The sequence below is a fragment of the Bos taurus genome, chromosome 4 (genome assembly GCF_002263795.3).
Source record: "Bos taurus isolate L1 Dominette 01449 registration number 42190680 breed Hereford chromosome 4, ARS-UCD2.0, whole genome shotgun sequence".
Taxonomy (NCBI): domain Eukaryota; kingdom Metazoa; phylum Chordata; class Mammalia; order Artiodactyla; family Bovidae; genus Bos; species Bos taurus.
This window is the reverse complement of record NC_037331.1, coordinates 67,026,452-67,273,831: the sequence shown is the minus strand read 5'-3', so window position 1 is coordinate 67,273,831 and position 247,380 is coordinate 67,026,452. Positions and strand designations below refer to the sequence as shown.

The 247,380-nt window shown below is 41.8% G+C and overlaps 2 protein-coding genes across 7 annotated transcripts; both read right to left on the bottom strand.

Moving 5' to 3' along the window:
* Positions 1-64,478: 64,478 nt before the first annotated feature.
* Positions 64,479-69,756, bottom strand: TRIL (TLR4 interactor with leucine rich repeats). Its single transcript, XM_005205544.5, has one exon. It carries the CDS (start codon positions 69,170-69,172, stop codon positions 66,740-66,742), a length of 2,433 nt encoding a protein of 810 aa, XP_005205601.1. The 5' UTR covers positions 69,173-69,756; the 3' UTR covers positions 64,479-66,739.
* A 46,465-nt stretch (positions 69,757-116,221) lies between these two features.
* On the bottom strand, positions 116,222-243,859 carry CPVL (carboxypeptidase vitellogenic like). 6 transcript variants are annotated; one of them, XM_024991092.2, is made up of 14 exons: positions 243,452-243,538; positions 237,353-237,413; positions 221,218-221,406; positions 214,105-214,223; positions 194,477-194,591; positions 193,427-193,485; positions 191,520-191,599; positions 186,102-186,168; positions 171,359-171,481; positions 170,663-170,794; positions 164,582-164,680; positions 162,313-162,486; positions 140,333-140,515; positions 116,227-116,625 (listed from the first exon to the last, which is right to left on the bottom strand). In XM_024991092.2, exons 3-14 carry the CDS (start codon positions 221,381-221,383, stop codon positions 116,521-116,523), a joined length of 1,422 nt encoding a protein of 473 aa, XP_024846860.1. In that variant the 5' UTR covers positions 221,384-221,406; positions 237,353-237,413; positions 243,452-243,538; the 3' UTR covers positions 116,227-116,520. The 6 variants fall into 6 exon arrangements, with proteins under 6 accessions (XP_059741871.1, XP_010802628.2, XP_024846860.1 ...); XM_010804326.4 differs by lacking the exon at positions 237,353-237,413 and having other exon boundaries at positions 116,224-116,625; positions 243,452-243,855; XM_059885891.1 differs by lacking the exons at positions 237,353-237,413; positions 243,452-243,538 and adding an exon at positions 224,961-225,001.
* Between the last annotated feature and the right edge of the window lie 3,521 nt (positions 243,860-247,380).

The following is a 247,380-nucleotide window of genomic DNA, read 5'->3' as shown; positions in this document are numbered from 1 at the left end:
GTAGTCCGAACAATTGCCACAGTGATGTGTGCTTTCTGTGGTGTTTGGCTTCGTTTTAGTTACTATTTAACATTTTCTTAATCTGTACTGCCTTTTATCTGACATCCTGGAACATTTCCCTGTTTCTCCTTTATTATTTCCTTCCCTACTAATGATGTTTCTGGAACTGAAGTATCCTCTTGATATGGGTTCTCTTCGTTAACAAAGGGAGCACTGGGTTTGATTTATCTGTAAAAACCCCTGGGATGACTTTTGTGCTTAGATGTCAAAGAAATTCTCCATCTCCTTCTCAGCCATTAATTTTATCATTATGGAAATAGCTTCCATAATTGATAAAACATTGTCAACTGAGTTTGACAGACTATTAAAACACTTCTGAAGATTTGTAATCTCCAGCTCCTGTCTCTTGGGGCTTGTTTAAAACGTTCACACCCATATTTATATTCTCTCTTAAATGTCAATGGAAAAAAATCTTTGTGATAAGGTCACTGTAATGCACACAGACAGTGATCAAGGACCATTTTCCCCCAGTCCCAGCCAAGTCATGTTATTATTAATAAAACAGGGTAAGTCATTCATCTTTCCCCACTAACTGAGAAAATTGAAGCTTGGCCATAAAGAGGAAGAGGACCACCCTGTAAAAGGCATAGCCTGTTGTGAAGTCTGGGGTACCTATTTTTTTAATTAAACATTTTAATTTGAAGTAACCGTAGATTCACATGAAGTTGTAAGAAATACCAGAGCTCCCATACACTCTGTACCCAGTTGCCCCTAAAAATAACATATTGAAAAAACTATAGAACAATATTTCAATAAGACTATTGACACTGATATTATGCAGATTTCTCAATTCACTTGTGCTCATGTGTGTGTGCATATTAAGTTCCACGCAACTTTATTGCATGTGCATTTATTTGTGTATCTATCACCACAGTCAAGTTACAGAATGGTTCCAACACTACCAGGATCCCCCGTGTAACTCTTTAATAATCACATCTACTCTTTTCTTCTCCCTTCCCTGTAGGGAATCTATTTTCCTTTGAGCTTTTATGCATAATAAGGAGAAATCAAATTATGAAAATTAGTTGCCTTCAATGAAAGCATTTGAGCGTTTAGAAAAAGCTAAATTAGGTAAAATTTTTAGCTAAATTTTTAGCTTTGCGGTGGATGCGGCCAGAGCTTGATATCTAAAAACCTGGTTTCAGCCCCTACTCACCTACCTGGATGGGTAGATTTATAAAGGGCCTGCAAAAATGTGTGTGTGCTTTGCATTCAAAGCAACAGTGATAAGAAATGAGGCATTATGTGTTAGTAAGCTTCATTTTTCGTTGTTGTTGCAAATGCCACTGATAATATTCCAGTGAAATGATGAAATTTTAGATAAATCAAGAAATTACTCCCAGTCTCAGAGGTTTCTTGGAAAGTTTTTAGCATCCAAGATGCACAATTAGCTTCTAATTAGGATGAGAATCATACGACATTCTGGAATTTTATACTTAGATGAACATGGGTCATGAGAATTTTCCAAAATCCTTTTTGAAAGGCATGTGGGAAGTTAGCTCCAATTTTTCTCCTTTGTTGCAAGCTGAGATTTTTTAAAAATATGAACTCCCAGGCAGACACTTTCCATCTGCTACTGTAGGCATTTTTGCCCATCTGATATAAAATACCAGCAAGTAAGTCCTCAAAGCTAGCTCAATGGCTCAATAAAATATGGTCTTCTTGTCACCCTTGGTGCTTAAATCATTTGTTGTCAAACTAGGTGGCTTTCAGAGTTGACATTTACTGCTGTTTGCTGCAAAAGAGATTGTAGCCCCAAGGAGAAGGCCAGAACTGTCATTAAGCACTGCCAGCTATGAGAACAAAGGCCTTGGTTAATTTTTTTGTGATTCTGTTGCTGTCCTATGGTTCTTAAGACAGATGGTTTTTAAATGATGAATTTTCAACAAGAGACACTCAAGAAGTGTTTACCCAGTGGTCCCAATGGCCTCATGCATATACAGACACTCAAACCCATACAAGGAAACATTAAAAGAGCCTTTATCTTCCTTCTCTTGACCCCCCACCTCTTGCTCTCTTTCACTCAGTTCTTTTTCCAAAATCTGTACATTAGATCCAACATGAATAGACCACATACATATGAGGAATTCATATTAGTAGTAGGAATGAATTTAAAGGAAGCTTTCAAAGGTTCATAAAAGATGTATCAAATGCCTTATATGTTTATGGCACTGTAGTAATTGCTTTGGTGGAAACCAAAATGAGTTTCTTCCCTCAAAATGAAGGAAGCTAGTATTTATCAAGCACTCCTTTGAGCCAAGCATTTTGTATTTGTCATTTCCTGCCATTTTCATGATGACTCTGTGATACTATGGGGTTATAATTTTCCACATCAGGAAGCAGACGCCCAGTCAGGTTCAGGAGTTGGCCCAGAGTCACAGATAGTAAGAGGCAGAACTGAGATTCAAGTCTGGTATATCTGAAGTCCATGCTCTTTCCATAGTGGGTCCTTTGACTTGCTAAAAAGGGGATAATACAGGTTCGGAAATGCAAGTATACACAAAACTGTAAAACAGACCAGATTATAGTCAATCATGTAAGAAATATCAAGTCAAAGAGTTACAAAGAAATTCAACAGACGGTTGATGAGGTGGACATTGTCATGATTCTCTTTCAACAACAGACTCATTGTCTCAGCTGCTGAGAGCATTGATGACTGTCAGTCCCCTCAGGGGCTGTCCCATCTACAGAGAGCTACCTTGTCCAAAGTTACACCTTTACTCAAGAAGCCACATCCATTGAATGTTTGATGTGGAAGCAAAAGCTTGGACATCTTGACTCAATTTGGGCAGTGCTTAAGGACCACTGTGGCTCCAGAACTCCCCATGTGTTGGCTGAATCTGTGGTTGCACCTTCACAATGGCTCCTTTCATCCCCTCCCTTCTACAAGGGTTGACCCCAAAGACACTCCTTAATATAATCCTACGTGCTAAGCTCTGACTCAGAGATTACTTGCCAAAGAAGTCAACCCAGGGCGGTTGGGTAGATTTGAAAATTCCTCACAGAAAAATGGCCCATGAAATAGGTCTTGGGTGACAAGTATGATTCCAATAGGACAACGATGTAGTTATTGTTGAAGAGGCAACTCTGAGTCTGCTATAGAAGGTCTTGAAAACTAGACAAGGAATTTGTACCCAGTTGAGACATGGAATGCCTTTGAAGGCTTTAGGAGAGACGCTACATGAAGCAGGCTATAACTTATAAAGTGGTGTGGTCATTTATGAGGACAAATGCTAAAGACAGAGGCAGAAGTTTGGGAGCTGGTGGTCCAGATAACTCTCATCAGCACGGCTTTAGATTGTTTGGCAGAAAACTTAGGTTTGAATCCTGATTCTGCCACTTACTATCTCTGGGACTTTGAGTTTGGAGTCATGTAATCCATCCAAACTCAATTTTTACTTCTGCCAACTAAGATAATATTTGCAGTGTGGACTGACTGTGATTTTGCAAAGCATTACACACACACACACACACACACACACACACACACACACACAAAGCAATCTATAAATCCCTAAACAAATGCAGGTTTTAGCTGTGAAGATAAAGTTAGCCAGAGTAGGAGCTAGCAAGCTACAACCCACAATATTTAGTCAGCCTTTTGTTTTTGCAAATCAAGTGTTATTGGAACGTAGCCATACCCATGCATTTAGATATTGTTTATGGCTGTTTTCAGGCTACAATGGCAGAGATGAGTGGTTGCTATAGAAACCATATGACCCTGCAAAACCTAGAATATCTACTATCTGTCCCTTTACATTTAAAGTTTGCTATCCCTGACCCAGAGCATCAGAAAGAAAAAGGAAATGACTGATGTAAAAGACAGGACAGAGGTCAAATCTGTATGATCATAGTAAATGCTTGGGCTTAGGGAAATAGAGAGAGAAAGAGAAAGGACCAATAACCTCGAGGTCCCTAGCCTGAGTCCCAGCAAGATGATATTGTCATGAACTACACTAGAGAAATCAGAACAGTTTCATTTAATTGTTGGTTTTATTCTGGACCTTCTGAGTTTAAAGTGCTGGTAGGAATGTCCAGCAGAAGGGTAAAAATGTGGATCTGGTACTCTGGCAAAGGCTCAGAGATGAGGTTTTGGCTTTTGGAACAGTATGCTTTGACGTGAAAAAAAAAAAATGAAGGAAAATTGGGGATTCTGTAAGCAGTATAATTTTGACTTTAATCTTCCACAGTTCTGTCTCATATTTTAAAAGTTATCCAAAGACCGAGTCCTTAAATTCCATGGTTAAAGCAAGGCTTTGCTTATCATTATTATATTAAGCAGAAAATGAGAAAAGGACAGAAAAGTTTTACTGTCACTAGAAAGGAAATATTTTAGAACCAGGCAGAGTCCCCTGTGTGGAGGGCATTTGACCTTGTTACTGGCTACTAAGCAACACTTGAAAACCAGTTCTCATGTCCCAAGTGATGTGGGTTCTGAGAAATATTAAATGGTTTTCTGCAAATAAAAGGATTTCATGGTTAAAAAACTTTGGATATAACCAGATTAAAGAAAGTTAAAGCTTTCTTTATTAAAGAACTTCTCAGAGACTTTACTGTGTTAAGAAGCACTGGAATCCCCAAGAGGTAGACAAAGTAAGTAGATAAGAAAACTGGGGGTTTAAAGCAGTAACTTGCCCAGGATTACAGCACTATTAAGAAGCAGAACTAGGAATCAAACTCGGAAATTACTTCATGCTCATAGCAATTACTCATTCCTAATAATGATGACGATAAAGGGATGGTGGTGGTGGTGATGGTGGTGAAAGTGTGCCAAGTAGTCCCTGTGGTGATTGCTATCCCTTGGAAAGCTATGGTAATCCTTAGACCAGTGTATCAGTCACACGGTGACAAAGCAATGCTGTATTAACCACTCAAAATTCAGTGACATACAACAGTAAGCATGCATTCTATCACATGCATCTGAAGGTTGACTGGGCAGCTTTGCTGATCTTGTTTAGGTTTGGCTCCAGCCCGTGCTTTCAGATCAGGTCCTCCTCTGTCTGAGATGAGCAGGCTGCCACCGGCAGAATCCTCTCATGGTGGAGGCAGAATGCTTCCCTGTGCATCATCGAGTTACATGCCTGCCCCCTACTCAAGAGGCAGGGATTCTCCCTCCATCTCTAGTGAGAACTGCAAAGTCAAATGGCAAAAATGGTTGATATCAGAAAGAATGAAGAAATGGAATCAATTAGTCACTATCCCATGAGCCATGTGTAATATTCAGGATTCAGTTCAGTAGCTCAGTCGTGTCCGACTCTTTGCGACCCCATGAATCGCAGCACGTCAGGCCTCCCTGTCCATCACCAACTCCCGGAGTTCACTCAGACTCACGTCCATCGAGTCAGTGATGCCATCCAGCCATCTCATCCTCTGTCGTCCCCTTCTCCTCCTGCCCCCAGTCCCTCCCAGCATCAGAGTCTTTTCCAATGAGTCAACTCTTCGCATGAGGTGGAAAAAGTACTGGAGTTTCAGCTTTAGCATCATTCCTTCCGAAGAAATCCCAGGGCTGATCTCCTTCAGAATGGACTGGTTGGATCTCTGGACCATACAAAAAAAATTTTAATTGCTCTGTTCAAATAATTCACAAAGACCCCTGGCACCATGAATTCAGTTTCAGTCAATGCAGGATTGTGACAATAAAATTTTATTACTCTTATCCCTGCTTATTCGGAATCTGCCCAAGTCTGGGCTAAATATACACTCTTGAAACAGCTCTGAGGATTTACTAAATATATTAGCTAATGGTCCACGATCCCCTTGTGTTCCTTTGCCCAGGGCATTAGGACTGTTCAGTTGGACTGTCAGCTGATGCTTCTCTGGGTCTTGCCATGCTTGGGGCCTGCTGTCCAACTGCTTCTCCGGGGGAGTGAGACTAGAGCCTCAAGCTGAGGCAGAGGTCTTAGAGGAACTGGGTATGTCCAACTTGAATATTTATCAGTACCACTGAGGATGCATGGATTGCCTGGGCCAACAGTCCCTGGAGGCAGTCAGAGAGAAGGATGAAGGAAATCACTCTTTGAATGTCGTATTGATAATTCTCTTGCTTTAAAAAAAATGTCATATCCTGAACTCCTGAATATGCAGGAGAAAATGTTTAGTTTTCCTGGTATTTGAGTTTTTTAAATATGACATCACATTACATGTTATCTCCTGTACCTTGTCATTATTATGTCCCTGAAATTCTTCATGGTTTGGAGTCACTAAGGTTTATTCAATATTAAGTATATAATATACTTTATTAGAAATAGACTACAGTTTATTTATTCATTCTCCTGTTCATAAACATTTTTAAGTTGTTTCATTTTGCCATTACGGACAATTCTGTAATTTGAATATGTCTCCAGATACACGTGTCCAAGAGTTTCTCTGGAATATGTAATTCAGAGTGGAAATTCTGGTTTAAAAGCTTTTAAACTGTTGTTTTCAATTTTATTCCAACGTATTTCTTTTAGTTTATAGGCCACTAGCAAGTTATTAGAGTTCTTGTAGAATCATATTTTCACCAACACTGTATATTGTCAGATTTCTAAATTTTTGCCAATTGAGCAGGTAGAAAACAAATCCCACTGTAGTTTAAATGTGTATTTCTTGATTACTGGTGGAGCATTTATTCATGGTTTAATTTACCATGCGTGTTTTCCCTTCAGAGAGATGTTTATTTCTTTTGCTTATCTTGTTTTATTGATTTATTGTAGTTCATCATAAATACTGGATACTAATCTCTTGCCAATTATACATAGTATAAATATATTTTCCCATTTTGTGGCTTGTCTTTCCATTTGTTTTATGGTGTTTTTTGACCAACAGATATTTTCAGCTTTGAGATAGTCAGACTACCTCAAACTTTTCATTTTGTTTTCTTAAAGAGATATATCCCTGCCCCAAGCTCATAAAGATCTACTCTTCATTTGTCTCCTAAAAGTCTTGAAGTTTTGCTTTGAAAACCTAAGTTTTGGATCTATTTGGGATTTGGAAATGGGGAGGGGTGAAGCTATGGTGTGAGGTAGGGATCTGAAAGAATTTCTTTCCATGTATATAACCCATTATCTCAACATATTTAATGATAGTGACTCTCCCACCCATCTACCTCTTTAGTCATCTGCAAAGCCACCTCTTCCAAGTAACAAGGCTGCCTCATGTACAGGGGATGTCACATTGATCAATCAATATGTCTTTTCCTGTATCCAAATTATCACATCTCGATTACTCTGGCTTTATAATAAATCTTGATATCTTGTGAGTTGTTGTACAGTTGCTCAGTCATGTCTGACTCTTTGCCACTCCATGGACTGCAGCATGCCAGGCTTCCTTGTCCTTCACCATCTCCCAGAGCTTGCTCAAACTCATGTCCATTAAGTCAGTGATGCCATCCAACCATCTCATCCTCTGTCATCCCCTTCTCCTCCTGCCTTAAATCTTTCCCAGCATCAGGGTCTTTTCTAATGAGTCAGCTCTTCACATCAGGTGGCCTAAGTATGGGAGCTTCAGCTTCAACATCAGTCCTTCCAATGAATATTCAGGACCAATTTCCTTCAGTATTGATTGGTTGGATCTCCTTGCAGTCCAAGGGACTCTCAAGAGTCTTCTTCAACACCACAGCTCAAAAGCATAAATTCTTCAGTGTTCAACCTTCTTTATGGTCCAACTCTCACATCTATATGTGACTACTGGACCTCCTGGTAATTAGGTAGGACTTCCTGGTAATTAGGTTACAACTTGGCTTTGGAGCAAAGAATGAGTTTCAAAATTCTAATTAGGAGAATAAGAGAAAAGATGTTAAAGATCCTAGCCCATTGTTTACCTAAAAATAATATCTTTTATTAGCTACTGTTTCTTAAGGCTATACTAAGATTGCTGTCATTGGAAATGGATGTTAGTGATTCTAGCTGATGTACAAAAGTAATTCAGACTTCCCAGTGATTCAGATGAAGGTGGTGAAATTTGACTTTAATTTTCTGTTTTTGCTTCAAGGCCTCAGCTGAGATATGTTGCAAAAATGATTAGCCCTTTATGCCCCTTAGAAAATGAGGCAACAGGAAAATGTTACTTTTGTGTTTATTCTCAAGTATCTCTAATGCTGTGGCATGTCTTTGCATTACTTCAGGGTTATTTATACAGGGCTTCATGTTTATAGAGCTAAGACAAGGTGATTGGATGAACTTGAAATTTCCTCAGCAGGGAGGGGGTCTTAGGGACTCTGCTATAAACTCTCTGCTCTCTATGGACCACACATTTTATAACTCATTCTGTATAAACAGCTCACATCTTTTGAGCATTTTCCATCCAGTGAATGTTGAATAAATTCCTTTTAGTGGTGACATTGACTCTTTAGGCTGTTTATTTGGCCTTCCTCATTGGAGATACAGTCATACAAATTAAAGAATTGTTTAAATGTGATGCCCAGGATGTACTGTAAGTCATGTTTATAAATGGGGTTTTATATTCTCCGTCAATGTGCAGAAAGAAAGGCAATATCATGTCCACAGTGCTCATGATTTGGTCCAGTACCAGATAGAGCACATAAAAAGTAGCCCTGGACATGTTAAATGTGCACCTATATAAATGTGTAGTTTAAAGAAAATTTGAAAATTGGTTTACAAAGTAATATAAAAATTGCAAAGAATTGCAATATACATTTAAAAACCATCTACTAGAGAACCTACTCATGGTTCAAGAGCAGGTATCAATAGCTTAGAAAGAAGAAAGTGGATAAAAATAAGAAAATGAAATAGAGGCAAGAAATACATCTAGGCAAGAAGATAACATAATGAAAAAAAAGCAGAATTGCAATCAGTAATCAAGAAGCCTCTTCCGCAACAAATGTAAGTGTTTGAATGATAGGAAGATGATTTTTTCAGTAATTTTGTCTTGGGCAGGTCAAGCGTGTGTCTTCTGTAGAACAACACTTTTAGTGTACACTGAGGTGGAAAAACAGTCACAAATTAATGAGCTTCAGCTGGAAGAAAGTCAGTAAGAGAGTTTGGTTTTGCTGTAGTTTCACATTATGAGTAGCCCAAAAACCATTCCCCAAAGTTTGTGTTGGGTGTTGTCTCCCACCTTCTCTTTTCTACCACTCAGGTTCCCAAAGCTCCTATAAACTCGCCTCCCTCCCCACTTGCAAAACTTCCTTTACAACAGCTCTCTCATCGCCCTACAACCCAGGACAATGTCTTCACCCAGCAGTGTATTAGTCACACAGATTGTGCATTTAGAAGCACACTGGCCACAGTAAATAAGTATTATTTTTAGAAGATTTATATCTTATTTATATATACTAAAGTGCATGTGAGCACCACAAGGAATAAATGATGGTGACGCTATGATAGTCTTCCATGTCATTTATAATTCTCATATTAATAGGATTGTAAGATACAGCAAATAAAAATACAGGATTCCTGGTTAAATAAATTGCATATAAACAACTACTTTTAATATGTCTTGTTAAATTAAAATTAAGCAAGAAGACCATTAGACAGATATAGCTCTACTGCTGTGGTGACCTCTGTAAGGAAACCAAAACCTAAGCCTATAAATTCCTCAAGGTTACAAAATTGAAATGCTAAAGGCAACCAATCACAAACAGCCAACTAAATATTAAGTCAAAGCTAGTCAATAGTTTCCTTGCTTTGCTTCTTTTTCCCACACAACTCTTTCCCCAACTCCTGGCAGTGAAACACTCCCAGCCACTTTCAGTTCCTTGCTACCCAGTTCTAACTGATTTTTGCTCAAAGAAACTCTTAATATTTTTAACATGCCTCACTTTATCCTCTAATAGTCTCATGCAATATTTAAGATATAATAACTCTAAAAAAGTATTTTTGTTTATGTAAAATTCAAATTTAACTGGGTATCCTATAATTTATTTGACAACCCTAAATAGAGTACCTTCTGTGGGTAGCTGAAATAAAACTGGGCATTTTTGCCCTCCTTCCAAAAAACACTTTTCAGTGTCTTGAAAGGTAAAGTAAAAGAGGTCCTCACTTGAGCTCTCTTTCTGCTGCTAAGTCACTTCAGTCGTGTCCGACTCTGTGCGACCCCAGAGACGGCAGCCCTCCAGGCTCCCCGGTCCCTGGGATTCTCCAGGCAAGAACACTGGAGTGGGTTGCCATTGCCTTCTCCAGTGCATGAAACTGAAAAGTGAAAGTGAAGTCGCTCAGTCATGTCCAACTCTTAGCGACCCCATGGACTGCAGCCCACCAGGCTCCTCCGTCGTTGGGATTTTCCAGGTAAGAGTACTGGAGTGGGGTGCCATTGCCTTCTCCGAGCTCTCTTTCTAAAAACTCCTTTTATCCCATCTTTCTGCTGCAGATTCCACTCACCTCGGCTGGTTTCCCAAGGTTTTCTTCTCTATCCTGATGCCAAAGAAAGCCAGCCTTCTGGATTCACTTTTATTGTCCCCTGTCCACTCTCTGACTCTCTTCCAACCGCTTGTAACCCTTGTATTCCCTTCACCCACCCGCAGGTCGCAGCATGGTTTTCCTTAAACATGTTCATTGAGCCCTTTCTGTCTCTTTCAGTTCTCCTCTCAGGTTTCATATCAGGTCTGCTCTTCCATTGCAAAGGTCTGTCGATATCCTGGTCTACCTCCTGCTTTCCTTGACAGACAAAGAAGCAAACTTCCTGTGGGAGTTCTTAGCTCTTCCAAGGTTTAACCACCATGAATGTAAATGGCGACATGGCCGGTGTACCATTGGAAAACAAAATCCCCAAAGTAGTTAGACCTTGAAGCAAAGATGCTTCTCTGTTGCCTCTGGCTCTTTTTCCTACTTGTACAAGGGAGGTGCCTGCCTAAGAAATGAAACTCTGCCTAAGTGTAAAGTTCACAAAAAGCCTTGCCAGAAGCTGGAAGGACTGTGAGATGAGGTGTGATTCTGTGTCATTGAACTCCCACACTGGACTTCCTTCGGGCGTGTCACACATCTGCAGAGGGAGGCCCCACAGGAAAGTTTTATGACCTCTAAGGGAGGAACATGAACTAACCTATCTATACAGTTTGTGAAGCTTATTTTTTTTTTTTTTTACTTTTCTCCATATATTCCCTTTCCTTTGTGTTTTTCCCTCCCTTCCTTCCTTCTTTTCTTCCTTCCTATCTTTTTTCTTGCTCTCATCTTTTCATTCTCAACCCACTCTTCCTCCCCGCCCTTGACTTAAATCTCTTTAGTCTTTCAAATCAGTCCCCACCTTGGCTCATGGCATATGTAGGATAAACACAATTTTTCCCTTGGACAGTTTTCATATTCTGACACTTCAGAATTTGAACAATCCTCTGGAGTCTATACTCCCTTCTCCAGGCTGGAGTGGTTCTCATTATCTTCTGGCCAGGTGTCTTCCCACTTTTATTCCTGCTGGGGCAGTTTTCTTCTCCCCTTTGTGTATTCAGAGAACCAAGAAGAATATATTTAGTGTCACCCAGCTGGTTATTTCATTAAGTTCTCACGGCTTGCTCCATATTACCTGAAGAAAAACATTTTCTGTGACTAAATTGCAAGCTAATATGAATTACAGTATATTGGTTGTAGAAATGAAGTTTACAATGGGAAGAGATTCTAATTGGGGTTCAGAAAGCATGATGAAAAATATTTCAACTGTGTCATTGGTATTGTAATTTATTCATTGAGCCTTGGTTTGTTACTGATGCATTCATAAGTACCTGCCTGGTCCATAGCCATCCCCTCCGCTGAGAATCTCATGATAAGAAACTTCAAATTGTCCTAAGAAAAGCATGGACAGCATCAGTTTGAAATTAGGGTTATAAAGGCTAAGCTTCTGCAACAAAGAGACACCCCTCAAATACAATGGCTTGAGTAAGATTAGATTTTAATTCTTTCTCACTTAAATCTGAGCAGAGCAGTTCTTCTCAGATTCATTGAGGGGTTCATTTTCATTTTATCTTGCTGCTGTGCCATCCTTAAAATGTTATCTTTGTTTAAATGATTGAATCCGGGTTATTGGTTTGCCTAACTCTTGGGAAAGGGAAAGAGAGGAAATAGAAGGCTGACAATTTTCTTTCAGATAGGTGAGGTGGAGGTTGTTCACATCACTGAAGCTTAAATTTCATTGCTGAAAAATAGCCACAGAGCTATTCTGAACTGCAAAGGAGTCTGGGAAATTTAATCTCCAGCTGGGAAGCCATGTTCCCAGGAAGAAAGGGGGGAGGAATTTAAAGAGACAAATAGTGATCTGTAATAGGTACTCTGAGGTATCAACTTTGGAACGAGTTCTAATTATCATCAGTTCTTCAAGGGAGCATAGTCTGATGGCCAGATGTTCTTGGTCTGGAGGCAGGAAGCCATGAGTTCTAGTTTGGGTTCTCCCACTCACTAGTTGTGTGGCCATAAGCAGGTTATTTAACTACCTTAAAACCTCAGATTCCTCAACTATGAAATGGGAAATATAATAGAACCTGTGTCAAAGATTATATGAAATACACAAGTGTTTACATGATAAAGTGTTGGTCACTCAGTCCTGTCTGACTCTTTGTGATCCCATGGACTGTAGTCTACCAGGCTTCTCTGTCCATGAGATTCTCCAGGCAAGAATACTGGAGTGGGTAGCTGTTCCTTTGTCCAGGGGATCGTCCCGACCCAGGGATCGAACCTAGGTCTTCTGCATTGCTGGCAGATTCTTTATTGTCTGAGCTATCATAAGTGGTCAATAAATGTTTCCTTGATATAGTTTCTTGAAGGAAGGAATTGACCTCTTGTTCATAAGACTTCCAGGCCAACAAGAGGTCATTCAAAAATATCCTTGTTTCAGCAAAATTGATTTAGTAGGAGTCTACTTTATATAGGGCACTATGATAGCAGCATTGATTTATCAGCTAGTTCTGTACCTCAAGCGACATGGATATTGCAATAGTCCTTTTCTCATTGAATTTAGAGGGATAAACCAGATATGTTTTTTAAGAGCACAACTCCCTCTCTGGCATACAGTAAGCACTGAATATATGTTAACTCTTAATATTACATAAGGTAAATGCTAAATATTATTACAAGTGGTGCTGTGGGAAAACAAAGGAAGAAACAACTCTGACTTGGAGGAATGGGGAAAGTTTCGAAAAGGTAATGGCACTTAAGCTGGGTTATTCAGGATGAGTAATATTTGAAGAACTTGAGATTTTAAAAGGATGGTTTCATCAGAGAAAACTACAGGAGTGAAGTATGAAGGTGAGCTATTGTGTGGCATGTTCAAGGACAGAATGTCTAGACCACAGATGCATGAAATAAGAATGGGAGAAGCAGAAGGTTCTACAATGTGAGATCAGATAGTGAATGCCACACTTGTGAATTTAGACTTCACTCATTAAGCAGTGAAGAGGTTTCTAAGGAGATTTTCATACTCTGAGGTGTGTATGAGGTTGCCCACTTCTGGTAGCAGAAAATAGGGTAGATTAAAGGGGAGACATGTGTGAAATGAGAGGCTGGGAATCCAGATGGGTGACCACTGCCATAGTCCAGGAAAAGAATGATAGGGTCTGAATCTGGGCATTATCACTGATAATGGAAAGTAAAGGATACAAGAGTCATTGCAGGAATAGAGATGCAGACTGGAAAGAACAAACTTGTGAACACACGACGTGGGGTAAGGAGAGGGTGGGACAAATTGAGAAGTAGCATTGACATATATATACTGCTGCTGCTGCTGCTGCTGCTAAGTCACTTCAGTCGTGTCCAACTCTGTGTGACCCCATAGACAGCAGCCCACCAGGCTCCCCCGCCCCTGGGATTCTCCAGGCAAAAACACTGGAGTGGGTGGCCATTTCCTTCTCCAATGCACGAAAGTGAAAAGTGAAAGTGAAGTCGCTCAGTCTTGTCAACTCTTAGTGACCTCATGGACTTCGGCCTACCAGGCTCCTCCGTCCATGGGAGTTTCCAGGCAAGAGTACAAGAGTACTAGGGCCATTGCCTTCTCCGACATATATATACTACCATGTGCAAAATAGATAGCTAGTGGGAAGCTGCTGTCCAGCACAGGGAGCTCAGCTTGGTACTCAACTTGGTAGGTGACAACCTAGAGGGGTGCAATGGGGTGAGGGTGGGAAGGAGGCTCAAGAGGGAGTGAATGTACATATACTTATGGCTGATTCATGTTGTTGTACAGCAGAAACTAACACAACATTGTAAAACAATTATACTCCAATTAAAATGTTGTTTAAATAAACAACAAAAAAGTCATTGAAGGGTAGAATCAATCATTGAAGAGGTAGAATCAATAAATCTTTAAGACTGACTAAGACAGGTGAAGAAGTGGAGAGAATTTAAAACATGTAAAATTTCTAATCTGAGTATTATAAGCCAGAGAATGTATGATAACTTCAAATAGATCTGCTGAAACTAAAATCTACTTGAACATAGCTATTAAGATTTTCAATATAAATGACCTGAGGCAATGGTATTTCTCACATGACAGTGTTGTAATAAGTTTGAGTAAAAAAATGCATAAATCCCCAATGTGAGTACTCAACTGTATTCAAAATTTAGACTGACAGGGTCTTCAAATGTCACTAGAGAATAACATTCATTTTAAAAAATATGATATGAAGATGACTTCTGCTTCCAGTTTAATGACACACCTGGTATCAAACTATTCCTCCTGCTGGGAACAACTGTCAAGTTGGATAAGATACAAAGAAAAAAAAAATAGCTATTTGAAGCTATCAGAGAGTATCCAAAGAAAAGAGGACTTGAGGTGCTCAGATCCTGGAGAGAGAAAACATGCACTGAGGAGAGCCCAGTACTTTGTACTGCTTGTCCCCCAAGGTATTTACCGACTCCTAAGATGTATATATGCAGAGTGAAATGAAACTAAACCAAAAGTACTTGCTAGGTAGAGACTTGACAGTTTCACGGTACTAGGGAGACAAAATTAGAGCTCTGAGCCCATAAAAAGGAGTCTCCAATGATTTTTAGTTGAAAGGCCTAAAAGTGCTACACCTTAAAATAAGAGCAAGTAAGAATTACACAGTCCCCAACTGAATCACCACCTCATGGGAAATAGATGGGGAAACAGTGGAAACAGTGGCAGACTTTATTTTTCTGGGCTCCAAAATCACTACAGATGGTGACTGCAGCCATGAAATTAAAAGACGCTTACTCCTTGGAAGGAAAGTTATGACCAACCTAGATAGCATATTCAAAAGCAGAGACATTACTTTGCCAACAAAGGTTCATCTAGTCAAGGCTATGGTTTTTCCTGTGGTCATGTATGGATGTGAGAGTTGGACTGTGAAGAAGGCTGAGGGCTGAAGAATTGATGCTTTTGAACTGTGATGTTGGAGAAGACTCTTGAGAGTTGCTTGGACTGCAAGGAGATCCAACCAGTCCATTCTGAAGGAGATCAGCCCTGGGATTTCTTTGAAGGGAATGATGCTGAAGCTGAAACTCCAGTACTTTGGCCACCTCATGTGAAGAGTTGACTCATTGGAAAAGACTCTGATGCTGGGAGGGATTGGGGGCAGGAGGAGAAGGGGATGACAGAGGATGAGATGGCTGGATGGCATCACTGACTCGATGGACGTGAGTCTGAGTGAACTCCAGGAGTTGGTGATGGACAGGGAGGCCTGGCGTGCTGCGATTCATGGGGTCGCAAAGAGTTGGACATGACTGAGCGACTGATCTGATCTGATTTGATCTGATCAACTGAATCAGGGTGATTTTTTAATATGCTATGTGCTTGCCAGAAGAAAATTAATGTCCAAGTTCAGAAAGATAACACAACCCAGATTCTCTATACTTTTTCATATTCGGTGTCCGTGATCTTTCATAAAAGATCAATAGGCATTTTCATTAAATAAGAAATAAAGCAAGGATATTGGAGAAGGAAATGGCAACCCACTCCAGTGTTTTTGCCTGGAGAATCCCAGGGACGGAGGAGCCTGGTGGGCTGCCATCTATGGGGTCGCACAGAGTCGGACACGACTGAAGCGACTTAGCAGCAGCAGCAGCAAAGCAAGGATGACCACTCTCTTTTCTATTCAACATTATACTAGAATTATTAGCCAGTGCAATCAGACAAGAGAAACCAAATGTATAAGAAGGAATAAAATGATGTCTATCTGGAGATGATATAAAAGTATACTAGCAAAGCTACAGGGAATCAATGATGAAACTAACCTGAACAATAAAACCATTCAGGAATGTAGCAGGATGTAAAATCAACATTAAAAATCAATAGCTTTCATATATACAAACAATCTAAAGTTAGAAACTCCTGAAAGACTAAAAAAGTAGATTTGAACAAATGGAAAGATATCTTCTTTTCTCAGACAGGATAGCTTAACATTACAAAGATGTGAGTTTTCCCTACGTTACTTTACATGTGCAGTGTAATCCCAATAAAAATACCAACAAGCTATTTTATGGAGTTAAGTTGATACCAAAGTTTATATGGAAAAACAAACATGCATGAATAGCCAGGAAACATTGGAAATAAATATTTATGAGGGGGAACTAGCAGACACTGAAACACACTATAAAGTCTCTATAATTAAAACAGTGTGGTACTGGCACAAGGCCAATAGAATAGAATAGAAATTCAAGAAATAAAAACATATCAAAATTTAATATATGATAAGAGTGGCATTTGAAACTACTTGAGTAAAGATGGATTTTTAAATAAATGATGCTGGACAACTGAGTAGCCACTTTGGAAAAAGATAAAATTAAACCATATCTCATATCCTACATGAGAATAAATTCCAAATGGTCAGGGGACATAAAGAAAAAGAAATGAAACTATAAAGTACTACAAGTCCATATGGGTCAGTTCTTCTTTAGCCTTAATGTAGGAAAGGCTTCCTAACTATGACTCAAAATCCAAAGGTATTATGAGACAAAAAATAAATTTGACTAATAATAATTAAAAGGTTTTGCATGACAAAAACAAAATACAATTTTTAAAAAGCCAAAAGACAACTGACAAACTGGCAGAAAGTGTTTCTTCAGTCTGTAAAAAAGAAGAAAACAACTAAAAATTTATAAAGGTATTGATATTTCACGGTGCAATACAGATTGAATTAATTAATTCTCACGATGTTTTTAAGGTGGGAGGCCAGTATTATATGTGATACTTTCAGATGTGATACTTTCAGATACTTTCAAAGGGTCAGAAATATTAGAAAATCAGCTTAACTCACACAAAAGACAGAAGTACTTTCTATCAGCAGCCCTACTCCCCAGCTAACACTTCCCTCTGTGTGCACATCACTCTCAGTGGGCACACACACTCAAACCCCAAGTCTTTGTTTCTGTTCTCCTTTTACCAGAAACAACCTCCTTCTTTCTGATTATTTCACTTCAACTCCTGGTCATTCAACCATGTTCCAGAAATTGCAGCTCAAATCCCACCTCCTTTGGACAGCGCCACAATACTGACTCTTTAATCCACCATGACACATTTTTTAAATGTTGGTTGCAAACTTTTATCTCCTGAGAATCTTCATGTTATGTTGACATGAAGTTTTCATGGCTTTCTTTCGCACCTATACTCCTCCCTGTGGCAGTTTCTATGGTAAGAAAACTGATTGGAATTAAAAAACATAAATCTTAGTTGAATAAGCAGTGGCCTTAAAAGCCATACTTGATTGAACAAACCAATCATTTATTTGTGCTCGTATTTAAACTATGGCATGTCTGATAATGACTGAATGCTATACTGCTAACTAAGTTTCTTTTGAGGGCAACCACACATATTCAGGCTGTGGGGGATAGGGATTGAAGCTTTGCCAGGCTGGGGTTCCCAGATCACCAGCTTCATTTCCTGCCAAGCTCTGCCAGTTCAGAGCTTCCGGACAAGTGGGGCTTAATTTAAGCCTCAGAGCCAGCTGCTGCCCCAGTCTCCTCACTGGCAGCTCCTGGGATCATAAGAACAGGGGTAGGTGGAGAGTAACTAGAAAGACAGCAAGTCCTTCATTAATGATATCTCCTTAGAAAAAGCTGGGAGGTGCTTTCTCTAGTTACTCCTTTTAATTTTATATCACTCTGCCAATTGATCAGAGCATCAATTCACAATCCCTGTGAAAGCAAACAGCAGAGAGAAAAGGAATTGAATTAATGTTGCTTTGGATTCTGTTAGAGGTAGAATTTTGAGAATACCCAACAGTGTTAAATAGTTATAAATTCTGTTCTGTTCAACTCCAAATGTCCTTTTGTGTATGTGCTTGTGTCAGTTTATTGTTATTAAGCATTAATTATTTAGTAATTTATTAAGTTAAGTAATTTAAAAATTAATTCCCATTATAAAAATATTTAGGGACTTCCCTGATGTCCACTGGCTAAGACTCTGCATTCCCAATGCAGGGGCCCAGGTTCGATCCCTGATCAGGGAACTAGATGCCACATGACCCAACTGAGTTAGCATGCCAAAACTAAAGATCCCACATGCCACAACAAAGATCAAAGATCCTGCGTGCCACAACTAGACCCAGAGCAGCCAAAATAAATAAATAAATATTTTTTTAAAATATCCAAGCAAATAGAAAAACATATACAAAGTAACACAAAAAGTTCATCCTACTAACAATCTTTATAAAAACAGGTTGGTGACAATTTCGTAGGAATTAAATTGAATTTTTAGATTTATTTCAGGACAAGATTATTATTTTTACAAATTATTTTTTCCTGCTCAAGAACATGGTACATTTTTGTTTATTTAAAATTTTTTAACGTCTCTGAGTAGAATTTTATCGTATTTTCATTTTTAAAGTCTTGCATATTTTTGGTTGCGTTTGTAGGCACATGGAAGAGAGATTGGGGGTGATGGTAGGTCTTTTCCAATCCCACTATGTTTTTCAGTTTTCTCCTCAACAAATAATTATGTTTGTGAATGACATGGAATATATTCCAAAGATATGTTTTACAAACGCATTTCACACAACCTGAAAAGTAGACAATAGCGCTGCCAAATGTAACAATTAGACCTCAAATATTCCTTTAAATCATGAAACAGAAAACATTCCTTTATACTCTCTGCCTAAATCTTCACCATGCCCCCCATTTGGGTTTCTCTAAAAGACAAATAGAAAGTGTTACAGCCAATATAAGATTATCTTTTCACATGGAAGAAAGCCCAAAAGGGTCTGTTCAACCCTTTGGCGGTCATTACTGAGTACACAGTGATAATACCAAGAATTTCCACTCATTGAGTGTCTCTCAGTTCCAGTGTGTTTCAGACTGCCAGGGAACCAGCAATGAGTCAGACACAAAGGGCTTACAGTCCAGTTTTGGACTCAATCTGCTAATGCACGTTTGCTGTATTTTTCCTTAGATTCCGTTTAATTTGTTGGCAGTGCTTGGGTAAGGCCAGATAGCATTTAATTGCAAATAATTCTGGAGCTTCTTGGCAATGTAGGACTAATTGAAATGAAAGAAAAGCAAGTATACTTGTACGATGAATAATATTAGGATCCAGGGGGCGTTTAGAAGATGGAAAAAAGGAGTGGGTTAATTTTGAACCATTTTCAATTTCCATACCAGTCATTACCCACATTAGTGGATTTATTATGTTCTTTTTCTTTCCCTAATAAGAGCCTTGTACAAATTCAGTACATCATCAGGCAACCTAATAATTACTGTATTTAGGGGCAGATGTGAGACCTTAGTCAGAGACTATTTATTATGTCCCATTCCCTAAAGTTTGACTGAATGGTCATTTTTCTGCTTCCTCATTAATAATCATAATAAGTAAACTGCAAGAGAGAGAAGGAAAGAACTCAGCAAATCAAAACTTAGAAAACTGGAAAGGTCAGAGCAATAAAGCATCCTGCCATTACTCACAGACTGTGTGAGATATGAGAGTTATGATTCTTAATTTTCATGACCAGAATTCTAGAGGGAACAAAAATGGCACCAAATGAATCCATTCAATTAATGTGGAAGCCCAGATGAAAAAAAAAAAAAAAAAAAGAGAGAGAGAGAGAAATAAATAATTCCCTGAATCTGCCTTTTATCAACTCAAGTCCAAAATTGTAGGCCTCCCTGGAGCCTAAGAATCACAAAACAAAAGCTTAATGTGACTGGTAATTTAAGTGTTTGCTAACCTTTTGTCCTTTAAGCTCTGTGGAACAACCAGAAAAACATTACGTGATGAAGTTGCCCTGGTTGAATGTGCACTGCTGGATAATGGCATCAATCTTCCAATAGCCCCAATCCAGGATTTGAAAAGCAGAAACAACTCCACCCCGCAGATTTTTTTTTAGAAAGCTCTTTTGTTTCTTTGGATTACACTCCAAGATTTTCTTGCTGATTTTCCAAAAGTGCATTATTCATTTAGTGAGCTTACCCCTTGTTTCATCACAAAAGATGTTATAGATACCTAAACTCTAATGCAATGCAATTACACGTCAAGGAAATATTTTGGAGCTACCACATAATTTTTTGGTTACCCGTTGTTTGGCTTTCAATTTGAAAATGCCTTTTGCAACAGACAAACAGAAAAGTCTGTTCTGAAAGATTTTGCATTTCACTCCCTCTTGCCTTTCTGTTTCCTTATCCAAATGTGAAACCAATAACTTTGTTCCCATTATAGTTTTCTTTCCTCCTCCTAAAATCTGGGCATTTTGAGTGGGTGTTTAAAGACACCTTCTTCAAGTATTCCCTAAGGCTAAAGCAACAAGAACTCACTCTCCGTTTTTGAAAAGTTAGAACAGTTGGAAACTTTTGAACAACCACTTAATGCCAACGCTGCCCTTGATCTTCTTTTTACAGTACATGGGGTTTACACTTCATGAGCCAGATTCAATCCCAGCGGACCTCTGCTGGAGAACACAGGAAGAAATCTCCCCGTTTGTCTGCAGGGAGTATTTTCCGGCCAGAATGCATAAACCATTGAGAATATCTCCCATGGAGTCTGCTGAGAGGAAGATAATCCATTACCCTCCAGGCATTTGGCTGGGGGAAGAGGGGAAGAAGGGGGAGCCCCATCTCCAGTGATACTAATGGGAGTTATATTTGAAAATCTCGCAAAAGCCAGATCCTGGAATCCAGTTCTTTCTCCCCACAGGTTTTGCATTTCTCAGAAGGCAGCATTAGGAGAGATAGAGAACCAGAATGTAAATCATTATCTTTAAGAAAACATATAAATCAAAAGAACGGATAAATATATTCTATTTGCATAGCCGCTCTGAAGAGGTGCATTAGCCAGATCAAGACAAACCTATGTGCCCCAGTTTCAAAAAGCCTTTCCACGTTGGCCAAATAAAACCAGTCTCTCCTAGTGACCCTCAACTTTAACACTTCAAAGTGACGCACTGAATTACTTTTATTGTTACTATGGTATTTGACAGCAATTCAGAGAAGGCCAGTGAAAACCAGGACCAGAGAGAGTTAAATGCTTTCATAGAACAAATGCCCTTTGCTGACGCCGAGTGCCAGCACATCATTAAGGGAAGATAGGAGTGAGGCCTTCTTAAGAGCTGACATTAAAAATTGAAATCCATTCTGCAAAAGACAGGCCTTGTGTATTTTTTAAAGCCCAAAACCATAGCAGCTAAAGGGTAATAAAAATCGCACATAAGAACATTATGGTGGTCAGACTGTTCCCAGGAAAACTTGATCCAGGACTCAGTATGTATTATATAAATTTGGAATATATCTATATGAAAACTCCACCCAAAGCTAGTGGAACTTTTCAAATTTCAGAGTGGGGAAAACAACCAATCTGACAGAAAAATGGGCAAGTAATCTGAAAGCATGCTCTTCACAGAAAATGAAGTATAAGTAGAATACAAATATTTGAAAAGATACTTGACCATAATCATAAAGAAAATCAAATCAGAAAAAAAAAGTATGTTTTTCACCAATGAGATAAGCAATGATGAATACAAGTTAAAGATGTATGGGAATGGCATGTTTATTCTCTGTGAGTTGGCTGTGTATTTGGAGACAGTCTGAGTGGAAATAGACTTAATCAGTTTGGCAATATTTAGCAGAATAAAAATGTATATATCCTTGGCTTAAGCAGCTCTACTTCTAAGAGTTTACAAATAGATTGACAGCAAGTTTTCAATAATAGGAGACAACCTAAATGTTTAGGCCTGGCTACATTAATATGATGCATGCATTTGTGAAATACTTACGACATTGCTAGATGTGATGAGCCAAATCAACAAATATTGACTTGGAAAGAACTTCAAAGTACAGTGTGAAGTTTGGATTTGTTTTTTCTTTAAATATGATAATTCTCTCCCTCTTGTGTAAAAAAAAAAAAAAGAAACATACATGCAAATGTTTATATACTTGTATGTACAAAGAAAAATCTGGAAGGATACACAAGAAAACACTGACAGCATATTAAAAAGCAAAAACATTACTTTGCTAATAAAGGTCCACACAGTCAAGAAGAAAGAGAAAGAAAGAAAGTGAAGTCGCTCAGTCATGTCCGACTCTTTGTGACCTCATGGATGGTAGCCTATCAGGCTCCTCCATCCATGGAATTTTCCAAGCAAGAATACTGGAGTGGGTTGCCATTTCCTTCTCTGGGGGATCTTCCCAACCCAGGGATAGAACCCGGGTCTTCCACATTGCAGGCAGACGCTTTACCATCTGAGCCACCAGGGAAGCCCCATAAAGTCAAATCTATAGTTTTTCCAGGAGTCATGTATGGATGTGAGAGTTGGACCATAAAGAAGACTGAAGGCTGAAGAACTGATGCTTTGAACTGGAGTGTTGGAGAAGACTCTTTAGAGTTCCTTGGACAGCAAGAAGATCAAACCAGTCAATCCTAAAGGAAATCAATCCTGGATATTCATTAGAAGGACTTATGCTTAAGTTCCAATACTCTGGCCACCTGATGCAAAGAGCCAACTCATTGGAAAAGACACTGATGTTGGGAAAGATTGACGGCAGGAGGAGAAGGGGCAACGGAGCATGAGATGGTTGGATGGCATCACTAACTCAGTGGACGTGAGTTTAAGCAAACTTTAGGAGATAGTGAAGGATAAGGAAGCCTGGTATGCTGCAGTTCATGGGGTCGCAAAGAGTTGGACACAACTTAGTGATTGAAGAACAACAAAACTATGGTTGCTCTAAGGAATCAGGTTGTAATATGTGTTTGCATGTATGTTTTATATATATATATATATATACAATATATATACTTATGTTATATATATATATATTCAAGAAAAAATGCAGAGATGCTCAGATTAAGATGAAGGTGGAATTGTGAACATTGCCCTGGTTCTCTTGTTTATGTGGCTGAAAAACAATACAGGACCCCTGCTGGACAGCTTAGATATGGAGGGAGTGCTGTCCTCTAAGAATTCACCAGAGGGAAAGTTCAATCATCCATATATTGTACTCCTGGAATTCCTTCATAGGAGAAATTGTCCTCAGTTCAGTTCAGTCGCTCAGTCGTGTCCGACTCTTTGCGACCCCATGAATCGCAGCACGCCAGGCCTCCCTGTCCATCACCAACTCCCAGAGTTCACCCAGACTCATGTCCATCAAGTCGGTGATGCCATCCAGCCTTCTCATCCTCTGTCTTCCCTTTCTCCTCCTTCCCCCAATCCCTCCCAGCATCAGGGTCTTTTCCAATGAGTCAACTCTTTGCATGAGGTGACCAAAGTACTGGAGTTTCAGTTTTAGCATCAGTCCTTCCAATGAACACCCAGGACTGATCTCCTTTAGGATGGTCTGGTTGGATCTCCTTGCAGTCCAAGGGACTCTCAAGAGTCTTCTCCAACACCATAGTTGAAAAGCATCAATTCTTCGGTGCTCAGCTGTCTTCACAGTCATATCACATCCATACATGACCACTGGAAAAACCATAGCCTTGACTAGACGAACCTTTGTTGGCAAAGTAATGTCTCTGCTTTTGAATATGCTATCTAGGTTGGTCATAACTTTTCTTCCAAGGAGTAAGCGTCTTTTAATTTCATGGCTGCAGTCACCATCTGCAGTGATTTTGGAGCCCAGAAAAATAAAGTCTGCCACTGTTTCCACTGTTTCCCCATCTATTTCCCATGAAGTGGTGGGACCAGATGCCATGATCTTCGTTTTCTGAATGTTGAGCTTTAAGCCAACTTTTTAAGTCTGCTCTTTGACTTTCATCAAGAGGCTTTTGAGTTCCTCTTCACTTTCTGCCATAAGGGTGGTGTCATCTGCATATCTGAGGTTATTGATATTTCTCCTGGCAATCGTGATTCCAGCTTGTGCTTCTTCCAGCCTAGCATTTCTCATAATGTACTCTGCATAGAAGTTAAATAAGCAGGGTGACAATATACAGACTTGATGTACACCTTTCCTGATTTGGAACCAGTCTGTTGTTCCATGTCCAGTTCTAACTGTTGCTTCCTGACCTGCATACAGATTTCTCAAGAGGCAGGTCATGTGGTCTGGTATTCCCATTTCCTTCAGAATTTTCCACAGTTTATTGTGATCCACACAGTCAAAGGCTTTGGCATAGTCAATAAAGCAGAAATAGATGTTTTTCTGGAACTCTCTTGCTTTTTCGATGATCTAGCGGATGTTGGCTATTTGATCTCTGGTTCCTCTGCCTTTTCTAAAACCAGCTTGAACATCTGGAAGTTCACAGTTCACGTATTGCTGAAGCCTGGCTTGGAGAATTTTGAGCATGACTTTACTAGTGTGTGAGATGAATGCAATTGTGCAGTAGTTTGGTCATTCTTTGGCATTGCCTTTCTTTGGGACTGGAATGAAAACTGACCTTTTCCAGTCCTGTGGCCACTGCTGAGTTTTCCAAATTTGCTGGCATATTAAGTGCAGCACTTTCACAGCTTCATCTTTCAGGATTTGAAATAGACCTCATTAAAAACATATACAATAGTCAGCATGCTGTACATTACATCCCCAGGACTTACTTATCTTACAAGTGGAAGTTTGCCCCTTTGACTACCTTCACCCATTTCACCCACCCCCAACCCCTACCTCTGGCAAAACGAATCTTTTCTCTGTATCTATGAGCATGATTTTTTAATTCCACCTATAAGTGAGATCATATATTTGTCTTTCTGTCTGACCCGACTTTTAATTGATGCCCTGAGTATAAAGAAATGATTTTCATGTTTAGATCTCTGTTTAAAGTAATAATACATTGATTTAAAGTAAATGTTTTACAGCTTTTGTTTCTCAGTGAAAGTATTCATTTCAACAGATATTTTTTTACCAAAAAGTGCTTGCTTTATAGGCAGAATATCCATGAGTTTCGACAAATATTTGCAAAGGCTTGCTGTCTTCAATTAATCACCTTAAGTTCTATAAATTTAATGTAAAAGTATAAGATGTAAGTGTTAAAACAGGAAGAGGAATTGAAGACAACTGTGTTACAGATTTTCACTTCTAAGTAAACATTTGATGAAACACTGTACTATCATTTTCTACTGAGAATCTATCGTCAGTGTTATTTCAAGTAATAACCTGCTCATCCAAACACCAGTCATCGGCAGACCTGGCCATCTGTCCTGCATTAGCTGCATCTGGAATACTAAAAGTGAAATAAAAGAGCTGAAGAACAGCAGAGCTATCACAAAACTAGGAAAAGGCAAGGTGTATCTCATATTTGTTCATAAAATTAATGGAGAAAGGAATGAGAAGTGACAATGAGGGGAAGCAATGGAAGAGCATCAAGAATCTCTTCTAGGGACTTCCCTGGTGGTCCAATGGTTATGAATCTGCCTTCCAGTGCAGGGAACATGGGTTTGATCCATGGTTGAGGAACTGAGATCCCACATGCCTCAGGACAACTAAGCCTATCCATCACAATTACTGAGCCCATACTTTCTGGAGCCTGTGCACCACAACTACAGAGCTCACGCAGCTTGATGAAGAATCCACATGGGTAATCAAGGTTGATTCCGTGTCTCTCTTTCCTTCCTCTGAGCTTCCAAATTGGAGGAGGATTATTCTTCCATTGTGGATATAAGTAGGGTGGCTCCATAGTCAGGTTTATCAGAGATGGCTCCAGTTCACTCCTATAGTTTCTAACATCATACTGTCCCCTTTCTCTATCAAAACTATCCTAGTTCAAATGATAAATTATATAGTTACCCTCCTTAATATAGGTGGATTAAAGTGGGGAATGAGAAACAGGCTCCCTTGGATTATGACTGCTATGCTGAAAATATTTTTGACCACCCCCTCAAAATATAGATAATTGATAGGATATTAAAACCTTTTTCTCTTTTGTCTCTTTTTTTTTTTTGTCTTTTATATTTTTTCCTACCTCCTTTCGAAGAGTTGGATTGCTTTTCTGGGTGCCTGATGTCCTCTGCCGGCATTCAGAAGTTGTTTTGTGGAATTTACTCGACGTTTAAATGCTCTTTTGATGAATTTGTGGGGGAGAAAGTGTTCTTCCCGTCCTACTCCTCCGCCATCTTGGCTCCTCCTCTCCTCCTGGTATGGGGAGGGAGGAGGGAGGAGGGTTCAGGATGGGGAACACATGTTTTAAAATTATTAAATTTAAGAATAAAGAAAAAAAAAGAAAAAAAAAGAAAACCTTTTTTGGGGAAATCAACTGGATTTCTCTGCAGATACCACTCTATATGTCTCAAAAAAGAAAAAAAAAAATTCTTCTCTGTTATTTGCCCAAACTATGTTGTCCATAGGGTAGAAAACACACGGTAGTCTATTTTATGTCTTACCATTTAATCTGTGCTGCAGGTAAACATCTAAGATAGTCTGCAATGATCCCCACCTCCTGGAATTAAGTTAAGTCACTCGCTCAGTCATGTCCAACTCTTTGAGACCCCGTGGACTGTAGCACACTAGGCTCCTCTGTCCATGGGATTCTCCAGGCAAGAATACTGGAGTAGGTTGCCATTTCCTTCTCCAGGGGATCTTCCCGACCCAGGGATCGAACCCAGGTCTCCCACATTGCAGGCAGATGCTTTAACCTCTGAGCCACCAGGGAAGCCCTCCTGGAATTATATCCTATATAATCCCCATCCCTTGAGCATTCTCATAAATCCTCTCTCCTTGGCTGGATCAAGTGACTTGCTTCTAATCAACTGAATATGAGAAAGGGTATGATAGGCTGGGCTGGTGGGGGGAGGGGGGTTGACAGCGGGGGAGGGTCAGGACTTTGTGATTAGGTTACAAAAGGTATGACTTCCTTTTTGTTAGTAGACACATTGTTTTGCTGATTTTGATGAAGAAAACTGCACCTTGAAGAGGCTCACGTGACAAGAGATTAGGGAAGCTTTCAGCCAACAACCAGTGAGAAACTGAAGTCCTCAGTCCAACAACCTTAAGGATCTGGATTCTGCCAACAACTATACAAATGAGCTTGGAAAGGGGGACTCTTCCCCATGCAAGCTTCAGATGAGACCCCGACCCTGCTGATACCTTGACTGCAGCCTTCTGAGGAGTCCTTGATGCAGAGGGTCCAGCTAAACCGTGCCAGATGCTAGATGCACAGAAACTTCAAGATAGTGAGCTGTTTTAGGCTGCTAAATTTGGGAGTAATTTGTAACCTACATAGATGACTATTAGATTCTGTGTGATACTGGTAAAACCATTTAATACCTCTGTATCTCAGTTTTCTCTTCTGACTGGTGCAGAGGAAGGCTAAATATATAAATATTTGTGGCCTAAATAAATGTGACACAGAGGTTAATCTCTAAAATTCTCCCTAATGCAAACATTTCGCAATGTTTTGTTTAGAAAGAGACAACTCTTGCTGACAGACTTGAAAAATATGTGTTGTACTACTTTTCCTTTGATGCTACATTTTTGCCTATTTTTATATCACCTTAAATTTTGTTCTGTTTTTAAAAAGAACCTCAAAACAGAAGCCTCTTGTTTGAAAGGTTGCATCACCTTCTTTGTTTTAAAAATATTCCAACCTCTGTGTGCCTGCACAGCCTGGCTGAGGATCACTGCAAATCTTTTATGTAAATGGTCATGTGCCCTGCAATTTTTGAACAGATACATGTGTTTTATGATCACTGTCTCACCTGGCTCCAGAGCAACACCTGCCTCTCATTTAGGATGCAAGGCGACTGCAGCCTGGCCAGAGTGTTAGACACATTTCATTTCACCTTCCTCTGAATTCACGGTAGAGCCTTTTTATAAATCTTCCAGATCATTTCCAAGAACCTCTGGTACTAAAATACCACAGGTCTGTGCTAACCCTGCTTTTCTGAGGATTAAACTTTGCTTCATTGTGGGTAAAAATGGTGTTTTACAGGCTGGAAACAATGTCTTTGATGTTAAAATCATTCCCATGGTGAACTCCAAAAATCTTGGAGGCAACACTAAAATCTTTCCCAAAATGTCTTTGAACATTTTTTAAAAATTATTATTTTTTTTTATGGAGTTATTTAAACAGCAAAAGAAAAGTGTTACTATCCAGTGCCATCTTGCACATGGATTTCTGTTCAGCAATAAGAATGTGCTCTTTCTCCCTGCCACCACATGAATGGATGTCAGAAGCATAATGATGAAGGAGAGGGTCAAACATGAAACAGTACAACTATATGATTTCATTTATAAAAGTACAAAAATAGGTAAAGCTGATCTTTGGAGTTTTGTTGTTGGTCAGTCAGTAAGTCGTGTCCAACTCCTTGTGACCCCATGAACTGCAGCATGCCAGGCTTCTCTGTTTGTCACTATCTCTCTAACTCTTTGGAGTTAGGAGTTAGATTAATGTTTATCTTTGGCACAGGGTTGTGACGGGGGGAAGCTTGAGAGAACCTTACGGGATGCTGGTGATATTCCATTTCTTGACCTGGGAACTGCTTACACCAGGCAGTTCACTGTTTTAAATCCATCAAGTTTTTATATTCTCATTTCTATATATATATGTTATACTTCAATATATATTTTTAAATGTTAAAAGCAAATTATAGGCAGGTTTTTCCAGCAAATACAAACTAGAAGTAAGCAGAGGAAGCAATCATAACATCAGAAAAAGCTATTTCATGGCATGCAGTATTACATGAATCAAAGAATGTCATTTTATACTGGCAACAGATCAGTCCACCGTCAAGGTAATCAGTTGCAAACCTCTGTGCATCAAATGAACTAAAATCAAGTTATATTAAGTAAAATCTTCAAAAAATAAATGTATCAGAACAATATTGTTAGGTGTATCATGTAGATTTCCACTTATAAACACGTACATGATAATTAACAGTGGCAGAGGAGGGTTTACAACTTGAATTTTCACTCACTAAGGCTAATTCCACCTCTTTGATCAAAAACCTTGCAACCTAATACAGCTCTGTTTCTCATGAAGACCAACCATTTACTTGATGACGGCAGGTCCAATGTACACGGACCCGCTCTAGAGGAGGGTTGGCAATTGGTTCTCACTGTTCACTGTACACGTAGGACAGGAGGTGACCCAGCAGAGATGAGGCTGTAGGGCCTCCCCGATAGCTCAGTGGGTAAAGAGTTTGCATGCGGTGCAGGAGCCTCAGGAGTTACAGGTTCAATCCCGACACTGGGAAGATCTCCTAGAAGAGGAAATGGCAACCTACTCCAGCTGAAAAGTCCCATGGACAAAGAAGCCTGGTGAGCTATAGTCCAAAGGGTCACAAAGAGTCGGACACGACTAAGCGCACGTACACACACACACACACACACACACACACACACACACACTTGGGCCAGAGAGGTTTTCAGGGTATCGGGCAGCTTTCATTTCTCCCCAGTGCCAGCACTGATTTTTGGTCCACGTGTGCCCACTTTGTAAAACCTGTTGCTTTCAGACCTTGATCATGCACTCATGACCAAAAATAGCCAGAAGGAATGCTGGTTTTCAAGAAAACTTCCGGTCTTTGAACTGGCCCATCCATTACCTGGTGTATGAAACGTAATAGACCCACTACCACGTTCCTGTCTTATGCACAGGGAAACTGTAGAAGCAGAGAGCGTCAGTGCCTACACTTTGGGCATTTGGCCTAATTTTCTTGTGCTGTCTGGGAAAGGAAATGTGGAGGGTTCCACCTACACCAACTCACAACTTTGTTTATTTTCCTTTCAAGTCTCCTTCAGAGGCCAAGATGCTGGCGAGATGAATAGTCCCTTTATTGCCTGGGTTAGGACATCACAGTCTGTCATTGCGCCATGTGTTTTTATGTGTGAACTTGGATGCTATATGAACACGTAAAGTGGGGGAGGCAGTGCGGGGATGACAGCCGGTGGGAATGAACGGACTTATTTCAGGACTGATTTAAAAGACGATGGGGTCGTAGTAGACCCTATCCTGAATATCAGTGGGTGATGGTTGTAAGAAAATAAACAAGTCTGGAGTAAAATACATGGAAGATAGCACTGGCATGCATTAAATAAAGCTAACATATTTAATCAGCTGGTGTTCACTTGTGATCTTTGTGGCCAAAGGAGAATTTGTAAATACTGTAAAAAGCCAGAGGAGATGCTAACAGAGTGAAAGGGAACAACTGTTATAAAAATGAATAATAATACCCACCTGCCCAGCTGTCACTTTAAGAGAACAAAAAATATACACAAATACATAGGTGGGGAGGGGGCACAATTGTACTATTGATCTCTAGGGCATCACCAATTCAATGGACATGAGTTTGAACAAGCTCTGGGCGATGGTGAAGGACAGAGAAGTCAAGTCTGCTGCAGTCCAAGGGGTCGCAAAGAGCTGGACACAACTGAGCGACTGAACAACAAGAGTAGAAATATTAAACGGCCTTATAGTAGCCATTCCATTGAGCACAGACCGGCCAGAAAGAAATGGAATATATGTCAGGGCCCCGGAAGCAGAGAATAAGGTTGGAGTCCAGATCTGGGCAGACAGGAAATGGAGACAAGTAAAACCAGACAATGAAAACTCCCGGAGGATTAATTAACAGTAAGTGCCTCCCCTGAAGCCCAGGATAACGGAGTATTTCTGCACTTGTATTCTGTCTTCCTCTGGGACGGATGAACGAGATCTTAAATTCATCTAGAAGCCAGTCAAGCAGGGACCATTTTTTTCTTGTCTTAACAGTCCAGAATCTGTTGTTTCTCCTTCACTCCTGATTAGTTTGTGTACCAAGCGGTCAGGGACTCCTGGAACTTATCGTGTTTCTTCTTTGTTAAAGTTGCTAGCAAACTCCAAACTAAACCTATGATTCACCAAAAGTTTCACAGGACGTCACTTTCCTTGGTGAGCTCTGTGGGTTGTCGGCAGTCTGGACTTCTGTTTCATGTCCCTTTCCTTCTCTCCTTCCTCGTGCCGTGTACCTATTTTAATTTTCTGTTATTCTGTATTCTATATAAATTTCAAAAGCCATCTTAAACACTTTCACCCAGAGGCCTGGTATAAATAAATGGCACCAGAGTGACTTTTCATAATTGTAGTCTATAAAATATTATTTGCCTTAAAAAGGACATTTTAAAACAAGAATAACAAATATGGAAAAAGTGACATTGGAACTTAGAAAAAGGAATCCAAATTTCTTGCTTGCACTGCTGGGTCACACTCCTCCACAGGGAATGAAAATATTTTAGATCTGTGGTCAAGGAAGCTTCTGTTTCACCTTAAGGAGCAAGGGAAATACTGGGGAACTAATACAAATTCTACCAAAAGCAATATATATATATTTGAAGTGTTAAATAATAAATTACATTTCCCTAACCTGCCTATTGTACTTTTCAGGGTATGCTATGTTTCACATGGGCATATGTTTGGTTCTTCATTTTTAATCTGTATATTTTATTAAAAATTGTATTATTATGAAAGATATACAAGTTTGTATTAATATATGAACGAATGATAAAGTAAAAGTCTTCATTCTGTTGCCCTCATCTTCATTCCCAGAGGTAGGATTATTGATCATTTCATGTCTGTCATTCTGAAATTTCCTCTGTGTCCACACACACAAATGCCAACAACAGGCATCCTGGGTGCTAGCATTTGTTACTGCCTTATAATTTGTGTTAAATTAGTAAATTCCCACAATCACCACCAGAGGGCATCAACCACCCAGAGCATTCAAAGTTATCGAGCCCCCAGCACTGCAGGTACCTAGCTTGAAGGTCTGCTTCTGCTCACAATGCCTAGTTGTTTTTACTTTTTAAAAAATTATCTTATAAAGTTTTAAAGGGACTTGCTTGACCACACCCCCAATTACTGAATGCAACAATGCAGGTAAAGTGCTTTACATAATGCATTGTTAAATAAACTTATATCCATTCTTGTGCTGTGCTATGCTAAGTCGCTTCAGTCACGTCCAATTCCGCAACCCTGCAACTCGGAGTAGTCCACCAGACTCCTCTGTCCATGGGCTTCTCCAGGCAAGAATACAGGAATGGGTTGCCATGCCCTTCTCCAGGGGATCTTTCCAACCCAGAGATTGAACCTGAATCTCTAAAGTCTCCTGCATTGGCTTATTCCGTAGTAAAAAAAAAACCAGAACTATCCCTTGCTCTGATATTCTCCCTAACAAATATATCCCTGCCGTGATCTTATATTTAATATTGGTCCAATGTAGGGTTATTGCACCATTTCCAAAAGTGCTTCTGCCTTTACCTGATTAATTCAAGGATAGATGAGTGAATCTAGCTGAGTCTCATTCCTTGTTAAAGATGTATTACCTTAAAATTTTGTTTTGAGTCTCATTTCCTGTTAAAGATGTTTTACCTTATGTATTTCTAGCCAATTATAATTTATTTTGTGGAATATACATCTTATATATACTCTAGGGCTTCCCCAATGTCTCGGGGGTAAAAGAATTCACCTACAATGCAGGAGACACAGGAGACTCAGGTTTGATCCCTGGCTCTGGAAAATCCCCAGAAGGAGGAAATGACTACCTACTCCAGTATTCTTGGCTGAAAACTCCCATGGACAGAGGAGCCTGGTAGGCTACAGTCCAAAGTGAATCAGAGTCAGACATGACTGAGCATAGCACAGCACAGCATCCTTTTAAAAGTGCATTTTCTTAGAAACCACCATCACAGACGCAGAATTGTGGCTGAGATGGAGCTTGTTATCCCTCACAAACATTATTCAACCACTTTCACGCTAAGAACGAATGAAAACTTTCTTTCACTGACAAATAATTCACAAAAGTAGCTATTAATAAATGGAGAAGAGGAGAGTTTCCACTGAATTTTTTTTAAATTTCCATTATGTCCATATATTTTACAGGTAAACACAGGCAAATGTGTTTGAATTTAAGCATAAAATAGACTTTGATACTTATCTGCAAATATTGTGCGAGTGCTCACTCCCCAAGTCATGCCGACTCCTTGAGACCCCATGGACTATAGCCCTCCAGGCTCCTCTGTCCATGGGATTTTCCAGGCGAGAATACTGGAGTGGGTTGCCATCTCCTTCTCCAGGGGATCCTCCCAACCCAGGGATTGAACCCAAGTCTCCTGCCTGCATCTCTGCATCGGCAGGTGGATTCTTCACCACTTGATCCACCTGGGAAGCCCTATCTGCCCGTATTTACAATTAAAAATTCAAAGGTTTCAATGGGAGATGGACAGTAAGTTGTGTGGCCACACGGTGGCACTATTTCACTGACTTGAGAAACGCTAGCAACCACTCTGGTGAAAAAAGACCTTGACAGTATGTGAATGAATCACCTTCATAGCATTATCCCAATTTGAAGGAAAGAATCCAGTAGAATTTGCTTAAAATTAATTTCTATAACCTATGTAAACAAAAAATAGCACCAAAATGCAAATATAAGAAGTATGAGGAAATCTCATTGCTGAAAAACGAGTTTGAAATTAAAAGGCTCCATAATGCTAACTTACACTATTGCATTTAACAGTACTATTTTATTTTATAGCTCTCTCTACATGTACAAAGAATTTCCAGTAACACTGTTATATTTTGTTCTTCCAGGGAGGCAGGCAAGGGAGATTTTATACCCATTTCCAAGTAAGGAACTGTAAGATTAAGAAGTGATAGCTCCTGGCTTTCAAAGACTGCAGAACCATCTGCAGCACTGAGGAGTGTTTGGGGTCCTAACGTCTTACTGATGTCTGTAAAAAGTGTTAGTCGCTCGGTCATGTCCAACAAGGGGTTTGCAACCCCATGGACTGTAGCCCGCCAGGCTCCTCAGTCCATGGAATTCTCCAAGCAAAGAACACTGGAGTGGGTTCCCATTTCCTTCTCTAGGACACTGATGTCTGTGCTGCTGCTGCTGCTGCTGCTAAGTCGCTTCAGTCGTGTCCGACTCTGTGCGACCCCATAGAAGGCAGCCTACCAGGCTCCCCCATCCCTAGGATTCTCCAGGCAAGAACACTGGGGTGGGTTGCCATTTCCTTCTCCAATGCATGAAAGTGAAGAGTGAAGGTGAAGTCGCTGATGTCTGTGAGGTAGTGTAAATTCCACAGGCATTTCACCTAAGCCACTGGGTACTCTGGCTCTGGAGTGTTCCCTGAACTCCACCCAGGCAGAACTGGTTGTATCCTAACTTTTGCATTCATTCCCCATTGGCCAGCACAGGCTACATACAGTGTTGATCATGAAGAAGACCACAGCTTCAGCAATTACAGAATCCCCAAAGGAACCCATCTTCCATCCCAGAAATGTGAAATGATTTATTATCTGCACCCTCCCTTCAGCCATGGAGCTGAAATCTGCATCCTGCATCTAGTCTCATGATAGGGGACTGGAGAAATCAAAATACCATCCCCTCATTTCTTATTCATAGAGAAGGCAACGTATAATATGATTACATACATGATGGATTGAATCCGACAGACAGTATAAAAGGAAAGCTGGAGAACATTAACTAGGGAATGGATTTTTCACTGATATTCAACGTCTCCTGTAGTCAACAGTGAAGGGAGGTGGGGGTGAGACAAATGCGAAGAGACACACAAATAACTTTCTGTATCAAACTTTCAAATAAATCTTTCCATCAGGCAAAGGCTATTTGCTCTGTGCCAGGCACTTGGCTGCATGCTTTATATACTTCATCTCTTTTAATCACCCTAGTTTTACAGACATTAAAAAAAGAGGTTCCGAGAAGTGAAGTTCAGACAAACAGGACTTGGAACCCATCTTGCCAAGCACACCCAGACCGCTGTTCTTGACCATGAACTACACTCCCTCCCAGTGTGCTTCTGGGACAGACACTCTGATGCTGTTCAGGATCTTTGTCCCTGGTCAGAGGCCGCTTTCAGCTGCCGACTACTCTGAGTGATGGCTCCTGAGACAAGATGTGGAATTCAAAGAAGTAAATGAGGCTGAAGCCTCCGGCCCTCTTTAGCTCAGGCCACTGTGAGTTCTAGGAGTCACTGGAGGCTGCACAGCAGCCGAGGAAGCCAGGTTGCCATCAGAAAGCAATTCTAGTTAAGCATCTTTGGTGTACTGACTAAATAGATCTTCAAGAGGAAGGACCAAAGCCTCTAAATTTTTAATAATTTGTTGTTATTTATTTTTGCATTCTCAGTAAATATTCTCTATTGTGTCTAATTTTGTATTTATCTTTGTATAGCTTTTTTTAAAAAAGAGATTTCCCCAAATTGTATAAGCTTCAAGCTCCACAGAGTCAGGATCTGCCCCTGCTTGTGCTTTTGATGTTAAATATTTTGCTTCTCATCTCCTAAAAGGCTGAACCAATTTCTCACAAATCTTCAGGTTGTCATGGCTCGGCTGAGTGCTCAAAACACAGCTGTCCTAGAAAAATAGAAGGAAAGAAGAAAGAAATAGAGAGAAGAAGGAAATGGACAGGCTCGGTTTGCTCCATGGAGGGAGCATCAGTACTAAGAGCGTCTTTTTTTTTTTTTAAGCTACCTTCTAAGTAAACTGGATCTCTGCTCTTCTGATACTTCTAACATACTTCCAACAATCTCAACAGACATCCAGTCAGTTCAGTTCAGTTCAGTCGCTCAGTCGTGTCTGACTCTTTGCGACCCCATGAACTTCAGCAAACCAGGCCTCCCTGTCTGTCCATCATCAACTCCCGGAGTCCACCCAAATCCATGTCCATTGAGTCGGTGATGCCATCCAACCATCTTATCCTCTGTCGTCCCCTTCTCCTCCATCTTTCCCAGCATCAGGGTCTTTTCCAATGAATCAGCTCTTCACATCAGGTGGCCAAAGTATTGGAGTTTCAGCTTCAACATCAGTCCTTCCAATGAACACCCAGACTGATCTCCTTTAGGATGGACTGGTTGGATCTTCTTGCTGTCCAAGGGATTCTCCAGAGTCTTCTCCACACTTCAGTTCAAAGCATCAGTTCTTCAGCCTTCAGTCTTCTTTATAGTCCAACTCTCACATCCATACATGACCACTGGAAAAACCATAGCCTTGACTAGACAGACACAACAATAAGCCAAAAGGCTCACTTTATCAGGCTCTCTGTATAGCTAGAGACAAGTTTAGACTTTTTTCTTGTGATTTGTTGGACATTTTGTTAACAAGAATCACCCGATTATATTAACTGAATTATTTTGTTTGATTTTTAGTCATGCATTATTTTGCCCTCATCCAGCTGAAGGGTCTTGAAATTTCTTAAGCAATTCAGCCACTTGCTCTGGAAGTTTGCAGCAGACCCCTGACTCCTTTGTCACATAGTAGCTGCCCCTAGTCAGCTTGGGTGCTGTGTTTACAAAGCTGTAAGTGTCATTTAGTTCCTTGGATCTAAGGATGAGTAATTCAGTTGCTGTACATACTTCATTGGCCCAATCTACCTGGGTTCACCATCTCTGTTGATCACATTGACAAGTTCACTGATGATAATCCTTCTTTTACATCTCCACAGATGTCATTTTTTCTTTTAAGTAGTATTGATCACCAGAGTACTGAGGCTCAGGCTTATGTCAACTTGGGGTGTCACACATGAAAGCAAAAAAGCTTAAATAAGCTTCAGACATATAAACATACATATAAAAATGCCTATTAGTCCCACTTTTCAAGTAAAACATCTATGTATGTTTTACAGCCTTAAAACACAACCTGCTGCTTAATTAAGTCATTCATATTAAGAGACAAGAAAAAACAAGGAGAGATGTTTTCCAAATGTGGGGCATTTAAAGGAAGTAGTAGAGTGTCTTCATCTGGTGTATGTTCATATAAAGTAGAAACAAACACAAGCTTATTCTATTAAGCCTGCAAATCTTAAGGAAACCCAGCTGCTGCCCATTCCCAAGGCTTCTGCAGATTCCGTGTCCATTATATCTGATCTTCCAAGCGCTTTGTTTCCTATTGTTCTTTGTTAGTATGGCCTAAACTCAGACAAGCAGTAGGAGTACCAGTGTACAATTAAATTCTTTGGTCATCTGTTTTACCTAATTGTTAAGATAAATTTTAGCTCCCATAGTCTTATATAAAATTTTATTTTATGGAAATGGAAACCACCCTTTGCCAAAAAAAAAATAAAAAGAAGAAGTAAATATCTATCATGAATTCATCATCCAAGCTTGGGTAAGTTGATGTCTGAGCATTATACTTTGACATACATAAATATATAATTGAAGCCCACATGTAGATGTACAATTACTTTAAAAAATAGCCTCCCTGAAGATGAGGTTTAACTCTGCAGAGTAGCTTTCTTTGTCTCCATTCTCTTGATTTTCATTTTGTTTTTTTTTTTAATAAAGCTACCCTCAAAAGCTTTATAGGATTACTAATTACCCAATGTCACCATTGACAGAAGAAAGCCATTAGTATGGTCTCTAGTTATCTGAAATTCAAGTTGGCTTGCCAAGCTCTTAAGATGACAAATACACGCATTTGTAGAGCTGTTCCTGTCCCAGGGGGTTAGCTAAATGGTCTGGAGGAGGGTGAGGAGGGTACAGGGGTCCTTGCAAAGCAGCGCTCTCCACCGGGGAGGGAAGACATCCTGGTTCCTGAGGTGCAGGTTAGAAACAACGAACAACAAATGATCTATATTTTCCCAGCTGAATCATTAGTATTTTTCACGTAGCCACTCTCTTCGGGGCATTCATAAAACGCTTCTTGTCGGATATTTCTAGCCACAGGATGTTCTTTTTATTTAAAATGGAAGCAGTTTTGAATTCTCCGCGCAGGGAATATACCCAGAACACCGGCGGGAAAGAGCAAGAGGTCACGGGGTGCTGGGACGCGTAGGAGTGGGATCGCAGGAAGACCTAGTGGGGCTCCAGGAGGAAAGGAAGCGGCTGGAAGGAGACTTCCGCGGATCACAAGGAGGCTGAGCCAGAAGCTGTTCGGTGCTCTTTGCACCGGCCCACTTCCCCTCCTTGGCTTCATTCTTAAAAGCATTTTCTTGAGCGCCTCTCTTCTGTCCGCTACAAAACGTGGTGGCCGCTAGAGGGCAGTATGGTGCAAGCCAAGAGCTTGATCTCACAATGAGGTGAAGTAATAGCCACAGAGATAAATAAAATAAGTTCTCATAAAGAAGTGTGCTGCCTATGCTTTCCAATCCTTCTTCTCTATACATTCACCAAAATATCAAAAACCAACTGAGTGATAAGGTACTGTAGATGCTAATCCATCTCTTTTTTTTTTTTTTCTCCCTCTCTCTCTTAGGTTCTGAGAATTAGAAGGAATTTTAGAGAAAATCTCCACTCCTCAAACTCAAAACAGTCTAATTTCTGGAAGCATTCTCTGCTCTTAAGTCCAAATTACACAATCAAAGAAGTGGAGCTCAACCAATAGGGTTTTTCTCCTTAAACGTCGACAGCGCTGAGGCTGAGGAATCGTGGTCCAAGGTGACAGCACGGCTTGCCTTTAAATGCATTTCTTCCCAACAGGGATATAATCCAGTGCTGCGGCATTTTAAACCAGGCACACTCTCCTTGTTGTCTACATGCATCTCCTATGCACTGCACATCTTTTCCCTAAGCAGACCTGTCAGTCTGACTGAAATGCATTGCTCAGAGAAGCTGGTTTTTCAGATTCCTGCCAGCCCCACGAGACCTGTCTGCTGCACTTCACTCTTTCACTCCTTCATTGCAGGAGTGGTGAAGCGCTGGGGGCAGCCTCCACGTCCCCACAAGAGCTGTCACCAGCTGCCCCCTCACCACACCTGGACTCCTGGGTCCTGGACTGACAGCAGTGGATCCCCTGGCCCTGCCCCCCAGGTAGCCAGGTGGTGGGCCAGAGACCAACTCTGCCCCAAGGCACCTGGCTTCCCCCACTTGCCAGCTGTGTGACCTTAAACAAGTCACTTAGCCTCATCTGTAAAATGGGGATGATAACTGCCCCAGCCCTGTAAGGGTGTTGTGAGGAGCCGATGAGCTCCTATACGTCAATCCCAGTAGGTCTGCAACCACGCAAAGCATTTCCCCTTCTGTCTCCCAGGATCCACTCTTGGTTTCCTCTCTCACAGGATTTCACCCAAGTGCGTGTGCAACCTCTGTCATTGCCTCAACATTAATTGTTTTAAAACATACTTATTTTGTATGTCATTACTGTATGTTTTGCCTTATAATTAGCACTTTCAACTATTTTGCCCACAGACAGTACAGAGCAGTGATTGCAAACTCTAGCCCAAGACTGACTGCCCAAGACCGAATATTTCTCTGCCCCTCTCTAGATTTTTGCTCTCGAACAAGTTACTTAACCTCCCTGGGCCCCAGTTTTCCCCCTCTAAAATGGCTATGATAACCCATTGGTATAAGATTAAGTTAATTTTGTTAAATTACACGGGGCAGTGCCTGGCACATAGCAAGTACTAAGTAAGATACACATAAATGAAAACAACAGTGATGTGGTTAATCTATTTCCCCAATATCAAACCAGAAGCCAAATGTGCCAGGGTGATGGAATGGCTGAGGCTACACTTAGAGGGCAAGAACTCCAAGGCCATCCCTTCTCCATGGAGGGGAAAGCTTCCCTTCCAACCATGAACATTCCTGTGCGGGACACGCATGTTTGGTCCAATCCACTAATTTTACCAAGAAGACAACTTGAGCACAGCGGAGTCAGGGTTGCCCTGTTCAGAGGCGGGCGGAGCAGGACCTGGACTGGACCCACAGCTGGCAGTCCTTCTTCCTCCATTTAGTGAATTCAATAACTGCGCTTTGATCTGACATTGTTCTTAGCCTTCTCCACGACCTGCAACCCATTTTTCTACATCCTGAAGCAGCATCACATTTATAATCATGAGGCCCTCTGAGGATGTGTGGTGTCTCAAGGGACACAAAATTCAAAGTATCAAGAAAATATTAGCAGAAATGTTTTCTTCTGACCACAGGTTTTGCCTTGAATTTGCTGTTGTTGTTGTTCATTTGGTAAGTCGTGGTAAGACTCTCTGCAAACCCCTGGACTGTAGCACCCCAGGCTCCTCTGTCCTCCACTATCTCCCAAAGTTTGCTCAAATTCATGTCCATTGAGTTGGTGATGCTACTTAACCATCTCATCTTCTGCTGTCCACTTCTTCTTTTGCCTTCAGTCTTTCCCAGCATCAGGGTCTTTTCAAATGAGTCAGTTCTTTGCATCAGGTGGCCAAAGTATTGGAGTTTCAGCTTCAGCATCAGTCCTTCCAATGAATATTCAGGACTGATTTCCTTTAGGATGGACTGGTTGGATCTCCTTGCAGTCCAACAGACTCTCAAGAGTCTTCTCCAACACCACAGTTCAAAAGCATCAATTCTTCGGCGCTCAGCCTTCTTTATGTTCCAACTCTCATATCCATATGTGACTACTGGGAAAAGGCATAGCTTTGACTACATGGACCTTTGTCAGCTAAGTGATGTCTCTGCTTTTTAATACACTGTCTAGGTTTGTCATAGCTTTTCTTCCAAAGAGCAAGCATCTTTTAATTTCATGACTGCAGTCACTATCTGTGATGATTCTGAAGTCCAAGAAGATGAAACCTGACACTGTTTCCACTTTTTCCCCATCGATGGCCATAAATTAATGGGACCAGATGTCATGATCTTAGTTTTTTTTATGTTGAGTTTCAAGTCAGTTTTTTCACTTTCCTTTTTCGCCTTCATCAAGAGGCTCTTTTAGAATACCATAAATACCCCCAAAAGAAAAATTAAAAGGAAACAAAATCAAACAGTAAATACAACACAAGAAGGACATTTTGGAATTGTTTAAAAATCTGCTGTCCTTCAAAGGTCCCTCCAATCCCAACTTGTACTTTCCAAATGCATTTCTTACACTGCTGGTTTATTTCTCTGTCTGTCCATTCTATGGAATCTAAGACAGGGGTGGTCACTATGAACTCGGTGCACACAGCAGCCAGAGCACAGTGCCAGGCACATGGCAAATCTTACAAATATCGGCTGCTGCCCTGGATGGTGATGTGGACCCAGGCCCACGAGGACAATGTTTCCCAGAATGTGACATGTGCACCACTGCTGTCCCTTTAGATTTTAAGTAGAAACAGAGATGATTTTAGATAGGACATGGACAAGGTATTGAACAACACTGGATTATATAATGTGGTTTCCCTGGTGGCTCAGATGGTAAGGAATCTCCCAGCAATGAAGGAGATCTGGGTTCCATCCCTGGGTCAGAATGATCCCCTGGAGTAGGAAATGGCAACCCACTCCAGTATTCTTTCCTGGAGAATTCCCTGGACAGAAGAGCCCGGCGGGCTACAGTCTGTCTGTGGGGTTACAAAGAGTGGGACATAACTGAGCGACTAACACACACACATACCATCTTGATAGGGGAAGGGGCATGTCGACTCAGAGGAGAATAAATGAGTTTTGGGAAAGATGAATGAGCCCTTAGAAGGATGGATGGGTGGCATGATCATTTGTGACACTGTGTCTGGATGTGGCGGTCACATCTTGTCTCCCCTCCTCTCCTCCTCAATCTTCCCCGGTTGACGAAAATTCTGGGGGAGGAGATTCACAATAGAGTTCCTTTCTAAGGATCTGTCTTTAGGCAGATAAGGGAAGTTCAGAGAAAGTCTCTCCCTGCATTCTCTGCTTTGTTTTCTAATATTTATTTATTTATCTGGCTGCATCAGGTCTTATATGTGGCAGGATCTAGAGTGCTGGGGCTCAGTAGTTGCTGTATAAGGGCTTAGCTACCCCAAGGCATGTGGGATCACAGTTCTCTGACCAGGGATGGAACCTGCGTCCCCTGCATTTGAAGGTGGATTCTTAATCACTGGATGACCCGGAAAATCCTGCATTTGCTGTTTTTTAAGTGCTTCCAGTTCAAAATACTCAGTACATCAAAGTGGCACATTTGGGGGCAGCATGTCCATGAGAAGGTAGCATTACAGATAGAGGGAGCCTAGAAGTAAGAATCACTGTCTGAGTCATTTTCAAAATAGCTGCCCTAGAAAGTCATCAGACTTACACTTGATTTTATATAAGTGAAAAAATAACCCTTTGCTGTGTTAAGCCATTAAGATACCAGGGTTTATTTATTACTGCAACAAAGCCCTTCGTATACTGACTAATCCAATAAATTTAAAAAGAATTTAAGTATAAATGCATAAATTTAAAGACAATATTAACTAAATGTCAATACCTGACAAAGATTTTGAAAGTGGTACTCAAATGCCACTTAGTGTGGCAGAGTCTTAGAAGTGAACCTCCAAGATAGTTGAGAGCAGGACCCACCTGCCCTCACTGGATCTCCCCTGAATGACCAGGACCAGGCTGGGGTCACATGCAGCCTGGGGCTACAAAACAGAATAGAAGGAGATAGGCATTTGGGGCACTAAATCTGAACCTCTGCCTCCTTGGAAACCAGCTGAATTAACAACTGTAAACATTAGAAGCAGTATAATTAGAATCATTAGGAGGCTGGAAGAAGAGTAAAAATTATCTACTTTTCCTTGGGCAGCATGATACACTCTTACTTCTCTTTCTTTCATAAAACTCAGCTTTCTTACAGCCTTGTCATGTCTATGGACTGCTTATATGCCTCAATACCACAACTTCAAGGCTAATTTTTCATTTTTCTGTCTTCATGTTCTGATTTGGATTGAAGTCCAAACTATTTGTTTACTCTCAGTACAAAAGACATGGGAATAGACACATATAGTTTCATCTTGGGGATGATTCAATATTAATCAAAACTTATATTGTTTCAAGGTAGGAAACAAGGCCCAAGGAGTCAGCTGCTTCTACATAAGCTCTCTTCTCTAAAGAAGGGCTGGAAAGATTGATCTTCAGACTTAGATATCTTTGGGGCCCCGTGACAAAGTAGGAAAAACACAAAACAAGTCTGATTCCAATGTGAGTGTAGCTGTTTGTCTTTGGACAAGTTATTTTACCTCTCTGTGCCTGTGTTTTCCATCCCCCAAAATGGAAGGATTAACTGTTACTCCAACCAGGTAACTAAGACTGTTGTGGAAGCAGCTGATAGGTATGGAAGTACAAATTGTATAACTACTGGCTAACGTATCTTGAGTTCTTCCTACATAGCAGATACGCTCCTACACGGTCTGTGCATGTGAAGTCACTTAATCCTCAGAGCAGACAAATGCAGTAACCATGATGTTATTATCCCCTTACACTGATGAGAAAACCAAGACTCAGATGGAAAGAGTGAGTAACTTCCTAGAAGTTGGTAAGTCAATTGATTACTAAGTGGTGGGGCCAGAGCTCAAAGTCAAGTGCGTGTGGCCACAGAGACTGCAGCCAGCATGTTCCTTTGCCTCCCAGAAAGGACAGGCTGCTAGGGAAAGTGAAGTGTGGGTTGCTATTGACTCCTCCATGTAGTTCTTTGGATTGTCACATAGCCCCAGGTTTTAAAGCTATGTCCGGCTTCACAGGGTTAATCTGAATCAGGCAGGGGTGGACGGGCAGGCGACAGCCAGCACTGCCTGAGTGCACCAGGCTGCTTAGCAACAGGGGAAACAAGTGGCTCTCCAGAAGGAAGGGAAATGAGCCTCAGGGTGGGTGGAGGAAGGAGGGCAGGCAAGGGAGGGGTTGGGTCCTGGCAGATCTGGGAGTGTGTGAGCAGGGTGGGCAATGTGGGCTTTGACCCCTGCAGGCACGCATTTGGAGAGGATCTTGTGGGGAGGACACGCCCACCACTAAGTGCTTTCTTGTAAAGCAAGAAAGACTACAGGATGTTTTGACATCCAGATTCTGTGTTTCTTTGGTGCTCTCTCCCTGGCCCCATGCGGATGGTGTAGGTGATGTTGGGATTTTGAAAGTTTAAACTTGAATGCTATTCACTTAACTAATCTAATAATAGTAGTGTTAGTTGTTCAGTCATGTCCTATTCTTTGTGATCATATGGACTGTAGTCTTCCAGGCTCCTCTGTCCATGGGATTCTCCAGGAAAGAATACTGGAGTGGGTGGCCGTTTCCTTCTCCAGGAGATCTTCCTGACCCAGGGATTGAACCCAGGTCTCCTTCACTGCTGGCTCAGAGGTTAAAGCATCTGCCTGGAATGAGGGAGACAGGGATTCGATCCCTGGGTTGGGAAGATCCCCTGGAGAAGGCAATGGCACCCCACTCCAGTACTCTTGCCTGGAGAATCCCATGGAGGGAGGAGCCTCCTAGGCTACAGTCCATGGGGTCGCAAAGAGTCTGACACGACTGAGCGACTTCACTTTCACTTTCCTTTCACTTTCTCCTTCACTGCAGACGGATTCCTTACCACAGAGCCAACTGGTCACTGTGATTATGATGTGCCAGAGCCCACAAAGAAAACAGAAAATGGAAATCCCTGGTCATCTGAGTCCAACATAAGCTTGGCATATAGGCGGCCTGCAGATGGTAAGCAGAAGTGCCAACCCTCAAAGGGACTAGATTGTGGAAGCACAGCCCGAGGATGGGCTGGAGGGACAACAAGACTCCCCAAAACCAAGGTCTACTAAGACACCTGAGAGGAGAAAATTCCAGATTAATAAGAAAGCCCCAATACTTTGGCCACCTGATGCGAAAACCTGACTCATTGGAAAAGACCCTGATGCTGGGAAAGATTGAAGGCAACGGGAGAAGGGGGCGGCAGAGGATGAGATGGTTAGATAGTGTCACCGATTCAATGGATGTGAACTTGAGCCAACTCTGGGAGATGGTGAAGGACAGAGGAACCTGGCGTGCTGCAGCCCATGGGGTCGCAAAGAGTCAGAGACAACTTAGCGACTGAACAACAATAAAGACCCAAAGAAGCCCCACTCATCCAGATGAGAAAGGATGGGCCATTTCAAACTTGCATCTAAAAAGTACGAGGGGGTAAAATGGATACTCCTGTCCTTCCTTAGAGTGGGTTATTTCTGTTCTGCTACACAATTAGAGAGCAACAGGGAAGCTGCACCTCAAATAAGTCCATGAAAATTATATTTCCAAAGAATTATTTTTAATTTTGTTGAGGGTGATAAAAGTACTGTGTTTATCTTTTTTTTTTTTTTAAGAGGTATTTTGAAGTGGGATAAGATGATGTGGTGTCTGGAATAAGCTTTAAAATAATTCGATAAAAAAGAAAAAGGAAAATGTTTCAAATCATTGATAACTTTTTAAAGTTTGTAAACCTTTCTCGAATTTGTTAAAATATTTCTTCTGCTTTATGGTTTGGCTTTTTGGCCTCGAGGCATGTGAGATCTTATCTCCCTGACTAAGAATTGAATCCTGAACCCCCTGCATTGGAAGGCGAAGTCTTTATCATTGGACTGCCTTGGAAGTCCATTGATAACTGTTTATCTGAGTTATGAATCTTTGAGGCTTATACTATTACTACTGCTTTTATGTGTGTTTGAAATTTTTCATGAAAAATAAAATGTATTCCTAGAACAGACACCAAAAATAAACAAATGAACAGAAAACAAAAGCATGCAAATGCATCCAGTCCTTTGACTTGAGTAACTTCAAAATATCTGCAAATCTCAACAAAATCTTCATGCCTAAAGTCTCTCTCTCCTTAACAGCCACTTTGTGAAAATTAATCAGATGACATCATTATTAATGTGGGGAACTAGGAGAATGACAAATTAAGAAAAATTTGTTTCTGGAAAAAAAAAATTGGAGGCTGAGTACCAGGAAGCTGGAGGATGTAAAGTGCAGAAGCTGTCTTGTGTCTTTCAGGAAGTTGGCAGAATGTCTTCTCAAAGGAGTTCTTTGATGGAAATAAAGTACCGTGGCGGGGAGACCAGAATATCTGGGCAGTACTCTGGTCCTTGGGGCTCCCCAGGTGGCACTAGTGGTAAAGAACTTGCCTGTCAATGAAAGAGATATAAGAGATACAGATTCGATCCCTGGGTAGGGAAGAGTCCCTGGAGAAGGGCATGGCAACCCACTCCGGTATTCTTCCCTGGATAATCTTAGGGGCAGGGAAGCCTGGCGGGCTAGGGTCCATAGGGTTGCAAAGAGTTGGACACAACTGAAGTGACTTAGCATGCATGCGTGCACTCTGGTCCTTGCCACTAAGTTGTTGTCTGTCTTTGAACATCTCATTTGTGTGTTTATTCATCAAACGACTGAAGCACCAGGGTGGGGAGAGAGATCCCAATGGCACCATCTGGCCCTGGGGTTGCTGAGCATCTCTGGGAGAAGATGCTGACTAACCAAGCCTCACTTAGCGTGGTCCAGCACGGCATGATGGAAGGCATGATGGGGCTGCTGAGGCTCCAGGGGAATGCGGAAGGATGAAGAAGAGAGTAGCATTTGTACAAAAGGGAGATAAGGATTGCAAGGGGAAGAAACTGCATGAACAAATTTACAGAGGCGTGATACAGAGTTTCACGGATCTAACTTGTGGCTAGAGTGAGGGGGTGGGGGGGGGCGGTTAGGGATGTGGCAGGGAACACAGCTGGAGAAGCAGGTGAGGCTCAGATCCATTGATAATTCTCTCAACAAGTAACTATCGCGCTCCTACTATGTAGCAGGCGATGTGCCACAGACGGGATACAGCAGCAAACACAATAGAGAAAAATATCCGACTTGGCAGAAATTACATTGGCGCAGGTAAAGAAAAAGACCATAAAGAAGACAGATGAAGATCGAGTCTATCAGCCAACGAGCTGACGAGTACAGTAGCAAAACACACCAGTGGGGAGGGGTATAGCGACTGGGTGGGGGGCGGAATAAGGAGTGTCAAGGGCATTCACTTTCAGTTTGAATGTTTGAAACATATTCTGGAGGAAGAAAGGAATGAGCTTTGCTGGTAGTTTGAGGAAGAATATTCTGGAAAGAGCTTTTAGGCCCTTGCATACTGAGAGGAAAACCTTTGTTCTCACAACTATGAAAACAATGGATTTTAATCCGAGGATCCAAACCATCAAACCACAGGTTTGTAAAGGACCATTTTCCTCTGATGGCTCTCCTATGCTGATTCCCACAGAAGGGAAGGTTATAGGGCATGTTTGAGTTGGCCACGTACTAACCTTGTCTGATCCTTGGTCACATATCTTACCTCTGGGGACACAACTCTCTCACCAGGAAAGAAGGGCCAGTCCACACCCAGGGCTGCCAGCGGTCAGCTTAGCACAGGGAAGTTTCCTCCTACTGCTCAGCGTCTCTCCACACGTTACATATCATGGCCTCACTCTCAGAAGGATGCATCTACACCACCAGCTGGAAACCGTGCTTATTTTAAAAGGAACACCCTATCCAAAAAGGCACATTGCAATGAACATTTCCGAGCAGAGGAGAATGCCACTGTGTCTGTTAATTACCAGAGCCGCGTTGTGTGTTCGATGGGGCAAGCTGCTGTACAGCCATTTGTACCCATTCTGCTCCATTGGGCTAATTTGTTTTCAGATATAAATTAAAGCTGCTATTCTGAGCCCACTGAGCTGCCCCTTCACACAAACTCCCTGATCCTTGGTGAATGAGTTAGCAAGCTGTGTAGGTGTAGAAGGTATTTCTTTGATTTAATATTGAAGCAAAACAAGAAAAACTGCCCACTGGAATACAGAAATCATGAATTACAATAGAGAGTGGTCCTGCAAAAGCTACATGCCTGGGGCAGGTCGAGGGTGTAACTGCTTCCTGATGTGGCATCTGCTGTTACACTTTCTGCATCAGAAAGTGTTTGGCCACTTAGAAGATGCAACAGGAATCCTCCTGCCCTTGGGCCAAAGGTAGAAGTGCTCAAATATCAGGAATCATCTTGAAGAGGCCGTAGCCATCTGGGCAGGCAGGGCTGGTTAACAGAGGAGAATAAGCCCCCTCCAGGGCTATTATCGCCTAGAATGGCAGAAAGTTCTCTGCCCCTGACATCTCTCCATGCATCTGCCTGGATGCCACCATACATGGCTTCATTAGGTTAAGACAGGGATTCTTGACTAGGGCTCAACAGGACTGGCTGTTTTGTCCCACCCAGTGAGTGCAAAGTGAAAATGTGGGGCCCTTTGTCCAGAGTAGGAAAAATGGGCAGTCAAACTAAAATACAAATTTTTTCCTTCTTCTCCAGTCTCTATTTCAACTTGCTACAGTGTTTTTAACGCACTATTTAATGTTACGGTAAGTAAATAAAACTTAAAAAATTTAACTGTTAGTTTGAATTTCACTGTTTATCTTTACACAAGGCTAGTTTTAAAGGCGAATAGACCCTGATGTTGGGAAAGATTGAAGGCAACAGGAGAAGGGTGCGACACAGGATGAGATGGTTACATAGCATCACTGACTCAATGGACATGAATTTGAGCAAACTCAGGGAGATAGTAGAGGACAGAGGAGCCTGGCGTGCAGCAGTCCATGGGGTCACAAAGAGTTGGACATAACCTCTGAACAACAACGACAATGTGAACATTTAACTTATATACATGAGACCACCAAAATTAACAGTTTTCATTTGGTAGTTCATACACGCATTTGTATTTCATCCTCACCAGAATGGTGGAAAAACTTCACCATGAACTCAAATTGCTTCTTAATCAGAGGCCTTCTACCAACTCTCTACCTTTGGCTTGCAGAGGAATAAGGAAAGAAAGAGGAGCTATGGGCTGTCCTGCCTTTCCCTTTTCTTCTCTGTCCTTGTTTCCAGGATAACTGGTGACCTCATACAGTTCTTACTAACTGATTAGTGTTAGTTTCTTTGTTTTGACAGATGTAATGTTGTTGTGTAAGATCTTAACATCTGAGGAAAATAGTTTAGAAAAGGTATATGGGACCTCTCTGTATTGCCTTTGCAAATTATATGTAAATCTAAAATTATTACAAAATAAAAAGCCTATTTAAAAAGAGAAAGCCTTTCTTAATTCCCCCCTTGCCAAGAATCACTGAGTTATTAAGGGGGAAAAAAGCCTTTAAGGCATGACAGCAGCATTAATCTAACTTGCCTGAAAACCTTCACCTGGGATGAACTCCTCTACCCATTTCTAGAAGTTTCTGATTTATTCAATCTGTAGTGGGTCCCAGGATGGGATTTTGAATAAGCACTCACCCTGAGAAGTCTTATCAGGCAAATTTGGTAAATAATGTATTAGAGTGAGTGAAACTAGTATAAAGAAGCAGATAAACCTGAGGCTGGGTTTTCCAGGTGGTTCAGGGGTAAAGAATCCACCTGCCAATGCAGGAGATTAGGGTTCCATCTCCAAGTCAGCAAGATTTCTTAGAGGAGGAAATGACAGTCCACTCCAGTATTCTTGCCTGGACAATCCTGTGGACAGAGGAGCCTGGCGGGCTACAATCCATGGGGTTGCAAAGAATAGGATGCGACTGAGCACACACACACACACCACGACCCACGCCTTTTTTCCCAGAAGATAACTAACACCAAAAAAACAACAACAAAAAAATCATCTCTTTAGTGTCCCTTTAGTTAGAGATTGTGCTTGATGGTTCGTGTTCTGATAGACAAACGGAGATAATTGCTCCTTACTGTGCCAAAAGTCTAGATAGACTGGACGCTTCCACAGGCTTTTTCCCTGAGGGAAGATTACTTGATTGTCTGCACAGAGGCCCCAAGCACAGTTGTGGTCAGAGTAAAACCCTTCTGGATGTCCCCCTTCCCTGGCAGCCACTCCAGCACAGGCCAAAAAACCCTGGGGCGTCGGTGCAAATCCCTCTTCAGCAGAGGCCAGGAAGCAGTGTGGGTAAGATCTGAACACTGCTAAGCATTTTATTTCATGGGAAATAAAAAGACAGTAAAATCCTTTGTCTGCTTTGCGCCTCTGGATGTCTGAAACTTCTGTCTTAGAATCACCCCTAATTTAGACAAGTCCTAAGACAGTGTGCCACAAACTGCCGGTTCCCTCACCCCTGATGAAATCATACATTTACATTTTTATGGTCTCTAAGCATCTTAGAAAAAAAAATTATCAACGTGCTGAGAAGAGGGACATGTCGCAAGAATTGCCAAAAGGCAAATGAGATGAAGAAGTGATGAAGATAGAAGGCTAAAAAGGCAGCACCCAGCCCACAGGGTCTTACAGAGAGGACATATGCAAGATGTGGGGGGAAGACCAAAAGAAAATGAAGGGTCACCCTTTACAGAAGGTTTCCACTTCTACAGTGAGACCACCTTGCTGCCAGGGCTATTTTACATCCTTTCAATATATGTCATGTGGACAACCTGTTATATTCCACATCTTGTGCTGGACAGCCATTCATGACACTGTCCTCAAATGTCATCCAAGCCCAAGGACATGTTAGATGGTAATGTTGTAGTTTAAACATCCATGTAAGCACACACCCCCCCCCCCCAACATATGGAGATCAACCAAAGAAAGAAGGAGACTTTATTGGGAGACCCTTAGGGTCCCCAGTGAAATGCAGTCAGGCTTCACAGGGTCTGAAAGTAGAAAATGGACAGTCATTCTGAACCAAGGAAGTGACTTTCCTGTCTCTCCAGGGATGGACAGTCTCTGGTATCTTCTTCCCTCAACTTCTCTGAGTCATGGCAAATTTCCCCCACCCTCTAACTTTCCACCTCTCTGGACATATGGCTGAAAATGGAGGCCCAAAGTCCAGACTTCTGCCTTCTCCAAGCTCCATCCCAACCTAAAAATCAGCTCACTTTCCAGCTCTTAGAGCAAGAGTCTACTGTGCCCAGCTTGGGTCGTGAGTTGATCAGCCTTGTGGGGTCTCATAAAGTAAGCATGGTCTACACTTACAGTCCTTCAGTGGTGTGAGGGATCAGGACCAATTCTGCAAGAAAGGGGCTTGGTCTCAATAGCTACCTCAAAAAGATATTTACTGCAAGTGAAAATACTGTGCTGCTAGGTCAGAATTTTTTTTGGCACCTCTGCCATCTTTCCATACCTCCTGTTCATCAGTTCTGTGGTCTACACTTAGGTGTTGGGATCTGGTTGAAAAAGGAAATAAGGTGAAGGAAGACAGCAATGACAAACCATTTTAACTTTAAGACTGAGGCTTCCCTGGTGGTCCAGTGGTTAAGAGTCTATCTTGCAACGCAGGTTCACTAGTTTGATCCCTGGTCCGGTAAGATCCCACATGCTGTGGAGCAACTAAGCCTGTGCACCACAACTAATAAGCCTGCACTCTAGAGCTTGCGAGCCACAACTACTAAGCCTGTGTGCCTGGAGCCTGTGCTCTGCAAGAGGAGACGCTACCGCAACAAGAAGCCGGTACTCTGCAACTAGAGAGTAGCCCTTGCTCACCATAACTAGAGAAAAGCCCACACATAGCAACGAAAACCCAATGGAGCCAATTTTTTTTAAGTTTTAAGATTACTGCAAAACAGAATCTGCAGAGACATCCAGATTGCCTTAAATGTTCTTTCACACACTTGAAACTCATACTGGGGAAGTAACGTCAATCAATTCCGCAACTTTCACTTACGGCATGGAGGAGGGAAAACGTGCCTTTTCCCTAAGATTGGCCTTCCAGGGCACAACTCACAGGCAAAGGGCATAAACAAGAGAGGCCATAAACTTCTCACAAAGGAAGAAAGAGTGGAAAGGTTAGGAATGAAAAAGGATCTGATGGCAGGAAAACTGGTTCAAATTAATGAGACAATGCGAGCCTTGACATTCTTGATGGATGTCAGTGGTTAAGTGCTAGCCGGACCTTCTGAGGTTACAACCTCCATTCAAACCTCATCCTAGGATGGCAACCTGAAACCCAAGGCCATGGGCGGCAAGCATCTGTGAGCCCAGCATGGATTAGTGCCGTGGCCTTGGGAGGCCCCTCCAGGCGGCTGCTTCCTCCCTGTGCACCAGTTACCCTGAAGCCAGGTGGGCTCTGGGGGTGACAACAATACCAAGTAATTAAGACAAAATGTCCTTGGCTGTGTCTCAGGCATATTCTTCTATGACAAGAACAAAGGGTTAGTTGATGAACTAATTTTTGGTGGGGAGAGCAGCAGCGTCTATTATTAAATGAATGCTTAGGATTTTTGTTTGTTTGTTTTTCAATAGCCCCATTATAATTTCAGCTCAGATACTCCACAAAGCTCATGTTTCCTAATTTATTATCGCTCGCTACAGTCCTCTGGGATCCAGTAATTGAATTTTACTGGCGTCATTACCATAGCCACAAACAAGCAAGTCTTCCTGAACTCAATCAGTCAAAGCCTGTTGGTTGGTTCACAGGAGATGTGCCCATAGTGGGAGCTGATCTCAGTACAGAAGGGCGAGCATGCTTCCCTGGCCAGGGAGACCGGCTACTGTGGTGCCAGGGAGGCTGAATGTGGTCAGCTCTGAACATCTGCGGGAGCAGTAGGAGCACAGAGGAAGAAGAGAAGAAAATAATACTATAAGGCTCCAAAGACCAGACCCCCTAAATAACCAGATTATTATCCTGCTGCTGTCCAAAATAGATGAGCTTCTGAGAGGCGGGATCAACATATTTGGTTGAGAACCAGGAAATTCCACAAGGAGATGCTGAAATTCCATCTTAAAAAAAAAAAAAAAAGCAGATCAACAGCCTACATCCTCTCCTTTTTATATCCAAATAGGAAAACTAAATCATAATATTAGATGCAGTTTAGGGCTATGTGTACCCATTGTGATCATCTGAATAAATCCAGTCTACTCATTTTATAGTGGAGGCTCAAAGGAAAAAAAAAAGTGAAGTCTTAATCTCAGTGTGGTATTTAAGATTTGTTTTTTAAAAAATCCACATCTTTCGGAGATTTACCTTCAAAAACTTAGGACAGCACAGAGGAAGAGTGAAAAGAATACAGATAGAAATTGACTGCCACTTGATGCCTTTGAGCTCCTGGACAAGCCTTGATTGCTTCATCTGGAAAATGGGAGTAATACTATTATGGATTTCTCTAACGACTAACATCGGAGAAGGCAATGGCACCCCACTCCAGTACTCTGGCCTGGAAAATCCCATGGACCGAGGAGCCTGGAAGGCTGTAGTCCATGGGGTCGCTGAGGGTCTGACACAACTGAGCGACTTCACTTTCACTTTTCACTTTAATGCGTTGGAGAAGGAAATGGCAACCTACTCCAGTGTTCTTGCCTGGAGAATCCTAGGGTCATCGGGGCCTGGTGGGCTTCCGTCTATGGGGTTGCACAGAGTCGGACATGACTGAAGTGACTTAGCAGTTAGCAATGACTAACATAATGCATACAAAATATCTCACAAAGTATCCAGTGCCTGGTCTTAGCTACACACATCCCACCTTGGCATTTGTTAAGAAAATAGATCATTTATTTTGAAAACACTTATCAGTTCAGTTCAGTTCAGTCACTCAGTCATGTCCGACTCTTTGTGACCCCATGGACTGTAGCACGCCAGGCTTCCCTGTCTATCATCAACTCCCAGAGCTTGCTCAAACTCATGTCCATCGAGTCAGTGATGCCATAAACACTATACTACTAGGAAAACAAGTGGTTGAAAGGTCAGGACTTTTCCAATGGACCTGCTCCTCAGGTGGTTCCCACCATATTCCAGAGCCCAGGAAAGGAGAAAGGCTCCTCAGGAGAGCACCCCAAAACTTCTGAAGGCATCACACAGGAACTCTGGGTACTTTTGCCTGGGTGGCTGAAACTCACATAATACTGGTGAGTTTGGAAAAGTTACGGGGACTTAGGTGCTCTGACTCACGGATCATACTTCAACTCAGATACTGTCTGTGTCTTCAAAAATATGACTATCCTGAGGCACAGTGAAGGAATCCTATCACTTCTCCCTGCAGGCTTCAATCTCCCAGGTACTGATTCTTTGTCAGAAAAAAAAAAAAAAAAAATCAACTGCTCCACCATTTCCTCCCCTGTTCCCATGTCCCTTCCCTATTGCCTTTAATAATCAAGAAAATACTCCCAACTGAATCAACCATCAACAGGATGAATTTTGTTAGGGGTGGGGTTGTGTACCCCCACTAACTCCAAAATTCAGATGTTGAGGTCCTAACCCCCAGTACCTCACAATGTGACATTACTTGGGAATTGGGTCATTGCAGTTGTAACTGCAATTAAGATGAGGTCATATCCAAGTAGGGTGGGCTTTTACTTCAGAATGACTGGTGTCCTTATAAAAGGAGGAAATTTAGACACACACAGGAGGAGCATCACATGAAGATGAAGGCAGAGATTGAGTTGATGCATTTACAAGCCAAGGAAAGCCCAAGATTGTCAGAAAACCACCAGCAGCTGGGAGAGGGATGTGGAGCTTGTTCTTTCCCATGGCCTTGAGAAGGAAGCAGCCCGGCTGATACCTTGAACTTGGACTTCCGGCCTCCAGAACTGTGTAGCAATACACCTCTGTTGTTTAAGCCGGCCAGTCCACGGCACTTTGTTACAGCAGCCCTAGCAAACTAAAACATAGAGCGATCACTTTGTTCAGGAAATAAAACCTCTTTTATGTCCTTCACCTTGTTCCAGGGCTGGTGTGGCCCGAGCACCTAGAGCCCCGCCACCTGCACCCGCTTCTCCCAAACAGCTTCCTGGCAGGCTCAGTGCTGTCTGTGGACTCATGTCCTGAAGCCTGCCTCCAAACTCCAGGCCAGGAAGCAGTTAGTACCGTGCTGGGGTAGGGGGTTGGGGGAGACAACCTCGGCATCATCCAAGGTCACATCCCTCACCCCTGGCCTCCCTAATCGGATGGCAATCATAGCCTGAGAGATGATAACACAGATTATCCATGTTTTGCAGCCTTATTCAGCTCCCTTATAAGGAAAAACTATGCCCCTAGAAGTCTTGCAGACTGGAGTATCTATTATAAATTCTAGCTTGCAGATGAGAGACTGATGTCATCTTCTCTTTTCAGTAAAAACAGGAAAAAGTTAAAAGAGGAAAGAAAATGTAAACAACCATTTCTCACTCCCCACCCCACCACGCTTTTATCAACACACACACACACACACACACACACAACACCTATACACACAAATTCTTTTCAACTAGCTGTGTCTCCTTTTATGGATGTATATTAATGAGAATAGAGATATTGGTTTCTGTCCCCTGGGGTAATGATGATAAATATGCCAAGGTCAGCAGCTTCATCAGCCATGGAAGCTACTCACTCTGGCAACTGCAGATAATCATTTACCTGGTGGGACTGGTGGCCTACACTTCAATTCATGCTTCACCATGTCACTGAAACATTCCTTATCTCACAAAAACACTTGTCTTATTGCGCCTTTCTGGTACACAAAGAAATTCAAACATGATTGTTTTGCCTTGGACTTTTTAAAGTCTCAGTCATAATTTTGTGGGGGAAGAAGTTACTAAAAACAGGGACCAGGTGGAAAATAACATCAGTGTGTTGACAAAAATATCCTGTTCCACATCCTAGAAAGCCCAAACTCAGGCTTCGAATTCCTCCTATCATATTCCCTCCCTAATAGGACTAATGCTTAAAATTAAAAAAAAAAAAAAATTCACTGGCATATATGAGAACCTACTATGTGAAACGCACTATGCAGGAATATGCTATGATGGGAATACCAACATAAATAGGACACAATTCCAGATTTATTCTCAGCAACATGAAATCTCTACATAACACACTGAGGGAAGAAACATATGTTAAGTTTCCCAGATGTTCATTTTTTGAGAACTATGTTCCTATATTAAAGGTAGAAAAAGTAGGATCATATTGTACTATCTTACATACCATCTTCCAGCACCCAAATCAGTTTTCAACTGTTCTTATATAAATGTACATTTGGTGGGATTACAGCTATTTAATGACTTGCCTCAGCACAGGAGTGCATATGACTTAGGTGAACAGTCTGGCATGTGTGTCTTAGAGGGAATGGTTGAACAACTGCCTTGTAAACTCATCAATAAGCAGGTAGCCAGGAACTCGAAGCTATTCAGGCTCTATGGAGAAACAGAGAAATGCAAAATGGGATTTTTGTCCTAAGGGAGCTTACACAGTAGTGGAAAGAACTAACCTCATAGCGCAAGATAGTGACCCATCCATGTCAATACAGAGGGAAGCAATTGTGGCTGTGAGATGGACTACATGTCAATCATCAAATATTTACAGAAGAATAATGTAACTCTGGGTATTGCCCTTGATGTATGACACATAATAAGAGAAACAGGCAACACATAAAGGCCAAATTACTTAGAGATGATTTTTAAAGTACTGTTTTGGTGTAGCCTGACAGAAGAGTTTTCTCTTCTTCTGGGCATAAGGAATATTTGTCTCGGTCTTGAGTATTCTTCTGACATAAAATCTAGCATTCAAATAAAACTTACAAGACTTACAATGCTTAGAATAAAAAAGCATGAAAAATAGCCTATTGCTAAATAAAAACCAATCAATAAAACTAGATTCAGAGATGTCTAGATGCTGAAACTATTAGACAGAAACTTTACTATAACTAAGAATCAATATATTAAAAGATCTACTGGAAAATTATACAACACGCATGAACAGATATGGAATTTCAACAAATAGAAACAAACAAAAAAACAAAAAACCCAGCTAGGAAAAAAAGGTATCAGAGATGAATAATTCCTTAAAGGGCTAATTAGCAGACTGCAACCAGTTGGAAAACGATTAGTAAACTTAAAGATAGGCCAATAGAGATGGTTTAAGTAGAATTACAAAGATTTTAAATGTGTAAAAGAAAAAAAAGTACAGAATATCCAAGAGGACAAAATCAAGCAGTCTAACATATGTGTAATTAAATTTCCAGATAAAAAAGAGAGAAAAAAAAAGCAGGACAGAAGAAATATTTAAAGAACTATTTCAAATGACTCAATTTCCTAAAACTACTGAAAGACAACCACAGATGCAAGAAGCTCAGAGAGAAGTAAGTAGTTAGAACAATGTTTTAAACACATGGACATATCACAAGCAAACTGCTGAAAGACAACTTAAAGAGAAAATCTTGAATGTAGCCAGAACAAAGAGAGGCATTATATAGAGAATCCAGTGTAATTAGAGCAGACCCCTTGCCAAAAGCTAAGCAAGCTAGATAACAGTGGGGAAACATTTCTAACGTACTGAAAGAAAAGCAAAAGTCAGTGAAGAAATCTCTAACCCCCACAAAAGAAATTCTTGTAAAATAAAAACATTTCCTGAAAAAAACAGAACTTCACTACAAGAAATGTTAAAGGAAGTTCTTCAGGCAGGAGTACAGTATCATACAGAAACTGGGACTTACCACCCAAATTACAGGGCACCAGAAATTATTTTTTTAAAGAGAATATATATGTATCACAATATGTTATATATGTAAGTACATATATTATTTTACATCTATATATGTGTTTATATATACATATATATATGTGTATGTGTATATATATATATATATAAAATTTCCCTCAAAAAAAAACTGAACTGGTTATATTTTTAGCAGGGATGGAGACATTATATAATACAAAGGGACTATTATATAATAAGATATGACAATCCAAAACAGGAAACTTCAAAATATACACACAAAACATGAGATAACTGAAAAGAGATATAGACAAATCCATATTTCTTTCTCATTATCTTAATTGAGTAGGTAGACAAAAGAATCAGTAACAAAACAGAAGAGTTGAACAATACTATCAACCAGCTATGTTTACTTAACATTTACAAGATACTTTACATGAAAATAGCAGAATATATAAATTCTTTTCATGTGCACATGGAACATTTATCAATACAGAAAGTATTCTGGGTCATAAAACAAAATTTAACAAGTTTTAAAGAATTGAAATCTCTGACCACAAAGGAATCAAGCTAGAAATCAACAACAGAATGATGTCTGGAAAATCTCCAAATATTTGGAAATTAAACAACACACTTCCCCATGATGCGAAGAGCTGACTCATTTGAAAAGACCCTGATGCTGAAAAGATTGAGGGCAGGAGGAGAAGGGGATGACACAGGATGAGATGGTTGGATGGCATCACCGACTCAATGGACATAGATTTGGGTGGACTCCGGGAGTTGGTGATGGACAGGGAGGCCTGGCGTGCTGCGGTTCATGGGGTCACAAAGAGTCGGACACGACTGAGCAACTGAACTGAACTTCTAAATAACTCAAGGGTCACAGGAGACCATCTGGAAATCAGAAAATACTTTCAGTTGAGTAAAAATTGAAATGCAACATAACAAAATCTGTAGGGAACTTGATGACCTTTATAGTATCAAATGACTATATTAGTAGAAAAAAAAGGTCACAGTAATTTTACTAAAGATTTTACATTCAGAAACTAGAAAAAGAAGAGATCAAAAGCAAGGAGAACGTTGAGAATGATGATGAAGATAAGAACATAAATTAATAAAATTGAATGAACTGGAAAAGGGGATAGAGCAGATGGGATCAGGGATGCACTTAACCCCCGCATGTACTTAGGCCTGGGATGCACTTAGGCTTTTCCTCTTTTTGTGGCACACTGCCTGAAAATTGGGGAAGTAGTAAATGTGCAAAAGTAAGAAAAGATACATAAGTAGGTACATTTTTAATGTATGATAAACAGCACCAAAGAAGACACCAGAGACTGTGCACATGTAGCAAAAGAGCAAACACTTCAGAGACAATCGCTAGAAAATACCAAACTAAAATTGTCTAAAAAAAAAAAAGAAAGCAACCCTTTCACTTCCATCCTCAGCACACACCCCCAAAGCCACCATCGTCTACAATACAACCACACCTATGTGGTTGCCATGCAAAAGAGAAAATGCTAAAAATAAAACTACTATATTATCCAGCTACCCACTTTTGGGTATTTATTTATTCAACGAACACAAAAAACACTAACTTAAAAAGAAAAGTGCACCCCTATGTTCATTGCAGCATTATTTACAACAGCCAAAATATGGAAACCACCTAAGTGACCATCAACAGATGAATGGACAGAGAAGATGTGATATACATATACTGTGGAGTATTACTCGGCCATAAAAAGAAAGGAATCTTGCCATTTTTTACAACATGGATGGAGTTTGAGGATATCATGCTAAGTGAAATAAATCAGACAGAACTCTGAGATCCAGAGGACAGATGTAACTAGACTTCTTGTGGTGACTACTCTGTAGTGTACCTTGTATACAAAGATCCAAGGATTATGTTGTACATTTGAAGCTAATTTTATGTACCAATTTTACTTTAAAAAAAGATTGCTCAAAGGATAGAAAAGTTAATTTATGTCGTTGACAAAAGGGGTAGTGGGTACAGGAGAAGGATTGGGGAGATGAAACGTATGGTTAATCTTCATTATTCACAGGTTATTTGTTTGTAAGATCACCTACTCACCTGAATTTATCTGTAACCCCAGAATCACTGCTCTGCAGTACTTTCACAGCCGCTGGGCAACACGCACAGAGTAGTGGGAAATCTGAGTGGCCCTGTGTGTTCCGAGCTGGTGCTGAACAAAACACCATTTTGCCTTCTTGTTTCGTATCTCATACTCTAAACAAGTGTCCTTTTCACAGTCTGTTTAGTGCTGCTGCTGCTGCTGCTAAGTCGCTTCAGTTGTGTCTGACTCTGTGCGATCCCAGAGACGGTAGCCCACCAGACTTCCCCGCCCCTGGGATTCTCCAGGCAAGAACCCTGGCATGGGTTGCCATTTCCTTCTCCAATGCATGAAAGTGAAAAGTGAAAGTGAAGTTGTTCAGTCGTGCCCGATTCTTAGCGACCCCATGGACTGCAGCTTACTAGGCTCCTCTGTCCATGGATTTTCCAGGCAAGGGTACTGGAGTGGGGTGCCATTGCCTTCTCCCTATTAGTGCTACTTTTTTTTTTTTTTAATTTTTGTGCTTTTTGTTGGTGATTTTGTGGTTTGAAAGGGCTCCCAAGCATAGTGCAGAAGTGCTGGCTAGTGCCCCTAAGGAAGGCCTGAAAGGCTGTGATGAGTCTTGGGGAGAAAATATATGTGTTAGATACACTTTCTTCAGGCATAGGTTATAGTGTGGTGAGCCATGAGTTCAAGGTTAATGAGTCAATGATATGTACTAAATATGGTATCTTTAAACAGAAAGTGAAAGTGAAGTCGCTCAGTCATGTCCGACTCTTTGCAATCCCATGGACTGTAGTCTACCAGGCTTCTCTGTCCATGGGATTTTCCAGGCAAGAGTACTGGAGTGGGTTGCCATTTCCTTCTCCAGGGGATCTTCCTGACCCAGGGATCAAAGCCAGGTCTCCTGCATTGCAGGCAGGCGCTTTACCCTCTGAGCCACCGGGAAGCACACATAAAATATGGTTATATGTTGATGAGCTGATGAAAATGTTGTGACCAGAGACACACAGGAACCTAACCCTGAATTTCCCCTGGGAGCAATAGTTCAGTGTCTGAACTATAATTTAATGTTTGCTGTGACCTTACACAATATAACTTCTGTGAAAAAGGAGAGCTGACTGTCAGAAGGACACACATCAATCTCACAATGGTAGCTGGGAAAGACAGTCAGGGGCTTTGTCAATAAATACACTTATTAAGGCTGAAAACAAACACTGCAAAATGTGAACTGTTGTTGAGTGGTGATATATGGGTGTTGTGATCCACACAGTCAAAGGCTTTAGCATAGTCAATAAAGCAGAAATAGATGTTTTTCTGGAACTCTCTTGCTTTTTCGATGATCCAATGGATGTTGGCAGTTTGATCTCTGGTTCCTCTTTTTCTAAATCCAGCTTGAACATCTGGAAGTTCTTGGTTCACATATTGTTGAAGCTTGGCTTGGAGAATTTTGAGCATTGCTTTGCTAGCGTGTGAGATGAGTGCAATTGTGCAGTAGATTGAACATTCTTTGGCATTGCCTTTCTTTGGGATTGGAATGGAAACTGCCCTTTTCCAGTCCTGTGGCCATTGCTGAGTTTTCCAAATTTGCTGGCACATTGAGTGCAGCACTTTCACAGCATTATCTTTTAGGATTTGAAATAGCCCAGTTGGAATTCCTGGAGAAGGCAATGGCACCCCACTCCAGGACTCTTGCCTGGAAAATCCCATGGACGGAGGAGCCTGGCAGGCTGCAGTTCATGGGGTCTCTAAGAGTCACATAAGACTAAGCGACTTCACTTTCACTTTTCACTTTCATGCTTTGGAGAAGGAAATGGCAACCCACTCCAGTGTTCTTGCCTGGAGAATCCCAGGGACGGGGGAGCCTGGTGGGCTGCCGTCTATGGGGTCGCACAGAGTCGGACACGACTGAAGCGACTTAGCAGCAGCAGCAGTTGGAATTCCATCACCTCCACTAGCTTTTTTCGTAGTGATGCTTCCTAAGGCCCCCTTGACTTTGGACTCCAGGATGTCTGGCTCTAGGTGAGTGATCACACCATCATGGTTATCTGGGTCTTTAAGATCTTTTTTGGTATAGTCTCCCAACAAACTGTGGAAAATTCTTAAAGAGATGGGAATACCAGACCACCTTACCTGCCTCCTGAGGAATCTGTATGCAGGTCAAGAAGCAACAGTTAGAAATGGACAGGGAACAACAGACTGGTTCCAAACAGGAAAAGGAGTACGTCAAGGCTGTATATTGTCACCCTGCTTATTTAACTTATATGCAGAGTACATCATGTGAAATGCCAGGCTGGATGAAGCACAAGCTGGAATTAAGATTGCCGGGAGAAATATCAATAACCTCAGATATGCAGATGACACCACCCTTATGGCAGAAAGTGAAGAGGAACTGAAGAGCCTCTTGATGAAAGTGAAAAAGGAGAGTGAAAGAGCTAGCTTAATATCCAACATTCAAAAAACTAAGATCGTGGCACCCGGTTCCATTCATTTCAGTTCAGTTCAGTCGCTCAGTCGTGTACTTCATGGTAAATAGATGGGGAAACAATGCAAACAGTGAGAGACTTCATTTTTTGGGGGCTCCAAAAATCACTGCAGATGGTGACTGCAGCCATGAAATTAAAAGACGCTTGCTCCTTGGAAGAAAAGCTATGACCAACCTAGACAGCATATTAAAAAACAGGAACATTACTTTGCCAACAAAGTCCGTCTATATTCATTGGAAGGACTGATGCTGAAGCTGAAGCTTCAATACTTTGGCCACCTGATGCGAAGATCTGACTCATTGGAAAAGACCCTGATGCTGGGCAAGACTGAAGGCAGAAGGAGAAGGGGATGACAGGATGAGCTGGTTGGATGGCATCACTGACTTGATGGACATGAGTTTGAGCAAGCTCTGGGAGTCGGTGATGAACAAGGAAGCCTGGCGTGCTGCAGTCCATTAGGCCCCAAAGAGTTGGACATGACTGAGGAACTGAACTGAACCAGTATGGGTATTTGTTATTATTTGCACTCATTTTCATTTCCTAAAGTAAAAATCCTTAGAAGGACACCACAACTGAGAAAAAAAGGAATAAAAGCGTGATCACCATTAAAAGTGTGCATATATACTAAGAGTTAAGTATACAGTTAGTTGCAGGGTAAGCATCAGTTCATCAAAACCTTTAACTTGGAAAAGTGAATAATTGCTACTTGGCTATAGCTGGTCTTAACCTAAAACAATGCGGCTATCTCAGCATTAACTATGGCACAGGACTAGCATTTATGAAAATCTGGTGAATTTGAAACAAATTTTTATGAAGTTACAGATTCAGGAGATGCTGTTGCTTACAGTGTTAGTACATGACAATTTGTCTGTCTGATGCTAGTTCACAGCCAAATTACAAAGCCCGGTTTCTGTGCCATAAGGAATCACAATGCCTGTAGCTTAAAATCTCTCAAATAGATGCAGTGGGATATTTTGGTATTCTGCCCCAAGATAAAGCAACCAGGTATCAGGAAGCTACTTTTTCCCCTAATTATTTCAGTAGTCAATGTAAGTATAACCTCTAAATACCTCTGTTTCCCATGCAAAATGAATACTATTTGCCAGATGATTGGGAAGGATAAAGTGACCTTAAATCCCTAAGAAAAAGCACTTGTGAATGCAAAGTATCCTTTTAAGTAAACTAAGTGTAAAGGACACTTGGAGATGCTATCACTAAATTAATGGGAAGTAGTGGGGCGCTGTAAACGGCAAGACCATTTACACAGTCTTAGTTCTGATCTAAAAGATGAATTAATTTATGTCAAGAGTTTAATAAACATAGGACATGTTGCTCAAATACTAGTATATTCTTTTTTAAATAGTGAGAAAATATTTCAAGAGCTATCCTTCCACACCAAATCATAGAAGAGCTTCAATTAACCAAAACAAGGAGAGGGAAGAGTCACTGGTAGTATTATCTGAATTTTGATTGGTTAAGGGCTTAAGCATATCACCTACCCATGAAACTTCTAAAATGTATCATATAACTTCTAAATGTGTCATACCCTGCCAATAGGGTCATACTGCTACCAACAATACCAATAATACATGTTATGTATTATTGGTACATTGAAGAACTGCTTATTGAAGTTCTGCCTTATAACTGGTGCTGTCTAATGCTTTTTACTTATTTATTCCTTAAAATAGCGCTATGCAGTCAAGACCCAGGATAAGTGATTAAGTAAACAGAAAGAAAGTAATCTCAGATGACTTAAAATTCTTTCATCCCTTCCTTAAAATCATTCTGAATTTTAGTGATGCTATAATTCTCTGAGATGGTGAAGATAGGAGGCCTATAAGAATGTTTTGATCCTGGGTCATGGCCTGGAATTTTGAATACATTTGTGGTACTAGAATGCTTCATGGTCACTTATCTCCAAGTCTCAGAAGCAGAGGAGGGAGTGGTTAAATACAAATACCAGGTAACCCAGTGTCTGCTGTAATAGTTTCTTAATATGCAGTAGCTCCCCATGTTACTGTACTTCTGGGAAAAACCAGGTGTTTGGCAAATTAGTGAAGGTGTTCTGAACACATGCTAATTACTACCTGGCAGCATCATAAAATGATCTGCTTTATGAAAGCAATAATCTTACTGGCTGAGCTGAGGACCCCAACACATTCCAGCCTGCATCAATGGCTCTTTAACTGAACACTCCTAACTCTCACAAAGTTTTTTTTTTTCTTTAGGAATTTTATTTTTCATGTACTTTTTAATGGCAAAGATGGCATCTAGGTCAAGAAAATTTCTTCTTATTTTTGACCTTGAGAGTCTAAGAGCTTGACTTTTAATTCAGTGTTTTTTAAACAACTGGAACCTGCTGAGACCCATTATTTTACTGTCACTTGTGTTCTGACAGCATTTTCACATCATGGTGGACCACCTGCTTCTAAAGCCATCTCATTGTTTCTTTGGGAAAAAAGTCACAAGCATTTCTTAAAAAGAAAGTCCACACTCTACTTGGAAATGGAAACTAAAAGACAGCGAAAGAGGACAGAAAGACTTCCAGTTTGTTTCATCTTCATTGATGAAAACTGCTGTATAAAAATTCAGTGTACCATTATGAAAGGCTGTAAAATATTTGGAAACTCCAAGAAAACATCTCCATTAGTAAGTGGGTTTATTGACATAACTGAACATAACAATGTATAACATTTATTCATTTCCCACTGAAAGACTTTCCAGTGAAAGTGTTTTTACATGGATTCAGGCATTAACCATTTTCAGTGATTTTTGCAGTTGAAAGGGTAGGTGGTGGGAAGAACCAGAGGTCTGTTTCAGACTTTCAAAGGGACTCACTTTATTACATCGCTGGGTAAGAAAAGCAAGAGCTAAGAAATGCAATTGCTCTCTGAATGAAAAAGCTAGGAGCACAAAAGGTGCAAGACAACCACAAGGTTGCAAATAAGAGCAAATTCCACTTCTCCCAAGGCTCAGAATCTGAAGCAAGCCCCAGCCACAAACTACGAATGACAGTCTATTTCCTGTGGTTTATTAAGTTTGGGCCCCACAGATAAGACTGCCAGAAAAGCAGCTGTACTTTAAGTGGTCTGGACATTTACTCATCTGAACATAAACAAAGATCAGTTCATTTAAATCCCTGTGTTCCTACTCAGCTGTTGGGACAAGGCAGGCCTGGTTCAGTGGAGACGAAACGGAAAAGGGGTGAAGCGGGGTTGAAGGACCTCTGGAATATGACAGATTCCCTGAGTCTTCAGGACCCTCGGGGGCTTAAGGCCCTAAACAGAAAATTCACTGTTAGCCTTAGCACCTTTGCAGTGGCTTGCCCAGCACCCTGCCGCCAATGAATCTGTAACCACGATGAATATAACCATCTTGTACATCTTCTAAGTGACTGTGTTTAGACCACACACAAAATTATTCATGTAAACCAAAGCACTACATCTAGTGATAAACATCTACTTCATAAATATCAAGGAATTAAAGTATCCCAAAGAGTTGAAAACAACTGAACAAATAAAGACTAACCCTAAGCTTAAAACAAAAACATTTTTTAAAAATACTGCAATTATCAACTAAAAGCTAAGTTTTAGTAACATGGGGGAAAAAAACCACTGGGTAGTGGAGGGATTAATTTGCAAAATATATAATTATTTCACAGTGAGGTTTAAGTATTCCTAACAATCTTCTGGTTTTAGTAGAAACATACAACCACTGATGCACATTTTTTTCACACCCCCCCACTCTTTCATATAAGACAATAACGTGATCAAACATTACACTATCAATTGCAAGTCACCTTTTGCTCACCTCCTATCAGGAAATTACCTTGATCACTTAACTGTGCAGTTCAAGAGAAGTATGGCACAGTCAACTGCATGTTACTGATAAAAACATGAGAAGTACCACATCACATTTATTCCAACCTGGACAGGTCATCAGAGATGTGGTAAAGTGAACTACAACGATGGCATTCTCTATGGGGTCATCAGTTATGCACACCTTACATTCTTTTATGGAGTCTGGCATTGAAGTTTCCTTTTCCACATGTAAGTTTAAAAAATAAAATTAAAAAAGCCACAGGAGCAACCCCGACAGAGAAGTCTTGCATGCAGCCTCCTCCTGAGAAACTCTGTAATCTTAGTTAACCCGAAGGTCAGCACATGTTTTCCTGGTGTTAATGTTAAAAGGAAAATAGTTGAACTGCCCTGCTCAACTAAAACGGTCCTTGAGTTTACTGGTCAGTTTGTTAAATGTCAGAAATCTTCACATTTTTGAAAAAAAAAAAAGTAGCATCTCTAATTATTTAAACATTAAGTTATCCTGAACGTTCTATCAGTCAACAAGAGTTCCTCCAAGAGTGTGTTAAACTTCACCACCAGTTTACAACGTCACCCTTCTTGGCAGAGACCACCAGACCAGTGGAGTCAGTTGCCAAGCTACCTTTGTAATGGTAATACGTTCTTTTTTTCCTTAAATAGAAACTCCAATAAACAAAAATACAAGCATCCATTTCTTTCATGGCCACGTAGGGGGCAACGAGCACCCTTTTCTACCCCAGAGGCCAGACTACTGCATTAAAAAAGTCCATTCTCACAGCTGCACCAGCGTAGAAAAGAAGGCTTCCAGTCTCTTGACCCCACCATCCATTTGTCCCTTATTCTTGGTCTTGACCACCAACACCAACCATTTACTTCATGAGCAAGCCTCGGGATTTGGGGGGTGGTGCGGATTTAGCTGCTATCTGTCTTCTTTGGCCCTTCTGGCAAATGTACAAAAGGGAGAAAAGAGAAGGTCTGATAAAAAGAGATCTTCCCCTGAGGTGGGTTGCTGGGGCCCGCGGACAGGCGGCTCCCCAGGCCAAGGAGATAGTCTCCACACCCCCTGGAGGCCCTGGATCTACTTAGTCGGCAAATCGCTGCAGGAGATGGTCCTCCCGCCGGAGGCTGCCGCCTGCGCCGCCGCCCCCACTGTCCATGAAGCGGCCGCACGGGAACTCGATGAGGTCCGCTTCGCTGAGCGCGCACACGGTGGTGCGCGGCCGGTGCGACTGGAAGCCAGAGAAGTCGGCGGACACGCCAGTGCCCATGGAGCGCAGAGGTCGTCGGGTAGAGTACATGTGGCGAACGTGGACGGGAGCCCCGCCCTTTCGCCTGGCCCGCAGTTTCCTCCGCAGCCAGCGCGACGCCCAGGCCGCCAAGGCCAGGAGCACCAGCAGTGCGTTGGCGGCCAGCAGGGCCAAGGTCAGCAGTTGGTAGTCAACACCGCCCTGGCTCCCAGGCTCTGGCAGGGTGACCAGCCCCGCGCAGTGGTCGCGGGGAGCCACCGGGCAGACCCGACCACCGAGCACGCCCTCCACACACACCAGATAGGGGGTGTCTCCGCGCAGCTCGCGCAGCGTGGCCGAGTCGCTGCGCTCGGGCAGGTAGACGAAGCGGTGGAATTTAGGCTGCTGGCCAAAGCGGTCGAAGAGCAGGCGGAAGCGCGCGCCGCCCAGCGGCCTTGGGCTGCGGTGCTTGCGCACAGCCCAGCGTACCGAGGCGCTGTCGGCGCCCACTGCCTCCACCGTCAGGTTGCACAGGATAAACTTGTTGAAGTCACATGGGTCGGATACCAGCGGCGGCAGGCCGACCCCGCCGTCGGACTGGGCGGCGCTCTCCTGCTGCTGCGCCGCTAGGCGCTGTTTCGCCGCGCGCTGCCAGGGGTCGCCGGCTGGCGCATAGGAGAGCGTGGCCGTCTGGGTGGGTTCCGCGGGGTCGGGATCCGACGGAGTCGGACGTGCCCCCTCAGGCTTCTCGAGGAGGTCCAGCGGGTGTGGCGCCGTGCCCGCGGCAGCAGCGGCATTGGAACCCGGCTGCTGGAGGCCCGGGCCCCGCCGACTCAGCCTTAGGGCGCTGCGGTTACCCAAAAGCTCCCTGGCTGCTCCATCCCAGGCCATCCCTGGCAGAACTCGACTCCGCTGCTGTGGCTGTGGCTGCGGTAGCAGCTCCTCCGCGAGGGCACCTGCAGGGGGCGCCACCTCCTCCCCTGGAGCTGTGGGTAGGGGCCGCCGCTTGTTGTCGGCAATCGGGGGAACCGAGGATGTGGGATCTGTGCAAGACCCGTTCTGCAGTTGCTGGTCATCCAGGTAATCCAGGTACTTGCCCCGCAGGGCCGGAGGGTGGCGACACTGCACGAAAACGGTGAGGAGCCGGCCCTGTGAGTGCCAGTCGCCCATCCAGCGCTTCAGACCCCGCAGCCGGCAGTCACAGGTCCAGCCATTGCCGTCTAGATCCAGCCGGTAGAGGGCCGGGCTGGCCGCGAAGATGTCCCCGGAGAGGGCGCTGAGCGCGTTGTCGCGCAAACTGAGCTCGCGCAGCCGGCCCAGGCGGCCAAACACAGTGGGGTGCAGAGTGGACAGCTCATTGCCGCTCAGGTCCAGCGCCTCCAGGCTATGCAGAGGTTCCAGCAGTGCCACAGGCAGCTGGCTCAGCCGATTGCCCTCCAGGCGCAGCTCGCGTAAGGCCTCTAACCCCCAAAATGCCTCGGGCGCGAGGTGCGCGAGCTGGTTGCCCCTGAGTGAGAGTAGGCCGAGGCGCGACAGGTGCTGGAAGACGCGCGGCCCGAGGTGCTGCAGGCTGTTGGCCGAGAGGATGAGGGTGGAGAGGGAGCGCAGCGGTGCGAAGGTGGCCGCATGGCGTAGGGAGGGCTGCAGCTCATTGGCAGAGAGGTTGAGAAAGCGCAGCTTCCCCAGTTGGGCGAAGGCGTTCTTGCCCAGAAAGCGGATCCGGTTGGACTCCAGATGTAGGTAGAGCAAGTTGCCCAAGGGGGCAAATACGGCATCCGGCAGCGCCCCCAGGGCATTCCCATCCAGTCGCAGCTTGACCAGGCTCTCCAGGCCCTCGAAGGAACCGCGGCTGAGGCGACCGATCTCGTTCCCGTTGGCGTAGAGGATGCGCAGCTTGCGCAGCGGGGCCAGGGTGCCCGGGGCGAGCGCCTGTAAGAGATTGTTGCCCAGGTAGAGCTCCTCCAGCCGCGAGAGCTTCTCGAAGGTCTTGGGGTGCAGCGAGCGAATCTGGTTGTACTGCAGGTCCAGCCGTCTGAGCTGCCCCAGGCGGTGGAAGTCGAAGGCCGTGATGTTGCTTATGAAGTTGCCTCCGAGGCTGTAGGTGAGCACGTCCTGTGGGCTCGGGAGCGAGCTGGTCTTGGGCACGGCTCGGAGCCCTCTGTTGGTGCACAGGAGGTGCTGGGGGTGCTGGCAGTCGCAGCGCTCCGGACACACCGGCTGGGCCCACGGCGGGAGCGCAAGGCAGCCGCACACCACGAGCAGGAAGCGCACGGCGCGGGCAGCCTCCATCGCCGCCCGCCCTGCGTGCTGCGGCCGGATCGTCCTCTTGGCCCGCCGGCTCTGTGTCTCCTCTGCATTCCCCTTGGCCTGGCCAGAGTCGCTAAATGGCCTCTTTCGGACTTCGCAGTGCTGTCCAGCCCCTCCTCCGCCCTTTGTCCGGTGGCTGGCCCGGGTCTCTGCAGGCGGGCTTTGCCGGGCCAAGTCAGGCGGCGCAGGGCGCTCTGCGAGCTCCGGGTGCTACTTGTTGCATTTCTGCCGAAAACTGTTTCTCCGGGTGCGCGTCGGGGTGGGGGTGGGGGTGGGGGGACGGAGGGAGGGAGCAAGACCTGAGCTTTTTGTTTGCAGCTTGAGTCCGGAGAGCTGGATTCCCTGGCACGGATTCTCCCTGCCGAGCGGATTCCCCAGCTGCAGGCGGGAGCCCTTCCAAGAGCTCCTCCGGGCGCGGCTTGGCTGCTGCGCCCCGGCGGCTTAGCCCCAGCAGCCCGCGCCTCCTCGCTCCGGGTGCGGGAGCGGTAGCGCAACCTCGGTGGAACAGCCCCGGGAGGAGCCGGGAGTGTGCAGGCTGCGTCCGGAAGGGACCCAAGTCGGCGAGTGGAGAGCAAACCGGGCGGAAATTCGTTCTTCCCACACTCTGCCCCCGGGGATGCAGGCGGAGAAAAAGGAGACGGCGGAGGGAGGACAGACCCGGGCAGGGGGAGGAGGAAACGCTAAGTGGCTCCACGTCTGGTCAACGCTAGCCGGGGACGCCAAGTGAGAAAAGTAGGGATTAAAAACAGCTGTACGGGTCGAACACGCCGGACTGGGGGCGGGGATGGATTACCGGGGGAGCAAACGGGATTTGCAGACAGAAACCTTTTTATTTTAGACTAGCACACCAGTCGCTTCGAAGCAGTGGGAGCGCAGCTCGTCTTATTCATTTTTAAGACACTTGCTCTTCCAGGTGGCCCCTTGCAAGAAGTTCAGGCAGCACGGAATCCGCCAGCGATCTCCGGGAAGTTTGGGGAGCACAAGGCCGTCTACCAAGAGCCGCCGGTGGGCCACTGTCGGAAGTGGCTAGGTTGCTCGTTTGGGTTTTTGACATCCTTGTACTGGTGGCCGACAGTCCAGGAGAGGCACCGCCCACCTTTTAGGGATCTGAACAGAGTAGCTGCTTTGCCTTGCTGTAGGCAAGAAGGTGAAGAAACCTCAGAACTGGTTCTACCACCGTGAAAGTGTCTTGTCACATTTTGGTGATTTAATCCCATTAATTCTCCTGTAGTCTTAGAGCCCTTGGGGCAAGCCCTGCACGTGTGTGTGTGTGCGCGTGTGTATGTGTGTACTAACCTTCACAGACCCTCTGGTTACTCCTACAGCTGGGCCCTCCCCCTTTATGCCTGGGCTTGCAGCAATCTTCAAAGTTTTTGGCCCCCGGTTTTTCAGACCTGATTTGGTTTGGGAAGTCTGAACATTTATTATCCATGGGGAGTGGAGTATTTATTAATGGCTCCATTCAGGGCAGCCCCCACTGAGAATGAGAAGGGCAAGGAAGAGCTGTTAATTACTCTTTGTTCCTGAAAGCTATCCCTTACCTTCATCCCAGGGTGTTCAGAAAAAACGATTTTAAGACCTACTGTATGGAAAATTAAAGCAGACATATCTTCACCTAAAGAGGCTGACAATCTAGTAGAGGGGACAAGACAGGAAAGATTAAATAAGAAACTAAGGCTGTAGAATGAGAAAGCCACTGAGATACAGGTGATTTTGAATAATTCCAGTGTTGATGGTGATTAATTGCCTCATTTAGCAACTCATGCAGGCAAGTGAATTTATAGAAAGATGAGACCATTGGCAGCGTAGTCAATGAGCAGTTATGGATGAGCAGGGACCAGAGAGATGGCATTGGAAAACGGAAGGTAGGTAGGTAGCAAAATGTCCATTCAGGGCACAGTGAGCAGGGAAAATTTGCTTGTATTTGTTGTGAGATTTCTAGTAAAAGATGAACTTGAGGAAGTAAAAAGTGTCTTTCTGAACAAGATGAAAGATGAAGTTGGCCAGGTGGTTTGGTATTTGGGGTTTTAGTTCTCATGAGAATCCTCTGAAATCTTTTAGTTCTTGACTCCAGTCCTCCTTATGAAGGTCTGGTGCCCTAGAGGGTAAGGCCCAAGCTTGCACCATGTAGAACAAGTTCTCCTAATCTGGGCCCCAGAAGCTTCTAGGAGGGCCTCAATCCTTGCTGGCAAGAGAGGTCACTCGACTTTTCAGAGGGAAAAAAACTAAGAAGCTGCTAGCTTTCCAGTTGAGCCACTACCTGGGATGCAGCTGTAGCAGCGTCTACTTTTGAGTCCCCAGCCTGGGGATAACAGCCTTCGGAGCAGGAAAGAGGTCAGAGACTGAGAGGTGTGATGTGGAAGAAGCAGCAGCAGAAATCAGACCCTTCTTTTCTTCTCCTGACTCTTCCAGGAAAATATCCAGAGTGAAGGCTACTCATTCCAGTATTGTTGGGCTTCCCTGGTGGATGATAAAGAGTCCTCCTGCAATACAGGGCACCTGGGTTCGAGCCTGGGTTGGGAAGATCCCTTGGAGGAAGGCATAGCAACCCACTCCAGTATTCTTGCCTGGAGAATCCCATAGACAGAGGAGCCTGGCAGGCTACAGTTCATGTGGTCTCAAAGAGTTGGACATGACTGAGCAACTAAGCACAGCACAGCACAGCACAGCGGAGGACAGCAGGGTCATCCCCCAGAGGCCGCTGCAGTTTGGACTAATCACTCACTCAACAGAGAATGGCTTTCCTTTACATTTAGATGCCTCTAAGTGAGTTGTCCTGGAGAAGGAAATAGCAACCCACTCCAGTATTCTTGCCTGGAGAATTCCATGGACAGAGGAGCGTGGTGGGCTATAGTCCATGGGGTCACAAAGAGTCGAACACGACTGAGTGACTAACACTTAAGTGAGTTGTACAAAGTTATCAGAGTCTTGCTGTGAGGTGCCGAGTTGTCACTTCAGTCATGTCTGACTCTTTGCAACCCTGTGGACTGTAGCCCACCAGGCCTCTCTGTCCATGGGATTCTCCAGGCAAGAGTACTGGAGTGGGTTGCTGTCAGACCCCTGCATATGTTCAGTATTTTTTATTGCCCAGTGCTTAATATTTCTACCAGTAGTCCTGGATTACAGATAGAAATAATATCATCTGTGGTTTCATGTCAAAGGACAACTGGTTTTCCATAGCATTCTGTTTTCTTAAAGTAACCCATCTGCCCCTTGTAGTTAATATTGTTTAAAATAGATACCGTGTGCCAAATTTCAAGTGACTAGAAAGTTTCTGATAGGTGTCCCTAGTACCGTCAATCTAATTTCAGTAAGGGTAAAATTTTGAAATCTGCAGATGAAGTGTGTGTGTGAATGAGTGAGTGTGTGTGTGTGTGTGTGTGTGTGTGTGTGTATGGGTACATAAACGTTCTTTATGAAGAAGCATGATTGCCAACTTTTTAAGAAATGCTTCCTTTTTTAAGGCATGTAACCTGAGGTCAGCTTAACAAATGAATAAGATTAAAAACTGCAAAGCACACAAATGTGATATCTGTACGTGCCCCCAGTGGTCTCCATGTCTGCGATGCTACGTGTTCAAGTGTTTGATTTATTTTCAGACCATCTGTCTCTACCAGGAGTTAAAATTTTACTTGAATTCTTTAGTACTTAGAGCCTCTGGTAGTGAAGAGCTATAAAAGCAACTCCATATTGCTGTTGGTGATCAGGCAAGAAGTATTTAGTGAGAATTTAGCATGTGTCAAATCCCAGGATGAGCCGTGGGAATGCAGTGCTGATAAGACACGGGGCCAGACCTCAGGGTGCAGCAATTTAGGAGGGTGGAGAGGCTGCTGGGCGGGGAGCAATTGCAGTGCCAGGTGCTAAGAGCTGTGGGAGCCCTGAGGAGGAGCACCTGGCTGGACTGAGGGCTTGAGGAAGCCTTTCAGAGGAGGTAAGTGCTGAGTACTACCTGCGTGATGGCTAGCGGGGAAGGAGGAGGTGAAACCTGGGGACCGGTGCCAGAGAGTGACTTAGAAATCTCCAAATCTTCTGTCTAAATCTTTGTTGGTGAAATTCTTTTGGCATCTGTGTGGGGTTTTTTTGTTGTTGCTGCTGTTTGTTTTTTAAACCTTTTATTTATTTTTATTTTTTAAATATGTTTTTGATGTGGACCATTTTTAAAGTCTTTACTGAATTTGTTGCAGTATTGCTTCTGTTTTATGTTTTGGTTTTTTGGCTGAGAGGCATGTGGAATCCTAGCTCCCTGCCCAGGGATTGAACTTGTACCCCCTGCATTGGAAAGCAATATCTCAACCACTGGACAACCAGAGAAGCCCCCAACATCTGTGTTTTTAAAATAGTAACAAGAAACCTATCTCATACAATGACTTCCAAATAAATAGAGCCTTATTCCCCTTTAAGGTTTTCAGCTGGGAGTTGACATAATCACATTTGCACGGCAGCATCAAGAGATACCTCTCCCAGTGCTCCACAAAGAAAATGTTATCTATCTAGTTCTTGACATCTCAAACCTTGGAATCTCTGACAGAGGTTTCTCTGGGGCATGTGTTGATGGAACATCTAGACTAAGGTATTCATTTATATAACACACTTGGCAAGCATTGTATAGATAACCATATATATGGTACCACTCCTGGACCTGCACTTGACCCTGGACTTTAGAGGGCTGTGTCCAATCCTTCTCTGGTTGTATCCCTCCCCATAAGAGCAGGATGTCAATTTCAGGCTTCCAGAGATATGTACCCACCCACTGCCTACATCCCCACTCCTGTTCAGGGTTCCTGAGACTCTAGAATTCCTTACTTAATTGCCTATGTCTCTGCAGGCCTTTCTGTCCTCTTGGAGACCAGTCATGCCACAAGTGAATATATCCCTAGGGCCAAGAGGAGGCTAAAGGGCAGCTGTCAAAAGAATATGGAGGTGTAGTCTAGGATTTCCACTCTAATGCCCGGAAGGCCTCCAGGAAACTTCTGGTGATACTCCAGGAGCCAGAGCTAAGAGGATAAACCATGGACCAGTGCTCTAACCTCAAGCTTTTCAAACATTGGAGACAGGTCTGTTCCTCTGTAGCATTTTAGGAGAAGAAAGTACATGTACTTGGATTAAAGAACAAGGAGAAAAATTACAGAAGTTGAAAGCATTTTTTAAAAAGTAAATTCTACTTTATTATAACATAGCCTATACCTAATTTTCTATAAAAAGCAATAATTTTTAGCCAGAGCAAGGACAGAGTTGTCTCCATTTAAATGCCTATCTCTTAAGTATGTAATGTCTCTGTTTATGGATGGATCCCAGCTTGATCAGGTTCCAGGAGAGTCAAGTATTGATTATGCTTAAGTGTATAATTTGCATAATCACAAGAAGAGAAATCCAGGAAGGAAAGCTATTTGTAAGAGAAACAAGAGCACTGTCGTTTCACTTTTGGAAAATTTGCCCTTTAAATCTCAGGCACACTGTGGGGAATTTGCAGAGGTCAGAAGCAAAAGCGAGTCTGGGCTGGTTCCATGACACATATATGTGGCATGAGGGGTTTCGGCTCTTCTTGCTCAGACTTGGAATCTTGCGCTTGCCAGGGATGTACACACTTTCTTCTCAAGCAACTATGGTTCCCTTGAACGTCAGCTCTAGAGGTGGGAAGGATTCCAGGCCCTGTCTTCAGCAGCCCCTGGAGCTGGTGTGAGTTGGCTCAGGCTGCTCTGGGGCAGGACAATTTAGGGGGAGGAGAGCTCAGGCCTTGCTCCCCACTGCAGGGAGAGGTGGATTTTCCAAGCCCTGCTGGAGCAGCATCCCCAGTGTACTCAGGGAAGGCAGCTGTCCCCTCACCCCTTATGAGCCAGTGCCAGACAGGCAGTGTGGCAGTGGTCCCTTGGCATGCTATCAGATGAACCCCACCCCCCAAAAAAGCTCTCTATCTGAATTGAGCCCCCTCTTAGCCCCAGTCGGAGAGGCAAGTTTCTTTGCCTTGAGGGTTAGAAATGTGAATAAGAGAACTACTGGTTTCTCTATTTTCCCTTATATAGGGAGTATAGGAATGCAAATTCCTGGCTAGATATTAGCCTTATTATATCAGAATCTCAGGGGGCAAGGCCCCAGCACCTGCAGTGATAAGCCACTGGCTGATGTTTATGCACACTTAAGTTGGAGAAAATTAATAGACACTATTTCCTGAGCACCTGTTCATGATGGACTGATCATATCCTAATAACAACAGTAGTAACACGGGCACTGGTCTAGTGCTAAGGGCCAGGCAGTGGTCTGAACACTGCATGAAATAACTCATTCATTTCCACAATTACCTTGTGAGGTAGGGGCTACTTTTATCCCCATTTTACAAGGAGGAAATCAAGGAGCTTATTAAAAATACAGTACCCTAGGCCCACCATCAGACAATCTGATTCAGAACCTCCAGAATAGGGCCTAGGGATCTTTACTTAGCACATTCCCAGATATCATCTTAGTTATTGTGACTGAACAAGAATTCTTATGGGCTTATTCAAACATTTCAGTGTCTTCTTTGCTAGGAGCCTGGGGATGGACAGAGTAGACAAAGCCCATGCCTTCTGGGAGCTCAGGATGTTTGGGGAGTTAAATGTATATAAGATGATAATTTAGGAGGATGGTGTCATAAACACATGAGTGCCATATGCTATGTTCATAGCAATTATTTTCTGAAAAGAAAGTAATAAAGTAAAATCTTTGTAGAAAGTATCAGTCCACATAATACTGTCTGTGTCTAAGGCCATTTACAAGGTGTTTCTAACAGTTCAAGAAAATTATGTCTTCGGAAAAAGTCCAAGGATTTTATGTCCAAGGAATGTCCTTATCCATCAGTTCAGAAATGCCTGGTTATTTGAAACCAACATGTACAAACAGATTGTGTATCTATAAAACTACAGTGAAATATGGACCCTCTGGCAAGCTAAAAAGGGAGAGATGGTTATTAGCTGAGCATAATAACTTAGGAAATAAGTCAAATTCATATAATTTTGGGACTTTGCACGTGGCTCAGTGGTAAAGAATCTGCCTGTCAATGCAGGTTCGATCCCTGGGTTGGGAAAATCTCCTGGAGGGGAAAACGGCAACCCATTCCAGTATTCTTGCCTGGGAAAGCCCATGGACAGAGGAGCCTAGTAGGATACTAAGAGTTGGACACAACTGAGTGACTGAACACACACACACATATAGTTTATGGTTACAGCATAGAGTACTTTTGTGTACCTGAAATTTTATAGCAGTAATTTAATGATGTTCTCCCTAAAATACAATCAAGTCAGTAGCATAAGGAAATGATTTAGGTATAAAACTGTTCCTTTTTCCTAAGGCAAGAGGAGAAGGGGATGACAGAGGATGAGATGGTTGGATGGCATCACCAACTCAATGGACATGGGTTTGAGCAAGCTCCGGGAGATGGTGAAGAAGAGGGAAGCCCGGTGTGCTGCGGTGCATGGGGACGCAAAGAGTCAGACATGACTGAGCGACTGAACAACAACAACAAATTCCTAAATACTGAAATATTTGTCATCTCCAGGAATCAGACCTGTAGTTGCATGATATGGGACAGTGTTTCACTGTTCTTTCATCTGGATTTCTTGGACTATAAAGAAAGCTGAGCAGCGAAGAATTGATGCTTTTGAAGTGTGGTGTTGGAGAAGACTCTTGAGAGTCCCTTGGACTGCAAGGAGATCCAACCAGTCCATCCTGAGGGAGACCAGTCCTGGGTGTACATTGGAAGGACTGTTGCTAAAGCTGAAACTCCAATACTTTGGCCGCCTCATGCGAAGAGCTGACTCATTGGAAAAGACCCTGATGCTGGGAGGGATTGGGGGCAGGAGGAGAAGGGGACGACAGAGGACGAGATGGCTGGATGGCATCACTGACTCAATGGACAAGAGTTTGAGTGAACTCGGGGAGTTGGTGATGGACAGGGAAGCCTGGTGTGCTACAGTCCATGGGGTCCCAAAGAGACACGACTCTGTGACTGAACTGAACTGAATACTACATTAATAACATTTATTTAACCATTAAAGTAATGCTCAAAATTCTCCAAGCCAGGCTTCAGCAATACATGAACCGTGAACTTCCAGATGTTCAAGCTGGTTTTAGAAAAGGCAGAGGAACCAGAGATCAAATTGCCAACATCTGCTGGATCATTGAAAAAGCAAGAGAGTTCCAGAAAAACATCTATTTCTGTTTTATTGACTATGCCAAAGCCTTTGACTGTGTGGATCACAATAAACTGGAAAATTCTGAAAGAGATGGGAATACCAGACCCCCTGACCTGCCTCTTGAGAAATCTGTATGCAGGTCAGGAAGCAACAGTTAGAACTGGACATGGAACAACACACTGGTTCCAAATAGGAAAAGGAGTACATCAAGGCTGTATATTGTCACCCTGCTTATTTAACATAGACGCAGAATACATCATGATAAGCACTGGGCTGGAAGAAGCACAAGCTGGAATCAAGATTGCTGGGAGAAATATCAATAACCTCAGATATGCAGATGACACCACCCTTATGGCAGAAAGTGAAGAGGAACTAAAAAGCCTCTCGATGAAGGTGAAAGAGGAGAGTGAAAAAGTTGGCTTAAAGCTCAACATTCAGAAAACTAAGATCATGGCATCCGGTCCCACCACTTCATGGGAAATAGATGGGGAAACAGTGGAAACAGTGTCAGACTTTATTTTGGGGGGCTCCAAAATCACTACAGATGGTGATTACAGCCATAAAATTAAAAGACGCTTACTCCTTGGAAGGAAAGTTATGACCAACCTAGGCAGCATATTAAAAAGCAGAGACATTACTTTGCCAACAAAGGTCCGTCTAGTCAAGGCTATGGTTTTTCCAGTGGTCATGTGTGGATGTGAGAGTTGGACTGTGAAGAAAGCTAAGCACCGAAGAATTGATGCTTTTGAAGTACGGTGTTGTAAAAGACTCCTGAGAGTCCCTTGGACTGCAAGGAGGTCCAACCAGTCCATCCTAAAGGAGATCAGTCCTGGGTGTTCACTGGAAGGACTGATACTAAAGCTGAAACTCCAGTAGTTTGGCCACCTCATGCTAAGAGCTGACTCATTGGAAAAGACCCTGATGCTGGGAGGGATTGGGGGCAGGAGGAGAGGGGGACAACAGAGGATGAGATGGCTGGATGGCATCACTGACTCGATGGACATGAGTTTGAGTGAACTCCAGGAGTTGGTGATGGACAGGGAGGCCTGGTGTGCTGCGGTTCATGGGGTCGCAAAGAGTCAGACAGGACTGAGTGACTGAACTAAACTGAAGTGAACCATTTGATATCCCCACCCAGCTGGAAGACATCAGCCTTGTTTTATTTCATTTTTGTGGTACCAGCAACTATTGTTGAATTGTCAAATGGTTTTTATAAAAAGCTAGAAAAAACTTTTTGAAATGTTCACAGGTGTTCTTTACATGATGAGAAAATGAATAATTGTTCACATCCTATGCTTTGGCATTTTCCAAATGATGTACAATTACTACAGATTTCTTTGAATTAATAAAAAATTTTAAAAATGAATGCTTTTGTATCTAATATCTGGGTTCAACCTCAACCTAAGTCTCATAAGGCAACTAAGGATTAGTCATATCCCCAGGAAGCCCCAGTGTGCTCAGTGGTAAAGAATCTGCCTGCCAGTGCAGGAGATGCAGGAGACATGGGTTCAATCCCTGGGTCAGGAAGATTTCCTGGAGAAGAAAACTGCAACCCATTCCAGTATTCTTTGCCTGGAGAATCCCATGGACAGAGGAGCCTGGCAGGCTACAGTCCATGGGATTGCAAAGAGTTGGACATGACTGAGCAAGTAAGCACCCAGCAGCGTTCATATCCCTATTTTGGAGCCAAGGATGCTAAGAATTAAAGGAGTTGGCTAACTTCTGGGGTGATCTACCACTGTAATGACATAATTCAGATCACAATCTAAACCTTTGACTTCTGACCCCAGGACTTTATAGTTGGACCTTGCTGGGTGCCATGTTGATACATGCCTATATGTACAGCTAATGAGGCCAGTTCAAAGTGATAGTCAAAATACTTAGCAACTGGCCCAATAAGAGCACCAACCAGCCAGGTTTGGCACTGCCCAGTCAGGGCAGACAGAGGCCAAGCCAGTGCCCACTAGCTGAGAGTGGACTTGCCTGCACTTGACTACTAAACTTTTCCAGTGGTGCTTTAGTCTTTTTTCCTTAATAACTACGTTATTAAAAACAATTTGAGTAAGGCTTGGGCACAATAATCAGTCACCGTGAGAAACAACACACGGAGTCATCCCGGGTCCACGTTCTTCCAAACTGCAGACTTGCCTGAGGCCTGTCTGAATCCAGGTGCATCACAGTCACTCAGACTGAACAACGTGATGTTGGTAAGAGGGCAAAGACAATTCACCTTGACAGAACACGAGTTTTGTTTACAAATTTTAATTCAGAAATTGCCTCCCACTCTTTTTAGTGGGCTGAGAGATATAGCTGAAGGGGATTTCATAAAAAATACTATTTTTTCACAATTTCATCTGAATTGTTGCCAGTAATGGCTTAAAAATATTTGCAGGGGGACAGCTCTTTAGAAGAGTATTGTCTTCAAGAGTTAGCAACTCATCCTGTAAATGTTCAGAGACTTCTCAGCAAAATCTGGATGTACACGTGTCAAGTACCTCTTCCAAAAAAGAAGTCCTCCAGAACTATAGATATCTCCTTATTTTCATGTCATTATATGGAGCCAAAATAAGGGAAGCAGTTTCGAAAACTGGGACTCGATTATCCTGGCAAGAAACATTGTCAATCTCAGTAATGGAAATCATCTTGTACAGTCAAGTAATTGACTATATACAGTGTAAAATACCCTCAAACTATTTACAGATTTCATCAAAAGACCAAATGTTTTTTATTGAAGACCAGAGACATGGCAGGAAAGGAAATTAGAGGAAGGAAGCCTCCATCCTCTTTTTAGTCTCTGTAATTTCTATAAAGATTTGCACTTTGATTATGCTTAGTAGCACCATATGCTGGAGTGGGGCTCAAGATCAAAGGTTTCAGCCCCAGCATTGTAAGTAGGATCAAACATTTCTGTTGGTAGAATGCTAATGGATCTGTAAGGACACTCCTCCAGCTTCTATGCATCCCTATTTAATTTCCAAAATATAATTGATATACCTCAAACTTGAATGCTTTTTTCATGGTCTGCTATGATAACATTGTAGATTGTAAAAAAAACACAAAAAAGTGGTTGTTACCACTTAAAGATATTTAGAACTAAAATTTTTCAAAATCTTTATGTGAATTGTCAATTTTATTGTGTGTATAACTTTAAAAATTAGGGGAGTTAGGGATGGCTGAACACTGCTTTGCTTTAGTTGATGAGAGAACAGATTTTTTTTTTTCATTCTACTTTTCTCTGCAATCAAAATTTTCTATGATAAGCATGTGTTTTTGCATTTAAAAATCTTTGGTAAAAAAGTACATGATACCACATTCACGCTTGCTTTGTCCATTGCCCTGCCCTGTCTTCATTCTCTTGTAACCATCAAATGGTTTTTCTTACAAGCCTTTAAAAAATCAGTCTTAATGATGTAAAAAATCTTGGGTATAGTCAAACAATTTACTCTATGCAGTGTGAAAAAAACGACACCCAAAACATCTGCGGGTTTCATCAAAATCCAAAGATTTGTCCTGAAACACCCATATGATCAGTATGGGGTGATCAGAAGATGGAGTCCACTTGCTAAGACTCTGACCTTGAACCATGTCATAGTCTGTCTGATCAGCAGTTCATTTTCTCATGTATAAAAAGGGACAAATCATACTTGCCCAAAGTACGCATTTTGGGAAATAGATCTGAAAATGCTTACAGACTCTTAAGTATTAGAAAAATTAGAAAAAATACGCTTGTTGTTAGCATTTCAACTTCGTGTGTGCCTTTTCAGTGAGAATCTAAGGTCTTCCAGGGCAAGACCAAGTGTTATGTGCAGCTTTTTGGCATCCTCTGTAACACGCAGCAGCATCTTTCTTGATGTAGACCTGTGATAGTGTTCGGCTGAGCAGAAAGGTGAAGAGGAGGAAGGCACGCTTTCAGGTGATGGTCTCTTCTCCCTTTCCTTGTGGCTTGTTTCCATCTTTTCATTGTTCCCTTGCTCTGTTCCAGGCTGCCCAGGCCCAGGGCCCAAGGTCTGCAGGCCACAGGTTCTCTCCAGACAGCTCTACAAACAGGCCTGGATTCTGACCTAGCTCTGTGATCATTTAGTTCACCCATGAATCATTTGGCTGCTCTGAGTGTCAAGCTTGATGAAGTGTGGTCATAATACATCCGTGTTTACCCAGAGGGTTTTTTATCATCAGTAGTGGCCCTTGTGAAGTTAAAAAATTATAAGGGCTAAAGGGAGGTTCTGTGGCCGAGATGGGTCGTATACCAGGCCTTGGTCTTCAAGAGTCAAAGCGTACAAAAACATGTTAAAGGCTTGGGAAAAAATCCTGCAGAACACAAGAGAAATGAGAGGTAGCAAAGAGGAACATGAATCTAGCCTGAGACACACTGGATTAAAATGATCATTAAGATCCGTTCCAGCTTTTGACTTTAAGGAATCTGTTGCATTTCTTTCATGGAACATTATTCAATATCTCTAGGATTTGTTAATGATAAAGTTCTTCAAATGTGGTGTTTTATTTGTGCTTGATTGGAAAAGACCCTGATGCTGGGAGGGATTGGGATCAGGAGGAGAAGGGGACGACAGAGGATGAGATGGCTGGATGGCATCACTTGATGGGCATGAGTTTGGGTAAACTCCAGGAGTTGGTGATGGACAGGGAGGCCTGGCGTGCTGCAATTCATGGGGTCACAGTCAGACACGACTGAGCAACTGAACTGAACTGAACTGATCTCAACAACTCACAGTACCCTATTGGTTTAATACTAATTCACAGTAAGCAGAATGATATATCCTGAAGTTGTCTCCAGTCTCTCATCCTCCTGGAAAACTGGTTGTCTTCCCCCTCAAATTGTCAAAACTAGCAAATTATTAGACTTTTCTATCTAACAAGATGCAGGTGTTAGAATCCCATAGTTGTAAATGTCATTTGTCATATTGATAATTCTGGGCTAAGTAACTGTTGATGCTTCACAATTATTATTTAGCCACTGTAGTAGCACTGATGGGGTGTTTCCTGGGAACTCAGCCATTTGGGAAAAACTCCAGTAGTGAAACCCTCAGAGTAATTACTCTAGTATCCTGGGGTGTAAGAACCACATTGATAATCAGTGCATGGCTCTCATGATTTTCAGAGGTGATAGACTATAAGTACCAGCATAACTAAAGTTCCAGAGTGATTTTCCATTCAAGGCAGGTGGCTACAAACACCTGCCAGAATAATAAGCAAAAATGACTAGCATTTACACAGTGTTTGTTATGTGCCAGACATAGTTCTAAGATCCGTACAGGTTTTAAATTATTTAATCCTTCAATAATCTTGTGAGGAAAGTACAGTTATTAGCTTCATTTTATAGGTAATGAAGTGGAAGCAAGAAGAGGTTAAATAACTGGCACAAGGCCACACAGCTGGTGAGTGACAGAGCTGGGACTTGAACTCATGCTTTATGAGAATTGTCATTCATGCTTCTCACATGAATCTTTGTCATCACTAGAGTCATTTTTCAGATACACAGCATTTTCCAGAATATGTCATCTGCCATTTCATATACATTGTTTAAGCTGCAGTATTTTTTAATATGATTCCATCAGTGGAAAATTTCCAAGTCACGAATACTTATTCACATATAAGTAGGTCACATTTTTAAAAATTCCTACTATAGGTGTACAGCCATGATCTTCATGATATTACTGCTTATGGTATTATTTCCTCCCATCACTGTACTTATTTTTCAATGAGGAACAGACTTCTGTCATTACAGAAATATGTATGCATTGTGGAAAGCCAGAAATACAGATAAGCAACAATAAGAAAATAAACCCCGTGTTCTCACTGTGGTAGGCTGGTAATGGTCCTTCAAAGACATCTATGTCTGATCCCCAGAACTTGTGCACGTGTTAGATTACGTGGCAAAGGGGAAATATGGTTGCAGATGAAATTAAGGTTGCTAATCAGCTGACATTGAGATGGGTGGGTATCCAGGGTTATATTGATGGACCTGATTACCACAGAGGTCCTAAGAAGTGGAAGAGGAATGCAGAAGAGAAGTTGAGGGTGGTGTAGTGTGAGAAAGACTCAGGCTGCTGCAGCTGGCTCTGAAGATGAAGAAAGGACCATGAGCCAGGGGATGTGGGCAGCTTCTAGAACTGGAAACAGCAGGGAAATGGACTACCCTTAGAGTCTCCAGAAAGCATGCAGCCTTACCAACACCTTGGTTTTAGTCCAGTGAAATGAGACCATGTGGACTTCTGACTTACAGAACTGTGAGCTAGTAAACTTTTATTGTTTTAATCCACCAAATTTTGGTTATTTCTGTGGCAACAATATAAAACTAATATACCACTAACCAGAAACTGTTACATGTTAATCTTTTATTATATATACATTTTAGATCTTTTTATACACACGTAAGTTTTTTTGTTACCTAAAACAGTATCATGATGTTATAAACAGCTTGTTTTCCTTTAATAATCTCTTTCTCTATCAATAAATTTTCATATCAGATAATACTGCAGTCATATTGAAATTACCCTAATTGTTCCCCACCTATTTCCTCAAAGCTGGTTTGTCCAACTCAGGATTTAGTTCTGGGCCATGCATTTTTAATGGTTTGTATGTCCCTTAGGTATTTTAAATCTAAAATAGTCCTTTTTTTCAACTACTAATTTTCCTACTCAGTGTTTTTCTGATTGCTTCCTCATGTGGTCACCTAGCTTTCTCCTCTATTCCCTGTATTTCCTGTAAGTCGGAAGTTACATCAAAGAGCTTGGTCAATTCACATGAATAAATTTTGTCTAGCATTCATTGTGGATGCTGTTGTGTGTTTCCTGTGGCAGTCCATCAGGAGGTGCACACCATCTGGCTTCTACCACTAGATACTGAAATTCAGACTTTCTTCTGGTTATGGGATGGCAGCCTGAGCTTACTGGTATAGAGGGAGGTTATTCCTCTGTAACCAGAAAGTATTCTGCATGGATGTACTTTAATACCATACAGATGTACAGGAACTTCCCCCATGGCTCAGCGGGTAAAGAATCTGCATGCAATGCTGGAGACACAGGAGACTCGGGTTCAATCCCTGGGTGGGGAAGATCCCCTGGAGGAGGAAATGGCAACCCACTCCAGTATTCTTGCCTGAAAAATCCTTTGGACAGAGGAACCTGGCGGACTACAGTCCAAAGGGTCTCAAAGGGTTGGACACGACTAAAGCGGCTGAGCAAGCACACATGTGTGGCTTAAACAAGAGAGACTTATTTTCTCACAGTTCTGGAAGCTGAAAGTCCAGGATCAGAATACCAGCATAGTCAGATTCCGGTGAGGCCTCTTCTGGCTTTCAGATGACTGTCTTCCCACTGTTTCTCACATGGCTGAGAAGAAGAACAAGCGTCTGGTATCTTATAAGGACACAAATGCCATTACGAAGTCCTCACCTCATCACTTCATCCAAACCTGGTTACCTCCCAAAGGCCACATCTCCAAATACTATCAAATTGGGGGTTATAGCTTCAACATGTGCATTTCAGCGGCCTGTATTCAGTGCATAGCACTTGAGAACGTTAAAATAAATTAGCATTACTTGAATCTCATGCCCAGATATCCAGATTCTCTTGGTCTGAAGTGGAACCTGGACTCTACTTCTAGGTTCTCCCATAGCATGCAGCCAGGGTTGAGGACCTCTACTGTGTACCTTCCTGTTCGAGGTGAGGTCTGTGGACCAACAGCATCAGCTTGTTAGAAATGCAGTCTCTGGTCCCATCCTAGATTGATGAATCCAGATTTGCACATTAACAAAATCGCCAGCTGATTCCTTCACACCATAAAGTTTGAAAAATGCTGGTCTGCAGCATCTTGCATGGACTCACATAGAAGTATTAAAATGTTCCATCAATCAATTCCTGTTTAAATTCAAATAGTTGAACATTTTGTCAGCAAATCAAATTTCAGCTTTTTTGTTTTCATCTTGGAAGCCTGACAAGGTGCAGGTCTTGCCTACAAATAATTGCACCTTAGTGTAAAGATTTTATATATTGCCTATATATCGTTGTCTATTAATGAACAAAAAAGCAGCAAATAGACCCAATGTTAAAAACAAAATCCCAGTGTTTTTGAAAATATACTACCATCCCAGAAATTCCATCACAGTGAATGATTGCTTCTTAGCTTCAGATGAGCTTTAAAATTGATGATGAAACAGAATAAGATACTTGTCCTCCAACTGCAAAGGAGAAGTGGCACTTATCACAGAGCATGAATACTGTGTGACTAATAAATCAGTAAACTGGGGAAAGCAATAACATGCAAGTTTAAACAAACAGCAGAGAATTCCTAATGCTTAGAATACCCTTAAGGTTGGGAAATGAGAAGATTATGATATGTATGGCATAGAGTGGTAGGTTTCAAAATATTTTATTACTATAAGTATGCTTAATACTAAAAATATAGAAAGGAATGCAGTCTTACCTGATATTTCAGAAGGCAATTCAAAGTCTTGTCAGTGTGGTCTTCAATATAAATGCGGCTCATGAAAGTACTAAATAAGAGATTCCAGACCGACACACTAAAATTGATGAATTTCCACTTTCCCTTTTCAGAAAGTACCTAATGGATATAGTTCTTTATTTTTAAGAACTATTAATATAAGAACTTTTATGTTTAAAATACCCTCGGGATTCAGTATAGGTATGTTTTTAAACTCCAGCCTCAAGGAGAATTTCTACTACTGGAGATTATTCTCCTTATTTTCCTTTCTGTTCCTAGTGGTAACTTCAGTTCAGTTCAGTTCAGTCGCTCAGTCGTGTCCGATTCTTTGCAACCCCATGAACTGCAGCACACCAGGCCTCTCTGTCCATCAACAACTCCTGGAGTTCACTCAAACTCACGTCCATCGAGTCGGTGATGCCATCCAGCCATCTCATCCTCTGTCGTCCCTTTCTCCTCCTGCCCCCAATCCCTCCCTGCATCAGAGTCTTTTCCAATGAGTCAACTCTTTGCATGAGGTGGCCAAAGTATTTGGAGTTTCAGCTTTAGCATCATTCCTTCCAAGGAACACCCAGGGCTGATCTCCTTTAGAATGGACTGGTTGTATCTCCTTGCAGTCCAAGGGACTCTCAAGAGTCTTATCCAACACCACAGTTCAAAAGCATCAATTCTTCGGTGCTCAGCTTTCTTCACAGTCCAACTCTCACATCCACACATGACTACTGGAAAAACCATAGCCTTGACTAGACAGACCTTTGTTGGCAAAGTAATGTCTCTGCTTTTCAATATGCTATCTAGGTTGGTCATAACTTTCCTTCCAGGGAGGGTTAGCTTAGGATATATATTTTTAGAGTTGTTGCAAGTATCTAGGGGCCAGTAGTTAACTTTTGATTGTTCCAATCCAAACAGCTCAACATTGAAGGTATTTCACTCTACGCAAATTTTCTGTGTATCCAACCATCTTTTTTTCTGAACATACACTGGAGGGCAAGTCCTCATATTAGGCATTGAGAGAATATCAGGATAAGAAGACAGGAGTCTGGCTTGGGAAGACTCATCTGACTTAGAGGATCATTTTGTCGAGCAGAAAAGGAAACCACTTTGGTTTTCCTAACAGAAGTGTGGTCCTCCTTTTTCAACAAGCTGTTAATGATAGGTAAGAATTTGTTAACCCACTCCAGTGTTCTTACCTGGAGAATCCCAGGGATTGGGGAGCCTGGTGGGCTGCTGTCTCTGGGGTCGCACAGAGTCGGACACGAGTGAAGTAAGTGATAACTTACTCATTGCTAATGATATGATTAAATCATTTGCTAAACTGTATCAAAATGACTTCCTGCTTGAGTTCATAGCACCCTTATGTTCTTTCCAAAAACTAAAAAGAAAAGATGCTAATCTATATTAAATACATATACATATATACGCACCTACAAACTCACCTTTGAAAGAACGGAGCCTCAATAATGTTTTGTGTTTAAATCCCATTTCCCAGTGCATAGGGTTGACATTCATCTAATTAGTGATCCAATTCAACCTAAAATGTTTTTATAGGATGCCTATTGTTGCCCATGGAGAAGGCAATGGGACCCCACTCCAGTACTCTTGCCTGGAGAATCCCATGGACGGAGGAGCCTGGTAGGCTGCAGTCCATGGGGTCGATAAGAGTTGGACACGACTGAGCGACTTCATTTTCACTTTTCACTTTGATGCATTGGAGAAGGAAATGGCAACCCACTCCAGTGTTCTTGCCTGGAGAATCCCAGGGACGGGGGATCCTGGTGGGCTGCCGTCTATGGGGTCGCACAGAGTCGGACACGACTGAAGTGATTTAGCAGCAGCAGCAGCATTATTGCCCAACAGAAATACACTTTGAAACTAACAATCTTTTGTCGTAATTGAATTTAGTTGTCTTAAAATGCTATATTTGAAAGTAAAAATATTTTATAGTGGGTATGTGTGTTAGTTGCAGTTGTGTCTGGCTCTTTGCAACCCCATGGACTGTAGCCCCAACAGGCTCCTCTGTCCATGGAATTCTCCAGGCAAGAAAGCTGGAATGGGTTACCATTCCCTTCTCCAGGGGATCTTCCCAACCCAGGGATGAAACCTGGGTCTCCTGCATTATAGGTAGATTCTTTACCATCTGAGCCACCATGGAAGCCCGTGAGAATTTATATCCCAGTATTTCAAATTATTGAATAAAGACCTTGCTCATTCAGTAAAAATCAATTTAAAAGGATTTTTTTCCCATTACTTTCCAAAACAACCTAGAAGATAATACCATTTCTCCGTAAACATTATACAAGAAAATTTTCCTTACATTAGTAAAGTAATGCACAGACAGAATTGGTAAATTTACTTTTATCCTTTTAGTAAAGTTTTTTCTCTTTTTACTAAATTTTAATGAAAAATAATAAATATACCTTAAAGTGAAAGTCACTCAGTCATGTCCAACTCTTTGCGACCCCATGGGCTATATCCTGCCAGGCTCCTCTGCCATAGAATTCTCCAGGCAAGAATACGGGAGTGGATTGCCATTTCCTTCTCCAAGGGATCTTCCTGATCCAGGGATTGAACCCAAGTCTCCTGCATTATAGGCAGAATCTTTACCATCTGAGCCATAAACAATGGAAAACATTAGAAAAGAATATCCAATGGGAAGTAGGTCCACATCTCTCAGAAATATTTCATGCACATATAAATATATATTTTGTATGTAACTCAAATCTTTGTATCATAAAATGATACTCTGCTTTTTTTCCCCACAGGTATCTTGTACTCTTCTTTACCTTGATATTTTTCACTTAAGTAATTTTGGAGGTTTCTTCCAGAACAGTACATGTAGATCAACCTCATTTTTCAATGCTTCATGGTATTCCAGGTATGAATTTAATCATCCACCATCTATCCACATTTAAGTTTTTTCTGGGCTTTTGATATTATATAGTGGTGGTTTGGTTGCTAAGTCACGTCTGACTCTTGAGACCCCATGGACTGTAGCCTGCCTGGCTCCTCTGTCCATGGGCTTCTCCAGGCAAGAATACTGGAGTGGGTAGCCATTTTCTTCTCCAGGAGATCTTCCTGACCTAGGGATCAACCTGAGTCCCCTGTATTGCAGGCAGATTCTTTACCAACTGAGCCACCAGGGAAGGCTGTTGATATTATATACAGTGTTCTAATAAATAACATGAAATTGTGTCTTTGCATCTAGATGCTAGTATGTCTATAGAATAGGATCTTGGAAATAAAACTGCTGTGTCCAAGAATATGTGCATATATAATTTTGATACTTAATGCCATATTTCCCTTTGCTTGAACCAGTATGCAGTATCCCCAGAAGGGTTTGAGGGTGCCTGTTTGCCTGAATGGGTACCCATTCATCCTGTTAGCAGTTCATTCCTCACTCTCTTACATCATCAGTGTCTCCTGCACTACTGGACCGTTCAGCTGAAGTATGAATATGCTGTCATTTCTTGCATCTTTAAAGAAAAAAAAAAGCCTATTTATTGACCCCACTTTCCCCATCATTACTGCCCCACTTGGCTGCTTCCCCTTTGTGGCAAAATTACTAGAAAAAGATGTCTACAGTTACTGTATCTACTCCTTCTCTTTTCTGTCTGTCTCTTTTCTGTGGGTTCTTAGTTTCCTGACCAGGGATCGAATCTATGCCCCTTGCATTGGAAGTGTGGAGTCCTAACCATTGGACCACCAGGGGAAGTCTTTTTCCTGTCTTCCTGAATCTTCTCCAGTTAGAACTCTCAGCCACTTTACCAAAACTGCTTCCAGCAAGTAACCAATGCCCACTGCTATAGTGGTGAATTCTTAGTCTTCATCTTGCTCTGCTTGTCGGCAGCCTTTGATAGAATTGATGCGTCCGTTTTTCATGGACCACTGTCTTCTCTCGGCTTCAGTGTTGCCACACTCTCCTCTGGTCATATAAGCTTCTCCTTCTCGGTTTCCTACGTTGGTGTTCTCCCACCTCCATGACATGTTGGTGTTGGAGTGCCCCACGTCCCAGTCTTTGGATCCCCACCCTGTGTGCGCCTCTCCTGTGGCAATCCAATATAATCACGTGGCACTAAATACTGTGTCTGTCCCAAAGACTGCAAATTGTCTGGTTGATCCCTGACCTGGATCTCTCTCTTAAACACAAACTTGTGTGTTGAACTACCTACTTGATATCTCTACTTTCGTATCTGGGAGATCTCAAATTAGACATGTCTAAAATAGTGTTGTTCCCCTGAAACTTCTTCCTTCTACCCTGTATTACATTTCAGGTTATAGTCATTCCATCCTTCTGGTTACTCAGACCAAAAAACCTCAGAATTATTATTGACCTCATGCTTTTGTTCCCACTTCATATCCAGCCCACTAGGACATCTTATTGGCTCTACCTTCAGAACAGATTCAGATTCTAACCACGTCTCAGCACTTCCACCTCCAAGACCCCAGTCCAGGCAGCTGTCATCTCTCACCTGAATTATTTCAATAACTTCCCACTTCCATTCTTGCTCCCCGCCATCTGTTCTCCATAGAACAACACAGCAGTTGGAGTGATCTTATTATTACCTGTCAAATCACATCAGCCGCTGCTCAAAACCCTTCCATGGCTCACAAAGTTTAAAGGCAGAATGTAACTCTCCCCCTTACCCCCTGAGAAGACTCCTCTCTGATCTCATCTCCTGTTACTCTGCTCCTCTCTCTCTGTTCTAGTCCCATTAGCCTTTTTGCTATTCTTCTTGTGCCAGTGCAGGCATAAAGCTAAGGGATCTAAGGGAGACAAAGAACAGGATCCAGAAATGGACTTATCTATATATTTAAATGCTTTATTCAAAATGCTTGTTTTAGTGTTTAATGAAGAGAGGGAAAATGATGTATTTTCCAAGAAATGGTTTTGGGACATTCACAAATGAAACACAGACAGATCTAAAGTCTAAGCCTCCTGGATAATATTCTATGATATTGTGTTTCATTTCATCCAGTCTCCTAGTTAACATTCAACCACATGGGGGTGTTTTGCACCCCATGAGTGTGTAGGCACATAAGCAAAGTCTCTGGAACAAAAGGGTGTGATGGAGGGCCAGGAGGGTATAAAAGTCCAAGAGTGTGATTCTAGGCTACAATGGAACCCTTAATGCTTCAGATAGTACCATCCACAGCTGCCTGTCTCTTTTGGGGATCTGGTAAGCTGTGACTATGTCTGGTAGCATGATGGCTTATCTTCTGCCTTCTCCATAGAGATATAATCATCTCCATGTGTTTCCACGTCATTTGCCATTATAACTGGTACATTTAACAAGCAGATCTTAGAAGCTTCAATTGCTGAGCAACATTATTTGTATTTCTCAGTATCTTCTATAATCTACTCCATGAGATTTTCTTTACCATCACCTGGATAGAATTTCAGGCAGAACTCTGAGTTCTCTGGTAACTCTTAAATAATACAAATGGGCCTCCAGTTAGTCACTTTAAATCACAAAACCCCACTCATTTTAGTAATTAAGTTAAAAAGTGTGAAAATGTTAGTTGCTCAATTATGTCTGACTTTTTGCAACCCCATGGACTGTAGCCTGCCAGGCTCCTCTGTCCATTCTCCAGGCAAGAATACTGGAGTGTGTAGCCATTCCCTCCTCCAGAGGATCTTCCTGACCCAGGGATCACACCCAGGTCTCCTGGCATTGCAGGCAGATTCTTTACTCTCTGAGCCACCTTAAATTCCAGAACCACCTTAATTCCAGGTAGTAACCACAACCCTGCTTAACCTTCTCATCTTCTAAGTATGTAGTAGTGGTGAAGTTGTGATCAGCTTTTTCTCCTTTTGCCCAAGCAAGGTGTCTACTGTTATCACCCTATCATGCTAACCACAGTTTCTAGCTTCTCCAAGATAGAGATTTGGGGAGACAGCTTATTGAGAAGAATGGAAAATGTCTTTCCTGATTGATATTATTGTGGTCAGTTTTCTCTAGACTCAGCAGATGTTTTAAGGTCTCTTCTTTGGGGGTTCTTAAGAATCTCACCAATGAAAGAAGACACTTTCATTAAAATAGACTTCTTGATATCCATCAGTGACAGGCTTCTGGAAGGGCAGAGCCAAGTGGAAGCTCTTAATAGCTGGCAACAAGGTGGATGCAGTTACTGTCATGGGCAGAATGTCTGGGGCAGTAATCAGAGTATTTCAGAACATAAGAATCTTTGATGTTTGTTTATGTTTCATGATAGCTTGAGGACCAAAGCAGATAGGAGGTCTACTAAGAATTATTTGACTTATGTAACTGGGAAATCTCTAGGTCCAGTGAATAGAAACCTTAGTTGTTCAATGTAGAGTAATAGCTCATTACCCAAGTCTCAGATCTGAATCAGTTCAAAGACATAGAAATCCCCAGATGATTGATTTTGCAGCTGTGTCCAAGGAGTAACAGCAGCAACAGCACCTGAGAATTTGTTAGAAATGCAAATTTTCAGACCCTCCGCTAGCCCAAGGGACACCAAAACTCTGGGGGTGGGGGTCCAGCAGTCTTTGTTTTGGCTGGCACTCCAGCTGATTCCTATGCATGCTAAAGTTTGAGAGCTCTGATATTAAGTGAGGAAGAGGCTGGGAAGCCTCGAGAAGGGACCCTATAACATTGCTGTAAGTATCTAGCATGCCTGTGTGCTAAGTCACTTCAGTCGTGTCTGACTCTTTGTGACCCTGTGGACTATAGCCTGCCAGGCTCCTCTGTTCAAAGGATTCTCCAGGCAAGAATACTGGAGTGGGTTGCCATATCCTCCTCCAGGATATCTTCCTGACCCAGGGATCAAACCCACATCTCCTGCAGCTTCTGCCTTGCAGATGGATTCTTTTACCTCTGCACCTCCATGGAAGCCCAAGTATCTACCGTAAATCTCCCTTTAAGTCTCCCCCAAAGTGCACTGAGGAAGGGGGACTATCCAGGCCTTGGGGATTTTCTGGACATGAGTTCTGAGTCAAAGCCCCAATACACTTCTGGGGCATGAAGGGTGTAGAGGTCACTTTATCAAGTGATAAATGAAACTCTGGCCTGTGGCTGCCTCTCAGTGTGTCCACTTACTCCACTATGATTATTTTCCCGTCCCTGAATAGAGTTGTGATAGGTGTCCTCAATAACGAAAAGATTATTGATTCCCCTGTATTGATTCCCTGACCTGTGTGGTGAGCTTTATTATGGTAGGCAGGACCTTGCAGAAACTTCCTGGAATTTCCTCTTCTTACATAAGAGTAAGAGTAAACTGAAAGCAATACCACATCCTTGGGGGGTTGCAGAGATTATTATTTCCATCTAATACTTGGACAATGCGGGAGTTGTCCTGCCACATCTTCATTTAACTTACCTGTTTGGCATGGCAGAAGGAAGGTGGTTATTAGCGAATGACTGTGGTGGTTATTGGAGAATGACTGTGGATTGTTGAAGAATTATTCAGGTACTGGACCAGATGTAGTCTCTTTGCTGGATAACAGAGCAGAGCTTCTGGCACTTTGAAGGCAACTATTGATCTGACAGATGCTTGTGTTTTTTTTCTTGATACCAAACTAACAAAGAACACCAGATGGAGTTTGTTCTCAATTAGCAGGATCAGCAAAACACACTCCCTGGCTTCTCTTTGGCCCATGTGACTCTTCTGCTGTCTGACAAGATCTAGTCTGCAGAGACCTTGATCATCTTGATATTTCCCAGAACACAATGCTGATATATTACATTATTGACATGATGAGCAGGAAGTAGCGCTTGCCCTCGATGCCTTGATGAGACACATGTATGCCAGAGGGTGGGAGAGAGACTCCAAGAATAGTGAAAGGCCTGCTACCTCAGTGAAGTTTCTAGGGGTCCAGTGGTCTGGGAAATGGTGGCATTTCCTCTCCAAACTGAAAGGCAGATTTTACACTCTGTACCCACCTATCACTGAGAAAGAGCAACAGTGTTCTCTACCTCTTGATTTTTGAGATAACGTACAGTCTTTTTGAGTGTATTGATCAAAGCCAAATCTGAGTAATGCATAAAGCTGCCAAGTTTCATGCAGGGAGCAGAGCAGAACAAGGCTCCCTAGCAGAGTGTCTCAACCTCAACAGTGTGGACATCTGGGGACAAAGTTCTTTGATGTGGGAGGTTATCTGAGAATTGTAGGATGTCTAGCAGCATCCTTGGCCTCTACCCATTAGATTCCAGCACAGCTCTTCCCCCATTTCTACTCCCAAATTGCTCCCCCATTTGAGAACCACTGGCTGATAGCATGTCTAGGCGAACCTCGAGGAAAGGACTGGCTGGCACTTGACTGCAATCTTATGAAGAGACCCTGAGCCAGATCTTTTTAATTAACCTGGATTCCTGAAACCCAGAAACCATGACAGATGATAAATGCTCGTTGCTCAGTTTCGGGATAATTTGTTTTGTAGCAATACACTGATCCACCAGCCATACGATTGGCGTGCACAGCAGCAATCCTCATCCAGTGTAAATAGCATATGCCAGACTGGAGCCAAGGAGGTCCTGAATGTACAAGTGAGTTCCTACTCCTGGAGCACCCCCGTCTTGTCCTTTTGGGGTTGACAGATGACTGAGGAAGAAAATGTTTGAATCAGGTTCATGGATGGCCCCTTACAATTTGAAGGCCCCAGAAGGATGTGTACTACAGAGACATTAAAAGTCTAGAGCAGGAGTGGGGTAAAGCAGTTGTCTACTTTGGATGGAGAGATGGCCATGAATGTACATCAATTCATGGGTGACTAGTGGTTTGGTTGGTATATTGGTGGCACAGGAGTCTGAGGAAGAGGTTTGCAGATGAGTCTCTCCATATGGGCGACTCCATATGTGAAAGTTCACCATAGGGCACCAGGCATGAGGCTCTCAGTAACCAGCTGGACAGGATGCCCATTCTGTGGACCAGTCAGCCCCTTTCCCAGCCACCCTGCGGTGTGCTCAGTAGGCCCGTGTAAAATGTGGCCATTGTGGCAGGAATGGAAGTTGTGCACGGGCTCAACAACATGGACTTCCCCTCCATATGACAGTGTCATTCCAGTGACAGTGCCTACTGTCACTGCTGGGTACCTGACCTGCTGGACAGCAGAGACTTGAAGTGGCATCATTCCCCAGGGACCAGTCAGCCACCAGTCAGTTACTACACTGAACTCTTTCCTTTACGGAAAAACAATTTTTGGAATAGTATTGCAACCTGCAAGACTACTAAAAACTCAGACCCTTTAGAAAGGAGGTTTAAATTATCTTGCCAGGAACGAACCCCACACAACTGAGGTGTCAGTTTAAGGCAGATGGAACATGGGCTAGACAATGGAAGAAGCTCAGTAACAGGTATTATTCAACTCTTACCATTATCATTCAATTATTTTTGTAACCAGTTACTAAAACAAGAACTATAGCAGCTCTGTGTACTTTTTGCTTTGTTCAGTGTAACACTGAGTGTCACTGGTGGTTAAGTTTACAGTTTAGTCTTTAGGTTACAGAATATCCAAGGTGCTGCTGCTGCTAAGTTGCTTTAGTCGTGTCCGACTCTGTGCGACCCCATAGACGGCAGCCCACCAGGCTCCTCTGTCCCTGGGATCCTTCAGGCAAGAACACCAGAGTGGGTTGCCATTTACTTCTCCAATGCATGCTTGCATGTGAAGTCGCTTCAGTTGTGTCTGACTCTGCAATCCCATGGACACCAGCCCACCAGACTCCTCTGTTTATGGGATTCTCCAAGCAAGAATACTGGAGTGGGTTGCCATTTCCTTCTAAAATCCAGGGTGCTATGGTGATTAAAATAGAAGAGGAAATGACATCACCCAGAGGTGAATACAGTGACTGATGCTGCCGCCTTATAGTGGTCTCACTTTGTGTTCCCCCCTTTTGGAGACAGAGTAAGCCTGAATTCATTTATATGGTCAATATCGTTGCTTTCTGTTAGGTAGAAGTATGATGTTGAATGGATACAATGGAACATGAGCAGCAAAAGAGTCGATGTAACAAATTGTGTCTCTTGCCTGTTAGGTCCAAATTCATCCTTCTAGATAATCTCCAGCCCCTTTTCCAGACTCATTTAACCGATTTCATGTTAGCTTCTTTCAACGGAAGGCATAGATGGTAGGTTTCGGTGTAGGGGAAAAAGATTAATAATTTCCCATGTAATGCAGGAGACTCCGGTTCAATTCCTGGGTCGGGAAGATCTGCTGAAAAGAGATAGGCTACCCACTCCAGTATTCTTGGCTTCCCTGGTGGCTCAGCTGGTAAAGAATCTGTCTGCAGTGTGGGAAACCTGGGTTCCATCCCTGGGTTGGAAAGATGCCCTGGAAAAGGGAAAGGCTACCCACTCCAGTATTCTGGCCTGGAGAATTCCATGGACTGTACAATCCATGGGGTCGCAAAGAGTCAGACACGACTGAGTGACTTTCACTTTCTTTCATGCTACTGGCAGCAGCAGGGACATGCACCTAGGCTTGACTGCTTGTGGTACAAGCTCCACCAGCCTGGGGGTGGTTTCAGCAACATTGGCAGCGAGTATCCACTCACAGGATCCAGCCAAGGGACAGTGGCAGCTTCCAGTCTTTAAGTTACAGCTGCCTTCTTTCTTTGCTCCTCAGCCCTACCAGCCATTTTTAACCAGTTCCCTACATTGCATCCTTCTCTACTTGAAATGTATATGGTGCTTTTTACTCTCTTGTTTGGATGCCAAATGCTACAAATTTTTTTGTATCAGAACAAAGTGAACTTCCTCATTCTCTAATTTAGAAAAATAAAGAGGAATGCATCATATTTATATAAGAAGACCCAGGTAATGGATATTTAAGTTGCTCTCAATTTTGTTTTTTAATCTGTAAGGGTAGTAGAGACATTTCCATTTTAGGAAAGCATTATCAAGGTATGTATTTGGCAATAGTCGTCTCTTCCTCAGTCTGGAATGATGCCTGCTAAAGTTCTTATGCAGGGATCTAAATAGCTGAAATGGGATTAAACTAGACTCTGGAATCTAGAGAGTGTCCACATGCAGCTAGGTATATAAGCTTAATAAGTGATCTAAAGTATTGTCCATGTATATTCTAGCCTTATCCCTTCCAAATGAATTTCAATCACCATGAGGCTTGATCTTATATCACCTTTTGAATATGTAAATCTTATATCACCTTTTGAATATGTAAATGTGATGTGGGGGTGGGATGGGAGAGACTTTAGTAGTGTCTCTTCCCTTATGATTAATGTCATCCAAATGTGTCATCTGATTGGCAGTCTGGGAAAAGCCCTGTATTCCTTAATCTAAACATAGGGTTCAGGTTTTCTCTTGAGGTTGAAGCAGATGACACCGCCAACACTGCCGCATGGTGCAGTGGCTCACATTGAGGTCCGGTTATTTTTATTATTGGTCTCATTCCAGATCCCTTTCATGGAGGCAGTGCTCCTTAGAAACCATTTCCCCTCAATTATTAAATATTTTAATTGATTTGTGAGCAGTGCTCTAATTCAGCCTGTGCACCCTGTCTGCTTGGTCCACCTCGGGGCTGGAAGGCTGCCCAGCTCAGCACAATGCCCTCATCTCCACGGGGCTGCTCACTCCCATCTCAGCCATCTGATATTCTGCTTCCGCTAGACTAAAGAATGAAAGCCTCTTTAGCTCTTTGCTGACACCATCCTTCTACTGTTTTCTGATTGTATCTTCTTTAATTAAACAGCACTTTTGTTATCTTCTCATCTTTTAGGTATTCTGATCATTCTGGCATTCTCCTTCCAGCTCTTAAGGTTTGTTTGAGTTCTCTAAAATGGGAAGGTTGGGTCTTGTTTACAGTTGCCATGCCAACTCCCAATCAGCCTTTTCCTTGGGAGAATTTTTCTAGTTGCTCTACACTTTCACAGCAACTTAAAGTGTGACAGGAATCCTCAAACATTCATAAGCAACTTGGCCAATAGGGTATGGGACTGCAGTTCCTAACATGGATATCCAGGCTCTTTTCACAAGGGTTCTACTTTTATAATCTTCAACATAATCCCTTTAAATCATGAATCCCTGACAAATCCAAGCTGCTATGGTATGAAAATTCTAATTAAAGGCAAAAATCAAAGCTGCTTTTGGTGGTAATACTGTTATACTGTCAACTTCATTGTCAGTCAAATTAACAAATACATTTCCAATAACCCAGGTAATGCGGTAAGAAATCAATAGCCAAGCCCATTTAGCTCTCAAAAGCTTGTGTGTGTGCCTGCTAATTTGTTCAATTCTGTCTGACTCTTTGCAACCCTATAGACTATAGCCCACCAGGCTTCTCTGTCCATAGAACTCTACAGGCAAGAATACAGGAGTGGGTTGCCATGCTCACCTCCAGGGGAATCTTCCCAACCCAGAAATCAAACCCACGTCTCTTACGTCTCCTGCATTGGCAGGTCCTTTACCACTAGGGCCACCAGGAAGCAAGCTTAAATGCTGTAAATCACATTTCCTGTTTATGGGGCTGAATCTGGGAAGATATGCATGAAGTATATTTCCAAACAGTACCCCAAAGTGAGAAGGCATGAAAAGGAAAAATTTTAATGTTTTACATTTCAGTAATAGTCACAAATAACAATGATTTATGATCACTCCTACTACAGTTAACAAAATAGTTTCTACTGAACATTTAATAGATGAGACAGCAGTTATCTAAGATAAATGGTCCATTGATTTCCTCATTTGCTTGATAACCACACCGACAGGCTAAGTCCACAACTGGATCATATCCACATTTCATGGTAATTGGTTTAAAACTATCAAAATAGGAGGTCATGGAAATACCATTCCCAAATCCTCAATGGCACATTGGAGATTTCTTAATGCATGTGCTTTCCTTTTCTTGGGAATTCCACATGCAATCTGTGAGGCACTCTCAGAAGCACCAGGTCTGACATCATCATGAATTGGTTTTACCTCTTGCTGGTACATATTCCCTATGCTCAGCTTCAAAGAAAACCCAGAAAACTCTTAGATCTCCATCTGAGTTTCATAGGATTCAGTTCTGCCTCTTTCATCCCAGCCCACTTTTCCTGTTGGGAGCACCACTGGTTTTCTCTCTAGCTGACAGCACATTTGGAACAGACTGTTGTTCTCTGGAAAAGATTCTACAGCAGCCTGGATTTTAGTTTATCATTTCATTATAAAAGAGAATTTTAAAAAGTCAGTTCCTAATCACTGCACAGCCTCATCTGGAATTTGGCCAACAGTTGTTAGAGTTCTATGAAATCAGGTTTTTTTCTAACAGTGAAGAGCAGAGGTGGAAATTTTATGTTTTCTCAGATCCTCAGCTACTAGATCAAATAGCTAAGAATGATTAAAAATAAAACACTATGGAGTATTTTTGGAATGTACAAATTCTATTTTTGTTTTGTTTACCCAAAGATGGAGAGAATTGAGAAAATGTCATCTTAGCATATGTATCTTGAAGTCCTCCCTTCTTTTGGAGTCCAGAATCTTCTTGTTAGGCATAGCATAAGGTGGGCAATCTGTTGTTACTGCAGGCAGGGCTTAGCGTGTAGTGGATAATTACACTGATAATGGATTCCTGCTCTGACACAAGATGGAATTTTTATTTGTAACGGAAGAAAGGATCAACTTTCTAAATACCTAGTGGTAGTTTGCACATTTAAAAAAAGCTAGATAGAAATCTATTTTAAGAGTCTTGTTGCTTCCTAAAAGTGAAACTAGGTCAGAATTTTCCTTCTTAACCCCAAGATAGATAAACAGTTCTGTTTCACACAGAACACCACAAATCAAAAGATGGCCAGACTTTTGGTTTCCCAATGGAAAATACCTTGGTTCATTAAACATTAAATATTAATGACTACTTTTGAAGTGCCAGCTACTATATTAGAAACTGTGAGTATGGAGTTGAACACAATAGACCAAAGTCCTTATCTTTGTAGAGCTCGTGCAGTTTCTCGTAAGGGTTTCTGGAGTGAATTGAAACATTAACAAGTGTTGATAAGATGAACAAACTAGTGTTCTTCACTAAATGGGTGAATTCACAAATGTGATAAGAGCCATAAATTTTAAAATACTACATAAAGAACTTCTGCAACTTTCTTGTCCTTAATGAGGCATCAAGATCCCTGAATTTCTTCACTATTGTGCTGATTGTCATGAATAGAACTTCTATATTCATTTGTCCTGTGGAAAGAGTTGTTTTCCGGAAACCATCTCGCCAAAAAAAAAAGTATCTGTTTTCTGGGGAGATTCAGACACAGAGCTGTAAATGATTCTGGCAGGATGAGTGCTGAAGGGAGAGGATATTAGCAATTGGAAAATGGCTTTGTTGCCAGAGGCTACATATGAAGGCATTAGAAGCCACATGATAGAATTAGACAGAGGATATGCACAGGTCTGGTTAAGCTCAAAGCGTCTAACAGCCCACCAGAAATTGTAGGACAGGCTTAGAACAGCTGAATGTGCCTTTTATTATCCCTCGGATGGGAGTCCTTTGGAAACCCAGAGTTTAGGAGAATGATCGTGACTGAAGCCCTGGACGCTTTGCTCTGTTCCACCCACCCCTGCACCTTGGTTTTGGTGCCCAGCTCCATCTCACTGTGCCTTCTTGTTTAGAAGAGCTCCAACATGGAACACCCCCATTGCTAGAGGGAAAGGGGAAAGAGGAAGAAAAGTGGAAGGAAGACAAAGAGGAAAAAAGGAAATATTCTCTGCTACTCCAAGTGATTTGAAGGTTTGGGACTGTGCTGGCTGAGCACAGCCGTTTCTGTCCTTAGATTCATCCTAACCATCTGGTTACCTGGGCTCCCTCCTCCATCTGGCTCTAATTATCTCAGCCAAACTGAGGGTTGTTTGTTGGTGGTTGTGATTTTCTTAAGTTTCCCATTAATTTTGTCCTGCCTCCGTTTTGTTTTCCTTTCAGTAATGCAGGTCTTGAATAAATTAATTTGTTGCTCATGGGCAAAAAAGTAGCTGCAGCAACCAGCCTAAATCATCCTCAAGCTGTAGCAATGTTGATTCATTTGTAAAAATCTGCATTTACTCCAAAAACACGTAATAGGGTCTTCCTTTTTGGCCATGAACATGTCCATTATATTCCTCTGGGGGCTAAGAGGATACCCTAGCACAGGCATTACAGTTTTTCCAGAAAGAGCCATTCCCAAAGCAGACGGAAGGAAAGGAAGCTGCATCAGAGAAGAGCTTAGGCTTGATTTCTATTAAGTCCTTTCTGATTTTTTTTTTAAACCTAGGCACATGTTTTACTTTATTGGTTGAAGAGTTTATAATCCTGGACACTGAAAATACATACATTTTATATTTTCTAAGGTATGGTTATTATCTTTGGAGTTTGAGCTATGTTTCCCTTGTATTACAACATGGTCTGGCTCTTTTAGAATGCCACAGGTTATAGATGCTGAATCAAGCTGAATTTTCCCTCCAGAGAGAACATTAGGAACAGGTGGGGGCAGTTACTAGAGTAAAACAGAGACCCGAGAGGAACAAAATGACTCTTTTAGGAACTGTTCCAATGCCTCAAACCCAGAGGGACGGGAAAATTCACAAGCACAATCTTGCTAATGGTGACCATGTCCTGTGCATAGGGAAGCCAGGACGTTCCCTCTGTTAGCAGTGGGCATCCTGGAGCCAGGATATCCATGCTGTTATGCTTTCTCTGTCTACCAGTTTGGTGGCCCGTGGAGCCCCCTCCTCATAAAATTCAGTGGCTTCTGAGCACCCCTTGTGGCCCTTAATAAAAAGTCAGTCACCTTGTTACCACTTTGTCCAAGGTACTGAAACCAGCTAGAGATGCACGTCAGTGTCACTTCAGTGAGTTAATGGATGATATTACAAATCGCAATAGGATTAAGTAAAAAAAAGGACATATGTTGTCTCAAATGTGAAAAAATCAGAATCTACAAATAATAAAAGACTAGTAGGACTAGTATTCGGAGAAGGCAATGGCACCCCACTCCAGTACTCTTGCCTGGAAAATCCCATGAACGGAGGAGCCTGGTAGGCTGCAGTCCATGGGGTCGCTAAGAGTTGGACACGACTGAGCGACTTCACTTTCACTTTTCACTTTCATGCATTGGAGAAGGAAATGGCAACCCACTCCAGTATTCTTGCCTGGAGAATCCCAGGGACGGGGGAGCCTGGTGGGCTGCCGTCTATGGGGTTGCACAGAGTCGGACACGACTGATGTGACTTAGCAGCAGTAGCAGGACTACTATTTAAATTTTAAAATTGGTTATATCTGGCTGTGAGCTTATGGATCATTTTTGTGTCATATATATGCATATTTTTATGCATTAGCTATAACTTCTCGCTGTGGTATAAACAGTGATGCTTGATGCTCGGCTCCCCCTTCACTCAGTTAAATACTTCCTGAGCACACATTCTGAGTGTGGCACCCTGCGGAGGGAGCAAAGCTGAGAGAATTCCAGGTCTTCACCTTGCTCCACTGCCTCTCATGTCTCTGACAGCAGTGGCCCTCCTCTTGGTTCAGAGCCTGAGCTTTCCGTGGGCCGGGCGTCCTGGCTGGTCCTGCAGTGTTGGCAGTGTACTTGCTCAGATACGGGTGGGCTCCCTCCTGCCCTTCCTTCAGACCCAGCTCGAATGGCAGCATGTCAGGAGGGCTTTTCCCACCACCTGTGTAATCCTGCCCTCACTTCCCACCACGCTGGATTCCCTGTAGTGCTTTGATTTTTTTTGGTGGCTCATGTCGATAGGTATCCCTCTAGGCATGTGTGTACTTGAACACCGACCTCCCACCAAAATGTAATGCCTTGGAGGAGGGGTCTTCAGGCTTGTTCATTGCTATATCTCTGTCCATCTAGAAGGGTGCCTGTCACATAGTGGGCACTCAGTAAATATTGTTGAATTGAATTTTCCTCAAGGGAGAAGTTGTGATATGTGTATTTAAATAAATCAAGAAGGAATATCAGTCCATACATTCAGGTGATAAAGAGGTGGTATCTCTATTTTTTACAATAATTTAAAAACTCTGCACCTCTACCCTGCTGGGTTTGTGGGAAATTTCATCTCATTTGTTGCTCTGCTCCATTCCCCCCATCACCAGGGATGGGAGTAGTGTGGGGGAGTTGTTGTAAGTTTTCAAGAATCTTATGCAGTAATAAGGGCTTTGAGAAAGGTCCTCTGCTGAGCAGCCCATCCCATTGTGTCCCTCACCATGGTGCCTTCATACCTGTTGGCTATCTGCTGCTTCTGGGCAAGACTGAAAATGTTACTGCCCATGGCCCCAGCTCCCCAGATGCTTCATCCAAAAGCTCTTCTTCTCAGGGTCTTTCCCCACCATGGCCCCTGCTGGGTAGCAGAATCTGCAGAAGTTGCTTCCACCCCTAATTGGAAGAATTTCCTTTTAGTCTGATGTTTTTCTCCCTGTTTTTCCAAGCCACTAACCTTCTTTAAAACTCTATCCTCCCCATGGGCCCCTGGCTTTTAAAAAGAAAGAGCCAGAAATTATTCTGTTTCTTATTCTGCCCCTGACCTCCCTGAAGCAAGAGATATGGAGTCTGCTACCTGCTCAAATGGGGAACGAACAAGAACAACTTTGGACAACTCTGACACAAGACAGAAATGTATGTTAAAGGAGTGAAGCAGCCATTGCAGGGAAGAAAGTGGTTCTTTTCAGGCAGGAGTGGGAAGAGAGAAACCAAGCCAGGAGGAAGGCTTAAGGCATCTTGTACTTTGGAATGAGCCTTGAAGGCTTGGAGTATTTCATTTCACAGAGCGTGATGGATAGAAAAGAGAGGCATGAGCAAAGATAAAATGGAGACGGTATTATATGTGAAGGCAAATAGCCTGATATGACTGTTGTATTTGAGCAGTGGGAAAAGATCTCCCTCCCCAAAAACAGGTAGAATCAGCTTGTGACAAGGCTTGAAAGTCAGGGTGTTTTGATATTAACTTGACAGTATTTGGCAGCCATTGGGTCAGTAGATAGATTAGAGTTGTGCATTAGGAAATGAAATAGCAACACCGTCTAGGATGGATTAATAGTTGAAACTGGCAATGGGAAGGCTAGAAGCAGAAAGAAACCTTAGCAGGCTGAGAAGTAGTTTAGAAATAGAAAGGAAAAAGGGGATGGAGATGCAAAATATATTGCTGAAGTAGAGTAAACAGGATTTGACCACTGGTTGAATAGGAGAGGGGCTTCCCTGGTGGCTCAGTGGTAAAGAATCTGCCTGCAATGCAGGAGATCTGGTTTCCATCCCTGGGTCGGGATTATCCCTTGGAGGAGGGCATGGCAGCCCACTCCAGTACCCTTGCCTAGAGAATCCCATGGACAGAGGAGCCTGGCAGGCTGTAGGCCATAGGGCTGCACAGAGTCAGACACTACTGAAGCGAATAAGCAGCAGCAGCAACAGCTGAAAAGAAGAGAAAGGCAAGAGAAGGATGGTGATTACAAGAATGGGGGTGTTCTCAGCAGGCAAGAAAACCAAGAGGAGCTTCTAATTTGGGGGAAAAGAGGACCAGAATAGTCATATTAAGTCTGAGCTTCCATCAGGGCAGTTGGAGCTGTGGATGAGGGGCTCAGAAGAGAGGTCATGACTTTCCCAAGGTAGAAAGAGAATATGTGTAATAATGCTGCAGCAGTGTTTTGGGGTGAAGGAACAAAATTAAGGGATCCAGTGTCGGATTCTTTTGATCATCTCAGTAGAGTAGGAGGCAAGGCCACTTGCTGAGAATAAGGGAAACAGTGTGTCATTTGGAGTTTGATCATGGGAACCATTTGTAACAGATGCTCTGGTGAATATACAGTCAATTCCTGAAGAACAGTAGGGCAGATCCATTCAGCGTCAAGTTTTCTCTCCAGTAAATACAAAATACTTTTATGGTAGTTTTATGAAATCTATCCAGGCAGATGTGAGAAGAAATAGCTTTCACATTGTATATCTTGTTTAAGACCTTGTTGTTGTTGTTGTTCATTCGCTAAGTTGTGTCCCGATTCTTTATGACCCCATGGACTGCAGCATGCCAGGCTTCCCTGTCCTTCACCATCTCCTGGAGCTTGCTCAAACTCATGTCCACTGAGTCAGTGATGCCATCCAACCATCTCATCCTCTGTTGTCCCCTTCTCCTCCTGCCCTCAATCTTTCCCAGCATCAGGGTCTTTTCTAATGAGTTACTCTCTCTGCTAGACTATTTTATGCCATTCATTGGAAATTTGTTTTTTTGGGGACTTCATAAGATGCCAGAATCCCTCAACATCGTAAACATGGAAAAGTAGCGACTATTCATTGCCCACATTCCCAGCTCTGTGCTGCTTTCCCCGTGCTGTACGCCTGTCCTCAGGGTAGCCCATCATCACCTGCCCTCCAGTCCTAAGGCCAAGTTGTTTTCTGTACTGATGGTGTGCGGCAGAAGGGGATAAAGATCTCATCATGAAGACCAGCCGTACTTGTGGTTTCCAGGCAGCTGTTGGGGAAAATGGGGGACCCTAAAATACATTTCATTCCCTGGGACGGCCACCACATGCTGCCCTCTGGTGGTTCAGGACCCATCTCTACTGACCTCCTTTCGTGATCTTTTCCAAGCATGCTACCTCTATGTCTCTACATCTGGTCTTTTTTTTTTTTTTTTTTTGATGGTACCTCTGTTGGGAATTTAGGGATTTGTGTGGAGTAAGAAGTAAGGAGACAGGAATCAAGACCATCCCCAAGAAAAAGAAATTCAAAAAAGCAAAATGGCTGTCTGAGGAGGCCTTACAAATGGCTGTGAAAAGAAGGGAAGCAAAAAGCAAAGGAGAAAAGGAAAGATATACCCATTTCAATGCATAATTCCAAAGAATAGCAAGGAGAGATAAGAAAGCCTTCCTCAGTGATCAATGCAAAGAAATAGAGGAAAACAACAGAATGGGAAAGACTAGAGATCTCTTCAAGAAAACTAGAGATACCAAGGGAACATTTCATGCAAAGATGGGCTCAATAAAGGACAGAAATGGTAGGGACCTAACAGAAGCAGAAGATATTAAGAAGAGGTGGCAAGAATACCCAGAAGAACTGTACAAAAAAGATCTTCACGACCCAGATAATCACGATGGTGTGATCACTCACCTAGAGCCAGACATCCTGGAATGTGAAGTCAAGTGGGCCTTAGAAAGCATCACTACGAACAAAGCTAGTGGAGGTGATGGAATTCCAGTTGAGCTATTTCAAAACCTGAAAGATGATGCTGTGAAAGTGTTGCACTTAATATGCCAGCAAATTTGGAAAACTCAGCAGTGGCCACAGGACTGGAAAAGGTCAGTTTTCATTCCAATCCCAAAGAAAGAAAATGCCAAAGAATGCTCAAACTACCGCACAATTGCACTCATCTCACACACTAGTAAAGTAATGCTCAAAATTCTACAAGCCAGGCTTCAGCAATACATGAACTGTGAACTTCCTGATGTTCAAGCTGGTTTTAGAAAAGGCAGAGAAACAGAGATCAAAGTTCCAGAAAAGACATCCATTTCTGCTATTGACTATGCCAAAGCCTTTGACTGTGTGGATCACAATAAACTGGGGAAAATTCTGAAAGAAATGGGAATACCAGACCACCTGACCTGCCTCTTGAGAAATCTGTATGCAGGTCAGGAAGCAACAGTTAGAACTGGACATGGAACAACAGACTGGTTCCAAATCAGGAAAGGTGTACATCAAGTCTGTATATTGTCACCCTGCTTATTTAACTTATATGCAGAGTACATCATGAGAAATGCTGGGCTGGAGGAAGCACAAGCTGGAATCAAGATTGCCAGGAGAAATATCAATAAACTCAGATATGCAGAGGACACCACTCTTATGGCAGAAAGTGAAAAAGAACTAAAGAGCCTCTTGACGAAAGTGAAAGAGCAGACTTAAAAAGTTGGCTTAAAGCTCAACATTCAGAAAATGAAGATCATGGCACCCAGTCCCATCACTTCATGGGAAATAGATGGGGTAACAGTGGCTGACTTTATTTTTCTGGGCTCCAAAATCACTGTAAATGGTGATTGCAGCCATGAAATTAAAAGACGCTTACTCCTTGGAAGGAAAGTTATGACCAACCTAGACAGCATATTAAAAAGCAGAGACATTATTTTGCCAACAAAGGTCCATCTAGTCTAGGCTTGTTTTTCCAGTGGTCGTGTATGAATGTGAGAGTTGGACTATAAAGAAAACTGAGCGCCAAAGAATTGATGCTTTTGACTTGTGGTGTTGGAGAAGACTCTTGAGAGTCCCTTGGACTGCAAGGAGATCCAACCAGTCCTTCCTAAAGGAGATCAGTCCTTGGTGTTCATTGGAAGGACTGATGTTGAAGCTGAAACTCCAATACTTTGGCCACCTGATGCGAAGAGCTGACTCATTTGAAAAGACCTTGATGCTGGGAAAGATTGAAGGCAGGAGGAGAAGGTGGTGACAGAGGATGAGATGGTTGGATGGCATCATCGACTCGATGGACATGGGTTTGGGTGAACTCCAAGAGTTGGTGATGGACAGGGAGGCCTGGTGTGCTGCGGTTCATGGGGTCACAAAGAGTTGGACACGACTGAGCAACTGAACTGAACTGAAGAAGTAAGAAATAATAATAGGAATCTGTCTGCATTCTTAATCTTATCAGTATTGTCTTCACCAAAAGATAAAGTCCATGGGAATTATTGGCCCTAGTGTTTTTAAACCACCCAATTCCAGTTTATAGTATCTCCAGCTTATTGAAATTTTTTCTTGTCCTTGTATTATTAAATTAAATATGTGACTGTCAACTCAAATATGTGACTATCGACTCTATTCAAGCCCAGGGACCAAAAAAAATTTCCCTAAAGAGTTGAAAATCCCAGAAAATTTGGAATTGGATTTGAAAATCACATGCTCCCCGGGCTGGCACATCTTTTTAACTCTCTGACCACCCAACAAGGGAAAAATATGATGTAGAGGCAAAGCTACATAGAGTTTGATTTATTTACTTAAGAGGCCAAAAGAGAATTAGATTTCTCAATGCATAAGAAACTGCAACTCTTGAAGACCTTAGAACTAGAACTCTTAAAGACTCTTAGAACTTAGGCTCTAGGCTAATGGATGTTAAGATATTTCAGGGGCAGAAGGAGCTCATTTGAGGGAGCCATGTCTTATTAGAGATTCCTTTCCCTCTGTCCTTCACAGCCCTACCCAGAAAAGTATATGCTGGTGAAATTGAACCCTCAACAAACTACCCAGTATCTAATTTACTAAACAAAATCCCTCTCCACTATACCCTCCATCCTGCCCAACATCAGCTTCAATTTGCCAGTGCAGCACCACTCTCGGCTGTTTTTTTTTGGGTTTTTTTGTTTTTTTTTTTTGATAGAATGGACATATTTTTTCACTTTTGTTTATTTTTGCCCCAAAGCTTTTGGCATTTCCCTCCAGTGAGTCACACTGTGGGACCATCTCAAGATGACCTCCTTACAGGATGTTTCTCTTCCCAGAGCAGATGGGAAATTGGTATAAGACAGCCTGTCCCAATGTGTTACTGAATAGCACATGGGGATTCTCATAAAGAAATGTTATTTCATCTGTCACCAAAGCCCTTGATGGATGGACTTACAGGGAGACAGCCTTCTAGATCTTTTCCTCACTCTAGACAAGGTGGAAAAACGAAAACCAGGCTGTTAGGGGTTTACTCAAATCAGTTGAATACAGGAATCAGCCCTTCTACTATTTCCATTACAGAAGATTAGAACAATCCTTTGAGAATTCAGATTTTGCAACAAAATAATTGAGCTAACAGAGGTGGGAGAATAAAAACAAGAGGAGAGAAGGCAGGAGTGCTCAGAGTCCCACGTTTCCCCAGCACATTTACACTCATGCTTTAAGCCAGGTCAGTGCTATTCTTGACTTTTGGACCTCCAGCCTTCCTCCTGTCCCTCAGTTTGGAAAAATCCTCTTCCCCAGGAATAATTCTTCACTCCATGTTCATCACTTCCTGTTCTCTGCTCTCAGAGTGCTTTGTACCTTCCTCTACCAAAGTACTTAGCAATCTGGGGCTGTGCTTAATTGTGCAGTGGTCACCCACCTTTCCCATGCTCTCCCCCATTTACAGGGGCAGGGGAGTGGGCCAAAATTGTCTCTCTATCTTCGTCATCCAGAAGAGGTCCTGTCACCAGAGGTGTGGTAGGACACATCCTAGCGCAGCCACGATGGCAGCTGTAATGGGGTCAGGGATCCTGGCGAAGTTGTGTTCATAATGTGGAGATGAGTATCTGGATTTTCCTGTGCTCTTCACACTGAGTCAGGAAGATCTGCTGGAGAAGGGATAGGCTACCCACTCCAGTATTCTTCAGCTTCCCCTGTGGCTCAGCTGGTAAAGAATCCACCTGCAACACGGGAAACCTGGGTTCTAACCTGGATTCGATCCCTGGGTTGGGAAGATTTCCTGGAGAAGGGAAAGGCTACCCACTCCAGTATTCTGACCTGGAGAATTCCATGCACTGTATAGTCCACGGGGTCGCAAAGAGTCAGACACGGCTGAGCAACTTTCACTTTTCACACAATGCTTCCCTCTCCCCCTCCTCAATTCTGTCAGCCACTTACTTCTTTTCTCCCCTTGGATTCATGTAAGAAAAAATTTAAGTGTCAGCAAAAATTACAAGATACATATGAATTTTGATTATAAATATTCATTGGGAAACTAGGAAAACTACCAATGTGTATTCCTACTGCACTTGCCTGAAGAATCCCATGGACAGAGGAGCCTGGCAGGCTGTGGTCCATAGAGTCGCAAAGAATCAGACATGACTGAAGCAACTTAGCATGCACACATTCCTAAGCTAAGCTAAGTCACTTCAGTCGTGTCTGACTCTGTGCGACCCCATAGATGGCAGCCTACCAAGCTCCCCCGTCCCTGGGATTCCCAGGCAAAAACACTAGAGTGGGTTGTCATTTCCCTCTCCAATGCATGGAAGTGAAAAGTGAAAGTGAAGTCGCTCAGTCGTGTCTGACTCTTAGCGACCTTATGGACTGCAGCCTACCAGGCTCCTCCATCCATGGGATTTGCCAGGCAAGAATACTGGAGTGGGGTGCCATTGCCTTCTCTGGCACACATTCCTACTGCATGCCAAAATGTTGAGGCTGACTTTACTCTTTCTGTTGAGCTTTGACTTCTATATATGGCAGACATTTTTTGGCTCTTGACTGCCTGGCGTTCAAGCTTCCTTTCTTCTAACAACAGCATCTTGTTTTGTTTTTCTTGAAGTGGGGAGGTAGTTGTCTTCCCGCATTGGGTGCAGTCTTGGTGATACTGAGTTCAAGATAGCCACCCTCCCTTAGCCTGGGATGCATTATCAGTGGTCACTACTGGTACAGTGTAGGGTTGGTGAAGGGATGTTTTTTACTTTTACAATGAACAGTTTTCAAATTAAAGATTTAAGAAAAAGAGTAACATTGACCCAGAAGATCTGGCTGGATGCAATGAATTTTCCTGTTAAATCAGTTTGAACAGCAACCAGAGGCCTGGCCTCTTCTACTCAACTGCAGAGTCCCAGGGGAATGCAGAGAGCCCACGTCACACTCCTGAAGTTGCCAAAAACCCCTTTAAAATGATTGAACAGATGTCTTTCCTTGGGGTTGAGAGGATATAAATCACAGCGGACTGCTTTCAATTCCTGACTCTGTGTCTTAGGGGCAGTGGAATCAATCACTCTCAAGTTTGTTTTCTGGATGTTTTTTAAATCTCCTGAATTATAATAGCAATAACCATTACCATATGCAAGAAAAGTAAACACATCTGTACTGGTAGCTGTATTTCATCCCAGATACAAACTTCCTGTGTGATGATGGAGCTGAATGGGCCCCTATCACTCATCTTTGCAGCTAGCCCCATGGACGAGCGTGACCCTGAAAGGGTTCAGCATGAGGGATAAAATGGTTTCTGAGCTTAGAACCGGCAGTTTACATGGCATAAAGATCGACACAGCCGTGGCCCATATATCATCAGCAGTAAGAGAAGGGGTCTTGTCCAAGTTCACAAGAAGAAAGAAAGGGAATGCCAGAAATTTTCCCAAACAAATCAAGGCTCAAGTCAAGCAGTCTGTCTCCGGGTCTCTCTTTGGTTTCTGGCCTATCTGCCATGTTTTCTGCAGCATGAGAAAAGATGGCTGAAGACTTTCACACAAATAAGTAATTATATGAAAGCTCTTAATGCTTTCCAGAGAAGCAGGATTCAAATTTAAACTAGTTCCTCTTGGGTGCAGCAGATACAGCATCTAGTTTCCAATAACTGGTGTATGTAATGTTTAACATGAAGCACATTTTTAATGCTGGTTATACGCCCTAGCCCCCAGTGGGGTCACCCACTGATACTTACCCATCAATGTCATCAGATGAGAAAGAACTTCAGGATCAGGAGGCAGGGTGCCTTCTTCATGGAGAGAGGATGGAGTTTAAGGAAAGACATCTGAGTTTGAATCTGGACTGGCTCTGCCATTGGCTGTAGGAACTCAGGCAGGTCTCTTTGTAATAATGAAGTTCCGTGACCTCCTCTGTGAAATGGGAAAACCATCTACCTGATGATGTCTTGGTGAACATCCAGTACATGTTAGAGGCTTAAAAAGGGTAGCTGTTATTGTTACTTCTGATTTCGCAGAACTGGGTATCTACAGCTGAAGTGAACCTCCAGGGCAGGCCTATTTCACCATGTGGTAACAATGTCAGAGGTTGAGGCTAGGCCTTCCAGATCTACTTAGGGGCCTCCCAATAGACTCCTTTTCAACAGAAGTGCTTTTCTGCCTGATTATGTTTGCAACTCAAAGATCAAATCAACTCACTCCCCACCCCAACCCACCAGCACAATGCAACTATAGCACTAAGCAAACCTCCCATACTTTCTGTGTAGTGGGAGTGGGGAGGGCAGGGCTAACATTGCTTCTAGTTAAAGATTCTGCAGACTTCTAAATTTCTCTGATCTCAGCCAACATGTGGCCAGCCTTGAGCCCCCCTCCTTTTCTTGAATTTTTGGCACCATTTCCTCTCTACCATCAGGCCGCCCAGGGAACCCCAACACTCCCTCTGGCTTTCTGCTGAGCAGGTTTAGTCCACAGGGGCTATCCTCTGGGTTCTGCTAACACAGAACGAAGTTATTTCTCTGAGATTGCTGGGGCCAGCTTCTTAATATTTACATAAGTAACATAAGCACAAAATGGTATAAAAATAAAAATATACTTAAACAATTGTCTCCCTCCTACCCGTGCCCAGCAATACATAGCCCTTCCTTGCCTACTGTCATTGGTTTCTTATTTATCTTTCCCTTGTCGTTGTTTAGTCCCTAAGTCATGTCTGACTCTGTGACCGCATGGACTGTAGCCCGCCAGGCTCCTCTGTCCATAGGATTTCCCAGGCAAGAATACTGAAGTGGGTAGCCATTTCCTTCTCCAGGGGATCTTCATGACCCAGGATCGAACCCACATCTCCTGCATTGGCAGGCGGGTTCTTGACGACTCTGAGCCAAGACAGTCACCTCTTGTCACCAGGGAAGCCGAAGGTGCTCTCTATTCCTTTAAAAATCTGTGTGTGTGTATGTCTCTCCCTCCCTCCCATATTTATTTGTTTGATTTTATTTCCCTTTCTTCCTTTCTCCCTTCTTTCTCCCTTTCTTGTAAATGAAACATACTATATTACTACTTTTTTTTTTATTTAACAAAGTCAGTGCATAGTTTAATGCCACTGTTAAATTTAGACTTTTTCTGTCCTCTCAGTGTTCTCCAAACCTTTATGCTTTGTCACCCCTATCATTAAAAAATTTCCTAAGGCACACAAAAAATATGTAATTATTCACTCATTTATAAAGTATAACCATGTCACTAGTAACATTTATATTATGAAATATTAATTAAAATAGAAAATAAAATGATAAAGGATGAAAATTTAAATACTTAATTTTTTAAAATTGTATTTGATTAGTACAAAATATTTGTGCTTTCTAAAAATTACTAGTAGTATTTTTAATAGGATCAATGTGTTGAATATGCTTTGTCATGTCTGAAAATCTTGGGTGATCCTTTTGTGAGATAACATTCAACTGTCTGGTTATATGTGCAGTATATTTTGATACTTGGTTTCCAAGTCCATCGGAGCTGAAAAGGACACATTACAGAGATGTAGATCCAAATGGAAATAATACCTCATTAGATAAGCTTTATTAACTCCCAACATGCATTTTTCAATACCGTCTTTTATGTAAAGACATTTGTTGAAATTTTTCCTGAGTTAAGGGCTTTTTTTTTTTTTTTTGGTAATACACAGAGTAAATGGGAATATTTCCAAACATCTGTTTTCAAAATGCTCTTGCAATAGATTAAATTTCTTTTGGAAAGAAATTACTTTCTAACTAAGTGTTAAGGTATCACTTCTACTTAGGGCATACTATTAATACTTTACTTAAAAAAAAAATCTGCTAAATGAGATATTGGGGCTTCCCTGATAGGTCAGTTGGTAAAGAATCTGCCTGCAATGCAGGAGACCTGTGTTCGATTCCTCAGTCTGGAAGATCCCCTGGAGAAGGGAAAAGCTACCCACTCCAGTATTCTTGGGCTTCCTTTGTGGCTCAGCTGGTAAAGAATCTGCCTGCAATGCAGGAGACCTGGCTTTGATTCCTGGGTTGAGAAGATCCCTCGGAGAAGGGAAAGGCTACCCACTCCAGTATTCTGGCCTGGAGAATTTCATGGACTGTGTAGTCCATGGGGTCGCGAAGAGTCGGACACAACTGACCGACTTTCACTTAGATGACATGTTAACAATAGCCACTTGATCATCTGCAACTCTGGTCTTTTTGTGAAAGAAAGAAAGAATGCTGGACCCACTCTCAGGTTAGTTCTACAGTTTCTTTAAATACACTGCCCTGAGACAGCTTGTGAGAATGTGGCCACTCCCCATGGCATGGTGAAGAGTTATAAAGATCCTCCTGCTTGAAGACTTTGTTTTTATGAAGTGAACCACATTGATAACACCCACAGGCATGTGAACTTTGGCATGTAAACATCCTGCAGGCAATCACTGGCAGTGCACTGGACCCAGAAGCGTGAGAAGACGCCTCACCTGTCCTGACCGCAACTCCCTCTCTTTCTGTGAGTCGTCTGCTTGCAGTAACCGCAGTCATGTGAGACCCTCTGCCTGCCTCTTTCTGGACTAAGGGAGGGCACCTTAATGAATTGATGTATCCCATGGAGGATGTGTACCCCACTTGGAGATTCTCTCCACAAAGGACTCTCTCCTATTAAATTCAAAAAAGCTTTATTTTGCTCTTTAGTCTGTGAACTCTCCCTCTCTTCCTTCTTTTTTGCCACACCACATGGCATGTGGGATCTTAGTTCCTGACCTAAAGATGGAACTTGTACCTGCTGCAATAGAAGCATGGATTCCTAACCACTGGACCACCAGGGAAGTCCTCCCTTCCTTCTTTTAATGAAAATACCTCCCAGACTCAGTCTCCACAGCACTGCATCCTCAAGGGACTTCACTAGGGTTGTTCTGGGAAGGTCTGGCAAGTTGTTCTCAGCAGTCTCCACTGGCCCAGTCCCAGTGCCTGGGGCAGGTAGATGGTCAAAATGACAATGTCTGGCCACTTCCATTTATTAAGCAATGATTTTGTGTTGATCCCTACTCTTAAGTGTTCCATAAAAACAGTCCATTCTCTCTGTTCACTGTAGGTATTTTCTAGAACGTCTCCCTAAACACTGAATTAGTTCTGAAACACCTCTTCCAAGGAAATGCAGGATTTGTTTCTTACTAGATTCTGATCACAACATTTGGGTCAACCAAACATTAGGTAACCTTGTTTTATGTGTGTTAAAGAAGCCTTATTAACATATATTGTTGCTGCAATAATATTAAATTCATGGCCAACAGCATACAACACATGCCTAAACAAAATCTAACTCACACTTTTCTCCATAAGGCACATCATAGCCTTCTTTGTGCTCAAGAACACTAGACGGCACTTCAGCACTATGCATGGGAGCCCTTTTAAACAGCAAAATCACCAACAAAAAAGCACAAAGATGCAGAAAATGTAGCACTGGATAGACTGCCAAAAGGACATGTGTTTACATCAGGAGAGCTGAAACAAGAAGGCTGTGTCGCCTCATTTGCCCTCCGCTGAGAATGTGCAGATTGGGTAACTCAAATTTTTCATCACTCTGCACATACTCATGCATGACCACAAAGTGAGCAAGTATTGATTTGAGGATTCAGATCAGTTTTAATTAGTAGGTGATGCAAATATGGAACCCACTAATAATGAGGCTTACTTGGTGAAATAGTCGCTTTGACAATGATACCTGAGCTGGGAGGAACCTCGGAAACCTCTTCTGGCTACTTTCTTTGAGACTTTGGGAGGCTAGTATAGTGAGGTAACTTATCCAAAGCATCCACTGCACGTGTAATACACCTGGAACGAGATTCTAGGTCTCTCATACCCAGTTGTTGCCCTTTCCATCACATGTTATTGGGACCAAATGCAACGACTTTAACTTGCTGGTGGCGCTATATGCAAAACTTTGTGCACACTTCCTCCAGATTATTCTCTGCAATAATAAAAATTTGCTTTTGATGAGAATGTTCCATTTGAGGTCTTATTGTATTTGGGCACAATGAACAACATGTATATTTAAAAAAGGAAAATCTCAATCCTGAATGAAATGAGATATTAAAAGAACTCAATAAAATATTTGCAGCGAGAACAGGCTTTGACTTTTTAAAATTTAAGTTCCCTAGTGAGCCAATTCATAGATGGGTAATAGAGGGGGAAATGATGTGGAAAAAGGCAAATGTGCTGTGGGATTAGAGATGTGAGCATGTGATGTATAAATGCATAAATAGGAAAGATGTGCCGAGATGTGGTATTTTAGTTGGAAAGTTACTAACGTATGCATATTTATAAATGTATTTTGATGCAAGAGGATCTCATTTTTTTTTATATTCCAACAATTATACAAAATTATGTTATTCTTTATTTGGCTAAAGAAGCACAGAATTTAAAACTCAAAGTAAAAACAGCTCATAACTAATATGGCCTGCAGGCTGTTTGATAAATGTGCATACTTAAACCTATGAACTAAAAAAAAAAAAAAAAAAGAAAGAGAACAAAGAAAGAATAGGCAAAGATTTAGTATGTTCTCTGAATAAGATTCTCTGCTTATCATCAATAAGTAGATACAGATACATTATTTCTTTTACATATAAGATTTTTAGTTCAAAGAATTGCAAGCCACCTTTCTTGCTAAGACTTTCTACATTCTGAAGTCTCTTCCTCACCACTATTATAAGTTCATCTATTCATTTGGAATGATAATTCAGATGTCCTTATCTAATATTTATGCAACACCTTCAGATACATGGTATGATAAACTTTTCTGTTATTTACAGAACAAGATGGTTACAACTCCATTTATTGCACTTTCCACTTCATTAGAGAAGGAATTTAAAATTCTTATTCAAGGCCCCAACATCCCATTTATTTACCCATTTCTATCTGAATTGGTGTCTCAGAATCCATTCTTTGTACCCGTTAAGATAAATGATGTAATTCTCACTCATGCACAACATTTTCTTACAGTTAATTTTGTAATGAACCATCTCTCCCCCAAAACAGAGCCTCATTTGTTTTAAGGATAATTTTTATTGATGAGGAACATTTTGCAGTTTTAAAAAGATAATTTTCTTATTTATGTAACATTTTCTATCTTGAAAATTTTCTTTTCAAAGATTAAAAGCCATGATGGTCTCCTTTAGGAAAGCAGCTTATCCATCAATAAGGATCCCATCCTCTTCCAAAAATGAATCGATTAATCATGTCAAAAGATCGCAGAGGCTGGTCATAGGGCAAAATGTGGCCTCCACCTCGAACAATTACCTTAAAGAAGAAAAACTGAAATTTAGAAAACTGGATATTCTAAATACATGGAAACTTTTAATTTGGATTAAAATGTTCTTAAAGCTTACATGAAATAAAGAACATAGTGAATCAGTTCATGCTTTTGGATATGCTGATTGTCTGCTTTTGACAGCATTAATAAATAGGTACCTTAAGGTAAGAAAGTTTTAAAATTGTGTAGTTATTTGATTTTACACCAAATTGTATCCATCTTTCATGTGTATGAAACTGGAAAATCCTTCCTTGTCTCTTCTTAGGAGGGAGCTGTCTGCTTCTCCATGCTGTGCTGTAACTCTTACCTTGTTAGGGCCCTGAGGTTGGGAGACCTACCCCAGACCAGCTCTGGTTGCAACCAGGTAGAGAAATGTACCTAATTCTACCGTTCAGTAAGCTCGTCCATTGGCCTTCACACTAAGCTACACCTTTTACCTTAACTACACCTTCTACCTTAGTCTTTACCAGTAATAAAGGAGATATTTTGAGTCTCAAAAAAATTAAAACAACAAAAGAGAACTCCTTGACATCTGAAATTTTAAAAGGCCTAAAATTTTTTTGAGCAGCAAAAAATTAGAACATTCTATTTTTTCCAAGATTTTATTATGAAACATTTTCAAACATATAGCAGATTTGAAAGAATTTTATATACACACCATTTAGATACTCTCATTAACACTTTACTCATTTTCTTACAGCTGCATCTCACTGCCCATCTATTAATCCATCTTATCTTTTTGACACATTTCAAAGTAAGATGGGGATGTCAGTATACTCCCCAAATTTTGTGTAAAATTGACATACAATGGGATTCTCTGGTGGCTTCCCTAGTGGCTCAGACAGTAAAGAATCTGCCTGCAATGCAGGAGATGCCGGGTTGATCCCTGGGTCGGGAAGATCCCCTGGAGAAGGAAATGGCAACCCACTCCAGTTTTCTTGCCTGGAGAATCCCATGGACAGAGGAGCCTGGCAGGCTACAATGGAGTCACAGAGTCAGACATGACTTAGCGAGTGACTCAACAACAACAACCAGGTCATACAATTGTTAAGTGGGGGAAGTAGCTAGAACCCTGGCTTCTGGCGTAAACACTAGTGTTTTAAATCAAATTCCAGTACTTTCACAATAATTTCTTACTGTGAAGGGAACTTTACGGCTTGGTCACAGAACGTTTCACCCACCTCTCCACATACTTTTGAGATATTTAAGGACTATGAGGGAGAAAGAAATGGCAACCCACTCCAGTGTTCTTGTCTGGAGAATCCCAGGGACGGAGGAGCCTAGTGGTCTGCTGTCTATGGGGTCACACAGAGTCGGACACGACTGAAGCGACTTAGCAGCAGCAGCAGCAAGGACTATGAGATCGGACTTACCCCTCATTGGCCTTTGGAGACAACTGCTTCATGCTACCCTCCACCAGCGGTCAGCTGTACCTTGCTGCTATGACAGCAACACCCATCTACATTTGTGTTTCAGCTTGCATTTGGAAACCCAGCATGTCCCCGTCTTTGTCACAGATCAAAAGTGAACACATCTGTGACAGGAGCCCATGCACGTGACCCTGGAGGAAGACTTCTGCTGCCCTCCACGACCCCAGGCTAGAATTCTCCTCCTGTGGCTTCCCATCCAGTCCTCCAGCCTTGGCAGGAATCAGATGAGCGATTTTCATGCAACTTCAGCTCAGCTGAGGACACTTAATGAAGTCGTGTTTATGACAAAACCCAGCTGCTTCAGCTGGAAATGAGTTTGGCAGCAATCGTCCAGAACAGTAAGAAACTGAATACTCAAGAGCTAAAGGTCATCCTGCCTCCCTCCCCGACCAGGGCTACTGCTAATGGAGGGCTAGCACAGTGCTTCACAGCCTGGGCTTGGGAGTCGGAGCACAGGAGCGTGACCAGAGGCGCAGCAAACTATGTGACCTTGGGTAAGCAACTTAACATCTCTGTGTTTCAGTTTTCTTAGCGGTACAACGGGGAATGAAATATTATGTCCTGGGATAGTTGTATAAGGAATTAAAGGAATGATATCCATGGAACACAGCACAGTACCTGGCCTGGGATGGTTCTTGAAAAATATTAGCTGTTGTAATTATTCTTTGAGTAATTATCTCTATTCAAAATGTAAGATCAAAATTCATGTAACCAACATAACTAACCTAGAACATCGTGTTCCTACATTAGCATAAAAATCTTGGTTTAAGGGAGTTGTTTAAAACAGTCGTTCTCAAACCTAAAGGGGAATAAAAATACCCGAGCTTGTTAAAGTAAATTGCTAGGTTCTCACCCCTAGACCTCCCAGTTCTGAAGGTCCCAGCCAGGGTCTAAGAATTTGCACTTCTAACAATTGCAAAGTAATTCTGGTGCTGTTGGTCCAAAGACTACTCTTTGAGGACCTCTATTTAAAGAACTTCCTATTTTGTGACAGGTTGTTCTGTTTTTACATCAAGGGAAAACACAAAGAAAAATTTGTGTAACATCTACTAATGACCTCACCTTAGTGTATTTTTTTCTAATCATCTGCTCTCCTGGTGTTTATACACACACACACACACACACCCTTCTACATCCATGATAATCAAGTGGCGAAAAAGAGATGACAGGGGTTAGGTGTTACAATTCTTATTCTCAATGACTTGCCTGATCCTTGATCCAATTCTGAGCTGCCATTCGTAATGACCAAATGACATCATAAGTGGTGTCATTAAGATTGGAAAGAAAAGCTCATTTAAGAACAAAGTCTTTTTCACATGCCACAAAATTCTCAAAGTATGTTCTCTAGCAGATTCCCTATAGCATTTTCCTGAAGTTAACCTCAAAAATGAATTTATGAGTACTGAAAAAATAAACCACTCTGTTGTAATAGCCAAGCCACTCACCACTCACAAATCAAGGACACAAACCACTCCAGAGTTTTTAGAGGTGTGTAAAAAAATGTGACAGGGCCATGATTATATATTTAAATGTGACCAGACTAATCTTGAGGCTCCCTGGATAGAAATGGTCTCATCACCAGAAACTGGATATTTTGGGTGCTTTCACATTAGAACTGAAACTGCTAAACTCATGTGTTCCAGATGTCATGAATTTTAAAAGGGTTATACAAAACACTTTAAAGCTTCATTCCACTTTATGTTTTAGAAAAGAATATGATTCTCCATGGAACTAGAAACATGGACCTGGCAATAAAGATTTCTCAGTTGTGCCTTTTGAGATGAAATATAAGGGGAAATTCACAATGGGTGTGTTGACACAGATGTCATGGGAGACTTCAAGGGGGGTCAAGGAGGAGCAGATCACTGGACAGACAATGGTGAGTGGGAAGTGGGAAAGAGATGCAGTAAAGACAGGAAACTGAGTTCAGAAACAGTGGGGCATGAAACTGCATTGCACATGCAATAATCTGAAAGGAGTTCCAGTTATGAAGAATTAGAAGGAAAGCAGAAGGAACAGTTGAACAGGTAAACCCCATATGACATGCTGCTGGGATCCACCGACCTTTTCATACAGGATTTGTGTGTGTGTGTTAAAATACACATAACATAAAACTATCATTCTAACCATTTTACTGTGGACAATTCAGTAGCGTTTAATATATTCACAGTGTTGAGCAACCATCGCCACTATCCAGTTGCAGATATTTTCATCACTGCAAAGGAAACCTGTACCCATTAGCAATCAGTTTCCATTCCTGTCTCCCTGCCAGTCTCTGACATTCACTAACCTACTTTTTGTTTCTATGGTTTTGTTGCCTATTCTGGGGATATCTTTGAGAGTTTTAAGCAGAATAGTGATATGCTCAGATCTGCATTAAAGGAAGATGACTTTATAGCCACTGAGGGGGCTGGTTTGAAGGAAATGATACTGGGGCAAGGAGGCAAGTTAGGAGACTAGCTGTTCAGGTGAGAAATGATGTAAAGGAGAGATGCTAAGAAGGCAAGAGAAGAGGGATGTTGGGGTTGAACCTGAAAAGTTAGTGATTAATCAGGTATAAAGTTAAGTGTAAAACCCTCCCCCTGCTCCCCAACATATGAACATCCTTCCCATTCCAGGCTTCTGAAACATGCAGCTTTGCAAGAAGTGATGTTATTAACCAAGAGGCACACGGCCAAAGCAGGTCAGGAGGCAGGTGAAAAAGGACAGATTTCTTTTTTTTTGGATGACTGTGGCTGTGTGCCAATAAAACTTTATTTACGGACACTGAAATTAGAACTTCATACAACTGTTACGTGAAACAAAAACCATATTCTTTTTTTTCAAACATTAAAAGATATAAAAACCAAATTTGGCTTGTGTGCCATAGAAAAACAGGCAGAGAGGCAAAGCTGGCCAACCCTGGCTTTAGAACACATCTTCCTGACATCACCATGAGGCAAGTGGCTAACATCACCCTCACCACTTCATGCAGTAGAGCGTGAGAATCTGAGAGTTCATCCAGATTAGTTTCCTTCTCCTCCTCCAATTCACAGAGGAGGTTCTGGTGCCTGACTTCAGGCCATACAGCTTGTAAGTGACAGTGTCAGGCTGGAGCTTGGGTGTCTTGATTTAAGTCTTACCTACCTTCTCCCAATGGGTTCCAAAAATCAAAATTTAAGATTTCATCCACAGCCACAAAGTCCTTCTGCCATTTCTCATCAGCACTTCATCATTTTTTTTCATTTTAAAGGAATTTATTCTAATAAATACCTTAAAATTAAGGATTCAGTAAGCTCAAGTTATACAGAGAATTATTATTTTTTTAAATTTATTTATTTATTATTTTAAAGAGACAGATTTCTAGTTCTTGTTTTCTACTACAGATTGATAGAGACACTCAAGATCATCTTGTTTGTTTTTGACTTACATTAAAGTTCTTTTATTATTTTTATTCCATTCCACCGTTACAAATGCTTACCTTTTCACTTTCAGACATGAACCCTGAGTATAAATTAAATAAATAGGCATTCAAATAAAATGTATACTAAAAAGAAAAGATACTTGGGAATAAGAATAAAAAATAAGCCAAAGCTTGTTAGCAGCCACCTCATAACAAAAGAGTGAGGCAAATCACTTTCAATAAAAGAAAAAAAGCCAAGATCAAGGCTCAGTGTTGCTTCCACAACACTCTGGGAAGACTCCTTCACATTTACCACTGTAAGTTCTACCATAGCAAATGATTATTGGGGCAAAAAGGTGCTTTGCTGCTGCTGCTAAGTCGCTTCAGTCGTGTCCGACTCTGTGCGACCCCACAGACGGCAGCCCACCAGGCCCCGCCGTCCCTGGGATTCTCCAGGCAAGAACACTGGAGTGGGTTGCCAGTTCCTCCCCCAATGCATGAAAGTGAAAAGTGAAAGTGAAGGCGCACAGTCGTATCCGACTCTTAGCGACCCCATGGACTGCAGCCTACCAGGCTCCTCCGTCCATGGGATTTTCCAGGCAAGAGTACTGGAGTGGGGTGCCATTGCCTTCTCCCAAAAAGGTGCTTTAGCTGACCTAAATGTAGCCACAGCAGCGGCATCATTTCTAGAGTAGTCAATACATAACTGGTGCTACCTTACAGTTCCAAGGTGCTCTCCAGGTTCACCATCTAACTTAATCACTTGAAACAAAATCATAATTTAGGATTTCCACTTTTCATTATGACACATTAATAGCATGTGCCAAACCAAAGCCACCATTAAGAACAACAATAAAAACTTAATGTCATAGAATCATGAGTCAGCAGATCTAGGTTTGAGCCTAGCTCTGTGACTTGGGCACAATGACTTAACTATCCTTATTTTCCCATCTGTAAAATGGAGATAGGAATTAAGGTGACCAGTTGTCTCAGTTTACCTAGGACTGAGAAGTTATTAGGAGCATAGAACCTTTAGTGCTAATGCTGAAATCCAGTGAAATGACTAGTGAAATGACTGAATTTAGTCATTTAGTGAAATGACTGAATGGTTGGTTAGTCACCCTAACAAAAGTAAACTTTCTGTGAAAATTCAGAGAAACAATGCATATAAAATATCCCATGGCACTCAGTTCACAGATGCATATTAAGCTCGTACCACGTAGCATATAGGCAAATAATAAGCACTCAACCAAAGGTCATCATACTATCATTATCTGAATTTGTCTAGTCAAAGGAGTATGTTTTCCTTTTAAGAGCAGAGAAAGATTAGAAGTTACTAAGAACTGTAAACTTCATTACTATACTTTTTCAGAAAGATAGATCACAATATTTTCTTTAGGAAGGGATATGTTTCTCTTCCAGGCTTCTTTTATTTCCATGCTATAAATCCTTCCTTCCATGGGAAAGAAGGTCCCAATTAAAGTAAGAAAGCAACTTAAATAAGAAATCAAACCTTTGTCAATATGCTTACCTGTCTAGAGCAAACTGTGTCCCTTAAGCCTGCCAACACCAGGATCCATCCCATTCTTTCCTTGCACCCCCTTTCACCACATGCAATGCCAAACACCCTTTTCTCTCCACACAGAAACGTCAAGCAAGCAAGACCTTACTTGTCTTAGCAGAATGGCAAAAAGCCACTGTCTGTTTTGCCTTTTAAGAACATACTTTATAACACAGGATTTAATGCAGTTAAAAAGTAACCAAAATTTTACTTCCTTCATGTCCAATTTTTATACTTGATATCCATAAGGGAATAAAAAGCACAATCCAGTTCATTAATTACCTTACTAAATATCTAACTTTATAAGCTACAGTTTGTAGTTTTCTTTTGGAGGAGAGACTGAGAGTGGAGGAGAGGGCAGAGGTTAGAGCAGCAAATGCTCTCTGCCAGGAGTGGTGTGAAGACTTAGATCCTGACTCACTGTCTGCTGGGTAACATGGAAACAAGGGCCAGCCAACTTGCCAAAATTTGGCTTCCTGCAAACAGCAGTGCAGGTTGGCTCCAGCAGTAGTGCGCTGAAGTTCTTTTCCACTGGTTCAGGAGACTGGATTAATAAGCACATTGCTGATCTACTCCACATTCGGTGACATCATGTTGGTACCCTGAAATCAGCCATGGTGGGACAACTTACACCATGGAAATCAGCAAGCACTAGAGATCCGAGACTCCCTTCCTTTCCAAGCTAGTTTACCTCAGACCACTGGTTCTCTGACACTTTGACTCTCCTGGGGAAACATGAAATGTTAGGCCATTCTTCCTCTTTCCCAAAACAAAAGAAATATTCATTCAAATGGGTGAATTATAAGGCCCAAATCTCTGAAACCTTGGCTCAGGATATCAGATGGGCTGGGTTTCAAATATTTGCAAGAAGGTAGGAATATTAATGGACTTCCCTGGTAGCCCAGTGGTAAAGAATCTGTCTGCTAATACAGGAGATGTGGGTTCGATCCCTGGGTTGGGAAGATCCTCTGGAAAAGGAAATGGCAACCCACTCCAGTATTCCTACCTGGGGAATCCCATGGACAGAGGAACCTGGTGGGCCACAGTCTATGAGGTTGCAAAAAGAGTTGGACATGACTTAGCAACTGAACAAGAAGAAGAATATTAATATTTGTCTGCTTCCAATCTACACTGTCTTTACTGATAAACCAAAGAGTGCAGGCAAAAATAGTGCTCTTAGTCCAGCTGACAATGCAGCAATTTCACAACACAACCTTACTTTGTTCCTTCATTTCTCTACCCACTCCACACTGTACCATGTTGGCTCCATTTAATATTCCCATAAGCAACTTGATTTTGATAAGCAACCAGATAAGTAAATCTGGTTACACTTCAAATTAAAACAACAAAAAGTTACTGTTTGAAAAGCAAACCCAAATTCCGTCTTTGTTCCTCAAATATCATTAATTTTTAAAACCCATTCTCCATGTGTGGATAATAGTTTAAATGTTAGCCTTCTTAGTATTTATTCACTTTCCATAATGAAATGGTTCTCTGTTAAATTTCAATAGGTTATTAAAAAAAAACAACTCAGCAGCTAAGAGAAAATTATGCATCATTGCTTAGCTGTTGTACCTCAGCAAATAGATCTGCTATCCAATTTATATTTTAAATAATACAATAAATTAGCTCCCTGAGTATTAACTAAGTGCATATTTGGGTAGCTTAATTTAGAAGCATTCTTTTTATGCTAATCAGTCCTCTCTGATGAAATAGAATCACATGAACTAAACTGACTCTTGGCAAATAATCAGAGTAAAATTGGAAGTTGCTATTGTTTATTATTTCCTTTGTTTTTAGGAAGCAAGCTGTGTGTGTGTGTGTGTGTGTGTATGTGTGTGTGTTTTAAGAAAAGGGAAAAAATATCATCAAATACCGAGAGTTCAATTTATTTTGGAGAGGACACACTCACTAGTCAGCCACTGAGATAATGAAACTTCTACAATTCCTTCCATAAATTTTTGTTTCCTAGAATATTTCTCCCTTTTTCTTTTATGTAACACAGAAAGGAAACAGTCTTCAGGGGACATAAACAATGCATCCTTTCGCTTGATGGGAATTGTTTTGAACTATTCATTATCTCAGCATGTCTAGTCTATTTCCTAGAAGAAATTCTCGTGTGTACAAGTGGTGAGCCACTACTACATTCCTTGAGAACTGTAGTCTTTGAATACGCACAGTAGTGAGAGGGGTGTGGGCGTAAGGTAGGGGCCAACTTGATTTTAATTCTAATTCACTGAAATTTACTGGGTGCTAGGAACTGTGCTAAGGGGCTTGCTACAAACATAAATCAGATATCATTCCTGTTCTCAAGGAGCTCCATGTCAATAGGGGAGAAAGGCAAATGAAACCCCAGTGGGGTGCCTGCAATGGGAGCTGTACATAGAGATGCAAAAGAGGAATTCTGGGAGAAGGGCTTCCTAGAGGTGATACTGGTGTTTAGCTCTGAAAGGCAAATGGGGATTTTCCAGGCCTTTGGAGGAGGAAGAAGGGCCTGATATGAAAAGCAGAGGGAATCCCATGGGAATTATTGGCTGACAAAATAGTAAGGTGTGTTTGGGGAACTATAAGGTGTTTTGCTTTGTTTTTCAGGATTCTAATTAAGAAAGAAGGAGACAAAGTCCAGGTTGGGGAAGGAAGCAGAGGCCAGATCGGGTAGTTTTACTTTTGTGTGTATGGGGTTTGGACTTCATTCATCAGGGAGTTAGTGAGAGATTTTTAGACAAGGATAAAACTGGATCGGACTTGCATTTTGGAAAAAGCACAAAGAGAAGGGTAGGTTGGAGAGGAAGAAGACTAGTTGAGACCAGCTAAGGAGGCTATTTTAAAAGGAAAAAGTTTAAACAACAAGTTAAAACACATATTCAGAGTGTTCCTGAATAGCATCTTTCAAAATTGTGCCTTTTCTTAAAACACTACAAAGCAAAAACTGTTTCACTTAAGAAATCATAACGTAGTGTAGCCATTTTATGTCCTCCAAAATGCTGTATGTTTTCTAATTGGTTTGTATAAAATCAGTGTTTTTCAAGTAGTTCTCTGTGGTTTCTGTGTCAAGCACTAGGAAGTGAGTAAAATCAAGTCAGCGAGAAGGGTACTGTAAATCAAATGCAAGAAAGGCTAGCTAAAGAACAGGGTGAGTTGTATTTGCCAATCACTATTCTTAATTTTCTGGTAAGACTCACAGCAAAGCAACTGGCTAAACCATTTCCTTGTTCTTTCAGTGGAAAAGTGATGGAAGTGTTAGAAAAAGATTTAGATTTTTCTACCTGTAGTCCAGCGCTTGCCTGCAAATCCAGACATACGTTGAAATGCCTCTTTTACTAGTTGCTTCTTATACTAAGCCACTGTTGGTAAGCTGAGGCGAAAAGGTGCTGAAGGACTAAATTTCTAATTGTTGTAAGCTAGGTATTTTGATAGCCAACATTAACCCATGTCATCCAAAAAGAAAATTGCATCTCCCAACTGGAGGAGCATTAAGACTTAGACATGACACGTCCATTCCATCCTTTTACTGGGTGTGGATGCTACAGTCTTTTAATTGATGATAGCCAGAGAAGAATATGGAAATAAGAGCGAGAGAAAAGGAAGCTAGACTGTGAATGTTAGACATGAAAAAGGACATTAAGACCCTTTCCAGTTCACAAGCTCAGGTGAAAGATGCCCAGAAACAAGTCCAGGAGTTGGTGACACAGTGGAATAATCAGAACTCTTGTATACTACTGGCAAGAATACAATCAACTGGGAAAACAGTTTGGCGTTATCTAAGGAAGCTAAAGAGGTTCAAATACTATTAAATCATCTGTTCCACCTCTACGCATTATTCTTAAGAGAAACTCTAGCATGCAGGCCCAAGGAGATATGTGCAGCAATATTGTTCATAGCAGCAATATTTATAGTAACATAAAGCTGGAAACAACCCAAATGCCCATCAACAGTGGAATGGATGAATGATGTAATTATATGATAGAATGCTATTCAGCAGTGAAAAGGAACAAAGCACAATCCTGAACATATCAACATGGGTGAATCTCAAAATATTGAAGAGCAAAAGTACAGTGTTGCAAAATATACATAGAAGAATTCTTTTTATGTAAAACTGGATCATCGAAAAAACAAGTGAGTTCCAGAAAAACATCTATTTCTGCTTTATTGACTATGGCAAAGCCTTTGACTGTGTGGATCACAATAAACTGTGGAAAATTCTGAAAGAGATGGGAATACCAGAGCACCTGACCTGCCTCTTGAGAAACCTGTATGCAGCTCAGGAAGCAACAGTTAGAACTGGACATGGAACAACAGACTGGTTCCAAATAGGAAAAGGAGTACGTCAAGGCTGTATATTGTTACCCTGCTTATTTAACTTGTATGCAGAGTACATCATGAGAAATGCTGGGCTGGAGGAAGCACAAGCTGGAAGCACAAGATTGCCGGGAGAAATATCAATAACCTCAGATATGCAGATGACACCACCTTTATGGCAGAAAGTGAAGAGGAACTAAAAAGCCTCCTGATGAAAGTGAAAGAGGAGAGTGAAAAAGTTGGCTTAAAGCTCAACATTCAGAAAATGAAGATCATGGCATTTGGTCCCACCACTTCATGGGAAATAGATGGGGAAACAGTGGAAACAGTGTCAGACTTTATTTCTTGGGCTCCAAAATCACTGCAGATGGTGATTGCAGCCATGAAATTAAAAGATACTTACTCCTTGGAAGGAAAGTTATGACCAACCTAGACAGCATATTCAAAAGCAGGGACATTACTTTGCCAACAAAGGTCCGTCTAGTCAAGGCTATGGTTTTTCCAGTGGTCATGTATGGATGTGAAAGTTGGACTCTGAAGAAAGCTGAGTGCTGAAGAATTGATGCTTTTGAACTGTGGTGCTGGAGAAGACTCATGGACTGTAAGGAGATCCAACCAGCCCATCCTAAAGGAGATCAGTCCTGGGTGTTCTTTGGAAGGACTGATGCTAAAGCAGAAACTCCAATACTTTGGCCACCTCATGTGAAGAGCTGCCTCATTGGAAAAGACCCTGATACTGGGAGGAATTGGGGGCAGGAGGAGAAGGGGACGACAGAGGATGAGATGGCTGGATGACATCACCGACTCAATGCACATGAGTTTGGGTAAACTCCAGGAGTTGGTGATGGACAGTTAGGCCTGGTGTGCTGCGATTCATGGGGTTGCAAAGGGTTGGACAAGACTGAGCGACTGAACTGAACTGAAACATGAAAGGTAAAATATTATTTATGGAGATGTTTATCTGTAGTAAAACTATAAATTTTTAAAAAAGGATGTAGAAACAAAACCCAGGGCAGTAGTTTACCTCCGGGGCCAGTGAGGGAAGAAAATGGGATTGGGAGCATGGGCTGCTGGTAATGCTACATTTCCTAAATGATTGTAAGCACAGGGGTAGTCATTTATCATTGTTTGTTTGATCTTATACAAGTATAATATATTTTTGGTGATTCTTCAACTTTTAATTAAAAAAGAGAAGAAAAAACCCACCTATTGATACTGCCAAACTCATAAAAAATGAATCTATAAGAAATTTAACATGTTCTCTGTTGTGCTTTTCCCTTCCGCCCAACACAGAGATAACGAAATGGACCATATGTCTAAACACGGTAAATGGGGAGAATATGGAGAAGCAATTGAACGAAACAAATGCAAAAGTGGGGAAGCGGCTGGCAAGTGGCTCCAAGAAGACAAAACTGGTACCAGAATGGAACCTTTGGACTCCAGTTGCTGCATAAATAATAATAATAAAAATAATAAATAGAGGAAAAAAATAAACACCCACATCTCCATGCTGGAGAGCAGAAGAGCAAGAAGTTGCCAAACATGTTTTTTTTTGTTTTGCTAGATTATTTTTAATTCTCTAAATCTAAGCTCCTATATTCCCCTTCTTCCCTGTTTCTGTATGTTAGAAGCTCAGTATAAGTGGGGGGGGGGGGGGGGACAGAATAAAATATAGGCTGCATGCTTCATTTATTGTCAACAGGGATGTTTCAGATCACTTTTAAACTAGAAGGGACTCAAATGCTTTAGAAACATCTCATCACTCAATTTAGCAACTTCCATATACTGTTGTTAGACTGCCATGAACAAATGTGCAGGCCCCTCCACTTCTTCCATCTCTCATCAAGACTGTTTCCATGTTACAGTAAAGTAAACACTAGATACAGTGGAAATATTTCTAGGTCTATCTGATGAATAATACCCCATTTCATCATCTGAGCCTTTAAGACATAGTATCTCATAAGGACTGTATTAGATGGGGCTGGGGGAGCTTCTTGTCCTGTGAAAATAGATTCATGTTAGGAGAGGTCAATAAAGACAATAAAATTATATTTATTGCATGCTTACTAGGTGCCAGAGTATCAAGGAATACATAAGCATTATATTAATTAATCCTAATAATGAATCCTTCTGCAAGAGAATTAGGTATTAATATTATGATGAGGAACTTCTTAGAGAGGTTAAGAAATTTGCCCAAGGTCACACAGTTAGTAAGTGGTGGAGCTAGGGGCTAATCCAGGTTGAACACAGTATCCACTCTCTTAATCCCTATACTTCAGGGTCACTTGAGTATGGTGATAGTAGAAGTAGTGAGAATCATCAAGGTAATAAATAAAATTCAAGTTCATAACTTCTCAGCTTGAGAAGATGGCCCATGTTTGGGTACATGGAAGGGTCTATGAATTACTTCCAACAATCAAATAGTCTAACGCACAGGTGCTTTGTCTTTTTTGTGCCATGGACCCCTGAGGCTGTTTAGTGTCATCTATAAATACCTCTCAGAACAATGGTTTTAAATACATGATTCACTCACATATATATTATGATACATACATATTATAGATTACAAATTAAAATTATAGATTGACATTATCAAAACAGTTAAACATGGGACTTCACTGGTGCTCCAGTGGTTAAAACTCTGTGCTCCCTCCCAGTGCAGGAGTTCTGGGTTCGATCCCTGGTCAGGGAACTAGATCCCACATGCCACAGCTAAGACCCAGTGCAGCCAAATAAATAAAATGAATACAAATAAATATTAAAAAACAAAATAACAGTTAAACATGAATTTGTGACACATCAACATATGTCCTTCTATATGAAAACATAACAAAAGAGCAACTTGTGGGTCTGATAACTTCTATAACTTTTATAGAAGCTATCTTCTATAACTTTAGGCATAAGCATTGTTTCTAGCTATTTGCAAAAGCATCTGTATTTGATATGAAACTATCTCTGCATTCTATGGTGACAAAGTCAAAGGCACTGCTAATACTGCTGTGGTTTGTTGCCTACATTCATAATGGAAGGAAATGCTAAATTTCATAATTCATAATAGGAGGAAATGATGTTCCAGTTAGAGGTTAGTGAAAATAAAGATGCAATTTTTCCCCCTTATAAGTTCACTGACCTCTTAAATCCTAACAAAAAGCCTCACCCCAAGTTGGCAATCTATTAAATAACCTAACTAGGAAGCATTAAGTTTACTCCTGATAAGGCTTCAGTCTAAATCATTGCAATTTTATTTTTGCTTTGGCACAGAACTAATCATATCTATCTAATATATTATTGGATCAATAATTAATATCCAGAAACAAACTGGGACTGGTGTGCATCCTTGCTGAGAACTCTCTGGATGATGTTTAACATCATCCAGACCTAGTTGTATCCTTGTTGGAAAGTAATAAGAACGCACTACTGTCTGAAGACACCACACGTGAGGACTGCATTCGGTATAGGACAGAATGCTGCTGGGAAAAGGAAGCTAATGTTTGAGTAAATAAAAGAGTTTTTCTATGAGTCTAAATTACCAATGGTCTATCAGTGTTTTAAGAGAACAAAGACCACTTGTCAACCTACAATACATGGCAAGGAACTGAGGTTTACAATTTAGTTTAAGGTTTTGGCTGAGGATTTCAGAGAATCAGAGCCACATCAGTAAATACCATTGACTAGAGGACGCTTTTCTAAATGTGATGCTTCAGATCAATGGCTGGTTTGTTAAGAGTAAAACTATGTTCTCAGGTTTCTGGTTGGCTGGTCAGTAAGTAAAATAGCTCAGGATTTAGAGCACCCTCTAGGTATCAGAACAGAAGTTTACCTAAACATAAGCCACACAGGATTCCTGTGAGATAGATGGAAGCCATTTCAGTATCAATAAAGGAACAAAAGACATACAGTTTATGTCCCCAAGCCAGATGCATATTAAATTCCCTAAGAAGCTTAAATATTGATGCTCAGGTCTTAACCCTAGACCAATAAAGTCAGAATATCTGGAAACAGGCCTTGGGAGTCTGTATTTGCAAGCGTTGAGACACATTGGATTAGGAAAATGTAATGGAAAGGGATGATCCCAAGTTCTTTGCCACTCTTGTTAGCAAGAGGAATCTTGCCTTGCTCTGTGATTTACTTTGACCAAGATGATGCATTGGAAGTAACAGTCTGAGACTTTTGAGCCCTGGCCTTAAAAGGATGGGCATCTCTTGCTTCTCAATTTGGGAGACCTGCCGCCATGCTGTGAAGTCTAGGCCAGGACACCGTATGGTTAGAGAGATGGAGATGTAGTGCTCTCTCATATGGAGAGAGCACTACAGGAGAAGAGACTCATGTGGATGTTCCAGCTTTAGCCAAACTGTCAGCTGAGTGCAGCTGCAGGTGTGAACTACCCCAATCAGAAAAACCTCCTTGCTGAGCCCATTCCACCACATAATTGTGAGAAATAATACATTGTTGTTGGGTTAAGCCAGTAAGTTTTGGAGTGATTCCTTATTCTGTATCAAATAACTGTAAGAGGGAAATATTTACTAACAACTCTTAATTCTTTTCCCCTGAAAGATTTGTTATTCCTATCTTGGAATCTTGATATAAATTGAAAAACAAGACTGAATTCATCTTTCTAATGAAGAGAGAAGACATAACGACATGACAGCTTAAGTGAAAGTGTATATTATGCAAACAAAGGAAGACTAATACCCCATGTGGTCTCAGGCAAACCACCAGCTCCTACTGCTGTCTACCACCCCCACCTAGGCCCCCCCGCAAATCCTGAGAGCTTGCAACTGCACCATTTGGGTGGTCTTTGTGGCCGACAGAAAGATGCATCATCAAATCCTCCTTCAAGGATAGACTTGTGGTCCAGCTGTGGGAAATCCAGTCAGCAGACAGCCTCCAGCTGTCAGCTCCTTCAGGGTCTGCCTCAGCTACACAGCACAACCTCTCCCAAAATGATGCCCTTCCTGGGGCATCCCACATCTAGTGACTAAGTGAGGTGGGGGGCGTATAAAGGCCGATCATTTTTGTCTGATGTAAGATACTGTGATGGAAACTACTCTCTTTGGACCTCCCTCCCAGGTTGGCCAAGGTTTGTCAGGCCCGCGTCGTAGTTTGATTTCCTCCTCTGCCAATGCTGCTTCCTACTCCTTCCTTTCTCAGGTGTTAATCCCTAATGAACATCTCGTACCCTAAAGTCTGTCCCAATACCTGCTTCTGGAGAATCTAACTTGTAATTGCCATGAAACTCTCTAATAATGGCAAGTCTTATTAGTGAGGGCAGGGGATGGTTTGATTGCTATATTCTGATTGTCTGCCCACAGTCTGATTCCCATAAATGGACAGAAGAGCCTTCCCCAGGTCTGGAAGATGGAGACAAAGAACCCATGGATAAGGCCATCCCTTTTTGTAGAAATCAACACAGCTGGGATAGAGATGAAGATTCTGTTTAACAATTTCTGTAACATAGCCAAAACATTTTCCCTGGAATTAGCTGCATTTGGTAATCATTGTCTCAAATCTGTTTAACAGTTACTTTCCTCCATTAAATATTGTTTTAACTTCTCATCCCCTATCAACTAGTTGAATGCAAAAGTGACATTTATTGCTGTTTGCTTACTCTGATCGTTCTCAGTGCAACCAAGGACTTGCTGAAGACCTTTCTGGAAACTGTTGGTTCCTTCAGAAATAGTTTCTAATCCTCCCTAAGCTGTTTAAAATTCTAAATTAAAGAAAAAATGAATTGTTAGCAGGAAGGTCAAGAGAGGCACTCTTGAGAGAGTCCCTCTAGAGAGGGACTCTCTATCATTCCCTCTGCGGATTATCCGTGGACATGTTGAAATCCTAGCCTGAGCTTCCCTTCCACTCAAAGGACTATGGTTATTCTTTTCTCCATTTTTCAGTTGCATGTAGTCAAAGGAACAAAACAGTTAATGTTAGCACAATGAAGAAGCTGTGGTTGTTATTGCTTTCTGTCTGCACACCAGGCTTTTCCCATTCTCCTCCTCCTTGTAAGCACTCTGCTTTCCTTTAGAAAACAGCCTCTTCTGTGCGGACTGGATGTGCTGCCAAATACACTGGCCCCCACCAACGCTCCACCCACATTTGTCACCACCATCACATACATGCCCTGAGGCGAGACTTGTAGCTGAGGTCTGGCGGGCAACTGGAGTATTCTATCCTTCCCGCTCCATAGCCTTCACAGGTATTTAAGCATGGTGGTGCAGAGGAAAGAGCAAGATGCGGACTGTTAAATCCCTGGTACTACTGCTACTTGAAATCTTAAGGAAGTTTCTCAGGTGAAACTTCTGTTTCTTTATTTATAAATTAGTAAATGCAATCACATAATTTATGGGGGAGCTACAAATATTCTATAAAATTGTGGCTAAGAAAGTGTGTGGCAGACCACTGGCTTGAGGGCTTGCAAACGCTGGAGGGTCAGTAGCCATCCTTGGTGTCTCTTTTGGCCTTCCTGACACCCCCATGAACCAACAACCACACCTAGTAAGTGGCAAAACTGAAATTCACACAGGTTGGTCTAACTCCACAGTCCGCTTCCTCTCATTACCCCAAACCATTTCCCATCGATCTTGACTCTCCAAAACAGTCAAGCTTCAAGGGTGGTGGGCTCCTCCCCTTTGGCTTCTCTGTACCTGTCCCCTAGCGGAAAGTCTTACTCCTTTTGGAAACTCAGGGAGAAACCCATGAGAAGAGTGTGGCAGACCATAGGCCTAAGAACTTCATAAGGCCAAACATGAGTCAAGGTCAAAATATAAGTCGTGGCTCAGGGCTTGTGCTTTTGGAGACTGGGGGGCTTGCTGTGAGCCTGAGGAGGGCACCAGGATGACACCAGCATGCCAGGTAGTCCTTGTGGGTATTCAGCTTTCAAGTTCATTTAACTGCACAGTAAACACTAATTTTCAAACAGGAATCGGTCCTCACAGCTTGGACATTATAAAGTTTATCTCCTCTATTTTGGGACCTCAGGATCAAGCACCAAGAAGGTGATCCCAGGAAGTAGATGAAGAACCTTCTTCCGGTACTAACATGACTCTCTATTTCCTGGGGGTACTCCTATTTTCCGGGGCTTCCCTGGTGGCTCAGCTGGTAAAGAATCTGCCCGAAATGCAGAAGACCTGGGTTCGATCCCTGGGTTGGAAAGATCCCCTGGAGAAGGGAAAGGCTACCCACTGCAGTATTCTGGCCTGGAGAATTCCATGGACTTTCACTTTCACTTCACTTTCCTTCTTCTCTGACCTATTTCTGCCCTGAATTCATCCTACTGCTGCCAATTTAAACTTTCCAAAGCTTTGAAAATGTGCTTAATTATCTTCCATGGCAACAAACACTGTATGCTTCCACTTATATGAGATACTTAGAGCACTCAAATTCATAGAGATGGGGTAGAATGGTGGTTGCCAAGGGTTGGGGAAGGGGGAATGGGGAGCTGGCGTTGATAATTACAGAGTTTCAGCTTTACAAGATGAAAAGAGCTGTAAAGATGGATGGTACATAATCGTATGTATGCACTTGGTACCACTCAACTGTATACTTAAAAATGGTTAAGATGGCAAGTTTTCAATGTATATTTTATCCCAATAAAAAAAAAATTGGAAAAAAAAATTCTTCAATTCCCACCCCTCCTACTGCCTAAACAATGGAACACTCACCCCTTTTCCCACTATCGAGGCTCCATGGTCCCTTTCCAGTTTCTCTCCCAGCTTGCACCCTCCGGGCACCAAAACAGAAACCAGACTGTGTGCTCTGCCTGTGTCCTGCTCTGTACGCTCCCATTCGGAGTCTCTGCCCACCATGCTTCTTCTCTGCTCATTTTAGTCAATTTCAGCGTCGATTCTTTTACTAACATGAGAACTCCCCAGGTAAATCTATAACCCTTCCTAACACTGGATGAGCCTTGCCTCATCACCTACTAAGCACCACCTACCTTTTTAAAAAACCCCTGATACTCTGTCTATAGAAAGGCACATGTATGTAACTCAAGAACTAACACTAGAAGTAAAATACACTCTTTCTCAGGCCTGCTTTAATCATGGCACATGTGTATGCAGACTCCAGTTTCAAGTGTACTAGCTGACTGCTGCCAGTCCATCATTCCAGAGGTGGGTGCCCTTGTGAAGTAGAAAACTACTGAGCTGGAAGCCAGGGGACCTGAAATCGAATCTAATTTCAGACATGAAATGGGTATGGGACTTTGGGACAGTCATTTAACCTCCAGGCTTTAGTTTCTCCACCTGGAAAATGAGATCTAAAATTTGCTCCAGCTGGAAAATTTTACCTACAGGATAGAGAAAATTATTTATTGAATAACCTAAGCTGATACTGATAATGAAAACAAAAATTATGATATCTCAAGTTGCAATCAGGAAAAAGAGACTTGTTGGAAATAATGCAAAATTCATGGTAGAAGAAACTACGCTTACTATGATTGCACAAGAATGAAAAATGACTGGTGACTCATGTCTTCCTTTTAATCTCTACGTGAAAAATAATTATTCTCCATAAAAATATTTTCAGTGAAATAAAGATATAAAAAATGCTTTTCTTCCCCAGAAAATGTAGCTTCATGAGGTTTTTTCTAGAAAGCTGTTTTTAAAGAATTCATCAGTGTTATTATTCTGATGAAAATTTTATAAATGTGGCATCTTGGCATGTATGGAGTTGATGATTCAATGATGTAAGAACAAAAACATCCTGCATTTCAAAAGCAGTGATGACATCAAAACAGATCATGAACAGCAGCTGTGATATCTGGAGAAAGGCAGAGAAAGACCCCAAAAGGTGCAGCAGGGTGGTCTTGACAGCGATGGACATGGATTGTCACCAGCCAAGCAGAGAGAGGATTACACCTTTGATCTACACTGTAATGTTATTGAGTCACACACACACACACACTCTCTCTCTCTCTCTCTCTCTCTCTCACCGAAGGCCACTATCTATTCTATAATGCTTGCAAACTGAGCCTCTCTGGACATTAAAGAAAAATCTGTTTCAGATCTTTCTTTAAAGATATCTTCCCTATGGCTCAGATGGTGAAGAATCTGCCTGTAATGCAAGAGACCCAAGTTTGATCCCTGGGGAGGGAAGATCCTCTGGAGAAGGAAATGGCAAACCCGCTCCAGTATTCTTGCCTGGAGAATCCCCTGGACAGAGGAGCCTGGCGGGCTACAGCCCATGGGGTTGCAAAGAGTTGGACACGACTGAATGACTAACTTTCACTTTAGAAATAACTTGGTTCAAACCTTGTAATTTACAGATGAACAAACAGGTTGAGAAAAGCCCGTTACTTCGCAGATGATATAAGAAGGGAGAGTCTGATTCTTAGAACGTACAGATAGAAGCAGCCAGAGCAGCAAAGGGCAACCAGCAGACTCATTCTTCATCTGATCTCTGAGGGGTGGATGGAGCTGGCTGGTGTCCCTGGGTATCCCTTGATGGAGAAATGCTCCCTCATCTCAGCACCTTGCTGCTCCCCTGGGAGAACCGTCGTTCCTCTAAATGGACATTTTAAGGAACCATTCAGAGACAAGTCTACTTTGGTTTCAATTTTTAAATTAAGAGCTGTGGAGTTTGGCAGAGAGCGAGGTTTCTCTCTTGGCAGACACAGACACATGCTTCTGTTTTGTGTGTCAAATGCTAAAAAGCCGAGTCCACGGCTGACGGCCGTTTTTTTCATTATCAGACGCCTGACATTTGAACGGTATCCCTAATCCACAGAGTGCCTTTGTGAACATCGGAGCTCTTTTCCACCCTTCTTCCCCGCCCATCTCCACAAGCCACCCCCAATCCTACGTGGAGGCATTAGGGGAGAGGAGCGCAGCCAACGTTGTAAAATCACCAACATAAAATGCAGCTCCCTCGCCGTGCGGCAAAACACTTCTATCACAAACATATGTGGGCCTCGCTTCTTTTGTTACCCAGTTTTCGGCAGTCAGAGGAGTGCCATTTCATCTCTCAATGTGTTTTGCATTCACCAGCAGAGTCAGCGGGCTCAGTGTGATATTTGCCACAAGTTTCTGAGTGAAGGTCGACATCCCTCGTCCCACCTCTGTGGCTCATGCCGCCCTGCAGCCCCAGTCTCACCCCCCAAGCTGGGCATTCCATGCATGGTGCTGAGCAGGACACATGTGTGATGCCAGGCACCGGAGGCATTCATAATACTGGTCTGGGGGACATAAGATAACAGGCAGCCATCAGAGGCAGCCATCAGAAGATGTGGAGGACATGCTGGGTGTGCCTGGTGGGATTCTCATCATAAAGCAGTGCAGCAGATGGGGGCAAAGACATGCCCAGCATTGTGCCCTGGCCACTCGGCATGCGTGTTTGCCTTTAATAATCTGAATAGTAATATCCCAACTTTCCTCTAAGGGTTGATTTCCTCTAAGGGAAAAATCAAACATTTTCTCTGATCTTGATTTTTACTATTTATGATTTCCCTTTTGTTATATACATCCTTATAAGTGATACACAGTAATAATAATACTAGCAAAATTTCCTGAGTCAGGGGCTGCTTTAAGTTGCTTAGCTTATTAAGTCCCCTCAATAATCCTATGAGAATACTGTAGACTGAGTTGCTTAAACCACAGAAATTTCTCACAGTTTTGGTGTCTGGGAAGTCCAAGATTAAGGTGCTAGTTGATTGGGTTTCTGGTAAGGGTTCTCTTCCCTGCTTGCAGATAGCTGCAAGCTAACTAAGATGCTGCCAGGGTTCCCTTGCTTCTGGAGACTCTAGGGGAGAATCTGTTTCTTTGTGTTTTCTAGTTTTCCAGAGGCTGCCTGCATTCCTTAGTTCATGGTCCTTCTTTCAAATACAGCAGTGCAGCACCTTCAAAACCCTGACTCACCTCTTCCCTCATTCACTTATCTGGATCTCTGTGATTACATTGGGCTGATCTCCCCATCTCTATGTCAGATGATTAGCAACCTTATTTCCATATGTAGCCCTAATTCCTTCTTTCCATATGATACAACACACTGACAGGTTCCAGAGATTAAGGGAAAGGTTTCTTTGTGCGTGTGTGTGCAACAAGCTGAGTGTGACATTCTCTGACCCTGTCTGCATCAAAGCAATGGTCGATTCAGGGGCCCAGAGGTGACGAGACCAAGCATAACGTGGTAGTTAAGAGACTGGAAACTGGAAAGGAGCTTTGGGAAGCAAATACTGGTGTTCGTGCTCTGCCAAAGGGTAGAGCCCCTGGTTAATACCACAAATGTCAATTTAGGGCCATGGAAATAGGCCAGCTAAAATACAGTTTTGCTGCTGCTAAGTTGCTTCAGTCATGTCCAGCTCTGTGCGAACGCAAGACGGCAGCCCAACAGGCTCCCCCTTCCCTGGGATTCTTCAGGCAAGAACACTGGAGTGGGTTGCCACCTCCTTCTCCAAGAACACTGGAGTGGGTTGCCATCTCCTTCTCACTGAAAGTGAAAAGTGAAAGTGAAGTCGTTCCGTCGTGTCTGACTCCCAGTGACCCCATGGACTGCAGCCTACCAGGCTCCTCTATCTATGGGATTTTCTAGGCAAGAGTACTGGAGTGGGTTGCCATTGCCATCTCCAAAAATACACTCAATTCCAGACTTAATAAAGGTCCTTGCCTGTATTCTAATTGCCTGACAGAAGCAAAGCAAAATCTCTTTGGAGGTAAATATTATCAGCCAAAAACTCAAACTCTCTCCATAACTTGACCTGTTTAATGTCTGACATTCAAACTTGTAGGCATATCAGGAAAAAGGACCAAATTGCCATAAAAAAGAGTATAAATAAATCGCATGAACATAAAGCTGAGCAAAAATACCACAAAGGAAAGAGTACAAACTGAATGTGTCCATTTATAAAAATTCAAAAACTTGCAAAAATAATCTAGGCCATAAGAAGTCAGGACAGTGGTTACCTTGGAGAGGAGGGGGTAATGACTGTGGGGCAACAGGCATTGGTTCTATCTTATTTCTTTATCTAGTTGACTGTCACATGGATATGTTCACTCTGTGAAATTTCATTTACCTGTTTTGTGACTTGTTAACTTTTCTATATTAAAACTCAATAAGATTTTTTAAAGTACCAAAGTAGAATCAATTTCACATTTCACTGATAAAATTATGTACAAAATTTTACCTGTGTACAAAGGCATCAGTTAAAATGCAATTTCAGGTGTTGAAATTGTTACTTTTTTCTTTTTAAAAAGTTTTTGAATTCAATTCAAAAAACTTAAAAATTTTTAGGGACAAACAGACAAGAAAAATTAAGTCCAGATTATTTTCTGCAACCGAAGAGCATCCACTTGTCCAATATTTTGGAATCTGACTTTAGAGTTAACTAGTTATGAAAGTATGTGTGTTAGTTACTCAGTTGCGCCCAACTCTTTGTGACCCAGTGGACTGTAGCCCACCAGAATCTTCTTGCAATGTGGGAGACCTGGGTTCGATCCCTGGGTTGGGAAGATCCCCTGGAGGAGGGCATGACAACCTACTCCAGTATTCTTGCCTGGAGAATCCCCATGATAAAGGAGACTGGGGGGCTACAGTCCATGGGGTCGCAAAGAGTGAGACATGACTGAGCGGCTAAGCACACAGATTTTATATTTTTCATTGTCACCTTATCTCTTAAACAATAGCTACACTTGTGTCTGTCAACTTTTGTCTTGACGTGGAATATTTGTATGTTAATATGAACTGAGATCATCCTTCTCTGTGGAAAGGAGGGACATGTATTTTGGCTGTTGTATGTCTTTGCTTAAGGTTGACCATGCCTTAATGGGTTTTCGGGCTTTAGCTTCTTCTTTTATTTTTTTCCTGTAAGTCTAATTCCTCTTGTATATACCCTCTGTTTTATTGCTTGATTTTTTTGGCCATGCCAAGCTGTGTGTAGGACCTTAGTTCCTCAAACAAGGATCAAACCTGTGCCCCCTGTAGTGGAAGCATAGAGTACTTAACCACTGGATCACCAGGGAAGTCTCTCGGGCTTCAGTTTCAATCCCACCATCCTATTTCCACAGTCTGCATGCCCAGAAGCATTTTCATACCTGACAGAAATTACCCACTTGCCGTACATAACCAGCCACTTCAGGATCAGATTTAAGAATCTTCCAAACTTTTTTTCCTGCCTTCTTGTATTTCTGGGATCCTTTCCAGTCCATGGCCATCAAGGAGCGCTCTGTTAGGGAAGCTGCCACAATGACGTCCAGCTGGCCATTGTAGATTAGAACCTGAAACAAAATTGAGCCATGGGCAAATGTAGGATTCAGCAGGGGAAGCCAGTTGTGTGTCTAGGTACTGAGAGAGGGGATGAGACACAAAGGGGATGTAAGCTTCTCTGATGTTAGAGAGGCCAGAGACGTCAGCTCAGAGAGGCCAGCCCAGGAACTCAGTAGGATCATTTTTTTCCAGTTGGTTACAAATACCAACAACCTGAAATAAACTCAACCTTGTCTCAACCATTGCATTCTTCCAAAAGTTTGATTCTTCATAGGAATCTTCATGTACACCTCTATGTATACCTCTACAAACGCAAAAGCATTTGTGCTGTATTACCCGGCGCTATAGGTTTTACTTATGGCTATGTGAAGGAAGAAGACTGTGGTTACATTCCAGTGGAACTAAGGAATACCATATTTTCTAGGACTTTCATGAAGCCTGCATTTCATTATCTTCACTTTCAGGCCCTGCAGCAGCTGGCAAGCTGGGAATTCCATCAGCTGATGCTAATCCATATTACTTTCCCCTCCTACATTTCAGTGGCAACTATAATTTTCTGAGGCAGACAGATAGACACAGGTGCCTCAAGTTTCTTATTTGTTGGAGGCAGCAATGTCTGCCATGTCCTTCCAAAGGCCTCCATTCTTAAACATGATAGCCATTTGTCAACAATGAGGAATGTCCTTCAAAATGCCTAGAATACATTTTTAAGCCAAGTTGATGGGTACTGTAGGAGAAACTCTGAGGCAACTCTTTTCTTCCCAAACAACGTTTTAGTTGCTTGAACAAGAATTCAGATAATACCCAGTGCTGCTGAAGCTGTGAAGCTACTACTCTTCAGCAAAGCAATGGTCACTATTTAATGCAAAGACTTTAAAATGTTGAGACTCTTTGTCCCAGTTAATCCCGGTTTGTGGAATAAGTTCTATGAAACTAAACCCAAAGAAATTAAAAAAATTAACTATATTCATTGAATTTTTAAAGACAAATTTGAACACAGTCTAAAAGTTCCATATTAGTGAGTAGTTAAATAACCATGGTACAGATATTCTACGGGATATTGCAAAGCCACTTCAACTGTCTGACTAAACCATGAAGCAGTGTGGAAAATACTTATAATATTAAGTATGAAATCTGAATGCTGGGCTTCCCTGGTGGCTCAGTGGTAAAGAATCCACCTGCCAGTGCAGGAGACAGGGGTTCAATCCCTGACCCAGGAAGATCCGGCATGCTGTGGAGCAACTGAGCCCATCGGCTACAACTACTGAGCCTGTGCTCTAGAGCCCAGGAGCCACAACTACTGAGCCCATGCGTCACAGCTACGGAAGCTATCAGGCCCCAGAGCCCTTGTTCCGAAACAAGAGAAGCCATCACAGAGAGAAATCTGAGCGCTGCAACTAGAAATAGCCCCTACTTTCTACAACTAGAGAAAAGCCCAAGCAGCAATAAAGACCCAGCACAGCAAAATAAATACTAAAATAAATACATAAATAATTTTAAAAGTTAAATGAAAAAAGAAAGCTGAATGCCAAACATATATCACAATTATTATATATGTATATGATTGATATATTTATATACAAATATGGAATGAAACTTTTAAAAAAGGAACAGAGTTGATTAATTTCACCAGTGGAGATGTGAATAATTTCCCCTTTTGTTTTCTATTCCTTTTAGGCTATTTTTTTGCAATCATTGATTCTCATGAGGTATTGTCACTCCACCACCAACAAAGAGATTGTCTTCAACTCCATGCCACCTTTCATCTATGTGCAAGCTCTGGTTTAACTCCAGTGAAGACCTCTGGTCGAATCCTCAAATTGGATATAAAATGTTACACTGCATATGTTTCCATCTGTGCTCTCCTGGTACAGGCGTCTTAAAAGGCTTACACATAATTAGAAAGCCCAGGACTTTTACACACTCCAAATCCTCAAGCAGCAGTGGGCCAGGATTCAGCCTGAGATGAAAGGGCCCTGGGCCTCCCCTATAAGAACACAGGGCTTTCATGTTACTCAGTCACCATCACCACCTCCACTCTCCTATGAAGAACCCCTCCCCTCCAAAAAAATCCTCATGGATTTAAAGCCTCTTTAAAAAATTCAACTATAGCAATAAAAATTTGCATTGTTTATACAAAGAAATTGCCTCAAAGACCTTGAGTACTTATGGCCCATGCAAAACTCCTACAGCTGTCTTACCAACAATATGGAAACAATTACACATGATCTGTACCAGCAAACAAAGCTTAAATACTTCACCATTCTAGGAAGGGCTGATTATAGCTGATTAATGAATACAATCTTTATAAAGTAATTCTTCTGCTAGAAATCAATGAAAAGATGCTGATTGGCACACATACAAATGTACCTAGCCATTTTTCCTCTTTGTCACCACTCTGTGAAGCCTGCACCTTTCTGAGTGTCACTTGCAACCTTACTTTATCAGGGTATTTACTGAAATAGATTTGAATCTTCAGTTTTGAGGGATGATAGCAAAATCCACAGGCTACAGCAAAAACAGAGTGATACGTATACATTTGTTGAACTGAATGGAAATAAAGCCCATCCTTGAGCCATTTCTCTTGTTTCTCCAGACTCATCTTAAACAAGAGTACAAACTCTCCAGAGTAAGGCAGTAAAGGGCCGGACTGCATAATTTTGTGCATGTGATGTGCAGAAGCCTACTTTGCGGGGCAAATGGAAATTCTTCCTTTGCAAAAAAGCAAGGAAAACATTTTTAACTTCTACAGGGCGCATAAGCCAAATATAACAACAACAACAACAAGAAATCAGACGAGTAACGATCAAGCGAAGTGATTTCAGAGCTGACATTTAAGGCTGCCTTAAATATAAGAATTTCAGAGCTGCCATTTTAATCTAAATGTCATATTTACTCTCTTCAGCCCCCACAGGAATATCCCAGTTGGGTGCCTCCAGGGCTGGGTGAGTGGGCGAGATATCCCCAGATCCGGTGACAGTGAGCTGAGAAGCCAGGTGGGTATAGCACGGGGTGGGTGGTCCTGAAGTCAGAGGGCACGTGTTGGCCACCCACATCCTGAGTCAGAGAAGTGCTAGGACAAAGCTTAAGCCCCAGCGGGCTGGCCACTGATGAAGGATGTGCACACACGCCCACTTCTTCCTGGTGGGTGATCTGCTGTCCTAGTTTGCCCAGGATGGAGGAGTTTCCCAGGATGCAGGGTTTGCAGGCTAAAACTGGGACAGTCTGGGGCAAACCTTCCCCTGAGGCTTGCTGGTATTTTAAGCAACAGGGTCTAAAGATTGAGAGGAGGAGACAGAAATGAATGCAGCTTTTCGCTACACTTCCCTTGTCAGGAGTGACTCTTAACAAAACAGGGGGCAGGGAAAGCGCTGGTGGAGTAGGTTTCCAGGGACACAGCAGGCAGCACCCCTAAATAGCCAGTGTCCTTACTTTCCTTTCTGGTCAGCTGTGAGGCCCCAGTGAAGGAGCAGAACCATTCCTTTTAGAGAATTTTCTTATCTTTTACTACATGTCTTACTGGTTAGTTTGTTGAAATTGATGGTGATGCAAAGACATGAAAAAATACTTCTTATTAAAAAACCAATGAAAATCTATGATACCACTGTTGCTGCTGCTGCTGCTGCTAGGTCGCTTCAGTCGTGTCCGACTCTGTGCGACCCCATAGACAGCAGCCCACCAGGCTCCGCCGTCCCTGGGATTCTCCAGGCAAGAACACTGTTGCTGCTCTATAATTGTGTGTGTGTTCTTAGTCGCTCAGTCATGTCCGACTCTTTGCAACCCCATGGACTGTAGCCCATCAGGCTCCTTTGTCCATGGGATTCTCCAGGCAAGAATACTAGAGTAGGTTGTCATGCCCTCCTCCAGGGGCTCTTTCCAACCCAGGGATCGAACCGAGGTCTCCCACATTGCAGGCAGATTCTTTACTATCTGAGCCACCAGGGAAGCCCATAATTACTCTATACAGAAGCTCTATAATTACTACATTTTAAAAAGACGCTTCGACCTTGGGAAAAGAATACAAAAGAAAACAAAACAGCAGTTAAGGTACTCAAAGTATGAGTGATTTAACTTGACTCTTTTCTAGGTTTGGAGGGTATATGTGGTTAGGATGCTTCCATAATGAAAAAATTAAAAAACAAAAAACAATAACACTAAGAGTCTGGGAACCTTGTTTGGCAAAAGATATGTTTTATTGAGGAGTAACTTCTGCTGACTCAAGTGTTACCAGATATCAGTTTATTTTTTTTCATGACAACTAGGTAAACAGCATAACTTTAGTTCAATCATGAAGTGAAAGTGAAAGTGTTCTTTGCTCAGTCGTGTCCGACTCTTTGTGACCGCACGGATTGTAGCCCACCAGGCTCCACTGTCCATGGGATTCTCCAGGCTAGAATACTCGAGTGGCTTGCCATTCCCTTCTCCAGGGGATCTTCCCACCCCAGGAATTGAACCTGGGTCTCCTGCATTGCAGGCAGATTCTTTATCATCTGAGCCACCAATCAAGAGATGATCTTAAAAACTCATTCCAGAATTCAAGCATGTACAAGAGATGGCACTAGATGATTTGGATTACAATCATCTCTGTTTTTTACTAGGAATAGGTGATACAATCATTTTCATTATGTTCTTTACTTTTCAAAGTGTTTCCACGTGTATAATGGCTTTATTTTCATCTAGCTTCACAGGGTGGAGATGAGAAGTATTATAAGGCCCACCTCCACTTTACCATAAATTGGAGGTCCCACTTTACTGGGACACAGTGAGGTGCCAGAAAGCATGCTAGATCCCAGTCTTCCAAATTTCTTTCTAGAACACTGTAAGACAGGAACTAAATTCCCACAAACCGACAAGCATCTACTGACTCCCCACAGCTCCGTGTCTAGTGCTACTCAAGCTGTAGCAAACAGTCACTGGGGAAGGAGACACAGTTCACGAGTCCAGTTTAGAAACAATCTCAAGTCTGTTTGTCCAACATCTCTCTGTAACTTTGGCTCTATGAACCAGGATGTGTGCAAGGACATTACTCAGCTGCCGACTGACCCTTTACTTCTGTTGCAGGGAGTGGCCGTGATTAAGCAGCTACAGAAAAGCCTCAGCTTGTGGAGAATGGAGCCCTCCTAGCCGCTGGTGCACCCACAGCTCTTGCATAGTGCCCATACCCCGTAAGACGTATCAACACTTCCAGGGTGTAGTTGACTGCACTCTTTAACGGATTCTGCAGCGCTGTATAGTGACTGTTGGCCATCTTGGCTTGCTTAGGTCCACTCGCCTGTCTCCTGGTAACTGTACTGCCATTCCCTCAAGGGAGGCTCGTGAAGGCTGTCCATCAGTGTCCTCCCTCCTCCACGCAAGGGATGAGCATGTGACCTAAGCCAGGACCCTCAAATGCTCTTTCCCTAGACTTTGGATTGTGAGTAGTGACACAAGGGTCCCTGATGAGTCTGTCCATTAATTTTGCTACCTTGAGTCCCAGAATTTTTCCCGGCCCCTATCTTTTCTCATGCCAGTTCTTCGGTTTGTCCATGAATTCGGTGACATATCCTGTCTACCGATCAGTTCCTTTCGTGCTTCAAGTAACCAGAGCTGCTGCTGTTGCTAAAAGCATGAAATCCAAACTCACATATCACTGGACCTGTGCCTCACATGCCACAGCATGAAGTGACTGCGGGGTCCCTGGGCGCATGGCTCACCCTCCATGAGTTGCGGTTCCCTTTTCTGGACATACAGATGTCAGACCTACATCTTACTGCAGTGAGAATTAATGAGAAAATGTGAACAGGGTTCTAAGCACAGCACAGGACACAAATTGGGGGAGTTAGGTAAATAGAGTCCTCCTCCTTTCCAACTAGGTTGATAATGTGATAATGACTGGGAAGACTGACTCAAAAAAACACTTCTTCTAAAACAAACCTTCAGATTATTCAGATGGTCTTTCTGTGTCTAATACTTGGTTGCCAATTTCACTCTTTCTGACAAAGGCCGACAGTAGGAGGGAAGCCAGGCAGGGTAAATCTGAACTCTACGAACTCAAATGCATGAAATAACATGCCTTTCAAGACTAATTTTACACACATTGGGCATGGTGTCTCAGCAGTCTTTTCTTGATAGTCAGAGCCATAAGTCTATAAATTACCCTTTGAAAGGAATCTTTAATTTTATAGCATGGGATTCAAGATCCCAAGGAATTTCCCCATACTTGAAAAGCTAGAAAAGTATGGTTAAGATTATAGCTTTTAATGGGACATTTTGGAATAATATTAATAGAATGCTCTCATTCTTCTTACCATGCTGCAGGAACTGTGTTAAGCATTTTACATCCGTGATTTCACAATATCCCTCAAAGGCAGGTCTTATTTATCCATTTTAGGAACAAAGGGACAGAGGTGTAGGGAAGTGAGCCAACTGGTGACATGGATCAAGTTCAGATCTGCCTGAATGCAAACTGTGTGCTCCTAAGCCCTCTTCCACCCTGCCCTAGTCACTACCACCACCCCTGCTCAGAGGACACAGAACACGTAGTCTGTTCTTTATTTGTAATTACACATGCAAGGAGCACACTTACATGTAAGCGTGACTCTTTGGAATGAAGGATACATGTTTAGAATAAGAGCACAGGCCCTGTGGCTGGGTATGAACTGAGCTCTGTCACTTACTTGCAAGATTATCTTGATATTAAGTTACTTAGCCTGTCTAGAGCTCAGTTTCCTCATTTGTAAAATGGATAGAAGAGAAACATCTATGAGGGAAGGTCATTGGGAGAATTACATAACACAATGCATGTAAAGCTGTCCATATCCTAGGCAGATAGTAAGTGTTCAGTTAATACTGGCTATTATTATCATCATCACATTAGAATAATTCAACATAGCTATTCAAATAACTTCATTATTTCCAAGTGAGATGTTGCCTGTGAATTAAAATTGTGATTTAGGATGTAAGTAAGAGTTAGAATAACTCCTAGGATGTGGGAGTTCTAACATAACTGCACGAAATCATCAATTTGATGAAACAAACATTAGGGGCTTATAAAAGTTATTATGACACCTGCAGAAAGGAGCCTTGAGCTCCAGACCTGGCTCAGCTTCCCAAAGCCTGGGCTACTGAGTGACCCTGGAGATGTCATCTATCCATTCTGAGCCTTAGTTTTTGTATTCTGTGAAATGGAATATCCTAGTTCTTGGGAGGACCAAATGGGATACAAGATGTAAAAATATCCTGTAACCTGAAAAGCAAGGTTTCATTCATGTTTTTGTTAATTTATATCAAGAATACTCTGAAAAATAAACTTCCATAGTGGAGTGCAGAAGTTTTAAATTGGCTGCCAGGGGCCTGTATTTAGCTTGCAGACATATCCATCCAGTCCACAGGGTGTTGTTGTTGTTTTTGCAATTAGATGCTGGCATTTAAATACTGGGAGACCGGACCACACTGGCCCATATTTCCACCTGGCTACTAGGGGCAAAGGTTGGGCAGTAGTTGTCCCCCTAAGACACAGTCCTCCCCCTTCCTGAGTGTCTCCCTCCACCCCCAACAGAGGTTCAAGAGCAGCTGTCATTTATTCAATGCTTATGCTACTGTTGTTCTTAGAAGAGAAAAAAATATTCCTCTGTATCCATGTCTCTGTCATAGATAGAAAAGAAAGATCAGTATGTCACAGTCCAACACTACTCATTTATTTTATTTCCTTCCTGGATCCATAGGCAGCTAAGTTTCACTTCCATCTGAAATGGAAGGGAAGTGGGCTTTGGTCTGAGTTAGAGAAAGGAGTGTGTGCTCACTTATACATGGCAAGTATTTGCTTAATCTGCTCCCATGAAATTTCTATTTAGTCTGGTGGCTCAACTGGGAAAGAATCTGCCTGCAGTGTGAGAGACCTGGTTTCGATCCCTGGGTTGAGAAGATCCCCTGGAGAAGGGAACGGCTACCCACTCCAGTATTCTCGCCTGGAATTCCATGGACTGTGTAGTCCAAAGGATCGTAAAGAATCAGACACGACTGAGCGCTTGACTTTGACTTTCACGGAGAGCCAAAGGATTGGGCACCAAGAGAATAGACATGAAAAGATGTGCCTCCTGTCCTCCTAATAACCCTAGATTTTAAAAAACTTTTCAAAAGAGTGAATAATCAGAGGAAGAAAAGCAGGTTACTCTTTCATTCTCTAAGTTTTCCTTAAAAAGAGGAGTTAAAAAAGTCAGTTTCACTTTAATCTTTCTCAAATCTACTCATTTTAATATTCCAAAGCATAAACTTTTCAGGTTCTGCACGTACATAAGTCAGTAGTTTCTTCGTAATTTAACTTCTCTCAGCAAGAAAACCTCCCTCTAGGAAAAACCCAGTGAACACAATCAGATGATGATTAATCCTTATTTTACTTAGTAAATGCTTATGAAGGATAAATATTTTCCAGGCAGACATAAAACAACCAACTGTGTCAACTATAGATATCTACAGACCGGTTTACTTGCTGACTCATCTAAGAAGAACTCACAGCCTCTAAACTCAGATTTTGACTTTAAGTTAAGTTGGTGGGAGGAGCACATGACACTCAAAGGAGAAAAAAGATACCTGTGCTTTTAATGGTTCCTATGCAACCAAACTTGGAGGAGGCAATGGCAACCCACTCCAGGACTCTTGCCTGGAGAATCCCTTGGACAGAGGAGCCTGGAGGGCTACAGTCCATGGGGTTGCACAGAGTCGGACATGACTGAAGCAACTTAGCATGTGTATAACCGAACACTTGAAAGAAGGGGTTTGGGGCAGAAATGTATATAAATGTGCATTTTGTTATATTTTCACTGTCACCCATATTAAAGCTTCAGATTGAAAATAAATCACACAAGGGCCACTTTCTGATCTAAACTTTAACCGTTTTTAAAAATCCAAACCGAAACACATGTATTGATGACAAACCATACAAAGCATTTCTCTTTATTTCCCCAATTACTCCTCTACTTATTAGGAAAATTACAGAAATGCCACAGGAGGAGGCTTCAGTCTCTTGGTACAACAGGAAAGCAAACCGAGCTTTTGCGAGAAGGCTGGATTTTTGTTGTTACATTTTTAGACGAAAGATTTATGCTTATATTTTGGCCCATTTACAATCCACCATAATACTTTGCAGACAAAGTTATGCTCTTTTCCCAATGATCCAGTGACCTTAATCTCTAACATTTTGTGGTTTCCTGTTTGGGGAAATGATTGAACAGCAGCCTAAGCTATTCCAAACTGCACAGCATTCCCAGTTGGCTGCTATCTGTCTTAGTTTTGAATGTTCTCCTGTTCACTAATAAAAAAAAAAAGATTTTTTTAAAAAATAAACTTTCCTTACAGATGCTAAATCAATGAAACTCCTACAAAGCAGCCCTCCACACTTCCTCTTCTGGCTGCTTTACTTATCATTCTTCTATTACAAACCCCAACATACCGGGGAGTTCTTTCTGCCTGGAGCAATTAGCATGACCCACCTACAGTAACTTTCTCCTGAATAGCTGAGAATTAATTTCACTAATATCCAACTCAACCCAGGGCAATTCCCAAAGGTTTTTCAAAAGCTCAGCTGCAAAAGAAAAACAATCTCAGCTATGGAGTATAATGTTTAGCAATGTTCACCACTGGAGGCCGACTTGTCATCCTTCCAGGGACAACGCCTGGGCCCCAGTCGCCCATTGTTTTCACTCTGGGGCCTCTGAGATCCTGGTGACTTCGCGGAGATATAGTGCTGCAATACTCTGGAAGCCAGAGTCCCCAGAGCCCGCCTGGAGGAGACTTGACAGAAAAATAATGCAACCATTGAATGAAACAGCAGTCATTTATGCAACCAAGTCGTTCTTCAAATGAGACAAATTTGGCTTCCAGGTTTAAGGAAGACAAAGAAAGAAAGAGAAAAAACGAGTTTGGAAAAAACACTCTTAGAGTGTTCCTGCCGTTCTCCTACCAGTTGGTTCTGCCAAGATGAGTGAAGAATGAAAGTGGGGCAGGGAGCTTGAGTGAGTGTCCCGCGATAACACAAATAAAATGTCTTTCTGTCAAAGAAAGTTATTTCTGCTTTCTTCAACTTTTGATGTTGTTTAGTTGCTAAGTTGTGTCAGACTTTGTGACCCCATGGACTGCAGCCCATCAGGCTTCTCAGTCCTTCACTATCTCCCGAAGTTTGCTCAAACTCATGTTCATTGAGTCAGTGATGCCATCCAACAATCTCATCCTCTGTCACCCCCTTCTCCTCCTGCCCTCAATCTTGCCCAGCATCAGGGTCTTTTCTAGTGAGTTGGCTCTTTGCATTAGGTGGCCAAAGTATTGGAGTTTCAGCTTCAGCATCAGTTCCTTAGATGAATATTCAGGGTTGATTTCCTTTAGGATTGACAGGTTTGATCTCCTTGCAGTCCAGGGGATTCTCAGCAGTCTTCTCCAGCACCACAATTCAAAAGCATCATTTCTCTGGCGCTCAGCCTTCTTTATGGTCCAATTCTCACATCCGTAGATGACTACTGGAAAAACCAGTAGTTTTGACTATATGGACTTTTGTTGGCAAAGTGACGTCTCTGCTTTTTAACATGCTTTCTAGGTTGTCACAGCTTGCCTTCCAAGGAGCAAGTATCTTTTAATTTCATGTAACTTAACTTGAAATGAAATTAACTTGCAACTTCACTCTAAATACTTTAGTTGCTTTTAGAATGGAACAATAAGTAAAGCCAACTTGAAAATAATCCACTAAGCCATTACTCCAATCCAGGGATCTGAGAAAAATGTTTAACTACCCAGAACATCACACTTACAATGACCTTTAATAATGTCCAGAATATTTTTGTCTCATTTGAAGAGTCCTGGGGGCCCACTCCAGGGAGCCTTTTGCTCAGCTTGTTTCAGGGTCTGTTCTCATACCCCTTTCTGATCCACTCACCTCTGACATCACCTCTCACCTATTGTTATTGGTTGTGTTATGCTCAGTCATGTCCAATTCTGCGTGACCCCTTGGACTGTAGCCCACCAGGCTCCTCTGTCCATGGAATTTTCCAGGCAAGAACACTGGAGTGAGTTGCCATTTCCTCTTCCAGGGGATCTTCCTGACCCAGGGATTGAATCTGTGTCTCCGGCATTGGCAGGCGGAAGCACTTTTAGTTCCAGCAGAAATAGACGGGAGCTGCAGGAAAACCTCTTGCCATCAGTCCCCGTGCCAGCTCCCTGTTCCCTGACGTTATCATTATCACTCAATGTGGACTGCTGAGATGCTGAAGAAACAGATGTGAATATGCAGAGTGAACAGAGCACAAGGTGAGGAAAATCAAGACAAAGGCAGTCAAGGGCTCCTGCTCAGAGCGATTTTTTGAAAGCTTGGTTGAAGGTCCTTCTGGCTTTCATTCAGTCATGTCGTTCCGCACAGGAATGCTGTGCTGAAGCACTGTTTACCTGACAACATTAGAAGCTGCTCACACTCATAATAAGCAAGGAGATGGCATAGGCTGCCCCATGACAAGGGCATGGTTAGATCACTTCTACAATGCAGGGCAGGCAAATTCAGTGGTGAAAAGCCTGTGGGAAAAGCCCTAGAGGTTGCGATTGCAGCTTCCTCAGGTGGTGGGAAGTATGCAAATGCTGCTTTCCCTACTGGACCAAAAGGCCAAGGCCAACAGCCACTGGATTAAGTTACTCACATTTACAGGGAAGGAGAGGAAACAGCGGTCAGAATACTGCACCTGGAGTCAGATTTTGTGGCAAATGGACTTAAATGATGATGACTATGATTAGAAAAACCAAAACCCAAATCCAAATCCTGGCTTTGCACTCTGGCTCTATCACATCTAATGTGACTATCACAGAGATAAATAAGTGCCCTAGTGCCAATCCATCTACTAAACATAAATAATGCTTAGTTTTAAATTTCCTTTAAAAAATATTAATGTACACTTTTCCCTCCCATGACCCAGGGAATGGTGGTGGGCACACACTGCTTTGAAGACAACTGGTGTCCAGTGGTCCAATCGGTTGGAATGTGTTACCATCACTAAGCATCTTCTGTTTTACCAAGACACGAGGAGTAAAGACTGAGAAGCTACTGCAGCACAGTGACTTCTACTGCACAAGAAGGAGTCCTCACTGTATCCAGAAAGCAATACTCCTCTCACTCTTTCCATATTCATCTTTTCAAAGTAAAGTCAACTGATGTAATTGCTTGTGTTTCATAACAACTGAATTTCACAGCATCTGGATTCAAATGTGCATTTCTAAGCTTGCTGATTTTTAGGTCCTTGGAATCTACATAACCAATGGTATCAGCATTTAATATCTTTCTTCTCTTACCACCCTCACTCTGCTGTATTTAGATGGCTCAAGATTAAATTCCACTTTAATGTTGCCATAAATCACAAATGTACCTTCTAATGTTTTCAGCATGAGGTACCTTTGAATGCAACAAAATAAAACCTTGGCAAAATTATGAGTGTATTAAAAAGCAGAGACATCACTTTGCCGACAAAGATCCATATAGTCAAAGCGATGGGTTTTCCAGTAGTCAAGTACAGATATGACCATAAAGAAGCTGGACCATAAAGAAGGCTGAGCACTGAAGAACTGATGCCTTTGAATTATGGTGCTGGAGAAGACTCTTGAGATTCCCTTGGACTGCAGAGAGATCAAACCAGTCAATCCTAAAAGAAATCATCCAGGAATATTCATTGGAGGGACTGATGCTAAAGCTCCAATATTCTGGCCACCTGATGCAAAGAGCTGATTCGTTGGAAAATACCCTGATGCTGGGAAAGATTGAGGGCAGGAGGCGAAGGGGGTGACAGAGGATGAGGTGGTTGGATGGCATCACTGACTCAATGGACATGAGTGTGAGCAAACTCTGGGAGATGGTGAAGGACAGGGAAACTTGGCATGCTACAGTCCATGGGGTTGCAAAGAGTCAGACCCGACTGAGTGAATGAACAACAACAAAATGATGACATGCTCACCAAGCAAATCAACTTAAAATATGCCAATTCACACAGTAGAATTATCAAATGTCTTAAAAAAATAAGTAAGAGTAAATAAAAATATATGCTGGTTGTTATTTGCATATTTCATCCCAACATTAATTTAAAGGACAAACAATTAAAGGTGTTTGGCACTAGCATGGCAATTTGGGATGAAATCAAAGTCTGTTTAATAATTTATGGGTAATAAAAGAAAAAATAATGTATGGGTGTTCTTTTCCCCTTTATTCACTGAAATGCTTAAAAATCAAAGAGGCCTAGAAAAAGCATGCCTCATTAAATAAAAAAAGTTAATGCTACTCTTGACTTGAATTATAACTAAAATAGGTGAAAGTAATTTGTGAGGAGCTCTGCAGTAAAACTGATTTTCAAATGCACACTTTATATTTGCCTGCCAAGTGATCATTCCTTATCAATAGTACGATTACATAAGGCAAGTGTCTCAGGATTAGCTTCCCTCTCCTCTGCTATGCTTCTCTAAGAATTATTCCCTCCTCACAGAAGTCTTTCACAGAATGGTACTGGCATTCTCCTTAAGGTTTTCAAAGGGTTTGGAAGAAAAGTGATCACATGAGATGTCATCATAGTGTAACAAAAGCTCAGAATCCAATTTAGCTGCTGAAGAATCAGGCCCGTTTAAGTGTTAAAATTTTATTGGTATGCTAGACATTTATCAAATCTAGTTTCCTGGCAATATTACCATAGACATTTTGCCATCAGAAAATGTTATTAAGGAAAATGCCACAAGCAATTAGAATGACTGCTAAAATGAGTTAGATTACTAGAAATATTTACCTTTCAAAGTCCTGAGTCACATCCATTAGCCAGGAATTGCCCATTTCTAAACGAAGATCTTTTGATAGGCTAGGATAAGTAAATAAAACTCTAACGACCTGGGTGTTAAGATTTCAGTCTGGTGGTAAAGCTGAGAAACTCTAAGATTCTGAATTCTGAAGATGCAATTAGTTGAAACTTAATGAGCTGCAGAATGATAAGTGACAGGGAAATGTAACTTTATATTTACAATTTCCTGACTAGATGAACTTTTAAACACAGCAAACTAAGCCCTACCCAAGGGCAATTTAACCTTTAAAAGCAAAAGCATATGGAGGTATTGGCCTTTGGAGATGGTCCTTCTTAAAACTGCAGTGACCTTGCAGACAATTCAGCAACAACCGCAACCTCAATCCAAGGGCAATGTTTTGCTGTGGATACAAATGGCCTCTATGTATATAGCTGTAGCTCCAGTTTTTTTGAAATAATAGTTTCATACAGGAAATATACCACACACACTCATACACAATCACATTCTCCCTTTCTCTCTCATGTACTCTTTAGTCTTTGAAAAGAGTATATTTTTACACAGGCAAGAACTGTAGCCAAACAGAAAAAGGAGGTTGAAAACATATTCAGAATCTTTAGCAAGAATCTTCATAAGAAAAATGTGTAACCTCTTTATCAGAAAGTACTAAGGAGGACCAGGGGACTTCTACAAAGAGCAAGGGAGTTAAAGCCAATAGCTTTTACAGGATATGGGCTATATTTCCTAGACTTTGGAGATGCCCTAATCTATCTATCTCACCCGACTCCAGTACTCTTGCCTGGAAAATCCCATGGACGGAGGAGCCTTGTAGATGGCAGTCCATGGGGTAGCACAGAGTCAGACACGACTGAGCGACTTCACTTTTACTTTTCACTTTCATGCATTGGAGAAGGAAATGGCAACCCACTCCAGTGTTCTTGCCTGGAGAATCCCAGGGATGGGGGAGCCTGGTGGGCTGCCGTCTATGGGGTCACACAGAGTCAGACATGACTGAAGTGACTTAGCAGCAGCAGCAATCTATCTATCTATCCATCTAGTTATTCATTTCCCCATTGCATTTTATTACTTTGAAAATCAGGATACAACTTACTTACAATCAGTGTATAAATGAGAATTACTCCTAAAGCATAAGGAATTTGGGGGGAATGTGACAAAAATGTTCTAAAATTAAATAGTGATGATGGCTGCAAAAATTTGTGAATATTTAAAAAACCATAAATTTGAATTCTGTAGTATGTGAAATATATTTTCAATAAAGTTGTTAAAGAAATAGTATAAAGAAGTCCTGCAGATTCTTTATGTAGCCTTCAAAATATTAACATTTTAAATAACCATCATATAATCATCAAAACTAGAAAATTAACATTGACATAATACTATTTTCTTGCTACAAATTTTATTTTAAAAATTTTCAGTTGTTCCTTAATATACTTTTTCTGGTCCTGGATGCAATAAAAAGCACATGTTATATATATATAGTTGTAAAGTCTCCTTAATCTCTCAGTCTTTGTGTGTGTATGTGTGTGTGTGTTTCTTTCATAACCTTTTGACAAGCATTAGCCAGTTACTTTGTGGCTAAATTTGTCCCCTGATTTGAGTTTGTCTGCTGTTGTCTCATGATCAAATTCATGCTGTGCATTCTTTTTTAAAATTTTTATTTATCTATTTATGGTTGTGGTGGGTCTTTGTTGCTGTGAGCAGTTTTTCTCTAGTTGCGGTGAGAGGAGGCTACTCTCTAATCGTGGTGCTTGGGCTTCTCATCCGGGTGGCTTCTCTTGTGGAGCATATGCGTTAGGCACAAGGGCTTCAGTGGTTGTAGCAGGGGAGCTTAGTAGTTGTAGCCACCAGGGTTTATCATGCAGCCTCAGTAGTTGTGGTACACAGGCTTGCTTTCTGCAGGGCATGTGGAATCTTCCCTGACCTGGAATCGAACCCATGTCTCCTGCATTGACAGGTGGATTCTTAACCACTGGACCACCAGGGAAGTCCCCTGCTATACACTTTTGGCAACACACATTAGCATTGTTGTGTCCTCAGTATAATACATCAGGAGACACATAATGTAGATTTGTCCCATCACCAGGAATTCCCAGGTGGCTAAGTAGTAAAGAATCTGCCTGCCAATGTGGAAGACTTGAGTTCGATCCCTAGGTCAAGAAGATACCCTGGAGTATGAAATGGCAACCCACTCCAATATTCTTGCCTGAAAAATCCCATGGGCAGAGAAGTCTGGTGGGCTACAGTCCATGGGGTTGCAAAGAGCTGGACACAACTGAGCAACAGCACATATACATTCATGTGCCAGGTTTCTCCACTATAAAGTGACTATTTTCCTCATAGTGGTTTTGATTTGCATTTCTCTGATAATGAGTGATGTTGAGCATCTTTTCATGCGTTTGTTAGCCATCTGTATGTCTTCTTTGGAGAAACACCTATTTAGTTCTTTGGCCCATTTTTTGATTGGGTCATTTATTTTTCTGGAATTGAGCTGTAGGAGTTGCTTGTATATTTTTGAGATTAGTTGTTTGTCAATTGCTTTATTTGCTATTATTTTCTCCCATTCTGAAGGCTGTCTTTTCACCTTGCTTATAATTTCCTTTGTTGTGCAGAAGCTTTTAAGTTTAATTAGGTCCCATTTGTTTATTTTTGCTTTTATTTCCAATATTCTGGGAGGTGGATCATAGAGGATCCTGCTGTGATATATGTTGGAGAATGTTTTGCCTATGTTCTCCTCTAGGAGTTTTATAGTTTCTGGTCTTACATTTAGATCTTTAATCCATTTTGAGTTTATTTTTGTGTATGGTGTTAGAAAGTGTTGAAAGAGACACGTGTACCCCAATGTTCATCGCAGCAGTGTTTATAATAGCCAGGACATGGAAGCAACCTAGATGTCCATCAGCAGATGAATGGATAAGAAAGCTGTGGTGCATATACACAATGGAGTGTTCCTCAGCCATTAAAAAGAATACATTTGAATCAGTTCTAATGAGGTGGATGAAACTGGAGCCTATTATACAGAATGAAGTAAGCCAGAAAGAAAACACCAATACAGTATACTAATGCACATATATGGAATTTAGAAAGATGGTAACAATAACCCTGTATACGAGACAGCAAAAGAGACACTGATGTATAGAACAGTCTTTTGGACTCTGTGGGAGAGGGAGAGGGTGGGATGATTTGGGAGAATGGCATTGAAACATGTATAATATCATATATGAAACGAGTCGCCAGTCCAGGTTCGATGCACGATACTGGATGCTTGGGGCTGGTGACTGGGACGACCCAGAGGTATGATATGGGGAGGGAGGTGGGAGGAGGGTTCAGGATGGGGAACACATGTATACCTGTGGCGGATTCATTTCGATATATGGCAAAACCAGTACAATATTGTAAAGTTAAAAAATAAAATAAAAATTTAAAAAAATAATAAAGTTACTATTTTCCCTTTCATCATAAACATTTTGAAAGGGGATACTTTGAGATCAGGTAAATATTCTGATTCTCATCATACTTTCACTAACTGATGTTAGTATCCACTGTTGATTCTTTCCTGAAACAATTATTACTATACTATTTGTCAAATAATAATTTTTTATTCCATTATTTCTTATACTTTTATTAATTGGATTTTCCTCCTTTTCATTTTTTATTTGTTTGCATCACTATAACCCTGATTTTAAAGAGAATGCATATTAAGGTTTATAGACCAGAATAATGCTTATTAGTAGGTTTTTTCTTTAAATTGGAGGAATGTTGTATTGGTTTCTGCTGTACAACAAGTGAATCAGCCATAAGTTTACCTGTATTCCCTCCCTCTTGGGCCTCCCTTCCAGTCCTCCATCCCACCACTCTAGTCGTCACACAGCACCAGGCTGAGCTCCCTGTGTTATACAGCAACTTATCACTAGCTATCTATTTTACACATGTAGGTTTTTATTAGGTCAAGAAAGTCTCATAGTATGGGAGGCTAAATACTGCTCTGCTAAAACATATCTAGTCCTAATCGTTGGAACCAGTGAATGTCACCTTATACAGTGTTAATTAATTAAAAAATAAATATTTTGCAGATTTGATTAACTTAAGCATCTTAAGATAGGGAGATTATCCAGGAGGTCGCTAAATGCAGCCTCATGAATATTTCTAGGAGGAAGGCAATAGGATGTTTGATCACAGAAGAGAAGGCGATGTGAGCACAGAGGGAGATGTTAGAATCATATGCCCACAAGCCAAGGAACACCAACAGCCACCAGAAGCCAGAATGGATTGTCCCATTAGAGTCATCCTACTGACACCTTGCTTTCAGCCCAGTGAGAGTAGCTTCGTATTTCTAACCTCTAGATTGTGAGAAAATAAATTTCTGTAGTTTACACCATCAAGATTGTGGTAATTCATTACAGCAAGCGTAGGAATCTAATATAGATATCACCATTCCTAGTTTGCTAAAAACTTTCATCCTGGGACTTTCCTAATGGCCAGTGGCTAAGACTTCATGCTCCCAATGTAGGGGTCCAGAGTTCCATTCCTGGTTCAGTTCAGTTCAGTTCAGTTCAGTTTGGTTGCTCACTCGTGCCCAAGTCTTTGCGATCCCATGGGCTGCAGCACACCAGGCTTCCTCATCCATCACCAACTCGCAGAGTTTACTCAAACTCATGTCTATTGATGAGTGATGCCATCCAACCATCTCATCCTCTGTCATCCTCTTCTCCTCCCGCCTACAATCTTTCCCAGCATCAGGGTCTTTTCAGATGAGTCAGTTCTTCGCATCAGGTGGCCAAAGTATTGGAGTTTCAGCTACAGCATCAGTTCCTGGTTAGGGAACTAAGATCCCACATGCAGCAACTAAGACAAGGTACATCCAAATAAATAAATGAATAAATTAAAAAAAATTTTAACTTTTATCCTAAATGGGTTTTGATTTTGTCAAATTCAGTTTTTGCATCTATTAAGATGAATGTTTTTTATTTTTTCAATGTTTTAGGTGATATATTACATGATGGACCTTCTAATGCAAAAATGTTCTTGCATTTATGAGATCAGCTCAACCTGATATTTGTTATTCACTGGTGGATTACATTGTGTTACTCCTAGTAAGATTTATATTTAACCATGATCTGATTTAATCATCAGTAACTCCAATAGTCCAACAGATTATTTCTCCTTTTAGTTGTCTTAGGAACTGCTAATATGATATTTCAAATTTACCATACAAATATCTAAAATTACTGAAAAGAGAATGACTTTAAGTACACATCCCAAGTAGGTCATCACAAGAAAAGGGTTATGTCTTCACAGTCTACACAGAAACTGATGTGCTACAAAGAGTTCTATAAGTTTCCAGAAACCAATGAAGGTCTTCCTCAGCCCATCAGAGAATACTCCACATTGGCTAAAATGAATCAAGTACTAGAAAAAGACTTCCATGTTCTTATGAATAGAAACATGTGCACTATTTTCTATGACAAATTAGTACTGAGTCTTACATAAATATATCCTCGAGGGTACTAATGTTTTAAGCCAGCCTAGGTTGTTCTGATTCCACTGCATACACACTGAGGTTCACCACCATGAACAGACAAGCCAAAGATAATCACTACCCTGTGGCCTATGCCAGCTCTAGCCATGAATATGCAGTCTGTTCCAGCAGCAGCCGCTTTCTGGTCTGCACTCAGACTGACTGCATACTTTGTTCTCTTTCTTTCTGGACATATGATTTATCTGCATCACAAATCTATTCTCTTTTTCTGCAACTGAGAGTTTGAAAGTTTAGAAAATATTCTGATTTCATTGGGATTCATATTGGCAGGCTTAGGATCCATAGGAAACAGACAGATATGTTTAAATATCAAAACGCAGGCTCAACTTTAATCAGCATATTCTTCTTCATCAATCAAGTGGACACCATATGGTGATAAGCCAGTATCAAAAGAGCTTTACATCATCAAGTGAACTATATGCCCCATGCTATCCTCACTTGGTTGAGAAAGGAATCATATCTAGTTAAATTTACAGAGTGAGAAAATCTATCTTCCAAGGGCACAAAAAATATACATGGGAACTTCTTTTTCCACTCTCTACTCAAGAAAATCATTGTGCATTCCTTAATGTTATAGCCAACTGTTTTCATCTTGAAGACATAAATGCTAAGTAATCTATACAGAAACTGATGTGGGTTTCTTTTTGGTTTAATAAATTTGTGGGTAATAAATATATGCTGAATTATGAACAAGTTTAATAGATATATTTTTGACATAGCACTAGTTTAAAGAACTGATTTTTCAATCATCCATTTATTCATTTATACATTATTGATGTCTGCTTGAGGCTGGTGCTACAACTGACAGCCCATAATGGTAATATGTGTGCTAAGCATGCTCCCAACGGTAGAGGCCACATGGTCAGAGAGTTCAGAGAAGAGGACAACCAGCAGAGCACTGGGAAGTTGCTCAGAGAAGGCTCCAAGCAGGCAAGCACTAAGGACCACTCACTACATTTCCCCAACAGAATCAAAGATAAGAGTGGTTGAAAGAGAAGGAAAAGGCAAAGAAATGCACAAGGTAACTTTCTCTCTGTCTCATCTAGTTAGACTCTTTCTTGCCTAGAAAGTATTTTGTCAAGTTCTCCAGATTTATAATGGGTTTGTAGAGTCTGCATACCACTGACCTTAGATTATTCGGAATAAAAGTTGTATGTCCAGGGACTGGACTGAAACTCTTTGTACTACAGGCAGGACCAGAAAATAGGTCTTTTAGGTTGGACATATTCTGAATTACAATCTAGTAAGGTTGCATTAGGCCAAGGACTCCCTGGACAGTACTAAGGGTTGTACACTGAACAGTCCCAACATAGACATTGCTGAAATGCGTATTCCTTATGTCATAAAATGGCAGGAAAGAGTCTGGTTCAAATAAAAGCAGTGTATCAGGACAATTTTTTAGATAGATAGAAATAAAGTACTTGAGTACATATTACCATTTGTCTAATTCACGTGTTGGTATACTGGCTGCCACGGGTTTTTTTTTTTTTTTTCATCCCAATCCTTACTCTTGCCACTGCCAGGAAACACAGAAAAAGTAGATCACCTCTGGTGGTGATCTTCTCTGTCGTTAGCATACTTACCCTGCTGGGCTGTTCCCAAACCATGCCTAGGACCAATGCTAACAGTCCTAGAAGATCAGAGGAGGAGGTGAGAAGAGAAGGAAAGGGCAAAGAAATGCACAAGGTAACTTTCTCTCTGTCACCTGCTCGTGGAGACCTTCCCCCACGGTGAGAGTTCTAGGGGTCATAGCTCCTTTGCTTGAACCTCTGGTACCTTCAGCATCGAGTCAGGCAGAACATCTCAGTCAGATACTACAGTGCTCGACTCTACATGCCTCAAAACAGGGACCTTGTCTGAACGTGAGTCTGAGTGAACTCCAGGAGTTGGTGATGGACAGGAAGGCCTGGCGTGCTGCGATTCATGGGGTCACAAAGAGTTGGACACGACTGAGGACTGAACTTAACTGAACTGTCTCATTCATCACTTGAACCTGACAGCCTAGTACAACATTTGGCTTGAAGTAGACACTGAAGAAACTGTGGCTGAGTGATCTGAACGAATGCAATTATCAAGCAAAAAGCATTTTTGGAATAACCAGTTGATTTCATTTAGCCCTGACTTCATTGGCATTAATAATATAAAGCCAATAATAGGGGAAAATTGGCTTACACTAGGCGAGTCATCTTCCTGGCTCTGTTATCCCTCTTTTCTCAAGAAATGATGAGAGGTGGCATGTGCCAAAGAGAATTTCATTTTTAGGAACTAGTAAGGGAAAGTGATTTAATTAAAAGGAAAAAAAAAGAACTTTTACTTCAAAGAAATCAAACAATGCAGTGGTTGTTATTTACATTTGTAAGATATCAGAAGAGTAAAAAATGGTAGGAGTTGAATTACGAGTAAAAGAAGATCACTTCTACTCTGGGTAATCTGAAAAGTTCCTAAAATAGATAGCAACTAAAGTAGCCCTCTTACCTTGTAATTATTCATGATTTCAGTTAACCATGGTTTCACTGACTTGACTGTATCTTCTCGCAAGTACTTTTCAACTTTGGCTCCATCACTAAAAGTCTGGTTTCCCACGTGGATGGCTTGTCTCACGTGGGGGAGGGACAAAAATTTCCCGTAGTAACCTTGATCCTCAGGCTCCTGGCAGAAGGGGCATCAAAAAGACATTAGGAAATACAACTGGGTGGGAACACCATGCTGGGGAACACTTCACATTTTTCCTAACATATATCACAATGAAGGTTCCCTGGTGGCTCGGGTGGTAGAGAATCCACCTGTAATGCAGGAGACCCGGGTTTGATCACTGGGTCAGGAAGATCCCCTGGAGAAGGGAATGGCTACATACTCTAGTATTCTTGCCTGGAGAATTCCATGGAAAGAGGAACTTGATGGGCTATAATCTATGGGGTCACAAAAAGTCAAACACAATGGAGCAACTGAGTGACTAACATTTTCTTTTCCATACCACAATGAACAAGATGTGACATGACTATTAACTGGTCTTCATCCCAAACATTTTGACTTGGGGGTTTTGAGGAGATTTAGCTCAGAGGTTAAAGCGTCTGCCTGCAATGCAGGAGACCTGGGTTCGATCCCTGGGTTGGGAAAATCCCCTGGAGAAGGAAATGGCAACCCTCTCCAGTATTATTGCCTGGAGAATCCCATGGACAGAGGAGCCTGGTGGGCTACAGTCCAGGGGGTCGCAAAGAGTTGGACATGACTGTGTGACTTCACTTCACTTCAAATTTTATCCAAAAAGTCTGGATGATCTGATACTCTCAGAGCCAATATCCAATTTGCAAATGCTGGATTTTCCTTTTTGTAACTAATATTTGGCCATCTGTGACTCCAATTAAAAACCCCCTTCATGACAAAGATAGATAGGGAAGATGAAGAGGTGAGATTATCAAAGACAATTTGCTCCTTGTTGGAGGCTCTTGGGAAAGAAGGTGAAATGGACCACAAGAAGCCAGGGAGGTGATGTGGTAGATTAAAAGATGAGGATTTCTTTTTTGTGTTCTGCTGTTTATTAAAAACACACACACAAAATAAATACTCTGCTGCTGCTGCTAAGTCACGTTAGTCGTGTCCGACTCTGTGCGACCCCATAGACGGCAGCCCATCAGGCTCCTCTGTCCCTGGGATTCCATAATTTAAGAGGAAAAACATATCAAGTGTAAAAATAGATGATACTTTATGAAGGACATAAATCAAAAGAAAACTTGTCCAAGAGCCTTATTTTTTAAAACCATTGCATAAAAGTCTCTGTAAGATTCATTAAGCTAAAAGGAAAAAAAGGACTAAATGCTGTTTTTTTTTTTTCAAAAAGTTATGAAATAATTAAAAAACTGTTAAAGTTTGAAATCAACAATTTTGTGAATCATCAATATTTTTTGCTAACTGTGAATACATTACTTTTGAAGAAAAAAATAGAGTTACAAATTTTGCTTCTTTCTTGCCTAGCAAATGTTTTTCTCTTGGTCAAATCTAAGTCCAAAACCCCAGCATTGGCAAATTCCATTGAAATTAGCTTTATATATTATATATGAAATAGTTCATAAATAAGGCAATTTTAAAAACAGAATGCATAGTCATATACCCTAGACTTGGATTACACAATTTCAAATCTCCACTCTGGCTCCCTTTGTCTTATTCGATTAAAGCTATGCAATAGACATCAACTTTGGCATACTTCTATGAAAGAAACTACTTGAATACTTTGAGAATATTCCAAAGGGCTTAAAGTGAGGGCCATACTAAATGCATTAAAAATCTTAAGTTAAAAGTAAGACAAAGCAAATATTTTCATAAAGGCTTTGGCAGTTTGGGTTATCCAAGCTGTCTTAAGTACAGAACAAATAATGTGGGCATTTTCAAGAAACTCACTACAAGCCTGGAGCTCTGGGGCTTGATACCCAGAGTTGCAATCCTGGCCCTTCTTCTTCACAAAAGAACTTCTGTATAACAAGCTCTACTGGGGGGGAAATTGTGTTAATCAGAGATTTTTCTTTTTGAGTTATCCGGAATATCACACATTCTCAATGGTCAGATTATACAGTATACAACATTGGCAAGGTAAAAGATCCTATAGATTAGTAGACCAAATAATGCAATATAGTTTGGACATGTTTTTCTAGTGTAAAGTCAGCTATAATATTTCCCAATTCTGAGGAAGTTTGGTTTTGCCAAAAGTTTTAAGCAAACACTATTATGGTTTTTTAAATGTTGTCATTACCGTGCACAGTAAAAGATTGTAGTAATTAGAACATCCTGTAACATTCTGGAAGTAAGAAGGTTCGCTTATTAAGCCGCCGTCTAGTAGTCGGTCCAGTAACTAGGTTGGGAGAGAGGAGATTGAGGAAAACATCAGGGTAGGTAAATAAGTACAAGCATTTGTTTTTCATTTATTCAGTAACTGTGTCATTCTCACATTGCTTCATTCAACAGTCATTCACCACACATGTTCTCTGTGCTATAGACACTGTCCGAGCATTGGGGAAACAGTGGCAAACAAGACAGATAAAAAATGCTTATATTCCAGAAAGAACATTAAACAAGCATTAATAGGTAAAACATGCAGCGTACTAGAGAGTAGTGAGGGCAAAGGAGAAAACTAACAAGGAGAAGGGGAAGAGGAAGTGTCATGGGTGTGTGAGGGCATGTGTGTGTGCCTGGTGCTGGGTGGAGGGGACACTGCAGAGAGGAGGAACAGGTCTCACTGAAGAGATGGCATTGAAGTAAAGACCTGTTGCAGGGAAGAAGCAAGGCATGCAGATACCTAGGAAAAGAACACTCCAAGGAGAGAAAGCAGCAGGCCCAAAGGCCCCAACTGCAAGAGTTGTGGGGAAGGGTTATCATAATATGACCACTGACCACTCTTCCAGGTACGAGGAGGCAGAAGACATACCTCCAGGTGCTTGAAACTGGTGGAAGTAAGCTTTGGACTGCTGGCATTGAAATCCCAGTCATCAACCGGGAGTGAGAGCAATTGGCACATCGTGTGTTTTTCTCAGGTCATGTGGAGCTGCACAATGGCAGGCATGAAGTGGTGGAGAGGGGCATTTAGCCAGGACTGCGGTTTGGCCAAAGGAGTTGGAGGACATGCAAAGGGGGCACAGGTTGAGAATATGTGGGACTGAGCTTGGATTTACATTGGGTTAAGACCTGCAGGAGTGGGGGGCCGTGAAGGAGCAGTAGCATCCGTGGATCAAAAGACAATGCAGTTGTAGGGCGACAGCTCACAGTGGTATGTTTGGAGAAGTGAGCTGGGAGGAACAGAGGTGGCAGGTGGTGGAAGAGTTTGAATCTGCTGCATCTGAGATTATGAAGTGATTGCCGGCATTTTTTTGCAGGTGGAAAAGGGAATGAGCAGCTAAGGTAAAGAGAACAAGATAACTATTCAGAGGAAACTAAGACTGAGGGAGGGAGTGAGTGAGTTCAGTAGCTCAGTCACTCAGTCTGACTCTTTATGACCCCATGGACTGCAGCATGCCAGGCCTCCCTACTCACATCCATTGATGCCATCCATCCTCTGTCGTCTGCTTCGCCTCCCATCTTCAATCTTTCCCAGCATCAGGGTCTTTTCCAACGAGTCAGTTCTTCGTATCAGGTGGCCAAAGTATTGGAGTTTCAGCTTTAGCATCAGTCCTTCCAATGAATATTCAGGACTGATCTCCTTTAGAATGGACTGGTTGGATCTCCTTGCAGTCCGAGGGACTCTCAAGAGTCTTCTCCAACACCACAGTTCAAAAGTATCAATTCTTCGGTGCTCAGCTTTATTTATAGTCCAACTCTCACATCCATACATGACTTCTGGAAAAACCATAGCTTTGACTAAACAGACCTTTGTTGGCAAAGTAATGATGGAGAAGGAAAGATGGAGAAGCTCTATACAATGAGCAAAAACAAGACCAGGAGCTGACTGTGGCTCAGATCATGAACTCCTTATTGCCAAATTCAGACTTAAATTGAAGAATGTAGGGAAAACCACTAGACCATTCAGGTATGACCTAAATCAAATCCCTTATGACTATACAGTGGAAGTGAGAAATAGATTCAAGGGATTAGATCTGATAGACAGAGTGCCTGAAGAACTATGGATGGAGGTTCGTGACATTGTACAGGAGATAGGGATCAAGACCATCCCCAAGAAAAAGAAATGAAAAAAGACAGAATGATTGTCTGAGGAGGCCTTACAAATAGCTGTGAAAAGAAGAGAAGCAAAAGGCCAAGGAGAAAAGGAAAGATATACCCATTTGAAAGCAGAGTTCCAAAGAATAGCAAGGAGAGATAAGAAAGCCTTCCTCAGTGATCAATGCAAAGAAATAGAGGAAAACAATAGAATGGGAAAGACTAGAGATTTCTTCGAGAAAATTAGAGATACCAAGGGAACATTTCATGCAAAGATGGGGTCAATAGAGGACAGAAATGGTATGGACCTAACAGAGCAAAAGATATTAAGAAAAGGTGCCAAGTATACATAGAAGAACTACACAAAAAAGATCTTCATGACCCAGATAATCATGATGGCGTGAACACTCACCTAGAGCCAGACATCCTGGAGTCCAAAGTCAAGGGGGCCTTAGGAAGCATCACTACGAACAAAGCTAGTGGAGGTGATGGAATTCCAGTTGAGCTATTTCAAATTCTAAAACATGATGCTGTGAAAGTGCTGCACTCAATATGCCAGCAAATTTGGAAAACTCAGCAGTGGCCACAGGACTGGAAAAGGTCAGTTTTCATTCCAATCCCAAAGAAAGGTAATGCCAAAGAATGCTCAAACTACCACACAACTGCACTCATCTCACACACTAGCAAAGTAATGCTCAAAATTCTTCAAGCCAGGCTTCAACAGTACATGAACCATGAACTTCCAGATGTTCAAGCTGGATTTAGAAAAGGCAGAAGAACCAGAGATCAAATTGCCAACATCTGTTGTATCATTGCAAAAGCAAGAGAGTTCCAGAAAAACATCTACTACTGCTTTATTGACTATGCCAAAGCCTTTGACTGTGTGGATCACAAGAAACTGTGGAAAATTTTTCAAGAAATGGGAATACCAGACCACCTGACCTGTCTCCTGAGAAATCTGTGTGCAGGTCAAGAAGCAACAGTTAGAATTGGACATGGAACAACAGACTGGATCCAAATAGGGAAAGGAGTACATCAAGGCTGTATATTGTCACCCTGCTTATTTAACTTATATGCAGAGTACATCATGAGAAATGCTGGGCTGGAAAAAGCACAAGCTGGAATCAAGATCGCTGGGAGAAATATCAATACCCTCAGATGTGCAGATGACACCACACTTATGGCAGAAAGCAAAGAAGAACTAAAGAGCCTTTAGATGAAAGAGGAGAGTGAAAATGTTGGCTTAAAACTCAACATTCAAAAAACTAAGATCATGGCATCCAGTCCCATCACTTCATGGCAAATAGATGAGGAAACAGTGGAAACAGTGAGAGACTTTATTTGGGGGGGGCTCCAAAATCACTGCAGATGGTGACTGCAGCCATGAAATTAAAAGACGCTTGCTCCTTAGAAGAAAAGTTATGACCAACCTAGACAGCATATTAAAAAGCAGAGACATTACTTTGCCAACAAAGGTTTGTCTAGTCAAAGCTATGGTGTTTTCAGTAGTCATGTATGGATGTGAGAGTTGGACTATAAAGAAAGCTGAACACCGAAGAATTGATGCTTTTGAACTGTGGTGTTGGAGAAGACTCTTGAGAGTCCCTTGGATTGCAAGGAGATCCAACCAGTCCACCCTAAAGGAGATCAGTCCTGAATATTCATTGGAAGGACTGATGCTGAAGCTGAAATTCCAATACTTTGGCCACCTCATGGGAAGAGTTGACTCATTGGAAAAGACCCTGATGCTGGGAAAGATTGAAGGCGGGAGGAGAAGGGAATGACAGAGGATGAGATGGTTAGATGGCATTACCGACTCGATGGACGTGAGTTTGAGTAAGCTCTGGGAGTTGATGATCAACATGGAAGCCTGGCATGCTGCAGTCCACAGGGTTGCAAAGAGTCTGACACGACTGTGACTGAACTGAACTAAACTGATTGCATAAGTTGAAACACATTTTCCCACTACCTGCTGACTTACCTAAGTATCATTTTATTTCCCTTGAAAAAGCAAAAGCGTTTTCATTTATCACGCAAGATTTTGGACCAGTGATCCACAGAGACATTGCATACCTTCAGGATTTTGGGGTGGGGGTGTGGTTCTCTTTTTTCTGGTGAATCTGGTTTGGGAGAGACCTCATATGCCATTTTCTCATTGTCTCGGAATATACAAAACACCTGAACTTCTCAATAGTTTCACTAATTCCGTGGGTGCTTAGGCTGCTGGAGCATGCACCACAGACATCTATCTGCTTTATTTATCCCCCTACCTTTTTTAAAAAAAGAAATGTGGACCATTTTTCCAGTCTTTATTGAATCTGTTACAATATTGCTTCTGTTTCATGTTTTGGTATTTTGGCTGTGAGGCATGTGGGATCTTAGCTCCCCCACCATGGATCTCACACCCACCCCCTGCATTGGAAAGCAAAGTCTTAACCACTGGGCTGCCAGGGAAAGTGAAAGTCACTCAGTCATGTCCGACTCTTTGCAACCCTATGGACCATACAATCCATGGAAATCTCCAGGCCAGAATACTGGAGTGGGTAGCCTTTCCCTTCTCCAGGGAATCTTACCAACCCAGGGATCAAACCCAGGTCCCCCCATTGCAGGCAGATTCTTTACCAGCTGAGCCACAAGGGAAGCCCAAGAATACTGGAGTGGGTAGCCTATCCCTTCTTTAGTGGATCTTCCTGAGCCAGGAATCCAACCAGGGTCTGCTGCATTACAGGCAGATTCTTCACCAACTGAGCTCTCAGGGAAGCCCCAGGACTGCCAGAGAAGTCCCTCTTTATTCCTTTGAAGCTATCAAATGTTCTTGTTCTTGATATTGCTTAATCCCTGTATGCTTCTTCAAAAACACATCGCCTGTCTCATGTGCAGATGGGCCTCATCCAATGTTATATTTCATATTAATTCTAAATTCTGAAAGTTTAGTCCTTTTTACCCTTCCTGCCTACCACAGTAAATAGCCTAAAACCAGTCTTGAAAATACTGTGATTGTGAGTTGAAGAATGACCCAGCATGTCTCCAATAAGATCCTTCTTCCGTCACATTCACAATTGCGTAAGAAATCCTGTATGCACACTGTAGCCATATCAAGGGTCCTGGAGCAGAAAGGGGAGCCCACCAGCATCCTGCAGAGTGACCCAGGACTTCCTGAGCTCCAGCACTCACACAGCTTGCTGCTGTCAGAATTCACAGCATCACTCCCTGGGGATTTTCAGGTAGTGCCCTGGCTATTTGTAAAATGGAGCATCATTTTGTTACCCCACTCTTCTCCATAAATTTGTATGTCTCCTGTTTTGATCTGAACCAGCTGACCTGCAGCGCCTTAAGTCTATTAATATCAGGCCTCAGCTTTAATAATAACAATGCTGTTAGGTTAACGGTGACAGGCTGTGCTTTCAATAACAAGATTAAAGGCCTCAAAATTCAGTCACACCACATTTACTGGGTCAAACATCATGGCTTTATGGCAAAGGTGGCATAACCCCAAGGAAGACTGCTTACACATGATCTTTGTTCGCACAGGCCAGCAAACAAACAAAGTCCCCCATGTATCCTAATATTTAGTAGAGTCTTAGGTTTTAAACAACCAAAAAAAAATGGTTCAAGAACATAATCATATTATTGGATCCTCAAATTCAATTTTAGGAGAGTGATGTGATGATATTCACAAAAGCCAACAGCTCTTTGCAAAAGTTGCAAACGACCACACCACCGTTTATACTCTTTGTTCCAGACACACAGGCACATGTGACATTTGTTAAACTGCGGCCACTTCCCCAGCTGGAACCCCGTGTGCAGATATTCCCCTCTGAAGGGCTTAGAGCACATGTGGACGCATATGCATCCACTTTCCAGGTTGCCTTTCTTCTGATTTCCCTATAGCAGGGATGCCTCGAGGGCGACACAGCATGTACAGAAATCAAAACAGTTAATGAAAGACACAGTTATATAAACACCCCGAGGTGATCTCAGGTTTAAAATATTGCCAAAGTAAATTCAAAGAAACCCAGATGGTCCTTTTCTTCCTTATGAGCCCACTCGTCTCGCCTCCTGACTGTGACAGCACCCCGGATACAGCTTCTCTAACAATAAAACACCAGGCCAGGCACCCCAGTGCTTCCAGGACCTTCTCAGATGGTGCTTATTGCTCCAGGGCAGCGCGGGACCTAGAACTCACTTCAAAGGCTTGAAGCCACTTCTCCTGGCGGATGAATTTCACGCAGTCATTGCACTGCTTCTGGAAGTACTTTTTCTCCTGCTCATCCAACAAGCCAATTTGGAACAGGAATGATGGGTAGCCCTCTATGATCTGAGGAGAAAAGAGGCAAACACAGACACGACAGGGAGAGAAAGGGATGTGAGGGGAGCCTGTCTGCTTGAGAAATAACCCTCTGTAACTTGTTAATTAGTGGAGTGGGACAACACACACACACAACACACATAATGCATACACAATACACCACACCCACACAGACATAAAACTTACAAACACACAAACATACGTCACAGGCATCACCTACCACACAACATATGCAAATACACCACACAAACACACATACACATATATACCACATAACCACACAACACACATACACACCCATATATCACATACATACACAAAATACACACAAACACACCAAGCACAGGCACTCACACACTGACACTTACACTCAGCCAACCTACGCTGACACAGTAAGTTGACACCATAGAACATTTGGTAAAAATTAGAAGATTGAAATCATTAGAAAGCATTTGAGGAACAGTATTTCCCTTTATGAAGTTAGGTCTCTAGGGTTAAGAGGAGCCTCTGTCTGATTAAAGGGGATTGCATCTCCTTAAGGAACAAAATGGAAAGGAAAGAAGAGCCACCTACCGACTTGGGATCAAAATACGCGTCTCCGAGAGCAATTCCCTTCAGGTTGATCTTCATGGTCGTCACAGGGTTGAGTATGTGGATGTAGTGGGCGATGGCTGGCACGTACTTCCCAGCGTAAGACTGAGAAGGGCAGACATTAGAACAAACCATCACATATCGGTGCTACTAAAATGGCACATTTAGGTGAATTAAAATCACAATCAAACAAGCAGGATTTCCACAAGACTTGCACGATGCATTTTATTCTTAACCTCACACTGCAAATTTCACAACAGCGCAGAGCTCAGTCCCTTCCTTCTTTTGTCATCCCCAACAGTACCAAGTGACGTGCAAGTTACAGGTCAGAAGTACAAAGTACTAAGTGAACGTTCTAATTTCTTTCCAAAAGAAAATAACATGGACACAATTCTGCCATCCTTAGGGTTTCTCTTACCAGAAAGTTCCATTGCAAGCTTTATTTAAAAAAAAAAATCTAAATCCAAAGTTAAGATTTCAAAATCTGTATAATGATGCCAAAATTTGAAATCAACATGTATTAAAGGAAGAGGAAAAGGAAAAATTATATTTATTGGCCACTAAAATGGTCACTTGAACTTACCTCTGTTTTCAGCCTTTTACAGTAAAAGGCTCTTTTTAAATTTTGAAATATTTTGTGGACATAAACATGATAATAATTCTTTTAGATTATTCTGAAAAGAGCTATTATTGGTTGTGATATTTAAAAATAGTTCTGTATTCCTTCCATGAAAAAGCTGCCTTCCTGACATCTCCACTTGTGTGTCTAGTATTAAACTTCCTATGTTCAAAATGAAGCTGCAACCCTCCAATCCTCCCTGCAGCCTCTCTTTCCATTAATGTTAACTTTGTTCTTCTAACTGCTCAGGCCAACACACTTGGTCTTGTCCTCTTTCACGCAAACCTCACAAAAGTCCATCAGTGAATCTCATCAACTCTATCTATTCTATCAAGACAAACGCAGAATCCAGTGTCTTTCCACATCCATACTTTACTACCTTGCCCCAGGTCACCATCATCTCTCGCCTAGATTCTTGCAGTAGCCTCCTCAATGGGCCTCTGTTTTTGCTCTTCCAGTTTAATTTCAAGACAGTGGTCTGTCAAATAAGATCAAGCAACTCCTCTGCTCAAACCCGCTAATGACTTCCCATCTCCCTCAAAGCAAAAGCCAAGTCCTTTTTCTGAGGCATAAGGGCTGACATGATTTGCTCACTTCCCTCACATTATCCTCTACTGTCCTCTTGCTCATCAGCTCCAGCCCCTCTCAGACCAAATCTTAACTGTGATCTGCACTATTCCTTCCCTTGCATTAGCTGTTCCTGTCCCTGGAATGCTCTTTCCCGGATATCCATCTGGTTAACTCCCTCACTTCCTTAAGTGAGGCTTTCTCAGAGTTGCCCTCCCTAACACTACTTTTTGATATTTTATACTCCCTTTCTCTCCTTTTTCATCTTAATCTTTATCATTCTCCAACAGACTTTTATTATCTTGTGCATTGTTATCCTCTACCCACTCTAGAACAGAAGACCCATGAACACAGAGAGATGTCTATTTTGTTTATGAATGTTTTCCCTGTGCCTGGTGCTGTGTTTTTGTGTGTGCTCAATAAACAGCTGCTGAATGAATGAATTTTGAGTTAACTTACATGCCTTTGAGAATCAGCAGTGCACATATGTTTTAGATAGACTAGAGGCATTAGGTGGGTACATATAGACCTGTAGAACTTTCACAGTATTTTCAAGGCTTTCCAGGGCTCCAAAGTTCACAGTCTGAGAATTCTGGAAAGTTTTCATTTTTATTCCATGCCACAATCATATGCTGGAGTTGTTATTCCCATGTCGACGTAAGGACATTGGGGCTCAAAGAAGTTAAGTGGTAGAGCCAGAATTAAACCTTGTCTGAGTGTAGGAGTGAGTGAAAGTCGCTCAGTCATGTCTGACTCTTTGCGACCCTGTAGTCCATGGAATTCTCCAGCCCAGAATACTGGAGTGGGTAGCTTTTCCCTTCTCCAGGGGATCTTCCCAACCCAGGATCGATCCCAGGTCTCCCGCATTGCAGGCGATTCTTTACCAGCTGAGCCACAAGGAAAGCCCAAGAATACTGGAGTAGGTAGCCTATCCCTTCTCCAGTGGATCCTCCCATCCCCTGGATCGAACCCACGTCTCCTGTGTCTCCTGCCATTGCATACAAATTCTTTACTGCTGAGCCACCAGGGAAGCCCAATTTTAAAAGTGAAAGTGAAAGTCGCTCAGTCCTGTCTGACTCTTTGAGATTCCATGAACTATACAGTCCATGAAATTCTCTAGGTGAGAGTACTGGAGTGGGTAGCCTTTCCCTTCTCCAGGGGATCTTCCCAACCCAAGGATCGAACCCAGGTCTCCTGTATTGCAGGCAGATTCTGTACCACTGGCCTATCAGGGAAGCCCCAAATGTGGTCTGACCTATTCTGAATCCTAAACCACCTCCAAATTATGAAAGAAGAACGTAATTTCCATAGTTTATATAAAATCACCTCACTAATGAACTCCTCTTGTAATAATAATTATTTAGGCAAAGTGTTGAATCAAAGTGTACTCATGAGTGGGCTTCCCAGGTAGCATTAGTGGTAAAGAACCCACCTGCCAATGCAGGAGATGTAAGAGATGCGGGTTCAATTCCTGGGATAGGAAGATCCCCTGGAGGAGGACACGGCAACCCATTCCAATATTCTTGCCTGAAGAATCCCAAGGACAGAAGAGCCTGGGGGGTTACAGTCCAAAGAGTCTCAGAGTTGGACATGGCTAAAGTGACTTGCACAGCACATACTCACGAGTACACTTTAACATCCCTATGTGGTGTTATCAAGATGTGCTTACATGTCTGAAATTTGGCTTGTATAATTTTGCTATATTCTCTTTTTAGGGACAGTAAGTCTATCAAGTAATAGTTCTACAAATTGACCCCAAAAAGCAAACATTTTCGAATAATCATTTCACTGGTAAAGATCTATTATGTACTCTTCATTCAGTGGTGGTTTATCTGACAACTTTTCTGTCAAAGGTATCATGATAGATACTTGAGTAGACACAAAAATAAATAAATCACAAAACACAATTTCTTTAAAAAATACATTATGGAAAACTTGACTCAAATGTGATTAAGGCTAAGTTTACCATTTTCATGGCTTATTATTTCTACCATGTGTACATTGCCCAGCACATACTAGGTACATAAAAAGACATCTGATAAATGAATGACTCGTCTGACATTTCTAAACATTTTTTTCTCTATTGGAAATTAGTACAAATGCTAAAAAAGTATACCTTCCAGTGATGTTATCACTCAAGTTGTCTTGTTATAAGACCTGGCAATAAAACCCCTCATTTGCCTTTTTCAGAGATAGAAGAGTGTGTATTTTATAGGTAGTGATGACAAATCTAGACTAAAACAGTCACATTTTATGGCACCTTCCCCTTTGTGATCATCATGTATCTCTGAGATATATTCAGGCAGGAGATTAAGAAGGAACACCCTCTCAGTTTCTGAGCATCTACTATGAACATGTTATTTCCCTTACTCTAATTTGAGCCAATGTAAAGTTAACATTATCTTCCTATATTTTAAAATCATGAAAACAAAGGTCTGTGCATTTCAGTCATGTGCCCACTTGGAATTCTATCCAGGCTTCGCTGCCTCCACTCTTCCCATTTCTCTCATCAAATCACATTTCAATCAACAGTCCTGAAATGATTGCGAGTCTCTGGTCCCCAGAACTGGGACCCACTCTTGGATTAGCCACTGCACACTTGCCAAGTGGATCACTTACAGAAAATAAGAAAGTGAAATGTTTTTAAAAAAAAATTTTGTTTTATTGGGCTTCCTGGGTGGCTCAGTGGTTATATATATATATATATATATATATATATATCCGTCTGCCAATGCAGGAGACTCAAGAGATGCAGGTTCAATTCCTGGGTCGAAAAGATCCCCTGGAGTAGGAAATGGCAACTGCTCCAGTATTCTTGCCTGGAAAATTCCATGGACAGAGATGCCTGGCAGGCTATAGTCCAAGGGGTTGCAAAGAATCAAACATATATCTATAGTCATCAAGACAGTATGGTCCTGGCACAAAGACAGAAATATAGATCAATGGAACAAAATAGAAAGCCCAGAGATAAATCCACACACCTATGGACACCTTATCTTTGACAAAGGAGGCAAAAATATACAATGGAGAAAAGACAATCCCTTTAACAAGTGGTGCTTGGAAAACTGGTCAACCACCTGTAAAAGAATGAAACTAGAATACTTTCTAACACCATACACAAAAAGAAAATCAAAATGGATTAAAGATGTAAATGTAAGACCAGAAACTATAAAACTCTTAGAGGAAAACAAAGGAAGAACACACTCTGACATAAATCACAGCAAGATCCTCTATGACCCCCTCCCAGAGTAATGGAAATAAAAACAAAAATAAACAAATGGGGCCTAATTAAACTTAAAAGCTTTTTCACAAGGAAGGAAACTATAAACAAGGTGAAAAGGCAGCCTTCAGAATGGTAGAAAATAATAGCAAATGAAACTGACAAGGAATTAATCTCCAAAATATACAAGCAGCCCATGGAGCTCAAAACCAGAAAAATGAATGACCCAATCAAAAAGTAGGCCAAAGAATTAAACAGACGTTTCTCCAAAGAAGACATACAGATGGCTAATAAACACATGAAAAGATGCTCAAACTCATTCATTATCAGAGAAATGCAAATCAAAACCACAATGAGGTGCCATCTCACACTGGTCTGAATGACTGTCATCAAAAAGTCTACAAACAATAAATGCTGGAGAGGGTGTGGAGAAAAGGGAACCCTCTTACACTGTTGGTGGGAATGCAAACTAGTACAGCCACTCTGGAGAAGAATGTGGTGATTCCTTAAAAAACTGGATCTAGAACTGCCATATGACCCAGCAATCCCACTGCTGGGCATACACACCGAGGAAACCAGGACTGAAAGAGACACATGTACCCCAGTGTTCATCGTAGCACGGTTTACAATAGCTAGGACGTGGAAGCAACCTAGATGTCCATCAGCAGACAAACGGATAAGGAAGTTGTGGTACATATACACAGTGGAATATTACTCAGCTATAAAAACAAATGCATTTGAGTCAGTTCAAATGAAGTGGATGGAACTGGAGTCTAGTATACAGAGTGAAGTATGTCAGAAAGAGAAACACCAATATAGTATATTAACACATGTATATATGGAATTTAGAAAGATAGTAACAACAACCCTATATGCAAGACAGCAACAGAGACACAGACATAAAGAACAGACTTTTGGACTATGTGGGAGAAGGCAGAGGTGGGATGATTTGAGAGAATAACATAGAAACATGTATATTACCATATGTAAAATAGATGACCAGTGCAAGTTTGATGCATGAAGCAGGGCGCTCAAAGCCAGTGCTCTGGGACAACCCAGAGGGATGGGGTGGGGAGGGAGGTGGGAGGGGGCTTCAGGATGGAGGGACACATGTGCCCCCGTGGATGATTCACGTTGATGTGTGGCAAAAACCACCACAACATTGTAAAGTAATTAGCCTCCAATTAAAATTAAAAAAAAAGAATCAGACACGACTGAGCACACGTGCACTCTGCAGTCACTATACGTGTGTGTGTGGGTGTACATATATATATGTCTATATGTATATAGGTAGTTCATATAAGGGGCTTCCCAGGTGGTGCTAGTAGTAAAGAACCCACCTGCCAATGCAGGAGACAAAAGAGATGCGGTTTCCATCTCTGGGTTGGGAGGATTGCCTGGAGAAGGGCATGGCAACCCACTCCAGTACTCTTGCCTGGAGAATCCCGTGGAGTGAGGAGCCTAGCTGGCTACAGTCCATAGGGTTGCAGAGTTGGACACGACTGAAGCAACTTAGCAGGCAGGCATGGGTAGTAATATAACCACATCCAAAACAGATTCCTCAATGTTCAGTCCATATCTGCTAACCTGGCAGTTATGATGTTTGCCTCGGTTTTTGCTTTTTAATGACTCACACACTTCCTTGCCCTGTGTCAGGGTGACAAATCCTTCCCTGTTGTTTTCATTAATCATTCCACTGGTTGAGTGACTCAGACTGTCAAAACAGTAGACAATTATAGGATTATTTTATGGAAAGTGGACAGCGAAACATTATAATGAAATCTCAATTATTTTCATTCTCCTTGCTGAGACACATTTCTTTCTTTATTTTTCAAGATTAGATTTGTTTATTCTTTCTGAACCATTTATTTCTCGATTTAACAATTCTCTGACCACTGAGAACACTTTAAAAGATAACCAGACAATAAATCAAGTGAAAAGACCCTGATGCTGGGAAAGATTGAGGTCAGGAGGAGAAGGGGACGACAGAGCATCCGATGGTTGGATGGCATCACCGACTCAATGGACATGTGTTTGGGTGGACTCCGGGAGTTGGTGATGGACAGGGAGGCCTGCCATGCTGCAGTTCATGGGGCCGCAAAGAATCGGATACAACTGAGGCAACTGAACTGAACCGATTTGATTTTACCCAGTTTTCCCTTTTCCAGATATGATTTTAAATAGAATAGAAGCCCAGACTCTGTGGGGAGAAATTAGGTGTGGTTGTCTTATAGATGAGAAATGGACTATTTGGCCCCTTAGGACTTATAGTTATGATCCTGTAATTTTATGAACTCTTGCCTCTTTTGTTCTGAGTTCTACCCATAACAACAAATAAAGCAACGACAACCACAATTATCAGCCCTGTGGTTTCTCTGATCTCTGGCTGGGGTTCACCAATGTGGGCAGCAGCTGGCCAAGGAAGTTCCTGAAGTCTATGAGTTAACACTAACCTTCTACTTTCGGATCAGACCCTGGCCTCATAAAAGCTCGGAACAGCATCAAAGCAATTATAAAAGGAAAGAGGAAAAGTGTGGCCAGAAACTATCTGAACACATACTATTTTAGAATTCAGCAGTGACCTTCAAATGAGGAACTCAGATAAACATATTTAACCATCATAATAATTCAAACTCGATTAGCAATCAACATGTCAGGATTTTAGTCTGCCCCTAGTAATTACTCCTTTCCAATATTTAAAGAAGTTGCGATTTCCAGCACTATCCTGATATGGTTCCTTTGCTCCACAGTGACCATATTTTGAGCTCACCCCTGGCAAGAAGGGCCAGAGATAATTAGTGTATGTTTGTTTGTGCTCGTATTTGTTGGAGCTTAAAGGAGCAACAAACCTAGACTTTTCCTCTGACATCAGAAGGATCTCAGAATTCAGCTCTCAATCTTTTATTTCTCCCACGAGAGAAAAAGGTCTCAACATTACAGTTGAACAGTGGTTTTGAATCTTGGTCTGCAATCTTTCTGAGTTCTTAAATGATGTTTGGAACAGCCTAATGGAAATCATGTTAGGAGCATACTGTACTCGTAAAAATAGTCTAGAGAGAATGTAATGCTTGGTTAATTATCCAGATGTGTAAAAGCACAATGCAATTGGACTTAAAGAAACTTGTAATTGTGTATTCCGTCGGAATCTCTCCCTTCTTACATGTTTCAACAACATTCACAGCAGACTTACTGCAGGCCTGCCACCCGGTTACTTTTAAGGAAGGAAAAAAAAATTATATCTAAAAATCAAGTTTCAATCAGCTCCTCCAGAAGAAAAAAAAAACCACCATGTCAGAGAATAATACTTTAATGGAAACAATGTCCTCTGACAGAAACTTCACATATGTTAGCAGTTACCATTGTGTAAGCTACTCTCCGTCGTCTACATTTCTTACTAAAGTAGACGCTGTTATATTCATTCTGTGACTTGCTTCTAAGTATACCTTTTATGGTAAAACTTACAGAAACTTTATCCGTGATAATGAGCAATGGCTTTTAAATCTGGTTGCCAAGTGTCACTATTTACTGGCCCTAGCCCCTTACCTCTGCTTGAAAGTGGAAAAAGGCCGTTGTTAGCTTCAGCAATGACACAATGAGGAACATCAGGTCATCAATGCCCTTTTCCCTGCTTTGTCACCAAGTCCCCAGCCACTCCAGGTGGGATGAACGTACCTCAAGAATTCACTTCAGGGCTGGTGAGAACCCTTCCATGCTCAGGAGAAAAACAGGTGAGCTCTCCTTGTGGACAGAGTCACACCAGTTTCATGTTGTCTAGCTGTCCCCAAGCACAGATTGTGGTGGAGCTACTCCCATGTATGAGGGTGATCAAAGTGAACATGGCTTTAAGAGGGGGACGTGCCTTGAAGAGAATTTTACCACAAAAACTGGTGAAAAGCCTAAGCTGCATGGAGTCACACAGGACACAGCAGTCAAGAGGACCGGATTATGCTAGGACAACCTTGACTTCATCTAGCCTTGCGATAGAATCTTATTTCACTCAGCACCATTATTTCTACTGAAGAGAGAAGAGGGGTAACCTTAACACACCTAGTTCAGAAAATTAATGAATGGGGAAAACTAGAACTTTGGTTTCTACATAACAGATTGTGGTAATCTCTACAACTTCCTAGACATTGCTAGACCATGCATCATCTAATTTCAAGACCACACTGCTGTGATTAAAAAAAGGGGGTGGCTTCTAATATGATTTTACCTAAATAGCTATTTTTCTTGACTATGGGCTTAAAAAGAAATGCAGAATCTACAGGAATAGACATATAAGAAAAACATTTTGATCTGTATCCAACTTTTAGTCACATAAATTTATGAAAAAGTATCTAATGCCTTCCAAATGATATATTTCTATTTTGTTTTGAGATGATGCTGCTTTAAAAAATAATTCCATCAGTGACTACAATAAGTGAAAAAGATGCACCTTACCTCCCCCTAACTCTGGCCTCGGTGCCGATTTTAGAGACATTCATACCCAGCTTGAAGCCAGGTGATTCGATCAGAGGAGTAAACACTTTTGTTTAGAGACTGTAGTTAATTCAACTTTTTTTTTTTTTTAATTCAACTTTTAAATAAAGAGCATGAACATACTGGACCACAGTCAACAAACTGAATCCTTAATTTACTCACTGTCGATAGAACTCAGTAGGCTGAAGCTGTGCATAACAGATTTAATTTAGTATTTCCGGTCCCCAGCCTACACATCTCCTCTAATCAGGTATTATTTGTGTCGCCATGCTGCTTGGTCCAGCACGGTAGCTCACTTCAGACAAAGTTTATAATTACTTCTGATTTACTCGTATTCTTTTCCATGTAACTAAAGAATCAGTAAATATGTGCTGATTTGACTTAGATATGCTATCCAAAAGCCTGAGGCCCAATTTGCAAACATTTCCATATGCCCCCATTCAGTTCTTCAGGTTGCAGCTTAAATCTTGACTTTTCTAATATTAAACACATTAAATAGTCAAAATCCGTTTTCAATTCTAAAAGAAAATATTGGCAAGTCAGAAGAACATAACTGAAAATAGACATCTGTCATGAGCTCAAGAGTTAAAGCAGCTCAAATGTTATCTAATAAAATTCAGCAAGTTCCACGCTTTGAGAAATAATTACATTCCAAGGACTTCAAGCCTTTAGATCATTTGAAACCTCCATTTACCCCATAAAACTTTATGATCAAAGCCAAGCCTTTATGATTAAAATGAAGTCTTGGCCAGAAAGACAGAAATATCCAAGAAGCTGGGAACTTCTTTACTGTTTGTATAAGGTTAGGTTAGTAACCCTTAGTGGAGAAGGCAATGGCAACCCATTCCAGTGCTCTTGCCTGGAAAATCCCAGGGACAGAGGAGCCTGGTGGGCTGCTATCTATGGGGTCGCACAGAGTCAGACACAACTGAAGCAACTTAGCAGCAGCAGCAGCAGTAACCCTTAGAGACTGCACAAAATATGGAAAGGATGTTTGACTCCCTTGTACAGACAGATCTATTCTGTGGGAATAGGTGGGTTCCGGAGACAGTGCAGTTTGTGAGGAATGTGCAGCCAGGCTCCAGAAAGCATCTCCATGAAGGGGGTTACAATCCTTAACTTGTCCCTTGACCACAGTCCTTGGGTTCTGGAGTCTGGCTGCTTAGGTTCTAATTCTGGGCTGGATGAGCTTGTAACCTCTCCAAGTCTCATTTATCTCAGCTGTAAAATGGGTATGATGATAACAGCGCTAGCTTCATAAGGCAGTTGTGAGGATTAAATAAGGAAATGCATGCAACTGTGCTCAGCATCATGCCTGTCATATGATCCACTCTCAATAAATATTCTCAAGTAAGATCTACAAATAAAACAAAGGGACTAAATACTCCAGAAGGTCCCCTTTGTTGTAGTTTAGTCGCTCAGTTGTGTCCAACCAGTGTGCCTGGCAGGCTCCTCTGTTCTTGGAATTCCCCACAAGAATACTGGAGTGGGTTGCAATTTCCTTCTCCAGAAGGTCCCCTTCTAACTACCAAATTCAAGGATCACAAGCCTGGGCTAAGACAAAGGTGTGGCTTTCATAAGTATAAACCTATCACTTGGATAGTTCTCCCAGCCTACCCCTTTACAACTGTGTCAGTGCTTGAAATTCCCCTATTACAAGTATCCTTCTATGGCTTAGGCTCTGTCCTCTATTCAAAGACAAGTATATTGGGAAGAGGCTTCCCTGGTGGCTCTGTGATAAAGAATCTGCCAACAATGCAGGAGATGCGAGTTCGATCCCTGGGTCAGGAAGATCCCCTGGAGAAGGGCATGGCAATCCCCTTCAGTACACTTGCCTAGAGAATCCCATGGACAGAGGCGCCTGGTGAATTGCAGTCAATAGTATCACACAGAGTCAGACACAACTGAAGCGACTAATCAGCAGCAGCATGCTGGGAGTACGCTTAATCTAATTTTCTCTAATGGACAGTGAGCTGGTAACAGGTCAGAATTGGGGAGAGAAACAGAATAATCATGATGGGGATGGAGGAAGCATGGGAGAACTAGGACCAAACACCATACAGCCAAGGAAAGGAAGGCTGAGAGGGGGCGTTAGGGCACTGTAGAGGGAGAGAAGAACCATGAAAGGGAGACCAAAAAAAGCCAGCGAGAAGTCTCATCGATATTTTTATTTTATCTGGCAAATGCCTTGCTCGAAGCCACTCTATAACATCCATTAAACACTGTGCCTAGTACTGTATGAAACAAATTAAGCAAACCTGGCTCTTGACTCCTGGGATCCTGCCCTCTGAACCCACTGGACCATGATGATTTCAATGAAGAAATCAGACTCTGTGAACCCGGCAGGATTTTGCTCATGTGGATGAAGGTAAAGTATCCTATTAAGTTTGCTAATTTTTAAATAGCTTCAAAGTTTTGCCTCAAATAAACCCTGGTTGCAAACTGCTTCTAAGGAAAGCAGCCCCCCTCCTGCTGATCAAAAAGAGATGCTCAGGTTTTTCAGATGCCATTCACAAGCAATCCCACCCATTGGCACAACCGCCCCTAAGCACTGGATCTTCTCCACGACTGGACTGAAAATTACAGGCGAAGAGGACAGTGGATGGACCCCTCCCTCCTGCCACCGCCCTGCCTTCATGCACCAGGGCTGTTTTGCTTTAATTTCTAGCTGGGCCCACATACATTTGAGTGGATTCTAAAGAGTGTCTGAACCTCATGAAAAAGAGCAATCTCACTAATAGTTTCTGGCTCAGAAAGGATAACACTTATGAAGAAAGTTAATTATGTGAATTAAATGCAGCTTGTTTCTCTTTTTGAAGTACATTTTTTTCATGCCTCGAGGAGAGTGATTTACAGACACATTTGTCTCTCTTTAGAGAAAATTAATTCCAGTTGGTGTTCCAGGCAGAAGCGGAGAGAAGGGAAGGAGACAAAGCAATTCTTCCTTCTCCACTGCTTCAAATGTGGGTCCACACCACGCTTTGTTGTGGCCTCTCCATGGTCCACATGGCAGAGGCGAGGGCCCTCGGTTGGTCCATACCCGTTTTGCTACAAACCAAAGTTGCTAAGCTCCACCATCATCTTCTGATGAAGTGAACAACTTCTTTTACAGATGATTTCAAAATAAGAGGGGAGACAACGCCACACCCCAAAAGCAAGTGAGCAGAGCTCTTTATACATCTCAGCCCCTGCTTACATGCATTAGGCCATATGCTTTGGAGCAATAATATATTAATCCAACTTTTCAACATGAATGGTAGTAATAGTCATCATGTGTTGGGTACTCTCTACAGCCAGTCACTCTGTTAAATATTTGAGGAGGATTATCTAATTAAATGCTCAAAACAACCCTATACAGAAGGTACTGTTATTACTTCCAGACTCCTTTACAACAAATTCAGGGTGCTGAACAGCTGCTCAAGTCGCTTAGAGCAACAGGCTACTCTCATTCACAGCACACAAAAGTGGAAGATATTTAGGTCCAGTACATTTGCAATAGGCTTCCCTAGTGGCTCAGATGGTAAAGAATCTGCCTGTGGGAGACCCAGGTTTGATCCCTGGGTTGGGAAGATCCCCTGGAGAAGGGAATGGATATCTACTCCAGTATTCTTGCCTGGAGAATTTCATGGACAGAGGAGCCTGGTGGACTACAGTCCAAAGAATCGCAAAGAGTCAGACATGTCTGAGCAACTAACACTTTCACATTTGCAATGAGAAGCAGAAAACCATTTCTGAGTTTATGCATTTTTTTTTCCCCAAGAATAGTTCTACAAATCTAGCAGCATTATTTTCAACCCCTCCCAAAAGTATGAAGAAATTAAGAGTTCACAAGAGAAAAGATTTCCCTTTCTTGAGAATCTATTACAACATTTTTTTGGCGGTGGACACAGGGAGGGTGGGGTTGGTATTATGTTAAAACTGCATTTATATACAGATTCCTTAAGGGTATGTCTAGGTAACTACGGTTGAACATCCCCAGCAAAATATCCCTGGAAGCGATCTAATTTAAAAACCAACCCTTCTGATTGTAAGATGAAATGCAGAGGCCCAGAGAAGTTAAAGAAATTGTCTGGAATCATAGAAGGAGACAAAGCCAGCAATGAACCTCAGGTCTCCTAATGATTAATGCAGAATTCCTTCCACTTCTCCATTCTTCCTCCTAGCCTTAACAGAAGACCAGATGGAACAAACTAAAGAGAAACACCACATTCTGCAAATAATAAACCATCAGGAACTACTGAGTGCTCTTCATTCTAGAAAAAGGTGTGCCCCCTGATTTAACATCTCCTGCATGGTTCTTACAGAGATGCTGCTGCCTGGCAAGGGCATCTCCACCCTAGCCCCTGCCCCCTCATTCCCATCTTCCTTCATCACTTTGAAGGCACAAGTTTCTTTAAAAGTATTCATCCTGGCAGCAGAGAATGTAAAAAAAAACTGTCCTTTCCTGCACACATTCAGAAATTACATGCATGAAATCACCAGACTGACATGAAGTAGACAAGTCAAGTTTTTCATTGAAAAATTGGCAGCTTTGCTGAAAAGTTCAACATCACAGTTAACAACATTGTCACATTATTCACAAGACAAGGAATTACACTCTAAGCAGATCATTCTGCTGACTGGGTGTTTTCCAAGGTTGCTACCAAAATGACAGGGGTGTTGCTTCCTTCCCCCTTCCCCATGCTGCCTCTGAAATGGGTTAAAAGGGAAGGAACAGCAGGGAATTACTGGTAGAGGTCCTAAAAAATCCTAACTAGGTAACGGTCTTTTAAAAAGACTTAAGTGTAAGAAGTTAAATAGTCAGGATATCCTTTCTAGACAGTTTAGAAAAAGGAGAAAGAAGGTGAAGAGAGGGAAGATACTAGTTCCATTAACTTGCCATTCCCTTGGAAAAGCTGAGACCCTTTTCCACTTTGACACCCTTACAATGGACACCTGTGGTCTGTGCTTGCATCCTTCCAGCCCTCCTTCTGGTATCATCACTCAGATCTTCCTCTGGAGACCACTCATCCCCCATTCTCAAGCTTGTGGCTCAGGTGTAAAGGCTTCAAGATCATTTGCTGCTTCCTAGAGCATTGCAGTGGGCCTTAGGCACCATTCTGGCCAATCTGTATACTCCATCCCCCGATCCCTAGAATGGGCATGGGCTCCAAACGGACAATGGGATTTAGAAATGTGGTGGAATTCTGATGAGGGATAAGTTTAGCCTTTAGGCTATCTCTAGAGCTCTGGAGTGGATTGGAGAGGTGAGGGCACAGGTGAAAAAAACTTACCTGAGAATGAAACCAGTCACGTGCAAAGCCAAACAACTAGATCAGGAGAATGTGATACAAAATCCTGATGATAAAGTTTGAGCACCCAGATCCAGCCATGCCTGATGCGAACAAGTCAATCCCCTGTTTTACATAAGCCACTTTGAATAGAGTTTTTGTCACTTGTAAGCAGAAAAGCCTTGACTAATACACCCGTATTCATCCTTCAAAGTCCAGTTTAATTCTTGCCTCCTCTGTCTGACTTTTCCTGTGGATCACATCTTGAGAGGTAGCTATTTGCTCACCTTAAGCTACTTGTCTTTGCAGCTACTTTTCTAATTGTACTTTTCATTCTGTGTTGTATTTATTATTATACTCTCAGATTTATGGCAGCATTAATATCTTATTCATCACTGAATTTTTAATACTTGTTCAAAGCCTCAGACATAGTAGGGAATGATTTGAGAATTTTTTATATGGATTGAACTAATGTGTATGTACACACTGAATGGATAAACCACAGGTGTCATAGTATATTCCAGTCCTGATGATGTTGGAAGTACACAAGAAAATATGATTTCAACTTACCTCCCCAGTGACATAAAAGTCATTGTCTCTATAGTCAGAGAACAACTCGAAAAACTGAATTAATGCACTGCAAAAAGAAAAGCAACAATAAAAATTACATGGAATCATACTATACTACCCAGTTTCACCCTTAGACAAGAGGTTTCGCATTGAATTAAGATACCATTATGCTATAAGCTTCTGGAGGTATTGTTTTCAAAGTCTCATGACTGTATGACACTCCATACTCTGTGGATGGTTAGAAAAATACTTGTAGGCTTGCTCTGTGATACTCAGAAGTTCATACAAGTGAACATCAATACTCTGGAAAGGTTTCTAAATCCCTGGGTTACCAACTTGAATCACTTGCCTGTTGAGGGGACCCTTGAGCAAAGTGCCACAGGCTTTCACCTATCATTTAGCAATTTGTGGAGTTAGTTCTACAAACATTATAGTCCCACTAACCTCAGTTTGTGGTGAGGTAATGGGAACCTCAGTTGCTTACCAGCCTCTCTCTGTGGGGAACACTGAACATTTCTATATTCTAATGTGGCCCCTAGAATTTCAGTGTTTAAATAACCAAAGAACAGAAAAACTGTAAACTGACTAGGTGTGTATCTGTTCAGTCACTCAAGTGTGTTTGACTCTTTGAAGCCCTATGGACTGTAGCCTGTCAGCCTCCTCTGTCCATGAAGTTTTCCAGGCAAGAATACTGGAGTTGGTTTCCATTTCCTACTCCAGGGGATCTTCCTGACCCAGGGATTGAACCCATGTCTCTTGTGTCTCCTACAATCGCAGGTGGATTCTTTACTGCTAAGCCACCTGGGAAGCCCCCTAAAATGACTATAGCCTAAAGGAAAATCACCAAATGCCCACAGATATGGAAGTAAACGCAAAGTGGCCTCTGGGCTCAAAATATCCACATTTACTAAAGATTGCCAACAGCCACTTTGGTATGCTGAAATAGATTTAAACAGACTCAAGAAATTATTTCATAACAAGCAAGAAAAGGGTGGGTTATTGAACGATTCTCTACTTGAACAGAATCTTTCATAAAGGAGACAAAAACTTGTGAAACTCCGAAGCCTTATGAATGTCTTGACCTAGATTGCAATGCCTGAGAAGCTGGGCAGGGTTTTTGTTCGTTTCCTGCTGAGAGACTAAAAGCTGTGAACTAGCCAGTGAAGATAAAAGACAAGAAGGCCCTGCAAAACCGGGAGCAGAAAGTTCAAGGGTTACACAGAGGCAAAATTGGGTCATTACAATCACCACAATCCCAGCAATAACTTAATTTTCAAAGGCTCCATTAAGAACCCAGCATTGGAACCTCTCTAGTTGTCCAGAGGTTAGGACTTCGCTTTCCAATGCAAGGGGTGAGGGTTCGATCCCTGGTCAGGGACCTACGATCCCACATGCCTTACAGCCAAAAAACCAAAACATAAAACAGAAGCAATATTGTTACAAATTCATAAAGACTTTAAAAATGGTCCACATAAAAATAATCTTAAAAAAAAACAAGCCAACATTAAACTCTACTGTAGAGTTTCAGTGTATTTACTTATTATTTATAGTAACTGAAATCTTTGTAGCAACTAAATCTGGAAAGCGCATTACATAGCCTCCATGTTTGTGCTGGCAATACGCTGCCTTTAGAGCTGAGATAAAAATAGGAGTTTATTCTCCATGCTTGCCTCTTTAACCTTCAGGCTAAAAATTACTTCTCTTTCTCTCTTCCTGCTAGTTGGAATGGCAATAGACAATTTAATATAGTAAATCTCAATTAAGCCTTGTGCTTTAGCTTAAAACTTATTTCCTTAAAGAATTTGTTGGAGAGTTGTTGAGGTTGCCAGATTTAGCAAATAAAACACCAGATGTCTAACTAAATTTGAATTTCAGATAAACAACAAATAATATTTTAGTCTAAGTCTGTCTCAAATATTGCATAGGACATACTTAGATTAAAAAATTATTCACTGTTTACCTGAAATTCAAATTTAACTGGCATTCTGTATTTTATCCGGTAATCTTAGTTGAAGGAGATAATCTCCCAGGTTACTTCTAGCTGGCAAAAACAGGATTCTCTAGTTGAAGTTTCCAAGGCAAGGTCCCAATTGAGGAAGTTATCATGGAATTTTAATTTCACAGTAGGATCTGAACAAAAACTTGGCTAATCATAGCAATGCCTTAGTAGGTATTTCTTAAATGGGAATGAAAAATGAAAAAGGTAAATTTGGTAAGTTGGAGGTACATATGCCATTTGTTCACTGAACTGAGTTTTCATCAAGGATTAGACCATTACATGGTAAAGGGTTGTTCAAAAATAAAATCTAGAATTATCCTCACATTAAACTGCAAACTTTATAAGTACAACTGCTAAAGCATATAATATCAGGTTAGCCAAAAAGTTCATTTGGGTTTGTCTGTAAGATGTTATGGAAAAACCCGAACGAATTTTTGATCATCCCAATACACAGCATACGAGTGTGTGCACGCGTGTGTACTCCATGCATTTATTCAGGCACAAGAGCTATATGACTCACAAAGCATATGTCTCTTCCATGTCTTTCCACTTGGAACCTTGCTGGCATCGTGTCAAGGCCTTGTCAAATAAATAGAATTTTAGTCAAAGGCTACTCAGTGGCAGAAAGGTACATTAAGAGACAACGGGATGAAACACAGAAGGCAAGGGTGAATGATCAGGAGAAACCACCCCTCAGATAGTTTTTTTAAAGAGAAGATGGGCTCAGGGCAGAGGAGGTGGATGTAAATGATAACACATTACAGATCCAAGGACAGCTCTAGACTCTGGTCTGCTCTAGTGGAGTCAGGGTCATAGAAATACAAGACATTCAGGAGAACTGAGGTGAAAATAATCTCAGCAAAAGCTCCATACCAACAAAAGCCAGACAAGGTATACCTTTAGTCACTGATAGTCTGGCTGAAAGAAGCATAGCGACAAGGATCCCAGTGGTTTTGTTCTCTTGCATCAGATGGGAGCTATCCTCAGCATTCATTCATTCCACATCTAGTGTGGCTGGGCCATGATCTCACCTGCACCCTTCATTCAATACTGTTCTCAATTTAATATATAAAACTGTTTCATAGTCACATTGTTATGAAGTTTTGTTTAGCAATGGGCTTCCCTGGTGGCTCGGATGGTAAAGAATCTTCTTGCAATGCAGGAGACACGAGTTCACTCCCTGGGTTGGTAAGATTCCCCTGGAGAAGGGAATGGCTACTCACTCCAGTATTCTTGTATGGAGAATTCCATGGACAGAGGAGCCTGGTGGCTACAGTCCGTTGGGTCGCAGAGTCAGACAGGACTGAGAGACTACCACAGCAAAAAAAAAAAAAAAGTCTAAACATCTTGTTTGCGGAAAAAGTTTCATTTCCAACAAAGAAAAGCAGCCTAAATGTAAATGTCAAATGTCTTTTTAGGAATCTACTCTCAGCTGTGCACTATTAATAGTGAAATGGAGTGGGATTTTCAGAAAAAAAGAAAGATGGTTTTCAAAGGAAGAAAAAGAAAGTTCTACCCTTTAAACCTGTAGTAGCCTGTTGATAGGTTTCAAAGCGACCTTCTTATTCCAAACACCCATCTGGACAGCTGGGGAGAAGAGTGCAGTCACAAAGGGAAACAAATAGTATAAACCATAAAGGAAACAGCTGAAATCAGTTTTCTGCGCTACCCTTGATTAGCTATTTTCCAGTTCTAAGAGCCTGAAGCAAAAAGAACTAAAACAGCTATAAACAATGGATGCTTTGAAATAGGTTCTCTTTACATGTCTTGCAAGAGGAGACGAACCACATGTCAGCAGTAAATATCCACTAGGAGGGTCAACTGGAAGCTGTGACCATCTTTGGGGGAGGGGCTGGAGAGCCAGAAGAGGAAGGGCAGGGGTGCAAGGCTCTGGCTTAACAGGGTCTGATGTATTTCTTTCATACAGACCCTCCGCCCTCAGGGTGTTTGCTAATTAAACAACTGAGGTTGTTTGGAGTTAAGCCAAAAGAGGGTTAGAGGAGGAGGGTATGGGGGATGTATGTTTCCGACCTGAAAAATGAGAGCTCACAGTTCAGTACTAAATGAGGAAGACATGGCCCTTGAGTTAACTTGTTAGGACTGCCATCAGGATTATGTTTGTGGCGGGGAAAAGGAGGTGTTTGAGCTGGTGGCAGCGGAGGGACCCCTGCCAAGATCTGGCTAAGGACCCACAGGATCTGGAAGCAGAAGTGTGGATCCTAGTCAGCTCACCTGGAGACTGAATGACCGTGTTAAAATAACGGGACATGTGGCGAACAAAAGTGTGCAAGACAGACACCAGCCATGTCATTTTCTGGAGCAGCAGAGAAGAAACATCTCTGGGAGAGAGGCCGAAAGTTCTTTCCTCTCCCCTACCCCCACCACCCCCCCTCCCGCCAGCCATCGCCTAGGGAAGAAAGAAGAATAAAAGGGAAAGCTTTTGTCAGAGATCAAAAAAAACACTGACTCCTATTAGATTCACTTTCACTTTGGGGATTGGTTGGGTTTGCTCACCAATTAGCAGGCCGGTTGTTTGGTGAAAGTAGGGGGGCAGCATAGAGGAGCTGGTTAACTCTTTTTGGCCACTAGGATTCTTTCAGCAAATTATTACAATGTGTAGGGCAGGGGGTGGGGGGACCCTAGTGATTGGAAAGAATCCAGGACCTGGGCTCTAGTAATAATTTACAGACTGGGGGGAAAAAAAATGACCAAATAAGAAAGGTCACTTTAAGAAAATGTACTAAAAATAGCTATAATGAATGTAAGAAAAGAGAAAGGAAGATATTATATGTATACTGTTTGATCAGGTTTACAACTTCACGTTTTCCTTAATTTTTTGCGTAAAAGAATAAATTTGTAATATGAAAGGAAAAGTAAGAGACTAGCTAGCAAGCTGAGCTTTCCGCTTGGAAAAGGCATGAAGGAGAAACACAGGAATGAAAAACTGCATTTTGTGATGGCCACAAAAGGAGGACTCCTGGGAAAGAAAAAAACAAACATCTGAGATGTTGTTTCTTGGCAAATCCAAAGTTCAATATACAAATAATGTTGGAAGCAAGCAGAAACCTCTCAGGCAGCTAGTTGAAAGGTTGGGAAAGTATATTTGGTTGAATAATTCTGCTGTTTCTATTGTTTTTCAAAGGATATTTTTACAAAATTACACCTTAAGATGTCAGTTCTTCCTGCTACTTTCTCTGCTGGCCACTTCACAGTTATCAATTATAACATAACAAAATGGAAAACAGGCCGTGTGTGTGCGTGTGTGTGCACACTCCTCATGTAGAAGTATTCTTAAAAGATCTTCAGGAACTAGACTATGATGACCAATCAATAATACTTCTACTACTGGAGGAATTTTCATATTGAAATAGAAAATCATTTGGTTTGAAGATGGCCAAAAGAAAGCCAGGGCCTTTTACCTGTATAAGTTTCGAGCCACGTCATCCTCATCTATCGCATATCCGTGGACGTGGTCAGTAAAACTGAAACCTGTGCCCACCTGAAGGTGAAATAAATAAGCAGGTATAAACAGAGAGAAATGCACATCTTGCTGAGAGACACCACATGGGAAGGAAATCAACATTATTCCCAAGGTCATGCCTTTGGCCTCAGCTTTTTGACATCACCCATGAGCACTCATCCATGCTCACAGAAGGATGCTGCATGTCACCATGTCCCCCTTCCCTCTGCTGAGCCCAAATAAACTGGCAGTGCAAAGCTCTTCTTTGATCCTGCAGTGGGGACCCTGCCAGATGATTATTTAAGGATGAGAAACTCACCTTTCCTGGCCTCTGCTACAGTAGCAAAAGAGTCAAAGTTGCCTCCTCTCTGAAACCTGGAAGGTGCACTGCTCTGTCCTGCTAAGAAGGAACTCTATTGGCTGAAGATAAAAGCTAGCTGTGTGTGTGTGTGCAGTTTTTTTCCCCATTTCTTTACTTGTGATAAATGTGGCCACTAAACCCTTTCACCTTCAGCAGATAAGGGGTTTTAAAATAAAGTTTAACTTTAAACTAATAGTTCCTTATTCCTGGAAGTTCATAGACAACTGAGTAAATCAATAGAAAAAGCTACTACTTATTTTGGGTCAACAATATGTACAAGGAATGCACCCCCACCATATACATCAGTTGTAAATATTTTTGATTTTTTGTTTTTTTCCAAACAGCCAAGGGAACAGAACATTTAATTAGACTTTAATGTAAACATGGAATTCTAGACTAGGAAAGAAGATGGCTGACAAAACATGACGGAGGTGAGGGGGGAGCAAGAATGTTGGATTTTTTCCTTCCTATTTTTCTGTTTTCTCTTTGAACCGTCTGGGAAGTGAAAGAAGTTAGATTAGAGGACAGATACTCCCAATCTGCAGGAGTTGACCCTAAAGTTACTCTCCTATATTGTAGTTTATTTGATTTGATTTCATAAAAATGTCCCAAGGAGAATTCTACCTTTTGCTCTCCCTGAGATGAGGCATTCAGCTCACTGTGATAAGTGAAAGGGGCTAGTTTTGACTTTTTATATCAGAGCTGTATTTGAAAGATTAGGTGTTCCCCCGCTACAAAAAAACCCAAGTTATAGAGAAACCCATATTATCAGTAGAGAGAAAGTCATCCCTTCCTGGATGGTATAACTCAGTGAAGAGAACATTTCATAAGACCAGAAATGAGGGAAGGAGAGAAAGCAGCAAGGAAAATTCCCAAACTTGGATATAATGGTACATATTAGAAAAATTAAATCTCAATTTAAAAAAATGTTTAATTGGAGGATAATTGCTTTATTGTGTTGGCTTCTGCCATACAACACTATGAATCAGCCATAGGTATACATATGTCCCCCCCCGGACCTCCCCCTCATCCTGTATCCTGTCTCACCCCTCTAGGTGGTCACAGAGCACCAGGCTGAGCTCCTTGTGTTATGCAGCAACTTCCATTAGTTAGCTATCTATTTTATATATGGCAATGTATGTGTTTCAATGCTGAAGGAGAGAACGGGACAAATTGAATCAAATGTGTTTTTTAAATAGACAATTATAGGGGCTTCCTTGATGCTCCAAGGGTTAAGACTTAGTGGTCCCAGTGCAGGGAAACCAGGTGGGAACCCTGGTCAGGGAACTAGATACCGCACGTGGCAACTAAGATCTCATTTAGGCAATAACTAAGACCTGGAGCAGCCCAATAAAATTTTTAAAAATTATTTTAAAAAGAAAATAAATAATTTTATTTTAAAAAGAAAAAAATCTGGTGTTTTTCTATTTAACAAATGTACTTAATGAAAGAAAAAAAGACTAGAGAGGCCAACACTGCCATTTCACAAGACCCCAGGTACTCACAGGATTATCAACGTAGAGCATGGAAAACGTAATGGTCCAAGGGAAGTCTCTGGCAAACACTAGTAAAGCAGAGAAGAGGCTTGAGACTGAGCCCTTAATAAAACATTCCACCTAACATCTAGCTCTGGTTTGGAGCCCAACACTCCCACCTGTCCCCTCCAGTTTGGGGAACTCTTGGTGTCCCTCTGACCCTGCGTCCCTCTGACCCTGCGTCACTGTCCTGCAGCAGGTACAGACACCAGCTGTTTTTCCTCCTCCCCTCCTCTCCTTTACTTTTCCCAGAACCAGAGAGTTTCTACACCTAAGATGAATGTTGGAAACAAAACCCCATGCAACTGCCTCATGCAGAAACACCCATCACCCACAGATGCAATAAACCTATCTGTCCAATTGAGTAAATTCTCTTTAACCTCTGATTCTCCAGAATCTTCCCTCCCATCCAACACTGAAGAGATCCACAACTTCGACAGAATTGTGTACAGAAGTATACCAAGTCACAAACTGGTTCACACTCCAAATTCTGACCTGGGGAAAGTAAACAATCTCCCCTCCGCTAAAACTGAGGTGGAGATAAACCTGGGTTAGAGCTGGATGTAGCTCCTTCTCCATTCCTTCCTATGGCCCTCAGCCCTCAGCACCTTGCTTCTAAGATATCTGATCATTTGTGTGGCTGAACTGTACGCCATTCAGTTTGTATGAATAATTAGGGATATAATTCCACCCACTGGTCCCACACAAAAGGTCTTGCCCAGACAGTAATAAATGCCAACTGTTTTCATAAGTCTGGATTGCTTGAGTCAGCAGTAGACTAGCAGAACAAAGTGTGGAACATTTCACCCAAACTTCAAGGCAGAAAGCAGCCCAGTCAGGACACTCACCCTGTTGGCTCCTCCTTCCTGGACAGACACTGCCAGAAAATTACGTTTTCATAATCTGAAACTATAAAGCTATTTCTAGAGGTTCACTGTTCACACTAAGTTATTTCTAAAGCAGATATAAGGTTCAAATGAAGAACTCTCCATGGGAAACCAGAGTCCAAGCAATACTTACAAGTCATGTTTTTGCTGACAATGTAAGGTCCATGTTCCACAAAGAGACCAAACATGGATGAGCCTCCTGGCCCACCTTGCAGCCAAAGGACGACTGGTGCATTCTGTGGCTCTATCTAGAAAGGACAAAGAACCCAGTGAATACACAGAGTGCTAAGGCTTCAGAAAATACCCAAGCAAACTCACCTAAATCCTCTGTCTTTCACAGCCTTGACTAAGTCTCATCAAACCTTCCCCATGACCACGCTCTACAGAAGTAAAGCACTGGCATTTCTTGTTTAGAATTAATATTTATTTCATATGCTGGTATCTATCTTATGCAGTTAAGTCTTTTCTCGCCAATAGCCAGAATACCCAGGAATGATCAAAGATTTGCCTTTGTATATCCTCAGGAGTGGCAGCCATGAAGAGCTACCCCATGTCCAAGGTCAGGAGCAGCAGCTGCGCTTTGCTGGAGCAGCCGTGAAGAGATACCCCACGTCCAAGATAAGAGAAAACCAAGTAAGATGGTAGGCGCTGAGAGAGGGTATCAGAGGGCAGACAGACTGAAACCACAATTACAGACAACTAGCCAATCTGATCACATGGACCACAGCCTTGTCTAACTCAATGAAACTAAGCCATGCCGTGTGGGGCCACCCAAGACGGGCGGGTCATGGTGGAGAGGTCTGACAGAATGTGGTCCACTGGAGAAGGGAATGGCAAACCACTTCAGTATTCTTGCCTTGAGAACCCCATGAACAGTATGAAGAGGCAAAATGATAGGATACTGAAAGGGGAACTCCTCGGGTCAATAGGTGCCCAATATGCTACTGGAGATCAGTGGAGAAATAACTCCAGAAAGAATGAAGGGATGGAGCCAAAGCAAAAACAACACCCAGTTGTGGATGTGACTCGTGATAGAAGCAAGGTCCAATGCTGTAAAGAGCAATATTGCATAGGAACCTGGAATGTCAGGTCCATGAATCAAGGCAAATTGGAAGTGGTCAAACAGGAGATGGCAAGAGTGAACATCGACTGTTACTCTTTTAGGAATCAGAGAACTAAAATGGACTGGAATGGGTGAATTTAACTCATATGACCATTATATCTACTACTGTGGGCAAGAATCCCTTAAAAGAAATGGAGTAGTCATCATAGTCAACAAAAGAGTCAGAAATGCAGTACTTGGATGCAATCTCAAAAATGACAGAATGATCTCTGTTCATTTCCAAGGCAAACCATTCAATATCACAGTAATCCAAGTCTATGCCCCGACCAGTAACACTGAAGAAGCTGAAACTAAATGGTTCTGTGAAGACCTACAAGACCTTTTAGAACTAACACCCAAAAAAGATGTCCTTTTCATTATAGGGGACTGGAATGCAAAAGTAGGAAGTCAAGAAACACCTGGAATAACAGGCAAATCTGGCCTTGGAGTACAGAATGAAGCAGGGCAAAGGTTAATAGAGTTTTGCCAAGAGAACGCACTGGTCATAGCAAACACTCTCTTCCAACAACACAAGAGAAGACTCTACACATGGACATCACCAGATGGTCAACACCGAAATCAAATTGATTATATTCTTTGCAGCCAAAATGGAGAAGTTCTATACAGTCAGCAAAAACAAGACCAGGAGCTGACTGTGGCTTAGACCATGAACTCCTTATTGCCAAATTCAGACTGAAATTGAAGAAAGTAGGGAAAACCACTAGACCATTCAGGTATGACCTAAATCAAATCCCTTATGATTATACAGTGGAAGTGAGAAATAGATTTAAGGGACTAGATCTGATAGAGTGCCTGATGAACTATGGACGGAGGTTCGTGACATTGTACAGGAGACAGGGATTAAGACCATCCCCAAGAAAAAGAAATGCAAAAAAGCAAAATGGCTGTCTGAGGAGGCCTTACAAATAGCTGTGAAAAGAAGAGAAGTGAAAAGCAAAGGAGAGAAGGAAAGATATACCCATTTTAATGCAGAATTCCAAAGAATAGCAAGGAGAGATAAGAAGGCATTCTTAGGCAATCAATGCAAAGAAACTGAGAGAAACAATAGAATGGGAACGACTAGAGATCTCTTCAAGAAAATTAGAGATACCAAGGGAACATTTCATGCAAAGATGGGCTCAATAAAGAATATAAATGGTATGGACCTAACAGAGCAAAAGATATTAAGAAGAGGTGGCAAGAATACCCAGAAGAACTGTACAAAAAAGATCTTCATGACCAAGATAATCACGATGGTGTGATCACTCACCTAGAGCCAGACATCCTGGAACGTGAAGTCAAGTGCCCCTTAGGAAACATCACTACGAACAAAGCTAGTGGAGGTGATGGAATTCCAGTTGAGCTATTTCAAATTCTGAAAGATGATGCTGTGAATGTTCTGCACTCAATATGTCAGCAAATTTGGAAAACTCGATAGTGCCCACAGGACTGGAAAAGGTCAGTTTTCATTCCAATCCCAAAGAAAGGCAATGCGAAAGAATGCTCAAACTACCACACAATTGCACTCATCTCACATGCTAGTAAAGTAATGCTCAAAATTTTCCAAGCCAGGCTTCAACAATACATGAACTGTGAACTTTCAGATGTACAAGCTAGTTTTAGAAAAGGCAGAGGAACCAGCAATCAAATTGCCAACATCCGCTAGATCACCAAAAAAGGAAGAGAGTTCCAGAAAAACACCTATTTCTGCTTTATTGAGTATGCTAAAGCCTTTGACTGTGTGGATCACAACAAACTATGGAAAATTCTGAAAGAGATGGGAATACCAGAGCACCTGACCTGCCTCTTGAGAAACCTGTATGCAGGTCAGGAAGCAACAGTTAGAACTGGACATGGAAAACAGACTGGTTCCAAATAGAAAAGGAATACAGCAAGGCTGTATACTGTCACCCTGCTTATTTAACTTAATGCAGAGTACATCATGAGAAACGTTGGGCTGGAAGAAGCACAAGCTGGAATCAAGATTGCCGGGAGAAATATCAATAACCTCAGATATGCAGATGACACCACCCTTATGGCAGAAAGTGAAAAAGAACTAAAGGGCCTCTTGATGAAAGTGAAAGAGGAGAGTGAAAAGGTTGGCTTAAAGCTCAACATTCAGAAAACTAAGATTATGGCATCCCGCCCCATCAATTCATGGCAATTACATGGGGAAACAGTGACTTTATTTTTTGGGGCTCCAAAATCACTGCAGATGGTGACTGCAGCCATGAAATTAAAAGACACTTACTCCTTGGAAGGAAAGTTATGACCAACCTAGACAGCATATGAAAAAACAGAGACATTACTTTGTCAACAAAGGTCCGTCTAGTCAAGGCTATGGTTTTTCCAGTAGTCATGTATGGATGTTAGAGTTGAATTATAAAGAAAGCTGAGTGCTGAAGAATTCATGCTTTTTAACTGTGGTGTTGGAGAGCACTCTTGAGAGTCCCTTGGACTGCAAGGAGATCCAACCAGTCCATCCTAAAGGAGATCAGTCCTGGGTGTTCATTGGAAGGACTGATATTAAAGCTGAAACTCCAATACTTTGGCCACCTGATGTGAAGACCTGACTCACTTGAAAAGACCCTGATGCTGGGAAAGACTGAGGGCAGGAGGAGAAGGGGACGACAGAGGATGAGATGGTTGGATGGCATCACCGCCTCAATGGACATGACTTTGGGTAAACTCCAGGAGTTGGTGATGGACACGGAGGCCTGGTGTGCTGTGGTTCACTGGGTCGCACAGAGTCAGACACAACTGAGCGACTGAACTGAACTGAACTGATACCCAGCATCCTGCCTAGTGGTGGTGGTGGTGGTTTAGTCACTAAGTCGTGTCTAACTCTTTCCGACCCTATGGACTGTAGGCTGCCAGGTTCTTCTGTCGATGGGGATTCTCCAGGCAAGAATAATGGAGTGGGTTGCCATTTTCTTCTCCAGGGAATCTTCCTGACCCAGGCATCAAGTCTTCATCTCTTGTATTTCCTGGCTTGGCAGGCAGATTCTTTACCACTGAGCCACCCGGGAAGCCCTAGGCCGTATGGCCTAGGGCATAGTTTTATATATATATTTAGGGCTTCCCTGGTGTCTCAAGCAGTAAAGAATCCGCCTGCAATGTGGGAGACCTGGGTTCAATCCATGGGTTGGGAAGATCCCCTGGAAAAGGAAATGGCAACCCACTCCAGTATTCTTGTCTAAGGAATCCCCATGGACATAGCCTGACAAGCTACAGTTTATGGGGTTGCAAAGAGTCGACTTAGCACAGCACAGTATATATACATTTAAGCTCTTTAAGCCTTCTGGGGACTCTTCCATTTGACCAAATATTCCCAAAGAGTCATAACAAAGAATCCACCCTCCTCAGTGACAATCAGCTCCCTTCACTGAGAGTCCAAACTGACTTTCTAATTTTATTTACAGAGAAGGTGTTCACTAACTTCATTCAACTCGATGAACTGAGAAGCAGCAGGCAGGACCTGAGTCATATAGTCCATGCAAATGATAGCAACAAAACCCCAGAGAAGGCGCAGATTTATTTAAGAGATATGGCCAATGTAAATAAGGAAAGGCCACTGGCAGGGTGGAATGCTGGAAAAGAGTTACTGGCAGTGGTCACCACCACCACCCTCAGTGACAGAGGTGTCTTTACTTCTTTCACTCAGCACCTTGTAGGGGTTGGCACTATGCTAAGAGAAGATCCTGGCAGAGCAGTGAGTGAAAAAGACAACTCCTTGCCCTCCTGAAGCTTACATTTCATGAAAAATACAGACAGTAAGTAAGTGAATAAACATAATGATTAAGAGTGTGGAGATGAAATAGTGTTAGTATTAGTCACTCAGTTGTGTTTCCACTCTTTGTGACTGCATGGATTATAGCCTCCCAGGCTCCTCTGTCCATGGAATTCTCCAAACGAGAATACTGGAGCAGGCTGCCATTCCCTTTGCCAGGGGATCTTCCTGACCCACAGATCGAACCCAGTTCTCCTGCATTGCAGGCAGATTCTTTACTATCTAAGCCATCAAGAAGAGGAAGTAAGGGTGATATCAAGACAGTGAGTGAGGGCTGACAAAGAGGTACTTCCTTTGGACACACAATCAGGGAAGTTCTCAGTGAGATCCTGAGAGCACAGCTGAGACTTGGGAGCCAAGAAGGATTCAGCCACAAGGAGAGCCAGGAAATGATGCTGTAGATGGAAGAAAATGATAGAGAAGTCTTCAAGCCAAAGAAGAACCGAGTGGGAGAGCAGTGAGTATAGATGGCCTGGCCCTACATGAATCCTCGGGAGCAGTCTGAAAGAAGGCTCACTTGGTCTCCACAAGGCCAAGGCATGATGTGACTGTGAGCCCTCATGTGATGTCATGGCTCATTTGATATGTGATCAGTCATGTTTGGCCAGAAAGGATCCTACTGCTTCGGCCCAGAATGAAATCCTGCAACTCCTTCCTTAGCCCAGTCACACAGAGACACATCACTTTTGCATGAGAAAGTTGGAGTGGAGTGGCGCATCTACCTGGATGATGTGAGAAGGCGGTAGGCAGAAGGCAAGAGAAACTCAAGGAGAGGGGGATCTGTGACCCGCAGCCAAGAACCTGGAAGAAGAGCTGAGCTTGCAGGGTTCTAACCATGAGGAGAGCGGGGACAGAGAAATTTCAAAATCTACAGAGTCTTTGGGAGCTTTGGGAAGAGGCCAAGGGAGCAGGGATGGTCAGAACAGTCATGGGCTGGAGAGGAGCCTCCCTCGGAGGGGCCACCTGGGACCCAGTCTCCAGTGTTAAGGCATTAAATGAGATAACATTTACCAAGCCCTTGCAGCAAAACCTAACGCATGATAAAAGGACATTAAGCACAAATGATCAGTAAGGAAACAGGTAGAAAAGGTAGGAGCCCAGAGGCAAACTGGGAACTCGGGTCAGCAGGGCTGTAGTTCTAAGAGTCAGCAGAGTGTAACAGATAAAGTCTGTGAGCTCTTGTCTCAAACTGGATTCCCATCTGGGCTTTACTATCCACTAGCTGGGTGACTTCTCGGAGAAGGCAATGGCAAGCCACTCCAGTACTCTTGCCTAGAAAATCCCATGGATGGAGGAGCCTGGAAGGCTGCAGTCCATGGGGTCGCTACAAGTCGGACGCGACTGAGCGACTTCACTTTCACTTTTCACTTTCACACAATGGAGAAGGCAATGGCAACCCACTCCAGTGTTCTTGCCTGGAGAATCCCAGGGACGGCAGAGCCTGGTGGGCTGCCGTCTATGGGGTCGCACAGAGTCGGACACGACTGAATCGACTTAGCAGCAGCAGCAGCAGCAGCAGCAGCTGGGTGACTTTAGGTACGTTGGCTAAGCTCCTTGGACCTCAGTTTCCCCACCTATGAAATGGGGATCAATCATGGTACGTATGCCACGTGGTGGCTGGGAGGACTAAATACATTAATTTTCATAACACCTAGTAAGTGGCATATAGTACATGTTCTTAAATGTTAGCTATTGTTGTAAGAAAGAAATACCAGGAATTTATAAGACAGTTTTCATGTAAACCATTTATTAATGGGAGAATAAGAAAAGTGGATTGTTTGCTATTCTTTGCTCCTTTGGCCATCTTACCTGGTCATTTTTTCACTAGTTAGTTCTCTTGACTAAAGTGTTGAAAATGTCCACAGAGAATTCAAGAGAAGCAGAAACTTATAAGCTGAAGCAAAAACAAATTAAAATCAAAGCCAGCCTTGTAAAACCACTGTGGGAGAGCAGTGTGGCCCAGGAACAGGTAGCCAGACAAGTGCTGGTTCTACTGTGTGATCTTGCCCTCAGATTCTTCCAGCCCTCTGCTTCCTCATCCATCAGAAGGCGATAATGCCCACCTCACAGGCTTGCCTGAGGACCCTGATGAGAAGATGTATCACGAAATGATATTGTCAACTCTGCTGTGCTGAATAAATGTAACTAGCTCTGCCCTAGCCTGCCTGGCCCCATCCGTGTGTTTTGTTTGAATAAGCGATTTTTTTTTTTTTTAATTTCCCCTCCAGTCCTCTATGGGATTAGCTAGTAGCTCAGATGGTAAAGAATCTGCCTGCAGTGCAGGAGGCCCTGGCTCCATCCCTGGGTCAGGAAGATCCTCTGGAGAAGGGAATGGCAACCCACTCCAGTATTCTTACCTGGAGAATACCATGGACAGAGGAGCCTGGTGGGCTACAGTCCATGGGGGTCACAAAACACAACTTCTGATCCTCTAATTTGCTACTTAATACCACTCCCCAGGACCACCTTCAGCTTGTATTCACTCAGCAGCAGGAGAGTACAAGGAGTGCAGAGAGGATGGAATCTACACGGAAGTGGTTCCAGCCTCCAGTGTGTAAAATACTATGAGTCCACCCATTCCTGTGGGCCTCCAGTCCCCCACTTCCTTCCTAATATGCATGCGTTTCTAGAAGCCCTGAAGAGCTACACGCGAGCCAGTGGTTCTCAATCTTGACTACTCATTAAAAAAAAAAAAGCATGGAAAGCTGTTTTTTTTTTTTTTAAAAAACTATTGCTTAGGCTCAAATCCCAAAGATTCCAATTCAACTGGTCTGGAGTGAGACAGGCATCTGTTTGTTTTAAAAGCTCCCAGGTGGTTAAATGTGCAGGCAGGGCTGAGAAGCTGTGAGGGGGATGGAGAGTTTTGCCCTCTCGGATGCCCTGGGCCCTCTGCTCTCCACTCCACCCTTCCCTGCTTTTCATGTCTCTTCCTGTGACCTGGCACAGTGATGGGAGCTCCAGGCTCTCAGAAAAATAGTCTGATCCTGAGAGGCCACACTACAAAGTCAAGTCTGGTACCTCGGTGCCAAACATCTTTATTATGCAACTTTGAAGCACAGGACACTGCATTCTTGGAATGCTTAAATAATAAGAGATCTGCATACACACCTCCAACCTCAGCTGACCCTGCTCCTCAAATTTACTTTCCTGAAGGAGGTGAATGAGCTCAACAATCTTTGAAGAAGCTCATTTTTTTAAAAAAGAAAATTCCACACAAACATCGTCTTACTCTGATGTGCCAACCAAACTGTGAAGTAAATATTGCCCTTATCTGGAATGAAAGGCAAAAATCAGATGCTAGAGAAGAAAGGTTCATGTGTTCAATGCAAAAAGTCCAAGAGTCAGGTACCCCACAGCTTTCAGACTTTTTTACTATGATATGACATCACAAGGCTTCCCAGGCGGCTCAGTGGTAAAAAATCCACCTGCAGTGCAGGAGATGTCAGAGAAGTGGGTTCAATCCCTGGGTCAGGAAGATCCCTTGCAGGAGGGCATGGCAACCCACTCCAGTATTCTTGCCTGGAGAATCCTATGGACAGAGGAGCCTGGTGGGCTACAGTCCATGAGGTTGCAAACAGTCAGACGCGACTGAAGTGACTGAACACGCACACACACATGCATGACATCACATCATGACATACACAGTAATTATGTCAGTAATAATGGCATAAAGGTATGCCATAGACATTATTATTATTATTATGTTCAAGAAGACACTGAGACACAGAGAAGTAACTTGCCCAAGGTCACACAGCTATAAAATAGCATAATTAGAATTCAGACCCTGGCAGTCTAACTCCTTAGGTGATATATTTAGCTCTCAATTGTGGGAATGAAGCCCTTCTCCCACTCCCTACCCCAATTTAGGAAAGAATAAAAGTAAGTGATCTTAGTTTTCTGAATGTTGAGCTTTAAGCCAACTTTTTCACTCTCCTCTTGAGTGAACTCCAGGAGTTGGTGATGGACAGGGAGGCCTGGCGTGCTGCAGTTCATGGGGTCGCAGAGTCGGACACGATTGAGTGACTGAACTGAACTGAACTGAAAAGTAAATGAAGACACCCTGAATAAAATTGCAAAACTCAGACTTGAATGAAGAAAGAAGCAACTGTTTTACTTCATTTATAGATTTAGGAAATGAAGGACTTTTAAAGTACTTATTATTCTGAAACTATAAAGAATGTATGAAACTAGAGAGTGTGTTTATTTTTGTCAAAAATTTAAAAAATTTTACTTAAAGTTTTTCATATCATAAAGAAAATACTTATTCTTACTTTTTTTTCAAAGAGGGTATAAAAAATCCCTCTTGCCCCACCAATCCTATTCCCTACAGATGATCACTGGAGTATTTAGTCTTTCAGATTTTTCTCTATACCCTTCCCTACCTCCTCACATGTACATATGCACATATCTCATAGATGTTACTTATGTTATGTACATAAGTACCTTCCCCCCCCCCAAACTAGTCTTACATGACTTAGCAACTGAACAAAAACAGTAATATATAATATTCTATATTTGCTGCATTCACTTAACAGCATGCTGTGGAAATCTCTTCATATATCAGTATGTATCATCATCTGGCTGAATAGTCTGACACCCTGAATTTGCCATGAAGTATTAATTCATTTAACATAGAACATCAACAGGCATTATTCTAGGGCTGGGGATGCAGGCCAGCTCCCACTCATGGACAGGAAGGATAGTTACTGAAGAACATGGACTGTGGCACTAGACTGTCAGGGTCTGAGTTCTAATTATGCTATTATATAGCTGTGTGACCTTGGGCAAGTTACTTAACTTCTCTGTGTCTCATTGTCTTCTGCTTGAACATAAGCAGAACATAATAATAATATAAGCTTGAACATAATAATAAGCTTGAACATAATAATAAGCTTGAACATAATAATAATGTCTATTGTACAGGACTGTTGTGCAGATTCAGAGTTAATATATGCCCAGCACTTGAACAGTGCCTAGAGTATCTACTTAAGTGTTAGCTCTGGCTACTTTTCTGGTAAAGTGGGAAGACTGGTAATAAATAAGTAATTAAAGAAATGGGTAATATAAAAGAACAACAGGAAGATGTTAGACTGAATACTTAAAGGCAGCCTTTGGTGATGGGCTAATATTTGAAATGTGAATAATACCTTACAAAAAAGCATTTATATATTTAATTAAAAAGAAAAATATCTACCAATGACATATAGGTCAGAGTAGTGCAGCAAGAACTGACGATCAAAAATAAGGGACAAGGAAACTTTAAATATAAAAGAAGGGACAAAAGAATCCTAAATATTTAAGTGAGAAGTCTCTTTAACAATAGAATTACAAATTGCCCTCTTCTTCGTGAACAGGAAATTATGGCTTTGCCTCAGAAGCCCTTTCAATTCTTCTGGTGACCCCTGGTGGCCAATTCATGAACTTGGACACTCTTTAAGGAAGAGCCCAGGAGGTAGTTTAGCAATTAATTTTTAGATCTCTACTGAAGAAAATTTCACAATCTCTCACATTAGCGCATTCCATTATTCATTCACTATGATGGTGAAAAAAATACCCTAGGTCTTAACAGATTGTCATTTGAAGTATTAAAACTCATTTATTTAACATTCTGTACATAAAGAGATTCTTCAAAAACACCCAGCTTCTTCCTCCTTGCTTCTAAGTGAGCATCAGTTCAGTTCAGTTCAGTTCAGTCGCTCAGTTGTGTCCGACTCTTTGCAACCCCATGAATCGCAGCACGCCAGGCCCCTCTGTCCATCACCAACTCCCGGAGTCCACCCAAACCCATGTTCATCGAGTCGGTGATGCCATCTAACCATCTCATCCTCTGTCGTCCCCTTCTCCTCCTGCCCTCAGTCTTTCCCAGCATCAGGGTCTTTTCAAGTGAGTCAGGTCTTCACATCAGGTGGCCAAAGTATTGGAGTTTCAGCTTCAACATCAGTCCTTCCAATGAACACCCAGGACTGATCTCCTTTAGGATAGACTGACTGGATCTCCTTGCAGTCCAAGGGACTCTCAAGAGTCTTCTCCAACACCACAGTTCAAAAGCCTCAATTCTTCGGCACTCAGCTTTCTTCACAGTCCAACTCTCAAAGTGAGCATAGAGGACTCTATATGGAAACACTAATGAAATGAAACCCTCCTGCCCTACTGCTTCCCACATGAGTAGCATCCTCTTATACTTAGAGTCTTCCTTTTCCTCCTGTTCCCCATCAAACCATACCCATCTTTCACTCCATCCTCCCGGGCCCTCCTCTACATCACGTGGTAGATAACCTTCTAAACCTTACAAATTAGTGAAGCAGTACATTCATACGTTGGGGCTGGGGATGCAGTAAACACTTTCAGATTTCAGTACTATATTGTAGACAGAGGACTTATTGGAGTAACCCTAGGGAATCTTAGGTACCCAATAAGTATTGGAGCAATCTGCCAATGCCAAGGCCTGGGGACATACTCTAGGCACTCCCTTTCTCCAGCCCCACAAAGGAACACCACATTCTGTAAGAGAAAACAGCAACCTAACCACTATAGACCCAAACCAATGGTACCGCTTAAAATAGGAAGTGCGATTAGTAAATTAATTAAGGCTCCCTTCACACTTCTATATGCAGAGGCTGATCATTTGCTTGGTTTAAGTAATGTGTTCTGTTGTAATTGAAATCATTAGTACCCCATGTAACTGTCTTCAAAATTCCCCCAAGTATGTTTGAATGGACTCCCATTTTGCCACACAGGTCCCAGTTCAGCTGATATTTCAGCTGCAACACTAATGATAGTAATGAAGGCAGAGGTTTTTTATTTAAAGCAATTGCTTTTGTGACTAGAACTGTTAACTAGATACTTAATAACATTTTAATTATACACACATATTCCCAACACGTAAAACAACTTACTTAAGACATTCAGTGCTTTTCAGGGGAATTTTACTCACAGTGGTTCATTCTGAACACTCTCTAAAAACTTCCTATACTATGATAGTTGTCACTGTACCATCATACGGACAATTAACTTTTTAAAACTTTTTTTCCGTTCTGAAGCCTCCTCATATCACTTCCAAGTTCCCACTGACTCTCATCAAGCTTTGAATTGTCTCATTCATTTAAGCCAACTCACACCCCACTAGAAACTTCTTTACCTTTCTCCTTCCTAACCTTTCTACCTGGCTATTATTTCTTCGTGAGAAAGTTCTGGCTTCTCTGTTCATGCCTTCTTCCAAAACGCTGGATGTTAGAAGAATGGGGGAAGGGTGTTGGAGAAAAGGACAGACTTTCCTTTCTTGATGCACAGAAAAAAACAGCTGAAAAAGTTTACTTGTTTTTCCAATTAAAATTTCATTTCTCAAAGGCAATGAGGCATATCAAGGTTTCTGCAGAGCCTGAGCATACCTATGGATGGGATGATCCATAATTTATCATTTTTAGCTACTTTCTTTTTGATTTGTCTCACTCACCTACCTTCTATTTTCCCAGATCCCTGATGCTACCAGTACATAGCCAAGAGAAGATAAACAGTGAATGTTTAAAGAAGACAAATGTCTGTGACCTCCACATCTTTACTGTATTATCGGTGTATTTGTAGCCATCAGTGGTAGACATATTTTAAGAGATTTGTCCAAATCACATCCCCTTCTCTAAGTCCATTCACCAATGGAAGCAGCCCATTAGCCATGTTAATTACCACATGACCCAGCACCTTCAGTCTTAGCTCATAGGACCAAGAAAGAAAACCTGACCCAAACTGGGCCAATCACACTCTGCCCCCAGGAGAAGTGCTAGTTAATCTCTGTTTACTGCATGGTCCAAGGACAGATAAACTAGGAAACTGTAGGGTAGCCATCTTCTATTAAATGCCTGTAGAAGCAAAGCAAGCTGATCTGCAATGAAGCATAAATGAGTAATTCACTGGTCTTAGCAGAATAAGATTGAGACAGAAAGACCAGCTGCTGTGGATCCTGACAACTTCTCCGTAACCACATAGTAAATTTTAACTCTTAAATTTTTCTGTTTTTCAAATATTTTTTTTTAACTTGAAAACACTGACCTTCAATACCGTTACAAGTCCTAGTGTTTGCTCCCGCCTCCATTAGCCATGTTCATCCAGCCCAGGACAAGTGTGGGGATATAATACCAGAGGGTCTTCTTCCCCACTGAGCCACTTCCTTTGTGTTGGCCAAATGCCAGCGTGTTGGGTAGGCTTCCTGTGTCCATATTTTAATGTAAATGGATATTCATTATAATGGAAGGATAAATATGTAAAGAGAACCATAAATATGTAAAGAGAACTCTAAAGGGTATCTGGGCTGAGGGACCATCTCATAAGGTGGGGTGTGGCCCTTTCCAAGGCCACGGTCCAGATCTTGTTGGAGAAGCTATGGTTCCAGCCCATCGAGGGGCTGAGAAATTCACTGAGGTGCCCAGGCAAAGGAGCCCAACAACCCCTGGACAAGTCGGAAAGGCCTGCACGACAGCAGGCTGTGGCTGGCAGGGGCCAGGAATGCAGAGGAACTCAGGATGCTGGGAGGCTGCTTGCTTGAAGGGCACGGACAACCAGAAGTGCATGGTGTCCTGCCAGGAAGGCTGCCGGAAGTGACCTTCTGGGAGGCAGGTGGTCCAGGCTGATGGGAGGGTGCCAGAGAAGGTAGAAAGCCTAGGCTGTAGGAAGCCCGCTCACTGGTGAGACCTGTCTGTGAGGGCCACAGACAGGTGGTCACTGGGATGGAGTCCAGTCTATAAACTTGCTGAGGGTCTTCGTGGTCTGGGTGCCCAGCTAAGGCAGAGCACCACTGAATGTCCCTCCACATACACTGCTGACGGACTGGGCAGCAGGGCCAAGAGAAAGCAAAGCGCAGAACAAGGGACCAAGAAGAGAAGTCAACTTCCTCCTGCAATGTCCCTGCAGCACCCTCTACTGACAAAGCTAAATATTGTGTTCCCTGAAAATTCAATACTTGTTAAGTTGGTAAGATATCATTTGAGCACAGGGAGTATGAGAAAATATGTCTGGAGATTACACTAGAGAAAGTACCCTGACCTTTAGTTCTCTCTTTCCAAATTCAAGTGAACTGACTAGCTGCACTGGAATCACTGTGGAACTTGTTAGAAACACTGACCCTGGGCCCTCTCCAGACCAAACAAATCAGATCTCTGCTGGGAGGCGTCACATTCTGAGCTGGAGGATCTGTCGTATTTGTAAAGCTCCCAAGTTATGTCTGATGCGCAGTTGCATTTGGCAGCTACTGCTCTGTGCCACTCTGTTACTGAAGCAGTCTAAACATCCAGAGGAGGAAGTGAACTGAGTGTGTGCGAAGGCCCTGTCTCTGCACTCCCAGGGTCGGCTGTCTGCTGGCTTCCAGGGACCCTTGGGGACCTGCTCTCCTGCTCCCAGAGAGAATGCCTTTTGCTTTGGCCACAAGCATCAGAGTGGCTCATTGCCTCTGCACTGCAATGTGGATGCGTGGACCGTGTTCACCTAATCCCCCACACTTGTGCTTTTCCTGGCGTCTGGGTAAGCAGGGTCAGCACCTGCAGGACCCTGAGAGGGAGGGAGCATCTCAAATGTTGCCTGCAGGCACCTCCCATGCCTCACCCTATCCCAGCCTTGCTGACTCCTCAATATGATACTGACCTTTCTCCATCACCAGACAGTCAGATTCCAGGAACCCCAGTTATTCTCCTTGGCCTGAGGAACGAGGTAGGGACCTGAGTAAAGGGTGCTTAGCGTGTATGTGCGTTCAGCCACTAATTCATGTCTGACTCTTTGCAATCCCATGGACTATAGGCCTCTGTCCACGGGATTCTCCAGACAAAAATACTGGAGTGGATTTCCATTTCCTACTCCAGGGGACCTTCCCAACCCAGGGATTGAACCCATGTGTCCTGCCTTTCCTACAGTGCAGGTGGAGTCTTCATTGCTGAGCCACTGGGGCAGCCCACAGGGGCTTAGACCCAACTCTAAACATCTCAGATGTTGACTCTATGGCAGTTAAATAATCTACAGGTTTTAGATAAATGCATCCCACAAATTACTCCTATATCTATAAGAAAAACTTAAATGCTGAATACTTTTTCTAATGAAAAGGATGCTAATTTCAAAAAATAATATATGATTTTTTACCTTCTTAAACATGAAAAATCCCAATTTCACTTTGCAATTTCCTTTCCCAGTAACAATTAATCCACATTCTTGGCTGGCATCCGGCTCCTTCCAATTTGGAATTGCTCCTTATCTCCCGCCTTCTTTAACCTCCCAAATTATGTCTGGTTTTGTTCTGTAGAGTATTTGTGTTAATACTAGGAAAAACTAGTAATGACAGTGATGATACTGATAATGAAATAATAATAGCAACTCTACTTATTAGATATCAAACACCATTCTGAGACTTTATCATATTATCTCATTTTCTCAAAACCATTGTTCAGCAGGTGTTTTGAGCCTCATTTTAAAATAAGGAAACCAATGCTCAGAGAAGTTAAGAACGTGCCTAAGGTCACATTTGGCATAAGGAGTGGAGCCAAGGTTTTATCCAAACCTGACTCAAGAGCCATACTTTTAACAATTGTAATTTATTGCCCTCCATGATTTGTTTTCTCACAATCAACCTGGAATGATCAATAGCAAATATTTCTCCAACAGAGATTTTCTTTTAAAATCTAATTCTGCCCAATTCTAGTTGGGAAACTTGGAGCTAATTATCTAATCTCTGCAATTCTCTTCCAACTGTAAAATGAAGATAGTAATTCCTTCCTCATATGGTTTTTGTAAGGATTAAAGAAAAATGCACAGTATTTATTAGCACATAGTCAACGTTCAATTAAGAGCAGCTATTATAATTGTTACATCTTTATTGGTTTCATTGTACTTTTTATTCTATGAAAAATGACTGTTCATTTCTCATTTTTATCGTGTCCCCCCACTGCACACCAATTTCAAGTTCTGGAACCCATTATTCATTGATTTGTATATAATAAGAGGGGAGACTCACAGAAATAACAGGAAACACAATTAATTTGAGAAACAGCAGTCCAAAAAATTACCCAGGGGCTATTACAAGTGTGCCATCCTTCCTGGGTCTCTTATTTTCTCTACCTTCAATTTTCGTAAGGGGTCATTTCTCTCCTGATGATCACATCAGCTGTTCCCCTGTGACAGGCAACAAACTATTATTTCTGCCAAATGAAAGGAACTCTCTCCCATCTCAGTGACCACTGCTTCTCCTTGTCGCATGCTTTATCTCCTTCACCCAAAATGGCCTGGTCCATAATTTATAGCCTGACTGCCTCGGCAGGAAAGGTTGCTTTGGGGCCTTGGAGACCTGGCTGTGTGTGTGGGCTCCCCTGGAGGAGGTCTTGGAACTATCTATCCCAGCTGCCATGTGGTGATAACCTGTCAACAGAACCGTCTTTTCATCTCTGTGCCTCTCTCTCTCAGTCTATCACTTCCAATAGAACACCATGTTCTTAAGCATCTTTCATGCTGCAGTGGCCTCAGTTTCAAGTCTTCTGGGATCATCTTAGAATCTGTTTAGGGCTACAATTCTGGGCCCCCAGAGAACATAATCTGGGGGTGCATAGGCAGGTCTTCTTTAACTAAAGGGGGGCCCCAACAGTCCAGTTATTTTACTGCAAGGGGTTTCAGTCCGGCAACTAGGAGTGAGTATAAACCCTAAGCCCTTTTCCCTGACCAGCTTTACAGTCCCAGAGCATCACCGGCCTCCTTGATAAAGCTGTCCACCTGCTTAGAGGCAACCTAAAGAGGAAAAGACTGAGTCTTCGTTTTGTTTTTGTTTGATCATGTCCCTGTTTTCACAAATCTGGATCATTACCAAAAAAAAAAGACATCATGCAGAAATCAATGAAGAGTTCACTGGCATCATAACCAGCCACCAAAGCGGAAGAGAGAGTAAGGAATCGGGTTTGGCAGGACTAGGGTGAGGGTGGAGAGACAGAGGGCATTGGATTTGGAGACCCGGCAGTGGCAGGATTAGGAGAGCTGACCCCAAAAGCTGCACTCACCTCCTCAGTCCCCCATTCTAGCCTTCATCCTAGGTAAGTGCATGGGATAACAGAACCACCTCCATCGGGGTTTGCCTGCTCTGGCTGTTTCTTTCTGGCAAAAGAAGTGTGAGTCACTTTGGGGTCAGGAACACTGAATCCAGGATAGTAGCCTGTAGGCTGAAACAATGATTTCTGAAGCATGGTCCACCTGCTAATCCTACAACTTGCTAGCCTCTCCTAGTTTATGAGTCAGAATCTCTGGGGAATTTGAAGATCATTCTTAAGTACAATAAAATAAAAGAACATATTGTGAATCACTAATCCAGGTAAATTTTTCAAGTATCCATTTTGCACAGAATAATGGCCTTCAGAGATGTACACATCCAAATCCCTAGAACATGTGAATATGTTAATTCTTAAGAAGAATAAGGTTGTAGATGGAACTAAGGTTGCTATTCAACTGACATTAAAATAGGGAGATATATCCTGGATTATCCAGGTGGGTCCAAAGTTATCCCAGGGTCCTTATATGAAGAGAGAGGCAAAATACAAGAGTAGGGAAGGTGATGAATAAGGAGTTGGCCAAAGTGATGCAATGTTCAAAGTATTCAGCTCACTAATACGGGCTGTAAAGACAGGAAAAGGAGCCATCGATTCAAAGAATGCCAGCAGCTCTAGAAACTGCAAAAGACAAGGAAACCGATTCTCCCCTGTAGCCTCCAGAAGGACCGCAGCCCTGCCAACAACTTGACTTTAGGCCAGTGAGACCTGTATTGGACTTCTGATCTCTAGAACTGTGAAATAATAAATCTGTGTTGTTTTAGTGACTAAATTTGTACAATCGCAATTGAAAACTCATACAACTGCTATTTATGATAAATGCCTGCATTTGCATATTATATAGATAGATATGATATCACAAACCATACAGTATGGTTTCTGAAAGGCATAAAGTTTAAGAGACTTCTAAGAACACAAGGAAATTTCCCACCTGTCAAAAATAGGTCATCTTTCTAAAGCTTAATTTATACCAACTCCTCAATATCATTGTGCTGGATATTTGGATATTTTCTTGACCACTTCTGAAAATCCAGGCTCCACTTGGCTCCATGACATGGTAGGCAGACCTCAATGGGCCAGACTCCTTTGCCCTCTGGTTTTCAGTTGGGTTCCCCCAAGAGGGGTTCCAGCAGGAGTCTAGAGGACAGTCAAGTGCCAGCCTTGCACGTGTACACCCATGAGTTCAGTTTAATTCAGTCTCTCAGTCATGTCCAAGTCTTTGTGACCCCATGGACTGCAGCACGCCAGGCTTCCCTTTCCATCACCAGCTCCTGGAACTTGCTCAAACTCATGTCCATCAAGTCAGTGATGCCATCCAACCATCTCATCCTCTGCCATCCCCTTCTCCTCCTGCCTTCAGTCTTTCCCAGCATCAGGGTCTTTTCCAGTGAGTCAGTTCTTCACATCAGGTGGCCAACGTATTTGAGCTTCAGCTTCAGCATCAGTCCTTTCAGTGAATATTCAGGACTGATTTCCTTTACGATTGACTGATTTGATCTCCTTGCAGTCCAAGGGACTCTCAAGAGTCTTTTCCAACACCACAGTTCAAAAGCATCAATTCTTAGGGGCTCATCCATGAAAGCGAGCCCTTAAATTTTGTGCTTTAGGAACCTTACTTGCCTCACCCAAGAGTACAATGAGGAAGAAATAAGGGGTCCAGGAGAGGCCTCCCAGAGTGGTGACAGCCTGAAAACTACTATGAGCCCCAGCCACGAAGAACCTGGAATTCCTCACCATTTCTTACATGCCTTCTCCACACCCACCACACACCCACCTGATGAACAATCAGAGGCCATGGCTGAGAAAGCAGAAATGAAAAGTCAAGAAAACACAACCCCACAGTACCAAGAGAAGAAACTGTGTTTAAGCAATTTACGCAGTCATTACATATACAGTGCTGTTATATGCATACAATTTGCAAATTTTATGCAAAAATAAACACTACCCTCCACAGGGATAACTTTTTCTTTGTTTTCTCTGGCTTCTGAAGCAAACTCAATTTGGAAAATAAAAATAGAAAATTACCCTGTGGTGGGATAAGATTTATGTATTCATCTCAGTACCTCTTACAATAACCCCCAATAGTATCCATAAGCCTAAAGGGATTTGTCCCTTTAGGGTGTGACCTAAAAGCGCAGTGTGACCCTGAGTTGAGCTAAATGCAGCTGGTAAAGTACAAGGATATATGTCTGTATGAATGTGAGGTGAAGAGACCCCTCCTTGGAAGCCATCCTGGGTCACCAGTCCTTCCCAGCCCTCCCCTAATGGCCCACAGAGTGAGTTCAGTTCTCTCTCCTTTGTGTCCCCACAAAGTTCTACACAGTAAGTGGGTACTGGATGCACAAAGGAGTCTAAGAACAATAATCAGTACAGTAAAATCCACAGACAGAGCAGTCAATGCCTGACTAAATGTAGACAGGCTTAGACATGCATTACCTGTGAACTTCAGGAATCTCCCCACTCCTTGTCCTTCCTTGTTCCCCACCACCCATCCCTGCCCCCAAATATTTTTAGAATAAAGCAACAAAAAGATAGGAAGAAGATCGTGGCAGGAAGAGGATAGCAGCACTGATACTGTGAATAATGTTGCAAGGAATTTAAAAGTTGGACCTCCCCCGGTAACATTTGTTTCCTGCACATAAACAGGAAGACTACATGGAATCACTGGCACTTATTTTTAGAAAAAAAAAAAATCTTAAAGATTAAAAAACACAAAAACACCCTTGGGTTGATTGTAGACCGATGTTTCCACCCAGAGCAAACAGTCAACTCTTGAGCACCAGGGTCCTGTGCGGGCACTGCTATGGGCCTACCTTTGCCGGAAAGAACCAGAAGAAAATGTTGCTGTTGTAAGTCTTATTCACGGTGATGTAGCCAGAATAGCTCGTCAAATTCCATCCTGGGAAAGGAGGTACCAAACTCAACTGTCTCCCTAGTGGGGGAAAAAATGTATAAGGATTAGACAAAAAATAAATGCAGCACTGGCCATCTCCATCTTGGCCAGACTTCTCCCAGGGGCCAGGTCTGGAATCAGTGATCAGAAAGGCTACAGGGATTGCCATAAAGGTGTTTACTGCCCTGGCCAGGTCCACATATTCAACATTCACCTTTTAGCCAAGAAGAAAGTCAGCTATCCTCAACTCCACTCTAAAGTTAAATCAAGGTGTCACATTGGGCCACCTGGAAGCCAGGGCAGGATAAAGTCGCCTAATTCCAAACGGTGGGGGTGAGGGGTGCAAGGGAAATAACACAGTGAATGATCTCTCAGCCTGGGGCAGGCCTGAGTTCTCCATACTCTTCTGATGGTGAGAGCAAAGGGCCTGACACTTCCACTAAGGGAAATGAAGTGAGGCGTGTGGGGAGTGGGGATAACTAGGGACAGCCAGGGAGGGTGGGGAGAGGCAGGCAGTGGGACTGTGGGTGATCGTGAGGCTACCCAGAGGGAGCCAAACAGGGCAGGGGAGAGATGTGAAAGGCACAGGTCCCCGTTTTCTTATGGCAGCAAAAGGACAGGGAGGGAGAAAGAGGTAACACTCAGATAGCTGAGGCCGCCCAAGAGTAAACAAAACCAATAGAACTAATATTTCCAAGGCCGATATAGCAAGGGTTTTATATTATGTGGTATAATTATTACCTCCACTTTACAGATGAGAAAGCTAAAAGCATGGAGGGGTTAAGTAATTTGCCCAAGGTAAGTAAAAGAGGGCTAAACCCAGCACTCAGGCTGCAGAGATAGCTCCTGCCCCTACCCTGCTACAAGGCATCTCAGCTAGAGAGTCAGTCAGAAGGTGTAGGCAGCAGGGAGTGGAGGGGGAAGCAGTGAGTAAGAAAGGAGTGGAGAAGGGACAGTAAACAGGTAGGAAGCAGAGGGTGGTGGTGAAGTCTGGGTGAAGAGGAGACCTTTAGGGGGAACAAAGGAAGTGTCCCTGCTAAAAATGGATCATTCAAGAATAGCTACTTAAGTCTGGGACTTACTAAGTTGGAGACTGGTTAGTAGAGAGTAGATAAGGAAGCTCCATCCTATACATGTGCTACCAACTAGAGATGCCTCCAGTGGGTTGCCGGAGCCCACGGGCCCTGGAATGCCGATTGACAGCGTCTCTTCCCAACTTGGTATTCAGTGACATCACTGATAGCGTGTGGTAAGCCATGGTGTAAATGTGGATATTGATCTGTCCACCCTGGACTTCATGTGAGGATCAAATGAAAGCATGCATGTGACCCCTGAGCACAGAGATGCACATAAAATAAGGGCTCGGGCAAAGAAAGGGGTGATTCTCATAAGCCCGTGGGCCACCCCCAGAACAGTCTAGAAGACTTTGCCTTTTCTGGACTCAGTGCAGTTCCCCCAGGAAAGATTAATTCAACCTCTCGATTCATACAAGTTTGCAGACATGTTGGGCGTGGGGCATATGCTTAGTTGCCACTGAGTTTAGCGTTAGGTAATGATAATAGGCGGAGAAGGCAATGGCACCCCACTCCAGTACTCTTGCCGGGAAAATCCCATGGACGGAGGAGCCTGGTGGGCTGCTGTTTATGGAGTCGCACAGAGTCGGACAAAGTCGGACATGACTGAGCGACTTCACTTTCACTTTCTCTACCTCTTCCCCATTTTCTTCCCCATGAGATACATCCCTCCCAATCAAAAAAAAAAAAAAAAAAAGGCAAAGACAAAAGAAAGATATTACAGAAAAGGGAGATGTTAGGGGAAAATAATGTGTACCTGCCCATTCCCATTCCCCCACCATTCCCTCTTCCCGTCTTTGCTTCCACTCTCATTTAGCCCAAAGCAAAATCAACTCCAGGGCTGGGCAATCTTTAAAACAATTCTTTTGGCCATTTTTTTGGAGATATAATTGACATACAACATGATACTGGTTTCAGATGTACAACATGATTGAATATTCATACACTATATGTTCTGTAAAGATCACCACAGTAAGTCTAGTTAACATCCATCACCCGCTACAGTTACAATTTTTATTCTTGTGATGAGGACTTTTAAGATTTACTCTCTTAGCAACTTTCAAATATGCAAGACAGTTTATTAACTGTTCTTACTATGACGTACATCCACAGCCCACATCCTATCTTTTGAAGTTGGAAGTTTGTACCTAAAACACTTTTGAAATATTTTTCACAAAACTATTAACCTTCTCAAAATCCAACAGAGACCCTTCCAAAAAAAAGAGAGTAGAGAACTGAAGACTGAGGGGTTGGGAATGAGTGAGAAGTGAATCCCAGAGGAGTAAATGGGCATTCAAGAAAGACAGAGAAAAATGAGAAAGGTCAGAGTAGAATGAGAAGAAGAGAAAACATAATAGAAAGGAGCAGGAGGGAACGGACTTCGGGAGATGGGTGACTGAATCAATTTATCTCTCTTGAGACCAGCACAACACGAGGTCCGCTGGCCTGCTCTGAAGATGACTCACATGCTTACTCAGTCCTCTCTTTCTGACCCTTTCTGAGCATCTCAAAGTTCTATCTCTGTTGCCTTGAACTGACGGGGGTATATTTTATACCTTCCTTTCTAGATCAGAGGCTATTGGAAAGCAGGGAATTTGCGTTGCTTACCTTTGTACCCCCAGGGACACAGCATGCTGATTGAAACACTTAAGACATCCAATACATACTTGTACTGAATAAATGTGAATTAACGAACTAAAACATGACACACTGGCAATGCACTCAGACTCGCTCATTTCTACAAAAACCTCCAAAGGCAGGCGGGCCTTATTAAGATCTTAGGAAATTCAGAAAAACTTTTCTCCGGCCCACAAAGAAGTGCTTCGCCTTGTTTTTAATTTTAAATTTCCTCTAACTATACCACTGCTGCTGCTAAATCGCTTCAGTCGTGTCTGACTCTGTGCGACCTCATAGACGGCAGCCCACCAGGCTCCCCCATCCCTGGGATTCTCCAGGCAAGAACACTGCCACAGTAAAATGATTAAAAGTTCTTTCAAATAAATTGATTTTTTTTTTTTTTGGCATTTTCAAATGTCCCATTCATCCTTTCAGAATCTGTTAATAGAATGTGGAAAATAAACTCCCTAGATGTAGGAGTTTCTTTCTTCCTGGAACCATGACTCATAATACAAATGTTTGAAACAGTTGAAAAAAGGAAAAAGGTTTTCTTTGAAGCAGCTTCACTTCCTACATCTTACCGCGGTGACTGGTGCTTGTGATAGTAACACTTCCAATCCAAAAAGATTGGACCACGACCAAAGAAGGGCTTGAACCAGCTAATGAGGCACTCCATATTTGCAAAGACTTGCAACACATCTGGGTGGACAGGATACTACCAGGCCATAATTTTTAATAAATTAAGACCCAATAGCAAAATATTCTTTAAAGTTTACGAAAAGGCAGTGTTTGGAAATACACTAAAATTGCCCCCCATATTAATTTTATTCATTTTGTTTCAGAGAGTGACAGTTTATTCTAGCTGCAGAGAAAGCAAACACACAGTTACAACTAACTACATAAAACTAAGCTAGTTAACTTGGAATTTAAAAGAAATTAAAATTTTCTGTGTCTTTTTGTGAACTACTGTTTATCTCAGAAATGTTTTGTTGTGATATTAAGACTCATGTCCCTAAGATTTCAACAGATTTGATGCACAAAAGGGATTCAGGGGAGTGAGCTGACCATCTGTCCAGAGCTTCCTGAACTTTCAGTAAAGCGAATGAATAAAATTACATTTAATTATGCTGTCAGGGCTACATCTGAATACCCAGATGTACCAGATTTTGGATCAGCCATTTAAAATTCCATTCAAAGATTTTTGACTGTGTAACAGAACTTTAGAAAGTGATATTACACTGGATTTAATATTTTAAATGTTATCACTTATCAGATGGTGATCTAACAGGATTGGCACAAAAGGATAGAAGATAAGACTATTTCCCTTGAAATCTTTCTTTACTACCGTTAACATCCATAAGAGGGAAATGCTCATAGGCAAGAAATCCAGGAATGGGTGGGATGTGGATCTCGGGCAGATTTCTCTATATTCTCTGTACTTGGTTCTGATGTACAATTCAAAGACACTTTCCCTTAATGCTGTTTAAGCTGTCTCCCTCTCTCAGGATGTGCAGGCTCTTTCTTACTTGTCCAAATCTTACCCTATATTTTCAAGTCTGGCCACATAGCACAGTGGTTCCTACCTTGTGTTGTGGGTCAGCAGTGTGTGTGTGTGTGTGTGTGTGTGTACGCGCAGGTGTGCGTGCACACGTGTGCACGTGCTCAGTTGTGTCTGACTTTTTGCGACTCCATGGGCTATAGCCTGCCAGGCTCCTCTGCCCACAGAATTTTCCAGGCAAGAATACTGAAGTAGATTGCCATTTCCTATTCCAGGGAATCTTCCTGACCCAGGAATCATGAGTCAGCAGAGATAGGTTTTAATGTCAGATCTGCCACTTACTAGCTTTACATAGCCCTGGGCAAGATACTTAATTTCTCTAGGCCTCAGTTTTCTCATCTATAAAGTGGGAACAATAACTATTCATTCTTCATTAGGGTTGCTCTAAGGATTAAAAGAGATAATGTGTGTAAAGCATAATTTCTGGAACATAGTTAGGTCTCAAATCCAAATTCTACAAATATTTATTGAGTGCCTATTACATACAGGCACTGTGAGAGGAACAGGGGATATAATTACTACTAAATGTTAGCTATTTATTTCTTACTACCACTGTTACTACTACTACTACTATTTTATACCTGGATTATGCCAACCAACAGGGATAGCTTCCTTCTAAAAATTTACAGCATATCTACCTCAAATGTAATCCTTTAGCACTTTAGAGTGCATTGCCTGATTCCTTCTTTCATGTGTGTGCATCTGGTTACTCCAGAAGAGGACAAGTTTTTTAAACAAAGGAAAATGAATTATAGTAGGCAAATTACAGAGCAGAAGGCAGAAAATTTGGATCTTGATCCCATCTCTGCTACTATTACCTGTGTCCTCTTGGGCAAGTCATGTAAAATATTTGAGTCTCAAGCTCCTCATCTATGGATTCTAGGGTTTGGTGATGAGTATTTAACTCTGCTATGTGAATGAACATAATCTCAGTCATCAGTACCCACTTATTAAAGAAGCTAAAAGCAATGCATATGACTCAATTGGGTGGATTTAGAGTAATGATAATTTGCCTCTTCATTTACGTCAAGTGACATCAGCCTATACCACTGGGCTGCCATATTTTCATGACTTTTCTACATCAAGCAAAATTGAGTCTTTTGAAAAAAAGACTGCGTTGCCTCATTCTATTATCATTGACTATATTATCAAAGTTTTTCATTTTTTCTTACAAAAAAATATGATGAAACACAGAATCAATGCATATTTCAGGCAAAGATATATGAACAGAACTCAAATGCACCCATGAGAAGGGAAAATGTTTTGGCTTTAAATTTAAAAAAAAAAAAAAAATGACAGTCTATTGACTATGAGATCTCTTCAAATGAAGAAAAGTTGCTTTATTTTAAACTTCCATACATAGTATATGCATTTATTTTTTATCTTTAAAATGATCATTTCCCTAAAATTTCTAGTTTCAGTTCCACATGTCCACGAAATCTACCAGCATATCAGCCTCACAAGCATTAAGTCTGCCTTCCTACATGTGACTAGGGATAAAATCCAAAGCAAACACTAAGACCTCCATCTATGGATGCTCATCTCCAAGATATGCTCCACCAAGAGATGTCCCATCCCATCACCTTTCCCCTCTCTACTGGATCACTTTGTCATTATCTCCTACCTTCTTAATGACCCTGCCTGACTCCATAACTCTCCTCAGCCACCACCCCATTTCTCTGCTTCCTTTCACACACAGCTCTTCAGGATAGCTGTCTATATACTATTTTATAGTTTAGGAGCATCGTGAGGTCCAGAAAGATTACATCATTTATCTTATACAGTGATTTCCCTAAGCATGAAGAAGCATTAAGAGTACAGGCAGGTCATAAATTTTAGACTCTGATGACACCAAATGACACTTTTTGTACTAGTATTAGGACAATCTCTAAATAAAAGCCACCAGCGAATACAGGTATTTAGAGAGCAACTTACAGGTTACAAAGAGTTTTCATGTACTTTTTTTGATCTGATATTTTTAACATCTCTGTGACTTGGGTGAATTGTTTTATCTCCATCTAATCAATGAGGAAAATGAGTCCTAAGACTCAGATAACTTCTCAGGCAAAGGGGCCAAGCACAATGGCTGTGAGCTTAGACTCTGGAATGAAGCTGTCTGGATGTAACCCTTGCATCTACCAGCTGGTGTCTGCATGACTGGCAAGTAACTTTATTTCTTTCTGCTTTAGTTATCTTCTGTGTAAAGAGGCTTAAATAGGTTGTTGAGATGCTTAAATGCTTTTATATCCAATGCTTGGAAGCAATAACTGACACAGAGTAAGTTCTAAGGTTATTATTAGCCCTATTAAATGACCAGGCTTCCCTGGTGGCTCAGAGGTTAAAGCATCTGCCCGCAATGCAGGAGACCTGGGTTCCATCCCTGGGTTGGGAAGATCCCCTGGAGAAGGAAATGGCAACCCACTCCAGTATTCTTGCCTGGAGAATCCCATGAACCGAGGAGCCCGGTGGGCTACAGTCCACGGGGTCACAAAGAGTCGGACATGACTGAGCGACTTCACTTTCACTTTCATTAAATGACCAGTTGTAGACAGGCACTATACTAGTTTTATAAATAGATATGTGGAGACTCAACTACTAGTTAATCTGACCCTGATGAACTTTCTTTTTAGCTCAAAACTCTGATACTATATGATATCAAATTGTTAATATATGAAATAAAACAATTGAGTAAAATATCATATTGTCTTTTGGATCCTGTGAGACATCTGCTAAAGCAACAACTGTTGAAAGTATACAGTTTCAGTGGTTTCAGATTTAAGCTTACCTTCTTCAAGTTTCCCAGTTTCAATATAAGGAGTCAGAAATAACCGCTGTCCTGGGTCTCCTTTACGTGGACTGGAAACATGGCCTTTTCTGTACAAGGAGCGAAACAGCCCATCAGCACCAGGGCTGAGCACCAACAAGACCAGCAAAAACAGTGCCTTCCACATGGCACCAACCGTTCCCTCTGGGCCTAGAATGAAAACAATAACTTTCCACAAATGAATCCAAAGAGTAAATATTTACCAAACCCCTTTATATGCAAAACAATCATTTAGTCACTCAAAAAATACATATAAAGCTCTTTGCTAAGTACCTTGCTGCTGCTGCTGCTAAGTTGATTCAGTCGTGTCCGACTCTGTGCGACCCCATAGACGGCAGCCCACCACGCTCCCCTGTCCCTGGGATTCTCCAGGCAAGAACACTGGAGTGGGTTGTCATTCCCTTCTCCAATGCATGAAAGCGAAAAGTGAAAGTGAAGTTGCTCAGTTGTGTCCAACTCTTAGCAACCCCATGGACTGAAGCCTACCAGGCTCCTCTGTCTATGGGATTTCCCAGGCAAGAGTACTGGAGTGGGGTGCCATTGCCTTCTCTGGCTAAGTACCTTAGATAAAGCCTAAATCAGGTCAACCCAGTCCTTGCTCATCCTGAAATTAACAGTCTAATGGGATGCTATTTAAGTGATTGGCAATATAACTAGAGCAACAACTTCTATTTCTAAAACTGTGGTCTGGAAAATAAATTCTATGAAGGATTACAGAAAGCATGAAGACAAAAGGGACTTCAAACAAATCACAAAGTGAGTGGGAGGGACAGTCATCCACTCCAGGCAGAGGACTCAGAACATATTTCAGGACAGGAGAACCTAGGAAGGAAGGCCTTACCAAGGTAGAAGGTGAGTAAAAGGTGGGTGGAACTCAGTTAGGCAGGAGAAATGGGGTGGAAGTGCAAAGCTTGAGAAAAGGTGAGACCTGACTTGTCCATGGGTGTTTTGCAGGGAAATTTAAAATAATTAGAATAGATTTCTGGCCACCTTTTTATCTCTTACAAATCACTAAACTTTGCATTCAAAAACAAAAAAGAAAGAAAGAAGAGACAGAAGATCCTACAACCATTTACAGGCCCTTACCCCTATAGCAAGATGACCAGTGAACTCAAAAGTTAGACCTCACACTTTATTAATACAAAGCTTTTCAAGGATCTTCTAACCTGATGTTTGCTTGATAATAATAACATAAAAATGTGTGGTGAATTCCATAAACTTGGAAACATGTAAATTGTTTTTACAATGGGTATTTCCAATGTATTTTTAGCTGATCTGAACTTCCTGATAACTCAACCAGGAAAAGAAGGGTTATCATCATTAATCTTAGACACGGAAAATTTGACTCAAAGGAGTACCTTATCTACAGACATCAAAGCAGAGAAATCAGAACTAGTATGCAGTCAGGGCTGGGCTGAGGATAAGGTGAGTCTGATGTAGATGTAAAGTGGGACCTTATATTGTTTTTTAATTTTGAAATTTTGTCCATCAAGAATTTCTTTGTTAATTTTGATTTTTTCAAGTATTGCATTAAATATTATTTATCTTGATTACTGAGTCTTTTGGCAGTCTTAGATTTTACATCCAAGGCAGGTGCCTCAATTGCTTCTGTTAATCCTGACTCTATTAAGTAATATGATTCTTGCACCAGTGCTATTAAATGACTCTGTACTACTGCTAGTCAAATACTCTGCTCCCTCAAATTCTGGATGCAAGAGAAATATACAATATAGGCAAATACAATGCTTGCCCTGATTGTTCAGTGCCTTAATATACCAAGTCATTGATATACCTTAAAAACATACAAGGTGTTGTAATCTATTAACCACATGCTAATCACAATCCAATTTAGCATAATAGGAAAATATTGGTTTTAGCAGGTTTAGAAAGGTTTTCAGCCACATTTCTCCAATAAGATAAAAGTTTATAATTATAATTTGATTGAATACATAACCTTTGTCAAGTCTTTCATGGTTAACTTAATAGAATTCCCCAGACTTAATGTAAACAAGCCCAACCAAATAGACCATGTACTTAAGAGTGGTTTTGTCTATTTACTATAATAAAGAACAAAATGACTTTAGAAACTGAAATTAGGTTCCCAAGAAGCCCAAGTATTATGACCACTATGGCACTGATAAAAGATTTTTTTTGAATTATAAGAACTTGTTATGCCAATGTTTTAATAAAAGCTACTTTCAAGGAATGCTTGAAGTCAACAATCTTACTCTCTAACTGGTTCATGGGGAAAAAATAAATCTGTGGTATTAAAAACATATTGGAAGGAGCTCTTCCATTAAGAGGCTTTTTCCTGCAGGCAGAAACAAGGAACTAATCATACCATCTAATTTCTCAATCATTCTGCTGTAAACATCCAGCTCCCTTTAATGGAAATCATTAATATTTAAATAACCAGGGTAGTTACAACTTCTTTTGTCAGCAAATGTTGACTCAAAGATGTTAAAGAAAGAAAGGTGAAATTGGTCTTGTTTTAACTGACAAAAATCTAACACACAAAAGAAAGAGTTGGGTCAACTTAGGAGCCCTCATTAACATTTAATCAAATAACTATGAGAGTCATGGTTTCCCATGTAGGTGAATTTAAAAAACAACATACTTCATTTCACTGTTTCATTTAATGGTCAGAGTTCCTGGACTGTGCTTAGCTGTCATCTCTCCTGATGAAAATGAAAGCCATATCATGAATGGAGTATTTTTTTTCTTCACATCTTTCACTAATGTATTTTGCCTATCCTAAATTAGCCAAAATCTTTTCATTTATTGAACATGTATTGAGTCCTTTCTAAACTAGTAAACTCTGTATTGGAAGTTATTGCCTGCAGAGAGTGAAAAAATTATTAACCCTACACTCTATTATGTATCTACTTGAAGTGATATGAAAACATTGGTGCTATTTCCAGTTAAAATACATCTTACTGAAGGATACAGGCAAACCGCTCCTCTTAATAAATGTTCAGAAACAGAATAAAATATATGCAAGTACAAAACAATATTGGCAGAATCAAATATGCTAAAGGTCAAAATCTGTGATTCACTATAACGGTCTAATTGCGTGTATGTGCTAAGTCACTTCAGTCGTGTTCGACTCTATGTGACCCTATGAACTATAGCCTGCCAGGCTCCTCTGTCCACAGGGATTCTCTAGGCAAGAATACTGACATGGGTTGCCATGCCCTCCTCCAGAGGATCTTTCCGACCCAGGGATTGAATCCACATCTCTTATGTTTCCTGCACTGGCAGGCAAGTTCTTTACCACTAGCACCACCTGTGAAGCCCAAAACCTTCTTACTAAAAACCTTAAATATTACAACTGGAAATCATGTGTATAAGATACAATTTTTTTATATCAACAAAGGTATTTATCACAGTATTATTTAGAATAAACTGTCAATAATGTAAACAATTTAAGATAAGTTACTGTACATCAAAAAATGGAATCATATACAGCAATTAAAATGACTCTACTGAGAATGTTTTATAAAATATACTAAAATATTAGGTAAAAAAAAAGCAAGATATTAAATTGGGTGTATAGTATATTGTCCTTATTTAATACTCATTCATAATTTCTAAATTTTCTATAATAATTAATCTTATAATTAGAAGAAAGTCACTTTTGATTTTGCTCTTTTATCAGTGAAGCAACTGGTAGGCATGGCTTGTTCCTTATTCCTTATTACTACCTGGTTATGACCTCTTGCGTTTCCTAGGAGTAAGAGTTCTGTTTGTCCTTTTAGAATAGGTTCTGCTCTCGCTAACATTCTGTGAAGATGTGTCCTGATCTCATACTGTCATAGAACCTCAGAGACTCAAAGTCTTTGTTGAATTAAAAGGCTCTGCATTAACATGAGATGCTGTTCTAATAATAATTACTCTGATTGCACTTATATCCAGTTCTGCCTGGGGTAGAGTCCATAACAAATGTGAATATAATTGGTTCTAAGCAAATAGCTGTTGAACTGATGGGTCTAAATAATGAATCATAATATGTTAGACATACAGGAGTAGTATATGTTCATAGGTCCAATCCCTTCATCTCACAGTCTAGACAACTGGAACTAGAGAATAAAATATGTTGTAAGCTGTTGAGCAGCAAAACCAAGACTCAAAGCCAGGATTCATTTATGGCCCTAAATCTAATCAGCTTTCCACTCGCCCATCTGTGGTTGTAATTATATATATTCAAATATTTTGACTCTTATCGTCTCAATAGATAGTAATGGTCTGCTACAGTCTAAATTCCTTTTGTTAAATGTTTAAAGCATGTAGTACAAATAAATAAATATACAAATGAATAAACAGATACATGAACAAGTAAGTCTTTCCAGAGAAATTTGGGTTTTAGAAACGACTTGTACCAATCCAGGTTCTAACATGACTCATTCACTGAACCTTGGGTAGGACAATGACTTTTCTGGGTCCCAGTCAGTATGTTAAAACCAATGGTTAGATCTCCAGGAACTGTGAGAGTCAGCTGTTCAATGCAGCTATTGTTCAAAATTAGAGTATAAAAGCTTTACCATTAAATATGTTATATTAAAACATAAGTGATAAATACTCAAAACTCATCACTACTTAACTATTTTACCATGTTTACTATGTTTTCTATCATCTATGCTCTGGAGCTATATTTTTCATATTTATCTAGTTGAAAGATTATATAATGGTTTGCTACTGTGCATTTCTTTCCACCTTGGTGTTGAGCAGCATCTCGTAGCTTGAAATCAGCCATGAAGGGAGTATTTATACAATAGAAACCAGCAAACAGCACAAATCAAGGCTTCCCTGGCCACCCTATCCCAGAGAACTCTGATATTCAACATTTATTACCTGCTCATGTGAGTCTCATGTTTCTTACTTGAAAACTGAGCTGGAAACTACTTTCTATCAACTCACATCCCAGTTCCAACGGAAATGATCAGAAGAGACAAAAAGGGAAAATCCTGCCAAGCTGTCATCTGTGTGTAGAAGCAACCAGTTAATACGCTCAGATAGGCAAGGCTTTGAGAAAAGAAATCCGAGAAAGCCACCGGAAAGTGTGTGTTCTACCAGTGAAAAGAAGAATTAGAAACAAAAACTCCAGAATGAGGACAAAGAGCAAACATGTTAAGTAGCCCTAAGTCTTCTCTCCTTCCCATTTCTGCATTTTACATTATAGGTTATTCCAAAGGATAAAATTCGCTCATATAATAAATGTCATAACTGCAATTAAAATATTTATTTGGAGTCCTCTCACATATTTAATTGGAGAAGGCAATGGCACCCCACTCCAGTACTCTTGCCTGGAAAATCCCATGGGTGGAGGAGCCTGGTGGGCTGCAGTCCATGGGGTCGCTAAGAGTCAGATACGACTGAGCGACTTCACTTTCACTCTTCACTTTCATGCATTGGAGAAAGAAATGGCAACCCACTCTAGTGTTCTTGCCTGGACAATCCCAGGGACGGGGGAGCCTGGTGGGCTTCCATCTATGGGGTCGCACAGAGTTGGACACGACTAAAGCGACTTAGCAGCAGCAGCAGATATTTAACTGCCTTGAGTACCCCCAAAACAAGAAAAACATTACCCCAGACAAACAAACAAAAAACAGGACAACTAGTAACAGACGTTTCCATGAAATCTGCAATTAAAGAAAGGTACATAAAAGTGGTCCCCCTATTAAAAAGGATTCAGTCACCTCTCAAGATTATTCAGGCATATCCAAAGCATTTGAATCTTGAAGGGCTATTATGTAACCCTGAATTAAATACCAACCCAAATCCCAAATCTAGCTATTTTTTGCTAAGGATTTCCATGAAAACAAATGGTAAAAGAAAACCTTTATTTCAAAGGATACAGTATTCGTTTTCCTTGAAGCATCATTTCAATTTCTAAAATTGATATTTGAAGCACTGTTTCCCCAGAGAGGACATAGTACCTGACATACAGGGTGATGGGCAAGCTTTTGCTGAAGGGGCCCTGAGACTTACGTGCCTATCTCCTTTCCACAGGCTCCCCGTCTGGCATCAGACAGTGGTGTCTAATCTTGCTAATTGAATTAGTCATCCCTATCTCTGCCACCATATCCTTGGGCTCACAGGAAAGGGAGACAAACTCAAGTTATGTGGCAGGTAGTGAACGAAAAGAATTAGGAAGAGGAGGAAATAAAACTATCTGACACTGTAGTAGGGAGCTTTACTTTGAAATCTCATGCTAACCAGAAGGAAAATTTGAATGGAGGTAGGAAGTGAAAGTAGCCAGTGTCCCAAAACGTTAATAATAGTTTGGAAACAGGAAGGCCCCACTATGATCCAAGGCATCTTCATGATAATGATATCAGTAAAAGTCCCCAGTCATTAAATGCACTCCATGTATCAGAACTGTGATAACTACTTTATATTTTTATTTCTAATCTTTATCAGATAAGTACTATTATCTCATTTTACAGATGAGAAATTGATCCTCAGAGAACTTAAGTTACTTGCCCAGATTCACACAGGTAGTAAGTAGTACAGCAAAGAATTGAGGCCAGTACCGATCGATTTTCAAAGACCATTCAATAATTCCAATATTACTAAAGTTGTGTTAATTTCTTAGTTGTGTCTGACTCTGTGACCCCATGGACTATAGCCCGTCAGACTCCTCTGTCCATGGAATCTCCAGGCAAGAATACTGGAGTGGGTTGCCATTGCCTCCTCCAGAGGATCTTCCTGACCCAGGGATCAAACCTGGGTCTCCTGCATTGCAGGCAGATTCTTTACTGTCTGAGCCACAAGGGAAGCCCATAATACTATTAACAACATCTCCAAAATGAGCGATGTGCACCAGGATCTTATCTCCCTACTCAGGTGAGTTTGGAAATAACGTAAGAAAATAAATGTAAGAAAATAAAATTTTTGCCAGAAGGTAAATGAGGACGAGGGAACATTCTTCCCAAAGGTTTCAGAGGGAACAGGCCCCACCAACACAATGATTTTGGACTTCTAGGCTGCAGAAGTCTAAAACAAATCTGTGATGAGTTAAGCCACCCAATTTGTGGTACTTTGCTATAGCACTGCTATAAAACTAATACATGGATAGTTGGGACGACTGTGGAAGAAGCCAAGGTGGGATGAAGGAACAAATAGTAGAACTTGAACAGTTCTACTTTAAGTTAGTATTAAGCATCTGGGTGAAAATTCTGAGAGGTCAACAATAAAATGGGAAAGGGAAGATAAATGGATTTTACATTTAAGATATGTCTGGCATTCTGGCAAGCCAGGATTTCCTACAGAATCCTCTACAGAATACTGATTCAGCAAGATATTATTGGGTTTTACAAGGATAAAACTTTAGGACAATCTGGGCCAAACAAATTAAAATGGGTTTCCTGGTTATAGAATGAACGTTTCAGGGCCTCTCACTTGCTCATGGACAGCATGTGTTTTATTCACTTCATTTATATCTGTGTCACTCTTCTTAGAAAGGCCTTAGGTCTCAAGGTTTATATAAGACATACTCAGATGAGGAAACTTAATCTTAGGTTGACTAGTTTCTCAAGCACAAGGTTAATTTTTTCAAGCCCTCAACTCAACCATGAAACAGTAAAAGCTCAAATTTGAAGCCAGATCTAGATGAGTCCAAAGTCCATATACTTTTCATATTGTTATTGTTCAGTCGCTATGTCGTGTCCAACTCTTTGCAATCCCATGGACTGCAGCATGCCAGGCTTCCCTGTCCTTCACTATCTCCCAAAGTTTGCTGAAATTCATGTCCATTGATTTGGTGATGCCATTCAACCATCTCATCCTCTATCACTCCCTTCTCCTCCTGCCCTCAATCTTTCCCAGCATCAGGATCTTTTCCAATGAGTCATCTCTTCACATCAGATGGCCAAAGTATTGGAGCTTCAGCTTCAGCATTACTCCTTCCAATGAATATTCAGGGTTGATTTCATATATATCATTATGTAAATGACATAATACAACAAAATCTGCCTCCATGCAACTTTTGACAAAAAAGCAGAACTCTGGGTTAACTGGATTATCTTGGCATGCCATTGGCAAGATTCATAGGTGCTGAAATTGTGAGTGACTTAAGGGCAAGTTTATTTGCAAAAATGTGAAACTCACACTCAGAAATTGCTTCAAAATTAATTTCTAACTTCCTTCCACTTGGAAAATAATTTTAGGGGGATGGCTGAAGCCCTTAATCCTTTAAGACTCATGGCAAAATAAATGTTTTCCGCTGAGAAATTCTTTTTGCTGAAGTAAATGTACTCCTATTTTTTTAGAATGAACCTCCTTTTTGCTATCTATTACGACTAAATTTTTCATTAAAAAATCAGGATACACCATGTGGCAAATACAAGGATAAAACTAGGTATAATGGATAAGAGTATTTTGTGTGAGGATGGCCCTGGGAAATCTTTCAATGTCATCACCTTAAGCCATCAGTTGTCACTAAGGTGACAAGAAACTAACTCCTCCTTGATTCCAAAAGAGACAATGTTGTCATTGGGAGCAATCCCCATGCAAGCACTTAGATCATTTCAGTGCTTCCCTCATCTCTTCTGCACACTTTATCTCATTGGATCCTCACCATCACTCTTGAAAGGAGTTAATGCAGCTCTTTAACAGAGACTCAGGTGGATGGAGCAAATTCCCAAGGAGTGACACTCTAGTCAGTAGCAGAGCTGGGACAGACCCCCAAGTTCACTGGACTGGTCATTCATTTGATAAACAAATATATGTTAGCTCCTATGGAGTTTAGCTCTACTATATGCAAGACTCCAATGCAGGCACAGAAAACAAAAGAGACAAAGTGTCTGCCTTCATGAAGCTTCCCACATAAAGGAGACAAGAAAGAGGAAAGCTATTAAGAATATCAAAGCAGGGTAAAGGGTTAGAGAGGGATGGTGGGGGAGTGGTATTTTTAGGTTGGGTGATCGGGGAGGTCCCTCTGAGGAGGTGACATATGAGAGATCTGAAGTGACTATCTAGAGAGAAGAGAGTTTCAGGCTGGAGAATGCTGCTGTTGCTAAGTTGCTTCAATCGTGTCCAACTCTGTGCAACCCCATAGACAGCAGCCCACCAGGCTCCTCCATCCCTGGGATTCTTCAGGCAAGAGTACTGGAGTGGGTTGCCATTTCCTTCTCCAATGCATGCACTCATGCCAAGTCACTTCAGTCATGTCTGACTCTGTGCGACCCTATGGACAGAAGCCCACCAAGATCCTCTGTCCACGGGATTCTCTAGTCAAGAATACTGAAGTGGGTTGCCATTTCCTTTTCCAAGGCTGGAGAACAGTGATTGCAAAGACCCCTTAACTAGAGAAATCAGGATGGGGAGGGTGGTACAAATGGGATCAGGTATCAGATCATGCAGGGTGTTGAAGGCCAACATGTATTTGGGGGGCTCACTTCTTCCCAGCTCTGATGTTTCCATCATTGGTAAGGCTGGCCTCTGCCACCCTCTTGTTCATTCTGAGGAGGGTAGGATGAGAGGTAGAAAGATTTATCAGATAGATAAATGTGGATAAATCGGGCATGTAGGGCTCAGCTCTCCTGGTGTTTCACCAGGAAATAGTGCTTTCTGTCTCCACATGTGGGCTGTGCATGTCTGTGCAAGTCTTCTCTAGTCTGGGCTTTAGTCCACTTGCCTAGAAGTAAGAGCACCAACCCAACCCAGTCACTTTTAGTAAGAAAGGTAATATTTTACTCTCTACCTGCCTTGTTCTTTTGTCTTCTCAATTACCCCAGACCTCTGCTGCTGCTGCTAAGTTGCTTCAGTCGTGTCCGACTCTGTGCGACCCCATAGACGGCAGCCCACCAGGCTTCCCCGACCCTGGGATTCTCCAGGCAAGAACACTGGAGTGGATTGCCATTTCCTTCTCCAATGCATGAAAGTGAAAAGTGAAAGTGAAGTCGTTCAGTCCTGTCCGACTCTAGCGACCCCATGGACTGCAGCCTACCAGGCTCCTCTGTCCATGGGATTTTCCAGGCAAAAGTACTGGAGTGGGTGCCATTGCCTTCTCCGACCCCAGACCTCAGGCAACAGCAAAACATTTGCTATTTAGGCAAAGTCCAACAGAATGGAATTTGGGCTTTATGCTAAGGGTAATGGGCTGGAATTTTTTCCCACTACACCCCCGTCTCTATTATTCTGCAAACATTTCATCATATATGTGATTGAAAAAAGAAGTGGTTACTAGTATCAGCTTCACTCACATATCCAGAATTTGAAGTACCCTACAGTTTGGCTTGCCCACACCAGCCTTGGAAAGTTATGAAAATGGATGGTGAAAAATTATTTCTAAAATCAAACCATCCGAAATATCTACACATAGACAATAAAAGGGCAACAAAGTCACAACCAGACTATTCAGCAATAACAAAAGGATGCAGTTCTGAATCATCTCATTAAATATCCTAAAATCAAGTGTGATAGCATTCCAAGTGGAGACAACAGAAAAAGCCCACAGACTTGTTTATCTGGTTCTTGAGCCATGGAAACACCCCCTATTACTGCTTCTTTAGCAATTACTGAAAGCAAAACAAAACAAAACTATTTTCATTCTCTTATTTGCTGCATTCAGACTTGTCCACACCATCTTGCCAAAGTCATTAATGATGTCCATGTTTCCCACTTCGCAAAAGAAAAAAAGTTTTGGCCATTATCTCAATTGACTTCTTTGACACATTGACATTACCCCTTTGGTAAATTCTAAAATGTTCTCCTTCATGGTTCCCTCTTCTTCTGTCTTCCTTTAAATACTGGGTTTGTCAGGAATCTATTCTTGGTCCACAGCTTATCTCACTCCACACACTCTCTCCATGGTGGTCTCATCACTTTGAGTAGCACTTTCTATTGACACCACTCAAAATAATAGTTCCTCTTAAAAGCTGTGGGCTCATCTATTCAACTGCCTGCTGAACATTTTCACCTTGATGTCCCATGGGCATATTAAACTCAGCTTGTCAAAATGGAGCCTAATTTGTCTGCTAAAACAGTGAACTGAACACATTTGTTTCTGCTTCTTCATGAAACCCTGTTAAAGTGAAAAAGATACTTTTAAAGGTATAAATCCCATGCCCGCCCAAATAGAAAAAACAAAAGCAAATACAGCACATCAAATTTTGTTGTTGTTAGATGGAGTGTGGGACTCACATGTACGTGTGTGTGCGTGCATGTGTGCTTAGTATGTCCAACTCTTTGTGACCCCATGGACTGTAGCCCACCAGGCTCCTCTGTCCAGGGCATTTTCCAGGCATGAATACTGGAGTGGGTTGCCATTTCCTCCTCCAAGGGATCTTCCCGACCCAGGGATCAAACCCATATCTCCTGTATCTCCTCCGATGCACACAGATTCTTTACTACTGACCCACTGGGGAAGCCCTCACACATACACATTGCTAAATCTAAAACAGATAAACAACAAGAACCTACTGTATAGCACAGGGAACTCTGCTCCCTGTAATATCCTAAATGGGAAAAGAATTCGAAAGAGAATAGACACATTTACGTATAACTGAATCACTCTGGTGTACACCTGAAACTGATTCAATATTGTTAATCAACTATGCTCCAATATAAAATAAAAATTTTTAAAAGTGAACAAATAATTTACAGATAATGAAACCGGAATACAAATGAGAAACAAGCTAATTAATTCACATTACAAACACAAAAAGATTCAAAAATCGTACTAGATACAAAGAAGGTAAAAGTGAGGCATGGGGCTGAAAACAGAGGAATTGATGAAACTCTATAACAGCAGGTAGAGCTTCAGATGCCCTTCCCCACTCCATCAGGGGAAAGAAGAGACTTAGTCTATAGAAAAATTATTCTTTAGGAAATTAAACTAGAGAAATTCTTGTATTGGGAATATGAAACAGAAAAAATTGGGAATGAGGCACTCAATTGAAAACTAAGAGAAAGTCTACCTACTGACATACCCCAAACATGTCCCTTAACACTCAGCTTTGAGAAAACTGTCTCTGAAGCTCTCCATGTCTCCATCTCTCACCCTGTGCAGGAGACTGACGGATTCTTCTCTGGAATAAGTGAAGCATCTTAGAAAAAGGACCTATACATATGGACATGTGAGGTCCTCCAGTGAAAATTCTTGGACCCACCAATCAATTTCAGGGAATTTCTGAAAAATCCCTTCAACACAATGGAGCTTCCAACCATGAACTCAATTTCTCATACTTAATATAAACCAGACTGCAAAGAGCCACTGGACATTGGAAGAAAGCCTCTAATTAGAAAAAGAAAGAAAGAAAGAAACTAACTGAAGGAAAAAAACTGTAATGCATAGAACTGAATAGCTCTTCAAAAACAAAAAATATCTTTCAGGAGATAAGAAAAGACATTGCATTCATTAAACAATAGAATGTTATATGAAGAAGGAACAAACAGCAAGAATGTGCTCCTGAAAATTAAAACTAGGCCATAGTAATTTTAAAATTTTGATAAAAGAGTGGAACAGTAAAGTCAAAGAAATCTTGCAGAAAATACATCTAAAAGAGAAAACAGGACTTTAAAAAACAGGAGGGAAAAACAAAAAGAAAATTAAGAAATTGGTTCTGGAAGACCAATCTCTGACTAATGGAAGCTCTAGAAAAAGAAGGCAGATAAAATTCAGGGTATGAAATTACTAAAGAAATAATACAAAAACATTTAGCAGAGGTACAGACATGATTTCCAGATTTAAAGGAATCATTAGGTTCTTGGATCAAGGAACAAAAAGACATAGAACAAATTCCAAAAATAAAGAGACTACAGAAAACTTGAGAGAAAAAAGAGAGACAGAGGAAAAAACAGAGATAGTGTATAAAAAGAATCAAGAACAAAAATGGCACTGGACTAAATGGCAGCAATGGCAGCTAAAAGACACTGTAGAAAAATGTCTTTAAAATGCTTAGAGGAAAATTATTTTCAAACTAGAATTGTATACTCAGCCAAGCTATCAAACAAAAATGATTATAAATTAAAGAAATATTCAAGTACACATAAAGCCTCAAAAAACTGACTCATATATCACTTCTCAGAAAGCTACCAACATATGTGTTCTACCAACACAAGAAAGTGAAACCCAAAGAGGGAAAACATGGGATCCCACCAACAGGGGAACCAACAAAGGAGAGGTCCCAAGAAGACAGCTATGCCTGAAGAAAACCAATGCACTGAAGCAGTGACACAGAAGAATCCAGGGAAGATCCTCAAGAAAAAAATAAAAATCAATAGATATTGATATGGTTCCATCCCTGGGTCGGGAAGATCCCCTGGAGAAGGAAATGGCAACCCACTCTAGTATTCTTGCCTGGAGAATCCCATGGAGAGAGAAGCTGGTGGGCTCCAGACCATGGAGTCACAAAGAGTTGGACAGGACTGAATGACGAACACTTTCTCACACACACACACACGTATATAAATGCATATATATGACTGATTACTTCATGAGTTTTGTGAAAAATCTAAGGATACTAGAGTTCTCTCAGCGAACAGAAGTTCTGATAGTGGCATAGAAAACTAAACAATCTGAAAAGAGGCAATTATTAACTCAATGAAGAATATCAAATCATACAAGAAAGCCACTGCAACCAGTGTACACTACTTAGCTCAGTAGTGAGCAATACTTATACAATCAGTATAGTAAACAGAAGATATGGATTATAGCAACAACAAAAAATTCTGTAACGCTTTGAACAGGGCAGAGGGTAGGAAAGGTGGGGTATAATGTATGTTAGAATGCTAAATTCTGACTTTGCTTAGTAGGAGTTAATAGAAAATACCTCAGGCTGATAAAAGTGTAACTCTAAAACCAATACATGAAGAAACAGACTAAGCACATTACTTAGAAATGTGAAGTTAAAGACTAGAGGAAACAGGTAAAAGAGTATGGAAGGAGACCTCAGAGATAAGGGAAGGGTGGGGAGTGGTCAGACAGAGGACTAAAATTTTTTGTTATGAAAATTTTAATAAGACTTGGATTTTTAACTTGTGTAGGTGAATTATGCTGACAAACATCAGAATCAGAAAAAGGAAGAATGAATATTAGGACAGAAATAAATGAAACAGAGACTTAGAAAAGATCAGTGAAACTAGGAGCTGGATTTTTTAAAAGATAAACAAAATTGACACTTTTAGCCTGACTCATCAAAAAAAAAGAGAGAGGTGGTGGGGGGAGGGTGTCCAAATAAATAACATTTAAAATGAGAGAGGAAGACATTACTGTCAATATCACAGAAATACAAATAATCATAAGAGAACACTCTAGATAATTATATACCAATATATTGGTCAATCTAGAAGAAATGGATTGATTCCTAGAAACATACAATCTTCCAAGACTGAGTCAGGAAGAAAGAGAAATCTGGACAGATCAATTACTAGTGATGACATTGACCAGTAATCAAAAGCTTCCCCATAAACAAAGGTCCAGGACAGATGACTTCACAGGAGAATTCTAACAAACATTTATAGAAGACTTTATACCTATCCTTCTCAAACTATTCCAAAAAGTTGAAGTTCAGTTCAGTTCAGTCGCTTAGTCGTGTCCAACTCTTGGCGACCCCATGAACCACAGCACGCCAGGCCTCCCTGTCCATCACCAATTCCCGGAGTCCACCCAAACCCATGTCCATTGAGTCAGTGATGCCATCCAACCATCTCATCCTCTGTTGTCCCCTTCTCTTCCTGCCCTCATTCTTTCCCAGCATCAGGGTCTTTTCAAATGAGTCAGCTCTTCGCATCAGGTGAAGAGGACAGAATATTTCCAAACTCATTCTATGAGGCTAGCATTAACCTGATACCAAAACCACTCTGTCAACAGGTACATCCTTGGGCAAATCAATTCACTTCTCTCTCTAGACTTCACTTCCTTCATTTGCAAATTATGGGGATTAGATGTACTATATAATTCCCAACATGCCCTCCTGTCTTGGAATTTCTAGGATTCTAAAAAGTAGCCAAGGATAGGGATAAAACTGCTGCAGGTTCTGAGTCACAGTGATGATTCCTGCAGGCTACCTCAATGGAAGAACTTTCATGTCTGTGTTGGGTGAACTTAACATTTGACTGTCTGCAAGGCTGGAAATCGGTGAAAGGCTATTTTTTGGTCTGTGCTACAAGATGTTTACGTTTACTGAGCATAGAATTTTTTTAAAAAAACATATCACCAAATTCCAAATCAGTGGCTTCCAGTAAATTTAGAAACAGAAGTCTCAGACTTTCTAGATACTAACATTTAGGTGTTGGGTTACAGTGAACTGCAGAAAGAATCTTGGTTTCATAGCAAGTGCTATAGTCTCGAAGTTCTGAAAGTGCCTGTGCAATAGTACAAGGGGTTCACTCTCCTCCAAGCCAAGTTAATTCTACAAACATTCCAGTACTCAGAGGAGGAGGAAAAAAAAATAATTTCCAGTTGATTTCTTGATTGCTAATAACATTCTTTGAAGGAAATGGCAACCTACTCCAGTATTCTTGCCTGGGAAATCCCAAGAACAGAGGAGCCTGGAGGGCTACAGCGCACAGGGTCGCAAAAGAATAGGACATGATTTGGGATTAAACAACAACAATAACATTCTTCATCAAGAAACTTAGGCAGAAAATATTTCGTTTTCTGAACTAGCTATTACTGCCTTCCCCATGTGTCAAATATAAACTCTACAAGGCTCCAGATGGGTTCATCTTTTTTTTTTCTTTCATTTTAATTTATTCTGTGTAGTTTAAAGTGACAGTTAAACATCATACACACAAACCACAGACACTTTAGATATAGTGTTGACCATCATTAGAACAGTAAAGGCGAATAATCAATTTACGCAGACTCTTCATCTCTAATTTTACATCTCATTATACAAAGGTTAACTCTACATTTTTTGTGGCCCACCTTGGGAGCTTACCCACTTTATCCCAGTTAGGGCTTTCCCTGCAACAATCACATTCCTGGATCCTGCAAACGGGGAGGCCTCTCCATATTCTTTCTCCATACAGTTTTCTCTTCTTTAACAGAACTCAATGCATTAGGGATTTTTCTGGGCATAAACTAAAGCACAAAATACTTTGCTAAAACTTGTGGGGGTGTCAAAGATTAAAAAGGCATAGAACTTACCTTCAGCAAACGAAGGCAGGCATGCACAAAACCCAGTATCTGCAGGCAGACTGGTTGAGTTCTGCAATAAGGCCAAGAAACATCATCCTCTACGCCACTACTCGGAGAAGGCAATGGCACCCCACTCTAGTACTTTTGCCTGGAAAATCCCATGGATGGAGGAGCCTGGTGGGCTGTAGTCCATGGGGTCGATAGAGTCGGACATGACTGAGCGACTTCACTTTCACTTTTCACTTTCATGCATTGGAGAAGGAAATGGCAACCCACTCCAGTGTTTTTGCCTGGAGAATCCCAGGGATGGGGAAGCCTGGTGGGCTGCCGTCTATGGGGTCGCACAGAGTCGGACACAACTGACGCGACTTAGCAGCAGCAGCAGCACACCACTACTAATAAACACAAGGCTTACTCAAGTCCTCACTGGCTGATTACCTCACTCCCAATGCCAATCCTATTGCTCACCGTGCCACTGGCTACTTCCAGTTTCAAGAACAAAGGATAAAGAAAACAGACACATCAGAGTCAATTACAATAAATTGCAGAGTCAATATAAATTCTGCTGTAAGCCCCGTATCCTATCCCACTCTCTCTCCAAAGCCTAGGGATGGAAGGAAAGTAAGGAAAAAGGGGAACATGACTTTAGGTATGTAAGCAAGTGGGACAATGGGGAAAGCAGAACACTGATGGAGTGAAACAAGCAGGTAAACAAATAAAAAAGAGTTTTTCTCTCTTAGCACTTCCCAGGTGGTGCTAGTAGTAAAGAACCTGCCTGCCACTGCAGGAGACATACGAGACATGGGTTTGAGCCCCGGGTTGGGAAGATAATCTGGAGTAGGGTACGGCAAACCACTCCAGTATTCTTGCCTGGAGAATCCCATGGGCAGAGGAGCCTGGAAGCCTACAGTTCACAGGGTTGCAAAAAGCCAGACAGGACCAAAGCAACTTAGCATAGCATAAAGGACTGAAGGTGTGATCTTCAGAAGAATTAGTAAAGTGGTTGTTAAACTCAATCTTAGCAGGTGTGATTTCTGAGAAGGTTTGACTCTTCCTGCAGAGTTAAAGAAGCTGGGTGACGCAGACAGCGAGAACAGACTGGTAGTCGCCAATAGAGAAATGGGGTGGGGCTGGGATGGATTCAGAGCGTGGGATGCAAACTATTACATACAGGATGGATAAACAAGGTCCTACTGTATAGCACAGGGAACTATGTTCAGTATCCTAAGATAAACCATAATGGAAGAAAGTGTGAAAAAATGCATGTGTATATATATAACTGGATCACTCTGCTGTACAGCAGAAATCTGCACAACAATGTAAATCATCTATATTTCAATGAAATACATTAAAAAAAAGAAGTTAAGTGAAAATAAGACAGTGCCAGAGGGCAGATACCCCACTAAAAATAACCAATTTTGATTTGAGCTTTCCTCTGAATTATCTACTAAACCAGAGGGGTGATAGGAAGGAACTCACATGTTCAAACATGTGATATAATGCCTGGCACACAGTCAGTCAGCATTTGGGAAGGTGATACAGTTCAATGGGCGGAACACAAAAAATTTAGACACAACTTCAAATGTGGCTCTGCAAAACTCTGTACCATTAGACAAAATACCTGCGTACTGAGTGGACCTGCCCTACCACTCATTGTTATGATGACAATGATACATGTACGTATATAAATTCATACGCAATACTGCAGACAGACAAAAGACAGTCCCTGCCCTGGCTTTCTAATTGAGACTGAAAAACAGTCCCTAACCATGGAATAGATGCTAATTAAGTCTAATTTCCCTTGCTTGCTGCTGCTAAGTCGCTTCAGTCGTGTCCGATTCTGTGCGACCCCATAGACAGCAACCCACCAGGCTCCGCCATCCCTGGGATTCTCCAGGCAAGAACACTGGAGTGGGTTGCCATTTCCTTCTCCAATGCATGAAAGTGAAAAGTGAAAGTGAAGTCGCTCAGTCGTGCCCGACTCTTAGCGACCCCATGGACTGCAGCCTACCAGGCTCCTCCATCCATGGGATTTTCCAGGCAAGAGTACTGGAGTGGGGTGCCATTGCCTTCTCATTCCCTTGCTTAGTCAGTGGTATATTATAATAAGATGGGTTTACAGAGCTGAGCATTTATTTATTCATCACATAGAGCACATACAAAAGTACTAATATAAAAAGGGAGAGGGAAGTTTTGGTTGCTAAACATTTGGATAAAGGCTTGGTGACCAGGCATTCAGAATACATGTCCCACGTGAGGTTTCGTCTGGAAAGTATGACCACCATCATGACAGGCTGATATGGTTCCCAGATTAAGTAGGAGCTGCTTTGGGAAAAGATAGACAAATTCATTAGGTTACCTAGATGCCTGGTATTCAGAAATGGGTTACATGGATAAAGCACTGTATACTCTAAAAGTCTTAGATAAAAAAGTATTTCACTTTCTCTCTTCCCTATCTTCTGTCACTTCATCCTCCACCCTCTTTTCACAGCCTTTCTCCACATTGTGCCTCCTGCAATGGGAATAGGAAAGACATCACTCTACTTATATAGGTATGTTCTTTAGATTGACTGTTGTAAGCTGTCAAGAACAGTGGCTACAACAACACTGTAGATAAAATCATCATTAAAATATTGAATACAAACTGATCATTGAACATCTATATGTTTTTCTGTTCTAAGAATTCATATATAGTCAGATTTTCTTCAAGGTCTTGTCCTTTTTTCCTCCATCTGTACACTCTCATTCAACCACCCCCTGGATCACTAACTGCTAGTCCAGAATTTTGTTTCGTCCTAACCTTGCTACTGGGCTCCCCACTCTCAGCAGGGGATCCTCCACATGGGTACTCAATTAGTCCCTCAAACCCATGGAGTCTTATGACAAAACATAAATATCCCTCTTGAACTCCCCCCTCCTCTGACTTCCTGATTCTTAATGACACCCCCCACTCCAGTACTCTTGCCTAGAAAATCCCATGGACGGAGGAGCCTGGAAGGCTGCAGTCCATGGGGTCGCTGAAGGTCGGACATGACTTAGTGACTTCACTTTCACTTTTTACTTTTATGCATTGGAGAAGGAAATGGCAACCCACTCCAGGGTTCTTGCCTGGAGAATCCCAGGGACTGTGGAGCCTGGTGGGCTGCCGTCTATGGGGTCGTACAGAGTCGGACACGACTGAAGTGACTTAGCAGCAGCAGCAATGACATCCAAGGCTCTAAAACCAAGTCCAAATGTCAAGTCACAGGCAAAGTCCCGTCTTTCTTCCTCTTTTTCACATTTGGTGTACAAGTCAACTTTCACTTGCCCTGAGGACTTATGTCAAGCCTCCTAACTTGTCTGTAAGACTTCAGGTCCTCTCCACACCAATTCAGCCTAACATTGATGCTTAAGGAGCTTTCTAAAGCGCAAGACATTTCTCTCTTCAAATGCGTTCACTGGTCCCTAAATGCAACCAGAATAAAGTATAAACTTCCTGCCATGAAATTCAATGTCTCCCACAATGTGATTCTGGCATAACTTTGCAGGCCAAAGTGATATGACCCCTTCATAAACTGTATGTTCCCGCCAAATCAAGCCCTTTTTTGTTCCCAGCTTTACTTTGCCTTCTACGTCTTTACAGGTAAGCATAGCTCTAGGCAAATAGGAGACATTAAATCAATATCAGTTGAAAGACAATAGAATCTAGGTGGGAGTATACAATACACTGTAAAATTCTCTCAACGTTTCTGAATGTTTGAAAACTTTCATAATCAGATGTTGGGAAAAATATTAGTCCATGTAAGATGAAGGAATGAATCTCTTGGGAGCTGGGTTCTCCTCTCCAGATAACCATACAGGTACAAGAAGATATGCCAAAGGGTCTTTCTGACAGATGAGTAACAAAATATGGAGTTCCAAGAGGGAAAGGAGGAAAAGCTAGCCCTGGGATGCCTAAATAATTATTTTGGCCAGTAAACAAGACTAGCAATTTAAAGACTGCTACTAACTAGAATCAGAACACAGAGAAAAAGTTAGAAGATAAGACCTAAGGATACCGGAAAGATGTGATGCTAAGAATTTGCTTTTTCAGGTTAATGCATCTAAGGACATAGTGAGTTATTCCTCCCACCCCCATCTTGCTCTCAGATTCTAGGTTAAAGCAGTAAAAGTAGAGCATGTGGTTTCATTCAAGGCAGTACCTGCAATATTTCCAAGAGAGAGGAATCTCAATACTCTGGTTTTGGTTCAGTTATACCCAGCAGCATAGGTTTTATGAAGAAAGCACCTGATCACTCTCCTGTGAACTCAGTCTATTGCTTATATCTTTGAACTTGCAACTGCATAGCATGAAAATTCAAACCTTATTACTGATTTTGACCAATAAAGTATAGTTCTTGGCCCTCTTACAGCTTACCCCTCTCCCAAATCAATATAGATATTAACGATTTGTTCTTCTAGAGGCATCTTTCTAATTATGCATAACTGTATTCTTGCTTGGAGAATTCTATGGACAGAGGAGCCTGGGGGACCACAGTCCATAGGGTCGCAAAGAGTCAGATGCAACACTTTCACACACTTCCCTACTTCAGTTCTTTTAAAATGTTCTTAGTTCAGTCCCTGAAAATCCCACATCATTAAACCCCTGGGAATGTTAAATAAACATGTTTGCTCTTTAAAATGAACTATACTTCCTATTAAGAATGGGTCAGTACCTATTAAACTTGGATATTAGGAGAAAGATACAGGGGTGTCTGATGTTATCTGGGGCAGTAACTAAGTTCTTCCTCTCTTGCTGTCTTAATTCCACACACAACAGGGTAATATTCAACACAATTATCCCCTCCAACAAATCAAACATTTTCCAAAACAAAAAGTCATTAACCAAATACTGTCATGGTGTTTGCATCTTGTTCCCCACCCCCGCAAGGGGAGTGAACTGATAAACCCAGGGGATTTCCCTTAACACTCTTCTAAGTCATTTGAACTGCCTGTCAGTCAAAGCTCACTTATTTCTCAGGCTATAAATTAAGCCTAGTAGAACTCCACTGTAAATTAGTTTATAAATGGGATTCACATATATTGTGGAGCCACTTATGCCCATCCCAAAGACCCAACTCCTGTAAAAGAAGAATAAGACTGCTTCTTACTAAGAACACTTGCATTACAGTATAAAGGGTTTCCACTGGACTTAGATTAGCCTGGAGTACAAATAAAGAAAGCCTAATCAGCTAAAGGGTTTTGACAACTTTTCAGACTTACTCATATGCTAACAAAGCAAGTGCAGTTACTTTCCCAAAAGTGTTCCAATCCCTATTTTGAACAACTTTCTTAAAAGTATTTTTTCAAGTTAATCAAAGTCCCACTGGATTTTTTTTCCTCCTTAAATCTCTGTTCTTACTCATCCCACCACAACAACAACAACAAAAAAAGTAAAAAGTTTTCATTGCACATTTAAGGGGATGTGGAAAGGACAAGTATCTTTCAAATGGAGAGACAGAAGCTTAGTAAGCGTAAATAATTTGCTCAAGGTCACCACTTAGCCAAAAGCAATGCTAGGATTCAAATCCATACATGTGCCAAAGTACTTTTTTTCCCAGGACATCAAGGGGATCTAAAAGGCACTGGATGCTTCCATTTCACACACATCTTACATGTTCCCCTGGCTCCTATGAATTCCCCTGCAAGGACCATATCCACTTGGCAGGGAGCTCTTTCCACCTGCCCCATGTCCTTGGTTTCCTCCTAGTTCTATATTCCAGGAAAAATAGCCTTTTCGTGTGCCTTCCTTCCTTCGCTCAAGCCAAGTCTCCTTTTGTGGGACACGCACTAATCGAAGGCATTTTCCACTTTCTTCCATAAGATCCATGAAATCAAAACATCCCAAAGAGACTTGTTGAAGGAGGAGGGCGTGTCCCTCCCACCCCTCTTACTGAGAATGACTGAGGACCCCACAGCTTTGAGCTTCCCTGAAGCGCCCATGGCTTGGAAGAAGCCCAGGAGCGGTGTCTTCAAATTGCATTAGTATCAGGAGCCTTCGGGGAGCGTGTTCCCCGCTGAGCGCACTCAAAGCAGAATTATCCAACTTGGAAACTACGAGCCAGCCAAGATCTCCCGACCCCATCTTACCACATCGAGATTTCTTCCTTTTCCATGCCAAAGGCTGATGAGACCGCCTCCCGGAGCCTGTGAGTCCCGGGACTAGCGATCCCCGCGGAGCCGCGCACTTACGCAGGGCAGACCGCGCTCCTCCCGGCTTCGGAGTGCACGCAGAACCCTCTCTCAGGGTTCCCGAGTCCGGAAGAAGTAAGGCGGCCTTCTCCCTCGCCCCTCGCAGTCCCGAGTGTCCTGCAGACCGCGAGATTTTGAGTACCCCTCTCAGGAGGAGGAGACCCACGTGACCCAGACCTAAGGGGCCAGAGGTACGTCCCCACCCATTTCTGCCCACGACTTGCCCGCGCCCCATCAGAGTTTTTCCATCCTGAAAGAAGCCAACAATCTCAGCCTGAGATATTAACAATGAACCGAGGAAGACTGACCGTGTGGTGCAGCTCCATTTGATTTGTTTGTTCCTTTGTTTGTGGGTTTTTATTTTCTCTCCCACCTTTTTGAAGCTGCTATCTTAGAATTTCCACAGTATTTTGAAAAAATTTCCCCAAGCTGGTGCTTGCAAATCTGTTGTTTGCATCTGGAAGCAGAGTGGTATTTTACTCCCCCTGTTTAAATGCCCAACATACATTCCTAGATAGTTATTCCACATGGTAGTAGCACTAATGTTGGGGGCCCACTGAGAACCAGCACTGTGTCAAGTGCATTCTCTGCAGTACTGCATACTGCATCGGAGTATTAGAGCAACTGGATGTACCCTGTGTTATAACTGTCCCCACTTTGCACTCAAGAAACAGACTTGGAGAGGTTAAGTAGCCCATTCAGGGCCATCTCTTTTAAGGGGCCTACCTGAGTAGGTAGTTTTAACAACCATTAGGTTCAGGCCACTGAGCCGGACACTGGGGGAAAGACAGAGGCTTGTTTAAGAAAAAGAAACAACAGACCCACCATGGTGTCACTTGTGCTAAGCTCGTGTCACCAAACCAAGACCTAATACCTAACCTAGTTGCAAGGCCAACCTTCCCTCCCTTTTAACATAATCTCAACCAATCAGTCTGGAATTCCCTGGTCAGTGCCAGTGAGATAATTGGCCTGGTAGACTCTTTTGTCCCCCCAAAGTAGGTGACCTTGCCTGAAATAATTCATTTTTTTCATTTATGACTTCCTGTTCCTCCCTTCCTGTGCTTTTAAGAACCTTTGCTTTTCTGCAGCTTTTTGAGACTCCTTTCTTTTTGTTAGATGGGATGCTGCCCAGTTCATGAATCCTTTAATAAAGCCAATTAGATCTTTAAATCTACTCAGTTGAATTTTGTTTTCTTAAGACTAAAAAGATCTGAAAAAGATAAGGAGATTGTAGAAGCACAGAGATAAGAAAAAATACAGGAGTGTCATCATTCCCATGTCCCCCACATGTCCCATGGTTCAGAAATGGCAATTATGAAAGCATCTTAGCCAAGCCACCTGACTTTGAATCCTCGCTCTGCTCTAGAGCTACGAACTCTGATCCATTGTTTTTAAAGATGGCCAAAACAAGGTCACCATGCTCCTTTGCAAGGTGAATTAGCCATTCCTCCCATCAAGAGGTGAAATATCTCTTCCCTCCCCTTGAATCAGAACTGGCTTTGGCACCTGTTTTGACCATTAGAATGTGGGCAAGTGCTGGTTCCTTCCTAGGATCAAAAGGCCTTGCAGTTTCTACTCTTAGACAGCCTCCTTGGGACCACCATGACCAGAAGCTGGTATGGCTCCTATAGAGTGAGAGGTCAGGTGCAGGAGAACCGAGCCATTTCAGGGACAAAAGCACCAACTGGGAGCTTGGTGAGAGAAGCCACTGGGACCTTCCAGCTCAGCCCACCCTCAGCAAGAATGCAGCTGCATGCGTCAGCAGTGAAACAGCCCAGCCAGCCCACCAATCAGGAAAAAATTCACTGTTATTTTAAGTCACTTCAGTTTGGGGGAGTTTGTTATGCAACTAAAGGTAACTGTAGCATTAACTTTCAGATCTGGAACAAATTTCTTAATGTCACTGAGTCTCGGTTTTCTCATAAGTACTTATTTTATTGGGTTGTGGTGGGCACTAAATGTAATGTACCAGAGTATGTACTGAGGCCATCACTGTCTGCCATCTTATGCTTTCGAACTGTGGTGTTGGAGAAGACTCTTGAGAGTCCCTTGGACTGCAAGGAAATCCAACCAGTCCATCCTAAAGGAGATCAGTCCTGGGTGTTCATTGAAAGGACTGATGTTGAAGCTGAAACTCCAGTACTTTGGCCACCTGATGCAAACAGCTGACTCATTGGAAAAGACCCTGATGCTGGGAAAGATTGAGGGTGGGAGGAGAAGGGGATTACAGAGGATGAGATGGTTGGATGGCATCACTGACTCAATGGACATGAGTTTATGTAAATTCCGGGAGTTGGTGATGGACAGGGAGGCCTGGCATGCTGCAGTCCATTGGGTCTCAAAGAGTCAGACACAACTGAATGACTGAATTGAACTGACACTATGTAAGGAACTAAATTCTACACACTTATCTTTTTCTGGAGAAAAATTTCATTGGTGGGAAAAAAATTCTTCGTTTAAGACCAAGATCAGACCACCCTTAACAAACTATTAAATAAAATAGATTCAACCTTCCTACCTTGACAAATATGACTTTGTCGTGACCTGAAAGACCAGATTCAAACTCCTTGATGATCTGCACCTCCATCTGGTGACTCAGGGAGAGCTGTTTACATAGAGGTGCCTCTTTTTAAATACCTGATTGCTTGCACTGTAAGTCTGGGGAGCCCACCTAAATCAGCATCTCCTGAAGTGGGTTTAACTGAAGTGACCTATTGTCAGGACTAAGAAACTGGTTCAGTGAGATAGAACAGTCTACAAACTGAACTTTTGGACTGTGAAACTTCTTGAGGAAGTTTCAAAGGCAAAACTGTAAGGAAGCCAGACTTGCCACCCTAAATTGTGTTTCTTTGGCATGAGGATTATTTTAGGTTGATTGTCTTTAAGAAGCAGAAGACTCAGGAGGTCTTTTAAAAAAAAAAACTCTTCCTTAACCTGCTTAAAAGAATTTAGATCAGGGACCTGATCCAGGAAGAGCACCATCGCCAGAAATATCTACAAAGAATACAGGTTAGGGGTGGTATGGAAACTGAGTAGGGCCTTAAGACCAAACATTTGCATAGCAAACATTTGTTTACCAAACATTTGTTTTCATCTCCTTGTGAATTTCCTTTCCTTGTTTTGAGATCCCAAATTCCTACTCCCTTCTCCTTCTCTCTGATGGCATGTAACTCTTAAATTACCTAACTCGTCTGTTCACCTCATTTTTCTTATGGGACCTCTGTCTGTACATAATTAAATTTGACTTTCTCCTATTAATCTGTCTTATGTCAGGTTAATTCTTACCAATCAGAAGAACCTAGAATGAATTTTTTTTTTTTTTCTTTTTCCAACAGTGACATTCACAGGTTCTGGAAGTTAGGATTCAAACATCTTTGGAAGGAGTGGCATTATTCAGCCTATTGTAGTCATAATGCAAATTATATTTTTTACTAGAAGATGTGGTCAAAATAGATTGAAAGCCACTGAATTGTAAGTCTTCTGAATTTTTCAAGTAAGCTGTATTGCTTATTTTTTTATCATAAGTGTAATACATGATCCTTATACAACTATGAGGCTGTATTAAAAGATCAGATAAAAATCCCATTGTGACTCCCTAGAGATAACCAAATGATATATTTTTGTCTAATTTTTATCTGTACAAACATGTTTAAAACAAAATTAGAATCATACGGAGATACGTGTTCTTCTGTAGCAGTTAGCATATTATATCCCAATTATTTTCTCACACTATTAATTCAAAAATATATTAATGGCTACATAATGTTCAATTATGTGAGTATACTATGATTTAATCAACCATTTTCCAACATTTGGTCATTTGGGTT

Excerpts from the sequence above, each read along its gene's own strand:
- TRIL (XM_005205544.5), bottom strand. The coding sequence starts at position 69,172 with ATGGAGGCTGCCCGCGCCGTGCGCTTCCTGCTCGTGGTGTGCGGCTGC.
- CPVL (XM_010804326.4), bottom strand. The coding sequence starts at position 243,788 with ATGGGGCGCGGGCAAGTCGTGGGCAGAAATGGGTGGGGACGTACCTCT. Across the intron at positions 164,681-170,662 it reads AGTGGCTTCAAGCCTTTGAA|TTACTGGACCGACTACTAGA; the intron begins GTGAGTTCTAGG and ends CTCCCAACCTAG. Across the intron at positions 116,626-140,332 it reads AAGTGGGTAATTTCTGTCAG|GTAATTGTTCGAGGTGGAGG; the intron begins GTATGAAAATGC and ends TTCTTCTTTAAG.